Source organism: Alligator mississippiensis, chromosome 2 (genome assembly GCF_030867095.1).
Source record: "Alligator mississippiensis isolate rAllMis1 chromosome 2, rAllMis1, whole genome shotgun sequence".
Taxonomy (NCBI): domain Eukaryota; kingdom Metazoa; phylum Chordata; order Crocodylia; family Alligatoridae; genus Alligator; species Alligator mississippiensis.
Window position 1 is genome coordinate 204,810,416 of NC_081825.1, and position 288,358 is coordinate 205,098,773.

Genomic DNA, 288,358 nt, shown 5'->3' on the forward strand with positions numbered 1-288,358 from the left:
TGTCCAATCCATCCCATATAAAACCATTATCTATGCTCTTAGCAAAACCATGCAGTCAACCCTGACCCACCACAAGATGTAATATCCTAATCTGCCACTGGTAAGCAGGGAGATCACCAAAAAAACTCAACATCCTTCTACTGCAGTTTGTTAAAAATATACTCAAGAGCTCCCAGAAACAGGGCCATGCCCCCTGCTACAAAGGAAGGTAAAACTTCCCACAGTCCATACCAATCTGACCATGGGGTAAAATTCCTTTCTGACTCCAATGATGGCAATTAGTCTGACGCTGAGCAGAGGGACAAGGCCTGCTAGCCAGGAACCTCTGGTTTTAAGTTCCAGCAGGAGTGCTGACACTCCTCAGTCAAAATCCCCAGCTTGGCTACAGTCAACATCCAATTCCTCTGAGGAAGGCTTAAAAAACCCTGAGACATGTAGCAGCAGGATGGGAAGAAATCTTATTCCCGGCCCCATGCAACAATAAGCAAAACACACAAGCATGGGAAATACCCATAGTAGAAAATAGGCATAGCTATTCTTAGATCACCTTCAACCAATGTCTGTCCAACCTCTTCTTGACTACCTCCAATAATGAAGAATGCATAACTTCCTTAACCAGCCTATTCCATTGACATGCTGTTCTAACAGTGAACAAGTTTTTCCTGATATCCAATCTAAACCTACGTTTTTGCATCTTGAAGCCACTGATTCATGTCCTACTCTCTTCAGCAAGAGAAAATGTGTTTTCTGTCTTCTTTAAGGCAGCATATCTATAGAAATATTTTAAAAGGAATTATATTTCTATAACTATTTCTTTGACAGATAGTTACATTCCCCTGATGACTGCTGTGTGTGCATTTTATGAAACATTGCACTTTGTTCTCCTCCCCCCCACTCCCATTTTCTACACTGCAAAATTATCAGAATACTGAGACAGCAGCAGTATAAACCTTAAAAATATCCACAAGCATTCCAATTCTCATCTTCATAAGTACATACATGTGAACTTTAAAATGACAGTTAGCTTGTTTTACTATTTAAGGTAGCTATGGAAAAGCCACCATTTCAAACATTTCATACAAAAGTAAATCTTCCAGATAATGAAACATTTTTTTCTACAAGACAATAAAGAGTTCCCTGCTGTTGCCAGACCTAGAAAGCTAGGGAGTGTCTTGACAGTTCTGACATAACTGAACAGTATGGGAAATATCCCCAGGAAACAGTTAAGTCATCAAAATAAGACTATAGTACATTTAAATACAAACAATAAAACTGGATCAAAACAGTGCCAAAGCAACTGATCTGTAGGCTCAGTATATTTCTGTAGGCTCAAAATATTTAAGATATCTATTACTTAAGAATAACTTGGTACTGGTAGCTTCAGTGGGCCCTACTTTAGTTGAGGGGTTACCAATCTTTTAGGAGCAAAAGGCCAAATTTTAACATACCTCAGTCCAAAAGTGGACTGCCATTTGCAACCCAGCCACGGCCACGAATTCTACCAAGGCCAAAATTGCTGCCAACCTGCTTGCAATCCAGCTACTGAATGCTGCCCCTTCCCCCACTACCAAATTGCCACCAGCTTCATGGGCTAAAAAAAAACTGCTTGTTTGGCTGGATCCAGCCTATGGGGCTCCCCATGTGGTTGGAAATTTAGTGGTAGGATGAGCAGTGGCAGTGTTACTTATGTAACAGCTGCAAAAGCTTGCTTGGCTGCAAGCTGAGTGGGTGAGCTGTGCCTAAGAACTTTGCAAGAAAGGCAGTAAAAGTTTACAGAGGGTGCAATAGCTTTTCCAAATGGAGGGTATGCTGTGCCGAAAGTATGCTTTTTCCTGGAGGATCTGAACCATAACCAGAGCCCCCATTGCAAACCCCAGGCTCTGATTGGCTACTATGGAGTCATAAAAGCTGAGGGAGGGAAAACCAGCTGGAGAGAGAAGCTGTAGGAGAGCTATACCATCCTGGAGAAAGGGGCAGACACAGCCCCTCCTTCCCCATAGGCAGAGGAAACAGAGATGAGGCTTGCTGCAGAGCAGGCTTCACGATAGAGGGCAGTCTGAGTCATCCTAGGAGGAGCTGATTCCCCATCCAGGTTGGAGCTGTGCAACCAGGGACTTCAGTACCCAGAGAAACAGTGGGGAGGGGTTGGTAAGCTAGCTGAGAGCTGGGAGAAGCTGTCTGGTCAGGGACCTACAGAGGGAAGTCCTCTGTTTTAGCTGGAAAGGCTTGTACTGCAAGGTCAGAGACCTGCAGAGGGAATCTATTACAGAGGGAAGCCTATTACCTGCAGTGGCTGATCGGAGACTTTTGTTTCTTTGCTGAGTTACCAAGAAAGGGCAAAGAGTCCACCTTCCTGGGAGCAGCAGAAGCCCCTCTACCACCTAGTGGTAGATCATAGTTAAAACTGTGTTGCCATTTATTATTATGGGAACAGGAGTGTGAGCAGAGGGAAATTAACCTGGGTTATGGGGAGATGGGGGAACTGTTTCAAAGTGTTATAACCAGGTGAATGTAATCACTGAGGTTGTTTGATGCAAGTATGTGGAATTATTCATCTATTGTTGCAATTGCAAATTCTATTCAAATTGTTGGTTTTATTATTAACTATAAATATATATCTTCTCTTGATTAATCATTTCTTTTCTGTATATAGTTGTGTATAATAAAGAAACCCATTTGTTTATTGGACTTAAAGTAAATTCTTGGGCAGTGAGGTTGAGGAACATACCTCTCCAAGGGATGCCTCAGTTAGCAGACTTGCCTGAGGGGGTTCTCCCAGGGCTACTGGTACCCTGAGGATCCAGAATCCATCATATTGCCTTGTCTGGTGTGCTGGCAAAGGTTACACTTGCCAAGGCTTTCACTGGTACATTTCTGGCCCTAGGGGGACCACCATGGGCCAGATCCATGCCAGAGCCATGTTATCTGACCCATGGGGCCAGAAATGAGGTAGTGGGAGAAGCAGTGGCTACCACAGCTCCTGAAGCTGTAGCTTTTAATCCTGCCACCACCCAATTTTCAGCTGTGCAAGCAGCCCCATGGACCATGCGGCATCAGTTTCCTGGACCAGTCCCACGGTCTGGTTTTGGCCCATAGATGGAGTATCAAACCTCTGCTTTAAAACAAAGCTGTATTTGTACCCAATATATTTTCCCCCAATACCATCTGCTGTGTAGTTGAAGAAATTACTATAACAGTTACGTACCTCCACTCAGGGTCAGATTGATCAACATATCTGGGGACAGGAAGGAATTTTATCCCATGGTCAGACTGGTATTGACTGTGGGTGTTTTTGCTTCCTCTGTAGCAGGGGCATAACATATCTCTTGAGCATATCCTGACGTTTTATAGAAGCAGGACATTGGCTGCCATGGTTCCTCTTCTTCACCTGTGGCAGGCTAGGGTGTTAGGTCTGTGTTGTCAGGATTGATGGTAGACTTATGCAGAGCTTAGATTATGGTCTGGAAAGGGATGATCCTGCCTCAGGCAGGGGGCTGAATTAGATCAGTGGTTTTCGAACTTTTTTCATTTGTGGCTCCTAAAAATTTCAAATGGAGGTGTGGACTTCTTTGGAAACTTCAAAGTGAGGTGCGGATCCCTTTGAGTTGTAAGTGTGAATATTCATATGCTTTTGATTGATCATAGTAATCTTTCATGGACTCCTTAGACATTGTCTGTGGATCCCCAGGCGCCCACACACCACAGGTTGAAAACCACTGGACTAGATGACCTCTAGCCCTATTTCTCTATATTATATATTAGGTATTACATGGCAGGACAAAGGGGCACAGAGCAAAGTATTTTGATGGTGGCTTGTCACGTTCTTGATTTGGCATTTAGGCTAGGGCTAGCATTGGAAATCAGACTGCTGTCACAAGCCCACCGTCGTCTCCAGATTTTTAAGGCCTTACTTGTCAGGGTAGAGAGCTGGTTTTGGTGGCCCGGGCTGGAAGGCTATCGGAAGCACAGCTCTTTGACAATAGTCAGAGGGAAGCTATCGTTCCCCCGCAGAACGCTCTGCCAAGCTGACAGAGATCCTATGTCAATCCCTTATCTTCAGTATTGCCTGTCACAGCCCACCAGCGCTTAATGCCCTGACAGATGAAAGATTAAAGCAGGGGAGAATGGGATTAGAAGTGCTAGTACCTGATGTCATAGCTAATGCTGAATGACTGCACCCAGTAACTCTGTTAGGGTGCAGGGCAGGGATGGTAGCAAGGAGGAGAGAATTTGGGCCCCTCTTCACCATTCTGCAAAGCCCTGTGGGCAGTGGAACTGCTTTGTACAGCTAACTCAAAAAGCCCTGAGTGCTCTCCTGATTTTGAAGGGCTTCACAGGTAACCATGAGACCTACTGAAATGTCGACTTCTGTGTAGCGCAGAAAATTGCCTGTCTTCTCGGGTGGATTGACCTCCCTGAGGTGCCAGACAATGTGCACCATTTCCCTGCCTTCCCCCCTCCCCCTGCTTGTGTTTTCACTCCACATTGATGTGGGGGCTTGTGGAGGAGGTGCACAGCAACCCCCCTGCATAAGGCCTCCTTCAGGCAGCCCTCAGGGAGGGCAGTGGGCTCAGCTCCCCTCCCTCTGGGTACAGCTGTGGAGGGTGCCAGCACGTCCTGCCTCCCCATGGGTAATGCTAGGGCACCGGATAGGGCAACACTGGGCTCTGCTCTGGCTGGGGCTGCTGCTGCTGCTGCTTGGCCCAGAACAGCCCTGCCAGGTCTTAAATATGATATCGTTGTATTGGAAGCTGAAAGTGATTGTATTTGCTGAAAAACTATTGTACACTGGAAAATATGCACATCTTTTTCTTCTGTATTTTATATTGCTCACTGCAAGGTACCAGCGAGTAAGAACCGCGTCATCAAAGGTGAAGCATTTATTTATTTTGGGGCAAGCAAGAGCTGACCGCAAGCCCAAAAGTCAGTAAGTCTCCTTAAAGAGGGACTTGAGTTTTGCATAGGCTCCATCAATGAGCTGCCTCCAAAAATTACCAACCACTTTGAACACTATTACTATGAGTCGTTGTACATCAGACCAGGGTCCAAATTCTTGCACAAACACAGTAATTACTACACACCCAGCAGCACTTGCGCACAAGCACGCTGAGGGGGTGGGGCAGCCAGGAGCCGGCCGTTTTCTAAGCCCCGCCCCTTTTTCAAGGGAGCAACAGTCCCTGCGTTTTTAAATCACTTCCACTCCGACGCTGCGCGCTGGAGGCGGGTTGTGTGCGTCTGGCGTCACCTCCGCCCACTTCTTCCTTTCCCGTTCGCTTGCCTATGGTTCCCAGCAGACCTTGCGCGCCCCCTCCCCTCCCGGCAGCCCACGCGCGGGGGCGCTCCTCCCCCCCCGCTTGTGAAAGCCGGACGGGGGCGGTGAGGCCGCCATTTTGTTCCCTGGGCTGCTGCAGGCGGTCGCGGCAGCTGGTGGGGCTTGGGGAGCCGCGGGGGTGGCAGGGGCGACGGCAGCAGCCGGTTTTTAAAGAGGGTTTTTTCTTTTAATCGCTGCGGGGGGGGGTGGGGCCCGTTTTAACTCGCCATGTCCGGAGAAGGAGGCACTGGCGACCAGGTGAGCGCGGCCTGGGCCCCCCTCCCCCGGAGGCGCGGCCGGGTGGGTCCGATGCGCGGGCGGGAGCGGGGCTGCGGCCCCCGAGGGCAGGTTCCGTCCCCGCAGCGCTTGAAGCCGCTGGGGCCGAGCTGGGGAAGCTGCCCCGGTGTGGCACCGGGGCGGGGGGCGGGGGGCGGCTTGGATGTGGCCCACACAATGGAGAGAGGCACTGGTTTCGCTTCCTCGCCCCTTCCCTCTGCCGGCAGCCTTCAGACTTCCCCACCTCATGCGTGTTGCAGCGCCTGGGAGTGTGGCACGCCCCCCTCCTTCCCCCGCACCTGGGGGGCTGGTGTTGTGTGTGAACCAGCCGCGAGCCATCCAGATGTGACACCACCTACTCTGGCTGTCACGCCCCTTCCCTAATAGCAGCAAACTTCCTCCCTTGGGTCCCCCGGGGCCCCTGCTACACTTGAATATCTGACACCAGAAACCGGTTGGTAGGTTTGGACCAACCACATGTGCCAATAGTTGTCACACCCTAACTCTCTGGCTATAGGAAGAGTCAGCCGGCTGCCAAGTTAGTGCTGGGAAATGTGTAACAACTTCATAGCTGGTTTCTGTGCAGCTTTAATTTGAGTGTGGTGTGAGGTCGTCCTTGTCAGAACAGTGCCTTATTCTGGGGTTGAGGAAAAACGCTTGGTTTCTGAAGCAGCAATGAAATTGAGGGCAGGGAACCTAGTGTGTTGTTGGGATGTTAGCTGTCACCTAAACACTTTCAGGGAAATGGTCTAATTTTATGTCAGCTCTTCCCACTGTTGCCCCAGAGCGGAGGGTAAAGCGCTGAGCATTGGTGTTAAGTAACACACTTGTCTTGTAGGGGCGCTAGTTTGCCGGACAGGGGAAATCCGTTATTTAAATATCGTGTGTCTAGATTCCGATCCGTTTTAAAAACCAAAGGCAGTTGGCTTTCCACAGGGCCATGTAACAGACATCATCTGATCCCTTTCACAGTGCAGTGCTTCTCCCATTTAAATCTGTTCACAAGGGAAATGGCTCCAAGTAGTAAAATTTGCTGTAATAGGATGTTGGTGCTCCTGTACCAATTCTGATTTTGGTGGTGTAACAGTAGTGTAAGGATACATTGGGGACCCAGGGCAAACTGGAAGTGCCAACTTCTAGCTTCCTGCCCCCCCCGTCCCCTCCCCACATGCCCCTGTGTACCAAGGCAGGATCTGGGGCAGTTGTTCCTATAGTACTTTCTTAAGTACCCCACTGTTTTGGTATTCAGGAGAGCAGTTAAGATTTTCCTTTAAAAATTAACAAAATTGTTTCCGAAAGTTCGTTGTGTTTTTAAATTCGTGAAATATGTATACATCATTACTGAAATTTAACCTGAGAAGGCAAATACTGTATTTTCTGATATACAACATGCCCCAAATAAGATACTTGCCTTTCTAATGAAAGGCTGAAAAAAACCCTCTTTCCTTGAAAATATAGGTGAGTAACATTTTTTTTTTTTTCCCCCCCAGGGAAGACACGGGTAGTTGTAGTAAGTGGGGAGCAAAAACATCAAGGCTGCTCTGTTAATCCTGTAGTTGCAGGGTGCCCAACTCTTCTTTCCTTCTCAAGCTGAGCTAGGTGGGTAGTCATCAGCACTTGCCAGGCTAGCTCAGGGTCTGATCCTAGCCTCTACCTTGGCATCACTTAAGAAATACAGAAGTGTCTCAGCTTCTGCAACTAAAGCCTCCTTGACTGGAGGAGGGGAGGTTCCTACTTTCCAGCCAGCAGCCAGGGAGTCCACATGCGTACTGTGCTGCCCTCTGTGCATTAACAGCAGCATTACTCTTGCCCCTGTAGAGGTTCATTCTTCAGAAGCTGTTGTTGCCATGTTTTCTTGCTTAAAACATGCACCCCAATTTCCAGCAGCTGATGTTTTTGGGGAAAGGTCTGTTGCATGCAAGAAAACATGGTATTACTGGACCATGACTTTTGTTTCTTTCTTCTGCTACAAGACTGTTAAGAAACTGTGCTTACAGTGAAGATAGTTCTGTTCTTAAAGGTACCCACCTTGGCATACTTGTTCTTGTGTGACCATGCCACAGAGCAATGGCTTCCAGTCTTTCCAAGTATGCAACTTCACTTCTAGTGTGAGACCAGCTTTTCCAGTTGAATTTCGGTGACGTTTGTCACCATACTTTCAGTTTGATCCCTAGTTTAGAAACTGTTGTGATAAAGGGTTTTCATGCTAAAGAAATTTCACAAATCATTCCTTGTGGAAAGTGTGTTGAAGTTATCAACTTTAGTTTAAATATAAGTGAGATTTTATAAGAGGGAAAGTATTTTCATTTAGTATCTATAGAGCCCCAGTCCTGAATGAGCATTCTTAACTTACTTGCATGGTATATTTCAAGGAATCATTGAAAAGAAATCCTTTTGGACCCACCGCAAGTTTGACTGTTGAGAAATGTGTGCAGTACAATGGTAAAAATGCAGTCTGAATTTTTGTCTACACTAGCTCTCAAACCAGTTCTGCTACTAGATGCATCACTAAAAATCTTTTCTTAAAACTATCTAGCGTTGACAAGGCTCGCTCCTGTGTTTATGTATTGGATTTTTACGCATATGTAGTTTGAGCGTTGTTTATGGCCTAAATCATGTAAGGTTTTGAAGTTTGGTAGGTGTAGTTTGTCTTGAAGGTTAGTAATAAAATCTTTTCCTTGTTCTGCTGAATTCTAAGTGTTTTTGAGTCATGGTCATTTAACTCAACAGCGTTCTACCTTCTGTATGCCACCCCCACTGCCATATCAGTCCCTGCCCCCAGCCCAATTGTTGCTGCTCTTCCTGTTCTTCACCCTGTCTCCCAACCAGTTACTGTGTGTCTTGCACAGAGTCTTTGTGTGCCACTTGTGCATGTGCTATAGGTTGGTCATCCCTGGTTTAACTGAATCCAAGCTAGTGTACCCACCAGTTTTCTATAAAGGACAACGTAGTTCAGTGCGGCAGTGTGCAGAAACAGGATTTTTCCTGTGAATCTAGTTGAAGGATAAGAGTATCATTTTTTCAGCATGTTGGATAAGTTTTTAAAAAATTATGTAGGTGACTTGGATGCCTCTGTCCATTTGTTTCTGAAAATTTTAACTGCTGCTTAGATGTTTGCAACTGCACAGGGTTTTGGAATAATTTTGAGAACAGAACTATCTGCGTCTATGATTACCACTTCCAAGTTTCTGAATACAGTTTTCTCATATGACACACGACCCCAAATAAGACCTGCATCTTGTTTTTGGAAGGTGGATATAGGAAAAAAGAACTTTTCCAGAACGAGCAGTCAAAAACTGCTGTCAGTTTGAGCTGATGTGAAAGGGTCATAGCTGGACTCTGCCCCTTCTGCTTGCTGTTCCAGAGAAACTGGCAGCCATCTTGCAGCACAGTGTCTCTATGCTTCAGTTCCAGCAAAGAAAATCAGCTTCCCTGCTTAAGTCAAGTACCCCAACTTCGGAAGGCTTATTATATTGGGAAAAGATCTGTGGGGTATGTAGGTAAATGTGGTGCATGAGATGAGAGTGTAATAGGGTTTTATTTCAATCATCTGGATCAAAATAGAATGTCTGATTACCATTTCAGTGATAAAAGAAGAGACCTTTCAAAACTAAAGATACCCGAGATTAAAAACAGAATTAACGTAATTTCCCCACCTTCCAAAACTATGTCTTCCTACTTCTTGGGATGGTTGCTTTTTAAAGAATTTGGTAATCCTCAACTGCAACCCATCTCTACTGAACTGAGGTGAAGTGGAGGAACAATTAGACCTTCCTGATTTTTTTTTTTTTTTGATTTTTTTTTGGGGGGGGGTGGCGTGCTAGCTTCTGACTTGCTACCTCCTCCTTGGATGTTATAGAGTAGTTACAGGATTGCTGTAGGCCTGAGCGATGGCCTGAAATAATGAAAGTTAGTCCCAGGGTGGGTACTGCCCCTCCTGCTTTACCATGGTGTTGAAACGCTGCTGGTACATATGTTGTGCAAATGCTGCAGAATCCTCCTGCCACTCAAAAAATGGTGATGTGTTGGTGTGGCAGGCCAGATCCAGCTCATGCTGTGCGAGTTGCTGACCTATGCTCTGGGCCAGGGGTGAGCAGAATATGGCCTGTGGGCCAGATCTGGCCCATAGAGAGACTTTGTCTGGCCTGCAGCAGGTCCTCTGGTCCTGCCTCGCCCAGGCGCCATCTGGCCCATGGCACATCCTGCTGCCCCCTGGGCTGGGATGGTTCTGCAGCTGGACTGCCTTTCTTGGCAGCCCAGAAGGTAGCAGCTCCTTCTGGCTGCCGCCACAGCTGGCCCCAGCCCCATGGTACTGGTTAGGGACCTGCAGCACAGCCCTGACCCTGGCCTGGTCCAGACTCGCCCACTCATGCTGAGCAGCAGCAATAGCAGTGGCTGGGCAGAAGCTGTTGCTTGGTGTGGGGGAAAAGTAGCCCCTTCCCTCACCACTAGTAGGATCTTCTTGCTGCAGCTGTCTGGAACCCGTGCCTGGGCTGCTCTGTGGCTCCTCTGCACTGCTGCCTTGCTGGGTGGCCCGGAGGCAGCAGAGAGGAGCTATAGGGCAGCCTGGGGGCTCTGGGCAGCTGCAGCAAGAAGGACCTGGCAATGGTGAGGGGGAGGGGCCACTTTTCCCTTGTGCTGAGCAGCAGCTTGTGCCCAGCTGCTGCTCAGCATGGGTGTGCGGTCCGGAGTGGGCCAGGGTCTGGGCTGTGCAGTGGGTTCCGGCTGGTCCAGTCCGGCCTGGGTGAGTCTGGAACAGGTGTGGTATGGGCCAGAGTTGAGGCTTGGGCTGTGCGCTGGTGGGGGGGAAGGAGCCGCAGGGTGCATGGGCTCCAGTCTATTGGGGGGGGGGGGGGGCGCGAGGGGGTACTGACTGTCCTGCAGCAGCTCCCCAGAACTACTTACATGGCCCATGGGGCCAGATAATTGCCCTCCCCAGCGCTAGGCTGTGCCTTAGCTTTCAGGTACCTCTAAGTCAGTGGCTTTTAACTTTTCTGACTCCTGGCACCCCTTGTTAGATTAATATACCCTTTAGAAAATGCTAGTTATTCACTTTCATTTGTTTTTTTTAAGCAGTTCTTCTGTTGCAGGGAACTTGGAAAGACCACAACAGGTCAGAATGTTTTTAACCATTGTCAATGCATATGTGCACCCCCTGAGCATGGCGGTGCACCCCCTATAAAAAGGTGCTGCTAACACCTGTGGGCGGTCTCTGCTCAGCCCCCCCCCCCCCCCCCCCCCCCCCCCCCAACACCTCCAGTGGCATCTGTGGGCAGTCAGCGATCACTGCCACTACCCCCTCCCCCTGCCACTGGCAGTGCCGTGGCTGCCTGCAGGAGCTCCCCGCTTACCACCACTGTGCCCCTGCCGCCACCAGCGCTGCTATGCTCCCCCAGCTGCTGACAGCACGTGTCACTCATGTGTTTAATTCTAAAGCCCTCTGGTTAAGAATTGCTACTCTAAGTGCTGGAATGTATCATGTTTTCAGGGGTGTAGGTTGTCAGTGTATTCTTGATGCTCTGTGATGAGAGCTGCCTATGAGATGGATCACGGCTGGTTTTACACCAGCATGTTCTGCATCCTGCGTAAGTCCATTTCAGCACTTGTCTAGCTGTTGTCTGCTGCTAGTCTTGATTGTCAGATGGCCTTTTACCACAAACTTATTTGTTTGCTTTCACACTGCCTTTAGGCATGGATCAGTGTGGGTAAAATGACCTGTAAGTAGAGGTGCACCGATATATCGGTCCGTATTGTATCAGTACCAATAAAAGGAAAATTGATATTATTAGCAGCCAAAAAAGGCTGATTGATGTGGCTGATAATGTCAAGTGCATGCACAGAGCCACAGCATGCATACAGCCAGCCCAACAGCTTGGAGAGCAGTGTCTGGCTGGTAAATTGGGGTGGGTGGGAAGGGGTTGGGGGGCTTAGATCAAGGCTTCTGTGGTGAAGGAGGGAGTGGGGTGGGGGCAGGTACTGCCTCACAGGGTTGTGGTGAAGGAGGAAGCTGCGAGAGACTGGTCCAGGGGATATGGGGACAGGAGGGCAGATCCTGTTGCTATGCACATCCCCAGGGGAGCCATGGAGGGTGTGCCCCTGAATCTGTGTGTGGGGCAAGGGTGGGCTTCTGCTGGGGGTAGCACTGGGCCCTTCTTGGCAAGGGGGTTGGACCAGGGCTGCGCTTGGGGAAGGCTGTGGCGGTGCTGGGGTAGGGCTATGGGGTGGGCTACAGCCACTCCAAAATTCGCCATGGTTTACCCCTTCAACCACCTTTCCAGCACCTCCGCTGCCCGCCCCAAACGCAACCCTGGCCCAGCCCCCTGCCGGGAAAAGCCTGATGCCACCACTGGCCCCAACCCGCAGCAGCAGCCTGCCCTTGCCCCTCACAGAGATCTGGGGGTGCACATAGTGGTGGGAGCCATGGCCCTGTCCCCACGTCCCCTAGACGAACTGCTCATGGCTCCGTCCTGTGCTGCTTCCCTACTTACACAAGCATTCAGCAGCCTGTGGATCAAATGCTATTAAACATACTACTATTGGAATTGCTTTGCTTGACCTTCACTAATAGATTCTGCATGCAGGATTTAATAAATTTACTTAGCTTGATTTTTAAAAGGAGCCAGAAATACTGTTTAATTCAGAAAACTATTTTCTGCAAAGTGTAACATTGAAAGCAAACCTTAACTTGTAGAATTGTGTAGGTGAGGCATTTGAAAGGCAAATACACAGAAGAGTCTCCCTTTGGATGGGATGAGGGACTGTGACATTCCTTTGGATGGGATGAGGTATTATGCAAGTTGGAGGAATGGGTATCATGGAGTATTGAAGTTTCTGGCCTGATTATGCAGATGTTATTTGATTTAATAAGTAAACAAACTGTTTGTAACCAGGTCCTGGTTATGATACAACATTGAGATATCAACTGGAAGGCTATTCCAGATAAGTTTTGAGCCTTTAAATTGAGCTACTTTAAAGCCAGATTTTGTTAGGATAGCAAAATACAGAGGAAGAGAGCTGTTTGTATGGGGTTGGGCTAGATTGCCTGCAGGTCTCGTTTTTGGTTATGGCCTATGTACAAAAATAGTATTTTTACCCATCATGGCCCAGTCTTGGAAGACAGAGGTGGGGCTTTCAGTTACGTTAAATTAGTTGAGTTCTGAATTGTGTGAACAGTGGTATAGTTTTAACTATGTTCAACTTGGAGAGAGATACAAGCAGGGGATGTTTTTCCAGTTTTGTGGGGATGCAGTCTGTACCTGAAGTAATGTGCACTTAACTGAGACAACAGAGTTAGGCTTATCTGTACCATCAGCTATACCAGAATAGAGTAGACCATGGATTTAAAGTACTGTAGGTGTTCTGGAAGAGCTGTCTGTCTGGAAATGTGTTTTGGAGTTGAGTGCCTTTTTTCTAGTTCAGTGTGTATGAAGTAGTGGGTGGGAACCCATTTATTCCATACAGTCCCTTTCTTAGAAATAAAAAAAATGTCATGGTATAATTATGGTATGAATTATTGATTTACATTGGTTTACAACTAGTTGTACACAGAAAAGATTTTTTTTTGGTATATAGTCATAATTATATCTGTACAAAAACTGTGTAGGATAGCACTTAGTGACTGAAAAGCTAGTTTATTGCTTTAATTATACTGTCAGTGGCCTTAACCCTGCCTTGTAGCCTATGTAGGACTATGCATTGTGTCCAGCTAACATCTTCAGTGGTTAATGAATAGTAAGGTAAAGTGAAATTGATATTATTAATATGGAAAGCTAATTTAAGCTAAAATCTGAAAATGCTAACTATCTGGCATTTTGCTTGTAGGCTCCCTATTCTTGTTCATGTAGTCTTCATTCAGTGTTTACTTGAAGTGGTTTTAAGGAAACTTACACAGTCAATTTTGAGAGCTGTTTTAAGTTGATGTCCTTTCAAAATAGGTAGTTTTAAAAGGCCAAACATGTTTTCACCAAATATAAATTTAAATTTGAAATGACACTTTGCCTTCTGATCTTTTTATGCCCTGTGAAATCCATTTCATCACAAAAACCAAGGGTAAATTATTAGATTTGCTCTTTGTGATATTGCAGAGGTAGATATTCCTCCTATTTTCCTTGAAGGTGACTGGACACAGTGGAGCATGTTTAGCATGTAGCATTTGGCATCTCTTGCAGACTCAAGTTGAGTTCAGATGTTATATAACCTTTTTAAAAGGGTCTTTAGAGTAAGCCATTTGGAAGAACTACAGAAATTTTGAATACAACAGTTGCTTGTCACTGCCAGTTGTTGTGGTTTTACAGTAAATGCCTCACCAAGATTGTTACCTTCTACTTTTCCGTATGAAAGGCCCCTGACAGACTTTAAGATGCGATGGGAACTAATTCTTGATTCCCAGCTGTTGTGTATCCTGCCCTGCCACACTAGACCTGTCAAAATCTTATGTGCTGTTTGGCTGGGTGATGCATAGAGTTTATACAGCTCCCAATACACAGGAAGTCTGGTATTGGGCTGCAGCAGCTCCCTGTAAATGTGGACCTGTCAGAACCCTTGTGGTACCCAGCTGGGCATTGTGTGGGGTTTTGACGGGTCCTGGCCACACTTCAATTTTAAGGCATGATAAAAACAAGCCACATGTGTTCTGTTATATGGGGAATAACTTGGTAGCTTGTTTATTGCATTATCATTCCTTGAATTGAGTTGCATATGTGGCCAAGTACAATTTAAGGCATGATTAACCTGTTAATCCGGTATTAAATGTAATGCGTCGGAGACCAAAGCAGCGCACCAGAAGGGTAACTGACCAATTTGGACTGTGAAACTGCAGACGTTAAGCATGGCTGAAACTATACAGCTGATTAATTTTATGAACTACAATGGAATAACTTGGTGAAAAGTTTACATTACCATTTCTGGATAGGGGTTACATTGAATATACAGGAGACCTTGATTATATAGAGTTGTACATCATGCAAAAAAAGTAAATCTTTTCTATACTCTGATTCTAACTATAGTGGGTACAGTATTTCAGACATTCGTGCCTTTTAAATGCTCCTTTAATCACTTTTATGACACCTTTTTATAATTGGTCAATTGTATGACATTAGACAACATTTTAGGTACCGGTATCATTTCACAAATGAGGAAGAGTAGTTGGTACTTGAAATCTTGCCTGCATCTCTCTACTATACAATTGGTCCAGTAACCTTTGGCATTTTTCCTGGATTTACATGGCTGCAGCAGCAACACTTGGCAGTAGTATGTCATTTTGAAACTGCCTTCACTGAAGCTAGCCTAGCATAAGCATACCCTCCTCCTCCCCCCCCCCACCAAACAGAACAATCCATTGATTTCAGCTTTGCTGGATTAGTGTACAGTATATAATCTGTTTACTTTGCTGTAGTGGACTGATTTTACACACATGCTCTGTGTAGCGTGTGTTGGATGTGTGAAATTTTGCTTTGTTTTGAAAAAAATCAAATTGACTTGAGTTATTTTTATTTGCAAGGACAATACCCCCACCCCCAAAACACCCAGCTGCAAACCCAGTGGAGGTTGTTTTTCTTCTCTTACCCAAATTTTATAGTGGTCTTGCATCATTTTCCTGAAAATAGTGCAACATTGTTTGGGATTGTGCATTTCTGGTACAGCCATCAGCCTACAGACTAATTTAGAGACAGGGTCTATGTCTTTTGGGGCCTTCTGCTGGCAAAGTTGTCCTCGTCAGTAACAGATCACTTCTAGGGAAGCTGTGCTGCCAGAATCCATTTAATGTGAATGTGGTTGTATGGGTAAAACTGTAGTTTTATGGACATAGCTTTTCACTCTTAATAGTATATGTACTCTGAAACAAAGTAATTTTGCTAACATTGGTCCACCTACACCAGAAGAGCTTTGTTTGTGCAATATATTGTGGAGTGCTTGGAAAGTAAACGCAAACTTAATCTCCATGAAAAAAAATAGCACAATACTTTTTCTTTACGCTTGTGTAGTCTAAGACCAGAGGTTCCCAAACTTTTTCTTATTGCAAACCCCCTTCCAGATATAAACTACCAGCATGTTTTATATTTTAACCCCTTAAATGCCAATTTATTATAATGAAAATTAATTCTACCTTTACAGTTTCTCCCATGTATCCCCCAGATAATATCTTCCATACCCCAGGGATACACATACCACAGTTTGGGAACCCCTGCTAGACTAACAAATTTTACTTGGCTTAAGTTAAAAATAGTATTGTCAAAGTAAGTAACAATTTCTGAGTAGTAAATTGTTGATTAAAAATATCTTTGTTAATGCAGTCTAATTTGACTTCAGCTTCAATTTTGGTCATGTTTTGTTTCTGGATAAAGTTTCTAGTATTCAGTTGTCTGTGCTTTGGAAGCTTTCCTCTCCAAAGGTTTTATGTAGCTTCCTTTTGAATTTGGAATACATTGTGCATAGAATTTTTGTAATATATTCCTTTATCATTAATTCAGTCCTAGTTTGTGTATTAGTAATATTTGTAACTAGATCTTGGCTTAAATTGGGAACTGTGTTTCAAATATGTAGTCAGGTAGCTTTTTCATGTCCTGCATTTTCATGCACCCTGTCCTGGATTTCCTTACCCTTGTCCCAGATTTTTTTTTTCTTATGTCCTCTTTCTATACATTTCAGTTATTACCAGTGGAAATATTTATTTTCATTGGTCTGTGTATGTGAGGTGAAATTAACGTTTAGCGATGAAAATCGAATCCTGCCAAGCCTGTGTATTTGCTTTTCTAGTCAACTTGAAGAACTTGCAGTGTTCCACTGGGGTTTGCAGAGTCTTATGCAGATCATTTTAGCAGGAGTCCTTGTTCTTTTCTTGGTTCAAGACCTAGTTAATATTACCTGGAATTTGTATTCTTTTGAATAACTATGCTAGGGGTGGGGTGGCATGGTATGTGACAGGGATGTCAGCTGATTCACATAGACTACTAAATTCTTCTGGTGGTGTATTGCAGTACAGTAAAAGATGTAGACACAGAGGCATTTGAATGTTTCGAAAGGGGAACATTTCCAAAGGGCAGCTAACATCTCTGTCACATTGCAAAGGCAGCAGCTCTTAGATGGATCCCAGGGAATTATGTGCAGAAAAAATCAAAATTGTACACAATTTTTATTTTTCTTACAAATTAAACTAAATATAACGCTATTTGAACCTTCTTTAGAAATATATGCAGTTACTTTATGTGTATGTGTGGGGGGGTGTATAGGGTTTGTGGGGGGTGTGGGTCCCCCAGTACAGCTTTCCTCGCCATATGCCACGCCTTGCCTGCTGCAACCCCCCCCTCCCCTCCAAGTACAGCCCACGCTGCTGCATGCCCTCCTCCAACTCCCCCACACAAAGCCCCCACTGCTGGTGGCAGTAGCAGGCAGCATGTCCTCGGGGTGCTCTTGGCCAGAGCAGGCAGAGCCCCCCAGCAGTGCATAGCTCCAGCAAACCCTGGGGGCTGCACATGGCAACATGGAGCTGGCCCAGCCTGTTGGTGCATGCCTTTGGACCAGACCAGGCTGGCTCCGTGCCAGCATGTGGGGCTTGCAGCACTGCAGGCGGGAGCCATGTGCAGCCCCTAGGATTTACTGGAACCATGCACTGCTGGGGGCTCTGCTTGCCCCAGCTGGGAGTGCCCCAAGGGCCTGCTGCTGCTGGAGACGGGCTGTGCACTGTGTGGTGGGGGGGCCATACCCACCCACAAACCCCACACACACCCCCATGCCAATCCCCCATTCCTGCCAGCAGGAGCTCCCCTTTCCACACACCAGCTACATCCCAGGGATTTGCACGATATTAGGTGACTATGTGCAGTCATATGTTTTGTGCACAAAATTATGCAGGCACATAATTGCCTAATTCCCTGGGGTGTACTTAAATTCTGTGTGTTGTGTGAACAATTAAAATTAAGCAAAACTGCTTTATCTTTAACCCTCAATGAGGTAGTGGTAGAGTTGGAGAGGTAGATGTTTGCATTGTTGTCAGCTCATTCAAACATAACGGAACAGGAGAGTTTCTGCCTTTTGCATACAGCTCCAAATGTACGTGTCCATTAGGGGTGTGTGAATTGGGCTGTATTTGATTTGGCGAAATCCGAATCTGAAGATTCGATGCTGATGCGGAGAATCAGTGGTTTGGCCGTAGGCACAGCTTTAAATGTTTTTCTATATACCTTGATGTACCAGGCGCAGCTCAAGAATGCTGAGATGGTGGGGCGGATGGAGTGTCTCACAGGAGCGCAGGGCGGGCGCCCCACATGCTCAGCAGGGGACCTGGAAGTGGACCAGAAATGCTTCTGGTCCACTTTTGGGTCTGCTGCCAAGCGCACAGGGGACCCCAGGTGCTCCCCCCAGACCCAGAAGGCACCAGTCGCTGAGCTGGGGGGTGTCCCCCATGCGTGCTCTGCAGCAGGCCTGCAAGTGGACTGGAAGTGCTTCCGATCCACTTCTGGGTACACTGCCAAGTGCACTGGGGACAACACCCCCCATCTTTCCCTGCCCCCTGCTCCTGTGGGACACTCCATCTGCCCCAGCATTTCAGCATTCACAAGCTGCCTGGTACCTTGAGGTATGTAGAGAAACAAATTTAAAGCTATGCCTATGTCTGAATCATCGAATCTCTCTGTATTGATTCGGAGGCTTCCTATTTGATTCGGAGAGATTAAAGGGTCTCCTGATTCGATTTGGATTCAGAGATTTCGCTGCTGAATCGAGCCCAATCTCCACTGAATCGAGTCAGCGACTGAAGGTTCACTCAGCCTTAGTGTCCATCCTTGATTAGTGTTGGACTTCTGCTTTAGTAATGGTTATAAATGAACCCCTTTTGGTTCGTAAGCAGAGATGATGGCTATTTTCATAACCAAGCATCACATTTTTTGCCATTCTAGGTTTGTACTAGCATGGATTTCAGTTCATCTTATGCCTAGTTCACAGTATATAAATCTGTTTTTGTTTCTTATCTAGTACTACAATTTTCTGTATGTTCAGTTGTCAAGTATTTAAATATACAAAAGTGTACATTTCAGATTGCAGGATAGATAGCTTTAAAAAAATCCAACTAAAATAAACTTTTTTTTTAATAATAAAGTCAAGCTATTTGTTATAACCCCTGTTGCTCATACGCATGAATCATACTGAAATGTCCAGTGCTTGGGTTAAAGTTTGTCTATCTGAAAGTTTAAGTCTATCTTGTTTTTGGAAATGTATCAGATTCTTTTAAGACTGTCCTAGTAAAGAAAACTTGTAATTACCTCGCTTAAACAGAGCCGCAGCAAAAAAGGGTGCACTTTCAAGGGTTCGTTTTACTGTTGGCCCTTACAAAAGTCTGTGTGTTCGTTGTTGCTAATGTAACGTTGATGGAACAATTGGAAAAATTGTTACTAAACTTACCATGTTTTCCTTCAATGTATAGGTGCGCACTGGGGCTGCTTACAGATGTATTTCCCCCCCCAAAACAAACAAACAAACAAACCAGCGCTTTATTTTAAACTCTGCATGTGCCCGTGCTGAGCACAGAAGAGGCATCTTGTTTAGCTGGACCTGGCTTGCCCAATGTCTGTATAGATCAGGCACTTCAGGGTTTTTATGGCACATTTATCTAATAGTTGATTGAATCATCTTTAGGTAAAAAGGCTAAAAAGCCCCACTGAAGCACCTGATCTATACAGACGTTGCGGAACATGGTCAAATTAATGTGATGCTGCTTCTAGTAAAGCATGTTTTTTTGTTTTGTTTTTTTTGGGGTGTCTGCTGCCCCCCCGCCCCCCACCCCAATCTACCAGCACCCTGGCTGACTTAAAGAAAGGGTTGGCAACCTTTGTGCCACTGCAGGCTGCTGGTTATTATCCAGTCCCTTCTGCAGGCTCACACCTCCCAGGAATCGGTAGAGGTTGGAAAGCCAACAGATAAAAAAAGGCAGGCAGTAAGATCCTGGGGATGCCTCCTCTCCTGCGGCAGAGAGAATAAGCTAGCCTCTGGTTTAAAGAATTGATGTAATCATGGCTATGCCAGCAGAACAAAACAGTTATAAAGCTTGGAGCTTGTAAACTCTAAACTGAATTATTTTAGGCTTTCCTAAAAAGAAAACATGAAGGAAAATACAGTTCTCAAATTGCATGCAGGCCTGTGAAATTACATCTGTGGAAAAGTGGGTGAGGGAATGAAATAAAATTACATCTTCACTCATATCAAAGTCTGCTTTTATGATAGTATTGTCCATGCTCAACAATCTTGTCAGATCTATAGCATTTTATGATGTAGAAAATACACTGCTTATAGTACGTGCGGTATGGGCATGCTATTTTTGTAACTTGAACTGTTTTCTGGCTTATAAGATACGTAAAAATTAAAAGTAAAGTTCACTCTTACGTATTCAGTACTTTGCTGCTGAGTAGGGCGTTGTAAATGCAATGAGAACTTGCTTTGCATTAAAAAATGCTCTCTTTCAGTGTATCTTCTAAAATGGCAAGGTATTTTTGTATGTTCAAAGATATTTAGCATGCATGAAATAACTGGCATTGGGCTTCTTGACTGCTATGTGTAATCTTATGCCTTTGCTTTTTTGTTTGTTTGTTTTTTTTGTTTTGTTTTGTTTTGGTTCTTTTTTTAGGCTGCTGAATATGTCCCAGAAAAAGTGAAAAAGGCTGAAAAGAAATTAGAAGAAAATCCATATGACCTTGACGCTTGGAGCATTCTCATTCGAGAGGCACAGGTTTAGTGACATAGGATTAAATTTCCTTATCTATGGGTCCACTCACACTATTTGGTTCTGGAGTAAAATCAATATATACATTTACATAAATCATAATACTGTAAATGCTGTTTTGATTTTCAATTTTTTAGAATCAACCTATAGACAAAGCACGGAAGACCTATGAACGTCTTGTTGCCCAGTTCCCCAGTTCTGGCAGATTCTGGAAACTGTACATTGAAGCAGAGGTTAATATTTTAACATTCTTTCTTATATAACATTTAAGAGAAGTTTAAGCTTACACTCTGATGAACGTAACTGAGTTAGGTACATAAACAAATAGAGGTAAAGGAGGGCATTAAACATATCTTGCCTTTATTTTGTAAAATAGGTGCAAAGGAATAATTAAAATGAATTCTAAAATATTTGGGTCTTTTTATGAGTTGATGATTGTTGCATTATGGAATTGCAACAACATTAAAACAGTTTCAATGGTATTGGAGTGCTTTAGCCTTTTATTTACTTGTCATGTGTCAATTTATTGCCTCCTGTGTCATTTATTTAGAACTCATTTTTTTTGTTCATACGTACAACTTATTTGAATGGTTTTTATGAGTGTGTGGATCTTTAATAATTTTGCTTCCTAGTGTATTTTGAATGTTTCTCAATATAGTTTTTGCCAGAAGGGTGTGGGAGGGAAGATTTCTGATATTACAGTTCTTGAAAATGCATGGTTTTTCATAAGCAATGACTAAATCTTAAAGCCAGCAAATTTATGAGCGTTTATATAACTATTCTGTTATGTCTAAACCACAGATGCTTTTTTGCTCCCACTTACATAGATTAGTCTAATATTTATTTAATGATGCCATGACATTCTTTTTATTTTTTTAACATTTTGTTTCTATTTGATAGCTTATGCACATGCTTTTCATAGGCATTTTTTTTAAAGTTTTTAAAAATAGAGAGAAATCTTCCACAAGTTCAACTCTTCAGATTCAGAAGGGTTTATTTCTGAGGGAAGAAATAAGTTAGCTGAGCCTCTTTTTAAAGAAAAAAATGTTTTATCTGGAATTTGCTGAAGTAGCAGCAGTCAGAGTAACAAGCAACAAAGCTGAACCTTTTAGATAGATAGATATTCTAAAGGTAATACAAAAAAGATAGGAACCATGGGGAGTCCATTGTAATTGCATATTAATTGGATGTATTGCTGCTTATAGTTGGGTGTAAAGTACGAAACATATTTCAGCATTAATCCTTAATATATCCTACACATGGCCCTTTCATATTTTATAAGTTGGAGAGTTTAGTGTTGTTGATAGAATGCATATCTGTAGTGTGTATAAACCAACATCAGGTTATGAGTTTTCCCCTTACTTTTTAGGTTTAGATCCCACATTTGGGTTCATTAGCTGGCCTTTCCCACCCAGGCATATCTAGTTGCTAGATCTAGCCCTTAGCTCAGGGTTTTGCAAAGTATCTTATTCTCTGGGAGTAGTTTAGAGCTAGTAAGCTCCCTAAAATATTAATATAATTAATATTAATATAATTAATACCATTAATATCTCCCTAAGACAGAGGTAAATGAGACCTCCTAATCTCTGTGCTGCCTTTCAGATCTTTCACCAGAAGTTGCTCTTGCGTTTTTTCAGAAATCTCATGCCACATCTTTCTTTTAACTTTTGCACAGCTATTATGACAAGATTATTTCTTCCAAATTTTAACAATACCTTTAATTTAATGGAAAATCCAGGAGTATTTACCAGCATGAAGATCAGTTAGTTTAGGGCAGTGTGCCCAACCTTCTAACCCTGTGGGTTGGATGAATGACAGTCCGCAGGCCAGATTCCATGCATACTTGACGCCCGCAGACCAACCCATGGCACCATCTCTGTACTGGTGTGTTACCTTTTGTTGGATGTGGCTGTGGAATGACCCACTTGCCATGTTCTGGACAGGGCCATGTTTCCTGGCCTGTGAGGCTACCCACAAGTCCAGAGACTTGACAACACAGGAGCAGCGATTAATGCCAGATTCCGCTCTCCCTCTGCCAAATTTCTGGACCTGTATGGAGTCTCATGGGTCAGATGACATGGCTGTGTGGCTCAGAGGTTGACCATAACTGTTTAGGGTACAAAAGAAGATGAGCTTTTCCTCCAACAAGGTACATAAACTGAGTATTGCTGTAATGTGATTTGGCATAGAGTAAGTAATTCTGGAGATGCTTATGGTGTATTTTAACCATATTTTACCTACAGTATAAATGGGATGTAGAATTTTTTCTTTAAAAAGATGGAAAATTCCATGTGTAGATTGTACTGTTTTGGCACAGGGGTCCTGAATATGTTACACATCAAGCAAACTTACATGTTTAAACCAAAATTCTGTTTTCAAATTTGGCTTGCAGTCTTTCTTTCTTGCTTTTTCTGTAACTGCTTACAGAGTAATAGAACTAGAAAACCTACAGTGTTTGATTTGGCCTTTTCAGTACTATAAGTTCATTTTTTAGGCATTATTTTATGTGAAATGGATTATTTTTGTCCATTTCAACTGTCTCATTTGGAAAAAAATAAACATGTAAATCAGATTACTTGGCAGTATTGCCAAAGTGTTGCTTTACAATGTTTCTTGTATGCTCGTAATCTAAGGCCTTAGATCAAATTCAAATGGAACTATTCTCAAATGTTTTGAGCAATGTAATTGAAATTTACTCAAGACAAGTTTGTTAGGGTGACCTGAGATGGACTAGAAGAGTTTGAGGTTTCTTTATTGCTGCTTTATAACAGAGACAGAACCCTAAAACGTCTTTTCTGCTTGTTAATTGTTTTGATCCTGTCAGAAATTACCAGTTTAGTCTTTCTGTTTTGATTGAAAGTTTCTGTAGGATGGTCCAGAAAAGAAGCCCTTTCCAGCCTGGAACTGGAGATGTTGAGTCTGTCTAAAATTCTGAGGTCTTTGGTCATCCTTAGCCTACACCTTTCCTCAAAGGCCAGATATGATGATTAATCTAAAAACACAAACATAACATTTTTCCTCTTTAAAAAAAATTCGTTATAGTTTGCTTTTATGCATCACTGAGAAGCAAAAAGTGGAAAACAATTCTTTTTCAAGTGGCTGTTAACACTAGTGAATGTCTTTGTTAAACCTAAAAAAAAAAAAGTGAGGGGTAAAAGCCTTTTAAGCTTTATGGAAGTCCCATATACCTTTAACATTTATTTTAAAATTTCCTTTTGTCTTCAGTAATTGGTTATTTTTTGTGCACTTTTTATACCCATGTCAAAATCACACGTAGTTGAGTCTACTGTAGACACATCTTTTCTTTTTCTACCTGCTTGTCCCTTTATTTCTCTTTTTCCAGTTTTCTTTGCTAGATGTAAACCCTACTAAAATATGTCACCTGTTTCCAAAACTACAGTAGGGAAACTACTTAAGGCAGGGATTCTCAAACTGTGGGTCGCAACCGCTCTACTTGGGTCTCGTGAGCAACTTAAAAGGGGGTCGCAAACCTGCGCACCACTGGCACTTCCACTTCTGCTGCTGGCACTTCCACTTTTGCCACCACGCGGGCACGACCCCCCTATTTATTGAGCGGCCACTGGGGGGGTCACAGTATCGCAAAGTTTGAGATCCCCTGACTTAAGGGAATGGGAGAAACGAGTAACTGTCAAATATTTTTAGGGATTGGTATTTGACAATTTAGGGTTTGTGATAATGCAGTTTGGTTTAGGGATTTGTTGACAACATGGCTTTATGTAAGCTATTTTGAATTCTGTGTAGCAAGCTGAAAAAAGTCACTTGCTAATATATTCTGCCTCCTTTTTCAAAATGATATGGCACAGTAATAGTTACTCCAGTGATCGAGTCTATCATTTCTCTCTTTTCAACTGTTAAAACCCTCCAATTGTCAAGAGTTCCCCTTGATGCCTTTCAACAAAAGGACAACTACCATGCTGCTTCCATAAATCCACATGCAGGTCTATTTTCTAATCTTATTAAGCAAACTAAAGTTTCCAGCATCCTCCAACATAAATGTTAAATTATTGGATCTGGATTTATATTCCTCTTCTGCTGACTTGCTGTGTCATCTTGGGGTAAGTTTATTTAAATAGTTTTCCTGCAGATTAAAAGAGGGTTGTAACTATTTACCTACCTCACAGGGTTGTTGTGAGGCGTGATTTAAGTGCATTAGGAATGCTTAACTAGCATGCACTATAGAAGTACAAAATAATGTATTCTGGTGATGTACACCACATGAGTCTGGGAACGGTTGTATAATATACCCTTAATCTCCATCTGCTTGGTGACTCATTTTAGAAGTTGAATTAGTTTAGAATAATATTCCTTTCTGATATACTTCAAGAATTTAAGTGCTTTGTAGTATCCTGAATGTTTCAATAGTACAGCATTAAACACATGAATGACATTTCGTGACTTTGTTTTTTCAGAAGTTTCTGTTCCCTTATAGTGTCCCATGAGAGATGGGTCAATGGAAAATCTTTCTTATTTGTTTTATGTTAAACTATATTCAAGTATTTAAAACATTCTTGATCAAGGGTATTACTCTTGAGTCCTTGGATTTCAGATCCTGTCACTTGAGGTGGAATCCTTGAACTTCTTAAGGGTCATCACTAGCCATATGGTCTTTGCCTCCAGTGGACCAGCTCATGTCATATTGATCTCAGCTTGTTATCATTTTAAGCTGTTCTTCTTGGGGGGAGTTCAAAAGTTTGCCATAACAAGGTATTTTTAAAAAAAATCAGTCACAGAGTTCTTAAACACCCCAAAAAGTAGGAAAGTATATAATAAATATAAGGCTAGTGATGATGCTTATAAATTTATTTCATGTGTATCTTCACTTTTACAATTTCCACAAGTTTAAATTTTGTAATTGTTTGCAATAGAGAAATGAAATTAGTTTTTAAAAAAGTTTTCAAATCATCAGTAGGCATATTCTGAGGGGTTTTTTTTAAGTATTTTAATAGTAATACAGATGCTGTATAAGAATTTATGGGTAGGTTAGAAAAGCATGAACTGTATGATCAAGGCTTAGGATTGATGGTTTTGCATTTCACCAGAAATAGTACATGAGTGCCTTTTAACTCGTGTAATTCATATTGGTGTGCAAACTAGTCAGAATGTACAATTTCATCATACTTGTATACAAAAATGAAAATAAAACTGTTTAGAAAAATAATTGTTTTTGTTTAAAATGTTTGTGTTTCTTGACAGTATTTTCTTCCCCTAATGCTCTAGTCTACCCTGATTTGGGAGAAATATTTTGTGAATATATACTTTCACAATCAGTGTTCGTTCTGCTTGAAAAATAAAACTGACTTCTGTCAGGATGGAGCTGGAGCTACTTCTAGTCAAAGTAATGTAGATTTTCACTGCTGATATTTCATTTAGTAGTACCTTATTTGAATTAAAAATGACAGTATTGGCTAAATTTATGTAAACTAACGTATTCAAACAACATTCATTTACATGGACATTTCTCAAAGTAAAGTTTTACTGTTGAGAAACTGTCGTACAGATTTTCTGTACAACACCATGTTGGACTTACTAAATCTTGGATGTTTCTATTCTGAGCTTTTAATCTTTTTACAGCTGTACTAATCTTTTTTAATTCTCTTATGGACTTATTCCCTTCCTGTTAATAAATGTTGTTCTGTCTGTGTGATTATTATAGACTTTGCTAGAAATCAAATGCAGTTATTTCCTGTCCCTTCTGCCCAATAGGCAAATGTAGGAATGAACAATTTCTAAAGTGAACATAATGTTTTCAGTTGTTACATCAGAAATACTTACCCACATAACCACAAGTGACACAAGCTTTTCACATTAAAAAGATTCACAGTACTACAGTGGTGGAATTTCTGTTTTTAATTTGACTTCTTAAATTATAATTCAATATACATATGTTCCTTAAAGTATCTACTTATGGAAAATTGATGGTAGGATACATGCCAAGACAAATGTGTAAGAGTAATATATAATCAAAGGATACCACTATGGCTGTGTTCTGTAGTATGTTGCCATTTTCATCTGAACACATAAGGACTATTTGCTATTCTTTCTTCATTCCCCTCTGGGGTTGTGATTAAAATATTGCTATTGCAATTGTTGGCTGTACAAACACTATTCAGACATCTACAAGTTAGATCAATTAGAATACTGATCTTAAAGTAAGACAATCTGGTCTTCCATTCCTTTGTTATGATTTTAATAGGAAAAATGCAAGTTAAGAAAAGTTTTATACACTTTTATTGGGTAAAAGTTTCAAAAGCACTGAAGTCTCACTTCTAAACACTGAAAATCTTACCTCTTCATTACTTTTATCACTACGCTAGAGTGCTTGTGCATTTTCTTTCCTGCGTTTAAACACAAACTAGCCTCTTTCTCTCTGGTATAGTTGTAAGAAACTTAGAGCACAATATCTAAGGGTTTTTTTTCCTGCTCCGTGGTTGATCTCATTTGGGCCTTTTTAATTGAGATTGAAATAGCCATAATTGGCTCAATGCTTCCCTTTGTCGCTCCTTCTTTTGCCAGCTCCTGAGAGATCTAGTCCTGCTCCCTAGGCTGCCTCATTCTTTAGTTTAAACTGTGACTTCTTTTCTTTTGTTAGTCAGCAAAATAATTTGAGATGCATGTAGAACCTTTAATGAGTTACCTCTAGGATAGAATACCATGGCCTCTGTGTAAGGAACTTGTTTTGACAAGTTATGCCATGGTGTATTAATTGAGTACTCTGGCATTCAAGTAAATTGTATGTTGTAGGTTATGAATGCTAATTCAAAACTTCACATAAGTTTTCCCCTAACTGTATCAGGCTACATGATATCTAGAGACAATGCATGTAAAAAGCTTTCAGTGAAGTGTTCAGCAGTTATTTACATAAAAATGGATTTTGCTAAGCTTACGGGCTGACACTTATCTACCGTTGTTTATAATAAAGTTAATACATAACAGTGATTTTAAATATTTGTGTTGTAATTGGTTACGGGGCCTTACTGCACTCTGATAAAATCAGCACAATTTCTTGAGCCTATAAATATGGACACATTTTCACACTGAAGCATAGCTATTCTGTCTGTCTTTAGTTCAGAGGTAAAAATATTTAAAATGCCTATAATTGGCTAGAGTATTGGAATTAAATTATGCATAAATTGTTCTATGAAGTGATATCCTATTGTATTTTAAAATGAAGCAAACAGAGTAAACTTGTTGAGGAAGGGGATAACCTAATGGCATATCAGGCTCTGGGTTCTTACCTTCTAGAAAAAACAATCTCTGAATGTTCTGAAGATACACACCTTCCCCAACAGTTTTTCCCTTATAACAGTTACTGTGATTCATCTTGAGCACTGGTCTTTTAAGACAAATGTATGCACAATAAATGTATCCTTTAGCAGATTTTGGTATTTAACATTCCTGTTTAAGTATATGCAATTGATCCATTGTACAGAAAGCTTACTATATTCTCTAATTTGGAGGTTTGTAAATACAACTGAAGTTTGATGCACAGGACTTCAAACCTCTTATTTCTAGGGGAAACTAGTGCTTTTCAGTATATTCAAGCAATCTGCAAAGCGTTCAGTTTCATGATTCATGCTACAAGCATCTTTAACAAAACATTTGTGAACAACTTGTGCAAGTATCTGCATGTAGGTGAGAGTTTTAATTATCAGCATTTCAAAACAGATTTCTCCAAATAAACCCCACCTCTTCAGTGGTTGATAGCCCGATGAGTTGCAGAGTACAACTGTTCTTGGTCCATGCCTGCTTTTCCAAGTTGTTTTATATAATATCTCCCTATTTATATCTCCTTTAGTGTAACTATGTAGGCCTCAGTTCTGCAAGTACTATGTATGTATTTAAATTTACATATCAGTAGTCCTCTTGAGTTGAATAGAATCGCTTTCATGCAGAAGGTAAGTATGTTTAGGGGTTAATAGGGCTGGGCCCTAACACAAAGTAGTGCTTTCAGTGACTCAAAATAGCCTGGTTTAATTTCTTCTTTAGTAGTCTTCCCCAAAAAAGTAATGGAAAAACACTGTTTCCTGTCTTATCTCTAGCCCTTTTCAATCTATTTTCCTCCCCTCCAAAATCATAAATGGTATATGCACATTGTATGGCTAGTAATTTAATGCATTCAGTGGGAGTGCAAGGCATCTGTTACTGCAAGAAATAGGGTTTACTTTAAGCCATCTGTCCCCTAGGCTGTCATTGGTTGCCCCTTGCACAGCAAAACTAACTTAGCTGCACAAAACTGTCAGCAGAGCAATGGAGATCTAGATGCCCTAGGAAGAAATGGGGTTGTGCCATTACTACATTGATTTTAATTTTTTTTAAACAAAATCCCATTTTTTATTATGGAAAAATGAGGTCTTGCGTGCACTGTGTTGCAAGATGCCTGTAAAGGACTGGAGACCATCAAGAAACCATTCAGTGAAATCTGACGTATATATTGATAGTCAATCTAACTTAGTGGTTCTCGACCTTTTTTAGACTCGAGGCACTCCTTTCTAACTTCTGTGAATTGAGTCATACCCCATTTCAAAAACAAACTTACTTATTTACAGTGCTTACCTCTTTGCAGCGGGAGCAGGGGATTAGCCAGGCAGGGACTGAGCCTGAACCTGCACTAATCTGCTTATCTTCTCATACTTCCTGATACCCTTCAAAGGGCATCCTGGTTGAGAATCGCTGATTAATTCAAACTGCTTTTGGAAAAATTCTTGTCTTTTTGTTAAATATTTGTGGAGTTCAGGCAACCTTACTGTGCACATATTATCTAGATATATGCATAAAAGTTAGAAATTTACTACTTTTTCCTCACATATGTAATTCACCTAGAAAATCTGGATCAATGTTTGGTTAAATTTCTTAGTGCAGCGTGTGTGCGCATGTGAGAATATGCCCCTTTGCTACAAAAAGGTTGTGTCTGTCAAAAAACCTTTTGGAAACTTTATATCTAGTCTCATTGCTCCATAGTATAATTTGTACGTGGTTGTAAATAGACGAAGTAAAAAGAAAAAAGCCTTTTATGAGGCTCATTATTCTAGGTAGGATAAGTTATGCTTAGATGGATCTTGGATTTGCACAGTAGTTTTGCTTCATGCCATGTTATGATGAATTTTTTTTCATTTCAGACCTCAGCCTAATACCACTTTTATGACACACTTTTATTAGATTTGTAACCTTATAGGATTTCCACAGATTACTTAATTATTTATGGTGTTGGAATAGCTTTTATCTTGGTTAGTGGTTGGTGTTCAGATAGGTAGTTAAATAAACGAACGAAGCACACGTCTCACTGATTCTAATCATGCATAGGCCCTTCTGGCTAAAGATTGTCTATGCACTAGAGATCAGGGCTATTCAACTGGTGGCCTGGGGGCTGCATGCAACCCTTGAGGGGTTAATATGCAGCCTCCAGCCTCCTTCCCCAGGCCATTCCCTTCACTTGGCCCTTCACTGCTGTGGAGGCTGCTGCGACTAGGATCTCTAGGCTTCCCTTCCTTCTCCAGCTTCTGCTTACACCTTTTGGATAATGTGGGGTGGCACAGCCTTGGGGTCTAGGACCCCTGTGCAATGGTGGGCCACCTGTCTATGCTACAGGGGGGACCCATTGCAGCATGTTGCCCTCTAGGTGCTTTGAAGTTGGACTAACATTACTACACTAGATCATGTTACTGCTTTTCAAGTGTAAGCTTGAAAAGTTCTTGTTTTCAGAACTTACTTGGACTTTATTTTGGTTCAGAATGCTTTCAACTTTTTCAAGATAGACCCAGGTAATAAAAAAAACCCTAACCCCATACAGCTCAAAGTACATACTGGAGAATGAAGAGCAAAGATGACCAAGCTTTAAAATCCAACCCTATATTTACTGTTACCTAAACCATCCATTTTTGTGGCTTTATCTTGAAAAATGCATTTTGCTATTGCTTATGGACAGTTCGAAAAGATACTAGCCTTCTGTGAAAAAATGTATTGAGTTAAACAGCTGGTATCAAGAACTCCAACAGCAACCTGTAAAAAAAAAAAGTTCAGCTTCTAGTACTGAAAAAGGAGAGAATAGCAACATTTCCCAGGACCCTATTACAGGATTTTGGATTCTGAGCTGGTGTTGGCACCTGAGAATACTTGTACCTGTTGTGATTCTGGGGACATACAAGTATCAGGGTTTAAACTTGGCTTTAATTTTAAAAATGTTCCTTTTCCTTTATGAAAAGGTCTTTACATCTAAACTGCTTGTAGTACTGAGTTTTTACTTGCTAATTTCCCTTTTCACATCCAAAACTCATGAGTTATTTGGTCTTTTTTTCCCCCATGTTAGCTAGTCCTTCGTCTCTGAGTTTGAATTGGCCTATGATTTAGTCAGCTAGGGTTACTGTAGATATAGGAAAGTGCTGCCTAACGGCCACTGCTTTAACACCAATTATTGCAAATTTTCTCCCCCTGAGCTCTTAATTAAAAAGCATGGGAACTAGGTTTAGATATTTAAATATAGAACTTTAAACACACAGGATTGCAAGAGGCTGGTTCTGGCTTGTTTCCACAACCTTCCAGTGATAGTAGTGGCTTTATTGGGGAGCTATTCCTCAAAAGAAAAAAAAATTCCTTATGATGTATTTGAAACCATGCATAGTTTTAAGCACTTGGAATCCATGGGTAAAATGTTTTAGTGGCTAACTCAAAATAAAGTCATTCTGTTGAACATAAGCAGGTATAGTGGGGAAAAGAAAACTGCCGATACTAGATTTTCACTTAAAAAAGAGTGTAGTAACACTATGTGGAGAAAGGGAGAAGATGGCGATTTATAGTTAGAGGCTTAGTTGAACAGCAGAAATGCGATTGTTGAAGTAAAATAGATAAAAGATTATGGTAGTTTAATTTAATGTTTGGATCTTACAGCATGTTTATAGAAGATTACGCAGGCAGATATGTTGTGCAAGTTGGAGTCTGAGAGATCAGCCATTGATTTTAAATGAAGTTACATTTTTCCCAAATTCTTTTGAGAAATGGAAATATTGCAGTTAAATGGAATAATAAGATGCTATCAGTTTTGCTTTTTTGTACAAAATGGTTCCTTTTTTCAAAATTTCTAATGTTTCCTTTGCTCAGCCCTAACAAAAATTACATAAAAGGTATTCGAGGTAGAGTTTTCTATAAGCAGGTATTTTTCTCCATAATATCCCTGTTTTTAAAACTCTGGTGGTCTTCCAAATATTCCTATTAAATGTTAATATTTTAGATTAATATTAAGGTGTTAAAGCTGTACCAAGGTCTCTTAACATGCTTCTATTAACTTGTATCTATGCAGTCTTGGATGCACTAGTGAGGTGGAAATGGTATAGGTAGGTTGTATATACAGGAAGAGGGTACATATTTAGCAGCACAAATAGTCAATGTGCAATGCATTTATGTTCAGTGGAAACTTTTTGGATTTTGAGATATTTACAATTAAGTTCATATTTCATGGTGTCAGTTACTCTGTATAATTTGGTAATAGTTTATACAATTTCAGAACATTGCTAATATTTAAAATGTCAGTTTTGTTTAATGTCTACAGGAAGTTGGGATATTGAGAAACTTAACTGACAATTTTCTTTTGTTTTGAAGAAACACATGACACTAAAGGTTTTACTTTATTGAAAGTGGTGTGCATTCTTAACAAACCTATTTATATAAGTTAAGAAAAGACCACTTCCATAAATATGAGTGCTCCATTACTGTATGAATGCCTTATTGTACAATTTTTCTGCTTTCTTGAATGTGTCCCCCCCCCCCCCCCCCCCCCCCCCCAGTTTTCCAGATGATTCAGGAACATAGTTTCAGTGCAGGCAAAACGTTTTCACACATCAGTCTATAAAATTGCTAACATTGACAAGTTTATGTAATCATTAAGGAATACGTCCTGGGAGAAGGTGAACAAATTTAGTATTGAGAAATGCAGGTTAGTGGTTTGGGCTACAAATTCATACTGTAGAGCTTCTCAGTGGCTTTTAGGAGCCAATTAGCCCTATTTTATTAATGGAAAGAGGGTAAAAATGCTTGTCTATTTCAGTCACAAAATTATTTGCAGCATTTTAAAACAACAAATCTTTGCTGCTACAGCAGCAGTTCTTAGACTAGTGGCTGTGACCTTTGTTGAGGTCACTGCACTTGTAAGTCACTCACAACCTACCTTATATTGCTAGTGTAGATGGGCTCAGTCTGAGCACAGGGTGCTGAACAGTCATGAGCTGATTAAAGTTTTGACCCCAGAAGTGTGGAATCCTGGCAAGAAAAGATTAGGAACCATTGTACTGCACTCAAGATGACAGAATCAAGTGAGCTCATCTTGAATCGACTAGATGCTAGTTCCAGATTTTGATTTTTTTTTTTTAAGTATTTAAGTGCCTAAAGATTAATGGGTACCTAGTAGGCTGTCAAAAGCATCTATCTGCATCTTTAGGCACCTAAAGGCCTGTGAATTTATTTTTAGTTTTGAACACTAAAGGATTTGCTCTTAAGAAAAATCTACCCATAGGCTTGAAGGGGCTATCAAGTCACCAGCTTTAGAATCTAGCATAACACTGTTAAATTTTTAAGAATCAAAATATACCTGAATATCTGCAAGGGAAAAATCCTAACGTAACAGGAGGAAAATAAATGGTTATGCTGCTTACGTTAACCTCTCCCGTGTTTGAATCTGAACATAACATTCAGAAATTGGCTGTATTAAGCCCAAGAAGGAGGATTGTTCTTTTAAAACAATAATCCACATAGTTTTTCAAGTGGAATATAGACCAATGGTTTAGCAAAAATTAATCTGTTAATCTTGAGAGTGTGTGCGCGCGTGTGTGAGAGAGACTTTCCTCTTCTAAAGTTAGCAGACAAAATAATTTCATTTTGTGGAATTATTTTTGTTGCATTTGTGGCAGATCCAGGTAAGCTGATCTTTCCTAATGCACGCAACCACCTCCTGCAGCTTTCGTGGGCTGAAGACAGGGCATAGGAGACGCATACTGCATAAGAAATCTCACTTACTGGAAAATGGGTTTTTGATTACTAACAAGTGGTCAGATCCTGCATAGTTATTCATCGTCTTAATGATATTCCTTAATGTCTACAGCTGAAAACTGTACAGTTTCTATTTTTCCTATTCCTGAGCATTTGGAGAAATGGATGGATAGGCTTTGCTATTTAATGTTTTTCTTACTTGGAAACACAATCTGTATTTTTTTCATTCATATGAGTTCAGTTCCTGTTAATATATAAGCTGCGATGAATTAAATGTTATGATTGCTTTTGTCATACACAATTTACGGTAGATTACTAAATCAGTCAATCTGTAGTACATGGTCAGTACACAAAAAACGACTGCAGTAGCCGTCTGCACTAAAACTCTTATTATTCTTGGACAAGCATTTTTTCCATGGATTCACTGAATAAAAAATCTTGATAGAGCTCTACGAGAAGGAAATTGATTTCTTGAACTCAATTCTTCCCTCCCACCCTCAGACTTCTGAACTTGATAGAATTGCCAGCCTTGCCTTGCTTAGACTGTACCCCTTATGTAAGCACATTTTTTTTTTTAATTTTGGTGGTTTGTGTTGGAGATCAAACTCCTGCTAAGATGTCATCTGCTTCAATATGGGTCCTGTTAGAGAGAACCCATATACCCTGGAACCTGGGCATATCGGGAACATTAGTGAGCATCTAGAATGGGGTTTGTCATCCACTCTTTCAAATGGGAGGCCAAGTACTGGACAAGAGGAGATGTACTTTCTTTACTTTGGTGCCTTGTGTGCCCTCACTGTTGTCTTAATCATTTTGAATCTTGTTACCAGAAATAGACTAGACTGTCATGACGGTTGCAATCTGTTCTTTTATTTAATCAACATTTTTTCAAAACATTTGGCCATCTAAGCTACTTTTGTTAATGTTATACTTAGAGTTTATGGAAGACAGATGCCAACTTACGTGCTGGGTACTAATGTAGCACCTACTTGGGTACTTACCAATGTCTGCATGGCAACCTGAACTGGCTGAATGGGACAATGGAGATGACTATGGCACAGTGTACCTGGACAAGCCTCATTCCTCTGGGGCAATCTGTGCACTAATAAATGGATACCACCTCTGAGCTGTCATTTGAGAAGCTAAAAGGTCTCTTCCTCCTTCCCCCCCCCCCCCCCCAATCCTTTACTTTAGAAATCAAAAAGGATTTCAGCATTGATGGAGTACCATGTGATATTCCTTTTATGCAGTTAGTGTCAGCCTCCAGTTTTACCTGCCTGCTACAGTACTTCTAAGACCCTGGCCGTTTCCATAGTGAAGTCAGTAACTTCTCTTTATCCTCCTCATGAGCAATTTCCTGCAACGTGTTAGTTTCCATTGTTGAATGTCTTGGACAACAGTTATAGATGTTGCAGTGTTTTGGAGATTATAGTCATTGCTGTTCACAATGGCTTCCACTAATCCCATGTGGCAAATAGGTTGAGCTGCAGCAGGACTTGCCAGTTTGTTCTTCAAAGAATACATTTGCTGATTTCTAAACTTCATCTATGAAATGTGTCAAAATGAGTATTGTGCGATATGGTGAGAAACACCCCAATAAAGAGAGAGAGATCTATGCACACACACTAATAAAACTCATGTCAGAAGAAACTGGAGCGGTGGTAGCTGAAGGATGGCAGTATTCCCTTGGGTAACAATGAGGAAGCCGGTCTTCAGAATAATAGAAAGTAATGACGCAATTTGTTCTTTACGTTTTTGTTCTTTTACTTCTCTTAGAGAGATGAGACTAGGAAGAAACATGAGTCCAGGAGTATTCTTTATGCTATAACCAGCCAAACACTTTTTCCCTGTGAAAGAATGGCGTTATGGCAAGAAATCTGTGTTGGTGTAACAACCAATGGTTATGAGGTGTTTTCCAGTTTCAACAATGTTTCCTTTGGCTTCAAAGCAGCAAAAACAAGCAACCCCCTCCATCTCCTTTTTCATAAAGTTCTGGGTCAAATAATTAACCCACTTACGTCTGTCCTGCAGAATCTCCCAGCCAGAGTGAAGTTTAGGCTTTTTTTTTTCTCTCCCTTCATGAGTTCGTAACACTGTCAAGTAAACAGTTTATGCTTTCATGAAAACCCACCGTTTTGTATTCATGCCTTTACTTCTATAGAAACATTGTTTTCTATATTGTGGCAGAGAAACTATAGAATGGAATCTCTTCTCCAGACAAAAAGTCATCAAACATGTTTTGCTTTGAAAGTGACAAAATTCTTCAAGGAGAACAGCATATCTTGTATATTTTAATCTCACCCAGTTTGTTTAATACACAGAAAGAATTTACCTTTTTTAGCTACATATTATAACTGGCAGGTGAATATCATTACCAGTTCAATCTTTCCTTTTGCATAGGTGCTTTGCCTACCAGCCATAGCAGCATTTCCATTCTCAGTCAGTGGGTATGGTGTTTACCCTTTTTCTAGGTAATCCATTAAGAATTGCACTTCTTAAAGAAATCTGACTTTATCCATGCCAACAATGGGTGCTGGAATCACTTCAGCTCTTTAATTATCTAGTGTCTTAGTGTGTCTAAAACAATTGGAATATATAATCCCTCATAGACTTGATTAACTGCTTTTAGTCCATTGACTGTAGAAATACACGTGAGCCTTTTAAGAAGAATCAATATGTGAGCATATTTTACTAAAGAACCAAGCTATCAGTATTAAAACTAAGGGTCACAGCTACAGTCATTGTGTCTTTTAATTCCCCTAAATTGAAATAGTCACAGGACATACAAGTACTTGGATTGCCATCCTAGTAAGATTTGCTTGATGGATCTCCAAGAACAATTTGCAATAAATAGGTTACTGCCAAAGTTGTTCTTTCCATAGACTATTTGACTACCCATTATGGCATTATTAAGAGAGAATTTTTCATACTCTCAGCTTTTAATTTATGCAAGATGTAGTATTTGCACCTAAATTTCCAGTAAATGAAAATGGTTCTGAATACATTCCACATTGCTTAGGTGCTACAGTAATAAGTAATAGGTTTTGATTGGAAAAAAAAAAAAAAATTAGTGTCCTAATTTCTTCAGCAGGAGAAACTGTATTCCCTTGTTGGGAAGCTGTGTATGTTTGGAAGCAGGCACTGTTCCTGACAATCTCAGACAAAAACAAGAATTTTGTTGGCCTGAAGGCAAAACTGATGCGTCTTGTTGCAGAGAGCCCTGTATGGTTCTATTGGGCTGTGATCACGTAGGCCCAGGGCATCTATCTACAGTTTGGCCTGGAATCGCACTGTCCATTGTTTTATAAGAGAAATCTTAAGAACTGCTTGATGTGTTGACATGGGTGTCTCCATCCTTTTGTTTGGTCTTACACAAACCATGTATAAATCTTGTACCTAACAAACTGGATAACTGCTGCCTTCCCCTGGCTCAGAGCCATTTTTGGTTATGTTTTCTGCTTTTTATGAACTGTTGAAGATGGAACAGTTTCTTTATTCATCAAGTTTGTGAGAGACTTTTTGTCAGTGACCAAGTACTCCTAAAAAATATATTTAAAACATTTATACTACTATACGAGAGACAGACTTTTATTAAGCTGCTCAAGTTTCCAGTGTTGCCAACTCTCATGACTTTTGGTGGTGTTCTTAAAGTCTACGCTTCAGGCATGTGAAAAGTTGTAGTTCTTTTATCTCTTATATAAATAAGTTTTTTACATTCCTAAAGTGCAGACTTTAAGAACAATGCCAAAAATCATGAGTTGGCAATACTCAGCTTCTGTGCTTGGTGCACTTTTTTTTTAAGCCAGTGGCTTCAGCTCAGGGTGTGAGATCTGAAATCTAGTTTGAATTTCTGCTCTCCTCCTAAAAGAACAACATAGAAATATCAGGGCGTATAGTAAATGAATAACTCTTGTATTGGGTTATCTTTGTCCGGATTCCTTAGTCTTGCTTGTCTTATGTTGTCCCTGTATCAAAAAACCTGCAGATCTTTTTTTCCTTGCGTACAGATAAGCATATGCCAAACTAGTTGAAAGTGCAGGAGTCTTTGCCATACCTTCAGCTCTCCTGTGAAATATGAATTTTCACTTCTATCTAGGAGAACTTTTACAATCTCTACTCTCTCCTATGCCTGATGAAAGGTGTGCACCCAAAAGCTTGCAAATAAAATAATTTGTTTGCAAATATCTATTTGGTCTAATAAAAGAGATCACCTCTTCCATGAATTTTGATTCCTAAGTAACTCTGGCATTTCTTCCAAAGATTGCAGAATTCTAATTTAAGCAGTCGAATGTCCTGCTAGTATGGCTTCCACAGCTATCCATTTCAACAAGACCTAAAAGACAACATTAGCACATGTCTGAATAAGATCATGTTTTTCTTTCATGATCAGTACTGGTGGCTCATAGGCATTCTGTGATTGACTAACATATCCAAGTCTTGCTTTTCCGTCTTTCTCCAGTTCATGGGAGGTCAGTTTAGAGCAGAAGTTCTTTTTTTCCAGCTCTTAAAACATGACCTTGCATTTGGTGGCATTAAACTTCATTCTGTTTGTTACTCTAGGAATTCATTTGCTTGGAATCATGTTTTACAATATACATCATTTAAATAAGAAAGTTTTCCTTAAATACCTTTATTTAGCATGGAACAAAAAATGAGCAAAACTTAATTGCAATTTGAAGAACCTTATTATAAAAACTGCCCAAACTTCCCAGCTGCCGAAAAACTAACTGTGTATGCAAGTAAAGTATTGTGGAAGTTATTGTGAGCCTGTAGATTGTTAAACATGTTTCCTCGAAGTGAGGAAGCTTGAAAGTATAATACAGTATCATTATAACACGCCCTGTTTATAACTTTCAGTTTTAGCAATCCTAACCGCAGGTACCACTTTGATGATGATGCAGCAAATGGACTAAGCTCATTATAATGAACACCCTCTTAATGAACTTGTCTCTTGGTCCCAGGGGGAGTCATTATAATGAAGTACTGTATATGCCATTCAAATTAAGTGCACTTTTTAAAAAATTCTATTAAATTTGGCATGGAATAAATTTGGTATACTGTGTTAGCACATGCTGCTGCTTCAATTTAGTATCTTGAAACATTAAGTTGAATAAAAAGTATTTCTTGATTTTATTCATTTAAAAAAAATTAATTCATCAGTTTCAATTAAAAGTAGCAAAGTAAAAAAACTGGCTTTCTCTTACTGTAGAAGTAGTTGTGGTGTTAACTTAAATGGACCAGATTCTGATATCTTTATTCATATGAAGTGTAGAACATCTATGGAAATTTCTGGGTAAAATTCTACTTCAGATTAATAAGAGGACTGACTATCTGAATATGGAGTTTTTTAGTTCAGTAACACCCTCAGAGCACTTGGTACATAATATGGAGCAAATGTCTACATGCTCAACAGTATTGATGTCTAGTCTTTTTGGCAAACATGCCACAAGTTAACTCCAAAATGAGATAAGTGACACTAATCAGCCACTGGTATCGCCCTGTGTAAGGACATTAAACACTTGATTTTGGTGGCACCTACTTACAGCTTCCACAGTGCCCAAACCTTCAAGCTAGCCCAGACTCCTCCTTCCCTGTTGTTCTGATCCCTGTTGGCTGCCACCCTGTCTTCTGTTGCCAGTGCCCCCTTTAAATTGGTCCTGAGCTTGTATGCCAGACATACCAGCTACCCCTGCTACTTGTGGTACATGTCATGGGTTAGTTACCACTGTTCTGTAGCCTCCAAAATAAATTTTGAGAAGATCACAGTTTACATTAAGTATTTTGTACTCCCTGCTGTTCATTTCAGGGCTTATTTTTATTGTATTAAAAGAAAATGCTTTAATTTTCTATATAAATGTTGTTAGAAATTTCACAGAACTGCGATATTGTAACCAATTTAAAGACCATTTGAATTACAGTTTTCTTACAATTAAAGTTCACACATACAGCACTAATACTGTGGTGGACGTTTCTTCTGCTATTTTTTATTGGCATGTATTTTAATAGAAAACTCTGTTGCAATGAGTTAAGAATTTTAAAGTGCAAAATACATTTGAACTTTTTGGCTGTCACACATTTTTAAAGCCAACAGTTATTTTGATTTTTTTTTTTGTTGTTGTTTCAAACAATGTACTGGACTCTAGATTTCATTTGCTGTTGCTATAATAAAAAAGTTTTTCTACCTTAATATAGACTTTTTCATTTTTGTCAGTTTTGTTTTCTATATCTTAAAAAGAATAAAGGGTAACCTTTCAATCCTTGTAATGGATAGCAGACTGTAGTGTAAAAAACTAGAAAGTATTTTCAGTAGAATTGTCATCCAAGATAATAAAGCTTTAAGGCATTATAAGAAAATACTTTGGGCTGCCTTTTATTTCTGTTGTTTGGTTTCATACATAAGCACTTCAGCAGCTGAGTATATAGATTTGGGTATATGAAAATTATTTAATAAATTACCATTATGCTTTAGTCCTTTTGATTTAGAAATAATCTATGTTCCCAAAATAGAAATAAAATAGGTCATACAAGGAACCATATATCCATTAAATTTGTTTTCCTTTCCCTTTGAATCCCTACATGATTCATGTATACTGTATTGTTCTGATGAGATGTATTTTTGTGAGAGAGCTCAGAGGAGAATAACCCTAAAAATAAATTGGGCATAAAGCTAATCTATAATGGGGCCAATGATGGTTTGGGATAATTGCACTGTACTGCCCCTCCCCCCGTTTCCCCCTCCAGTTGAGCCCTGCAGAAACAGTGAAACAAGGAGTTAAGGGCATCCTATAACAGATTATCAACGTTGTTTCCCTTTCAGTTTATATGTTAATATAGAATGTGAATGCTGCACTTTGTCTTTTGTCCTGGGACCAGTAGTCTGCTTGCAAGCTCAAGTTCTCTAACAGACAAATGCAGGTTATCGTTTTCTGTGTCCAAATCAGACTCTGCTATCCATTTGTATTCACATTAAGTATGTGAATCCTGATGTCTGTTATTTCCTCGTTAGTCTAGTCACTTATGCTAATTCTCATAAAAATTGAATTGAAGATTATTTAGGAAAATTAATTGCAGCAACTACACTAATGCATAAACATTTTGGGGATCAATATTTCACTATGAATTAAGTGACTTTTTGCAAATATGCTTGACAAAATGCATTAAGCTTGGTTGCAAAATTTAAATTCTTAATCATTAACTAGGGATTTTACAAAAAAGAAACTATAATTGTGGTTCTTACAACTTTTCTCATTTTAATGTATAATCAAACATTCATATTTGGTTGCAGTGACTTTTTTAAAACCTTTTTTTAATAAGAAAGTACCTTTTTAAAAGTTATGCATAAAATAATGCATAAAATAGTCCAAAGGAGAGCCAAATAGTCCAAAGGAAAGCCACTCGTATGATCCAAGGCCTGCAGGGAAGGCCGTACAAGAAGAGGCTGAGGGACTTGGGACTCTTCAGTCTGGAGAAGAGGAGGCTTAGGGGGGACTTGGTGGCAGCCTACAACTTCATAAGAGGGGTACATCAGGACCTGGGAGAACACCTGTTCACCACAGCTCCCCAAGGGTTAACAAGGTCTAACGGCCATAAACTCCAGGAAGGCCGATTCAGACTGGATATAAGAAAAAAGTTATTTACGGCGCGTGTGTCCAGGGTCACAGTTCAAGTTAGTGTCTCTGGCTTAGTGCAATACTATAGGCAGGCAGGCTAACTGTCTCTTGAACAGGAAGCAGAACAGTTGTATTCACACAGTGCTAGGTCTAGGCTAATTGGCATGCTTTTCAGCTGATCCAACATGACATCTGGTGCTGCAGGAACATTTGGGCTGGGGCTTGGTTAATTCAGAACCAAACTTGCATTTTATGGATGCCGGAATCTAGAATATATTTGTGCACAAACTAATGGATTGGCCATCCGACTTGAGCAATTTAGGTACTGACCTCTCACTTATTTTTAATGGCAGCACTATTTTGACTTGCTTAGCAGTTCTAGGCTATATTGGAAGCTTTGTTTAAAGTTTTGGGCCTCTGAACTTTTAAGTGTACAGGGTCACTTTACTCACACGTTTAGCTCTGAGTGAAGATTGTTCCCATATATACAAGACTGGCACCTTAGAAAAAATGATTTTTTGGGCAAAACATGGGTGTGCCTCAGTTTAAATATTTTTCCTACATTTTTTCTTAAATGCTCAGTCTTACATAACAAGAGACCGCTCTTACATAATTTTTAAATATATAAGTTTAAGTTGAGCACTGACATCTGCTTTTTACCATATGTTTTTCTTCATCTTTGGCTTAATTAAATACTAGTTTTGATATCTTTTATTCTATTCATACATTGCCCATCAAGGTTAGGTTTACTTTCTCCAGGCTTCTTATATATACTAGAGGTTATATTATAAAATTAGTCTGATCACTGAACTTCTTAAAATTTCAGCATAAATACTATTGGGGAGTGGGGAGAGAATACCTTTGGAGCGAGACGCTCCAACTTGTGGCCTGTAGGTCCACATGCAGCTTATAAGGTGTTAACTTACTGCATGCAGGCTCCCACTCAGCTACTGCTTCCACTCAAGTTACCACTCCCACCACCACTCCTGCTGCTGTTGCCTGGGGTCTTTGGGCTCCTACTCCTTCCTCCAGCTTCTGTTTCCTGTCCCTGCCCCTGGGGGTGGAGCTGTGCTGCCTGCCTGGTAGAGGACCCCACATGCTAGGAGAGATGACATGGGGGGGGGGGGCTACGCAGCTCACATGGCAGGTAGGGGAGAAGCTGACTGGAGCTTGATCACTAGTGTCAACAGAACTTTTTCAGTTGACTTGTTTTCTGGTCTCGTGCTCAGCTTGTAATGTTCAGTGTAACAGGTTGAGAAAGAGGCTCAGCAGTAAAATTCAGAAATTAGTTAACATTTGATCTGAAACTATCAATTCCCTTTATTGAATGTTAACTTTGTATTTCATAACAAGTTCTTTATCTGTTCTTTTTTATTGTCAAAAGCTAGTGCATTTGGAAGAAATGCTGATTATATGGGGTATAAACTTGATTTAAATGTGATCCTCCAGTTTCTAACACCATGTAAGAGGTGTCCTAGTTTGTCTGATTCTAAAGACATGCTTCCACAGAAAACAAATTTTGGGGAATATTCTAGTGTTCCAACAGACTTCTTATGAAAGATTTCAGTTTAGGGCTCTAGACTTCGTATGTAAGGAGAAAAGTTCATATTATGCTTCAGCAGGTTTTTCCTCTCTTTACATTGCCCTGTCAGTGTAGTATCTGAGCACTTCACAATTGCTAATTTACCCTCTAAATAGTCATGTCAGTTACATTTACCATTAAATGACTTGCTCAAGATTCACTGAAAGTCAGTAGTAGAGCCAGGAATTGAACGCAGACCACCTTAATCACAGGTCACTCCCTGTTTATATTGTAGCTTATTAAGTATTCTTTAATTAAAATGTTGTTATGGTATTATTCCACATAATGCAGCACATCTGTCATCCACAGCTCATTTGTTAATGTTAGCTGGCATGTGTTGTTAAGAGTATTCTCTAATAAGAGGATAACAAACAAGCTTCCTCTTTGAAGTAGTCTTAGAAATGTGTTTTTTTTGTTAGTTTGTTTGTTTTTTATTAGTTTCCTTGTGGTCTTATCTTGTGTTCTTTGGTCACATGGGAAGATTGGGAGATACAGAGCAAACTTTAGCATGTTTACATTCCATACTAGTTTTAGGAATCTGTTTTTTGGCCATTTGAACACTAAACTGTCAGAAAATAGAACTGTTTTCTATATGTTGCCATCATCAATGTCTCTTAAGCATCCTTTCTTACTTAACTATATTGATGTCACTTAGGTATATATGTGAGCCCAAACAGATGTAGCAAGAACCCTCATATATTGGCAGAGAATAGTCTACCCAGTTAAATACTTTGAATATCTTGGCAGACAAGGTTCTTTTGATAGATGTGATATCTTTTATTAGACAAACTGAGTAGTTGGAAAAAAGTTCTTGGCAAGCATTTGGGCATAGTCACCCTTCATCAGGCATAGGGAGTCTCTGCTGGTCTGAGACTCCAAGGAATGAGAGAAGCTAGAAGTGTGGTTGAATGTCAGTGAGAATGTAAATGGGTAGAGCTAAACAAGTCAAAAGGAAAAGCGGGGAAGGGAAGGGGGAAAAGTCGGAGGGAGACAACAGTGATAAAAAAAAACAAGAATATCTTGGGGAGTCCAAAGAAGGATTTTTGCTTTCTCCCTAATGAGTCCAGAGCACTGTCTGGCAGTTAAAATCTAGATTGTCAGTTTTCCAAATCCCGTCTGTAGTCATTTAACCAGTTCAGAAGTTGCTTGCTATGGTGGTTTTACTTAGAAGACAGCCCTTGGTGAAGGCTTAGCTTTTGTTATCATAGTCTTCAGATGAATTTGGCTGCCCCTCTGAGAGAGAGAGTGTGTAGTTTGGAGCTCTTTGTGAATGTTTGCTTCATTCTGTTTCAAGATTAGTTAAGGCCAGCAGGAATATGCAAAGTTAATTGTTGAAGAAGATAATGTAATGCTTTTGTGGGCATTGTCTGCTGTCAAATGTTTGAATATTCCATCACTCTAGGGCAGGGGCAGGCAATTATTTTGGGCAGAGGGCTGCTTACTGAGTTTCAGCAAGCCATCGAGGGCTGCATGACCGGCAGTCCAGGGCAGATGAATATTAATTTTCTAAATTTTTTAGGGGACCCACAGGCTGGATAGAATGGCCTGGTGGGCTGCATCCGGTCCCTGGGCCGCATTTTGCTCACCCCTGCTCTAGGGAGAAGAAAGATGTACTTAAGGAAGTGGTGCTCAACCTTTTTCCAAGACGGGCTGGATGGGCAGTGTCCAGCCTACCTGCAGCTGTATCTAGCCAATGGTTCTAATCCAGAGCCCAGGATGGGTGCAGTGTGCAGGTGGCAGCCTGGTGGTGGGACATAGCCCAGCTGTGCAAGAAAATTATATGCAAATATAATAAAATATTAAGTTGTGTGGTAGATTTATATATTAAATGATTATGGGGGTTAGCTCTTGATTCGTTGCACTTCCTCTGGGTAATACTGCATAAGTTACGTACACTTACTATTAAAAAACATTTTCAGTAATCTGATTCCTGCATTTCTTAGCCACAAGAAACTCAAACGTAGGTGTTTACAGAAGTTACACTTTTCATGTCGTGAGGCACCCAAAAGTGCTGTACAGCCGTAATGTAAAAAAAATTCATGGCTGCAGAGCACTTTTAAAATGCCTAATAGCGTGAAAAATTAACCCTCATTTGATGAAGTATTAAACAGGGGCACTCTCAGGGGGCTTTGAGCAGGGGGTTGGACAAGATGACCTCCTGGGCTTCCTTCCAACCTTAATTTTCTATGGTTCTATGATTAAGACAGAGTGCCTTAGGGAACCTGTGTATGGGTTTCCTGCAAGGGATACATTTGGGTGATTTTGCCTGCATCCCCGAAGGCTTCTCAGGCTGGATTGGTGCTTGCACAGGTGAGCAGTAGCCAAGCCTTGTCCCCAGGGCTGTCAGACAGGAGACCCCTGTCTGGAGCCCCCCCTGCACCTCCTGCCCAGCTACTCCTGCTGGGGTCTTGGTGGGTACCCAGACCAGGCCTGTTTGGGGGGAGGGGGGATGGGATGACTTCTTCCCACCTGCTGCACGAGGTTTTAACAACAGCAGAGGCTGCCGCACTGAGAGTGGGGGGGTAGGGAAAGAGCACCCCTGCCTTGCAGGCCCAACCTAGCTCCCTTCCCTTCCCTTCCCCCCAAAACTCTAGCAGGGGTAGCTGGGCCAGGCCAGTGAGGCAGGAGGGACTCTGTTCCTTCCCCTACCTTAGTCTCTTGACAGCAGCAGCCTCGTGGTTGTCACACCTGGAGCTGGGACAGGGGAGAGTAATGAAGCCCCACCCCCTACCTTGCAGGCATAGCCCAGTTGCCCCTGGTGGGGTTCGAGGGAGCTGGGCTGGGCCCATGAGATGTGGGGGGCAGGGCGGGAAGGGTTCTGTTTTTCCTCCAGCCACCTGAACTCTGGGTGCAACAGCTTCTGCCACTGTCAAGACACCCTGCCCTGCCCCCCACCACATGGGCCCAGACTGGCTCCCCCCAAGAGCCCATCTGGGGTAGCCTGGGGCAAGACTCCCTCCCCAGCCACTGCTGGCAGTTGCCAGCTGGTAGGGGGCATAGCTGGGGAGAGGGGCAGTCTGACAGCTTCCTGGGAGGCTGCTGGATTGCGGGTGCAGGCAGGCTCTGAACTCCCCCCCCACACGCACACACACACAACAGGTGAAGACCAGGTGGGTTCAGTTGTGCTCTAACTCATGATGATTTGCGTAAAGTGCAATGAGTTAAAGCACCTCCCTGACAAGCTGCTTGCCCTTGTGTACACACCCTATGAGTTTTCTTGCTTTTTTGCCAAATCTTAATCATAGACTTTAAATAATTTGAATGGTCTTAACAGTAGGTCAGAGACCTTGTAGTTTTGTTTTGTTTTTAATTCTCCCATTGTTTTCTGGTGTGTTCTGTGAATGAACTTACTTGATAGACATACACAAAACTAGAACTCTTGGTTCCAGAATAATACCTTTTATTAGACCAACTGGAAAATGGCAAGAAAATTGTCCTTTTCTGCAAGATTTTGGGAATCAAAGTCCCTTTATCAGGCTCTGGGAAAAGTGTAGATGGTACAAGACGGTAAAACGTTTTTTTACCTCCCTGCCTGCCATCTGACACCTCCAGGGAAGGAATTCTACCTGATCAACACATCAAAGAGCTACTCAACACAGCTCACAAAGACACTCTCATGGACCCAGAGGGACAACCTTCCATCTCCAGCTCCCTCTGTGCAAAAATGAAGTTTATTTCCTACCTATGGGGACTTTTTACCATCTTGTACCATCTACACTTTTCCCAGAACCTGACGAAGGGACTTTTCTTGCCATTTTCCAGTTGGTCTAATAAAAGGTATCGTTTTAGAACCAAGAGTTCTAGTTTTTTGTATGTCTTTTTGTCTCAGACCAACACGGCTATCAAGTACACCCTTGTACTTGATATGTATCCCCTGTCCCCATTCTCTCTTCGCCCCCTGATCCCGGTGATAGTATTATTCCTATTGTACAACTCTGACAACTGAATGACTATGATGTTGGAGGATTAAAGGGTCTATGGGCACTGTGCCTCAGCAGCTGGAAAGGATGTTGGTAGATTCACATGTTAATTTAATTACAAATACTATTTACTTTTTTATAGTTTTGTTAGTTTAAAATTTATTGCAATACAGGCAGAGATTGACAAATAAGGATGTGTAACAGTGAGCGACAGTAGGTAGAACCAAGATCATTAATGAGGAAGGAAATTAAAAAAAACTGTAAAAGGCAGGCTGCTGTAGCAAGTTTATAAAGTTGAAACCTTTGGTTATGCATCTGGAGGTGACTGTGTGTAAGCAGGCAGTGCAAGCTGTTTCTGGGGATGGAAGGGACATTGAAACTGGAGTTGTGACTGCATTAACTAGTTCACTAGATGGAAAACTGACTTGCCCATTTCAAGTATGAGAAAGTGATAGCTGAATCAAGGAAGGGTTCAATCAGATTGATCTCAGTCTGAATAATGAGAAGTGGGGTAGGAAGGGAGAAAAGATTAAAATATTCATAAGTGCGGTTATTTCATGCAGATGGACTTGAGCACATTCTCCTATTAAATCTGACGGAAAAATGGAGGGATCCAAATTATATTACAACTGACATGAAAATGCTTAAACAAAGTGATGGTTCAGTGAGTGGAGTAGAGTGTTTGTAAGGAAAGATGATGACCTGGATAATATATTAATATAAAAATAAGGAAAGGAAGGCATCAGATTGTTGGTCTTGTGTGGAGTGAAAAACTTTGAAATAAAGTTTTTCATTTGAGTACATGCATCACCTTGGCTCCAAGGCTGGCCAGACTTTACAGACATCTTTAAAATGTAAAAAGTGAAGCTGGCTGAGTTTGCATCATCAGGGACATGACAGAATGAATGGAGAAGACAGTTTCCTAAAATGATCATATGAAGAAGCTAAATTAAAGATACCAAAGAAGATGCAGTAAAGATGGTTAAGCAAGAAAATAAGGATAAATTTAGATAAGTTACTTTTCTTCAGGATACACATAATATAAGAATAGTGGCCAGACAGTCACCTCTAGAAATAATTATCCAATAATTTGATTCATCTGTCAACCATGATATGACCATTAACACAAGTAGATGTTTATTAGGAAGGCAGTATATTCTAGGATGATTAACACAAGAGGTTAGAGAGCAATATTTAGATTAAATTATATATAGCTGAGAGAATAAAGAACAGTATAGTGGATCAGCATGAAAAGGTGAAAAAAAGGAATTGTAGATGAGAATAAATGATTTTGACAGGGCCTATTAACTCTGAGCATGATCAGGGAAAGGAAGTCATATATTAATGAGGAATTCTTGGTGACCAAATGGAGGATGGGGAAAGGTAAATAATAAATTTTGATTTGCTAGATGATACCAGCTTTACCAATGTAGTACAAGAGATACTGATTCAGATTTAACACACTGATAAGCAATATTAAGGGAAGTAAAGGAAGAACAACTTGGGAACAGCAGAGACTCAATGTAACTTGATAGCTACGAGAGGAGGAGGTAGTGGAACAACTGAAATCTTTAAAAAGGACCCTTTTAAAAGGGTCAGAGACTGACTAAAGGGTTGCATCCAGACAAGCACGGATGTGCAGTATGTGGCACTGCACATGAAAGTATTCCCTGTGCTACTGCTTTGTACTGCGGGGGCATTTTTTGGCCCCAGGAAATCCTGTGGCCAAAAAAAATCCCATGCCTCCCCAAAAATGGGGCAGTGCTCATGGTGGCAGTGCGTACCACCCAAAACCAGAGCCTGGCTGGCTGGAATCACACTCCAGCTGCTGGCCAGGTTTCCTGCTGCAGGAGCACTGTCACTGCAGCTCCCAGAGGACCCCAGGTAAGGCTGTTGGGGCCAGCACAGTTGCTGGCTGCAGCCTCCCCTACCCCACCCAGGGTAACCAGCTGTGCACCAGAGCGCATGTGGCACGGGTGTTCCTTGGGGACAAGTAACAGTAGCAAACCTTGCTGCTACTTGTCCCCAGGGAAATGCATATTCCCGCTCACCTGGATGCACCCAAGTTGTAAGAATCTGTTTCTGCCATCCATTCTTACATTACTAAATCTGTGAGAAATACCACTTCTGCAGCTTTAGATTTCAGTTTTATTTGACAGGCAATAAGGTGATGGAACTACATGGGCAATCTTTGAACTGGTGTTGTACTTGGCACATACCAGAAGTACATCTCTCTTTAAAATATGTATTCAGGGATGAGCGGGAGAAAGGAAGCATAGTAGGCTTTGTTAAAGATTAAGTGAAAAATTAAATGCAAGATAGAAAGTGTGTGGAAAGTGACCTGAGAAACTGACTTGTATATTTTTATCCAACTTGACTGAAATGGCTAAAAAAGTAGAGCCAAGATGCATGGTGTTTGAGAAGAAATATTTAATGAATTAATAATTGCAACCCATTGCTGTTTTCTTTCTGGCTTCTTTGTTTTTTTGAAGTCCAGCATTGAAAATCAATCCAGTGAATGGATACATTGCTTATTTGCATTAGAAAGCACCCTCAAAGAGATCTCCATATTTTTCCATTAAAAACTCAGGTTAGGTTTCTGCGATCTGTGGCCTCTGAATGAATGAGACTTTCTCAAAGTATCATTGGGAACACAGGGTCTCTAAAGGGTATGGGTGTCTTTCACTTAAATTGGCATCTTGGAAGTTGATGGTATTCAGACCTTAAACTAAAACAACTTGCTCTCTGAAGTCTGTAGTAGGATGTGTAGTGTTGAGGTAAAGACCAGGGGATCCAGGTTTTCAGTTTTGTGTGGAAAATAGCAGATTTTCCCCTTTCGTGCCCAGAGCAGAGGGGCTGGACCCAGTGTTCTCACAAGGTCCCTTCCAGCCCCAAACTTCTGAGAATCAGGAAACTGCTGGTGGGGTGTGGGCAGCAGGTGGGCATGGCCAAGCCACTAGGGGGCTCTACCAGACTGCAGATCCACAGCTTCCCCTTGCCTCCATGGAGATGGGGCTGTGGACTTCTTGTGTCTGGATCCTGATCCCTCTGCCACGGAGGGAGGGGGAGAGGTGCCAGGCCCCCCATGGGGGTCAAGTGGGGCCTTCCCACTATGCCACCAAGACTCCCAGTTGCGCAGTGGGTCTGCCCAGCTCCCCTGCAGCAGCAGGGCCAGGGCAGGGCGATGGGCTCCTTGGACCTCCCACCATGCTTATGGCATTGCCAGGCTGGGCCCTCCCCAGCTCACCCAGGAGGGGTCTGGTTCCAGCAGTGTGGCTCCGCTAGGTGTGCGGCATCCTTTCCCCGACTTCCCATGGCGCTGGGAGCACTCAGGGCCTGGGCTAGCCCTGAGGTGGGGCTGAGTGTGTGGCTGGCTTGGTCTGAGAAGGTACCATGGCAGCTGGAGCAGGTAGCATCAGGTCTGAGGGATCACTGCCAGCCCCTCACTCAGTGAGTGTGGCCCCAGGGTGTCCCTGAGAGGCAGCAGCACAGCAGAGATCCTGGGGGCAGTGTTAGGGTTGCAATATCAACCTCCCAGGCTAGAGCTGCTGCACCACTGCCCTTCAGAGACACCCTAGGGTCACGCTTACCGTGCAAGGGGCCGACAGCGACCTCTTGGACCTACTGCCACCTGTTCCAGCAGCCATGGTGCCTCTTCAGGCTGAGCCAGCTACATGCTTATCCCCAACCCAGGGCTGGGCCAGACACCACGTAGCCCCAGCACCACGGGAGGAGGGTGAAGAAGGCAGCACACCTAGTAGAGCCACACTGCTAGAACCAGACCCCTCCTGGGTGAGCTGGGGAGGGCCTGGCATAGCGTTACTGAGAACTGTTGTCCAGGCAGCAGTGGCAGCAGTGGCACAAGCACAGTGGGAGGCACAAAGAGCCCGTTGCCCTGTCTGGGCCCTGCTGCTGGGGCGTGGGGAGGGCTGGGCAGACCGACCGCATGGCTAAGAGTCTTGGGGTCAGTGAGGACCTAGGGAACTTCTGGAGGGACTAAACGTGTTCAAATCAGTAGGTCCTGATGATCTCCACCCCAGAGTGCTTAGGGAATTGGCAGAGGTCATAGCAGGACCCCTGGTACAGCTTTACGAGCACTCGTGGTGCTCTGGTGAGGTGCCACAGGACTGGAAAAGGGCCAATGTGGTCCCCATTTTCACAAAAGGGAGGAAAGATGACCCAGGAAACTATAGGCCCGTTAGTCTTACCTTGGTCCTGGGGAACCTCCTTGAGAAAATTATCCAGGAGCACATCTGCAAGGGGCCAGCAGGGGAGATTATGCTTAGGGGCAACCAACATGGGTTCATTAGAGGCAGGTCCTGTCAGACCAACCTGGTTGCCTTCTACGACCAGGTCACAAAAACCTTGGATGCAGGTGTCGCGGTGGACGTAGTCTTTTTGGACTTCAGGAAGGTCTTTGACACTGTTTCTTACCCCATCATTAAAAAATTAGGTGACTGTGGTGTCAATGCCTACACAGTCTGATGGGTCACAAATTGGCTAGAGTGCTGCACCCAGAGAGTGGTGGTGGACGGGTCATTTTTGACCTGGAGGGATGTGGGCAGTGGGGTTCCCCAGGGCTCGGTCCTCGGGCCTGCACTGTTCAATATCTTCATCGGTGACTTGGATGAGGGGGTGAAAAGCACCTTGTTCAAGTTCGCAGATGACACTATCATGTGGGGAGAAGTGGGCACGCTAGAAGAGAGGGACAGGATACAACTAGATCTGGACAGGTTACAGAGGTGGGCGGATGAGAACAAGATGGGTTTCAATACGGACGAGTGCAAGGTGTTGCACATGGGGAGGAGGAACCAGCAGCATACCTACAAGCTGGGGAACTCCCTTCTTGTCAGCACGGAGGCAGAAAAGGATCTTGGTGTCACTTGATTCCAAGATGAGCATGTGCCGCCAATGTGGGGACACGTTCAGGAAGGCTAACCATACCTTGTCGTGCATCCATAGATGCATCACGAGCAGGTCCTGGGAGGTGATCCTCCCCCTCTATGCGACACTGGTCAGGCTGCAGTTGGAGTACTGCGTCCAGTTCTGGGCGCCATACTTCAGGAGGGATGTGGACAGTATTGAGAGGGTCCAGAGGAGGGCCACCCACATGATCAGGGGGCAGCAGGGCGGGGCCTATGAGGAAAGACTACAGGACCTGAACCTGTTCAGCCTCCACAAGAGAAAGCTGAGGGGGGACCTGGTGGTCGCTTATAAACTTGCCAAGGGGGACCAGCATGCAATGGGAGAGTCCCTGTTCCCCGAGCACTACCGGGGTAACAAGGAACAACGGCCATAAGTTGACAGAGAGTAGATTAAGGCCAGATCTCAGGAGGCACTACTTCAGTCAGGGCAGCCAGGAGCTGGAACCAATTTCCAAGGAAAGTGGTGTTTGCCCCTACCCTGGGGGTCTTCAAAAGGAGGCTAGACAACCACCTAGCTGGGGTCATTTGACCCCAGCATCCCTCCCTGCCCATGGCAGGGTGTCAGACTTGATCAGCTTAGATCCCTTCTGACCCTACCAATTATGAAAAGCCCCACCTGACCCCTGTGGGGGGCCTGGCACCCCGCTCCCTGTGGCAGTGGGATGGGGATCTGGGTACAAAAGAGGACCACGGCCCTGGCTTGGGCTCCTGCCCCTGCCTGTGGGAGTGAGGGGAAGTTGTGGATCCCCCTAGCAGCTCAGCCACACCTCCTGCGCCCTGTCTGGCTCACTCCCTGCCAGCGGTCTAGGACCCGCCCCGGTTCAGGAGCACAGTGAAGATGTAAGTGGCTGAGGCTATTCCTGCTGGAGGTCACTAAGCTAGGTATAACCTATCAGTTAACCATTTAACCAATATAATTGGAAAAGGTTAAACCGATAGTATTTTAAACAATATTTACATCCCTACCTGTGGGAAGAGCTGGCAGAGTAGGGTAGGGGGTTGTGGGTGACACTACCAGGGGTGCAGGGGCTGTGGCTTGGAAGTAGGGGCAACAGCATGGGGCAGAGACTAACGTGTCAGGACTGCTCAGGGCCACAATGCAAGGGGGGGAGGGGGAATGGCCACAGTTGTGTCCTGGTGCAGGGTGAGAGCTCCTGCCCGGAGGGAGTGGGGGAGCGGGGGTAGGCAGGGGCTGCAGGTCAGGGGTGAGGGCCACCCGCAGGACTGGGGTGGGGGGCTATGGCTTGGTAGTGAGGTGTCATATCAGGGGTGTTCAGTGCCACAAAGCAGAAGGGGGCACAGCTGCACCTGGACCCACATCCTGGTGAGTGAAGGGGGCAGGGAGAGCTTTGATTTCCCATGATAAAAAAAAAACCCAAAATCAAATGCCAAAATATAGTATTTAGAATTTATTTTACTATAATGATTGAGGCACTGGTTGGCTTCCAAACTGCTTTAAAATTGTAAACACATCAATAAAGCATCATATTCTGCTGACACCTATGTATTCAGAGGCAGTTTCATTTTAATTATGGAAAAATATGAATTTTGCAGGTTTAATCAGAGAATTTTGGATTTTTTTTTACCAGAGAAAACCAGGATCCCTGGTAATAACCAAATACCTACAATAATGTAGGTTGCTGCATCCCTGCAAAAAACAAAAGAACAACCCCCCCCCCCCCCAAAAAAAAAAAACAAAACTCCACCCAAAAAACAACCCTCTAAATTGAACTTATAAATGAGTTTATCCTTAGGATTTGTCTGTGCTTGAAAATTAATTGGATTAAGGTAGGATGTGAATTTGAAGTTTAACAACTATCCCTGAATACATTTCTATGTGGATTTTCTTATTCTAGTATAAGGCTACCTTGTTCCTGTTTATCTTAATTTTTGAATAGCTATCAGAGAAGGTCCCATGGATATCTAGGTTCTTATTTCAAATCATGTTCTTGGTTGTTAAGAGAGGTCTGTTTAACTGGCAGCTTTCAGACCTTTCTTCTTTACAGAAAGAAAGAAGGCTGGTAGCCCCTGTTTGACCTAGACATTAGAGTCTGTGTAGGCCAATTAAGAACGTGCATGTTTCTCTAAGTGCAGGTGGTTAGCTTATACCTCAGGATATTACATTTTCATGTGTGGCTGCAGCTCCATTCCTCACAGTGAAGATTGCTAGATAGACTGTGTTGTGTTAAGTTATCAGATTCTGTAACCACAAATGGAGAACTGCCATCTGCTGCAAACTTTTCTTTCTTTCAGATTTCTTAACCTTTAGCCTACATAGTCATATTTAGAAAGGCTTTAACTTGACTGCAAATGGAGCATTATTCATGAGTTTTTAGTTTCCAAATAAGGATTCTGAAGGTTAGTGTTGGGGGGTAGGGATACTGTTATAAAATGTCTTGTTGTCTCTTTCCTTAGTGGTAAGGAGGCAGATGGATAAAATGCATCCATCTAGACTGGAAACAAGCATGACTTAGGAAGGGGTACATCTTTTTCTCATTTGATTGTGTGCTCATAAGGAGGCTTGGGGATGAGAAGGCTGAAAACAGCAGCAGACTTCCAGGAGATTCTGGAAAAAAAGCAAAGGAAAACCATGCAGATCTTTAAGCCATTCCTGCAGTGGGCCTGCCGCTCTACATTGCTGTCACTTTTCTATCTTTCTGTGGCCACCTGGGTCCTTTGTATTACCATTTATTTACAAATGCACTTTTATTTTCTCTTCTTTATAGAGAGAGACTTCCACATACAGTAATGTTTCTTCACAGTTGTAATAAATAGGAAGTGATATGGCCCACATGTTGGTGGGAGAAAGTGCTTTCACTGCTTGCCCTGTAAGCTTTTGATGCACTCCTAGGAACCATATATAGTGATTGGTAAATTGAGAGTCCAGAGTTATTGTTCCCTACATGCAAAACAGCATTCTCTCTTTCTTTTTCTCTGTCAGGTAGTCATACATACAATGTGTTTATTTTACAAGTATGTACTGGTATTTGCACAGGTCCTGGACAGGTGCAAAAAGACTATTTACATGAGAGTAGAAAGAATATGGTAGAGCAAGGTCTCCTTTTTCAAACTTCCCCATCTCCTATTTCCTTCAGCAAAGAACTGCAATGTTTTATAGGGACTGTGGTTCACTCCCTGCTCAGGCATCTCTGGCCTCTTTGTGGCAGGTGTGACTCCTTTGTCTTACAAGCTCACCTTTCTTGGGAGACTAGACTTTTTTGTGTTAAACTGTTGCAGAATGAAGACTGTAAAAGAGACAGGTGACTGATTCCCTGCCCCACTTCTCCACTGCTTCCCCCTTTTCACCCCTGCCTTCCGCCCAGGATAGTAATTTATGTATTAGGAAGAATACAGCTTAACTTTTGGCTGTAGAGGTAACAGGTGGGGCTGCTATAGAAATAAGCAAGTGTAATAATACTCAATTGTTGTGCTATAAATTCAACAGAAATACTTGCATCTGTATTTAATCTGGAATCAGTGAGACAAGATCTATAGGTGTACATAACCACATTCAGAATCTGCTTCCTACAAAGGACAGTGGTGTAACTATAAAAATAAGTGCAAAATAACTGCATAGGTTATAATATAATTGTTATTACAGGTTTGAGAAAAATATTTTGAACATGGTTTTTCTCCCAGTTTTCACTTCCCTTATCTTGGCATTCCTTTTCTGCTGTTCATTTGTTGTTTATCCTTAATCTTATGCTTTTATGTAGCTTCTTGCATGTATTGGTGTTCTGTTTACTGAGGTATTTCGACTTCAGTGCCATCACAGAGTTTCATCTCTGCGTCCTTTATTTGATCGGAACATAAGTCAGTATCAACAAAATAATGGCTGGAGGCAGCCTGGTCATCAGGAAAAGATCTGATCCAGAACACTGTTTTGAGTAATGAAAAGCACAAGTGGATAAGACTGGCAAACAGTTTGTGTTGGTGATAAATAATTTATAGCCAAGCTATTTTATTTTGGAAACAGTACCTTGAAGTATCCCAATCTTTACTGGCAAGGATTTTATTGGATCTTTTTTTGGATCAGCTATGTAGTTGGGTTAGAGTTAGACAGGCTTTTGAATGCTACACTACTGATCTTTATTTAAATATGCCCTTGCATGAATATACATTTTTACACAAAGTACCATGGATTTTTAATGAAGAGAAAACTAGGACTTGTAATTATTGTTCAGAAAATCACACTTAGAATAACGTGTTTTCTTCACACAGATTCAAACTGCTGTTATATGCTCTTAAAGTGAAAGGTTTTGTGTCTGCGGAACAGTTTGTGATCCATCGTTTACTAGCAACGTTTCTCTGGACATGTCACCTGTCTTGTCCTGGTGAACAAAGCCCATGATAATTTCAACTGATGAACACCAGTTCTCTACTGTGATTATCATGGTACTCCATGATAATCTAGATTAATTGTTAAGAAACCAATTATTCCTATTATGGGTAACATCCAAGGACTGTGTATTTTCAGATTTCTTTCCCCTCAGGTTACTTGGTCACTCAGGTAGGTTTGGAAGGAGGATATGGTTTCTGAAAGGCATATTAACGTAATACCACCTCTTTCTCCAAGTCCTCAGCCTCACCTTATTCTGAAAAATATTAAGGAGTAGGTTACATCCAGCAGAGGCACAAATTGAGCATGAGGATGAAGACATTTTGATGTCAGATTAGCCACATGCAGGGAGCTCAGCTGGAGAAGGTGTACTGGGGACATTAGACTTTTTTGCTTGGAGTTGGTGGTGCACAGCATTCATGAAAGAGAGGTGGTCTCATATTGAAGCTGTACTAAGAGGACATGAGGAGGTAAAAAGGGCAATTTGGCTGAGGGAGCTTCTTCCTTAAGGAACAACAGATACTTTACTCTCAGTATTGTAAGTTATCAACAAATCATTAAAAACAACAAAAAACACACCTTCATGCTTGTTTTTATAGTTTTTAAATTTAATACTACAAATAAAATTATACAAAATAATGTGCTGTGCCCATCATAAATAACACGTACATCTTTTCCAAGTCAATGAAATCATGTAGTGCTGCACCATAATTTTTCCCTTGAACACTTATGAAGCTCACCGATTTTAATAATTAGGAAGTGTACAAGCATGTCCCAGGACAGAGTTTGACCCTGTAATTGTGAAATCATGTTACAAGAAGCTTACATTATAGTTTTGTAATAATGTAATTGGAAAGTGAAAATTACTTCCTATTGGATGCATCACATTCAAACCTGAAATGAAAATTTCAGTAAAGTATATGGCTTGATCACAGAACTAAAAGTGAGGCACTTTTCCCATTATGTTGTAATCCAGGCATGCTTGAGCTCAACTGTATTGACAACTGTACAAAAACATAGTGATGCTTCCTCTTTTGAAGAGTTAACAAATTGATTTAAGACAAAACCCCTGGAGCTGTTACACTTGGCCTGCCGGGCTTCTGGAAGGTCTGGGAATTTGGGAGGGGTGAGAGGGGGAGGCAAGAAGAGGTGGGGCCAGCTGCTGAAATCTGGGTATGGGAATGCATTCAGGCAGTGGGGTTTGAATAATAGCTTTGGTGACCCTGCACTGTTGCTGCTTGCCCCACAGCTGGGGTGGATCTGGATCCAGACCATGAGGCTTCTTGTGCACCGGATTGGGCTCAGTGTCACACAAGTTTGACACCCCTGATTTAGAAGAATGGTCTCCCATCTGTGGCCCTTTACTAACATATTGCCCATGAGATCCCATGACTTTGCTGCCGCAGGAGATTTTGCTTTCAAATATCCATTTTCCAGCAAATTCTGGTGCCTGTAGCATGTGACATGCTCTCTTATTTTTGCCCAAAAGCTAGTGGTGGGTTGGACAAAAGTGAAGACAGGGAGGACAAAAATTGCAACACAGTTACAAAGTGACAATATAGCCTCACTGTGTACCTTAAAGTTATAAATAAATGCAAGATTATCAGTAATTCCTAAATTCTGCGATCTAGACTTGATCACTATCTGCCAGGTGTTTGGGGGTAGCATCTCTCCCTCCATTTCCTCATCAGCGAGGTGGGGATATTTGACTCATGAAATTGTGAATTAGTGTTAATATTCATAAAACTTTATACCTAGATACAAATATTTAACATTTAAATAGCTTCATATACCCTCAATCACAGCTACAATAGAGGGACATATTTTTCAGTTAAATTTTAAATTACCCTCAGTATACTATTGCACTACACCACAAGCTGCAGCGAAGAATTTTTAATATTCTAATATTAAGGGTCAAAATTGGAGGTGAGTGTGTTAATTTGCATCTTTTTGCCTTCCCTCCCTTCAAACACGGGCAATATCAAGTCAGTCTTTTTACCCCTTCTTGTACACATTATTTCTGAGTTTTGTTCATTGAATCTAAGGAAGTTGGAGATAAGTAATGTTCCTTAAGGATTTAGGAAATGGGAGTGTAGCAGAAAAAAGTAAAGAACAGGGAGTGCAAAGGTGACAGTGGAAGTACCACTCTTTTCTCTTTAGTGAACAACGTAAATTCACAGTAAACCTTACACATGAATAGGGTGGGCAGAAGTTAAGTTTACTTGCACTGCCTTCTGTGTGACTTCTCAATCTATCCTAAAGTACTGATAAGGCTAATGTTAAGTATCTGGCATGTGATCCTTTGGCAAAATAGTGGCTAAAAGCAAGAAGCTCAGACATACTGGTTTTATGATGCCTTTATTTCTTATAACTTTATATGTGGAAAGAAGAATGCCCTACCCGTAAGCAATAAATACAAAGAGTCTTCTGCTGATCTCATCCCTTTATAAATAGGGAGTAACTCCAATAAAATTCAGTAGAGGTACACTGGTATAAGGTATGTGTGAGTTTAGAAGTAGCTACAAAAATTGCTAGTTGTACTTTTCATAGATTCATAGATTGTAAGGCTGGAAAGGACCTTGGAAGTTCATCAGGTCCAGCCCCCTGCACCAAGCAGAAAAGATAACTGGGGGCCAGGTGACCCCAGCCAGGTGACCATCCAGTCTTCTCTTGCAGATTTCCAGAGTAGGTGATTGCACCACTTCTGGAGGGAGCTTATTCCACAGTCTGAACACTGTAACTGTGAAGAAATTTTTCCTAATGTTGAGTCTGAATCAATCTTCCAGGAATTTATGGCCATTACTCCTGGCTTTCCCCACGGGTGCCCTGGTGAAGTTGTTCACCGAGCCCTTGATGTGCTCCTGTAGTGTACTGGTAAAATGCTACCAGGTCCCCACTCAGCCACCTTTTCCTCAGGCTGACTTTTCTTCACTAGGAAATTTTTAAAGAAATTGCATGTTATCTGTGGACTTTTAGAATCCTTTTTTTCTTCTAAACATATCTCTTTTTCTTGTTCACACATTTCTTCGTTTTTGTCTTTCTCAGTCGCCCCCAGATGTTTAAAAATATATACGTTCTGGAGCTGGTGGATTTTCATGCTGCTTGAGGCGAAAATGGCCTGCTGCTTTATCTTAAATATTTACATGAGTAGAAAGGGGTACCAAGTGTGCAATGCTGTCAGGTCCATGGTAGTTGATTTTCCTTCCTTTGATATGCTTTTAAACGCAGTCCCAACTTTCATAGGTATCTTTATTTTTCACATGTGGACAGACCTTTGTCTTCACAAAGCACAGGGGGGATGCTGGAGTTGGGGGAGGGAGTGGGAATGATATCAGGGACCTAGTTATGGCTCCTGGATCTTGAGGCTGGTCTGATGCTATCTCTGGCCCAAAACAGGTCGGAAGTATGCTATGTCCTGCTCTAAATGTTCCCCATTTAAAATAGCCAGAGTGCTGCTATTGCAGCCTTGACCTGCCCCTTACTCCAGGGAAAGCAAAGAAGTGTGCGACATCTTCATTGCAGTCATGAGCTAAATTTACTTCTGGGTGCTCATACCTAATAATCCACACATCTAATCACTATTGAAAATCATAGGAAAACATCACATTCTCAGCTTTGGACAAAGAACATAGACTTGAAGTCAAAATACTAGTCAGTTGTAGTAGCAGCCTTTGTCTGATCGCAAGAGATGGAAAAAACTGACTTGTTTCTTCATTTGATGACAATATATGCCAGCACAGAATAAGCTTGCCTAGTTTAATTTTGTACTCATTTGTATACATAGTTATCCTAAATATTTTTAAAGTAATTTGCCAAAATTGGGCCACTTTATTTAAAATCCATATAAATTGATGTTTAAATGTGCTCCTCTTCATGGGTCACAGCCTGTGTGCTGTCTGGAACCTGACATACCCTCACACACAATTAGCAGCACAGTGATAAGCGACAATAACAGGCCTCCTGTGTGCTCATCCATAAAACCGCAAGATTTCTGAGTTCAGCAGTACACAGGATCACCTTGTCATGCTGTGTGAAAACATTAATTGATCTGGGATCTTTGTGTTAACTGTATGTTGCCTGACCATGGTATATATCTGCCTGCACTCACTGTTTGTGTGTCTTATTATTCTCTCGGACAATGTGAATCACTGAAAATCTGAGAAATGGTGCTTTTGCATCTTTCCATGGGAGTTCAGATGAGCCCTTTGTCCTGCACACCTTTTGCTGCTTCCACTGTTTTGGGAAGTTCTGCACATAAGTGCCCACAAAACTACTGGCTATTTTTATGTAAATTATCCAATGACAAAGTAGTAGACTTATCCATTATTTTTGTCTTATCTAAATAAATGAATTGCTGGCATTCCCATTTATGGGGTTTAAATTTACATATTCAGTAGCTACTACTTTACATATTCAGCTTTAGGGTTGGTGTCTTTTTGCTGATAAAAGTGTACAGGACTAAGTGCAGGCAAACAAAAACAGGATGAGTAATTCTCCACATTAGAAACATGAAACCAAATAGAAGAGGACAAAAGGACATGGGAGTGTGTTAGTTGCTTAGCCACCTCTGGGGAGACACTGAGGGCTTTTAACTCTCATTACATTTAATAAGAGATAAGGGTTTTAAATAGAGACACTCAGTACTTTGGAACCACGATATAAAGAAAAATCCTGTGTTTTCAGAACTTCCAAACTTAACACCCCAGCACTCCTTTCTCTAATTGGGAAATATGATTCATATTTATCAATTAGAGAGAAATAGAATCAAAACCCTTAATGAAAGTTTGCATTGACTGACAGGCTTTTATTGAAGTAATTCAAAAGTATCAGGATAAGCTTTTTTTTAAAAAGAGCTGGAGAAGTATTGTAAGCCTGCAATTGTAAGAGGCTGTGAGAAAGTGAAACTCGATACATACCCATTCCTGGAGATATGAAAAGCAGATGTGTCTTATCACATGTACCCTAGGACACCAAAGACACACCCACTTTTACATTTTCTTTTTTTTAAGTATTAATAATATTGTATGATAGAGCAATACCTTTCTGATCTCAGCTGTTTCAGATGTTACTACAGAGTGCACCAAATGCAAACCTCACCAGAGGTACAGAAAGCATCCATGTGAGAGAAACATGTTTGATTTGGGCCAGGTCCTATTCCACCTATTAAGTTCCTAACTGGATTTAGGTGTATAATGTGATTTTATTTCACCCTTCTCATGTGAGTGAAAAAATGTTAATACTAAAGGTGAGTGGGTCCTCTTCCTCATTGCATCTTAGGGCTAAAATGATGGCAGGATGAAAACATACTAACAGTTTTTCAAGGACTTGAGAAAGGTGGAATGGGATTGCATTAAACACCAAAAGTCCCTGTAGATAATGGATGGAATAGGACTTAGTCCTTGGTGTGGAAAACCACATTGTCATGGGATCCTATGGCTTAATTCTCCATCAGTTTGGATTTTAAGGAAAAAGAGTGTACGTACTACTATTCTAATGGCACAAGTGCGAATTATGGAATGAAGTACAAGGCAGTGCAGAATCAGACCCACAGTCTCAGTTCTCTGTTTCCTTATTTGGCAGTCACATTGCCCATTTTTAATTTAGTCTGTTCATTCTGAAATTTATTTTTAAAGGTTCACAATTAGATAGAAACCAAGTGGCTAAGAAATATGAGGAGAAAGAGCAGGATCAAGAAGACTGGAGACAAAGCATAGTAGCATCCCTGCACAAGAATACTTCTGCCCCATATACCAATTAAATAAATCCTAATAGGTGGGAGTAAACCAAATTAGTTGCATGTTGGGTAAAGGCTGCTTTTGAAGTACTACTGGCCACTAAGCATTCAGTAAAATCGCAGGAGGCTCACATGTGTGAACAGAATTTCTGATTAACTTATTAGAAACCTATAAGTCAGAACAGTAACTGTCCAACACCTGCTCCTATCTGTGGATGCTAAATGAATGGGAGGTAGCAGTATCAGGTCAATGCCCTGAGATTGAGGGGGTCAATGCCCAGAGTAAAAATAAAGAATACTTGCTCTAGGTCTGCAGAGAGAGGAGGCCTTCCTCCTACAAGCTCTTCGTAAAACCTACTTCCCTGATGGTTTAAACCAAAAATGAAAATATAACCGCTAAAACAGAATTTACCTACTGTGCACAAATAACTTCCTACCTCAATACCCCTTGTAGAGAATGAAAAGGTCAGGGGTGTTATCTTCTGTTTTGCTACCAGCGTACATTTTGGAAAGCCCTGAGAAATCAAGAAAAAATGGATTTGAAGAAGAAGAATAAAACTATGACTTTTCCCACCCAATTTACAAAAGCAAATAGTCTGAGGTTAAAAAGCAAGATCTGACGTATTCCTCACTTTATCTGGTGATGTTAACTGTATGTGTGTAGAATAACAAACACTTCATCAATCTGGGAAAACAGCAGACTTAAACTCTCAAAGAGAATCAAAAGCTTTAGGGATGATGGAGCCGAATATTGAAGGGCACAATCCTAATTCTTCTGTTTTGTTTATAAATGTGGAACCTAGTCAGAGCCTCGAATCTTGCTGCTTTAGAGCAAGACTACAGGTTGCTTCGTACATACATGCAGATTTAATCCATTGATACTTGGTCAGAGGCTTGCTAATCTGTACCTGCTGTAGCTCAACCTGTTCTGTAGGTAGGTGAGCATGGGATAGAGTTAACTACTGATCTGTGTCCTATTTGAAAGGCAACATATATAGTCAAAGAAATCAGTGCGGCTATATTTTCTACCCTTTATTTGTATAATACTTTAAGGTTGTGCTGCTTCTGTATGTACATTATTTGTAAAGCAGTTACAATGGGGAGGGTGGGGCAGGAAGAAGTTTTTTGAGAGGAATATTGCATATCACGCTGAAAGTTGTAAGACTCATGACTATTCTGATATCTTGGAGAAATGAGTCCCAAAGCGATGCGGCCAATGATAAGAAAGACAGGTCCCTTTCACTTTGTCATTTTCAAAGGGATCAGTTTATCCCAGATAAGCACAGCTACAATCCTCATCAGCTCAGTGTTAGGAACATGATCATGCCTGTGGTAGATGGGACACCATGTACCAAAGGTCTGAATGATTGGTTTAATTGGATCCAGTACAGTATGGGAAGACAGCAAAGTTCAGAGTGCAAAGCTAATGTGCAGTAATTTACTTCAGTTAAAGCCAGGATTAGGATAGAGACATTGATATAATTAATGGGTTTTTTAACTATCCTTTAGAAAATATTAGAGGATTTAATATATATTCAAAGATTATTAAAAATGAAAATTTGATATTAACATAGGAGCAAATAATTCATTATGGACTTGAATCTCAAATGAAGCTTGTCAGAGTTTATAATTCACTGTAGACATAGCTTTTGTTCATAAGGTGTGGCTAACTGTGAAATATAAAGCAGGATATGTAACCAATAGGTATTTAAAATTTATTCTTACCTCTGGAAATAGGAATTTACTATAACACATACTCTTTCTGCTTCTCTATAGATTAAAGCAAAAAATTATGACAAAGTGGAAAAGGTGAGTTCTATCATAAATTCTATACTTCATGTAATTTTAGGCCCTAATTAAAATATTCTGAGCTCCATAAACATGGAATACAGGTTTCCCTCGCTTTTTGTGGGTTCTGTACGTGCGAATTCACTCTTATGCGATGATCCTTTTTATACCAAAAATTAATTATATGCAAGGTAAAGTCACTCTTATGTGATTGGTGTGGTGGAAGCCTGCTGTCAGCTGCTTTGTGCAGTGCATTGTGGGAGTGATGTGCGCCAAAATATAGTCCCCTGTGTGGGTCTGTGCTCCACTCGTTGTCTGCAACATGTTTTTCTGCAGTTGCCATCTCCATTATGGTAACATTCACTACCACCCTGTGCTTGTGTGTACTGTCTGCTTTTGGCGAGTACCAACATTGTCTTCTAAAAGTAATAGAAATGGGTCTGGGGTCAGTACAGTCGAGGTCTTGGAACGTATCTGTATTTGTTACATTGTAAAGTGGGTTCCCTTTATGCGAATTCGAGTTATGCACCATTTTCCAGGAATGCATGTACAGCATAAAGCGAGGGAAACCTGTATCTATTTATAAGGGATTCAGGTTTCTTGTGATTAGGCTAGGATAGTAGTTTGGAAAGAACTGTTGTTTATATTGAGCGTTTTGTCTAGTTTACCCAAGATTCTTAAAAACTATGATTATCAAAATGGGTTATATTATTAACATGTCGTAATCAGTCAGCTCAGCTCAGTAATTCTTTGATATTTTATCCCTATCCTTAGTCATTTTAGTTCTTTCTAATACAGTCCAGCTCTTATTAGCCAGGATTTTAATTGAGGCTTCAAAGAATTTAATGTATATAAACCTAATCTCTGTTCTTGATTCCTGATAATGTTTTCTTAATTTGTTAAACAGTTGTTTCAGAGATGCCTTATGAAGGTTTTGCACATTGATTTATGGAAATGTTATCTTTCGTATGTACGAGAAACCAAGGGGAAACTACCTAGTTACAAGTAAGTACAAATAGTCTGGTCTCTATTCTTTAGTATGAGGAATGTCTTCCTTTTCCTGTACAAGGCAGGGAGTAGGGGTTCTATCTTGGAAAAAATCAGTCTTTGAATGTGAAGGATCTGATCATAATTGGTCTTTGAAATATTTCTGCAGCTTGAGAACATTTTCTCTGAATTACTTTTTTTTTTTTTAATGTATTAGTAGGGACCTACCTAATTCACGATTTCATGGATTCTGTGAAATCCAGCATTGCCCATGAAATCCACAGCGGGGGGAAAAACTTATGGAAAATAAAATATTGGCTCACCAGAGGAAGCCAGTAGTCCTTAGGGTGCTGTGGCAGCCTGCCTGGGCAGGGAAGGAGGAAGGGGAGGTTGCCCACTCAAAGGGCTGCGGGCAAGATGACTGCCTGTCATGTGGCTCCACCAGTTGGCGGCAAGGGGCAAGGCTGCATGATGGACAGCATTCATATCCCATCAGTGGTGATGGGCAGGATCACATGACTGGCAGGCAGCCTTTACAGCCAATCAGCAATGAGGGGTGGGACCAGTAGAGGCCCCTTGACCAATCAGAGGCATGGGGGGGAGGGGGGGGCACTGTTGTGCTGTCTGCAAAATGACTTCTGACCCCGCATTCTGCCTGTGAAATCAACAGGCAGCCACCATGAATTAGGTAGGTTCCTATTTACTAAGTATGTGCTGCCAGTCCCCAAAAAAGTCTCAGGGAAGCTTACAATAACAGATGAAAGTACTAGAAAAACAGAATAAAAGTAGGATGAAATAAATGTCCCCTCCCATGACCCCCAAGACCTGCAAATTCAAAAGTAATCCATCCAAACCCACCCACCCAGTCCCATTTCATTGCATCTGAACTTCTGATTTGCAGTTGTCATGTAATGGCAGACTAGCTAAGCTAATCATCATAGGTGGTGATCTGATCAGGCAGTTGCACATAGAGCAATATCTGGTAGAAGAAAAGAACACTTGAAGTGGGGAAAATCAGCCCTCTTGACAATACACAAGAAGAACAATCCACAGAAATGTGTGAACAGAACAATTACATATTTTATCCAAGCAAATTCCCTTTTCACGGTTGTTTTCAAAAGATTTAAAATCTAGTAGGCTGGTTTCTAGTAGGCAAAGATGGTGGAACAGCACAGCAAATCCTATGCCTAAGGCAGATAGTACAGAGAGATTGACAAGGAGGTCTTCAACTGCTTCATTGACCTAAACTGGCAAATAGCTCAGCATGGCAGGAAATGGTATTGATGTGAACTGGAAGCTGTTTGCACTCCTGAAAAACGTTTACAAAGAGGAGAGGTTGGGATCAGCAACAAGGTAAATTACTTGTTCAGTATGATAATGGGCATCCCATTTGTTGTGTTTTGAAAGGCTGATGGATAGAGTCACAATAGGCAGAGGCCTTGTGGTAAATGCCCAGAGCAGGAGGATAAACACCTAAATTTGCTGCTGATGTTGATCTGCTGGTCAGTGAGAATAAAGGCTTACAGAACCAGGTCAACCTTTTGAGGACTAGCAAATTATTTGGTCTTCATTTCAGTGTGGGCAGGGCAAAGACAGTGGTCTTCTGTAGGAGAAAAGAAGAGAACCATGCATACATTAAAGTAGACTGCAGCAAGGTGGACAGTTTGCTGCACCTAGAAATCTTCATCCTATGAACAGGGACCAATTGCTAGAAAAGGGATTGTGAGGAAGGTCAGGTGGTATGAACAGCTTTGGTCAACCTGAAGCTGATGTGGAGAAACAAGGGAATCTCCCTAGACATGCAGTTCAATGTGTGTGTGTTCTTGACCCTCCTCTTTGTGGTGGCAACACAAACTTTCAAGAAGGCTAACACAAAGAAAGCAAGCTTTTGAAATAAAATGTTACAGACAGTTGCTCATGGTCAGCTGGTGAAACCACTTCAAAAGTGAGACTATCCAAGCGAGGACTGTTGAAGAAGAGAGAGTATTGTTGACACCGTAGTGAGGAAGTACTGGCTTGTTGACTGTATATACTGGATGAAGGATAATTCTGTTTCATCCTAAAGGCTGTGCCCTTTGGCCTGATAGGGTGTCGCAGATTGTGAAGGAAGAGACTTGATAGTGTAACAGAATGATGTGACACGGATGTAAAGAAGTTATCTGCTGAATACATCACAAGGGAGAATTAGAGTATGATGCATTACAGGCCTCTATTATCATTAGCATATGGGACAGAGAAAGGAAAACAGTGTTGCCATACTCATACTCCAGCCAGCATAGCTGGGTAAAGTTGCTTTTCTGAGATGGATTCATAAAATGTAGACATTGAAAAGATCTATTAAAATATCAGGTCCTTTTCCCTGCCAGTGAGGAATTGCTCCCTAGCAAAATTTCCTATTACTTGAAATTAGTCAAATATTTCTTCCCAGTCAGGTTCTACTGTTTGTCTCCATTGGTGAGACATACAGCTGACACACAATAACAGACTTAAAATAGTTGTGCAGCTAGAGGAGCTAGGAGGACTATCTTAGAACTTTATATATATCGAGGTGTTTGAAAGAATGTTTAGATGTTGATCTTAAACGTCCCTTTTCTTGATTTCACCCATTTCTCCTACTTACACTTCTTTAAATTGCTGTAATTCCTTTCCATTCTTGGGGTTGACTCCTTTAAGTAGCTGCAGGTTACACTTGGCCTGTATCCTTCTTACATAATTATCACTTAGTTAAGCTATGTATATGCTCAAGACTAGAACTGTTAAAAAATTGTAACTGTATTCCATAGAAAGAAAAAAAACCTCATATTTTTAAAACTCTTGAAACATTTCAATTAAAAATGAAAGTTGACTTGGGGGTGGGGAAGTTCCTTCATTTTTACTCTCATACAGCTTTCCAGTGGTGAAATACAAAAAGAAAATGTACCAAAAAAAAATTTAAAAATTAAGGTATCTGAGGAATATAAAAATTGAGAACAATTTTTTTTTCATTTCTTGTTGAAAAATTAGGAGAGATAATAGAAAACCTTTTTATTATTCTGAAAAAAAGATTATTTTGATTTTTGTAAAAAAAAGTTTAAAATTAAGAATTTTAGTCTAATTCTGTGTTTTTCAGAGGAAATGACTTTTTAAACCTTACTTTTTTGTTGCTTTTTTTTTCTAAACTTCCTACTCTTTGTTTCTTTTACATAATAACACTAAATGCATCGGTTAGCCAGAAACATTTTTGGACCTTCTGGTTGTATTTTTTCTGTCCCTGGTACATGGCATATCTGATCTCCTGTCATCTAAGTAAAAAGGGCCCCAGGCACATAAGAGCATGCTGCACAGCCACCAATACATTAGACCAGCTACTGTTTTCTGCAAATATTTCTTGTGTGTTTATTTAAAATTTGTTGCTCAAAGGAATATTTTGGAAGTATTTAGTAAAATGGTTGAAACCTAGTATTTAGTGTTTTCAATATTGTACTTTTTTCCCCAGAGAGAAAATGGCTCAGGCGTATGATTTTGCTCTCGATAAAATTGGCATGGAAATCATGTCATATCAGGTATATTATATCATCTAAGCAAAATGTATTTCTAAAATTTAATATACTAACAAATAAAACACAAAAATGATTCTTGATTTTGATTATATATTTTTACATAGATCTGGGTGGATTACATCAATTTTTTAAAAGGCGTGTAAGTATTTTTAAGTATTTTTTAAGTCAATTTATGTAACATTGATGTTTGTACAGGTTGCAGTCTGTAACTGCTGACATGTTAATGTCTCACCTCGCTATTTAGAGAAGCTGTAGGATCTTATGCAGAAAATCAGAGGATAACAGCTGTTCGTAGGGTTTACCAGCGAGGTTGTGTGAATCCAATGATCAACATAGAACAACTCTGGAGAGACTATAGCAAATATGAAGAGGTAATTTAAAAAGTAAAACTTGTTTTGTTTAGAAAATCTGGTCTTAAAATATGGACTCATTATTGTACCTACCTTAAATGTATGCGCACCAGGAAACTGATACTGAAAGCTCTTGTTTTCTATGTGCAATATTGAGCTCTTTGTTCATGCTTGCAAATATTGTAAAGGCACAGCATGTTAGCTGATTAGGAGTACATTTACATTACTTCACTTGCAGATTTTTTGTAGTAGAAAACATGTTTCCTTTGCTCATTCACTTTGCCACGATGTTTATAATGACTATATCCACCAAGGGGATGCCAAAAGACATGGACCCCAAGAAGTTTCATCTGAAAGACTTTATTAGCCTCCTTTTGGTTCTGCATTGCCAAGTCCCGTGCCTTCACTGCAAAGTAGCAGTCACCCTCTCCGATATCAAAAACTATCTAGGCTCTCACTGGACGGTAGAGAAAAGTTGAGAGATGCTACCCAGGAGGGGTGGATGGTAGCAGAAAGACCATTGCCACTGGTAAAGTGATGAATCTGAAATGGATACTTAGTACCTAGTTGTGGCAGCCAGGATGCATTGGATCTCTTGGCAAACAACTGTTGGGAATTCGGGAGGAGGGCCAAGTGACTGCAGAGGGCTTATTTATTTGGGCTATTGAATTCTTCCAAAAACCAACAGTAGAGGCGTTTTAAAAATCAGCCTGTTGAAGCTCAAACTACATGTTTATATAAGATGCCACTTGTCAGATTTCATCAGAGGCCACTGCAACTTTGGCAAAAGTAAATCTAGTCTACTTCTCTACAAGTCATTTGATATGCAAAAAAGTCATAGTACCACTTCACTGAATTTAGAGCACTGAATTGGTGGCTGTGTAAAGTTTGCTTCACTTTGTAAAACAATCATTGACACAACAGAAGGAAGTTTGAGAACTCATCTGGATAATCTGCAAACACAAGATATATGGTCCTCAGTGCCCAGAGCTACTTGGACCATGAATGGTATTTTCCCCATTTTGCAGCTCACAGTAGTGCAGGTAGTAGCAGACAGCATATCAACCATACACTGTATAAATAGGAAAAGGGCACCCACTCTTCCCCCTCTGCAGAAAACGATCAAGTTGTAGAATCAGTCTCATCAGTAGGAGCCAGGAGCAACCTTACACACATGGTAAGCAGGTAGCCTGCCACCAGTCACAAGATGATACCACTACAAAAATCTGTCACCAAGCTAATAATCTGTCAATGCAGAAGAGACCTTGGGACACCAATTGTCCCAGCCTCTATTCCAGAAGAGGCATGAGCGCATCTTCCTCCTTTAGTGGAATTAAATCCCTCCTCTACAGATTTCCACTAATATGAGGAATGATTGCCAAAGCCACATAAGTCCAGACCATGCTTCTTCTCAAGCCTTCCTTCTAACTGAGCCCATTCTGGCTGACAGACTCATTGCAGAGTCTACACAAGCACTGGTGAGGTTCTCAGATCACCCCAACCAATTGTAATAAAATAAAGGTCAAGTATTCCATCCAAATCCAAAGTCACTTTTTACATGTTAAGCAAATTATGACACAGAGCAGATTGCTATCAAGTGGATAGACATAGTCCTTCAAATGTCAAGAGATTTTTGCTATGATTACTTCAACACAGCCTGTGCTGATTTCAGTTTTGAAGTTTCTTGATGATTTGCTGCTACAGTTTAAATGCTCTAAATTTTTGTTTGCTCTTGCTAGCATCCCTATCAGGTTTTTTTCTTTGAACTATGATTTAATAGTTTTTATGTCTTTCTGGAATGGCATATTGTTAATTGCTGTTCACTTTTTCTCCCTAGGGAATCAATATTCACTTAGCTAAGAAAATGATTGAAGATCGGAGTAGAGATTATATGAATGCTAGACGGGTGGCTAAGGTATGGACTCCTGTTTACTTCATCTTTATGCTACCTAATTCTGTAGAAGCCAGATAGAATTTAGCTTAGTTAAGATTTTCAAGTACAGTTAGTGTGCAAGGCTCACAAAATTGCTATTGACAAAACTGGGTAACAACCTAAAGGATTAAATAAAAGGGATCACTTCAAGAGTGTATATTTCTGTCTTTGATTTAAAACACTGATACCTTTTCTTTTTCAGGAATATGAAACTGTTATGAAAGGTCTGGATCGTAATGCTCCCTCTGTCCCCCCACAAAATACTCCGCAGGAGGCCCAGCAGGTTGACATGTGGAAAAAATACATCCAGTGGGAAAAAAGTAATCCTCTGCGTACAGAAGACCAAACTCTCATAACAAAAAGAGGTAACATGATTAGATAATAAGGGCAATACTTGATGCTCTGTAGGACTTTTGAGACAAGGATGACTTTCAGTTGAAGCAATAAAGTTCATACTCAGTGTTCTGCTATACAATAAGTTGGTCAAGACATGTTTTTTTCTTCATATTCTTGGATTATATGCATTTTCAGAACTGTTGTTTATTTTGCCTCTAAAGTTCTGGCTGAGCTACGGCTGTTACATTGGTTTCCTGTATCCTCTAATAGTAATAGCCATGCACTGGTGACCTTCCTTTGAAAGGCTGTCACTCTTCCTTATGGAAGAAGTCAGATACAGACCCTTCAGCCTCTGGGGCTCTTGGAACAGCTTCACCTCCTCCTCTGTGAGGGAGGGTGGTTGGGCTTGCTTTTTTCCTGCAGGCTATATGGAGGCAGAACGTATTGCTAGTTGTGCCTTCTCCATTCTGTTCCCTTTTAGAATTAGTTGTGTCTGTATTATTGTTTGATACTTTGCTAGATATATGTGTAACTTAAAACAGTATTAGTAACTTTTATACTGTCATAAAACTTCTTTTGCTAGGAAGACTTATCACCTTAATTTTTTTCCCCTAGTTATGTTTGCTTACGAACAATGTCTTTTGGTCCTGGGGCATCATCCCGATATCTGGTATGAAGCTGCACAGTATCTTGAGCAATCCAGTAAACTGCTAGCTGAGAAAGGGGTAAGAGTCTAGTACAAAGCTTTCTTCTTTTTTTTCCTTTTCCATTTCATTTGTTTGATGTGATGATATAATGCTGTTAATTCTTCCTGAATAATTGGGAACTAAAGGGGAAAGTGTATATTAGGATCTTAAAATATGTAGCTTTCAGAATTTTAAATATTATTGAATAATGTGGATGTCAAGGAATAAAAAATTGCACTTAGGAAACTTAAGAGTTACAGAACTTAACTATAGCATTAGCATGGAATGTTTTGTATAGTAAAAATATCAGTATTTTATGAAAGATAGATAGGTGAGTATTATAAAGTGAATTGCCAGGTCCTGATCATTCAAATATTTATGAACACGTGAATCTGTGTGTGAATACTCCATTTAAATTCAGTAGATCTATTCACATATGTAGTAGTTGATAGGCATGAGTTACTGCATGAGCAGGGGTTGCATTTTTTTTCTGCAGTTTCATTATGTATTAAATGGTTTGTTACGATGCTTACTGCAGGACATGAACAATGCTAAACTGTTCAGCGATGAGGCTGCTAATATTTATGAAAGAGCAATCAGCACTTTACTAAAGAAGAACATGCTTCTTTACTTTGCCTATGCAGACTATGAAGAGGTGAGTAAAAAGATTTTCATATGGACACAGGCTTCCATGAGTCAAGATGCCTTCTCTCTAAAATCTCATTGAAAAGCATTTCATACCCAAAACTACTGTATAAGGAAAATATTAGCCTTGCCAACCTTTTTCTCCTCCATTAGTACTTTTTAGGCTAAAAAAAGGGTTATGGAAAAATATGTTCGGACTCTTCAGTCTTTCCACTTAAACACTGGATATACTTTGCAAAGAAGTAGGAAATTGGAAGCCTGTCCTAGAGGCCGACTTCCAAAAACCTCAGCTTCTTTTCTTGTATCTTAATCCTGCTTAAGTGTTGTGAGGCTTACTGTTCCTGTGACCATGGCTTGGATAGCAGAATGAAAGATATCCCATCCCCTCTCCTCCCTCAGATATATTGAGGAATTTGCCTAGTTTACCCTATAGCTTTATTACATTGACTCACTAATAAGTGATAACCAGCCTTGCACGTTAACTGTTGAAGATAGGGCCCTGCCCTATCCACAAATAGTCACAGATAAGGCCCGTGAACTACTGATAGGGTAAACCAGGTTGTATCGTGGCCACTTACTCATACCAGTATGAGAAGCATCATCCTACTGAGGCCTTGGGGTCTTTTTTGCAAGCAAATCTCAACGCAAGAGAAATGATCCCTCCTGCCTTGCCAGGAACAACTTTTGCATCCTGAATGTATTGACTGTCCAGCTTTCATTTGAGACAACCCAGTGCCATGGGCAGAAGGGACAACTAGAAACCCATAAGCACTAGAGTGAGGAAAGGGTTTCCTTGGCTGTCCTGCCTGTTGGTTTTGTCCTGGGTAAAGGAGACAGTCACAAGGTTCCAAACTCTGCTTCTGTTCCTTAAAAAAAATAAAATAAAAACAAAAACTTGCATTGCTTTTTGGGGATGTCCTATCACCATGCTAATGCACAAGAAGTACAAATGAACACTACAAACCGATTATAGGCACAAAGTGAGCAAATGCAAAAATAATAAAAACGTATGTTCTAATCTCTTTTTCTTAGGTGTTATTTGTAATAATAGAAAGTATAAAATATTATGCAGGTGTGATTTGTTTTTAAAAATTCTTCCATATTATGAAACAAGTTTCCTTTGTATTCCCTCAGAGTCGAATGAAATATGAGAAGGTGCACAGCATATATAACCGGCTCTTGGCCATTGAAGATATTGACCCCACTTTGGTATGATTCAGTATTATTCAGGCTTTCCACAGATCAATTAATGTTGGTCTTGGTGCAATTTTAGTAGCAGCAAGTGATTTAAGTAGACTTATAATTCACTGATTGTTCCAGCTTGTGTAAACTCGCATTCATCTTGCTTGCCTCAAAAACTTTGATATTGATTATCTTTGTAATTTAGAAATGAGCCTTGGGATCCAATTTAAAAATAAATTGGTAGAGAAAGCCTGTGGCACTGTATATGTTTCACAATCTCCTATAGTTCTTTCCTTGTTTGCATGTTTCTTTTATAGATTATTTTATTGTATTTTGTGGGAGGAGAGGGTTATAGATGTATCCAAAGAATCTTGTATCTTGATACTTTTCTGTTGTGTGAGAAAAGTATTGCTGTTTGCATTTTAGGTGTACATCCAGTACATGAAGTTTGCAAGGCGAGCAGAAGGTATCAAATCTGGAAGAATGATATTCAAGAAAGCTAGAGAGGATGCCCGCACTCGCCATCATGTCTATGTTACAGCAGCATTGATGGAGTATTACTGTAGTAAGGTATTTGAATATGCATAGTTTGAGATGAAAGTTAACATTTGTACTGTCTTTTTTAAGCTAATAGCAGTATTTTAATGTTTGCAGGACAAGTCAGTGGCCTTTAAGATTTTTGAATTGGGGCTGAAAAAATATGGAGACATTCCAGAATATGTATTGGCATATATTGACTATCTGTCTCACCTTAACGGTAAGCTTTGGGAATTGAGAGAGTTGCAAATGAAACATTAATCTCCGTTTTCTGTGAGTTTGGCTTCAGACCAAGTTCTTTGCATGTTGATTTTAATTCTTTCCTGGAGAACAATAAATCTTCTTCATATAATCTGTGATTTGAGAAGCTTTTATTTTTTTGGGCCCCATAAATTTCCAGACAGAAACTGACATTCAGTTTTATTACTAAACGAAGTAGGCTTCTAAAATCATCAATGTGCTTTCATTGTGGCAGTTTCACTGCATCTGTTGTCAACTGTGCAAAACATTTTGAGTATAACTTTGCAGGCGTTTAAAGCTGGTGCTACAGAAGTTCTCTTAAGTAGTCATGGACTGATCTTTCCATGTGGATCAATGCAGAATTCTTCCAGGGTTCATTGACCTTTACTTGTCTGGATTAAATTCATTTCCCAAAAACAAATGTGAAAAACATAATTCAGGCCAGTATTATGAATGAACTAGCAGCTGCAAGTTTACTGTGTCTGGTGTAGGGCCACGGTTGTCAAAGGCCCCAGTGATGAAAGGAAGAGCATGGAATGGTGCAGGAAGACAAGCCCGTGCATGAGTCATAGGAAAAGGAGGAAAGGCTGTCAGCGCAACTTCTGTGGAGCTGGCAGCAGAGCTCTGCTGAGGCAGTTTCCAGTGTGTTTTGCATAGTTGATAGCAGACGTAGTGAAAAGGATAAAAGGACTTAACTGCAGTTTTTACTGCTCTGGTCTTAGAGCGCACTCTACAGGAGTCAAATTCCACCATTCTGCGTTCTGATTCTCCTTTTTTCATGATTCCGGCTCTTGGGGACTGTACTGTCTGCATCCATCATGCTTATCCCATGGGGCGCTTTGTTGTCTGCGGTTCTTGCCTTCAGGACTTGTGGCAATGGTGATACAGCGAACAAGGCAGTCTTCACAAGCCAAAACCAATAAGTCTCTACACATATCTGTGTCTTGTATGGGTTTTTATCATCCCTTGGAGACTGTAGGAAGGCAAGTCATCCTAGATTGCTCTAGTTTTGGGTATTTGTCTGTTTCCTCTGTCTTTGGACCCTCCTGTCTGAAACTATTTTGATAAAACTTCACTAGAGGTAGAAAATAAAAGCATACATTATTGACCTGTATTTTGTTGGCAAGTGGAGGGGTCTTGAGCCACTGTCCTATTTCCTCCTCTATTTTTCCAGCAGCTTGCTATTAAAAAAACAAACAGTCCATACACTGAACAACCCAGTTACTAACCAGGTTATATAATAGTATTAATAAGTTACTGCAGAGCTGACATACTTCTTGTCAGCTGGGTACGTGGAGAATACTGAGAGCTACAGAGGAGGCCACAAGTATTGCCTGTTAGTGCACCAGTAGGACTGGCTTCCTAGACTGCAGTTTGGATGCATTTTTAGATTTATTTCATCCTATTTAGCAAAGATGAAAATAAAATGAAAGAATTGCCACAGTGTATAAGGCTTTTTACTTGAGTTATACATTTCTTTGAATAGAAATGGATTTGAAACCAGCTTTATGGTTTAATTTTTTAATTGATTTTTGGTTTTTCTTTTCTTTGTGTTTTGAAGAGGACAATAACACAAGAGTTTTGTTTGAACGTGTGTTAACCTCAGGAAGCCTTCCGCCTGAGAAATCTGGGTAAGTTTGCCAAAATATTTGTTTTGTTATCGTAAACCCCCCTATTATAGGCATCAAGGGTTAACCTGAAGAACAAAAACAGGGTAAAGTAACAGTGCTAAGAGCATAAGATTTGCTCAGAGTGAAATTTGACCAGTGTTCTCCTAAAACGTTCAGTACTTTCTGGCAGATGGCATTGCTCATCACAAATGTTGCTCCCTGATGCTTTGGGGGACATGAACACAGACACTTTAGGGAAGAGAAGGTGAGTTGGGAAGTGATAGAAAAGGATAGTTATGGATTAAGGACAGAAAAAAGGAGAGAAATAATCACAAAGTGAAAGAGCCATAGAAGAGCTTGTAGACACTTCTGCTCCCAGACCACGCTAGCAGTCACATTTCTACTCCTTCATAGTTTCTAGGGTAGGAAGGGACCTGAACAGATCATCAAGTCTGACCCCCTGCCTTGGGCAGGAACGAGTGCTGGGATCATAATACCCCAGCCAGATATCTATCCAACCTCCTCTTGAAACCCCCAAGGTAGGGGAGAGCACCACCTCCCCTGGGAGCCCATTCCAGAGCCTGGCAGCCCTAACTATAAAGTAATGCCTCCTGATATCAAGCCTGAACCTGCTCTCAATCAATTTGTGGCCGTTATTCCTTGTTATCCCAGGTGGTGCCTGGGGGAACAGAGCCTCACCTATTTTTTTGCTGGTCCCCCCTAGTGAGTTTATAGACAGCCACCAGATCCCCTGTCAGCCTTCTCTTGTGGAGGGTAAATAGATTCAGGCCCTTTAGTCTATCTTCGTAGGGCCTGGCCTGCCAACCCCTGACCATGCGAGTGGCCCTCCCCTGGACCTTCTCAAGGTTAGCCACATCCCTCTTGAAGTGCAGCACCCAGAACTGGATGCAGTACTCCAACTGTGGCCTGACCAGCACCCCATAGAGGGAAGGATCACCTCCCTGGACCTGCTTGTGATGCAACTGTAGATGCATGACAGGGTGCGGTTAGCCTTACTTACCGCTTCCTCGCATTGGCAGCTCATGTCCATCCTGGAGTCAACAATAACTTCAAGATCCCTTTCAGCCACTGTGTTGACAAGAAGGGTGTTCCTCAGCCTGTAGGTGTGTTGCTGGTTCCTTCTCCCCAGATCCAGCACCCTGCACTTGTCTGCGTTGAATTCCATCCTATTCTCATCCGCCCACCTCTGTAACCTGTCTAGATCTAGCTGGATTCTGTCCCTCCCCTCCAGTGTGCCCACCTTGCCCCACATCTTTGCATCATCAGCGAATTTGGACAGCGTGCTTTCCACGCCCACATCCAAGCCGCTGATAAAGGTGTTGAATAACATGGGCCCGAGGACCAAGCCTTGGGGAACTCCACTGCCCACATCCCTCCAGGCTGAAAATGACCTATCCACCACCTGTCTGGGTGTGACCATTGAGCCAATTTGCCACCCATCTGACTGTGTAGGAATCAATGCCAGAGTCACCTAGTTTTTTTATGAGCATGGGGTGAGAAACAGTGTCAAAGGCCTTCTTGAAGTCCAGGTAGACAACATCCACCTCAACACCCGCATCCAAGGACTTTGTGGCTTGATCATAAAAGGAAACAAAGTTAGTCAGGCAGGATCTGCCCGCAGTGAACCTGTCTTGGTTGCCCCTGAGCATTACCTTCCATTCTGGGCCCCCTGCAGATGTGCTCCTTGGTAATTTTCTCAAAAGTCTTCCTTTGTAAAACATAAGTCATTCTAACAAGGATGCACACCTTAGACTTCCCCTCAAGGAAATGGCCAGTCTTTACCAGGGGTGGGTAAAATATGTCCTGTGGGCCAGATCTGGCCCATCAGGGGATTTTATTCAGCCCACAGTGGGTCCCTCAGCCCCACCTGGCCCAGGTGTGGGAGGCAGTTCAGGCTATGGCACGTGGCCAGTTGTGCTGCCCCTAGATGTACAGTGAAGCTGGGGTGGTGCGGCAACTGGACTGCTTCCTGGCAGCTCCAGAGGTGGTGGCTCCTTCCAGCTGCTGCTGCCAGTGTCATCACCACTGCTGTCAGACCTGACCCCACTGCCCGGGCACCCTCTGCCCTGCACCCACTGCTTGGGGTGCTGGACCAAGCGGGCAGGTGGGGTCTCCATGTAGGGCAGGGTGTGCTCAGCCAGGCAGATAGGGGATGGGGCTGTGGGTGGGAGGAGAGTGGCATCCAGGTGCAAGTGGTCAAGTGGGGCCAAGCTGGGATTGTGGGGCAGTTACAGCCAGGTCACTGTCCATAGAGACCCTTCCTGCCTGCCCATGCCATCCAGTGAGTGCTGGACCCATCTAGGAATCTACCACTTAAGGAGTTTTGGTGAGCTGTTGTGGGGAGTGCTGACCTGGCCCACAGCAGCTCACCAAAACACCGTACTTGGACCTACAGCCCAAAAAATTGCCCATCTCTTGTAATCTTGAAACCCCAGACATCTTGAAACTTGGTAGTCACGTTACATTGTTCTGCTTACTTAGAGGACTGACAGTTGTTACTTCTAGTTGTCTGGTAAGCATTTGCATCCCATCCCTATTTTAGAGGAGAAAATAAAGTGCAATTTGAGTCTAATCCTCCTCAAAAATGGACTGTGAAGTTGCAATGAAAGTTGAATTAAGTTTAGAAATCTGTACTCGGAGCTCTTGTAATGAAGCCTCATGAGATTTTCTGCACAGCTGAGTTATAATTTAATTTTTTATTTTTTTTTAAGCTGTGTGAAATTGCAAGGCATTTCCCTCCTATGCACTGAGAGAGTGCATTCTGGTATATTGTTTTCACACCAACGTGTGTCAGGCTGAAAATGTAGATTACAATTCATTCTGTATTGAAAGGCACCTTGCATCGTGGCTAAAAGGAAATTTGTTGGGGTGGGGTAGGTCAGGCAAATAAACAGAGATCCAGTGCTCCCTATTGAATGCTGAAAATCGCTGCCCCTTCAGTAGAAGTGGGGATTTATTCTAATATTTAAAAGCTAAATTCCCCTCTCCCTCCTCTTTTCTATCATTGTGCAGAACCCTGCACCCCTGGTTAACTTGTCTTCTTTGCTACCCCCAGACCACTGCACTGCAGTGGTCCTGGGCACATAGTTTGTCAGGTGTTTTAAGATTTTTCAGAATGAAAGGTGCCATCAAAATGTGAGAAATTATTAAGAAGGTAAAAGTAGTGGTATTTATTTTGTCATGAATCAAAATTGAACATGCACTTGAATAAAGGACATCTTAAATGGGAATGATTGTGCTTCTACATCCCTGCTACTGGTGCTCGACATCTGGGTATCTCTGTGCTGGGATGGATTCAGCATAGCTTTCTTCCTAAGCAATCATTTACTTATTTTCTCTTCCAGAGAAATCTGGGCCCGGTTTTTAGCTTTTGAAAGTAACATTGGTGATCTAGCTAGCATTCTTAAAGTAGAAAAACGGCGGTTTACAGCATTTAAAGAAGAATACGAGGGCAAAGAAACTGCTCTGCTGGTAGATAGATACAAGTTCATGGATTTATACCCTTGTTCTGCAAGTGAACTTAAAGCTCTGGGTTACAAGGTAGGTGACTGAGAACATTTAATTTTGTCACAATTCTTTGCTTTGCCTTGCACTTAACTGATGGTCTATTCCATGACTGATGACACACAACCCCAAGCCTGGAACACTTATCAGCATTTTTATTCTATATTTTGAGGATGGCTCTGAGTGGATTGTTTTTTTTTTTACTTTTTTTTTTTTTTTAACTACTGCATTTCAATGTAAGCAATATTGGGCTGTTGCTTCCATGGGCTCCTTTTAATATCCAGCTGCTTTAGTACATAGTGAAACACATTTGGGACAAATTCATCCCTGGATTAACTTCACTCTGGTTAAACAAGGGGTAAATTTAGCTCATAGTCTTTTTCTTGGGCCTTTCATTGAAATTGGGTTGCCAACCAAGTGGAACCAGCCTGCTGCTCCCTGTCCTTTAACTAAGTGTCAGGCTCTAAGAGAGGTGGGATTGGAGGGTAAGGACATGACTAACACATACACGTCTGCTTTAGCATCTGATGTAGTAGGCTACTGCCTACGAAAGCTTACGCCTCTCTGAACTGCACTGCCTCTTTCCTTCTTCTCTGCTTTAACTAGTATTTCAGCTTTTGGCTGAGAGGCTGCCATAACAGCTTTGCCACTCAGCCTGCACCAGTTTAAAGCAAATCTATTTAAATCTGGTTTTGCACAGAGTTAAACTAGTGCAGCTTGTGTGTAGACAAACCCTAAATGTTTGTACTGTGCCTGCCTTCCTGAGGAAAAAGAAGGGCTTGCATTTGACCTTGTCTAACTAAAGCTTGTCTGACTTTATTCCAACTCCATAATTGGTCCAATAAAAGGTATCCCTCTTTAAGACATTCTTGTGCTGTGCGTGGAATAGGGCTAAGTTTCAGTTGATGACACAAGGCCATCTATAGTGACACTTTGTTATGACTGGATTGTGATATTACCAAGTTCAGTGCTCCCTAATTTGTATTTTCAGGATGTCTCACGTGCCAAACTAGCAGCCATAATTCCAGACCCAGTAGTGGCTCCTTCCATAGTGCCTGTTCTAAAAGATGAAGTGGACAGAAAACCTGAATATCCCAAACCAGACACACAGCAGATGATTCCATTTCAGCCAAGACACTTAGCACGTAAGTTCATGTTTATTTCTGATTGGGTTAAAGATACCACATCATACGCTCTATTCATTGGCCAGAAACAGCCTCTTAATTTGCATTGAGCCCTTTCATTGTGATTAATGGGACTAGTCAGAGATGATCCTTATTCAGCAAAGCACTTTAGCTTGTGCCTAATTTTTGGACACTTAAACGGTTAAATCCTGTTGGAACTATGAAACAATGTAAAGGTATATGTTTGCCCAGTTTGGATAGGGATGGTCCTGCCTCAGGCAGGAAGTTGAATTAGATACCCCTGGAGGTCCCTTCCAGCCCTACTTTTCTATATCAAAATTTAGGAATCTACTTATTTTGCTGAAATGGGACTGCATTAAGATATGGCCTGAGACTCTTGCTAGCTGCACTCAGCTCCTGTAGATTGTTTTATTGGGTTTAACTCTGTAGACCAGGGGTCAGCAACGTCTGGCCTGTGCAGCCACTGGATCCAGCCCAGAGAGCCCAATGGCTTTTTCCATTCCCCCTCCACCCATACCAGGGCTAAGCAATTTCTGAGCCACTGCTGTGTCTTTCTCTTCCCCCTTCCATGCTTTACCAGCTGCGGTGCAGGTGCAGCCTGCAGCTGGTGGGAAGCTGTGCTGGGCCCAGGCAGCTGGAAGCTGCATCCATACAGCTACCACTTCTTTGTCCGCCCCCCCATCTCAGATGTGGCACAGAAATGGCTGCAGGTTCCAGCTGCTTGGCTGACACAGCTCCCCGCTGCCTGGAAGCTGTGCCTGTGCCCCAGTGAGGAGCAAGGGGCTGGGAGAAGCCCTGATGGCATGGGCACGGGTGCAGGAAAAGCTGCCATGCTGTGGAAGCTATGCAGTCCACATCAACCTGGAACCAGGCTGTTCTGGCCCACAGCTAGAAGGTTGCTGGCTGCTGCATTAGACGAAGAAAATAAGACACAAGTGCTGTTGACATTTACTGGTCGTTTGTGTCAATGCAAAGGCTGTTCAGGTGGAACTGCTCACTCCACCGTTCACACACAACTGATTAGTGTTCTGTCCCACATTAGCTCCAGGTTTACATCCTGTACCAGGCGGCGTCTTCCCAGTGCCACCAGCTGCTGTAGTTTTAATGAAACTCCTTCCACCTCCTGTTTGTTTCCAGGTTTGTTTCAATGATTTAATAGATTCTGAAGGCTTACAAAAGTAACAGATAAAAATAATTTGTTCCATAAAGTGGGGTTGCATGCGGCCTGCATGGCATATGTGAGGGGTTAAACTGTGGCCCCTGCTTGGTTCGGCTTCCATTACTCGCACCTGTCCTCGGGTGGTGTGCAGCATGGAAGTCCATGGCGCAACAGGAAAGCCTGCAGCTGATGACTTGTGGAGAGGGGTGCCCATTGGGGCATGCAGTGTGGTGGAGTGGGATACCCACTCGTGGAGGAGTGAGAAGCAGGCTGCCCACACATGCTGTGCGAGGGCGAGTAGAGGAAGACAGGCATCTAGAGGGGGAGACCTTGGCTTACGCTACTACAGTGCCCCTGGTGTGACCTGTGCAGAGTGCAGCCTCCAGCTGCTGAGAAGTGGGACAGCCCTACCATGAAGTGTTGCATTTGAGTACAAGTTACTTTTATGTTTTTGGCAATGCAACAGCATCTCCTAATCAAGTATCTTATCTCCTTCAAAACCCAGGGCCCTTTTGTGCATGTGGATGAACTCATGGAAATTTTCCGAAGGTGCAAAATGCCAGAAAGTAAGTTGTTGCAATGCATCCCTGTATCTTACCCTCCCTTATTGGCAGGCAGTTGCCAGTTAAGACCTACTGAAGTTAAAGATGTTTGTTTTCCTCAATTTTATTTCTTCCATTAAAGTAGATACCCAGCAGCTCTGCTATGTAAATATGGAAGTAGTTATACCTTTCCCCCTGCCCTTCAGTAGGTCTCATCATTGTACCAAGATTAGGCTGCTGCTAAACACCAGAGATTTCCTATAAAGGCATGAAGACCATCAAGTCAATGTAAATGTGTAATTCACTGATTTATGATTGTTCCTGTTCAAACTGCTATAAGTAATACTAGACATTTCTGATATAAAACCACTCAACTAGCAAATGTAACTTGGCTAATAAAACTAGGCTGAAAGCGGGCATTCAGGTTGTCACTCTGCTCCTCTCACGGATTAAACATAATATTGTCCAGCTCAGAGCTATATCATATTTAGGTGATGAGAAACTTGGGTCTCATTTTTCTCAGTCCATGGAACTGCACAAAAAGCACCTGCTAACATATATAGCTTTCCATGGTTTATAGATGAGCTAGATTCAACCCTACTTTCATCTGAGAATTAAACTAGTCCGGAAGGATTGGACATATAGTGCGCCACTTTTAAGTCTGGACACTTGGTCTCTTGGCAGAGAGTAATTTAAATGTTTTTTGTAGTAGCAGATAGTCGCACACTCCAGAAAAATCAAACTTCCGATTTTTTTTTTTTTCAAATAAAAATAGGAAGTGAAAAAAAATCATTTAATTAAAAGATGAAAAATTTCAATAGTAACTTTTAAGTGCAGGTCAAGTACATAAGTTTGGGCATATGTGGAATCTGTCATTAAAACAATAAATTTCACTTGTCCCAGTGATTTCCCTGAAGCTGTTTTCTTAAAATAGTATAGTTTACAATCCACTTATTTTGTTATTTTCTACTTGGCATTTAACCCCAGACACTGCAGATTCTATAATGTCTCTACCAACAGTGCTTTTATTTAAAGTAACTTTTTAAATGTTGTCCTGAAATGTTACTGTCTGGCAATTTCCAAAATAATGGTAGGGATTTCACATTTTCTATTTGCACTATTTACTAGTAGAAATAGAGTAACACACTAGTTGCACTCTAAAATTCACTCACTCAGTACATCTGTAACTGTTGCTAAAATAAACCATCTTTCTTAGTGTTCCTGTTAATAGCCGCATCAGATGTAAAATTTCATGTCGCTTTCCCTGCTGCCTCCCCAGCCCTGAACCAGAAAAAATTAGTTCAAGCTGAGCTACACTATTCAATGATTTTTATCTTCTGATCTCCTTATTCTTTCTGGTTGACACGGCCTCTGCTGGAGGTAGTGTCAAGAAATCCTGACTGGCTCCTTGCGGTGATGCCATTCTCTGGTAATGTTTCCAAAAGTATGTTTAAATGAATTCACATGTTTTCCGGGGAAGCTTAATTTTGCTGACTGGTTTGTGCTTGAAGATAATTTATCTTTTCCTCATTCCAAAGCTGTTGATGAAGCTATAAGAATAATTACTGGAGGCCTGCCTGACCTAACTGTAGAAGGTAATGGACCTGTGGAAAATAATGCCATGCTCAATAAAGCTGTCAAGAGACCAAATGAAGATTCTGATGATGAAGAGGAGAAAGGATCAGTGGTTCCTCCTGTACATGACATTTACAGAGCACGACAGCAAAAGAGAATCCGGTGAAACAAGTTTAAAATCCTACTGATAGAAAAGGACTTTGAGAAATTTTTTTGCCTCTGAAGTCAAATGTTTAAAGGGACATCAGTTTTTAACAGATATCTTGGAGCGGAGGTTTGTTACTGAGGTGCCTCTTATACCATAAGTTTCTTGGACAGACGAGTCTTAGAATGCTGAACAGATTTGTGCTCTGAACAAAATTAGGTTTTCAAAAAAAAGTGCAAAATGTCCAACTTGCATTTAGTTCCTCTTCAAGTGTGTTCACATCTACCACTTGAAATCTTGTGGGGTTTCAACAGTTTTATTTTAAAAACTGGATGGCTTATAATTGTGAAACATTTTTAATTCACATTTTCTGGAAAACAGTTGTTCTCAGTTTGCTCATGTAGTGTCCTGCCTTATTGTTTGTTTTTATTTATGGCAGAATGTATGAAATCTGTTTTGTAGTTTAAAATGGAAAAACATTCCTTTAAAATAAAAGGATATCAATAACTTCATGCCTCATTCAGGTTTTATTTCATACACGTGGGGTTTTTTTGTTTAACATTGCTCAGCCAAAGCCACTTCAAAAAGGATGTTAGCAATAAGCCTTTCAGGGAAACCAATCATATCATACATATCTCAGGAGTTTAACTGTCCAGTACCCTTCAAAAACAGTGTGATAGTATCATTAACACAAAGGAAATTGTACAGATATTTACATACATGTGATCCTGATCCTCAAGTTCAGCAGAGCAAGGGTAGGAACTAAGGTAACTGTATGAAAAAGCACAGATAGATAAGCTAAATTCTGGCCTCTTGTGGTCAGCTGAGTGTAGCATTGCCATCAACAGTCAGCAAAATTATTAGAAAGTTGATTTGCTGTGTGTTTTTCAATTTAGCTTGCCAGCTGCTAGCACTTGAGGAAGAGAACATGGAGTGATAATTTGAGATGCATTATGGAATGTACTAGCTACTACTAAATATAAACACATGAAAAGGTTACTGTAATCACTGTAGGATTTGCTTGGCCTACAAAACCCAAAACAGTCAGTAGTTTTTGGTACAAAATCCTCTATTGAACAAGCCATCTTGCTGACTAAGGCTACATTTCATATTCCTGACAGTTTATGAAGAGTCAAACTTCATAACTAAGTCTTCAGAATGGGAACAAAATACAATGTACTGTACTGAACATGTGAACAACATGCAGAAGCAAAGCTCGGTGTCACAATAAGCAGAAGCTGGTACTCATGTATATCTGCATTTTTGTGGCTTTGCAGGGGAGGAGGAAGCAGCCTCCTAGATAAAGGAAGTGTATTTTTATCCACTGGCACACCAGTCATCCAGGATCTGTACTTAAATTTCTTTTCATAACTGCATTTATTCATACCTACCCATTACTACCACCTTTTCTTATAAGCAAGACCATTTGCTATTCTTTGCATTACCATGGGTCTGTAGAATAGGTGCTCAGATACCTCACTGTGACACATAGAGAATGGGAATTGAAACAGAACGGAGCTTGCATATTAGGGTAAGCAACTATTTCTTCCAATGTATTTTTCTGGAGGTAAAACATAAGCTTGGAATGCTACACAGGGATTTCATACCAGTATACAGAACAAAAATAATGCCCAACTACAAAGCAGAAATGCCAGTTTTTACTTGCATCAAGCAAGATGGGATAGGTCCTGTCTGTTATTTAACATCTTTGAACAACTGCAAAGTCAACGGTTACTCAAACCTGTTTCTTCTTCACCTGGACTCTTGGGTCAGGATTTCAAAACTTGATGCTTAAGTTTTAGATTTTTTACATGCATATTTAGATCTCTGAAGAAGTGACTTCATTTGCACAAGTGCTGAGCATGGAGCAGCTCCAAAGCGTAGAATTTAGAACCGATTAACCTCTAGTTTATTTCTTCCCTTCAGTCACCACTCAAAAGGGTAAAATAGCCCATGGTTTGGAAACTAACACAGTTTAGCACTTCTAAAACCAGGCTAGCAACAGCCTGGGAACAAGCTCAAGAGAGGCCTAGTTGGTTTCTTAAGGCCTCATAAAAGTACAAGTTAATGTGAAAAAAGAACCTTAATTCAATTCCACATAAAAATAATTCTGAGTCAGATTCACATCATCTTTTGGCATCAGTCAGGTTTGTCCAGTATTTGGCCTGCCCATTTACAGTGCTTTTGGCCTGCCATTTACAGCCCATTTACTGTAAAGCAGCATTATAAGATGCCTTTCCAGAAGGCAGTGATGCAAATAGTCAGTTACCACCAAGCATGTCTGTCTCAGTTAGCTAACATAAACTTGCTTAAACTCAAACACCAATCCATGTTTCTGCAAATGTTCTTAAAAAAACCCAACCAAACTGCATTAATCTTAAAAAACAAGTTAAAGGAGCTACTATTGTACCCACTATGGCCTTCACAAAAACTAACAAATGTGTTTTCTTCATTAGCGTTAATGAGTTCTTATGCATGGGCATAAAAACTGCAGATAAGTATGAATTTGAAATGTGAATTATAGGAGGTGCTCAAGCACAGATATTCTTCACTTCCACTATTTTATTAAGTCTTCCTCATCATTATGAAGCCATGGTTTTGTTTGCTGCAAGTGTCCTTCAAGCTCTTTGCTGTTTTTGCCATTGTAACATTTGTCATACCCCTATTTCTCAGTCATTAAAATTATCTCCATTCTGGATTTAAGAAGATATCAACTTAGCAGTTACACTGTATTAGATTCCTTCCTAAACATATAACCAGAAGAAAAAGTGCCTTGAAACACTAAGAAGAAATATAGTTGATTGTTTCTAGCTGGGCACCCTTGGCATATCCGAAACAGTGGGACAAAACTAATTGAAGAAAATCTTGTAAAAAAGTAGGAGGGCTTATACGTTAAAGGAATTCACAACCAGATTGACGAATCATATGAATACGCTGGAGGGTTCAAATCTAGAACTGGCTGTGGGGAGATGACGACACATATTGACAGTCCAAGTGTTATGCTGATTACAACTCTGGACATCAATTGTTATCTGCTTCAAAATCTCCTCACAGTCTCCTCTTGGCCTGGCCCTTCAGATTCCTCTCCCTATACGACCATCTTCCATCCCTCTCCTTCCTTTTACCCACACCATTCAATTTCTTCCTTACCTCACACTAACCCCACACTTCTGCCCCCCAAAGAATACAAAAATGAATGTAGCAGCACTAGAGAGGTGTACCCATAGCCCTGATAATCTTACTCGTGTATCCTTTTTAAACAATTGTAACCCCCACATCTGCTTTTGTATAGCACACAGCTCAAGTGACTTCAAGAATAAATGAAAACTTTAGGTAATACTGATAAAAAAACAATTTAAAAAATGTACACATTTAAAATCACATTAAATAGAATAGTAAAAGTCAAGCAGTTTGTTTTCTAACCTTCACTCTTTTTTAACAAACTGATGAGGTGTTGTTACATAGACGAGTTATTAAAAAAATAAAAATCACACAGAGCTACAACAGCATTATGGACTACTGCACTTCCAGAGCAGCATTTATATTGTAAAAGGTTGGAAGCATCCACTATGAAAAGACAAGACTTAAGATTACAGCCTGATATGCAAAGGTATGGAGAACAATAGTATCAAACACTTAAGGAAGACAGTAAGGAATTCGCTTCTCTGGAATACTTTATACTTTCCTTATGCAGAATTTGTAAACAGACAATACAAAAAATTACTAGACAAATAAAATTACAGTTTTCACCTTTTCTCCCTAACCACAAGCTCAAACAACCTTCAACTATAAGAATAGAAAAAATGTGGCCAAGAAAGCTCTGACAGAAAAACAGTTTGTTATTGATGTAATTATTTTTTAAATCATAAAATGAAGAAATCTGTGTTTCACACTGGCATACGAAGAAATCAAACAATGTAGTCCTATGTCCTCATCCTCAGAGCTGAAAGCTCCTGCAACCTTCTCCCCCTGTTCAAACTGTAGGAACTACTGCTACTTCAAAGTGTCAAAAGAAACAGAAGCACTGGTATACATGATGTACGTACATCCCATTCAAACTACAGTGATTGACTAAAGAAAGAATAGAATTGACAGCATAATTAGCACTTAAAAAACAGGCCTCATTTTAATTCCTTTGTTTTAGAATACACCAGGACTTGTCAATGTTTTGGGCAGAGTCCCCAAAACACCTGCAACCTCAACTCGTAAGACGTTGGCATACCAGGGGTGAAGGGCAGGGAAGCCGAAAGGCCCAATCCTTGTGGCAGCACAGTCCTGGCCCTTTCCCCACCGTCCATCCCAAGGTGCATGTGCCAAGCAAAATGTCTTTGCGTGCCATGCTCTGGCACCTGTGCTGGGAGTTGCCTACCCCTGGAATATAGTCTATTTTATTGAGGCCCCCAGTTTAGGAGTAGGCACTGGGCTATCACTTGTACCCATGGGTACATCACCTTATGGTAACCAAGATGATAATCACTTCTGAAACCACTTCTTACCCAAAGCCTCCTGGGCAGTAACAGCTGAAGACCACTTCAGTTTTCCTTTTAACTCATTACTACTGTGCAGCAGTGCCGTGTGCCAGGAAGCGTGATGTGACGCTACTGTGCAGTAGCAGCAAGCTACTGTGCAGTCAGTGTCATGAAAAAGCCATTTGGCATCGCTAGTGCACAGTACTCTGGTACTATGCAGTCATTTAGTTGTTTATACAAGTACTAAATAAATGACTGCAGTAATGACTACACAGTCAGCATCTCGTGTGGATGCAGCCACAGCCTTAAATCTAAGATTTACTTAATTCTCAAAGAAAAAAATATTACTTTTCATGCTGTTGAACCACTGAGATCAGAACACCTTCAGAGGACACTCATTTGAGAGATTAAGTAGATAATTTCTCAAGGATCTACAAATGTTTTTGAGTTCAAGAACTTCTCTATAAAACTGGAAAACAAAATACCACCAAATATTTTCACATTAATTCCAATTAACTTAAAATAGCTCATTTCCTTCTATACACATAAAAATTACTATTACCAAAATGTTACTGATTTGTTCTGAATTTCATTGGTATTTCTGAAGCTATGAGCATAAGTCTTCACTTACATCACAATTTAAAAAACAAGTAGTTTCCTTCAGCCTAAAATTCAATGGTGAAGCCTTTATCCATCTTCTAAAAACATTAAATTTGACTTTTTAAAATAAGTAATTTACATAAAAAGGAATAAACTATCAGCAACAGAAAGGCAAGAAGTGCCAGTCTTATCAAAACAGTTTTCTCTCTGCCCTTCTGAAATCTTTACAATAAATAAATAAATACAGTTGCAATCTTACAGATTGCCACCTTTGTAAATACTGTACAAAGAGGACAGTTACCCAATATCCAGAAAATTCACTACAAAAATATAATTATATAATGTTTTTGGTAACGCATTTGCAGGTAGAGAGGAAAACATGCAATAGAAAAAATGTGATTAGCAGAAAGACTAGCAGCTTTCAAATACAAAATATAATATTACAGTAAAGTGCTGCATTTGGCCTCACTCTTGATTACTGTTAGCCAAGTTTCTCACATCTGGAATTTTATGTTAGTTAAACTGTTACGTTTGTCAGTTGTTAGTATAAGGTTTCTCGAGGCCAAATCACTCAAACTTGGAAGAGACCTTTGCTAATCTGCTTTACATCAAAGCACATACTACCTTTGTGATAAACTAGAGAGTTTGGACACCTAAAATCAGCCATTTAAGATGCCATTTGATTGCAAAATTATCACTTTATCTAACAGCTGCTCAGTTTCTGAAAACTGCAAAAAAAATACAGATCATTAGTCTGGCATACCTAAAGATTCAACTGTTTTTACTTCAGAGCACCTTTCTCCTTCAGAATAAGCCAGTGTTACTTAAAGAAAAAAAAAGTTTAAATGGAAAGCTGTTTTCCAGAGCAAAGTTAGGTGCAACATTTTAATAGAAGACAAAACTAACACTGTCTAAGAAGCATATGAATGGGTATTATAACTTTTCTGACTTCCCTACTAGTTGAGATTCTTCTTTATCCAATATTTTGCTGAGAACAGCGTCATAGTAAGGGCTGAAGACCATCTTGTTATAATTGACAAGACGAACGTATTTGACAGCAATTTCTTCCAGCTCCTTTTGAATAGGGCCTAGTCCACCTGGAATGGCAGGTAAAAACTTCTGAGGACTCGAAGCAAGATAACTCTCCAGGAATGTTTGGATTCGAGAATCTGGAAAAGGGTAAGAAAAGGAGCAAGGGTTAAAAAAAAAAAAAAAAGTCACAGAAGAAATAAGTAATCTTCCTACACGGGGGGGTGGAAAAAAAAGAAGAGTCAAACACGGTAAGCAGATCAGTCTGCAAGAAAATTTCAATCTAGAAATTCCTTTGGGCATAGACTGCCAACTGTGCTAAGCTGTATTATGTTATACCAGGGGTTGGCAACTCCCAGCATGTGTGCCAGAGCATGGCACGTGAGGACATTTTGCTCAGCATACCACAGCCAGCCCAGGCTCTGGGCAGCTACTGCCAGCCATGGAACCCAGGCTGCTCGCAGCAGGCAGTAGGGAGGCTGCAAGTCTTGCTGCAAGCAGCCTGGGCTCTATAGCAGGCAGCAGCTGCACAGAGCCTGGGCTGGCTGTAGCAGGCAACCAGGAGGCTGCAGATAGCTGCACCAGGCTCCAGAGTTCTGGCTGGACTCCATAGTGGTAGTGGCTGCATGGCTAGGCAGGTGCCTGGGACATCGCAACCTGTCCCTCCCACCCCCCACCACGTGCCCCAAGACAAGCGTACAGCTGCCACCATCATGGAGATGGTGGTGGGGCCTCAGTGCAGCTGTTTGCAGCCTCCTAGCTGCCTGCTGCAGGTGCCCAGAGCCCAGGCGGGCTGTGGCAAGCAGCTGCACATGTGCTCTGAGGAGGATGGTGGGGGAGGGGCTGGAGTTATGCTATCCCAGGCCCCTTCCTAGCCACACACCCTGAGGTGCAGCCACCGCTGTCACCACCACTGAGCTCAGCCAGGGCTCCAGAGCCCAGTGCAGCTGTCTGCAGTCTCCAGCTACCTACTACAGCCACCTGGGCTCTGAGCAGCTGTAGCAGGCAGGCTGCAAACAGCTGCACCAGGGTCTGGGGCCCCAGCACCAACACTGTGACAGCAACAGCTACATGCGCACCTTTGGGCGCACAGTGGAAAAGGGACTGGGGCAGCACAACTCTGTCTCCTCCCCTGCTGTCTGCCTAAAGGTGCATGTGTACCCACAGCCAGCAACAAGGATCAGGCCTCTTGTGGCTCTCCCACTGTCTACCTCTGGCATGTCAAGTTGAGGCGTGGGTTGGGGTGTTTTTGGTCAAAAGTGTTGCTGACCCCTGTGTTATACTGTCCAAAAAAAGATCAGAGCTCAGCAGTTACTACATATCACACAGTATCCAAAGCTGACATGGTGACATAAATAACTGCGCAGCTCAGTGGGGCACTATTAAAATCGAGAGAACCAGGTTCCAAAGGTGATCGCTGAAGTCCTGCAACTGAAATTTGGGAAGTGACATTTGAATATTTTGGACTGATTTCCAGAAGTCCAAAATATTCAACAGGTCTGAAGTCACATCAGTCTCGTTTAGGATGCAGCCAGAGCCAGCAGAAAGAACCAAATGCCTGTCTTAATAAATAGCCAATACGTAAGCAATGCCAAAACATTCTAATAACATTCTGGTTTGTTAGTAGCATAAGAAAGGAGGATGGTTAGAACACAACCCATGCCCTCCAAGCATACCTATCAGCTTGCATATGGTGTTGTCAGGATTTGCCACTGCCTGGATCTGTCCTTTAAGTACAGTCTCTTTCTCAGTTGTGAATGGTGTAAACCCATGCTGGGAAAGACAGCTATTGACTTCAGCACACACCTTCTCACCAATGATAGCCAAAGCATCACCCAAGTTAAAGGAGCTAAAGAGAGGGCAGAGGATTAAAACATTCTTTAGGGATTATATATTATTCATTTTATATGCCATCCAATTAAATTGTTATGAGTTGCCAATATGGTAACAAACAATTTCTCAAGTGCATATGGCAATTATTCTATACCAGCAAGCATCTTAACAGACACATACAATAAAACTGTTTTGTAAAGGGCATATGGAGACCAGTCCAAGCTACAGAGCATAGTATAGCATAAACCCACATAATCAAAATTTTGTTTGGAGCCAAGTAACAACAAAAGCATTTTTGGGCCCAAGTGAACAAAGCCACTGAACAACATCCACCTTCCTTGGAGAACAGAGTTTAGCTATGAGGTAAGGACATGTGCAAAGTCCTGCACTTGGGACAGAACAATTGCATGCACTAATACAGGGGAAAAGACTAGCAAGGGTGCAGAAAAAGACCATAATCTGAGTATGAGCCAAGAATGTGTTTCTGTTGCAAACAAGGCCAACAGCATACTGGCCTATATTAATAGGAGTTAATCTTGCACGTCAAAGGAAGTAATTCTCCTGTTCTGTTTTGCACTGGTGATGCCTCACCTGAAATACTGTACCCAGTTTTAGAAAGTCTAGTGGAGAGCTGCAAAAAAATGATTAAAGGCCTGGGAAACTTGATTCATGGAGGAAACCCTGAAAGAACTGGGATTTTTTAGCCTGGAGAAGGGAAGACGGGGGGGGGGGGGGGGGGGGGTGTTTTGATAATAGTTTTCAATGACTCAAAGGATGGTTATACGGAGGATAGAGATAGACTATAGCAGGGGACAAGACAAGGACTAATGGTCTTAAATTGCAGCAAGGGAAATTTGGGTTAGATATCAGGAGGATATCAGTTGGGTTAGATATTAGGCTCACTATGGGAGCAGTTAAACACTGGAACAGGCTAGTCCTACAGAGGTGGTAGAATCTACATCCTTGGAAGTTTTTAAGAGCAGATTAAACAGGCACTTGACTAGGATGAACTAGATGACTTGAATAGGGGGGTTAACTAGGTGACCTCCTGAGGTCCCTTCCAGCCCTATGTTTCTACAATTCTATAAGCCATTCAGATACTCACGGAACGTGCATGCCTGCCAGCAGCACCTTTATAATAGCTTTAATTTTGTCAGCAAATCCTGGCAGACCAGAGAGTGCTGTGCCTGCTGTACTGAATGTGACCAGGAGGACAGCTCCAATCAAGATGAGCTGTTCCAGCTCCAACTGCATTTCCTGAAAACGGGATTGGTCCATTAACATCGTCTGCAAAGAAATTTACAAAATGAGTGTAAAATACTGGACTAACAATTAAGTACAGTGAAAATAAAACCAATTATAGCAAATGCAATGGTGTAATGCAGATGGATCTGAAACCCAAATTCCTCCAGAACTTTCATTTCCATTTGTTTGGACAGCAGTACCAAAGTAACAACAAAAGCATTTTCAGGGGAATCCAGCATGGAGAGCTCTACAAGTGGCATGCCTGGAAGCCCAAACAGGAAGTATCTGTATTAATAGAGGATCTCTCAGCCCATTGCATGACATTTCCAAACATACTCTTCAAATCTGGTCTTCTAGGGCCTTTGTACACACCACAATATTGGCCTTTAAAGTGTCTTAAATGCCCTTTTGTATTATTGCAAAAAAAAAATGGTATTACTATTTGCATATTTGGCAGCGTACTCCATTTTAAATGACTTTGGTATGTAGCAAGATAAAATACCTCCAACATGTTTTAATTTGCTACCTAACAAAGTGCAACAGTGCACGGGGCACTGGAAGCTACTGTGCTTGGGGTTTGGCAGGCCCTGCACAGCTCAGGGGCAGTGGGACCCAGCGGCAGCCCGTGCAGGCAGGCTCCACTGAAGAAGAAAAAAAAAAAAAAGCAAAAAGCCTGATCTTTTTCTTTCCCCTCTCTCTGGAGCCTGCCTGAGCTGTGCGGGTGCCACCTCAGGAGCCCCTATGCAGCTCAGGAACTGCTTGGCCCACCGGCAGCTCCCCACCTCCCCCCAGCCAAAGAGGCAGGTAAGGATTAGGCCTCCACCCTTGTGTACACGCCACATGGGTTTAGTTCAGTTTAATTCTCCCTATATTGAAGCGGTGTTTTAAAAACCCCACTGTTTCAATTTAGGGAGGACTGAACTGATTTAAACCCCCGTGGCATGTACAAGCAGCCCTAGGAAACAACACAATTCAACTGTACCCATTTTTCCACCCTCAAAGCAAAAATGGCCAAGCTTCATGATCAAAACAATCTAATCTGAAAGTTTGTCCATCACTGTGCCTGGTGCCAGATACTTCCAAAAAACATGCAAGAAATGCTGTATTGAAAAGGACTGGAGCAAGAGCAGGCCAGAAACAAGGTGCTTTGGCAGGTGTGTGGAGGCTTCAGTCCCCCTCATTTTGAGTACTATATTTATTCACAAAATTGAAGTTTCACAAAAATGTTTCATCACTGTATTTCTGAGTTTCTATTACAAATGGGTATATGTTTTTTTTTCTTTTTATCTTAAAGAAGAAAATTAAGTTACTTATTAGTAACTGATGATGCTTTCTCACTTGTGGGCCTCTCACAACTTGAGTCTTTAATCTGACTTTCTGCCTTAGCTATACACAGAGTTTGTGCTCTCCCTACAACTCTCCCTCGAATATCTTTGCCCCATGCCAAAGGGATAAAGACTGGTGAGGACTTCCTGCTCCTTAGATCCACTGTAACCACAGGAGTCCTACATGATTAACTCCAAGACAAAGGCTGAATGCAATGTGTATGTGAAAAATACAATCTCAAAGAACTCGAATTACTAGAAATTAACTTCCTTTTCTCTTTTAATTACCCACATGCACATTCTCACTTATAGGTGATCCAAAGCAGTGCCCACATATCTGGAGGTGGGTCTCAGAGATTTTATGTAAACAAATGGAGAACTGCCCTGCCAAATGTGGCACAGCCCAGAGGTTTCTAGGATGGCATAAGGCTTAGTGTAGGTGTGGATGGAGCTCCAGGTAGCTACCTTGCAGGTATCACCTATGGGAAGAAAGAGATAAAGAGAACTAGTCTAAACTTTGGAGGAGTGAACCAACTTGGGTAATCTTATAACACAATTTGACTAGACAGTCTCTGGGCTAAAACTGTTGTGCATTTACATCAATCAGCTATGGAAACAAATGCCCAAAGGAACTTAAGGTAGGACCAAGCTTTTCCAAAGCAGTAAGTCAAATCCCTTTTGACTCTGAGCAAATAAAAAGTCTCAGTTCAGGAGGAGCATGGCTTTGGAAGGTAAATGCCAGCAGAGATCTCCTGACTCAAGTGAAACTCAAACTACTTTAGGTAGGAAGTTGAGACGGGTCAATGATCACTTTTATCCAGGTAGAAAACAACATGGGGAGCATCTGCTAGCAGGGCAGTCATTCCCCTAGCCAAGTCAATGGCAATCAAAAAAGGCTGTTTTCAGAACGCATGAGGTTATAGGCTTACACAGCAAATCCAGAGGTGAAGTTAATGACTCAGTTAATGAAGTTAATAACTGAGATAATGCCCTAAAATGGTTTTGGAGACTCAGAGTGTGGTGAAGTGCCTACACAAAGATTTCAACAGTAGCATATAGGAGGAAGAAATTGAGGAATGAGACTATGAGCATTGTGCTGTGAACCAGGTGCACAGGACGCCGCCACCCCCCCAAGCTTAACAAGGCTAGGGAAGACATTGTAAGCAGAGTCCTTAGGAGCACTGAAAAGTGTTAAGTTGTGCCTGAGAACAGGACTGGGAATTGTGGGACCTGGATTTGGTCAGTACCAAATCCTCTCAGTGCTGAAATGGAAAGCTCCAGCACTGCCAAACAGCCTCCATGTTCCCCTCAAGAACACAGAGGTGAGGCTGGCATTGTGGGAGGCAGTACTGAAGGGAAGTAGTGGTACTGCATGCTAACTTCAAGCAACAACATTTAGACCCAGACTTTTTAGTTGAGCGTGGAGGAGACCGAGTTTACTGAGACTTCTCTGGTGACTTGCAAGGTTCAGCAAGGGTCCTTGTTGGGCCTCAAAATTTTAACCTCAGTTATCAAATATACTTAACTAATAGCCTCTCCCAATACCTATGTTGTTAACTGTTGATAAATTTTATTAAGTGCTTGAAACAGAACCTCTTCAGGATATTAAAACAGAGAAACAGTAAAATCAGAAACAGTACAGCCAGGTATTTCCTGAAAACCAGTACTGATACAACTGAGCTTCACTGCAACCTGACAGTGGCCATGAAGTCTTAAGCTTTAGATGACGTGGTAATAGCAAGAGCTGCTCGCTGGTATTGCACACTAGAGATCTACACCAAGCCAAGGCAAGAGCGATACCAGAAGGACTTCAGAGCTGGATGCAACTGGAAAGTGCTGAATTGGATACTGAAGTCAGACTTCTCTAACAGAAAACATTTAAGCTTTAGCTACTTTTTTTTTTTCCTTAGAGGTCCTGAACTTAGATGACTGACAGACAGAACACCTGTCTTGGATGTATACATCCTCCAGACAAGATACTTGGAGGGTCTATTGGAGTTGCTCACACTCAAACAATGAAGTGAAAAATTACAAGCCAAGGCAGGGGTGCCCTTTGGCATTGAAGTAAGAAAGGGCAATGTGGGGGGAACATGGGGCTGAGAGGGGCAGGAGGAGCCAGTGAGGTATGTATCTGCAGCCAGAAGGCCCTATCCTTCCTTTCAAGTGGGAGCAGGGGATGGAGAGAACTTATAGAAGGAAGAGATAAAACAAGCAGTACAGGCTTTGAAGAAGGAAAAAAAGAACCCACCCCAAAAAAATCACACATGGGTCAAAACCTGGCCAACAAAATGCTGAACCCGAACAGGTGGTTGAGAGGAAGAGGAGAGCAAGAAGTACACACTGCCATTTATCCTCTTGGCGTAGGGCCATGGAGGAAGGCAGGACTAGAATTCACTATGCAGGTCTGGCAAAGGCAAAAAGCTTCCAACTGCAGACTTAGGGCATGAGACACACCCACAAGTTGAATGGGTGTTTGGATTATTTATTTTTTGAAGTTAAGAAAAAAACTATTGGGTTTCTGTGTTCAAAGAATAATAAACTATCCATCATAAATCACATGGAGACTGATTCACAGCCCAGTTGTGAATGTTACTTCTCTGAATACGACACCTCAGAGTTGTAAGGAAATTCCTGAGATAACCTATATTTTATGAATTACAACCATCACAGTGGTATTGCCAGCCTTGGTCATTTTCAAGGGGCCTAGGCCAAATTGCAGAAGTCTGGCTAAGTAGAAGACCTGTTTTTGAGTGACCATAGTGTAAACATTTGCAGATGAGACATCTAGCTTGGTCAGCAAAGTAAAGGAAGCCAACCACATGTCTAACTAAATGCAATTAAACCAAGCACAAGGCCTGGAAAGAGACATTATAAGGGAAAACCATACACTAAATAATCCAAAATATTAGTAGTACTGATTGATGTAACCAAATGTATTGGATGTTAATTTGCTATATTTTTGTTAAGATGCTTAGATAATTCGTAAAAACAAAACAGCCTTGTCAAAGATGACAATAAACTACGGTAAAGAAGAAACAGGCCAGTGCTGAACAGCATTCCACAATGGGGAAGGGAAGAAGATAAGAAACCTTCCCTTTTACCTTCCCAAGGATACAAATCCCAACTAAATGACACTTTCCAAATGCACAGTTCCAAAAGTTAAAGTGAAACAAAGACATTTAAATAAAGCCAATCAAAGATCATTTATTAGACTATTAGAACTAACCATCTATAAATATTGGGTATAGGCTGCTGGGAAATTTGGAGAACTCGAAGTCAAGAAGACCTACTACCAGTCTGCGTGCCACCTTTCTCCCCCACTCGAGTCTGCCCCCCAGCCAATATAGGTGAGAATCTATGTTGTGCTGTCACGGCTAGCCAGATAAAAACAAACATGTATCCCAAAGTCTATATTTTAAAGTGGAAGCAAATAAAGTGATTGGACTGTAAACCTGTTTCTGCCTTTTTTTCTTTATTTTATTATCAGTAGCCTACTCACAAGTTACCTGTCAGCAGGGTAACAATGGGGAAAGATGATCCACAGAGTTTCTCCTGGGTGGTTCCATTCCTAACTCTACATCAGTCAAATTAACTCCAGATTATAAAAGAATATAGCCTCACCATCTCTAAAAGCTTCAAATTTAGCTCAAGTTCAGAGCTTTTGACTCAGAATCTTCCCAGCCATGGGAAAACTACTCTATTCTTAAATAAGAGACCTAAAACATACAGACAGCTCTTCTATAACAAATTCTTAAACCCTGAGATTATGCTGTAGAGCCTCCATGCACATATAACAATTAGAAACACATAATCCCCCAGCATGAAACCATGTGAAAATGGTGGGAGTCATCCAGGAAAGACCCTCTGCATCATCTTTTCACTTTATGACTACCGTAATTCACATACTGGAGCCTAGTTGATGGACCATTTTGCAACAGCATTTGAGAATTATATATACATAGCAAATTCACAAGGAAATTCCTAAATGAACACTTGCCTTATAAAAGTGATCTGGAAGAACAAAAAGGTATTGTATGAGCTAGAGCAGCACCTAGAGGACTCACCAAGTCTGTGGCTCCACCATACTAGGCACCATGCATGCATGTATTAAGAGATGCAGCCCAGGCCTGGACATCTTAATCAAATTGGACACTGGGGGCACATCCAGACGAACGTGGCTGTGTGGGATGTGACACCACAAACATGTCTCCAGCGCCCTGGATGTCCAGGGGTCAAAAAACACACACACCACACCGGAACAGCACGTGCACAGGCAGTGCGCGTGGCTGAAAAGCAAAGCCAGGCTTCCTGGAGCCATGCTTCAGCTGCCAGCCAGGCTCTTCCTGGCAGGATCACCACAGCTGCAGCCCTGGGGTAACTTGTCATGCGCAAAAGCACATGTGGCATGGGTGTTCCCTGGGGACACGTAGCAGTGGTGCAAGGTGCGCCGCTGCTACTTGTCCCCGGGGAACCAAACATCCACGCTCATCTGGACGCGCCCCAGGAAGGGAAACATAGGCACAGAAAAGAAAGCAACCTGCCCTGCAGGAGCAGATACAAAAATCAAGCATCTCCCTGCCTGCTGCTTTACCCACTGGATCACTGGCTTTTTTCCCTTCCTTCAGTTAAATACGTTTCCATTTTCCACAGACACATTCTAAAGGGATTTATTCCATCAGGTCAGCAAGTGCTTCAATTACCACCTTAATCCCCCCCAACCAACAAAACTTTTAATATCTTGTGCCTGTGATGTGGTTAGGGAGACCCAACAGTTTCTGTTGTACCACCAGGAACTGTACAGAGAAATTAATACTGTTAAATAAACACCTACTTCTGGAAAAGGCCGGTGTACATGATCCCACTTTAGCAGCTTCAGGTATGCCTGATTCTGAACAGAGACAGGACACAGCACAGGAATTCCACTAGCTGCAGGGCCACCACCAAAGGGTGAAGATAAATTTATGCGCCTTAGCTTAGTAAGATCATCTGATGCCTCCTGAAGCCAGTCTGTGACAAAGTCTAGAGAGTCTGCAAAGGGATAGGGGGAAAGGGGGGGGGGGAGTATTTTTGTAAGAATCTTCTTGTGAGGAGCAAGTTTTTACCATAATTAGCATTCAAATAGTCTTAGCGGTAGCTTCTCCCAATACCTATGTTATTACCTGTTGATACATTTTATTTACTGCTTGAATCAGGACCTCTGAAGGATATCAAAACAGAGAAACAGTAAAATCAGAAATAGTATGGCCAGGTATTTCCTGAAGAAACCAAATCGTTGGCTGGAAGCACTGCAGACTAATATTGGTGCTGGTTTTAAAATGTTCTACATTATGCTGATCTCAGTTGGTAGGGTTTTTGTTTTTTTCCTAATGAAAAAACTGCTCTTTCAGGAGATTTCGCAAATCCAAGTCCAGCGACCCTGGCTATTACTTACTACATAAGCAACAGACAATATACCAAAATACTGATTTAGGGCAATGATCATCAACCAGGGTGCTAAAGTGTCCTGGGGTGCTGCGAGATTTTTCAAAGGATGTCACAGGAAGTGCAAAAAGATAAGGGAGGTGTGAGGAGATAAGTTGATAAGAGCAGGGTCAGGCTCTACGACTGCTTGCAGATGTTAAAAAAAAAAAAAAATTAATGAAAAAAAAGATACTTTAACAGAAGCAGCAGCATGTTTCTTCGACCCTGCTCTGCAGTCTCTGTATAAATCAGGTGCTTCAGCTGGGCTTTTTGGCACTTTTAGCTGAGGCTGATTCAATCAGTTATTAGATAAAAGTGCCAAAAAAGTTCAGCTAAAGCACTTGATCCATACAGGCACTGGGTGAGCCAGGTCCAACTGTGCTGCCTCTTCTGGGCATGCATAGGGCTCGGTGCAGGAACATGCTGAGTTTAAAATAAAAGGGGGGGGGGGAGGGGGCGTTTGGTTTTTTCTTTTATGTCTGTAAGCAGCCTGCTTTGCTGCTCCCCTACCCCCACTCCCTCTTAGCTAAGAGGTAAGCATAGCAATAAATAAATTAGTTTTTGAAATGGGGTGCTGCTCAATTCACAGAAATTATGGAGGGGTGCCTGGAGTGTAACAAGGGGTGCCTTGAGTTGAGAACCACCAATTTGGAGGGTTTTTTGCAGCCTACAAGCAGACATAATATACAGGACAACACAGAACAAAATCATACTTGGCTGTTTCTCAAGAAGCTCCTGAAATTTCTTTCTTTCGTATTCAACAGACTGCTGCATTAGATGTGGCCTAATACTACTGACAGCAAAGTTGGCCATGTCCATTTTCATTAAGTCTAAGACAGAGAAAATTGCTCTGTAAGAAAAAGGAAAAACATTAGTTTTGTTTCAGTCTGGACTGCATGTGTGCAACACATACAGTTTTTGCAAAACTTATTTAGCATAGATTAACCCAGGAAAAAGAGCTGCATGCAAAGTAAACAGGCATGCAAAGTATTCACAGGGAACTAGAAATCTTAGGAACAGGAAGTAGTGATGAGGTTTGCTCCCCTGTAAGAGAACTCCTGTAAAGACAGCAATACCCTTTCCACAGAATAGTCTTCTGGGAAAACGCATCATCATATGTTCATTCTATAACATATGATGTCTGAGATTTCAGCCTAACATAAGGTACATGCACATACATGCAAAGACTATGGGCATTTATACACATGATCCAGGAGATTGGGGGGAAGGGCACTTTAGTTACAGCAGTTCTGAGAGCCAGTCTAAAGTGGTAGTAGGAGGGCTATTAGGAAGGCCAGGGCAGAGATGGAACTCAGGCTAGCATCCAGGATGAAGGACAACAAAAAGTCGTTTTTCAAGTACATTGGGGGCAAGAAGAGGGCACCAGGCAATGTAGGACCCCTGCAACACTCAAATGGTAACCTTGTGCCTACGCCAGACAAGAAAGCTGATATTTTTAACAGTTTCTTTGCCTCTGTTTTCTTGAACAGGGACCGAGACATCCCTCCTACCAGCGGTAGGGACAATCTCAGGGATAGCTCTGTCAGGCCTTTCATAGATGTTAGGGTCGGAAGGGACCTCAATAGATCATCGAGTCCGACCCCCTGCATAAGCAGGAAACAGTGCTGGGTCTAGATGACCCCAGCTAGATGCTCATCTAACCTCCTCTTGAAGACCCCCAGGGTAGGGGAGAGCACCACCTCCCTTGGGAGCCCGTTCCAGACCCTGGCCACTTGAACTGTGAAGAAGTTCTTCCTAATGTCCAGTCTAAATCTGCTCTCTGCTAGCTTGTGGCCATTATTTCTTGTAACCCCCGGGGGCGCCTTGGTGAATAAATACTCACCAATTCCCTTCTGTGCCCCCGTGATGAACTTACAGGCAGCCACAAGGTCGCGCCTCAACCTTCTCTTGCAGAGGCTGAAAAGATCCAGTTTCTCTAGTCTCTCCTCGTAGGGCTTGGTCTGCAGGCCCTTAACCATACGAGTGGCCCTTCTCTGGACCCTCTCCAGGTTATCCGCATCCCTCTTGAATTGCGGCGACCAGAATTGCACGCAGTACTCCAACTGCGGTCTGACCAGTGCCCGATAGAGGGGAAGTATCACCTCCTTGGATCTATTCGTCATGCATCTGCTGATGCACGATAAAGTGCCATTGGCTTTTTTGATGGCTTCGTCACACTGCCGACTCATGTTCATCTTGGAGTCCACTAGGACTCCAAGATCCCTTTCCACTTCCGTGCCACCCAGCAGGTCATTCCCTAGGCAGTAGGTGTGCTGGACATTCTTCCTCCCTAGGTGCAGCACTTTGCATTTCTCCTTGTTGAACTGCGTTCTGTTGTTTTCTGCCCACTTGTCCAACCTGTCCAGGTCTGCTTGCAGCTGTTCCCTGCCCTCCGGCATGTCCACCTCTCCCCATAGCTTTGTGTCATCTGCAAACTTGGACAGAGTACATTTCACTCCCACGTCCAAGTCACTGATGAAGACATTAAAGAATATCGGTCCAAGGACTTTGGTCAGCACAGATGTAGTTAGGGATCTTCTGGAAGGGCTGGACATTTTTAAATCTGCAGGTCTAGATGTCCTCCACCCAAGGGGGTTGAGGGAGCTGGCAGGGGTCTTCGCAGAGCCCTTGGCCCGGCTGTATGAGCATTCGTGGTCATCTGGCCAGGTGCCGAAGGATTGGAAACTAGCTAATGTGGTCCCAATTTTTAAGAAAGGGAGGAAGGAGGACCCAAATAACTATAGGCCTGTAAGCCTCACCTCGGTGCTTGGGAAGATCTTGGAGAGAATCATCAAGGAGCACATCTGTGGGGGGCCAGCAGGGGAGATCATGCTCAGGGGCAATCAGCATGGGTTCATCAAAGGCAGGTCCTGCCTGACCAACCTGATTGCCTTTTATGACCAAGTAACTAAATCCTTGGATGACAGTGTCGCCGTGGACGTAGTCTTTCTAGACTTTAACAAGGCCTTTGACACTGTCTCTCACCCCATTCTCATCAATAAATTAGGCAACTGTGGCATCGATGCCTACACAGTTGGATGGGTAAAAAATTGGCTGATGCGGTGGACCCAGAGAGTAGTGATGGACGGGTTGTACTCAACCTGACGAGATGTGAGCAGTGGGGTACCCCAGGGCTCGGTCCCGCACTGTTTAACATGTTCATCAGCGACTTGGACAAGTGGGTTGAAAGCACTGTCTCTAGTGGGTTATGGAATAGAGAAGATCCCACACAACTTACTGATTCATTTGATGCACTGGCTGGGGAACTTTTCAGCTAATTGCATGATTTCACAATGATTTCACACTTAATTTATACAATACAATTTTATTTTAAGAAATACCATAAAGATCAAAAACACGATAACTATATATATATATATATGGAACAATGCTCTAAATGCACTTCTTTAAAACAATTACAACTAACTATATAATTTGAACCAGAAAAGTTATTACTATATTATACTTACAATCCTACAATTCCAAGAAGCCAAACACCTAAATATGGTTTAATTCCTCAGTAGTACAATTTTATGGGCTGGCCTCAGTAGTACGGTTCAATGAGTTGGCCTCAGCAGTGATAGGAACAAGTCCCCTTCCTTCAGTCCCACTCGGGCGCTCCGCGGCTTCAGCATGAACCAAAAGAGTTGTGTTCATGGAGACAGTCGTTCAGGTGATCAGTCTGATCCGGCCTACACTTGCGATTCTTCCTTTGTTGTTCTGCAAGTGAGGTTACCTCCAAATTGGGACTATAGGTTACAGTTTTTATTGGGCGATTTGCCGTCTTGGGCCCCTCCTACCCAAACTGTCACTACTTCCAAATTTGGGCTCGGATCTTACTCAACAGGTTTTTCGCTAGGTAGTCAGTTTGTCTTCTGCAACAGAATGTGTCCGCTGACTATTTAGTTTATCTTAAATTTTGCTTTGGAAGATTTTCCATACCACTGCAGTGACCTTTCTTTTACAACTCCCTTTCAAAAGGCTTCTAGGGTTTTGATCTCTTGGAATATTTGCTTAAGCGTCGTTTTTTTCTGGTCCTTACGATAACTTGTTAAAGGCCTCTAGAGATAAGATTGAGGAGCCAAGACTTTAAGCAGGTTCGTTGTAAGGCCAGGTAAAACAATGAACCTAGATAAGAAGATGAACCTAGCCTTTTTCTAAACTGGCTAATGGGCAACTATTACAAGCATTCAAACTATTACATTCAATATGACAAGCACGTTGTCCAAGTTTGCTGATGACACTAAGATGTGGGGCGAGGTGGACACACTTGAAGGGAGAGAGAGGCTGCAACTAGATTTAGACAGACTACAAAAGTTGGCAGATGAGAATAGGATGGGGTTCAATGTAGACAAATGCAGGGCGCTGCACCTTGGGAGAAGGAATCCACAGCATACATACAGGCTGGGGAGTTCCCTTCTTGAAAGCACAGAGGTGGAAAGGGATCTTGGAGTCATTATTGACTGCAAGATGAACATGAGCCGCCAATGCCAGACCGTAGCCAGCAAGGCCAGCCATACTTTGTCATGCATCCAAAGATGTATCTCAAGCCAGTCCAGAGAGGTGATACTTCCCCTTTATGCGACATTGGTCAGGCCGCAATTGGAGTACTGTGCCCAGTACTGGGCGCTGCACTTTAAAAAGGATGTGGCCAGCCTGGAGAGAGTTCAGAGGAGGGTGACCCGTTTGGTGAGAGGGCAGCAGGACAGTTCCTATGAGGAGAGACTGAGGGACCTGAACCTATTCAGCCTCGGCAAGAGGAGGCTGAGGGGGGGACCTGGTGGCTGCCTACAAACTCATCAGGGGAGATCATCAGCAAATAGGTAGAGCCCTTTTCTCCCCAGCACCACCTGGGGTGAAAAGGAACAATGGTAATAAGCTGATGGAAAATAGGTTTAGGTTAGAGATCAGAAGGCAATATTTTACAGTTAGGGTGGCCAGAATCTGGAACCAACTTCCTAGGGAAGTAGTCCTCGCCCCCTACCTTGGGCAAATTCAAAAAGAGGTTAGATGATCACCTGTCTGGGGTCTTGTGAACCCAGCATTCACTCCTGCCTGCAGCAGGGGGTCAGGCTAGATGATCTGATCAGGTCCCTCCTGACCCTAGCTACTATGAAACGATAATTAAAAGTGCCTGGAGCGTCATGTGTAATCACATCCCCGCACTGGAAAATGGCAGTGGGGATGCTTTAACTAAAGCTTGTTGAACCAAGCTTTAGTTAAAGTGCCCCCGCTGCCATTTTTCAGCAAGGGGGCACTGATGCACATGATGCTGGAGCCTCCTGTAGCGTGGTAATTACCACATGGTAATTACCAATTAAATCGAGTCTGCTCCAATGCACTGCAATTACAGCATGGTGGAGCAGCCTAGATGCACATGTACAGGTACCCACAGTGATTTCTGCTATTTTGGGCAGCTATTCTTTAAGAAGAAACTAAATGAATAAAAAGACCACAAAAGAAACCAACTTCAGAGAAGTATGATCCCAACTAAATAACATTTGCCTTCACAAAAAAGTATTATCTATAGAAACATTTGCACTCAGAACCTCTCATAAAGTTAGAAAATGCTGTGGTCCAACAAGATATATAGAAGGTTGAAATACACCATGAGTGTGTCATAGAAATTCTCTGTACATCTTGAAGCCTTGAACAATCTGCTTAACCAGACAGTAACACAGCCTAGTCCCCTCTTATACCCCCACTCCTCCTATATGCTTGCCACTCTAAACATCTGTAGCATAACAAGGAAGAGGAAAATTCAAGAAAGGAAGAAATGGCTGAAAACAGCATAGGACTGAGTGAATGAGTCCTCTCTGTTCTGCATTCCTGATTATATCAATATTTGCTGTCAATGGCAGAAGCGAAATAGAAAAATCTTCTTTTACTTTAAGTCAATCTCCCAATACAGGGAAAAAAAGGGTAGTTTCTGATGAGACAGAATTTAACAAAACTCTTCAGTTCACCAGTATCTAAAGGGTCCTTACTACTGGCTGATGTAATTTCCAATCCATAACTATTCCACCCCCTCCCCCAGCTACCACCACCATGCCACTTCTACAATTTTTAGAAAGGTATTTGTGTTAACAGGCTGTATATGCCACTAGCATATACAATATGCCACTAGCATATACAGGAAATATTTTGCTCTCTAACAAAAGGCTCATGTGCAAGCCTGAAATAATTGAAGTGATTCACAGCATGATTCATAAAATTTATTTCCATACCTGAACAATGGAACAATTTCATGAATGTCTTTTAGTTTCTTAATTTCCTCATCTCTAGCTGGAGCACAGAGGGTCCCCATCATTCGAATGATGAATGATGCCAGTTTAGAAATGTCTAGGGCTCCATTTTCTGCTTCTTGCTTTATCAGGTCCAAATCAAGAACTTCAGTAATCTGATTTCTTAATCTAGAATGACCAGGCAGTAAGAAAGAGAGAAGAGTCTGAAAGAAAACAATTATCACCATATTAGTTTTTTTTATATCAAACATTTTTTCATCATAGAAAAAAAGCTAAATAATTTTCTGGACTAGAAGCTAGTTCTACACTGGATGCATGTGGCATATGACAATTTATTTTTCTAAACATAAATCACACAGTATCTTTTCTAAACCTCAATTTCCCTCTACCCTGTGAGTGGTTAGACTGTAGCCCAAGTGGCTTGTTAGTGTGGTGCTAGAATCCAGCAGGTGAAAATCACCACTGCTCATTCTCTCATCCTTTTGCCTGCTGCCAGATTTGGGGTCTTTGGTCACTGTTGGAGACTAAAATCAGAGGCTGGGAAAAGGAGAGCAACTAGGTTCTAGAGCCACAAGACAGAGACGCTAACAAACCACTACTCTACCGCCAGAGGTCCAAATCCAGTCTGTGGAGCCGAAGGAGTTGGACCCTTGCTCCTTAGATTGTAAGTTCTTTGGGAAAGGATCATCTTTTGGGGTTGAGGACACGGACACACACACACACACACACACACACACACACACACACACACATTATGCCAGTCTTTGATTGCATAATTATTGCATTCTGTCACATACAGCATGTCCCAGAATATAACGAGCACGTTTTTTTGCAAAGTAAGATGAAAAGAAGGTTTTTCTAGAATTATGGCTGCATAGAGCAGGGACAAAGTATATTCTTCAGCTGACTTACCCTCCCTTTCCTGCACAACTAAAGCTGAAACACCAGCTATTACTGAAGACTGGTCTCCAATGAGTGGATCTAAGATTTTGAAAAGAATTAAAGAACCTCCAAGGCCATGAAATAGTAAGAGAGGGATAAGGACCAGTTAGAAGACAGCAGAATTATCCTAAGAAAGGTTAGCTTAATTAGGGGAACATCAAGACCATTAAAAAAAGAGAGACAATTGTTAATACCTCTGAAGCAGGGGTGGGTAAGATATGGCCCATGGGCCGTATCCAGCTCACCAAGCGATTCTATCTGGCCTGCAGATAAGTTTTGCATATACCTGTATCATGTTCATTAACATGTTAACAAGTGTTATTTTGATCACGTATGGAAACATCATGAAAGATGGGAGAACCACTGCTACGCATGTCCCTTGTGGCTATTATGCTTGCACTTGTCCACTGGAGGGCAGCAGGGCCTGATGCTCAACCTTGCCCAGAGGAGGGAAGCAGCACTTCAGGGGCAGTCTGCAGCAGCAATGTGCAGCAGCAGGGGGAGTAGCAGCATGTGCCCAGGGGCCTTTTGTGCATGGACAGAGTGGCAAAGCAGCCCAGAAGTGTCCCACAGGGAAATGAGTGGTAGCCCTGCCACATGCATTCCCTGTCCGCTCCCCTTCCCAAATGCTCGCAAGGACCAGGGGCTGCGGCCGAGCAGCAGGCAGACACAGGCTGCTCCTCCATGGAGCTGGTGCTGATGGGACACTGGTCTGCACCGCCTGCCCCTGACCCCGCTGCTTGCCTTGCGCCCATGCAGATTCACTGCTCTTGGGGAGCCTGCAGCAGTCACACTGCACTCCAGGTGGTGGTGGACATGGTGCTCCCAGCATGGCCCAGCACCACCCAGCCTCACTCCATAGCAGGTAGTGCAGCGCAGCCTGCACCAGGTCAGCAGCGGTGCAGCCCGGAGGGGGAGGGTGCTGGGGGTGTTGTGTGAAAACTGTCAATGCGATTGTCTGTGGTGACTTGGGAACTGTTAATGAAAATATATTTGGAATACTGAGTGGTAATTTAGGAACTTTTTCTGAAAATGTGTGGAAATGTGAGCTTTGTGTGTGGAAAACTGGTAATTGTGTGAGGTAATTTGGGAACTTATTTCTGGGATTGTGTGTAGAAATATGGCGATGTGCAGAAAACAAGTTACAGCATTTATAGTATGGAGTTTATGCTATAAATGTCATAACAATTTTTAAAGTAGAGCTGTTGTTAAACACCATTAATGATATGTGTGCAGCCCTCAACAGCTCACCAAAACTTGTTAAATGGCCCTCCAGTCCAAATAATTGTCCACCCCTGCTCTGGAGTGACAAACAAAGAACTATTAAGTCAACTGACCCCCTGAGCTGCCTGAAAAGTAATGCAGCAGTTGCTGCACAATGAGACATGAATCAAAGAAGAGTGCTTCTATCCTGGGCAGAAAATCAGCTTCCCCACTTAATACATGCACCTCAATTCTATGGGGTTGATTTTTGGGGGGAAAGGTGCATATGTACATGAGTAAATATGGTAACAATACCAACCCATTTTTCTTGCAGTGACAACTATGAAGCTAACGCTGCAGCAAACTTACTTTCATCTCCTATACTGCTAGGTATGTTTGGTTCTCATATCCGACTATTTCTTCCCCAGGCAGATGCATACAGTCCACAGATAAAAGGTTATTATCTATACTGTCACTGTACACATTTTACATCACTATACTACAACTGCAGCATTAACATTATAAATAAGCATTGTTTGCAGATTTGTATCCATTTGTGTCTTAATTTACAGAGATTACTTTTTGTGCCATATCATTAGAATAACTGTAAATCTCAGTTTGGCTGGGACCAGATTTCTTAGTTTGGTGAAAATGGAAACAAATGTCCTGTGCCACCCTGCCTGGCCCACCTCCTTCTGAGCAGCAGCTAGAGGCAGGGAGCAGGCTGGCCTGGGCACTGCTACTCTTGCCTGGGGCGGGGATCAGCCAGGGTCGGGGGGGAAAGAGTGCTGCTACGAGCATGGGCTGCTTTTGCGTCCATGTGTGGTGCCCTGTGTAAACTTGTATTTTGGCACACCCCTGAGCAGCAGCTGGGGGGGAGAGGAGGGGAGTGGGGGAACAGCAGGCTCGGCTGGGCATTGCTCCTCCCGTCTGGGATGGGGATTGGCCGGGGGAGGGGGGAAGGGGGTGGTAATGTCCAGGATTTCCTAAAAAAATAATAGCATCCCTACATATATCATCATCCTACCTCTTTTACCTCCCCCAGAAGTTTAATTGAATGATCATATGTCGGTGGATCTTCATTTAACTGGGCTTCCAGACAATCCCAAAAGGCTTTGTGTACAATCTCTCTCACTTTTTTCTCCAAGCTGTTAGTAAACACAATATCAGAAGCTAAGACTTGAATTTGCAATCACATTTAACATTTTTAAAGAATGCTACATATAAATTAGCAAGGTTTAGAGAAGAACCCTTGCCATTTTAATCAGGAAGCAGACAAACAAAAAAACCCAACAACAAGCAAACCAAAAAACCCCCTAGAAAATAGATTTACAATGGCTAACATGACAGAAACATACATACAAAGAAGTTTACAAATACAAAATCCTTCAAAGCAAGTGGTGAAGGATGATTCTAAAAGTAACCCAGTAAAGGGAAGATAATAATCAAGTTATAATTTGTCTCCTGTTCCTATGAACAATGTCAGTGTTTTGTAGCAGTACTTAACTAAATGTCCTAGAAGTGACACAAGTCCCCTGAGTAAAATTCAAAAGGTTTAATGCAGAATGTATCACTCATGAGGAATTTGCCTCATAGCAAAGAGCACAAGTCACTGTTTTTCCATACACTTGAGCATTAAAGATTTGAGTTGGAGAGCCAAATTCAAAGTTGCTGTGATCTCTGAAATAACTTCACTGGTTCAATCACCAATTCCTACTTTTAATTTTTTTATTTAGTTAATTTTACTTCAGCAGCATTGCACCAACTCTCATCAAATCTGAAGCTGACACAAATTCCTGAGGAAATTAAAATACTATTTTATGCAAGCAGCATAGAAAAGCTTGCAGTTCTCATTCCACTAACCATGAAAGCTCAAGCAATGCCTGAAAATGAAAAAAATACAGTTATTTACTCTATAGCTATTCTAGTCCTTTGAGCCATTGTCAGAATTTGCTCATGCACACAGATCATATCTCCTCATGCTTCCATTTAAGGGTATAAAGGCTAGAGCAGCCTGACCTCACATGATTCAAAATGTCTATTAGCTAAGAACACAGGAAGCAGGGATGAAGAGGTGGTCATGGGACAGACCTACAATATACTAAAGAACCATTTAGTACTTTTAGTCAGCGTGAATTCTACTGCAGATAACTGGCAAGCACTCTACCCTTTGGGGAGGTAAGGATGAGTACCAGCTGGATCAGTTGAACTGGAGTGCTACTCTTCCAAATCTGGCATCAGATTTCAAAGCCTAGCCCCTCACAAAGCTTTAAAACATCTACGCAGCCGTCTTGCATCTTTCAAATATGGATGTTCTGGAGGCAGAACAAAAGTGCTACTGGAGATCTAGCAGAAAGTCTTCACAGTCAACATGCATGGCATGCATGTCATCTGGTGGCATAAAACAATATGATGAGTTCCCATGCAGTCACTGTAAGGAAATAACCTGGCCTGCAAAGGGGCACCCTAGTGCCATGAAGAGGCACAGGGACAGATTGAATACCATCAACACAACAAAAGAACTTAATCCTTCATGGAGAACAAAGCTTAGGGCAGTGGTCTCCAACCTTTTTTATGGTGAAGATCACTTTTTGTAAGTAAAGGGCGGCCCTGCTCTGCCCCCCTCCGCCAGCCTCTGCCCTGTCTCCCGGACAAGCCGCCTGGGCTCTGACCCCACTCACTCAGCCCAGCCTGGGCAGCAGCAGACAGGGCTCAGCCCAGCTACATGCATCCTGCCTCTCCCAATCATGGAGCCTCGAACAGACTGAGATCAACTGTCAGAGGTTCCACGATCAACCAGTTAATCAAGATTGACTGGCTGGTGGTGACCACTGTCTTATGGAAAAGAAACTCAGTTTCAAAGGAAACTCAGACACCCACTTCAGGCTGAATTTTGCATGATTTCTCAATGCCGCATTGTCCTTAGTGGAGGCTTTATAAATTGTTTCCTTGGATCCTTCTCCTAGATAAGGTAACAGAAACCCAAGTCATTTCCAAGGATCAGACTGTGAATAATGTATTCCATGAGCTTCCAAGAGACAACATTTTTGTGCCATGACAGGGCAGATGCAGAAACTGGTGGCTGTGAGGATATCTGAGTTAAAAAAATTATGATATTGCCATTTGGGGAAGGACATTGCGTTGAAGACTACTGTTAATCTGCGGGTGATATCATTCTAACCAAAGGATGCACTGTTGTTTCAAGCAGACTTCCCATGTCGTAGAGGGTCCAAGGAACGTGGCTTCCTATGAGCAGACTGGACTGAGACATGGAAGGACAAATCCTGCAGTTTGAGAGCCTGGATTTATACAGATGGAATATTGGAGGCAAATATTACCATATTGAATCTGAGTTAATATTACATACTTGATCAGTTTCTTCAGGTTTAGAACAGGATAAAGACATAGGTTCTTTGAAATAAAGAGCAGAAGAGTGGTTACTTTGTGTTCCCTAGGAATGCAGGACAGCTGCAGCCAGGAAGCTCAGAGCACAAGCAACAGCTGCAGCCACAGACCTGGACGCGGTCTTATTCATTCACTGACACCTTTAGTACTTCTCTTTCAGTTGCTCTCCACACTCTTGAGAAGCGGGAAAGGAGAAGTGACACTGTCCTCTACTATTCCAGGAAGCTGTTCCATAATCATCACTAGCTAATTCATGATGTAGAAATGTAGAGAGACTGAGGGAAAGGCTTTTCTGCCAAAAAGATCCAGGTTTTCTGGACCCTTTTCCTGGGGTTCATCCCTTCAAACCGTTACTGCTTTTTCCTAGATCCCTGGAGACAATGAGTGATCCCAGTGCAAGACAGGTGTAAATTGCGCATGGGGCCCAATTCCTTCCAATCATGTAGACCTAGCAACAAGTAAGCAGCATGCACTAAAGGTCCTTCACTTATTTCCTGAAGAACTATCCTATCTATAGAATAATTTGCATGCGTTTCCCTGGATTAATGCTGTCTCAGTATCTTGTGTGTCCACAACCCTGAATAAGAACTCCTAGAATACAAGCACAGGGAGAGAAGGGAGGACTGCCTCTCTAGGGAGACAGAAAAGCTATAGGTGGGGAAGGAAATTGAAATGTTTCCTATGACTGTTTGTTTCAGTCTGGAGTGACTTGAATTCAGGGGAGGGTGCCCCAATTATCAACACCAGAGGAGATCAGGAACTCCTCCACTTGGGGGAGACATGTCCATGCCCTAAATCAGGACTGATGAACCTCTACAGAGACAAGATACTATATTGTACTGATTGATGGTGGCCCACCCACTGCCTTCTTGTAAAAGGCTCCAATACTGAATATTTCTGGAATAGCCTGGACCAGCAGGTGACAAAGTATCTAAAGAGATCTGTCTGCTGTGCTTGGGCAAGGAAGGGTTGGTGACAGTGGGAATGACGGCACTGTCTGAAGATGGTGTCTGTATCAAATACATGCAAGTATGCAGTAGGCTCCAGTGACTTATACCCAAAAAACCAATCATTTATTCTAATAGCACCAAAGAATCACACCTCAGAGAGTCAAAGAAATACAAAAGTAAGGAAACAGTAGTGCTAGAATGAAAGAATAGAGAAAAGCCAAGACAAATTAAATGATTCTTGTCATAACATTATTTCCCCAAAGGACTCTGCATATTCTACTCTCCATGTACAGATGAACGAAAGACAAACAGTAACTTCTACCAGCCACCGCCTTACCTGCCTTCCGGTAATTCAGTTGGTTTAATGCGGAAGTCTCCATTAACTACAATTTCATGTGCTAATGCCATGTTGGTAACTCCTTTTGCTGTTTCCATCAGTTCCTCCGCTGATACAAAACGAGGGGGACTAGCTGTAACATAAATTAAGTATCAGATATTTAATCTTGAGAAGTCTAGGGCCAAGATTATAAACCCCATCATTTATGGCCTCCCTATTCATAGATTCATAGATGTTAGGGTCGGAAGGGACCTCAATAGATCATCGAGTCTGACCCCCTGCATAAGCAGGAAAGTGTGCTGGGTCTAGATGACCCCAGCTAGATACTCATCTAACCTCCTCTTGAAGACCCCCAGGGTAGGGGAGAGCACCACCTCCTTTGGAAGCCCGTTCCAGACCTTGGCCACTCGAACTGTGAAGAAGTTCTTCCTAATGTCCAATCTAAATCTGCTCTCTGCTAGCTTGTGGCCATTGTTTCTTGTAACCCCCAGGGGCGCCTTGGTGAACAAATACTCACCAATTCCCTTCTGTGCCCCCATGATGAACTTAAAGGCAGCCACAAGGTCGCCTCTCAACCTTCTCTTGCGGAGGCTGAAAAGGTCCAGTTTCTCTAGTCTCTCCTCGTAGGGCTTGGTCTGCAGGCCCTTGACCATACGAGTGGCCCTTCTCTGGACCCTCTCCAGGTTATCCGCATCCTTCTTGAAGTGTGGCGCCCAGAATTGCACGCAGTACTCCAACTGCGGTCTGACCAGTGCCCGATAGAGGGGAAGTATCACCTCCTTGGGCCTATTCGTTATGCATCTGCTGATGCACAATAAAGTGCCATTGGCTTTTCTGATGGCTTCGTCACACTGCCGGCTCATGCTCATCTTGGAGTCCACTAGGACTCCAAGATCCCTTTCCACCTCTGTGCCACCCAGCAGGTCATTCCCTAGGCAGTAGGTGTGCTGGACATTTTTCCTCCATAGGTGCAGCACTTTGCATTTCTCCTTGTTGAACTGCATCCTGTTGTTTTCTGCCCACTTGTCCAACCTGTCCAGGTCTGCCTGCAGCTGTTCCCTGCCCTCCGGCATGTCCACTTCTCCCCATAGCTTTGTGTCATCTGCAAACTTGGACAGAGTACATTTGACTCCCTCGTCCAAGTCACTGATGAAGACATTAAAGAGTATCGGTCCAAGGACCGAGTCCTGCGGGACCCCACTGCCCACACCCTTCCAGGTCGAGACCGACCCATCCACCACGACTCTCTGGGTGCAGCCCTCTAGCCAATTCGCCACCCACTGGACTGTGTAGTCATCCACGTCACAGCCTCTTAACTTGTTCACCAGTATGGGGTGAGATACTGTATCGAAGGCCTTCCTGAAGTCTAAGTATACAACATCCACCCCTCCTCCTGTGTCCAGGAGTTTCGTAACCTGGTCATAGAAACAGACTAGATTGGTCAGGCACGATCTGCCCGCCACAAACCCGTGCTGGTTTCCCCTCAGCATAATTTGCCCTGCTGGGCTCTCACAAATGTGAGCCTTGATAATTTTTTCAAAGACTTTACCAAGGATGGAGGTGAGACTGACTGGCCTATAGTTGCCTGGGTCCTCCTTCCTCCCCTTTTTGAAAATGGGGACCACGTTAGCCCTTTTCCAGTCCTCCGGGACTTGGCCCATGCGCCACGAGCGTTCGAATATTCCCGCCAGTGGCTCTGCTATGATGTCAGCCAGTGCCTTCAGCACCCTCGGATGGAGCTCATCCGGGCCTGCCGACTTAAAGGCATCCAGTTCTTCCAAGTGACTCTGCACCACCTCAGGATCTACGTATAGAAGTCTGGCGCCTTGCTGCTGCCTCTCTACAACCCCAGTGAGAGACTTGTCGTGTCCCTCACTTAGGAACACTGAGGCAAAGAACTCATTGAGGAGTTCAGCCTTGTCCCCCCTGTCCGTCACCAATTGTTTCTGCCCATTTAGCAGGGGTCCTATTCCTCCCTGGGCCTTCCTTTTACTCCCAATATATCTAAAAAACAATTTCTTGTTGTCTTTTACTTGGGTTGCCATCCTCTGCTTCATGGCAGCTTTGGCCCGTCTAACTGCCTCCCTACAAGCATGAGCAGAGGAGGTATATTCATCTTTAGTGATCTCACCTTGTTTCCACTTTTTATGTGCTCCCCTTTTGGCCCTTAGGCTGCCCTGGATTTCTCTGGTCAGCCAGGGAAGCCTCCTGGCCCCTTTCCCTCTTTTGCCTCGCTCGGGGATCGTCTTGCTTTGTGCCCGAAGGATCATTTCCTTAAGGCACAGCCACCCTTCTTGGGCTCCCATCCCTTCAAAACTCCTACTCTGCAGTGCGTCCTTGACTAATCACCTGAGTTCATTGAGATCAGCTTTCCTAAAGTCTAGCACTTTCACCCTACTAGTTACCTTACCCACTCGACGTCTTATGAAGAATTCTATTATTAGGTGATAATTGCTTGATAATACAAAGAGCAGCAGAACCAGTGGACCTTCCCAGCTGAGAATCCCCAGTCTTAGATCTGGCAAGGCTGCTATCATTGCCACTTCTAAGGACCACATCCCCAGCAATGTTGTGCTCTAGAAGTCACCAGCCAACACTCTCTCTACACTCTAACACACCTCCAACTTCTGCTGCTTCCAGTCCTTCTCTAGAAACTGTTAGAAGATAAATCTGCAACCTTTAGTAGGGCCAACTCATTTCAGAGTAGCACCAGTTACAAGGGTTATTGACTGAAGAGTAGGCCCAGGCCCTGCATTTGGGCTTTGGCTGCTCTATGCTTCACAACCTAAACCAACTGTATTTGTTCCCCTGCAACCTGGCTTCTGCCTGGTTCTCTGCTCCTGCTTACCATGCTTGTTAATGTTCTGGATTCCCTAGATCCTGACTTCTGACACTGCCAGCCTATGGATATGAATAATACTTACTGGGTGCATTTACATGTGCATTTAGTTTGTAGCAATAAATTCTGGCACAGTTTGTACCAGAATTTATTACTTCTGGGTGCAGCATTTACACGTGCATCCAGGACCACATCATCCTGAGCTGGGGCGGAGCAGCCCTGAATATCAGGCAGCCCGGGGGCAGGCGTCCAGTTACAGCAGCCTTGGGCTGCTCTAATCTGGCTCAGATGTGCTGTGGAGGGGCTGGCTGGGGTACAAGGGTGATACAGTGCAAGGCTAGCCAGCAGACAGTTCCCACACTGCAATACCCTCATGCCCCAGGCAATCCCAGTCACCATCTACATGCACCTTTTGGCACACGTAACTACTCTGCTGTAGGATAGTACTTGTTCTAGTACGACTGTACATCAGAGTTACTTAATTTATGCAACCTGATATGAGTGCATGTGTAGATGATGACACTTTACTGTGGAAATACTTAGGCAGCTCTGCAGTAAAGTGCATGTGTAAGGCTTCGACTCTAGTTCCGATCCTCTTGTACAGCCTCAGCTCCTGGTCTGGATCCTCCTCTGACTTGGGTACTTGTTTATGTATGTGTTCTTCCAGACTGTCTCTTACCCATCCTTACAGTAGCAAATCTCCTCTTTTAGGACTACAGCGTCAAGTCCTTCCCATAAGGAAGTGGTGAAAAGATTATTAAAAAAAAAAAAAAAAAAAAGGTAAATAACTTAATTATTTTTATGCCCCACACACCTTTTTCCCCCTAAAACTAGTAATTGAAAGTTGATGTGTGCAGCTTAACTGAGGAAAACGATTCTGAACAGTTTGGTTAATAGGAAGAGTCCTTCTGCATTCTGCCAAATAAGATATGCATCTTATTTGGAGGAATGTGGTACATGAAGAAATACAGTAAAATGGAGACAACAAGATGCATATGCCACCTCACTGCTCATTCCTGGAGATTACTATTGTACCTCATTCCCCAATTATCATGTGTACAAATTCGTATGGACTGTACACTCCTCATTGCAGTGAGCTCATCTATAAACCAGTCTAGCATAAACAATACTAAAGAAATAACAAAATCATGGCCAACTCCTTCATTTCTACTCTTACATCAAGTTATTTCCCCCTTCTTTCCTGAAACCAGTCTTACCATTCCTAACTTAATAATGACCTTGAGGCTTAAACATGCTGATGCCGAAAGGCTCTTTCCATTCAAATCTAAATAATCACAACAAGAAACAGTTCACAGCAAACAGCATGAAACTGGAGTATAAGTACCACTCTGTTAGGCAGCAGAAAAATGAAAGGGAGGAGGTGGCATACCTGCACCCTATAGAATGAAAGTCAGGTCTGGCCTTTAGGTAGGAAAAGGAAGCCTGCTGGTGCAAAAATTGGAAGGTGAAAAGATCACTGACTGGTCCAATGGCAATCAGAAAAATGCATCAGCTCCCTGAACATACTGGGAACCTAATTTTCCCTAATTTAGGTTAGATCAGTGGTTTTCAATCTCTGGTCCACAGATACCAGGGGGTCTGCAGACTATATTTAAGGGGTCCATGAAAAATTACTATGAACAGTAAGTATGGAAATACCCAGACTTACAATTCAAAAGGGCCCGCACCTCCATTCAAAATTTCCAAAGGGGTCCAACAAATGAAAAAGGTTGAAAACCACTAGGTTAGATAACATGCCATTCCGGGCTGCTGCTGACATTGCTGTGATGCAGGAAGTGCCACTGTGTTAGCAGCAAGCAACAGTAAGAAAAGATAGAGAAAGAGCCTGGTGGTACAATTAACACAGTTCAATGAAGCATAATTTTGACATACTGCAATGGAGAGAGCAAGTTCCTTAGGAGCAAAATCCCCAAGTTGTGCTTGTAGAAGCACTGATGACAATACTTACAACAGAAGAATAAGACATGCCTCGCAATAAATTATTTTGCAAGCTCCTGTTAAAAACGAAAGAAAAGCACTTTTCTGGTGTGGTACTTTGATAGAAAGGAGGCCAGATCATTATGCCATCAGAAGATAACAGGCCTGGCAAGATTTCTCTAAGTCCATCTGTACTGAAGGAAAGCAAAAAGGAGAAGGAAAAAAGGAAAAAGCAGGGACTAACTGCTCCCTCTCATTGAATTTGTGATAATCCTGTCTCTATGATTATCCTCTTGGCAAAAAAATAATCCTCCAGCAAAAAAGACAGTGTGCTTCCAAATCTGAATAAAACCCTCTTCATCCACTCAAACAGTACATGAATAGATTCATTTTGGATAGGCCAGCAAGCCGATTTGGCTAGGTGCATGTAAGCAGCAACCTTTAATGAAGTGCCTTTTCAGTGTTACACACACAAAAAAAAAAAAAAAAAAAGCTTTCACCACTAATCTACCACACACAAAAAGTGCTGTTTATTCATTTAGTCAAGAACTATAAGATCCACTTTGTTGTAAGCATCTCTTCAATTCACCAGCACCCTATATGCTTGGGTCATATTGCTTAAAGTATAATCTTGCACAATTCCTGTGAGGAATGTTGAAAGGTTAAAGTGGTGAGTGTAAGAGACAATGCGCGCTTACATTTTAATGAGTGCTCTTGCTTGGCTGCCAAATTATTTCTGCCTAACAATAGTGGTAGCCAAGGTTAAGAAGGGAGAGCATAGCTAAGTATCAGTTCTGTATTCTAAAGAATGCACTTAAATCCATGCCTCTGCAGACACACTTGTCAGTCTTGGTCCATTTTTTACCTGGCATTCTTGACAAAGCAAGGGACCCAAGACTTACTACTACTCACTGCAGAAAATTGTCTTGCACCTTACTTGTATCCACCTATAGTCAGTGCTCCTACGTATGATGCAACACAAAACTGCACTTCCTACCGGACATCTTGCCCAGACCTTAGATTCCAAGGTCTTCTGGCTCAGAGCAGCGGTTCCCAACCTTTTTAGACCGTGGACCAGAAGTGACCAGCATACTGCAAGCTGGCAGCCAACCCTTTGTTATACTGAGCATAAAAAAGGATTGGCTGCCAGTCCACACTATGCCGGTCGCTTCCGGACTTCACATGCAGCAGCCAATCCTCCCGGCCACGGCCCAGAGGTTGGGAACCTCCAACTTAGAGCATTCGTCCCATTAGTATAAGTTCCATGTGAAATGCCTGCACTGTTTGCTATAGCACCACGAACACCATCAACATTCAACAAATAGTGCACACTATTTTAAAAACAGAAATAGTTATAAAATGTTGTAATCAGTGGTTCAAGAGGCCATCCACAAAAACCATGGAAAGGGCTACATTTTCTGAGGTAACTGCTTCATTTATTTATACACATAAAATGTCCTTTAGGATTCTTTTTTACTTTTCCATTTAGCTGGGGACTTGGTGGTAACAGTCGCACCTTATCCAGATCCTACCTTAAAAAGGAAAAATACCAAAGCGGGACAATAAGACTCTAAAAGCAAACTTCTAACACAACACAGCAGTCTGCCAACCTGCATATCACTTTCCTGTAGTATTACAATTGAAAATAATTTACATTAACTTCAACAGCAGGAGTTGAAGATATCCTTGCATCTTGAAAGTTTGTTTTTTTGGCAGAGAAATCCATCCATTTATAAAACAAATGTGTAACAGTGCTATAGTGTAACAGTCCAGAAAGTTCAAATGAACTGGATCATGTAAGCACCATATCCATAACACACTATGTTGGGATCTGATCCTGAAAATACTTAAGACACAAGTAATTTTTTTAACTAAGTATCTTGCATTTTTCTTCCCCTTTGCTTTCTGGTTGTCTTTAGGCATAAGCAGACCTTGTGACTCTACTGCCAACAACCTTTCAAGAAACAAGTTTACAACAGATGTTGTCACATGCTTGTGGGAATACTGGCATTCATGTGGGGCTCCCCAGGGTTGTCCTCAGTCTAGTACTATTTAACACCTTCATGAACGGCTTGGATGATGGGACTGAGGGCACATTTAGCAAATCTGCAGATGACACCAACCTGGGTGGAGTTGCAGACACTCTGGAGGGCAGGGCTAGGATCCAGAATGACCTGCATTAATTGGAAAACTGGTCTGCAATCAATCAGATGAGATTCAACAAGAACAAATATGAAGTCCTGCATTTGGGACAGAATAACAACATTCACAAATACAGACTAGGGAATGATTGGATAGGCTGCACTACTGCAGAGAAGGACATGTGGGTTATGGTAGACCAGAAACTGAAAATGAACCAACAGGGTGCTCTTGTTGCAAAAGAGGCGACCTGGGCTGTATTAACATAAGTGACATTTGCAAATCTAGGGAAGTGAATCTTCTGCTCTATTTAGTAGTGGTGAGGCCTCACCTAAAGTACTGTGTCCATTTCTCAGCCTCACTCTTTAAGAAGGATGTGGACAGATTGGAGAGTCCAATGTAGAGAAACAAAAATGATTATGCACCTAGGAAGCAGTACTTACAAGGAAAGACTGAAAGAGCTAAGGTTATTTAACCCAGAGAAGACCAAGGGGGAATTTGATAATAGTTTTCAAATAAGTGATGGGCAATTAGAGAGAGGATAGAGACTTGGCTTTTCTCTGTGGTTACAGGGGACAGGACTAGGACCAACGGCCTGAAGCTGTAGCAAGGGAAAATTCAGGCTGGCAATTAGAAGGAACTTTATGACTCAGAGTGGTCGAGCATTGAACCTATAATATTCTAAAGATCATTTTAAATATTCATAGGAGACTCCAGCAGACCTCACCCTGCCCTACAACATAAATTACATATTCCCTCAAAAGCCAACCAAACGCCACAACCATTTCCTTCACACAAGAATTCTGAATGCTGATCCCAATGAGCAATAAAAGAGACTGCTAAAAACACTAAAAACTGTTTTCCTTAGCACACAGTAATTGGACAGAATACTGAGTACAGAGCCTAAATTCAAATCCCTGCTCTCTGCAATACAGATGTCAAATGCACAGCAAAGAAAAAGAATTATTTAGAAAGTGACAAACAGCCAAATCCTAAAGTCCTTCTTTATGCAAAATATCTTACTCAAAAACAGTTTGCCACAATGCTAAGTAAAGGTTCCAGGATTTGGCCCAATAATTATAAACGGTGAACTAAGGAACAACTGTTCTTCAGGAGGAGGTGGATGGCAATTTTATGTTGGGGAGAAATTTAGAGAAAAGATAGCAAAGCTATAATATGGCAAGAAAATAATTTTCAATTTTTCCATAACAACTTTCATTTCTGGAATGTATTTCCTATTTATAACTGTAATACCAACCTGCTTCAGGGAGAAATGAAGGCCTTCTGAAACCAGAGGCCTGATTCAATACAGAGTAGAAAGAACAGCACAAGACCTACTTTAACAGATAACAGCCGTACTCAAGCTGCCTATGCGCTGCCTCACAACCTAGAAAACCCCCAAAAAGAAAGGGAAAAATATATATATTTCTGCACAGTATATAGTGAGCCTTGTATAGGAAGCAGGACGCTAAGGAAATGTAATTTTGTTGTTATAAAAAGAAGAAAATATAAATCCCACTTCTTTTAATAATAAATTAACTTACATTGTGACGTGTTGTCTCTGTTTGGACTTGAGGTACTTTGTCGTATCCTTTTTCTAATGGACTGATCTGGGTTGTCCAAACTGTCCTCTCGTGTACCTGCTGAATCGTTCGATTTTCCTTCACCTGTACATGGCTTGTCAGGATCCTGAGATGACATTTTTGACGCGTTCTCGCCCTTCCCTCTCCAAAAAAGAACACAGAACAGGAAGGAAATTAATCTAAAACATTTTTTGATGCTGCAGAACAAACAAAACAAGAAGAATTCCCTATTTGATTATAAATGCATCATCAGACATCATGTCATTTCTATAGATTTTTTTTCCCTTTATTCTTTTTAACCCTAAAAAAGCCCCCAAAATACTTGAGGTAGTTTCCCACAAATATATGTTTATTCCAAATAAGATCTCAAAGATCAGATTCTTTTTACTGCTTCTCACTAAAATATGCATAGATGAGAGGAAAACAAATCTCCTTTGTTCTTTTCAGGTTGGTCACATAGGTATGACTTTTGAGAGAGACATGTATACATTTTTTTTTATAAAAACAATGACAAAGTTAGAAGTGTTTAACCTTAATATTATACATGCTCCCTCTGAAGAAGTACAATAAAGTGTTTTGCTCATAATGTATTCTAGATCTAAAACTAATTTCTGCAATTGTTTATTAAACCTCCCACCCCCAGTGTAATCAATAGGAAGCCAACTGAACCAAGAAGAAAGTGGGGGAGAGAAACCAATGTAGAATCTGGCCCCTAAAATTTACTTCCTTGTAAGAGCTATGATTCATCCACAAAAAGTAAGGAGTGTTAATTAAACACAATAAAAGTAAAATGCACTATAATTTCTACAGCTCTAAGTTGTTTATTAGATGTGGGATTTTACAGTATAGTATTATGTCACTCTAAGTACGCTACAAAAATGGTCTTTGTTGTCCCCTTCAACAATTTCAACTATTTCACAGATATTTTTTTTGTCCTCTGAAAGATGTAATTTACATATATTCAATTTAAAAACATCCTAAGAAACAGTAAATTTCTATTTATTGGTCATAACTTTAAGTGGGTTAAGGGAAGCTGGAAACACAGTACAGTATTAGAAATATATAATCTCTCTAAAATCAAGTATCCAGCATCTTCCTGACTTCCCATCTCACAAATATCCTTTAGATAAAACTTAAAAAGAAAAAACTTTTACATTTTGCACTTAATATTGCTGGCTGCAAAACATGGAAAAGAGAAGCTGCCAGCAGTAAAACAGATCCAGAAGCATGCCAAGGCTATTAAAGGCAACCAGGAGCCCAAAGCCTGTATGGATGAGCATACACCAAGAGCAAGTGATACCAAGGAATTTATAAGAAGCTGGTTTACATTTTTATACAGCCATTAAGAGACTGAGCCTGCTTACATTACCTTAATGTAGGGAGGACATAGAGAACTCAACAACTTACATTTGGTAACACAATTGTGCCTGAAGGGCTCCACTGTGCTAGATATTGTACTTACCCTTAGATAGATTAGGAGACAGTTCTTATCCCAGAAACCTTGACAATTCAGATGTCAAGATTTGGCAGCAAAACAAAAACAGGATTTGCAGCATTGGCAGCTCTAACCTAGCTACCACAGATACTCATAGGAGTGAAGACATGGTACCACAGGGTTCAGGGTAAGCTAGAAATCAGAGTACAAGCCTCTGTGGACCCTAGGTATGTATGGTTTGGTGGCTAAACTGGTTAGTGTGAGGCAATTAATCCACAACAGCTAAATTATATCCATCACAAATATACCCAAACATGCAAGGCTCACATCTTCAGTTCGCAATGTAGCCATGTCCTTAATGACTTTGCCAAATCTATAGACGGGCCAGTAACAGAACCTCACTAGAGTATCTTAATTACAAGACCATCCTTCCCCAAATTTAGAATTTACAACTGAAAGCAAGGGTGTCAAATCTACAGCCTGCAGGCTGGATCCAGCCCACAGAGCTGCGTCATCTGGGCTTCCAGAGGCATTGACAATTCAGGGGAAGACAAGCAAGGGCAGAGCCCACCACTGAAATCCAGTGTACAGAACCCCTATGGGGATGTATGTTGGCAACAGGCAGGAAGAGGGCAGTGCATCAAGCAACAGCTGTGTAACCCCTGTGGTCACAGCTCATCCTGCCACTGCATCTGGAGCTAGCCTACAAGGATCTAGCCCTGTTGTCCAGATCTGGCTGGAGGGCAGGTAGTGTTGGTCTGATACCCTTGACCAAGAGCTAAAAGGCTTAACTCCCTTTTTCTCACACCATGCACTAGCCATTCTTCATCTAAACTCAAAACAACGACTAACTCTTGTGTCTTATTTTCCATCTTTTGAATCATTCAGCATGCATATTCAGGGCAAGCACATCAAAAAAGAGTGCCCACATCAACATGCCCTTGTGCTGGTTGGTACAGGTATGATTCCAGAAAGCCCTGTTCATACCTCTCTAACCCACAGGGCTGCAGCTAGCGCTAGTCCCCAGGGCTGACACACGGCTAACAAAGTCACGGCTATAGTAGAAACCCCAGCACCAATCAAGTGCCAGAGCCACCATGTCCCCAGCATGTAAGCTAGAAAAGGGCAAGATACTAGAATGTACCAGGAGTGGAAAGATGAGCAACACTGGATCTTAGCCCTAGGGAATGAAGGATTTCAAACACTGCAACAACCAGAAGGATGTCTAATAATAAAGCCACCAGAAGAGGAGTGCCAAATCCAGCCCACAAAGCCACATCATGTCATGGGGGGGCACAGGGCTGGAAATTCAAGAATGGGGCCTGCCTTCTAAATCCAGGGCACAGAGCCCCATCATGCATATGTCAGCAGCAGGGGGCAAATAACAGCTGTACTAACCCCCACTGCCACCACATCCAGATCCAGCCTGTGAGGATTCCCCAGACTGGATTCTCTCTGGGAAGAGGCAGGAAAAACTGACACCCCTGATCTAGAAGGTACTTATAAATTATAGGTGCTTCAAAAGAACTAAAACAAATCGGATATATCCCATTAAACAAAGAGGAGAGAAGTGACAAATATAATATTCAGTTTGCCTTCTGGTGGAATAAAAGCCACAGTATAACATTTTTATACATTCAGTAGATTATATCAGAATCTCCCAAACTGTGAACTGTCCTGAGCCAAAGATGACTCAATATTATATTCAATTTTAAGGGTGCATGGTGACCAGCAAAGTATTTTCAGGCCTGCTAGCAGTCTGCTGACCCAAAAAACAAACACTGGAACCACTAGCTCCAGCTATCTAGTCTCATAATGGGAGTTCCCCCTAAACTCCCACTGCTGCTTCCTTTGAAAGAGAGCCGGTTTAGTGCATTAGCATCTGTCTGTTTATCCTTTCTTTATGTATATATCTTTTCTGACCAGTAGCCAGACAGGTCATAACCATTAACGCATTTTAATCAGCCAATACAAGAAAGTAGGGGAAGCATTTATGAACAGGGAACAGAGGCACAGAATGGCTCGGGGTTACACAGTACATCAGTGGGAGAGAACTACAAGATCCAGCTTTCCTAGATTCTTTCACAATAGCCCATCAGGCCTATGCTACAGCCCCTCACCAGCCAGTGCCCACAAAGCAAAAGGCCAGGGGCTGTTATTGCAAGGCTGTGCAATTCCCCCCTCCCGGAAGCAGAAATGTTTTTAAACCACTGACTACATTAGTGCAAGGAGATGTTGAAGAAGGGCTACCCCATTTGATCACCAGCCTACTCAGCAACAAGGCAAGTGGACGCGCTTGCTGGTCGAGTTCCCTTATTCGCAACCATCTTTCCTGCTGGTGGCTCCCGTCTGCCAGGAGGCTTCACGAATGCAGCTAGTGGGCCCTGGCAACCAGAGCTCGATGATACTTCTTCCAACCCGCCGGCAGCACCTTCTGTCCCGCAAGACCCCTTGCGTGCACTCGCTCCCAAAGGAGCCCGTCGCTTCGCACCCCCCACCGGAGTCACCCAGCGGCATGACATCAACCCTGAATCCGAGCCACCATTCCCGAAACACAGGCAGGCAGGCCCCTGACTCGGCTGTGCTGCTCTGGAAGCAGGGCCAACGCTTGCCTTACTGCTGAAAAGGCTGAAGAGGAGAGAGGTGGCCCTTTTCAAACACTCCCTCGCAGGGCTGCAGTTCAGGGGGAGGAACACGCGTGTGGGCCGCCCGGCCTGGCCCTGCACAGCTGGCACCTCCTGCCTGCGGCTTGGTCCAGGCCCCTGAAGCCCGGGGCTCTCCGGGGCTGGGGCCAGGGGGTGCTGCTGGAACATAGGGACCGGGGGGCACCAAGCTGCAATCTCCCCCATCCCGTCCCGTCCCGTCCCGTCCCAACTCAGCACCTACCCGGGCGGCGGCGGCGGCGCCCACGATACAGGGCCGGGTCGTGCCGGATCAGCACTGCAGCAGCCGGCAGCCCGCGAGCGCCTGCCCCGCCCCTGCGCACACGCAGCGCTAAGGCCGCCGGACTGGCTGGCGGGGCGGGGCGGGGCGGGGCTGCGCCGTTCTCTGCTGCCCCCAGCAGCGCGGGCTGCGCAGTCCTACCTCAGTCTGGGCTCGGCCGTGCGGAAGGGAGCCCCGCGGCGCTCAGGGCAGGGCCGGGCAGTAAGACGCTCGGGCCCGGGCCCCAGGCCCACGCGTAGCAAGCGTGTCGCGGCGCCCAAAGACACCTCCTGCATGAGACCCCCAGCGCCGGCCCTGGGTCTTGTGCTGGGCCCACCGAGCAGGTCTTCAGGGCAGCTTGCACCCCGTAGGCCGCGAGCCCCGCACTGGGGCATTCATGCATCACAGAAGGCTGGGGGGTGGGTTGTTTGGTTTGGTTTGGTTTGGTGGTGGTTGTTGCTTTTTTTTTGTTGGGGGGGGGGGGGAAGGAGAGGGGGAGTTGTTTAAAAAAAAGAAAAAAAAAATTGTGTGTGTTCCCAGCCAAAATCAAGTTCAAAGCTGTGAGGCAGTCTAGAACCATAAGCGCCCTACAGCCAGCAAACATCTTCCACCCCCAACAGGGGCTTCGGATATTTCCAACAGCTTTTGCTGGGCACGTGCAGGCCCCAGCCCAGAGCTTGGGGGCATCCAAACCCGAAGGCTTCACCTGCCTTAAGCGCTATGACCACAGAAGCAAGTGAGGTAGGAGCCTCACATTTCCATGAAGTTGGCTTTAAACCCCCACACCTCAGCGGCTACTAAGCCACGCCAGAAGAACAGTTATCCCCAGGAATACTCAAGGCAAACCACCTTCGTGGACCCAGCCACAGGGCATTTCAGCATCTGCGCATCAGGTCCATTGCACCAGAGGCAGCAGGCAGCAGCCTGTCATGCAGCACATGCCCCACTGCTCAGTGTGCCTGAGACCAGTGCTGGCATGCACTGTTGGCACAGGGGTCCAATGCAATCTGTAGAGCAGCCCTGTGCCCCTCATTTGACATGCATGGCTGGAGTTTGACACTTATGAGTTCAGTCTAGAGAAAGCAGACATGGGGGATGGAGCTACCTAAACTCCTGCCCCAGTAACAGCAGCTTTGACAAAACCTGTAGGAGCATAGACTTACCTCAGGAAGCAGCTGCTGCTGTATTTTTGAGTAGACATCATTATACATTAGTCTTTTGAAAAGCTGATTTGCTCCTAATATTTCTGGCTTCTGATTATTTATGCAAAGGTTTCCTTTACTTTTTCAGCGCTAGATCCAATTGCAATATCAGTATCCATTGATTTGTGGACCAAAAAAAAAAAAACAACAAAAAAAAAAACAAACAACACATCCAAAAAACCAAAAACCAAACCAGAAGGAACTTTCTGTTAAGGCCACGAAGTCAACATTTTAGAAAACATCATCTCTTTATTTAACTAGTTACAGTAACAGATCCAACCACAGCCCCTAATAAGTGGCAATTTAGGGAACTCCTCTGGGCAGCGGAAATCCTCTGACCACAGAAGACAGGATGGGAAAAGGCCTCTTGGGTCAAGTCCATTGTTTTTATCTGGATCTCAGATTGGGTTATGCAGCTGAAGCAAGTTTGCTTTTCCTGCCAGCCACCCTATTCAGCTAAGAAAAACTGGAGTATATCAGGACTTTGTAAGAATACTGCATTTACTAGGGGGTGCACCGATAAAGACTCTCAGCTGATACCAGTAGCCCAAGGGTTGTCAACTGGGGGTACGCATACCCCCAGGGGTACTTTGAAAGGTCTGAGGGCATATAGGCAGGCAAGGATGGAGCACCACCCCCCCACAGGAGCAGGGCTGGGGCACAGTGAGGGCAGCGGCGCCCCTCTGCAGGCCAAACAGGTGCCACCCGAGCAGCTGGACACATGGGGAGAAGCTTGCACACAGCTGCCACCACCCCATGCCACCACCACCCTCCCCCCCTCCTCAACCAGCTGCTGGGGGTACTGCTCAAAAAAAAAGTTGAAAACCCCTGCAATAGCCAATTATTAACCAGCCACATTGGTCAATACTAGATTTTGGTTATTGGATCAGTAATGAACTTAGAACTCATTTGAACAGCTTCAAGCACCCACACCATCATTTCTAAGCATGGGGATGCCGATACAGGAGACACAGTGGCACTTTAATTAAAGCATCTCTCAGAGCTGCTCTGTTTAAAACATTGCTCCCCCCCCCCACACACACACTCCCAGAGCACATGTCAGAGTGACCCGTGCCAGTGACAGCCCCTGCCCTTCAACCCCAGCCTACGAGCAGGTCCCCGAGCCTGAGGCTACCCCTGGTCTCCAGGCTTGACTCTGCACTGGGGGAAGGACCCTGCAGCACACAGCATTGGAGAACAGCTGTCCCAGCCAGGTTTTGCCCCAGGGCCCTGGGATGCAGAGTTCCGGGCACGGAGGGTTGAGTCATGCTAGGCTGGGCCAGGCCAGGCAGCTCAGCTTCGCCGGCCCCTCGCTGCCCCAGTCATATCTGCACCTTTTATGGCATTTGCTGTGGCCCCAGCCCACACTGCACCAGTGCCTGGGACACCATGGCAGGTGCTCTGCTCCAGCCCGACCCACTGGTAAGGAGATGAAGGTGCATCTAGAATCACCCTGGCTTGTGGGAGGGAGCCCAGGCATCCAGGGGCCCCAGACAAAAGGCATAATTAATCAAATCAGAGAACATTATTAGCTACAATGGAGAGAGAAAAGCCAATAATGTAAATTCCCTTTTCAAAACTGGTGTCAATCCGATAGGCAACCAATATTGATGCACCTCTAGTATTTGCCCAAACCCAAGACCATTTCAAATTTAAGACAACACTCCAATAATTAGATTCTAAATGTGGAAAATTAGAAAAATGGTTTCAATTTTTCACACGTAGAATCTAATTACTGGAGGGTTGTTGTAAATTTGTCTCCCACACTGCTACAGCAGGAAAACAGTGGCAGCAGAGCAAGTGGTGGGAACAGCAGGGGCATGGGGAGCCAGCCTCCCAAGGCCCCCCTCCCCTTCCTGCTGTCCTTAGCAGATCCAGGCACAGATAGAATCCCAGTGCTGCTCCATCCACTCCTACCCAGTCTTGCAGGAAGCAGCTGTGCAAGCAGCCTGGCTTAGCCAGGGATTCCAATGGTGCGCAGGTTCCTCCTTCTCATGTCTGCTCCCTGCTTGGCTCCCCTCTCCTACCCCCTCCCTGGCAAGGAGCAGATGCTGGAAGAAGGAACCTGTGCACAGCTGCTGTCCCTGGCTGAGCTGGGCTCCCTGCATAGTTGCTTCCTCACAGCTCCCAGCTGAAGCTGTCTAACTCCCAGCTGATAGAGAGGAGCAACAGGGGAGGCCCCAGAGCTGGTCCTGCCTCACACCACGGGGAGAAGCTCTGGCAGCATGCAGGTTCCTCCTTCCCTACCCCATCTGCCCCAGTGGCTGGGACTGCACTAGAAGGAGGAATTTGTGTACTGCCACAATTGTTCTTTGCCATGTAGGGCAGGAGTGACTGTGCAGCTTCCCTGGTGCCTGCATCAGCAGACAACTCCAGCTGGGAGCCCAGGTCAGCAGCAACAGGCATACAGACTACTCTTCTAGCATGTGCTCCCTGCCTGTCTGTCTCCTTCACTGGTAGGGAGCAGCCACTGGACAAAGCAATCTGTACATGGCTGTTGCTGTCCCTGGCTGAGCCAGGCTCTGCACCACTGCTGCCCACAGCTTCCAGTTGGAATTATCTGACACCAAGACAAGACTTTGTCATCCACACCCTCACCACACACTTGAATTTGGGGGGGGGGGGAAATGCCCTTCATCTCAGAATCAACTATATAATAAAGAGTCTCTCTCGGCCTTAAGAAGGATGTTTGTACCCAAAAGCTTGCAAGAGAACAATTTTTTTTCCCCAACTATTTAGTTGGTCTAATAAAAGATATCACATTTACCCAAAGAACCTTGTCTGCCTATGTCCTTAGACCAACACAGCTACAACCAAAACACCCCCATAACATGGAAGATATGTATATCAAGGCTGTTTTATAAAACTTCATCTTATGGTAGAGTATCTGCTCTCTGTGCTTTTTTTTTTTTTTTTTTTTTTTTATGTTGGGGGGGGGGAAGGTTATTTTTAACACCAAATGAATTCTGTAGCTCAGTTACAAGCAAAATGTGGACTTCTAAAGATGAAAGGGAAAAAAAACAAAAACAAGACAAAAACCCCAAATCACACGTACTTATGCAGAGGAAGTAAAATTTCCTGCCTTATTTTATAAGGAAGTATCTTTATAAACATAAAGAACTTGTACTAGGGGTGGTGTGTGTGCACTTGCATTTCCCCTGTACTTCTCATGACAAAGCACAAGCATGCCAGAAGGCAGAGTACATTTAAAGGCAGAACTCCAGCATGTCAAAGCTGTGGTTTGGCTTCACCCTTTCAAAAAGAGTGACACTTTATGCTTACAAAAAGCACCTGCATGTAAGTATTAAATGAATAACAGCTGGTGCCCCAGCTTCTCAGAGTATCCTGAAGAGCTGGTCAGAGGGATTTTAGAAGGGAAATATAGGGGAGGAAATTTTGCCCAGGTATGACCAGAATGTCTGACATTCTGAAAAAGATGAGGATTTTCCACCCCCCACCTCAGCCTCCCTTTGCCTGAAGGTTGTTTATACCCGAAAGCTTGCAAAGAATTTTTCCAACTATTTAGTTGGACTAATAAAAAAAAAAAAAAAAAAAGACATCATATTTACTAAAATAACCTTGTCTGTCTTGATATACATACACCTTTCATTGTCTAGGGCTGCAGACAAGAATAGAGAAGAGTTTTAAAACAACTAAATAAGACTGTCACTTTAGTATGCTTTTGCAGTGTGAGTAAATGTTTTACTATTTTGTTTTGTTTGCCTACAGAAAGCAGCCTGACCATTGTTCACTACTGATAGTGCATTTTCTCTATTTACCATTACTTCAATAGAACCTTTTCAATAATCAGATATTTGAACAAGGCCTTTAGATTAAGTTCAAGTCAAAACTTAGCATGTAAATCGGTTCTGTGTTAATTCTCAGTGTTACAACCAGATAAAGAAAAAGGAATGTTGGACTAGGCTCAGTCAAGCTTGGATAATCTTTGAAGGTTGCTATGTTCTATCCTTATGCCTGAAACATTTACTGAATTCAAATAAATTCAACAACCTCCCTTTTAAGAACCAATTACTGCTGATTTTTTTCCTGTAAGTCACAGAACACAACTATTCCTTACGTGCAAATGTTGGTGTTGAAATATGTTGGCAGCTGCAAAGTGAGTATAGGGTGTTAGAGTGGGCAGATGCATAGAGCACAAGAGCCACCACAGTTGGCACTGCCGGCCCTTTGGACTAGGTAATATTGAAGAGAGATGGGTTTTAGAACAAGTTCTATGAATAGAAACAGACAGGTTCCCCAGTACCAGGTTAAAAAGGAACAGGATTCGTTAATAAATTGTAGCACAGAGGAAACAGATGAAGTGGAACGAACACACACACACACACACACACACACACACACACACACACACACAGAATTTAAACTTGTATTCATTATACTTTTGGAAGGTGCCAAATAACATTCTCTCTCAAAACAGGCTTTTAAAAACAGAAGACTTGTTTAAAACTAGAAGAAGAAAAAAAAAAAAAAAAAAAAAGCATTAAAACACTTAGTACCATGCAACTGCATAGCTACCAATTACATGAAGAGGGCGAAATTTGGATTTTGTCACTAGTTAAGTTTTTTCAAAATTGCAAAGAGGTAAATGATCAATTAACTTACCCTTAAATTTAATCTTTCTGTAAGGAAGAGGAAGCAATTACTGCTTGCTCCAAATAAGTGGAAAACAACTAGAAGTTTAAGAGGGAGCAAGGAGAAGGGAGGGGAATAGATAAGTAGTCCAAGAGTCTTGGATCCTACCAACTTACATCTGCAGTCCCTTCTCCTTCCCCAGCATGCAATAAAGTGATTTATATATTCAAGTCAGTGCATTTTGGAGAAAAAAAAAGTGTCATCATACTAGCTTTAAAAAAAAAAGAAGCAGCTATCTTGCTACCACAACCAAACAGGATACTACACAGAAATAAATAGCTCATGCTTACCTTAACTCTTAGATGTACAAAACAGTAAGGCTTCATAAAGAGCAACTGTCATTAGAATTAGACTGAGTTTCCGTTAAGACCTCGTTTCAATGCATTGTGCTCCACCAAGAACAACAACATGCATTTTGTGGTACATGTATGATCCTACCTTTCAATCTGCAATGCTCTGTATTTTCCATCAAGCAGCAGAGCGGATATGTTGAACTATCAATTTCATAATAGCAAGTCAATCTTTAGCCACTACAAAGTGTATCAATAATAATGTACTAGATCTCAAAAAGAAGATGCACATTGTGAATCTGTCAGGTACACAGTTCAGCCACTTAGCTCCAATTAATACTGAAGAGTAACCTAGTAAGAATACAGCAATACCTAATGTAGCTAAATTCAGAATAGATTAATGTCCCCCTAAGAGAGTTGTGGGTCCTGAAGTCAACAGACTTAAGCTTGATTGAGTGGTGTCAAGTATAGCCCATCTTCAGAAAAATGCATGTGTAAGAGCTAGGGAATGAGTCACTGGGTACCTCTACACAAGACATTTACTGTGGAGCTGGCTAATCAGCTCCAAAGTAAAAAGTCTCAACACCTACACATGTGACCCTATTAGGCTACAAGAAACTAATTAACTCTGCCACAGGTTAGTACTTATAAAATACAAGTACTATTCTGTGGTGGAGTTCTTTTGTGAGCAACAATGCACATCTAGATGCTGATGGGGCTGGCTGGGACATGAGGATGCTTCAGTGCAGGGCTGCCTGCTGGCTAGCTCCACACTGGAGCACCCTTGTGCCCCAATCAGTCTCTCTACATCACACTGAACTGGGTAGGAGCAGCCCCAGGGTGGCAGGCTGACACCCCCCTCCCCACCAGCTGGGGCTGCTCTGAACCAGCTCAATATGCGGCAGTCTTAGGCACACATTCAAATGCAGCGCCCAGGAGCAGTAAACTTCACCATGATATGCTAGTAGCCTAGAGCAATAAACTCCAGTGCATGTGTCAATGTACTCACTGGCACCCAGAGAAGCACAGGTGGACTGTTTTTTTGCTTAAGTATTTCTGCAACTTTCTTTGGGAGTGGATAACTTAACTAGAAATAAAGACAACTAAATTCCACTACTCTTACTCTGCTCAGAGAAATATTAGGGTCCCCCCCAACAGTAGTTATATTTTACACCCAGTGAAGCCTGACAGCAAAAATGCAAGGTTAGAGTTGCTGTACTGCAAGGAAGATGCATCAAGAATTAAAGCATGTTTCTGGTACCAAACTTGTTGGATTGTTGAAACTCTCAACTCCAAGTAAGGCAAGGTTGGGTCTTTGCCATTAGGGAGATTGTAGGAAGGTAGTCAGTCAGTCTTTAGTGGCACAGAAGAAAATGCAGAGAGACTCAGGATTATGCAGCATTAGGTTTTCCCTGTAGATTGATGTGGACACATCATATGTGTTGATGCTGTACAAACTACAGTCTTCTCATGCTTGTTCCTTGTCAACTGTAACTACAAGTTTTGCACTAACTGAAAACCACTAGGAACCATTATGCAGTAACAAAGCATCTTACATGTGTACTTTGTGTAGCTCCTCAGTTCTGGCTAAGCTAGCTGACAACTAACTATCAACCAAGCTCAATTCTTACTATAGCAACTCTAAGGCCAGGCTGAAACAAGGCTGTTTGCCGGCCAGCTTTGTCACCCCATCAATAGGGGCTGTAGGCACCCAAAAGGATCAGACACTTAAGTTATTTCCCTTATATATTGTTCAGACTTGTGCCAGTTTGTCCAAAATGGGAACTAGAAACATCTTCACGAGAGTTTAATTAGCAGTCTAATACAAGTTGAAATAGCAAGCAACTGATCTTTAGACATAAGCTTTGCACACTACTGTAGTACTGCTCCAATTAAAAAACAAAACAAAAAACACTACACACATTAAAAAAGGAAAGATGTTAATTTGAACCATCTCTCTCACAAGGTCAGTTAAAAGTAAGATAAAAATCAAGAACGAACAATTTGTTGTGAGGAACAAAAAAAAAAAAAAAACCAACAAAACATAAAAAAAAACCACCCAAAACAAACTACAACATAAAGCAAACATTTCTTTGTACAGTACTAGCTTTTCAGGGTCAAGCAAGTTAATCATTTTCTCCAAATATTGGAGAGAGAAAAAGAGGTAGCTAGCCATATTAGTCTGAATCTAAAAATCCAGGCAGAAGGCAAGGCAGGCTAGCACCTTACAGATTAAGTGGTACGCCTTCCTGAACCAGTTACCCTTCCCTGCCTTCTGCTTCAAATACAGAATTAAACTTGCTTGGCCCTAAAAAGTTAGTCCAAAGTTTCCTTAATGCAGTTTTGATTTTAAAACAAAAACATCTTCTTTTGAATGCTGAAGTTATGGGGAAAAAAACAAAACAAAACAAAAAAAACCATTCAGGGACTAATGAAGCCAAGCCCATAGGCTTAAGACACTTAATCAAGTGTCTGATTCTGTTTGGTGCCTGCAGCCCCTATTGATGTGGTGACAAAACTAGGCTACAAACAGCCTTGTTTCAGCCTGGCCTTAAAGTTGCAATAGCAAGAACTGAGCTTAGTTGATAGTTGGTTGTCAGCTAGCTTAGTCAGAACTGAGGAGCTACATGAAGTGCAAACGTAAAGTGCTTCTTACTATAGGCTTGGCTTCATGTACTTTAGTGCCCTTTTGCTGGCAACACTGCACTATAGTTTAAGAATTACGATTTCATAAATACAAACGAGGCCCCAGATTAATTGAACTTGTTAGAAATAAAGTTCTACTCATTTCCACAAAATTTAACTTTATTAGTTATTGGAATACAAAATTTACAATATATTAGGTGTTTTTGGATACTACTACATAGAACATAATTCACATTTATTTTTTAGTTACACACACATATTAGTAAGTCTGTCACCAAAATACTGCATAAAAATAGTTGGATTACTACTATGAAACTGATCTAGCAGTCTTTTTCTGTCTTTGGCAGAGAGTTTTGAATCTTCATCAATGGTTTTTAGCAAAGATAACAACTCATCTTTTGTAGTCTTCTCTGTATTGCTGCGATATTCCCCCTCATCAAGTTTTTGGCAGAAGGTGTAGCCTGAAGACAGATAAGAAAGACATTCAGATTGCTTGCAAGCCATGAGAGTTATCTAGCCATCCTATATTTTGCAAGCAAGTTTGCATTTAAAATAAAATTGCAAATTGTCACTTGAAGCCCCTTTGCATTGGCCCAGTTCTTTTTACTACATATCCAAACCTGAAAAAGGAATCTGTGTGTACTTTGAGGCTACTTTTTAAAATCTGGATAGTAAGAATTACTCTAACAAAAAAACAACTGTTTAAAACTGTAGAAAGTTTTAAGTGGTTACCTGTATTCTTACTGGGATCTTGACCTTGTTGTATAGCCACCAGCTTATCACTAACCATTTTATGTAGTGTCCCTGGGATCTTGAATAAAAAGAGAGGAGACAACCCAAATACATTCAGTTAATACTATTTAAGATAAAGTAGTTCAAATGTATAATATGGATGCTTTTTAGGTCTTACCTTTAAAACATCTTTTTGACGATCTACCAAGAACAAAATTAGGAGGTCAGTTTTTCCTTTGGATAAGGTCTTATTGTTGACGATAGCTTTAGAAAACATTCTTTTCACAACCATCCTATTATCAGTCTAAATAGGGGGAGAAGGGGGGGGGGGGGGGAGGAGGATGAAAAAAAGAAAAAAGGTAGACTAAAGGATACCACAGTAACTTTTTCCCTTTCGGTTCATCATAGGTAGCAAATAAAGACAGTTTCTGTGAACTACGTTTTTATATATAAAACTCAATATTGAACACGCACTGAGGTAAATGTCTTAGTTACACACATCTACAGGGAAAATTATAGAAGCATCAGACTGACGTAGGCAAACAAAACTCTTGTGGTAGGGGCGATATCTTTTATTAGACCAACTAAATATTAGCAAAAATATTTTTTTCTTTGCAAGCTTTCAAGCCCAAAACACCCTTCTTCAGGCAAAGGAGAATTCAAAGATTGCAAATGTTCTCCCAGGTAGAAATGAAGCTTCATTTTGCAAAGGGGAGTTAAAAGATGGCAAGGTTCCCCTGAATATAAACAGTCCATTTTAAACAAGGTTGCTCTGTGAGTATGCAAGGGAGGTACAGACATTTACCTCCCTTGTTACCTGACAGTGTCCAATTGCTACTATTCAGTTGGTTTAATAAAAGATACTGCCTCTGCCACAAGAGTTTTGTTTGCCTCATACTGATGTAGGCATGCAATCTTTGACATTGTTTATGCAACTTTGCCTTTTACCTCTTTCTGCAACTTGAGCTCCGAATGATAAGCTGCAACAGCCATGAAGTACAACAACCTTCTGAACTCCTCTCTAGTTTGGCTATTCAGAAGCTTTAAGTAGAGCTGAATTGCTTCTAAAGCCTGTTCAGTCTTTCCATTCACTGAGACAAAACACAAAGATAATAGCAGGAGCGTAAGCCTACAAACTGTTCTTGGAGAGCTAAATCAGAATTGACTATACATACATGTTTCTGAATTCACACTCACAACAACCATTAGAAGTTACCCATTAAAGGAAGCTGCATATTTAAAAACAGAGATTAAAGGGTCTTGGTTTGGTTTTGGGTTTGTTTTTTGTTTGGGGGGGGGGGGGGAAAGGGGAGGTATGTTTTATCTTGTGAGAAGATGGCTTAAAAAAGCACATGTTGCCTATATTGGAGTAGGGGGAAGCTTTACTAGGTTAAATTCACAAACATCCAGAGAGAATCTAAACAAGGCTTAAAAGAACCACCTATTTATCTATAAAATGAAGTTGTAGGATTGCACATGTACAAGTTTCAGGGTTGATCTATTCCTTTACCTTGTATAACTCATTAATTTCTGTGCAGATTAGAATGTTAGTTTCTCATACACTTTGCACAGCTGTGCCCACACAAGGTATACAACTAAGGACAATCTGGCCGATCAAATTCCTAAACTAGTGTTCTCAGCTCTCAAAAATTATCCACTAGGAAGATACTACTCCTTTATGGTGCCTACAGACAAATCTGATAACCAAGTACTTAGTCCTTCAATCTATTTACCAGATAAACCTAGAATCTCATCTTCATTTCACTTACCCAGCAGCTCTGCAATTCCTGTGTGGATATCAGATGCATGGGTTAATAGTGGCTCCTTCTGACTATAGTAGCCACCAATAGTATCAAACAGCAGTAGTTTCCATGCCTCTGTTTTGTCAGGTTGATCAGGCAAGTTTCTGCTTATATCTACCACTATTTGATCAGGAAGATAATCCAAGCAATCTATTGCTGCAGAGAGCCATTCATCTGTCCTAGAAAGAACCATTACAGACAGATCTGTCAATAAAACGTTAGACAGCTACTTGCATTCTGTGGGCTAGGCGGATGCTTACAAAAGAGTAAATTCCCAACTGCTAAGCAGAGAGAGGTAGTTATCTGTGCTAGTCTAAGTCAGGCAGAAGGCATGATAGTGGCACTGCAGGCCCGTTATTTTTGCTGAACTACAAAGTTTGTAGCAACAAAAAATAAGTGAAGTGCTATGGGCAGCCATATATTCAAAGCCCCCTATCTAGAGCATGACACAAGGCATGTTCTCCAGACAGGGTCCAGTAGAGGGCTGCTCCATAACTCTCCGCCCCTAGGGGAGGCTATCAGTAAGCCAGATAGCAAACACTACTGTCTAGCTCCAAGGAGCCTGCCTGCAGCCTGGCATCCTGAAATGTTTTTGAGCCATCTATAGCCCAGGTTTCCAGGGATGTCCCTAGGAAAGGGTCAAGCCCCAGGAACCTGGCTCCCTCCCACACTGATCAACTGGTCACTCCAGCTCTCTGTAAGGGGCATGGTCCTTGCACGGGACCAGGTCATTGTGATTCACCAGTCCCAGTTTGCTAGCCAGAATGAGGGAGTAGAGAGCTTATCCCCTTCCTCCCTTTTCTGCAGGCAGCTGCGGGCTGTGTTTGACAGCCCTGGTGGCAGGTACAGGAATTACCCAGGCTTTCCCTCCAGCTTGCTCCTATGGCCTTTTGCCTAGGGGCAAGTGAGACCATGCCTCTGGGGTTGCACGTAGGATGCCAGTCATGGATTTGGGAGTATCTGAAGAGTCTGGAAGGGAGGATACTTTCTAGTGACAGCACCACACAGTGTTGAATGACTGAGCTCTGCTCAGTCAACAGAATTTGGAAACAATTTAGCTATTTGGCAAAAGCCAAAAAATTTAAAAGGGGGAGTAGTAAATCCTGGGATGCTGGAGGACCAGGGAAGCCCTCTCGTTTAATGTGCAATGTGCCAAAAATTCAAATTAGAGCCCAACACAAAACAAGCTATAAAAAGATGTTCTACATTTATCACAGAATATCTGAGGCTCATTCACCATGTTTGCTGCTTGTTGCCACCTTTATCGATGACAAATTAGAGTGTGTGCCACGTCACAATTTATCATACAATTAGTGTGGTAATTGTGCAATAGATGTACCATCTACTGGGGGGGGGGGGTGGAAGGAGGGGTCTTATCAAGTAACTGGTTCAGAGAAGTATAATCTTTTGTAGGCAACAGCCTACTTCATCAGACGCTGTAACTGTGTCCTGGAAAAGCTTATGCCTCTGAACCAGTTAAGTCTTTAAGGTGTCAGCCTGTTCTGCCTTACACCCAATTGCTAAAACAGAAGTGTACAAGGGCTCTGAAATGAGAGCACTAGTCATAGACTACGAACACAGATTAGTAGTTTAGGATGAAGTTGCAACTGTATGCACCTCTGGTTGTTTTCCGAAGGAGTTTAGTATTCTATTTGTCCAGCTACATTACATCACACAAAGCAAAATAAAGCCACATTGTTGGTATCCTATGTTTTAGGTTATATAGCTCCCAACGAAATATGAACATTGATCTCGCTTGGATAAAAGAATTTTTCATATTTTTTGTATTTTTTAATAGCACAGTAAAAGAAACAAACATTTCTGGCCAAGCCTCATTTTAGTTTTGAAGCGACTTAAACATACTTTAAAATATAGTTTGTTCATTCATTGTTCAGCGTTTCCAGAATCTAAAAGAATGACAAATGATACAAACTTAAATCAGCTCAGTTTTTGGTTTGGATTTATATAGCAAAACATGGCCATTTATCCTCATTGCTTTCTCATACTTAATCAGAGACCTTCCCCTTTCCTCCCCTTCCCTGTTTTCTTTTTGTTCACCCAACCCCAGCCCAAAGAAGTTACTAAACTATTGTGAGTAGAAGCATTAAATGTTCAAAGCTAAATTCATTATAAATCTCAAAGCAGTAGCCATTTGTTTACAAGAACCAAAATAAAAAGAGGGAAGAAGTTTACAAACTCCCAGAATTATAAGACTACGTAACAATGCTGGACTCCAGAAGTTCCAGGAGTTAACACAGCAGTCATACCCCAATTCTGCCATGCCCACAGGTTTGGTTTTAAACTAAGAGATACTGCTAACACATTAAACAAAAAAAAGAGGGAATTTAGTTAGTTACTTCCCAGCCAGTTTCCCATTGTATATGCTCCAGAACATTCCAGTCAAAGAACACAACTGGAATAAATAATCTTCAGCCAAATAAGTAGTTCCACAGACAAAGAAGAAGCCAGCACAGACTGGAAGGATACTTAGAGTCACCATTGCGAAGAATAGTACATTGGTGCTCAACATTTTGGACCCTGAGGACCTAATGAGAGAGGGCAGTGCCGGTCCACAGGCCAGACCATATGGGTCATATCTACAATGGGTTCAATATGTGGGTTCAGTCTGCTGGTGCAATTCAACCTGCTGGCATGGCTTAGCACACTGGAGGAAGCCATAGAACAACATGCACAGGTACATGGGGCCTTGTCATCAGGCCTGCAGGGATTCCCACAGGTCCAGAAATTCAAGGGCATGGGGATGGGGAGTGGTGGCAATGCAGAGCCACAGCAATTAACACTACCAATACTCCTCTGGTGCCAAGTTTCCATACCCAGGGGGAGCCCCAACAACCAGATTCAGCCCACAATTGTAGGCTGAGCACCACTGGGATCTCTCACATGTAGAAGAGCGCTGGTTACTTACTTAGAACTTAACAGCTCGGCTAGTTTGCTTACTTGGAAAGTAGTTTCTAAAATCGAGGGGTGTCAAACCTATGTCCCAAATCCACTGCACAGAGCCCTGCCATCTGGACTCCAATACTGCCCTAGTCTTGGCCCTGTGCCATGCCACGTGTTGGACAGGTTAGACCCACTGATCCCTCCCCTGCACCCCCAGTATACCCGATCCAACAGCATGGTGCAGATTCTGAAGTGGCCACCACATAGTTTCTGTTCCAGCCAGACTACGGCCTATGTTGCATGCAGCGCCCTTTCCAGCCAGTCTGAGACACTGTGCCTGCAAGCACCACATGCAGCATGGGTCCTGGACTGGCTAGACCATGTGCAATGCATGTTCCACAGCAGGAGTCGCATGCAATACAGTCTAGCCCAGGAGGCCACCACATGTAATGCAGCTGCCACTCTGGTCAGACTGCAGCATATGTAATGCCTGTTCTAGCCACTCCAGACTGGCTGGAGTGGCTATCAGATCAGGTACGCAGGGAGGTAGGGGGGTTCATAGGACCAATCCTGTGTCTTGTAGAGCTGGATGTGTTGGACACCCCTATTCCAAATCTATGCATCAGGAACAAAAGGCAGAGAGAATAAAAAAAAGTTAAACTGCCTTGACATCCCCAAGGGTGACTTTTACTTGCAAAGTTGCTTTACTCATTTCTCATTTGATTTAGCATTTGATTACCACGGAGGAATACTAAGACTTCTAGGCACTTGTTCCTTATTTAACTATCAGTGCCTTCAGATGTCTTCCATAAGTCAGCATTTATTGTCTCTGTTGAATCCAATTTTAGCTTAGCAAATACTGTATCACAATTCAACACAGTCAATTCTAGCAAATAGAAGAGGTACCATATCCATTCTCTCTTTTGTGCAGTACTGAAGATGGATCATCAACATATTCATTACAATAGCACCCAAGGACAAACTGGTATAAACAGATCCACTGTTCTTGACTTCTTCACAACTTAGAAAGGAAATTAGTCAAAAGTTTGTCCCTTCAATTAATTTTTTTCTACTTACTGAGCATCATTGAAAGCTTTGAGAATCTCTCTATCCAGATAGTTACTTGTGATGATGTAGCCAGTATCTTTCTTTGTTTGGGGAAGTTTAGGCCCAATCTCTTGATGTTTGAGTAAAGAGTCAAGAAGTGGAAGGTCCACAAGCTGCAGGAGACGAGCGATTGTTTGTTCTTGCCATACTTCATTGATAACTGGGTGAGACAGAGGGTACAAAACAAGTGATGAAAGCCAGCTAACAAAATTATGACATAAAAAGGGATTAGACAAGTTACAAGTTTTCCCTCTTCTCACAGGCTGAGCTGTTCCCACAGCAAGGAGTTTAAGTATAGGTCCCTTATCAGCTTTAAGTACACTTTATCACAGCAAAAAGAAAAGAAAGAATTATAGATTTGTTTAGCCAGCTTCAAGAGTAGGAGAATTGCTCTGGCTAGGTCTGAAATGCCTGACATACTTTACACTCTAAGTTTGCAAGCAATCTTTGTCACAGATAAAGGAATCTTGCACACACAGCGTGCTAATAGGGATTTGTGGAAACAGAAAGACCTGTTGTAGCTTTTAGAGCTCAAAGTGACACCCTTACAGCAGATCCCTACTACATTAGCTTTCACTCACAGATGCTCTATAGGTCATCTGGTTTGCCTGCTCTGGAGTTTCTGGGAAATTAGTAATTACAACTGAGAGAAAAAAAAAAAGGAACTACACTAGCAATTGTGAGGAGGATACTAGCAATAGCACAGTATCAAGTTTTATTGACTCCTCACAAAACTCAGACATAAGAGTGAGAGCTTTCACCAACAGTTTTGAACAGTCTTAAATACAGCAATTAAAGGGGGGTGGGTACTAGGTGTATTTGTAAGTGTTTGGGAGGCTAAGAAAAGGGGTTAATCTAATTATGCTAAACTGTCTGTGCTGAAGTCATGCCAGCTTCACAACAGTTGTATGTTTTCTTTCAGGGAATTGTACATTTATTATTGAGAGTTGAGACAAACTAGACTCTTCTTCTGTGTGCATTATGAAACACACTGTTCAAAACAAAAGGAGAACATTGTGTTGAGGAGCTGTTCTATCTTGGATTCTGATAGTCTGACATCTTCCCTCCAATTTAAGATTGGAAAGTTTTCCACCTGTCATACCACAGTTATTGCCTTCCTTCTCGCCTCACAAGTACCTATGGCATCTTATTTTGCTTACCGTGAGGAGACAAAACTTCAGAGATGTTTACTTGCAGGGTGTTAGCAGGCTGCAGTCTCAAGTTTTTCCAGAGATCTTCCAAGTTTTCTGATTTTATTTGAGTGGGATTAAATAATTCTGTTTTCCCATGTCTGAGATGAAGAGAAAGGGCAATCCAATCAGAAATTCAGTAAAAAGGAATATTTACATATGAAAATTAGTTATGCACACAAGTCATAACTATTTCTGTTTAGAAGGGCAAATACTTTACTAAATATTTCTGTAAGTTACAAGTGGAAAACAAAAAACCCACATCCTAAATGGATATTTCTAAGACTTGGCTGTACCAAATACTGGATTGCTCTGATCCAGTCTAAGAAATCATAGAAGTAAAGCTGCCAAGTTAATTTCATTGCCCTATCACTAGCATATGGAGAAAGAGAGAGTAGTACTAGGGCAAAGATGCATAGTTCTGGGAGTGAAGGAAGAAAGTTACCAATATCCCGGCTTCACTGGAATTCTTCTTCCTAGCTCCCATGTATGTAGCCAACAAGAAAGCAGTTGGTGATTTTTTGGAAGTTGCTTTTCCATCTTTCCTGCCCTACAGTCAGAGTCAGCACATAAAGGAAGCTACATCATAGACATAAGCTAAAAGACCCAGGAGTGCATGGATCTTCCCCTCCATGTTCAGACCTGGAACTGGCAAATCCCCCTACAGTTGTAGGGGGATAGGTTAAATAAAGGGATGAACCTATAGCTCTTCTCCCCCAGCAGAAGAGTTATTAGAATTAGGATACAGTTTGTGTGGTGGTAACTGTTCACTAGCAATATATTGTTTCTTACATAACAGAGATACAGTCTGTGGGACAAGCATAAATGAATGTAAAACAGCCCATCAGGCCTTGTCCCCCCATATCTCCAGCACTTATATTGATGCTTTACTGGGTTCCAGTCATAGCCAGCTGCATTTACAAGTCGTATCTTCTTCTTAACCATCTGCTGTAGGTAGAAAAAGAAACAGCAGAGCAATTTCAGCTGACAAATAATTTCTGCTGTAAGCATCATTCCAATCCCGATTTCAAAATCTTCCCCATTTTGTGTCAAGTCAGTTTTTAGTACAGCTTGAAAACTTTTCCATTTTAGGCATACATTCTGCTCTGTGTGTAACAGCCCACATAATTAATTCTTGTAATGATATGTACCATTACATCTTTTTCTACATAAAAAAGTAGAAGCAGCCCAGCATATTTCAGATAATGCTCATGCCATCACACCACAAAAGCCACTCATAAATTTATACCTATGGGAAAAGAAAGGTCTTGGAATACATCAGATGCATGTGTAGGAACAAGTCATGATTAAGCACTCTGCCTGATATAAATATCACATTTTCATCAAATGCAATTATTCTACTAAAATTATCCTGTTTCAAAATAAAGAAGTTTTAAACAGTATCCCCCCCCCCCATTTCTGCTCTTAATAGCTTCTAATGGTATTATATCAGCTTCACATCTTAGATTCTGAAGTTTCCCCATTAGCTGGGTTGATGCATTCTAATTCAATTTGCTATTAGATGCACATTAGAAAGTTTCTTACAAACATCTTGTGTATGGGATGAAAATTGCAATGTCTAAAAGGAGTTGATGGCCTCAGTCCAATTCCTAAAAGGTAAGTGTCCATACCTCCGCCTCAAAGATGGCTTCCTGATAGCAGTCACAAGATTGAGTAGATATGGAGACTATTTTCTTATTTGACAGTGCAGTCTCTCTAGGTAAGAAACTTACTGTACTAGTTCAATGGTTGGAAGGTATTGGCTAGCATCTTTCCACAAACACTAAGTATACCACCCACAAAAATAAGCACCATTTCCCTACTGTTATGTTTACGTACAGCTGACCACTAACCTTTGAGGTGTACAGTGCCCACGTTCCTTTTCAAATGGGCTGTCCATTGGGCTAGGTGCATTTGCAAATCTATATAAGCTGCAGCTATTATCTTCAAACACAGACCGTTTGTCTTTTCCAAAAACTCTTGTTGAAACAGCTTCAAACACTTTGTAATCCATCAGGGCTTGGCATACTCGCACTACTTTAGCACGAGAAATATCTATATCCCCAAAATATCTGTTTTGCAGGAGATGAGCAAAAACAATGTCCACTGCATCTGAGCCAATGAAACAGTCATTGTAGCACTTTAGATTCTGTCGCCGCTTTTTAACTTCCACTTGAGTTTGAAGTGCATTGATAATGCTGCTCCATATGTACGTTGCACCAAAGGGCTTTTGTGCCAAGCTGAAACCTGAGAACATACAGGCAGGGAAAACATAACTACTTGTTCTCCGAGATGCTGATAGCTTGGTATGTCAATTTCAGAGTGATAAGTGATATCCTACAACATATATCCTAGGGGTAAACCATAAATGCAAACTCCCCACAGCAAAAAATAGTCTGTGCAGATACTGGATATGGGTTTCATGCATGCAAATCTCTCTGGTGGTTGCATCCAGTGACCTCAGCCTACTGCTTATTTTTAGCTAAGGTTCTCTTCTACCTTATCAGTCATGCCCTTTGTGCTGTGAAGGTACCTTGTACAATCCACCACTGACAATCAATGGGGTATATACAGAACCAGTTAAATACACACACTTATGTGCTCCTTAAGCAATTAGAGACCACCAGCAAGTTAATCATTAAGGACCCAATGATTTCATCAACTGCACTGAGAAAGAGTTATCCCTGTTAGTCTGAAGTCAGAAGGCAGGACAGGGTAGCACCTTTGAAACTAACTGGTTCAGAGGCATAAGCTTTTGCAGGTGACAGCCAACTTTGAGACACCAAGGAGTTGCAAACTGTGCATCTGACAAAAGTAGCCAACAGAATGCCAACTTCTCTTTGACAATGGGGCATGGGAAAGGAAGTAATGAAGGACTACTGCTTAGATATTAGTGCACTAGGCACAGGACCAAAATCATAAATTAGTCTCATACAGCCCAATAAACATCTAACAGATGGGCCACTTTCAGCCACTACAACTCCGGCTTAGAATCAGAGCAGTAACACAGAGGCAAAAAGCTCCAATCAGCTGACTGGCAGCCCCAGCCCTGAGACAACATACTGTACCAGAGCATCCTGGCCTCCCCAACTTCCAGAAACATGCCCTTGGGATCTCCAGTGCATGTCTCTGGAAGTGGGTGAAGTTCACCACTTCCAGAGATGCGCCCTCCGCAATCTCCAGGAACCCCAGAGATTGCCAGTTCCCTGATGTGTTCCCCAGTTCCCCACTTCTAGAGAACACACTGCCCATTGTCCTGCAAGATCAGCTAGAAGGACACTGGGCAATATGCATTTCGCCCAACGAAGCAGATCAGCTGTGCCTGGACATATCCTGGCACAGCTGATCCGCTTCATCTGGTGATGTCCATTTCTAGCCTTGGAGAACAACTGGTTCAGAAAGGCATCAGCTTTCCTAGGCAACAGATAGTTTACTTCAGCAGAGGGTATAAATGGGCTTGTAGAAAGTAGGTATTCTACACAGGAATTAATTTAAATACACGAGGTAAGGGGAGAAGGCACTGCTGAGAAAGGCCAAGATGGGTTGATACTTCAGCAGAGATAGACAAGGCAATTCACCTCATATCCCTCAACGGGATAAGTGAGTCAATGGTAAGAGTTGTTACCCTTCCCTTCCCATTAACAGAAGAAGCCTCTTAAAGGAAGCAATTATTCTTCTCTACTCAGCACAAGGTAGGCCTTACCTGGAGAGTTCTGGACGCAGTCTTTACAAAAGATATAAAGAAATCAGAGACAATCCAGGAGACAGAAGAAATAATAATAATTAAAAAAAAAAAAGGTTCAGAAAATATGGATCTACGCCAAAAGATTTAAAAAAAACCCAAAACAAAACCAAACCCTCAGGTCCTTCAATCTAGACATTTGAAGGCTGGAGCAATATAACAGTTTTCCAACATGTAAAGGGCTATCATAAAAGATAATGATGATTAATTCTTCCTCATGCTCACTAGAGCTAGGATCAACGGCAAAGTGCTTAGTTTGCAGCAATGGAGCTTTGTTTCTAAATTACATAAACTACTTTTAACTATATGAAAAAGCCAAGCACCCGAACAGGCCAGCCAAGCAAGCTGTGAAATCCCAGCAGTGGACATTTTGAACACAGGTTAAACAGACATCAGCCAGGGAAGTCAAGCGATGCTTTCCCTGCCCGAGAGCACTGTGGAACAGACAGGGTGACCTCTCAACATCCCTTTCAGCACCACTTCTCTAGCAAGGGTATGAAACACATGAACAAGACCGTTTGGCAGAAGATGAAGTTTTCAATAACAATGCTACCAACAGGTCATGGATCAGCACAGAGCCCAAGCTAGGCAGCAGCTTGTTCACTCTGCCATTTCCAGTCACTTATTCTTGCCATGCTGTACCTGTCACTTCTGCTTGTTTCTACAAAGTTAAAGCTAAATCAGAGAAGGAGGGAGAGCAAAAGACACCCTCTCTCTGCACAAACCAGCTTGAGGACTACGCACTTGTATTTCTAAATACAAACCTCTTCTATTACCATTAACTCCTCCCTTAACCACCCAACGGGTACATGTGGGGAGCAGAAATAGTTACGTTTTTCTCTGAAGGCAGCAATTCTCCAGGTGCCAGCCCTGAAATGGGCAACCCCAAACAGGACTCCTCAGCGCGGAAGCCACCTCCCGGCTCTGTTGCAGGAAACCTGCGCTGCTCTTGCCCCGGCATCCAAAGCAGGGGCGGCAACCAAGAGCCGGCATTTCCTGAGGGGGGCCCGAGCCTAGGGGGCGGAAAGCCACGCTCCCAGAGCACAGCCCCGGCCCGGGACGCCCTTCCACACAGTCCCCATCTTCCAGGATCTGCCTGGGTGGGGGCAAGGGCCGCGAGAGCTTGGTACGCGCCGGCGCCGGGGCCACCCCCTCCCCGCAGGGCTAAGCTGGTGAGGGGCAGTCGGCTGCCACCCCTCTGGGGGAGACGCAGCCCCCCCTCCCGCGGCCTACCCGGAGGCTTGCTAGCCGGGCTGTAAACGGCGCAGAGATTCAAAGCTGCCGCCCTCTCCCGCACGCTAGCCATGTCCAGCCCGCTCCGCGCACCGCCCGGGCACTGCTCTTGCCGCCGCCCAGCCCCTATGTAGCCGAGGGGTGGGCGGGGCCCACTGGCTCGGAGCCCGGCCCCCGAGCGCGGTGTCCTCCCACGTTCCAAGCTCCAGCCCTATTGGCCCGGCCCTGCGCCCCCGAGCGCGGTGTCCTCCCGCGTTCCAAGCTCCAGCCCCATTGGCCCGGCCCTGCGCCCCCGAGCGCGGTGTCCTCCCGCGTTCCAAGCTCCAGCCCCATTGGCCCGGCCCTGCGCCCCCGAGCGCGGTGTCCTCCCGCGTTCCAAGCTCCAGCCCCATTGGCCCGGCCCTGCGCCCCCGAGCGCGGTGTCCTCCCGCGTTCCAAGCTCCAGCCCCATTGGCCCGGCCCTGCGCCCCCGAGCGCGGTGTGTCCTGCGGCGTTCCGAGCGCCCCAGGGGTGCGCGCCCCCGCTCGGGCCCAGCCGTGTGACTCTCCTGGACAGGGGCTAGTCACAAGCCCGCTAGAAATGGACCGAGCGGCTGCACGCACCCGCACGGAGAGAAATCAAAACCAAGCAGCAGTGTTTCCTGGACCGTTAATGCGTAGCTCAGGCGCAGCCTTCGTTTAGGGACTGAACCCGTCTAGCTGGAAAAAAAAAAAAATCTACTTGTTACTATTATTTTTAAGGGCCTCGGCACAGGTTACCTTAAAACCATCCTAAAGGCACTTAAAATGAGAGCAGTTAGCGATTAAAGGGTGTTAAACTGCCTTAAAAACCTTCTAAGGGGATCTCAGCCTTTTCTGTACCAGAAGCCCTTTGTAAACATCTGTAGCCAGTCTCACGCCAGTGCCTTTCAGTACCCACAGGCAGGCCCCAGCCCCGGGGGTGGGGGGCAAGCATCCCAGCAAGGGCTGCAACTCTGTTTTCAAATTTGCTATCCGCGTTTAAATGTTATCCATGTGTTCAGGTTGATTTGGGACCCTTTCGTATAGTCTTACAACCTACTTTTGGGTGGTAACCTATGGGTTGAGAAATGCTGCTCTAACCATTTCAAAGTTATGCCACTCCAGCTGAACAATCTCTCTCTATAATCCTATACTAATGGCTTGGTCGTGCTTTGCTTGTAGGTCGTGGAGGAACCCAAGATGAACTTGCTAGATCAGTCCGTCATCAAGAAAGGTAAATAGGTGTGGAGTTTTGTCTATGCATTGTCAAAATACAAAATACAATATTTACAAAATTTGTTGCAAGGCAAGTAGGTCCCTGTGTTCTAACTTGATTGTTTATAAACATTTATTTTCAGTCAGTGAATAAAATAAGATATACTGTCTTCTATAATCTCAACATATTTACAAAACTGTTGGAACACAATGAACTACATCCCTGAAAAGACTGCTGCTAACTTTTATTTTGAAAAAAAAAAAAATTCTATGAAAGCAAGCAGAAGAGGCTAAGCTTGTTTCATGACAATATTTCACTTAGATTGGTCTAAGTAGTTTATTTTGTTCTGATCTACTTAAATCTAATATTTCCTATTTGGCAGGGCATTGGTGTACAAAAAGTTACCTCTTTATAGGTAAATAATTTCTTTGTACCTTACCACAGTGGTATCTATACTTCCCTGTAGCAACAGCAATGTAGAGGTCCTTCTACAAGTTATATTTATGCCACATGCTAATTAACATGTTAATCACATCAGAAATGGTAAGGATGCTACATGTACACCCAGTTTAAAGTGCCATAAAATGGCAAACCAGCCAAAAAAAATGTTCCACATATAATGGCTGGCTTGTATGGTACCTTCAGTTGAACATGTGGAATTCTCTGCCTGCCCCAGGGCTGGGGCCAATAATCAGCTGATTGTTGGATCCAGCCTAAGGACAACCTAGGGTCTCCAACTAGCCCTGGTGCAGTCAGTGGCTTGTTGGCCCTGGACCCAGGATTGCACCAGGTCACACTGACCTGCAAGCACCTGCCTTTCAACCTGCCAGTGCAAGGGAAGCCCAGGATGTGATTGAGATCTGATCCCAGAATTGCACCTCCTGCCATGCATGTCTGACATGACAGGACACATGATTATTGGGACAGGCACTTAAGTCCAATGGCACCTTTGAATGAACATGTGCTAAGGGCCTAAGGAACAGAAAAAAGGAACTTTTTTCTTTTCTATTGGGCAAAGGACATTGAAAAACACTACAAGGCATAAGCTTGAAAGCATTGGTCATTTATGTACCAACAGCAGTAATCCCTGTGATTAGCTGGGTGAAACAAGCCGGAAATATATATTATTTTTTATAGACCAAGTTTTTAAATAGACGTGTATATATGTGTGTGTATATATACTTTACAGAACTACGTGGAATGTAAGATGCCACACAATGTGAATGAGTGTAGCAAGACCTAGGCAAAGTAAGAGAGAATGTTTTAAACAGTACCACTAAAGAAGCTGCATGATCTGCAGACTTCCCAATCACTCTTTTATGTCATTAACTGTTCATGAGGTTGCAGAGACATGATTTTGTTACTAATGTTAATAAAAACTTAAAACATGTCTGTAACCGAGTTCTAATCTGAAAGAATATTGTTACAAATTGAAGCAAGGAGTTTGATATGTTTAGAATAAAACCTTTGAGCTTTGACTTGTAAATTTCACACGCTAGAGCCAGAAGCAAATTCTAGTGTGTGCAAGTTCCAAAGAAAACCTAATCAAATAAGTTACTCCAAAGCTCTAGGGACAAGATTCTGATCACAAAGAGACCAAGTACTGGGCCTAATTCTGAGGATTTACTCCTACTCATGACTCCCACTGAAGCTTGTAAGAACTCAGTCCAAGGATCTGGAATTTAGTCACAAGAGTACAGCTTTGCATAAGCATTAAAAGCAAAATGTTTAAGTTCAGTTCTCATGGTTACCAATATATTTTTGGTGCCCCAGTTGAGAATAAATTAGCTAAGTGAATTAAGTATTTACAGGAGGAGAAACAAGGCAAAAAAGAATGGGGCTGATACCATATTTAAATTCCAGGCTGGAATTTAAATAGATAGCAATTTGAACAGACCTTAATAATTTGTTCGGTTAAAAAGTTGCCTAAACACAGTGGAAGTATTTTATTAGCAAATGCAAAGGTGCCTGTCCTAATCCAAAAATGGTAGCAAATGGTCAAGGAAGAAAAGAAGGAACTAAAACAACTTGTTTAAAATTTTCCTTCAAAAGTTTCTGAGCTCTTGTCAAACCATTGAAGACTTGAGAAGAAATTGGTAAAAAAAAAAAAACCCCCTCAAAACATTTTTTCAGATTTTTGGTTGCCAAAACCCAGAACAAAAAATTTAAGGGTTTTATGACCAAAAAAGTAAACCAAACAAATAAACAATGGACATTCCTGTAAACATTTCCATCTTAATACAAAAAAATTGTTGTCACCCAAATAACTATGACCATCTATAAACTTACTTCACTGTTTTAATTTAATTGTTTAGATTGTATGCTTAAGTGCTAATCTTGCATCTCAGAAGTAAACTGCACCAAGTCCATTTCTAAAATTTAAGCCTTACCAACACTAGCCTTCTTTCTCTAGGATTCAATAAAGTGTTTTCCCACAACAACATAAGAAAAACTGAAAGGCTGCTTGCAGATGTTAAAAACAGCGCCCCCCAAAACCCCTGCACTTTCCCAGAAGCAGCAGTGTGTTACTTCAACCTGGCTCTGAAGCATCTGCATAAATTTCAGTGGAGCTTTTTGGCACTTTTAGCTAAAGCTGATTCAGTCAGCTATTACATAAAAGCACCAAAGTCCCCCACTAAAGTGCCTGATCTATACAGGCATTGGGTGAGTCAGGTCCAACTAATGCATTCTCTCTTCTAGGTATGTGCTGGGCTTGGCGCAGGAGCGCACCAAGTTTAAAGTGCTGCTTGCTTCTTTTTTTTTTTTTTTTTTTTTGCACGTGTTAAACCTTAAAGTTGGTGCCAACAAGTAAGTGTTACCATATTTACTTGAATACAAGGCAAGACAGCCCTGAATATAAGATGGCTCCCTATAATTAGATTCTATATATGGAAAATGTATACATGTTTTAACTTTTCAGGTATAGCATCTCATTATTGGAGTTATGCCTTCAATTTATCCCCCTTGGATTGCTACAGCACAGAAAATAAATCTAGAGGGTAGTCAGATGGCTCCCTTATGCTTTGCCTCTCCACAACTTCTTGCCCCTGCTGCCCCTTCTCTTTCCTTCTACCATCAAACTCTGCTTTCCCTGAGCACATGAAAGAGGCAAATTTGAAAATGCTGACAGATCAATTAATGTATTACACGCACACACACTGAAACTAATGCAAGTTTTAGCACATGTACTCTACAAACATACTTTGAAACAGCACTTTTGCACCTACTTATATATAGTACAAACTTAAAAAAAAAATCTTTTTCAAGGACAAAACAGTTCCAAATTCTATTAGGCAAAGCCCAATAGTCAAGTTCCAAAATTCGACTGAGCACACCCATCTCCATACCCATACCCCTACCTGCTGCCCTCCTCAGAGGGCCTGTCCCTGAAACAGTCTATGCCAGACCTCTCTCCACCATCTGAGGCCTTCCATTTATTTCCTGTTGTCCTCTTTTATCTTCCTATAGTACCAATGTTTCATTTAGTCCCATTTTAATACAGTCTTTGATTGCAGGGTCTGAATAACTGTTTAAAAGCAGGTTCTTGGCTTTCAACAACATGTCTGAAGCAGGATATGAGCTGGTCAAAATAGGCAATACAAAATATGTATTATATTAGTCCAAAACCAAAAGGCTTATAATTTAATCACATATTTCATTGGGCTGGGCCCCAGCAGAGTCAACAGCATTTCAAGCCATGGTGACCCCAGAGCTCAGCACTACTCAGCATGTGTATGTGCTCCAGATACCCCCCCAACAAAGGATCCATGTGCTAATTAGCCCCAGTCATGGCTGGGTGTTCTTGTCACAAGTCCTGAGGGGTTCCAAAAATGTATATGCAGATGAGGCGCAGGGCAACCTGGTCCAGCTCCACCTAATGGAGAGCAGGGCCACACTAATCATATACAACAGGTGGAGAGAGGGGGGTGACAGAGAGATTCTGCAGTTGGTGGTCCTTATACAGACTGAATCAAGAATTCAGATCCACCCACCCCACAAGGAAACGTGTACAAGTTGCAACAGAGTCTGTCAATCTCATTTTAGCCTTGTCAGCGATCTTTGGACCCACAGATAAAGCAGTCATGGAAGATAATCATCTCCAACTACGAGGGATTGCCAAAGATTAACTTATATTTGTGGTAGGTTCCCATCAACATGTTTGCCGAATATGGGCCATGTGTTTTATAGTCATGTTCAGTGTTGGCTGCATTTAATAAACTTCATAGTTGGTTTCCTTTACTGAGCACATGCTGCTTTTGGCAGCAGTTTAATGATAGACAGGGTATTCAGTGTGCTTTCCTTGTATGTGAATGTAAGACAAGGGGCTTTTTCCACCATGCTGATTGGGGGAAAAAACTCATCTTGTAGTCAAGTAAATGTGGTACTTTAAATTGAATATTGGTGTAATTTTCATTCCTATAAGGGCCTATTAGTTCTAATGGCTCTGTGGCTGTTGAAGTATGGCAAATCATACTTTCCATTCGTAACAAAAAATTCAGAAAACATATTCCAGTTACTTAGAACAGCTACTCTTTTGTTTTTTACCTAATTAATATCAAGAATGTCTCCATTCATTGCATTACTGAAGCAGATGGAAGGAATACATTTAAAACAGTTGATGAATAAATTTTGCTCTCTAGCATTCACATTCAGATGGACAGACAAATGAAACTAAACAGAGACCTGTTCAGATGATCAGCTTTAGCAGCAGGAATTTGCTGGTACATTTCCTTCAAGCCACAAAGATCATAAAACAATTACATTTCCACGGTTTCATTACAAGATGCTATGAAATCAAATACAAGCAGGCTTCTACTGTATTGAAATTGTCCTATCGCATTTTCACATCTTCATTTCACTTTTTTCTCTCTCCCTCTGTTTATAACTGATAAATACATGGTTGCTAGTGCAATATTTGACTGAAAAATTTCTCTTGAGATGCTGGAAGGACAAAGTTGTTACAGTAGGCAATGTGGTCAAATATCACACACTTGACTGAGTTTTTTATTTTTGGTGGATTACTTTGGTATAGTACCTGCAAAAGAGAAAAGAAGAAAGATGAGAGGAACAGGGCAGGGCAGATCAGATAATCCCAAGGAAGAAAGAAGAATGAAATGGTAGAACACCCTGTGGTACAGGTGATAAGGCTATGTGAATGAGCGTGGGTGGATGTGATGGGTGAACACTTAGACTTTCTGGTGTCAGTGGGAGCGTTTCCTTCGATTTCACTGGTCCCCTAATTTTAAACCCTCTGGTATCTTTAGAAGGTCTGTTAGAATAATTACCAGCCAGCAGGTCTCAACTGGGACCAAATAATTGAGATCAGCAGCCCTTGAAAAAGGCAAGAGTTTATAAAAATGTTTCCATAACAATAAATCATGAAGAAAAAATAGGTATGAAAGGGAGACAAAAAGACTGGATTAGTCGAAATGATATAACGCAAGGACTGTGTTGAGCTCATGTCTAGTAAACAGGAAAGGAACAAGACTGGAAATGAATGGACCTGAATTGACGCACAGTCCTAATGGGTGGACAAAACGAAGAGGTGATGGTCTAATCTACTAAATCACCACATTTTAGGATCTTTTGAAGGGGAAGCAGCAGAAAAAGTTGGTGGGAGATTCCTCAGCTGGTGTTTTCAGCTTTGTTCTAGGGATTCTGTCCTTTGTAACAATCATTAATGACACCCAGCCATCACCATTGCACCAAAATGATACCAGACCCTACTTTTCCCTTCCTTCATAGGTTTCTATTTCAGTCACCTTCTGACCTACCCCAACCTTGGCTTTTGACCCGATTCTAAGACCAGCATTACCATACAGAACCAGCAAAATAGAGAAGCCAGCCTTATCAAACTGCCCAGACTTAGAAACGCTGGCAAGACAGGAAATTTGACCAGATCACCAAGATAATGTCTCAAGCTGCGGAAGTGACCTGGGATCCAGAGCAAGAGCCACTATGGCATACATGTCAAGCAAGAGCATACAGCTTTGACTTACCAGCTACCTTGCACCTTAAGACCATCAACATTTCTACCACCTTTACTATGTAATCTCTTTTTCCCATCTATCTCCTCTCTCAAAAACAAGAAAAGTAAGTGTTGTTCATAACAAGAAAATGCAACATCCCATGACAGAACTAACCTATGTTCCTTACTCAGAAAGACGGTGGATAAGCCTGCTTGTATCTTCTCCCTGAAAAAAAGAACTGGTAAGTTTTGATTAAGTCTATTCTGCAAAAACTCTCAAATGTCAATTTAAAAAGTCTTGTATTGATGTGTGTTTGAATCTTAATCAGTACATTTTCACAATTTGGCATGAATTTGCTATTGTGTCCATCAAAGGGCCGTTTTTGCATTTGCCCATACCTGTATAATGTTAATCAAACAAAATTTGGGTTTGAGTACAGAGACCTCGACCTATCTCAATCTGTTCATTCCACTGAAATTAGCAAAACAGCTTCCAAGAGAAGATGAGTAAATAGATCAATCTATGTTTTCACTGACTACCTGTCTTGTATGCATACCAGCCCAGCCTCTGGCTTTTTTACTTTTCATTCCATCCAGGAAGAACACACACCAACTGCAGAAGCTTCCTTAGCCTGACGAAGGGTTTTTGAACCCTAAAACTTGCTTAAAAATTGTTTTCCAACTATTTAAGTTGGTCTAATAAAAGATATCAGATTCACCCAAAGAACCTTGTCAAGCTAAACATAAGGGATTTTGATACTATTGTAAAAAAGTCCAGCACCATCCCAAGAAATATTAACAAGAGTATCATAAGGAAGCCACATGAAATAATCCTTCTATTCTACTCAGCAATGGAAAGGCCTTTGCCAGAGGACTGTATCTTGTTTCAGGCACCAAGAAAGATGTAGACCAATGGAAGAGTCTAGGAGATCAACAAAAATGATCAGGGGCCTAGAAAACATGAAAAGAAATTGAAAGAATTTGATTTGTTAATAATTTAACAAAGAAGGCTGAGGGAGACATGATAGGATCTTCAAAATTTATTTTAAAAGAAGTTACTTTAGATAAGAAGGTTTTGTTTGGAGTAAACAGAAAACAGGTGAGGTAGATTAGCTTTCGATAATTTGCCAAATGTTCATCCAGTGTAAGATTAAGAATATCACTCATCTTTTAAGGACAGATTACTAAAGCAGGAGCTTTTGAATCAGTAGTAGCAGTTGCCCACAGAATGAGACTGGGCTTTTAAATGAACAATTTTCTCTTCAGAGGGGTGTGTTTTGTTTGAGAACACATTCTATATATGGTTCTAATACTTGGTGAGAGAGGCAATGTAGATTTAAGTCCTGATATTTCTCCTGAACCTGGGCAACAGCTAGATGTTTTTATTTAATCATATATTCTTTATTGTGCTGAATATTTTAAGTTTGGCAAAAGTATGTTATTTGCTAGTCTGCAGGCATGTTTATACTGCTATAAACTTACCAGCCCAGAGTGCTGAAACAGGATGTGCTGCTCTAGGCATGCCAACTCTCAAACCTGAAATCATTTTAAGAGCAGTACTAAGTTGTGTTGATAGGGAGTGTTAATTAGCTTTGGAGACTACACTACTGGTTCAGGATGTAAATGCATGCACAGCATGTTCCAGCACAACCCTGCCTGGTGTGGTTAGCTAATGGTATAGACATGCCCTGCATAGTTACATTTTTGTTTCCTCTTTTGTTTTTAATAGAAAATATTGTTTTTAATAGCCAAGAGATTCCACAAGGTACTTGGTTTGCCTTGTCCTCTCTTTTTTGGCAGGAAAGTTGTAAATAGACTGAAAGAGATTTCATTTGAGTAAGGGTTATTCTTTTCACCCAACTTCTTTTTTTTTTTGTGGTCACAAATTCACTTTCCCAAACCCAATTTCCCCTTAGCTTCATAAGGAAAGAGAGCTCACACAGAACTAGTGTGAGGTGCCTATCACTCTACTCCACTCCCTTCTGTACTGTAACTACAGCTGAACCACTCAAGGCAGTTCACCTGAAGAGAGACAAGAAGATATACCCCTAAGGCTTTTTGAACAATGTATCATTTTAAAAATTCTGCCCTGCATTTTTAAGGGAATGAAACAATAAACTGTGCGCGCCGGGTCTGACCCCGGGTTGCTTTCGTCGCTCTGCACGCGGGCTGTGGCCAGCAGCCCGGGCAGGCCGGGTTGGAGAGGGAGGTCGCCGAGCTAGAATTAGGCACAGACACGTAACGGTTGATTTTAAGATTATTTTACTTACACCGAGATGGTTGTGGTGTAGGCTGAGAACTTGCTTGAGTTGCGGTTACAACAAAAAACATGAACACACGTGGAGGTTGCAAGGCTCCACGCAGACAGAACACGAACAATCATGTGGAGGTTGCTAGGCTCCACGCAGACAAACTCCGGATGTCCAGGACAAGCGCGCATTAAACTCGTCGTTACGTCTTATAGTAGGCTCCGTTCGAAGATGGGAAGAGGTGGGCGGTGGATCAGGCCGCCAAACCCCTCTGAGCGACACACAGGGTTTCTATTACCCTGCTGCGCACACCCAGAGTCCCCACGAGATGGATGCGGAGTCCTCTTCGGCTTGGGCAGAAACTGCTCAAGCCTCTTATACGGCTAGTAGGCCAATCGCTAGCCGCCACGTGTGAATAATTTAGAACTAGCCAATTGCGGGGCGCAAATTTGCATATGACGAGCGAGAAACCTTTGCACCGTGCATTTCTGTGTTGCAAAGGAAATGCACCCTGCAAAGATCGCTGCAAAGTGGCAGGAACACTTCCCCTTCCCTGCACGCGGGTTCTCTGCGCAGCAGAACTCCACCGTGCAACGAAGCTGTATACCCACGGGGATAATTCTTAGTGCCGAAGCACACACAAAAAAAAAAAAAAATCAGACCTCTGGGTCATGACATCCCCCCCCTTGCTGAAGGCACAATAGAATTATACTTCAAACCTATCATCCGGGTTATTCATAGCTCTGTCAATGGTTCGCGAAACTAAACGAGCAAAAACAAAATCAGTCAACAATAAAAGTTCGTCCTCAAGGGATCGAATCAAATAATAGCTGGCACACACACATATACATAAAATCACATTCATAACAAAAAACTGAACGATCACGACTTCGGTGGGCGTCATGGTGGAATCGCGCGTCAGGCCTTCGTTCCTTTCAGTGATGTTGTCCCTCTTGGGCCTCTCTCCACCACGCACTCCGAATCTCAGATCTGTAAAAGACCTCTCTTTAAATGGTTATTCAATACTATCTACAAAAATCACACAGGACCGCACGATAATGCAGTCGATTAAACTTATCAGTACTATTAAATACAAATATATAAACACGATTTTATACTGGACAGCTCTCTTTCTTTTCCGACTCAGCAACTCGATGAAATCGTCGATGAGTCATCGTCGGCTTCTTCTAGATAGTGAAAACCCAACTCGTAAGCCAGCTGCCATTGTCCCGCGTCTCCTAAAATCCGAAGCTGTCTCTCATTAAGTCCAGAAAGCTGCAGGAGGTATCCAAACATGTATCGCTCCTCTTGCGTTCTCTGGCGTAATACTGGATGCTCGGATTCGCGGTGTTTCGTGTTCTGAGCCTCAGTCGGGCGTTGATACTCCCGATCACTGGATAGTCTTGGCTCCATGAGGACGCGCAGTCTTGACAACTGATGAAGGAGACTACTCACAGGATGATCGACCAGTGGGTTCAGCACAATTCACAAAACCACGATGTTTCTTTGCCCGTAAACCTTAAGGCAACTATCTATGCTGTCGAGAGTCACTGGAACGGTTCTAGGGTCTCGCAGGTGACGGTGAGGCCACGGTTGCATTCGTTGGAGCGGCGTTAGTCCCAACGTGCATTCTCTTGGGTTCCAGGCGCAATATGAAACTCCAATAATAGCCAGTACAAGCTGTTCTGCACCGGTGTGCTCTGGTCGTCCGTCGTGCCATGCGTGGGCCTTCTGTTCAATCACTCCTGCCACAAGCGCTGGAATCGGAATAGGCCAATGGACGCTAAACGCCACCATGTCGATGTTGGTGGCGTGTCCCCTACTCCATGAAGCTTGTCTCACCAAGAAGCTTGCTTCTTCCTGGTCCAGGAGGTCGGACCCAAGTTCCACGACCAGACGTCCCAACCACACAGCCAGAGTTTCGTCGGATCGGATCCTGGATTCTCTACACAAATTCTGCAGTTCGGCTCTGGAACGAGCGTAATAGGTGGTAGCTTGAACTGCATTCTGCAGACCGATGACTTGGCTGCTTGATACTGTAGGCTGATCAATTTCTTCATGAGTTGTCTTTGCTGTTGCTGTTTCTGTCGGAGCTGCAGTCATTGTTACAGTGGGAGTCGTTGCTGTCTCAGGCGGGAGGGGCGGATGCACTCCTCCGCTTGACTCCCCCTCCCTTCAGCAGAGGGGCGTGGTCGGCGGAACCGACGCTGCGTCGCTGGGCGGAGTTACCGGCCGAACCCTCGCGGGCTCTCCCGAAGCTCCATCCCTCACTTCCGGCTCCTCCACGCGGTCTTCCCTCTGCTCGGCGCCATCTTGTTGGGACTTTTCAAGATCTCTTTTCTCAGCCGCTTCTCCGACCGCTCGAACAGCCATATGCAGCTGGGTCTTTAAACTTAAAGTTTCACTCATCAGATCAGCCATAGTTTGAAAAGTTGCATTTAGTTTTCCCCTCTTGTCGCACCGTAGGACCACTCTCTCATTTACAGCGCGGTCCTCCGTCTCCGGGTCTTCGTGGAGCTCGGACGGGTGATCTCGACCCCTCAGTCTAGGCACCACCATGCAAGGGGAAAACCAGCCGATTGGCATCGTCTCTCCCATCTCTCGGGCACACCGTGAGCAACGGACACACTCCCGGGTGGGGGTCGGGCTTACTGCGCTCGCCGGGTCGACTTCGGCAAGGGTCACAGCATCGAGGGGCCTATACAGGACCCGCTCATCGCCCATGATACACCCGAACGCCGCGGGGTGAAGATATATCTCTTTCCCTTCCAGGTCTCCAACTTCTGGAGTTCCCTCTTCTCCCCTTAACGAAAGGTGTCCACGGACACATCTCTTGCCCGTTCCGCCTGCCTGGTGGTACGCGAGGTGCACCTCCAGTTCTCCGACGCTTGCTACGCTGTGTCTCCCACTTCTCCAAGGGCAGTTCTCAACTAATTCTAACTAGTGAGCCCTCTCCTGAGCTCATCGGCATGTGCCGCAGTGATCCCGATCCCATCCTCGTCGCCATGTGCGCGCCGGGTCTGACCCCGGGTCGCTTTCGTCGCTCTGCACGCGGGCTGTGGCCAGCAGCCCGGGCAGGCCGGGTCGGAGAGGGAGGTCGCCGAGCTAGAATTAGGCACAGACACGTAACGGTTGATTTTAAGATTATTTTACTTACACCGAGATGGTCGTGGTGTAGGCTGAGAACTTGCTTGAGTTGTGGTTACAACAAAAAACACGAACACACGTGGAGGTTGCAAGGCTCCACGCAGACAGAACACGAACAATCACGTGGAGGTTGCTAGGCTCCACGCAGACAAACTTCGGATGTCCAGGACAAGCGCGCATAAAACTCGTCGTTACGTCTTATAGTAGGCTCCGTTCGAAGACGGGAAGAGGTGGGCGGTGGATCAGGCCGCCAAACCCCTCTGAGCGACACACAGGGTTTCTATTACCCTGCCACGCACACCCAGAGTCCCCACGAGATGGATGCGGAGTCCTCTTCGGCTTGGGTGGAAACTGCTCAAGCCTCTTATACGGCTAGCAGGCCAATCGCTAGCCGCCACGTGTGAATAATTTAGAACTAGCCAATTGCGGGGCGCAAATTTGCATACGACGAGCGGGAAACCTTTGCACCGTGCATTTCTGTGTTGCAAAGGAAATGCACCCTGCAAACATCGCTGCAAAGTGGCGGGAACACTTCCCTGCACGCGGGTTCTCTGTGCAGCAGAACTCCACCGTGCAACGAAGCTGTATACCCACGGGGATAATTCTTAGTGCCGAAGCACACACAAAAAAAAAAAATCAGACCTCTGGGTCATGACATAAACAAGTTCCCAAGAAAGAATACTGAATCAGTCAGAGGCTTCTAACAGACAAGACATGCATTGTTTAGGAGTGAAATTCTTCCACTCCTAAGCTGCAATAGAAATTTAAATGCGAGACACAGAAGACAAATAGGACAATTTAGTAACCAAGGGCACAAGCAAAAAACAGTATTTATTCTGGGTGAAAACACTGACCCCTGGTGTAACTTTATATTCCCTGAGCTACTAGAGTATGAGCTCAAAGGCCAAAGGTGCTATAAGACCTAGTTTGCTCATTTTACTGTAAGAAGGGATTAGTCACCAGTGGCTATTGATAGCACAACAGAAAATGAACCTGCAGCTGTATGTCTGGCCACAACATCTCAGAATTAAAACATCCTAAATCTGCTTCAGTAAGAATTTTTGCTACAAGTTCAGACCCCAAAATCTCACTGCGCTGCCCTCTGTTGTGATTGCTCTTAGGTATTAGGGGCATATCTATACTGTGGTCAGTCTGCATACTCAAGATGAGCTAGCTAAAGTTATCTACCATGGGCTTTAGTGTAGCCTAGCACCCTACCCCATCCCCAAATATGCACCCAGAGTTCCCAAGAGTTTGTACAATCTGAACTGAAGTCTGTGCTGCCCCTGGTCTTCACTACTCCAACTAGTGGTTAGCTAAAGTTAACTCAGATATGCCAACATGTGGTACAATTAATTACACCTCTTACTGCAATATAGGTATATTAGTTTCTAGCAGAACTGTCAAGCTGAGAAGCAGGGATCTGAGCATGAATGATGGTCCTAGATGACATGTGTGATATGTACCATCATCCTGATACTGACTCACGACAGATTGTGATATCTCATCACATTTTCTCAGAACAGAGTCATAATAGTGACCACTGAGAGAATGAGCAGCATATGCTAAATGCAGAGATCTAAAAGGGCTGGGAAAAGAGTAAGAAATCTTGCAAATGACACTGGGACCTGCCTGGTGCAACTGATGGGCTGAACTAGACCCACTGTGTTGGACTTATTTCTTTGACACAACACCCTTCTTTGACTGTAAATTTGTTATTCGGTAGTTACCTGGGTATAAAACCTCACATTATAGAGCATCAGTTCTGTTGTGGATAAGGGGGTCTTGCTTGCTATGTGTGTATGGGGTTTACCACCTTTTATGTCACTATGTAATGCAATGTGCTGTTAAAACAATGCGATTTTGAAATAATAACATGATGTTTTGTCAGCCTAATGTTTAAACGGAAGCAAAATGTTTCTACAATCATTGCCTATAGCAGGCCTTCTCACCCTAGTAAAATCAGTAAGTCCCTGCAGAATTCAGGATGAACAGCAAGTGGCAACTTCAGTCAAGGACATATAGTGGAAAATGTCTATTTATAGTTAGAATACAGAATTGTAATACCCAAGGCTCATTGCTTATTTTTAGCAGTATATTCAGCCACAACTGGTAGGGACCAGTGCAAAATTGAGAGGGGGTGTTTGAAGAAAAAAAAAAAAAGAGTCACATGAATATGAACTAACCCACTGACTAGAAAAACTTAGAGCAAGTTACTTGTCCTTTTCAGGCCTAACCCTAAAGTGCTATTAAAGCCATTTAATTCATTAAACTATTTAATTTATTAAGCCATCTCCTTTTCATTGCTACTGTATTGCCAGAACTCTACAGATTTTAGAGAAGAAATTGTCAACCATAACAAAATATTTTTCTTTATAAAGCCTCCCCCTTGCAACTTACTGAGTACTGCATGCATACCTCATACAATACAGCTTACAAATTGAGATAAACCAAACATTACATAAAAATCAAAAGCATGTACTACAAGGATGGGGCAGAAGATTATTTGAACAGGAAGCACTTTTGGAAAAAGTAATGGCTTCAGAATTTTAATTTATCTTTTCAAAGTGGGTGGGCCACTCAGAGCCAGATGTGCCCTAGGGTGGTCTCTACCAAGCAAAGCAGAACATATTCCAAAGGATAGTACACCTGCCCAGCTGACATTCTCAAGCAGATGTATGTATTTTCTCTCTCTCCTCCCCACCACCAAGCCCAGACTATAAGAACAGAATAACTGCTATCTTGAAGCCATAAGGAAATTAGTTAACTAATATTGGAGACAAAAGGCAATATTCTATGAGTGCTAAGCATAATTATCTAATATACTAATTATCTAAATTTAGAAGTAGTAATATAAATAGTGCTTGGCTTAACAAACCTATTCAAAATGAACTGTAGAGAAACTTACAGTCCTCCTGACTAACAGGTGTTCCTGTAGCTCCACTTCTTGCTATTTACCCAAAATCTTCAGGCCAGACTTGCAGCTGTCTACCGGCAAGCCATCAGTGAAATTACAGCATTCAGCAGAACACTGTCAAGTACTTATCTTAAACGGCAAAATGAAAGCCTCTCTTAAAACTAAACTAATCAATGAAAGTGTCCTAAACTAGACTCTATAATAACTAAAATATGCTTCATCTGCCAGGGAAGAGGAGACTGAACCACATTGAAGGCTGGGTCTTTGGACTTTTCACACTGAAGACAGGATTTCTGATTCCCTCAGCTAATGCATGCAGTTAATAATTTTCAGGTATGAAAATTCAAGAGGATGAACATGGGAACCTGAAACATACCAAATATATACACAATTGAGGTCTGGCTTCTTGTAATGTCTCTAACGCACCTGTACATTGCCTCTGTAAGATGGGATGTGAACAGTGATGGGTGACATGCTTGAAAATGAAGTTGCAATTACCACACATCTGAAAAGATTCTGTAGGTTCCCTAGGAGTGAATCAATCATAATACTGCAGAGCTTTCCATAGCACGCATCTGGACTACTGCATTTTACAACACACAAATTCAGACCTTTCTTCTATGTCACGTAAGCCCTATGTGACTAACAGAGATATTCCTTCAAATTAAGACGCAGACAGACGTATGTTTTGGGGGGGGGAGGAGAAATGAAGTTTTAAGCTTGCTTCTACAATGAAGCTTCAAGAATGTGAAGTACAGTGGCAACTATAAAGCCATCATTGCTCACCATGTGCCACCTCCCCTGCTTGCCCCCTAGCTAGTTCTCTAGAGTGGTCTTCATTGTATACTGTTTTCATTGTACACTAGTTTACAAAAATGAAAGCAGGCTTTGTATTCTCTCCACAAGCTTTGTCCAGCTTAGGCAAAAGTATCATTGTTTTCTTTTAAATCAACAAAGAGATCAGCAAAAAATTAACAGTCCCTTGTAAAAGACAGAGTGTGCACATAAAAACACAACAGAAATGTACGGAATAACTATCACATACAACAGTAATACACCCTGACATATAAAACATTTTGTGTGTGTGTGTGTGTGTGTGTGTGTGTACACACGTATACGCACACACACACTAATATAACTTATGCTATGCTGCCCTGAAAAATGGCTACTCCTCTACCACTGCAATACAAAGTTCTGCCCCAAAGCATAGTGAATTTATTAAAATTGTGAAGTGCCAAGAGTGGCTAATTCCAAGTCGTCATAAAAATTCCTCATTCTTCTTTTTTATAATTATATACCTTTCATCATGACAGCTCTTAAAATACTTTACATACGATTATCCCAATCCTGCAGTGGGATTGTAGACTGATTGACCTTTGCATGCATGCAGATCCTTGCTGACATTTGGATTGGGCAGAAAGATCTAACTTGGAAATTCAGATGCACACTGGTGCCTAAATAGCAGCATCTCACTGAGAAGCAGCCATCCTAGGAGTGTAGGGCTGCAACCAAGTGGTACATGGAAGAAAGCAGTGGTGGCAACTTTGGGGAATTCATAGATACTAGGGTCGGAAGGGACCTCAATAGATCGAGTCCGACCCCCTGCATAGGCAGGAAAGAGTGTTGGGTCTAGATGACCCCAGCTAGATGCCTATCTAACCTCCTCTTGAAGACCCCCAGGGTAGGGGAGAGCACCACCTCCCTTGGGAGCCCATTCCAGACCTTGGCCACTCGAACTGTGAAGTTCTTCCTAGTGTCTAGTCTAAATCTGCTCTCTGCTAGCTTGTGGCCATTATTTCTTGTAACCCCCGGGGGTGCCTTGGTGAATAAAACCTCACCAATTCCCTTCTGTGCACCTGTGATGAACTTATAGGCAGCCACAAGGTTGCCTCTCAACCTTCTCTTGTGGAGGCTGAAGAGGTCCAGGTGCCCCAGTCGCCTCCTCATGATAAAGTGCCATTAGCTTTTCTGATAGCTTCGTCACACTGCCGACTCATGTTCATCTTGGAGTCCACTAGGACTCCAAGATCCCTTTCCGCTTCCGTGCCACCAAGCAGGTCATTTCCTAGGCAGTAGGTATGCTGGACATTTTTCCTCCCTAGGTGCAGTACTTTGCATTTCTCTTTGTTGAATTGCATTCTGTTGTTTTCTGCCCATTTGTCCAACCTGTCCAGGTCTGCTTGTGGTTGTTCCCTGCCCTCTGGTGTGTCCACTTCTCCCCACAGAGGACTGGTGCTTAACTGGTTAAGCAGCAAATCCCCAAGTGCTGCTCTGATCCCTGTCCCCCAGAGGTGTACCTGCTAAAGTTTGTGCCCTGGGGAAGCATGGGGGTTCCAGGCTGGCCACACAGAGTACAGGACAGGACACTGCTGTGGCTGCTATGGTGAAAAAGACAATCGCCAAGAGTCAGGGTTAATCTTTCCCTGGCTCTACAACCTCTACAGTTCTCCATGCTGAGTGAAGTTCTAAAAGCCCTCAATTCAGCAGCAGATGCAGGGCAAGGGAAGGGTTAACCTGGTTCTTGGAAATGACACCGGACACCAGCTCTTGCAACAGTGGGTCCTGCACCTCTTCCCCTTCTGCTTTACACAGCTGGAGGTTCAGCTCTCTTGCTTCAATTCTTTTGCTAAGCATCTTCCTTTATTAAGTGCTCAGGACCTCTGTGCCACATGCAGCAAATGCCACCCCTAGCTGGCCAATGGCTATCCCCAGTTAAAAAGAAACTTTTAAACAAGTAAAACACAATTTCACTTCGAGCACCATGGAATCTAGGTCTGTAAAATTCTATCCCAAAATAGGCCTGCAATGAAAATGATCCTACTGAATTAATTTGAAAAAAAATCCCCATGAACTACTGTAGGCATACAAAAAAAAAAAAAAAGTGTACCGACCTGAAACTGATAAAGGGGTGGGTGGGGTCACAATGCCTTCTGCTGTCAGCTGTAATGGTTTCATTTGTCTGCCCTACCCTGCAGCAAGTGGAAGCTAAACCCTGGTAACTTAGCCCAGTTTCACTCAGGTATAAGCAGCAAGTTCCCTTCCTCCCCTTGTAACTTGTTATACTTTGTTTACCTACTCATGAGCTTAGTCCAGCAAATGTATTTAGTTTGCAAAGAGGAAGAATTGAGCATCTCCTCCTGGAGGTTTGAACTTCTGGTTTCAGGGAATCTGGATATTTGAAATCTGATACATTGACCCTTAAATGCTAAATGATCATACCAGACCCCCCCCTGCATCTTGCCAAAACTCCACTTGCAAAATGCCCATCGACTTCAATGGGAATGCTTGATGTAGAACAATAGCAACTTGTAGCCCAGAAAACAAGGAGCCTTTTTTCTACGAAGGCATTAAATTCAATATTAAATGCAGCCATTGCTTTCTGGAGAGGAATAAAAGATCATGTTTAAGACCAACACATCTACATTGAGAAGACACAAATAAGAGGGTGAAAATCTGCTTTCATTTAACACACATGCAACCCCAATAAGCAGTTGGCATTGGAAAATACTCAAACACTTCAATGGAAGTGCAATATCATGGGCTCATACAGAGCTGATTGTATAGAGCACAGGGCCCAACATGTATAGTATCAACTACTATACATGCAAGTGGTGGGGGACTCCATCTGGTGGGGCACAGAGGGACCCATCTGCTGTCTGGACCCTCTAACCTGTGAGGTCTGCTGCCTCCATGGGGCCCACATCCAAGATGTTGTGGAGAGGATCCACAGGCTCATCCAGCCCTTCGACTACTACCCCATGCCCCTCATCTATGTGGGAACAAATGACACGGCCAGAAGTAACCTGGACTGGTCATGACTACACGGCTCTGGGAGTTGGGCTCAAGGGGTTGGGCTCAGGTAGTCTTCTCCTCTGTGTTCCCTGTTGCAGGCCATGGTCCTAGGAGGGGACGATGCATCAAGGAAGTGAACTGATGTCTCCGATGACAGTGCCACCAAGAGGGCTCTGATTTCCTAGACCATAGAGCACACTTCAGGGAGAGAGGAGTCCTGGGAAGAGATGACATCCACCTCACACAGAGAGTTAAGTCCCTGTTCTCAGCCAGGAAGACCAGTTTTCTTGATAGGGCTTTAAACTAAAATTGCTGGGGGATGGGGAAACACTGACTGGAGCTTGCCCAGGGACCAACACACAAGGAAGCTCCGTAGATAGGGACAGCAGGAGGGCCACTCTCATGGGAATAGTTCTCCTTCACTGTGACAGGAAGTCGAGGATCTCAGTAGGACAACTCAGGTGCCTGTACACTAATGCCAGGAGCATGGGGAACAAGCAGGAGAAACTAGCCCTCCTGCCCTCCAGTGGCCATTACAATATCTAGTAGGGATTACAGAAACCTGGTGGGACTCCTCACACAATTGGAGTGTAGCCATAAAGGGCTATGCCCTGCATAAAAGGGACAGAGTAGGGGAAAAAAGGTGAAGGTATAGCTCAGGTCATTAGTAGGGAATGTGTTGAGGGGCCAGGGATCAAAGGCAAAAGAAGTGTATGAAGAGTGGTCATTCCCAAAGGACATGATCGTTGAAGCACAAAGGAAGTCCATTCCCATACAGAGGAAATATAGCAAAAGGGCTTGGAAGCCCTGTTGGCTAAACAGGGAAATCATGGTCCTCTTAAGAAAGAAGAAAGAGGCATACGGTCAATGGAAGCTAGGGGCAGCCCCCAAGGAGGACTATATAGCTATGACCTGCACTTGTAGGGATCAGATTAGAAAAGCTAAGGCAGCGACTGAACTAAAATTAGCAATGGGAATTAAAGACAAGAAGTCCTTCTTTAGGTACATAGGGAACAAGAGGAAACCAAATGGGAGTGTGGGGCCACTGCTCAACAACTCAGGACAGCTAATTGCCAGCACTCAGGAGAAAACTGAACTACTGAATGACTACTTTACTTAGGTCTTACACTGGGCCAAGGGGAAAGTCACGCCAGCTCGGGTACAAAATGAGGAGGGTTCAAATGACCGCCTTCCTACTACTGCCGTATAACTACTTTGTGATCAATTAAAGAAATTGGACATGTGCGTCAGCAGGTCTGAATGAACATCTGAGAGCACTGAAGGAACTGGCTGAAGTCATCATGGAACCCCTGGCGAAGCTCTTCCAAAACTCATGGCGCTCCGGGGAGGTCCCTGAGGACTGGAAGAGGGCCAATGTTGTGCCCATCTTCAAGAAGGGGAGGAGGGAGTATCCAGGTAACAATAGGCCAATTAGCCTAACTTCTATCCCAGGCAAAATCCTGAAAAAGTTCATTAAGGAGTTTATGTACAATAAGCTTGCAGAAAGTAGGATACTGAACAATACCCAGTATGGCTTTGTCGCAGGCACGTCTTGTCTTACCAATCTCATCTCCTTTTACGATCAGGTGACTTGCCACCTGGATAAGAGAGAGAAGGCTGACATTATATACCTCAGCTTCCAAAAAGCTTTTGATCTGGTAACCCGCAACGTCTTTGCAAGATAATTGGAAGACTGTGGGCTTAATGCAAGACTGTCAGATGGGTAGGAAACTGGTTGGGGGGCAGGGCCCAGAGAGTTCTAATGAATGGATCCGTGTCATCTTGGTGGGAAATGGCCAGTGGTCTCCTGCAGGGGTCAGTGATTGGTCCAGTGATATTCAACGTCTTCATCAACGATTTGGATGTGGGGGTGAAGAGCTCACTGGCCAAGTTTGCGGATGACACCAAGTTATGGGGAAGCATGGTCATGCTTGAAGATAGGCTTCAGATACAGGCGGCCCTAGACAGGCTTGCAAGATGAGCTGACTGGAATCAGATGAAATTCAACGTCGAGAAATGTAAAAAGTGTTCCTGGAGATGAACAATCCCCTGCACATCTACAGGCTTTGGCAATGCCAACCTGACCAGCACTACAAATGAAAGGGACCTGGGGGCAATAATTGACCACAGTACGAATATGTGGCACTGGTGAGACCACAGCTGGAGTACCGCAGCGTTCTGGGCACCACGCTTTAACAAGGATGTGGTAAAGCTTGCGAGTGTCCAGAGAATGGCCACCTGTATGATCAGAGACTTGCGTGGCAAGCCATACGAGGAAAGGCTGAGGGATCTGGGACTCCTCAGCCTGAAAAAGGGAAGGCTGAGAGGGGACTTGGTAGCAGCTTACCAATATCAGAGGCGTACATCAAAGGTTCAGTGAATAACTGCTCACCAGAACACCCTTGGGGAAAACTAGGAGTAACAGCCACAAACCCCTGGAAGACCATTTCCGGCTCAACATTAGGAAAAACTACTTCACAACTAGGGGACCCAGACTATGAAATAAGCTCCCTCCAGAGGTGGTACAATTGCCTACCCTGGAAATCTTCAAGAGGAGACTGGATGGGCACCTTGCTGTGGTCACCTGACCCCAGTTATCTTTCCTGCTTGGTGCAGAGGGCTGGACCCGATGATCTTCCAGGGTCCCTTCCAGCCTTACAATGTATGAATCTATGAACTATCAAAACAAAGGGCAGGAGAGAATAAAAGCCTGAGGCAGCTGAACATAGAGAAGAATGGATTCTGGAGAACAGATTTAGTGACAAAATAATTAAGGTCATGGCGACTGAATCACAAAAGCATTGCAAGTTTGAGGGCTAGAAAAAAGAACTTGGACAAAAATAGTGGAAGGATGTGGTCACCCATGTAAATACAAGAAAGGGGGAGGATCAACAATGACATTAAGGCCTTTAATGATTCTCTTGAGGATGCAGATGTACAACATTTACAAGTTACTAAAGAGTGATTTACCCTGGATTTTACTCTGCAGTAAATTTACTCTATGGTAAGATGCAGGCATATTACCAAGATCTCCCCAACTGTCTGCCTTAGGTACTATTACAGCTTCTTAGGTGGGAAGTGAGTTTGCTTGCACTAACCAGAGTTACCCCTAGGGATGAGATTGGAGTGGACATATTCCATGAAGTGACTTTCCTATGCATCAGTTACTACCTATTTTTCAAGGGATAATTATACCCTAGGCTCAAGTGACAACTTGGTAATTCCATCCAGCTCCATTCTAATTTACCAAATAAAAACCAATTTATCATGGCATAAGCATGTTGTGAACATGTTGCATCTGCAACCTGAAAATGCAAGGAAATTTCTAGGTAAAAGGAGACGCTAATTTTCTGGGTGTTTGGCACTCCCTAGTTCAGAGAAAGCAGCCAGAGCAGAGACCAATATGTAGCACAAGACAAATGCTCTAGATACAAATACAGTAAATTCTACTAAAATAGACAGCATTGAAGAACAAATAAATTCATTTGAAGAACTGCGGGGATTGATAATCCTTTGAGATTAAAAGGAGACAAATCTGAAAAAATAAAAAATAGATGTAAATCCAATACTCTGCCTCATTATGAAGTTTTTTGCACTCTGGCAGAATGGTAACAGAACAAAATCAACAGGTGCCGTTCTCAATTGCAAATATACACCTGTCACCAGGTAGGTCACCATCATCAACTGTACGAGCTAATAAATCTCTCACATTGGCTGTGAATCCTTCCTGTCTTTATCGTTCAAAGTAAAGATCTTTAATGCAGTTCCAAAACATTTTGAACCAATGTCAATCCTCAAAATTTCTCACAGACCACCAAGTACCCTTGTCAAACTTTTGTTTGAGAACATTATAAAGGCGCACAGCAACCAATGGATCTGTGATCACTTCTCCTGGTAACACAGACCACAGTTTGAGATCCACTGACCTGATGTGCCCTGAACAACATCCATAGACTAAAGAAAATAAGGCTATCCTCACTCTTAAGAGGACTTTTTATAGATATATACACACTTTAGCATTTATATTTTTCCTCAAGAGTTTTTTGGTTGGATATGACAAGTCTGTTTAATGTCCTTCCCAACTCATCTATTACGTTTCTTCATTTTAAATTGTTTGCTACATTCATCATTTTGCTGTTACAAGAAACCAAACTAAAATAACCTTTATGAAACTCTGTTCTGTTTCGGTGTTTGCTAGAAATAAAAATGATGTGTTAGAAATCTCCAGTGACGGGTGGATTCTTAAGGAAAACGATTTCTTTGAAGGCTTAAATTGTTTAATAAACTATTGAGAGTGACGGGTGCATTCCTATTGATGCCCCCTCCCCTCAATCAAGGGGGTTGCATGCATTTGGTTCTTTATTTTTTAAAAGATCCTTCATGAAATGCACTTAATTACATTTGAATGTGACATTAATATATTCAGATCCCTCCATGGCAATGAAGATCTACATAAGCATGGTCTCCCAAAGACTGTTTGAAGGACAGTAGCAATTAAGAACTCTGTGGAAACTGGGGTCCTTTCAGACCTAGGTTGCCACAGGAGTAGGAAAGCAGTTCAGATGCCCAGTCCTTTCATAAAGACTTTCCAAGACTCGAGACCCACCTGTTTCTGCTCACAGGGGCTAAAGAAAAGGGCAGAATATGGCTACTGGCCTAAAGTCAAAACCTGTGTGACATTAAATTCCCCTGTGGGAAAAACAATTATATACATACACACACGTGAATTATTTGGATACTTCGTCCTAACTGCAAAAGAAAATCTCTAGCAATATTATTTTCAGTGCAACATGTATAAGAAGTTTAAAACCAAGTGCATGAGGGACGAAATACTCTCTTATTTTACCAATGTCCAGAATTCCTGTCTTCTCATTTTGTATACGTTTAGTAACTACCTTAATGATATTTGTACAGTGAAAATAAATTTAAAACATTTGGAAAGAGAAGCACAGCAAGTTTTCATTTTAAAAACATCAGTTCAAATTAACATGGTATCCAAACTGAAAAAGTATAATGAAACATTACATTGGATTTGGAGACTTGTTCATAATAGGTAAGAGATCAGAAAGCAGTTTGTCTCGAACATGCCAATTTTTTCAACAGTCTGGCTTTTCAAGTTTTGTTGCATTAATAATAAAAAACTGAGCATTATGAGGTTTTTGTTTAAAAAGTGTGTTCATTTTAATGGGTTTAGTTAATAACATCAAATGAATGGTACAAAATTGTGTCCTTTTTCACATTTCCATACATCATATTATGGACCAGCTGAAAATCTGGACTAGAAATGCATAAAGTGTCTATTAGCCCTAACCTCATTTTTGCCATGTCAAGGAGATATGCAGAAACATGCATTTGTTAACAATGACATGTTAATACTAACTTAAACAATAAGATATGGCAAAGCGTGCACTGTGTTTGCACAGGCATGTGACAGGGTGAAAACAAAATGTCAGGTGCTGCCAACAAAATCAGAAGTGAATACACACTGACATTTTGTGATGATACGCTTAGCTTTTTATTTTTCAATGTTTTAAATAGTTGCAAATATTTAAATAATATTTAAAATATATATCCCCTATGGAAAGCATTTATTGGAAGACAGGTTGAAAGATTTTCCTTTTTTTTTTTTTTTAAAGTATATCATTTAAACAATATATAAATATGATACAGGTCATAGGATTCTAGAGGCTCTGAAGCCTGTAGCTTCTTTCAGAGAGAGTTTTTTCAACACCTTTTTATTTTCTGCTTTTTACTAGCAAAACTTTGGAAATAGCAGCCTGGAAAGAACCTGCCTTTACAGAAATACTGTATTTCAGTGAAAAAATAGAGGGGGGGGGGGTGGGGAGGAGAGAGAGAGAGAAAGAAAGCAAGAGAGAGCAAGTGAGACTGCTAATATGCTGGGAGCCAAAGGGCTAGAAGTAAAGCCTTATTTAATTACCACACATTGAATTTCATTAGTTTCTCTAGTTGCCATGTATTGAAATGTCTAAAGAGGGTTTTGTTACTTCCTAGCGCATCTTTTCTTCTAGTTGTTTTTGCAGTCAAGTTAATGCTGAATTTCCATTGGTAAAAGATGTTAAGACAGTAGGATTTCACTGCTGTATCAAGGAAGAAAGATGATTGGGATGTGGATGCAGAATTTACTCTTATCCAACCACAGTAATCTGAAATGCAACAGAGCAAAGCAGGATACTTGTGGGAAAAAAAGCGATTTTACATTGACATTTTTTCTAAGTTTGCTTCAGTATAAAAATTCCTCTTCAGTTCCCAGTAAGTTTTATTCTTCCTTAATGTTCCTTTGAACCCTTACAGGTTTTCCAGATTTGTAATATATCTTGGCTTGATACCCTAATAATCCAGCTACCATCATTCTAGCCAAGAATGGAATAAACTCCTTTATATTACTCTTTACTACACTGGACTGATTGTTTTCAAGCAATGCAACGTACACCCTATCATCTATAGGCAGAATACTTGGTCTAATGACCTAGAGAATGAGCTTGAGTGAAGTCTCCTCCCTAACAATGCAAACACTAACATGATGTCCATCTAATTTCTTTTTGTTTAAATGTACCTGCTTTTATAAGGCCAGTTACCCAAAAAGCCACTATGATTTCCACTAGTCTGAGGGCTTAGTTTGGGCTTGGTCTAAAGTGATTGGTCTCCTAAACTTCCGTTCAGACTCGTACAAGAAGTATAGAAGTAGAGACATCTTAAGTTATTAAAATGAAGAGAAGCTTATCCTCATTTGCTACTTCCTTGTAAAATTGTGAAGGACCTGTAGCTAACAAATTCTGACTAGCACTTTACTACATAATCAGGGAGCCAGCCATACTATTCCCTCCTCAATCTATATCATATTTATTTTTAAACCTATAGATCAAAGGATACACTAGGTAAATCTCTATATATTTAATATTCCCATTTAAATTAACAGATTTTAAACGACCAGTCTTGGTGTCTGTCACTTCACTGATTGGTATCAGTACAACAGTTGAACTTTAAAATCAGGAAGAGGAAGAAGCATGTCTTACAAGATTCATTACTGCACAAAAGAAATATGGCGGTTCTCCCACCATCCCCAACACCTCAATTCCCTCCTGTTCACTGAAAGAGCAAATTACATGCATGCACTTCTAACCTTCTGTTCTTTTTAAATCAAAATTCGTATCAACCCTCTTGATTATGACAGGCCCAGAGGCAGCCAATGTCTCAGGTGATTTGCTGGTAAACTGCCTTTTTACAACAGATGAAGTATGAAAAGGCTTTTAAATAGGCAAGGGGCATTTACCAACTTCCATTCCAGTCAGTTCACAAATATAAAGGAGAATTATTGCTTTTAATAAGATAAAGAGCTTTTAAAATATGGTCACTATCCAATGAGAATCTAAATGCTATCAATTAAAATACTCTACCTTATTCTTTTTTAACCCCTAATTTGATTACTTGAGATGAAATAGTTCCATTTTCACATCCCTTTATTATGTTTTATATAAGTCTATGGTCTAATGAATATATTAATAGCTAAACAGAACCAAAACAGAAAAAGAAATGGAAAAAACAGATCACTCTGAACCTCAAACATATCTAATTTGGCTACTGAATGGTAAACCCTGCTTTCCTGGCTGAAATTAAGGCACTAAGCGGCAGCAAAAAGATAAAGGAATGAATATTTTTTCTACATTATCTGAAGGAAGAACTGACATTTCTTATTTCCTTAGGACCCCAGCAGTATACACATTTTGAATGACTGAAGTAAGGCATTCTGTTGGCAAAATTAAAGAAAACGTTCTACTGTTCTGAGTCTATTACATTCATAGTCTGAGTGTGACTAGTGGCACTGCTAACAGTTAAAATGAAAAACAGCTTTAAAAAAAAAAAAAGAAAAAAAAAAGAAAAGGTATTTTTGAAGATCTGAAAGGCACCAAAAAGAGAACAGCTCTGGTCACTGCTAAATCTAAAAATAACTATGTAAGCTGTGTTTAACACTGCATATAGTCTAATCAATCATTAATCTTTGTTGACAAAATGATAAAAAAAGTGTAGTAGCTCTTCATTTAAACTCTCAATTAATCATGTACTAGTTTAGTAAGAAATTTATTTTCACGTATCAGAAAATTCCTGCAGTGTCTAACACAACTACACTTAAAGCAAAACTAGTCTAGTATGCATTATTCTGGTTAACACTGAAGCAAACCTGTATAAACAAAAAGGGTTACCTCAAGATATATAGTTTACAATATGAAAATCAACATATAAATGAATAGGATTTACTGAAAACAATGGAAAGTGTATTACAAAGGTACATGAAACAATTTTAACCACAATATTTCCTCTGTGAAAAATACAACTATTAGTGAGATAAAATGTACAATTGATTTTTTTCCAAAAGAAAAAAAAACACAGTATAAAGGAAAATATTTTTCTTCAAAACAGGGAAAATAGTTAAGGTCATTGTCTTTCATTACAATATAATTTGACACAAAAAGCAGTCATAGGATTGCACCAACTCCATGTCCAGCATCCTGAACATGATTAATAGTAAAAGGAGTCCATAAAGCATGACGACATTTCTGAATTTTATGATGGCAATATTTGTATACAGAATTTGATGTCACATCAGCTCTGTTTACAAAATGTACAATACTCTAAATTTGGTGGCCAGACAGAAATGCAAATATTAGTTTACCCCAACCCTGACTTTTTCTGGTGTTCAGTCAGAAAAAGCCACAGTATTAAGTGTTATCATCTCCAAAGCAATAAAGAAAAAACTATATTTAGTGCATGCTTTATTGTTTGTCAAAAAACATTTTTGAAAATAAAACTAAAGTTACCCAATAGTTTACAAAATATAAAAATCATTTTCAGGTTAAAAATGTGGTTATGTTTGTTTAGTTCCATCTCTAAAGGACTAATTTCCTTGGCAGCGTCACTTTTCCTTAGCTAGAGCCAAGGCACAAAGTTCCAAAAGAGAAAAGAAATCCCTATGAATAAGCACGTAGTCTGGCATTATAAGAGTACTCAGAGCCTCACTGAGCTTTCTGTTCCAACAGGTTAGTGCTATAGAAAAACATGAGATTTGGGAAAAAAAAATATTATAAACATTTCTGCTGGACACGATTCAAAAGTTCGCCAAATTTTTCAAAAAGATCCTCCACCCATTTTATATTTTTCATGCACAGCTGGACGATTTCCTCCTGTCCTAGATCTGCACTCTTTTTCTGAACGGAAGAAATCTATTTAAAACACAGAAAGACACAAATTAGCCCGACAATAGTACACACTTAAATATTTAGAATACAAATCCTTAATCTGTCAAAAAAGTAGTATTTTTTTTTTAAATAATTGTTTTAGTCACAATACGTTTAATATAAAGATCACGGAATTGGTCCCTGAAGGTGGCTCACACATAGAACACACCACTTATAACCCTGCCACCTGACCTGTCCTAACCAGGAGTTTGCACAGAACACAGCTAGGAAGTCAGTGTCATAAAAGACTCCATGTTTCCAATATAGGAGCACTTAGCAGACAGGCCACAAAAGCCACCAGGGTATGGGTGGAACAGACCCTAACCTATCCAAGTGGATCCGTCTAAGCTAGTTTCTGACAAGTCTTAACACAGTCCAAGACCAATTTAGTCTCTGTGATGATGCCACTGTTCACTTAACTATTACAGGAAAAACCACAAAGAAAATGAGTGTACTTTCAAATAGGCTGATTCTGTTTAAATAAGGAGATGACCTTATAACATGAAAAGTGTGGTGCCTCTGGTTCAAATGGAGAGAGAAAAAGATATCAGGAAGAAATGGGAGATGACAAGAGTGGCTGATATGCAAGTCAAGGATGAGGGGTGGGTGAAGCGGGCAGTATTCGATTTGCTGATTTGGATCACTGTCTCTATTCGATTCAGCCGAATCTGACTCAATTCCGATTCAGAGAATCGGCGATTCGGCTATAGACACAGCTTTATGTTTTTTCTACGTACCTCAAGGTACCAGGCGTGGCTTGTGAATGCTGAGAGGGTGGGGTGCATGGAGCATTCCACAGGAGCATGGGGGTGTCCCTTGCACGCTTGGTGGCAGATCCCCCCTGCGCTCCAGCTCAGCAATTGGCTGCAGGGGGACCCCAGGTGCCCCCCCAGACCCAGGAGGCACCAGTCGCTGAGCCGGGGGGGCGTGGCGCGGGGGGCAGTTTCCCAGTGTGCACCCAGAAGTGGACCAGAAGTAGTTCCAGTCCACTGCCATGTGCACAAGGGATTCGGCCACCGAATTGGGCCAAATTGTCTCCGAATCAAATCAGCGACTGAAGCTTCGCACAGCCCTATCACAGAGCACTGGGAGCAGTAAACTCCAGTTTGGCCTGACTGATACTTTTCTCTGTGAAAGCCTGTAACTTGGTGGGCCTGCCATAAGGCCTCGGATCCCTCTTAAATTCTGTCCAAATTATGGCCACCTAGAAAGCAGTTTTCATCAATGGCTGGTAAAGACAGCACCGGAGACAAAGGATCCATCAGTGCAATTCCCTAATGTAGGGAAAGACGGAACTAATGAACTAGTGGACATTAGATTGTGAAGGACCTATAGTTAACAAATTGAGTCCTTTTAAGAATTGGGATACAGCTGGATTGGGAAGACCACATCCCTGAACTGGAGTTCAATTAATAGTTAACACTGGCAAATGTGCCCAAACTAAATTAACAGATAGTCCTGACTGTTTCGAAGGTGGAGCAGATGTTGCACTGCCCAGACAGGAAGCCTCTTCCATTTGGCTATGTATGGTTTTATCTTTGTCAAGGGTTTTTCACTGTGAATTAAGATGTCATGTATTGCAGTGGAGCAGTAATCATCCAGCCAACACCTGCAGTCAGGTGCATGGATCCTGGGAAAGGGTGAAGAATCCAGTCATTGGTCACTGAGACCATATATTTATATGTATGAATATATCTATCTAATCATGTATTTTAAAGGGACTTACAGTCACCTGGTCCAACCTCCTGCACAAATACCAGAATGTTACTCTTAAAACATCCTTGGCCCAATGCTTATGCATCTTCTTTTTGAAAACCTCTGATGGAGTTCCTTGTGCAGTCTATTCTGCTGCCTTAATGTTCTAACAGTAAAGAAGTTTTTTCCTGATATCTAATCTAACTCTAATTTGCTACAATTTAAAGCCATAACATTGTGTTCCAATCTCAGCAGCAAGGGAAAACAGATGTTCTCCCTCTTCTTTATGGCAGCCTTTCAGATATTTGAAGACTGCTATCATGTCCCCCCCTTTAATCACCTTTTCTCTAAGCTAAACATGCCTTATTCTCTCAGCCTTTCCTTGTATGGCTTGCCTTCCAACCCCTTTATCATTTTGTCACCAACCTCTGGACCCTTTCTAACTTCTCCACATTCTTTTTCAAATTAAGAGCCCAGAACTCCACACAATACTCTAGATGAGGCCTTACCAGGGCTGAGCAGAATGGCAATGTCATCTCTCAAGTCTTACACGTAATATTCCTTTGGATTGCCTTTTATGCAACTGTATAACATTCATGTTGAGTTTATGATCCAACAACCCCCCCACAAATCTCCTTCTTGATGTTACTACCTAAGCCAGTTCTCTCTCATTCTGTATTTGTGCTTTTGCTACTTCTCCTTAGGTGTAGCACCTTACATTTGTTTGCACTGAACTTCATCCTGTTGTTTCCAGCATAGCTTCCCAATGCATCAAGATCCTTCTGAATTCTACTCCTAACCTCCAAAGTGTTTACAATCCTTTCCAATTTCATGCATTTGCAAACTAGATCAAGCAGCTCTCTATTCTGACATCCAAATCATTAATAAACATGTTAGTTGTGCCAGACCCCGAAAGAACCCCACTTGAAACCACCTGCCATTCTGAAACTGATCCATTTATAATTACCCGCTGTTTGCAGTTACTGAGCCAATTATCTATCCATCTTATAGCAATTCAGTCTAGTCCACATTTCTTCAGTGAGCTTATATGAATGTTGTGTGGGACTTTATCAAAAGCCTTTCGAAAGTCCAACTACACTATGTCCACTGCGTTCCCTTCATCAAACCAACTTTTTATTTTAGTGAGGAAGGAGATCAGTTTGATTTGGCATGATTTTTTTCTGGCCTCTGGAAACTGCTTAGTGGCTGTTCCCCAGGTGGAGTGGGGGAGGACATAGCTGAAAGACCAAGTTACACCCACCGTTTGGAAAGCATGCTGCTGTATTCTGTCACAATGATGCTGAAGCACCCTGGCAAGTACAGCAGGGAGCTTCATGTCTGTCCATGGCCTGAAGTGTTCCAAATTGGTGTGGAACTTGGAGCACTTCAAATGTACATCTGTCCAAGGCCTCTGTTGTGTTCTCTCAGCAAAAATTCCAAGGGATACTCTGTATTAACTTCCTGGGGTTGCTCAAATAGGGGTGGGACAGGCCAGGTGAAAGGGCTTTCAGGCTAGGGATAGAAGTTATACATAAACTCGTTTAAGTGATCAGAAACCGGTTTAACCTGAAACAGAACAGAATCTCAGTGCACATAAACCAGTTTCAAAATGGCCAAAACCAGTCTGAGATAAACCTGGTTGAATGTAGAATGAGACTTAACTGACTGAGGTCAAACCGGTTTACTGAACTTCTGTCCCAGACCCCTTCCTGGTTTAAGTTAAATCAGAGTCCCCCAGCATCCTAGCATGCTCTGCAGCCCTGGGATGGGCTGTGCTGTCTGCTCCAGCAGAGCAGGGCTGGCCCCACACCTCTGCTCTCTAGCTGGAGCAGCGGCAGACACTGGCTCCCCTAAGGCGAAGGGTGCAGGGAAGGGGTTTATTCCCAGCTCCCTCCCCTGTCCCACCAGCACAGACCGCAGCCAGAGTCTGCCAGGCAGGGGCACAGCAGCCCATCAGGCATTTCATCCCACTTGCCGCTTTAGCAGTGGGGTGTGTGGCCAGCCCCAGCAGCAGCTTCAAGCTAACAGGGGCCAGAGGGAGGCTTAATTCCCCCCTGTGTTCCCTGTCCCACCAGCAGAGACCCAAAATGGGGTCTGCCCGGCTGGGGCGGAGCATCCTGTGTCAGGATCCCTCAACCCCTTTTGCTGCTGCAGTGGCAGGGGTGGAAGCATGGCCAGCCGCCCACCTGCCATGGCCCCCTGAGGCAAAGGGGGCAAGGAGGGTGTTTATTCCCTCCTCCATCCCCTCCTCCCCCCAAGGGACTGCAGCAGGGGTTTGCCAGCCCCAGCTACCACCTCTGCCACTCACCACCAGCCAGGCAGACTCCAGCTAAGGTTTCCTGGGGGGGAAGAGGGGAGGGGGAATAAACCCCCTTCCCTGTCCCCTTCGCCTCAAGGGACCATGCCAGTTGACATCTGGCCATGCCCCCACCCCTGGGGGGTAGGGGTGTGTGGAGAGCAATCCTGACACAGGCTGCTCTGCCATGACCAGGCAGACCCCAGCTGGGGTCTGTGCCTGTGGGATTTTGGGGGGGGGGAGGGGGGGAATTAAACCCCCTTTTGTTTTCCCATTTGCTTGAGGCTGCAGCCAGTGTTGGCCATGCCCCTGCTGCTCAAGTGGCAAGGAGGGTGGGAAATGCCTGGCTGGGGCCACTTCCCCCATCCCCTCCAGGCACATCCTGACTGGGGATCGTGCAGACCAGAGTGAGGGTTTAAACTCCTCCCCAATCATATTCAGCCTGCTGGGGCCTAGCTGCACCCCCCTCAGCTCAGTTCGTCTCCAGCTGAGGGCTCGCTTTAACATCCCATAACTTCTGGCTCAAGCCACTGCAGGCATGTGCCTGCACTTGTGGAATAAAAAGTAAGTATCTATTCACTTGCTTGCCATTTCAATCTACACAGGTTAGACTAACCTGCAAAGATTTAATTGATTCAGGCTCAGGCTTTTTGAACGTCCATACTTAGCCTCAGTGTTAGGCAATGTAACATACTACTGGGTGGCCGGTGACAAAGACTGGTTTGGTGGACATACTTGGTCTAGTCTTTGATGAAGCCAGGGACTCAATATGGAGTTCCATGGCCTCTCTCAGTGCAGTCTTAATACACGGATGGACTTTTGGTGCTGGCTTCAGGTTTGGTATAGGACTTCTCTGTGCCCTAAGATTTGCCAAAGGCAAAGTCTCAGGGAAAGTTGCATGGAAGGGAATGGGCTCTAGTCACTGGAACAGTGCTTCTTATGGCATCTCAGAAATGTTCACTGATATGGTTTGCTGCATAGATGGCACAGACCAAGCCCCACTGGAAGCTTCCTTTACATTTATGAGATACACATGCACTAAGAATGAAATCTGTGTGGAGAGTCACTCAAAAGTTAAATCAAGCCTGTTTGTGTTTAATATAAAATAATCAAAAGTGGCCTAGTTCAAAATGTTACCAGAATACATGTATATGCTAATATGCAAGAAAAAATGTTGAAAAATGAGGAACAAGTGGCATGAGAGAAATTTGCTATTTGTGGCAATTGATAGTTTAACCGTAGGAATTAAAGAAAAACAGACCATTGAGAAATAGGCGTTTTAAAAGGTTTCCTTTATAGAAGTTAGTATTTCACAGAGAAAATTCACTTATTTTAAAATATAAAAGAAAAATGTCATCCTGCTTTAAGTGCAAACATAAAGAGTGCTTTAACTATGGAGCCACTACCAGTACCACTGCTGACACTGCTCATTTTAACAGACATCTTGTGCAGATGACTAGGATAATCCATGAAGGTTAACTATTGATTATACTGTATTAGTTTGAAAAAAAAGTTGTTTAGTTTCAACAGAATCATCATCTTCTTTAATGTTGAAGTCAGAAAAACAAATGTGCTGCCTCACACTGATGTTTGGTAAGTTATTCATAGACAATTTAACTTTCTGTACTGGTTTGCAGTGAGTCTAATATAATGTAAAAAAATAAGCAGCAGAACAATACTCACCTCCTCTTTACATGTCAGATATATGTGGTATTTGTAATGATGGAGTGAGTGATACAGAGAGTACAACTGTATTTTTTCTGGATCAACTGTAAACTCCTGCAGAAAAAAATAGTTATTTTTAGACATTAATGATGTTAGTTGAAAGAAAAATTCACTGAATATTAGACTTTTTATTGGCCAATAGATTAATGCCAGTTTTAGCATTTCAGAAATAGAAAGTAACTATAGATCGGTGGTTCTCAATCTTTTCAGACTCAAAGCACCCGTTGGAAAATGCCACCTTTTAGCTTTCACTCATTTTTTTTTACTATGGAAAAATACTAGAGCAATTCTTTTGTTCCAAAAAACTCAGAAAGACCACAACAGATCAGAATGTATTTGATAGTATGGATTCCAAATTGAAATCTTTGGGTTTATCTTGTGAATCATGTATAGGTGTCTGCACACCTAACTGTGCTAATATCACACAGCAGCAACCATAAAAGGATCTCAAGGCACTGCAAGAATCACTGCTTTAGATACTCCCTGACAAAGTAGAAAACTATGTTAAGCATTCTTGCAGAAAAATTTAGTATTACCTCGCCCTAGTTTGTTTTCAGTATAAAGTTATCTTCCTTATTAAAGTTGGGTTTGACCACTTTCTTCCATTATTTTCATTACCCGGAGGAATTAAATGGTCATTTTTCAAGAATTATTGTGATCTTCGTTAGCAGCAGAAGATGCAGCTTTCTGACTCACTTCATCTGCCAATCTGATACAGTTTTTTGGAAAGGAGAAGGCATATTTTGTATTAGAAGAGTGAAAAGAACTTACATAAATTGCTCCAAAAACTTATAACTTTGGCAAGAAAAAAAAACTTTGTTTTATATTTGCTGGTTGATGGCATCTCCAGAATTTACTGGGATTAGCTAAAAGTACGTGTGGATTTATGTCCATAAAATCCAGTTACGACTGTACTGGTAAAGCCACGAGTCACATATATTTTTCCAGCTTGCTACATTTATTCTTTTAGCAATTAGATATGCAATCCAATTTCTGTCAATGAAGGTAAGTGAAAAGGGTAGAACAAAAACATTTAACAGTTTAACTACATGGCCTGCAACTTTTCTTAAAATGTGTATTTCTTCTAAAGGTAATATTTTTCTCTACGGTGTCTAATAGTTTCTACAAAGTATTCATCATTGTTTAAGCATTGGTAGGTAACAGTGGTAAGAACTAAATAGTGACTTTGCCATGAGCCCCGGTAGGAGCATGCAGTAGTTGTGCCACCCCAGCTGAATATAAAATGGCTTATTCAGAATATCAGAATCTGCTGTTAGTTCACTCTCCTCCTGACCCCCACCACTCTCCTGATTGGTGGAAAGAGATGAGGGGATGCAAAAGACCTTTGCCTAGCCTGTCTTGATGTATCATAAGGGTGAAAGGGAGAGAAGCCAAGTCCGTTTCTTCTCCCTGCCCTTTCCTTGCCACCCATGCTGGAAGGAAGTAGCACTTCAAGGAGACTGACTGTTTCCCCTGGCTGCTTGCAGTGTGAATACCTGGCATGGTATAAGAGGTTGCCTCATGTCCCCTTAATTTCCTGTATGGGTTTGCAGCAGAGACCATGGTTTGGCTCTAAATATGTCCTTTTTAAATAAGTTAACAATTCTGTTCAAGAACTTGTGGTCTAAAATGTTATTATAATGTATGCATTCTATTTTGCTTATCTATTAGAATGCAATAATTAGTATTCTTGAAAATTGAAAGGAACTAGGTCATTCCTTTCAGGTGATTAAACATGCTGTTTCAAATCAAATTTTAAAAATTTATTAAATTATAATATTTTTGCCAAATTCAGTAAAGATTTTATTTTTTTGATGAATTCACGGACTATAAAAGTATCAACAAAAAATCATTTTGGAATCATTTTGTATCATGTTAGAAATACAATCACAAAAGTGAAGACCATTTTAAATATTTACCTGTGCTAGCTTAGTGGTTGATTTAGAAGCCCTCAGTGTTTTCTTGTTGTAAGCTTTCCCATTCATTTTAATTTTAGAAATAGTAGCTCCTCCACTTTTTGATTTAGAATCACGAGTGATTACTGTCAGTTCAGGAAAGTTTTCCAAAGCATTCTTAAAACACAGCACAGAAACAAAAAGGATTATGACTTTAAGAATTCTACCAAAAGAGAACTTATCAATTATTCAGATTCCTTAAAAGCTGAGGAATTAGTCTCCAAGTTAATTTCAACAAGTAAAAAATATGCTATTCCTAAAATGACTTAGGAATAAGATCGGTTAGCTATCAAATAAATAACTTGTTTTTGACTAGCTATTATGTCTTCAGAGGATCAGATCCCTTCACAAAAGTTTAGCAGAAAATTTTGAGACCTTCATTAATAAAATAAATGAGTCAGAAATCCAACAAGCAATTTAGGATGAAGGCCTAAGTGTTTCAGAAACATCAGTAAAATGGCTTTATCATATCTGTGAATTAGGGAAGCATTATCTTCCTCTTTTGAAAAATGAGAAAACTCAAGCACAGAGCTTTTACAGCCACACGCTTTAGTTTCACACTATAAGCTTCTAAAGCCCAAAACAAAATTCAGATTGTCAATCTCCTGATTGTTAGCCATGTACTTTAGTTCTGGTAACAAAGACTAGCTTCTCAAAAAGTAAAACTAAAAACTTCCAAAAATGTAACATGCCCGTTTCATTAAAAAATCTCTTATCCAATACTAGTCTGGAATACTTCAGAAATAAACTTGTATTTGACAGTAACAGTGGGAACAGGAGCACAATACTTGCACTTTATTAATGCTACTGCTTTATAAAGAAAATTCTGTGAATTAACTGAACTCAGTTCCCCAGAACTGCAAAGGGCAGAAATAGCACTAATGCTTAACCCTCCCTTCCCCAATATAGACAGACAGGAGATAAGTAGATAACAGGGTAACAAGGATGCTCCAAAATACTGGAGCTGGAATACTGGAGATGGGCATACAGGTGATGCTACCAGTTTCACTACTGCTGGAATATGACCAGCTTGACTTTTTCTGCTTTCTGTAGATAGGGCAGGTCAGGGCTTTCTTAGAGGCCAGAAGGAAATGTAGTAATCACCTTGACTGATTTTCTTCCTAATATTAGGCCACGTGATTTTTATCCAGTAACTCTTGTATTATATATACCCCATTATGTTAATACAGCAAGGGGAAGGGATTAAGACTGTTGTACCAGTCCCCTCTTAAACCCTTGCTGGGAAAGGAGACAAGAGACAATCTGCTTTCTAAGCTTTTTCCATAGCAAGTGAAACAACTCTTTTGGCAGGAAAGACAGAAGTGCTGGGGAGCCAGGAAGTCCAATCCTGTCAGCCAGCTTCCAACAACAGTAAAATAACTCTCAACTTTCTCTTCCCCTCCTTACAAATCTGTTTCTGAACTATTTACCCATCTTGGAAAAGGTGTTTCCAAGTGGGTTTGGGAAAAGGGAAGAACAGGCATCAAATATCATTACAACTTGTCCTACCCATCTCTTCCTGACTGGTACACATATCCATACCAGCATCCCGCAGCATATCTGGTCCCTGACCCATCCCTTCACTTTTTCTTGCCTTGTGTTCACCAGTGGTACATGCATCTGTCCCACACTTTTTCTACACCTTAACTTAGGACTTTAGATAAAAGGATTCTTCTTCCACCTGTAACCCCCCCAGGTCTAAGAAGTCCTGAAATGGCACTTTACCTCTTCAAAGCTGGGATGTCTGCTGTGCTACTCCTTAGGGAAGCCATTTATCAAAATTTATAGAATATAGGACACTAAAGAAAAAAATTCTCCAAAGGGACATCAAGTTAGTTTTCTTTTGAGGATCTTGACAAACTTAGTAAGTAAAACAGTTCATGGGAAGTAAAACTGAACTTTATCTGTACAGTTAAAAATCCTAATCCCCAAAAGTTTAAGTGTAACATACTAAGATTTAATATAGTATCTTCTAAACCTATATTCTACCCCTGTTACAAATTTGTCCTCTGCCATATACTTAAGTATATTCAGCAACTCAATTACCAATGTTTTAAACTAAAAAGTTAAAAAAATACCTTTAATGTATGCTCCAAATGTAATTTGGGAAGCAGTCTTTTTCTATTATCATTCAGCATGCCATCAATTTTTCTCATATGAGGCAGAAGTAGCTCATCTAAAAGACATGCAATTTTGTAAAGTTAACACTTAAATATTAACACAAAACTTTTCCCCTACCTGAACCATAGACCGACCTGGTACTGCTTTACCCAGCCTTCAGGGCAAAAGGATAGGGTGCCACTCATTTAGTGAGTTAACAGAGGAACCACAGATTGTTGCTGCCCACCTACTGCACCTGCTAGTGTTTTCACTGATGACAACAAAATTCAGTGGCAGGTAAAGCAGGGGCATAAGGGAGGGAAGCTGCTCCATTAACCCCCATGAGCACATGTGATCATGAGTGGTGCAAGGCAGTTATGATCATTAGCATAAGCTGAAAGTAAAAAACACTGCAATGCAGTTTGCTTATACTACCAAAGTTCTAAATAAAAGAGTTTAAAATCATTCATTTTGTTTTATAAGTTAAAAAAGAGAACTTGGTACTTCAGTATAAAACTCAGCACATATACCACGACAACACTTAGCTGTTGGGTTAGATATGGTATAATGTAAATGCAGCCAGTTCTTTTCTTTGTTAAAAGCTCAAAAAGGAGATGGAAAGGGCATTGTAGAGAATAAATTTCACAGACAACTTTAAACAGTTCCCTAAATCTCCCACTATCATGCAAGAAAATTTGCAGTTCAGAGACGGGTTGTTCAGAAGTAGGCTCAGGTTAGGAGAACTACCTTTTATTAAGATTATACAACTCCTAAACAATTGAACAAAATGCAATAAAACATAAGTAAGTGGCAATGTGGTGCTTGAGAAGACTGTTTATTTCTAAACTGTTCAGTCCTTTATTCACACAAGCAGCCCTTCTTCATTCTACTGACATAACTGCTGCAGATATAGGTCCTTACAGGATGTGTGTAAAAACTGAGTCTCAAAAAGGGAACGGCTTTTGAAACATGGATAACTCAATTTTGCAGCAGCTTTACACTACGGAAATGCATGCTGATTTCTATGCTTCAGTCTTCTTACATCAGTCTATGAGAAAACTGACCTAAGGTTTGTTTGCTACAGTTCACTACAGAATATATTTAAATTTCAATGCGACAGAACTAACTCCATCAAGTCATTGGTTCTCTTGAAGGTAACCTGGGCATAATTATATTCAAATAAAAATTGTGAACCAAAACTTCAACAAGTGCTGAAAATGAGTGCATGATGAAGCAGGCATGTATTTGAAAACGTTCTTAATTAGAAGCAGTTTTTGTAAAATGCTTTTTGATGGAGGCCATCTTGATAAAAAAATGGATTGTGGCTGCACCTAACAAGATGCTAGCCCAATGGAATTAGCTACCATTGTGCCGTATTCAGGTTAAGCAATTAACAATTAGAAGAATACTGTAATATTTTATTAATAAACAGTTACAGAATTTTTCTATTAAATTCTAATCTAGACTTCAATTATTTACTATATTTCCCTACATACCACATGGACTCTTCCTCTGAAATTAGCCACTGGAACTTGGGGTGTGTGATTTGAATTAAAGAGATGGCTGGCAGGTAGGTAGACCCTCCTGCTCACTGTGTTGTCCCCTGTTCAGCATGTGCCAGGTTACTGCCCCTCTTCCCAACTTCACTTCATTAATGGGACACCCCTTAGGCTGCTGCTGAGATGAGGAATTGTCTGCCACCAGCATCTAGGACAGAGGTGCTCAGCCCCTAGCCCACAGAGCTACATCATCTGGACTGAAGGGTTCCTCATGGGTCCGGAAATCTGGTAGTGGAGGAGCAGTGGCAATGCTGCTACCAAATTTGCAAGCCCCGTGAGGCTGGACTGGGCCCTGGGTGGGCCGCTGCCATGAGGCTACATCAGGCCCTGGGCGGGCCAATCCACATGCCAAATCGAACCCACAGAGTGACCTGGCACTTCTCATCTGGCCTGCGAGGTGAAGAGGATGGGCACCACTGATCTATCAGGTTAACAGAGGAGCCACAGGTTATTGCTCCCTGCCTATTGCAGCTGCTGGTGGTGTTCTCACTGATGTGGCAGCTACAGTAGGGACACAGGGGGAGGGCAGCTTCTCTGTTAACCCTGTGAGCATGCATGATTAGTAGTGGGGCAAAGCAGTTATGATCTTTCCAGTTGGTGAAAAATTTCTCTCTTCACTCTACCGTCTGAAAACAAAGTGCATGTCTTATTCAGGGGTGTATGCTCTGCAAGACAAAAGAGTGGCACTGGGGAAGAACAGCATACTTGTGGAAATAGATTGGGATTTCAATCATGCATGTATCTTACAGTCCGTTTTTCAGATTGTTAAAAGTCATGATATGATAAAACTGGAATACAAAGCAAACAAGCCAGAGACCTTATTTTGGCAACAACAACATTTGCCCTGAAGAACTTCATTTATAGATATTTGTTTTTTAGTACAAAGAAAATACAGGCTCAGAATATAGTTTTACACAGTACTGAAGAATATTGAATTTAGGTGAATGAGAAGTTTTGTCAGCCCTTTAGCAAATACAATATACACACAAGGCCTTGTATGCCTTAAAGGGCAGATAAAAGTCTTCATGTGAAACAAGAAGAGGCTTTACATTTGTTTTACTAATACAAGGTGTACACCTAAAAGTGACAGACTAATAGAAAACACTAGGGCACAAGTGTTAAACATACTGTACCATTGCTCTTTTCCAAGGCTTGCATTGTATCTGGATCCAAGGCAATGCTAACAAGCAGCTCCATGTAACTCTTAAAAGTCTCCTTCATCGCTCTCGTGTTCAAAAACCGAGTGACAAATGGAGCTGGAGGTACAAGCTCTGAAAAGGAAATGGAACACAATGACTATTTTCTCTTTCAAACAATCTGAAAATAGTACCATTTGGGAATATACAAATATTTCGAAACCAAACGCTTTCATTGTTAAGCACAAGTGACCTCTAGTGGTATCCTAAAAGTGTAACACAAGATATTATGACAAAAAAACAAACAAGCAGTCTGTATACCAAAGAGATGAAGCCTTACAGGGTATCAGATAAATTCCAGTATTTCCTTAAAAGATGCAGAATTACCTGCATTTAGATACTCTGGTAATGAGTGCCTTAGAGAAAAATGTATCTTTTACAAGCAAAGGTCTAGAGAAAAGAATAAAGAAATATCCTTGTCTCACACAGAGTGCAAAAAGCAATTTCTTGCTCCTGCTTAGATGTTTCCAGAGACCAACAATTTCAGATGAGTCAAAAAGTTCAAAAGCAAAGTCACTTAGGATTTTGAAGTACCACTGAATCAGTCACACTTCCATTTGCTCATAAAAGCCTGTATAATAAATTCCTCTAACAAACAAGTATATGTTACCTAGTGTCACTTTCCAAAATCTTTTTAATTTTTAGCCACCTATTTCATTAGTGAGATTACTCCATTCTATCAAGGTTCCTCAATTACTATAGCTGCCAGTTCCCTTTAAAGTAGCCCTTACACTAGTAAAAGGAACAGCTGAATACTGTATCTTTAGGAGTGCACTGATAAAGATTTTCTTGGTCAATACCAGTAGGTGATTAACCAGTCATATTGGCCGATACTGATCTGACAGCTTATTTACAGGAATGCAACTGGGCAGCTTGGAGAGCAGCGTCCTGCTGGTAAGTCTGTGGGGGTGAAGAGGTGTGGAGGAGGGAAGGGGCATAGGGGTGCGAGGCGCAAAATCGAGGCCCCCATGGTGAGGGAGGAAGTGGGGCAGGGGCAAGTGCTGCCCAGCCAGGGTGGTGAATGAGACCCTGGGGCTGGGAGTGGGATGGAACTGAAGGTGTTTTGTACAGTGGGCATGGAGGGGCTGCAGGGGTGCTCCCCGCCATTGTGTGCACCTCTAGGGGAGGCACAGGGGGCATATGCCCCCTGGATTTGTGTGCAAAGCAAGGATGGACTGCCTGCTGCGGGCTCGGGGCTAGGGTCTGCGCCAATTTCTTCCTGGCGCGGGGGCAGTGCTGGGAGGGGTTACTACAGGGTGGACTATAGCTGCCCCAAGATTCCCTGTAACCACCCCTGCCTACCCCATCCCCACACGCTTGGAGCTCAGTCCCAGCCCAGCCTGCCCCGTTGGGAAGAGGCTGGCATAGACCCTGGCCCTGAGCCAGCAGAGGGGAGCCCACTCTAGCCCTGCACATAAAACTGGGCGGGTGGGCCGGGGGGGGGGGGGGGGGGGGGGGAAGAAAGGAGAGATATGCCCCCATGCCTCCCTCCGAAGTGCGCACAGGGAGCTGCCCCCTCTCCCTCCCCGGCATCCTGTGTCTCCTGGATGAGTTGCCCACGGTTCCATCCCACTCCCAGCCCCAGGGTTGCCTTAATCGCCTCGGCTGGGCAGCGCCTGCCCCTGTCCCTGCCCAGCCCCACTCTCTACACCTCACCGTGGGGACCTCAATCCACCCCCCACGCCCCTTCCCTCCCCGTTTCTTCCCCTCCCCCCCACACTTATCGACAGGGTGCTGCTTTCCATGCTGCCCAGTGGCATTCCTGGCAGTGTGCATACTATACTGCAGCTGCATACATGCATTTATCGGTGACATCATCAGCTACACCAGCCAAAAAAAAGGCTGACTGCCGATCCAATACGCAATCAATAGATCAGTGCACCTCTACATATTTTATAGTATAATTTCATGGGCAGATCCAGACTTTTGAAAAAGTGAGGGGTACAGATGATGAGATGCACTATTATACAAAATAATATATTTTTTCCTGTTAAAAATAAACTAGAAGCTTTATTAATATGTTAGGGGCCCAGGACTGTATTATTTATTTTCAGATTGAAGCAAAAGCAAATATATTTTCATTGGAATGAGCTAAAAACAAATCTGCAGGGCTGTGAAATAGGAGCTTCATTACCAGGATTAGCTAACAGGCAGCAGAACTGCAGAACAAAGGATGGTTTGACTGGTGGAACGTCAAGACCATTAAAAAGAGAGGGCCATTAACACCTGTGGAATGAAGAGTTTACAAGTAGATTATAATGACCTATGAGGTCAATTGACTCCCTTAGCACAGCCTCATTAGAAATGTTGCTGTCCCTGCCAGGCAGTTGGTTTTAAAACTTTGGGTGGAGCAGGAATCAAAGAGGAGTCCAAATGCACCACTGTACCCCCCCCCCCCAATCATTCCCTTTAAAAACAGACTTAGATACTGATAACAGAACATGACCCACCATCGTCATCACTCTGGGCTTCAGGAGAAGAATCAGACTGGGAAGATGAAAACTCTTCTTTCCATTTTTTCCGTTTCTTTGGTGGTGGTTCTGCCTTTAGTTTTGGCTGTTTAGCTTTGGGTTTTACAGAAGAGGAGACTTTTGTTGTTGTAGGTTTTGGTGCTGGAGGATCAGGAGCTTTGTTGCTGCCACCACTTGGTTTGCAGTGAATAGTTCTGCAACAGTATTATGAACATTTTTATAAGCCATCAGAATAAACAATAATACAAAAACTAGCTTTAACAAAATATCAGTCAGATCATTTAGGAAGGAAGGTACATCTCATGGGATATGTATTTAGGTATGCTATTTCACTGCACTGTAGTATGATCAATTTAATTAAAAGCATTTAAATGCTAATTTATACCTTCTGCTGCTAAATATTAATGAATCCCTTGTGCTTAAACAGTAGTTTTCCCCATTTTACTGTGGGTAAACAGGCACAAAGTTAACTCTCTAGGCCAAGATTTTTTGGTGAATTGGCTGGCCTTGTACAGGCATTCAGGCTTTTTATCCGAAAGTAAAAATGGTTACTCCAAGAGAAAAATAACCTGGAAACAGACAGGGTTAAATCTCTCCCAGGAGTTTCCCCTAGGAGAACAAATGTCTATATTGCTATGGTTTCCCTCAGAAGAGAGCAGTCCTCTAGCATGCCCACCTCCAACCCAGGGAAACAATCTCTCACTTGCTGGACTTTGCTACTCCAGCAAGGAGCAAAATGTGCCTCCTTCACAATCCCTGTGTTGTGCTTTAAGGAAACGCAAGCTGGCCATGGGTAGTCTGGGACAGCTAATCAGGGCTGCCCTATGCACTGGAAGCATTTCTTGCCAGGCAGACTAAGGGAGCCTGCAAAACATGCTGAGACGTGCACAGCACCCTCCCTTGCCCCTCTGACCCCAGCTGCAGTGTGAGTACTGCAGGCTCTCTACTCTTCAGGGCCTCTGCATTCGAATGTCTGTACTTACAGCTCTGGGTAAGTTTTTCTACCAAGAGGACAAACATGGGAGAAGTTTCCCAATCTACATTCAAATGTGTATATGCAACCAAGGCTAGATTCTGGGGGCTCTAAACATATTCCACTCCTATTTTCCTACAGCAGCCTCCCCCAGGAGGCTTGCGCCTATAATAAGTTTTACATAAAAAATAATCATGATTTCTCTTGCAGACTTGTTACAGAAATAACCAAAACAGCTAATGAAACTTGGTGACAACACAAAGCTAGAAGGTACAGTCAATACAGAAGAGAATTAGAATATCATATAGGAAGATCTGAATGACCTGACCTTGAAGACCAAAGTAACAAACAGAATGAAATGTAATGGTACTATAAATACAGAGACATACACTCAGACACTAATAACAAGAATTTTTTGTAAAAGCTAGGAGCTCTTCAGTTGGAAACAAAGGAGGAGAAGGACATGAGTGCATTAGTCAATCAAATGATGATTAAGAGCCACTAACAATGCAGCTGTGAAAAAGGCAGGTAGACTGTATCAGATTGTCACAACCCAATTAAACTGTGCCCATGCCACTAAGCAAGAGATGCCATTCAAATCATCTTCATTTTGACGATTAAGGGTTAAAAGACATCCCTGCCAAAATTCCTTGAAACAAAACGCTAGAGGAGAATTGTAGAAAATTGGTCAGCTAAAATAAAATGCTAGGGGAAACTATATATAATTGGTCAAAAAATAAGCGTAAGCTCCTCACACGTAGCGCACACGTAACAGGTAGAGAAACCTAACCCACTACCTTGTAACTTGAGACAAAGAGCTGCTACCTGCCAAAAATTAAAGATTCCATATAACGGTTTACCATTGGCTATCCCTGTCAAACACCTCTGCCTATAAATAGTTTAATGGTTTCCGCCCAAGGCTGAGAACTCTGGGGATTTCAGAGGAGAGACACCTGTGTTCGTCACCAGAGAGATTTGGGAACTTGATCAATTCCCAATAAACTCCCCGTCATCGTAAAATATTGACGTAGAACGTAGAAAAGTTTTGCTAGCCTGACAGTTCGTTTTGGCGCCACGTCCGTCATTACTTTGCTGTAACCTGAATGCGTGTATGCGCAACTCTATAACTGAAGCTGTAATGGAACAAAGGCTCGCCTGCATCGTCATCACTATCTAGACGACGTAAGTAAACAAATCCAATGGTATACCCATACCAGCATTTCCCGACCGGTGTGCCATCACGCATGTCCAGGTGTGCTGTGGCATTTTGGGCTGGAGCCATGTCCCCTGCCTGGCTGGAGCAACGCCCCCCCCCACCTGCTGCCTCTGTGGACACAGACAGACAGCGAGAGAGGCTCCAGCCAGGTAGGGGGCATGGCTCCAGCCCAAAATGCCGTCTGGCTGGCCATGCACCACCCCACTTTCCCGGTCAGTGTCCGACTGGCCGCACGCCACCCCCTCCGCCCCTGGCTCCACGTCTGGTGTGCCATGGTGCTCTCTTATTTAGGCAAGTATGCCATGGGGCAAAAAAGGTTGGGAAACGCTGGCCTACACTGCCACAATACAGTGCCAGGGGGTGCTATGGTGCAACAGAATGGGATTATGATTATGTTAAGCAATAAGCAAACATAATACTGCATTCTTAACATGTTATGACCAAAGGAAAGGAGCTAGTAGTCCTGTGAAATCTCAAACAAATTACACAAGCAAGAAATTCAGTTAGCAATTTAACCCTGAATTATTACAGTTTTTTAACAAGATATTCAAACAATTAAAGTAGGTATATTCCTGACATCAGACCAATATAATAACAACTGGATTTCAAAATAAATACCTTGCAGACTGCACAGGTCTGTTTTGTGGTTTTTTTGAACAGACTCTGACATACTCCTTTTTGTTTGCATTTTCAATGAATTTCACGTATACCCGTTTGTATTTTGTTTTTGCATCTCCAAAATAGCCGAGATACTGGAGTGGGGGGAAAAAAAAGCAAAACGACACAAATATAAACATTTCTGTTATTCTGTTAAACATAGCCATTCAGAAGAACATTTTTAAATGCAAGGGCTAAAGAGGCAAGAATCTGGTCCCTCTACATGGCCTGAATGGTGCCAAAGGAATCAGGCTGGAAGTGGGAATCTGGCCCTGAATATACAATGACAAGAAACTGTTCTTCTGATCAGAGTGGAGGGAACCATGAATTAAATATTAGTCCTAAAGTTAGGGGGAATTTAGAAGAGAACATATATAGCCAAAATGCTAGATTAGTTCAGTGGTTCAGGACAGGACACTTTTTTCAGTGCCTTTATGTACAGTCAAAAAGTCATGTCCGCTATAGTTTGAAAATAAACCTTCATACTTACACTATTGGTAGCAGCAAACTGTCTCTGTCCATCCCGCACTTCAGGAACAAACTTTTGTAACAAAGCTTTTTGAACTTTCCAAATAGCTGGAGGCTCTTTTCCCGTTTGTAAAGCAACCTATAAAGACCAAAAAATATTAACTACAAAATTACAGGGGTGTAGGTTGTAGCTGTGTTGGTCTAAGGACATAGGCAGACAGGATTAAACTAAAAAATTATGCTGTTTTCCCTCCAGAGTTTACTATTTTTTAAAGCAAGTTCTCTAGACAGGTACTGAAAATACGTTCTCTAGATTCCAGTTATTTTACTGTTATGTGCTAACTGCACCAGGATATTAAAATATGAGGTGCATTCAGCACAGTGCTATCTATAAACTACACTTTACCTTCAAAACACTTGAGGTTGTGCCAGCCAGCTTCATCTATGCTGTGATGTCATACCTAGTGTACCATGCAATTTAGTCATAAATATCTGACAAACTCCTTCTTAACAATTTGACACTTTTCCCCCAAGTTTCTTTTATTATTGTCTTTTGGTCGCATAAAAAAAAAATAAGAGAAAAACTGAAGAATCACACCAAATAGCAGAAGAAAGAACTTGCCAAAGTCTCTAGGGCCAGCTCCCTGCAGCAGCAGATATCCATAGTACCTGTGACATTACAGCATGATGCTTGCAGTAATGTAAAAACAGAGAGGTCGATACAAATTAGTGAACTGGACGAAGATTACATTTTCAGTTCAACTTGAAGCATTGGCAACAACTAGCTGAAATTGATTATCTTGTCCATGTATTTAATATAGCTCTTAAATATATTTAAACAATTTGTAATAATTATCACTAACTAACCACTGTAAGTCCTTTGTCTATAAATACTGATCTATAAAGATTTTCATATTTTTAAGGAAATGGAGTACCAACTTAAGGATGAATCTACGAAGATTAAGATCCAAAGGAGCCAGTAAAAAAAAAAATTATGTAGACTTATGACATACTACATTTTAAAATCAGTAATACTTTCACTTACCCGATGAAGCTAGAAACGAAAACGATCAATGGAACTTATTTAAAACTTGTATTCAATGGGGTCAGCAAATGGACAAGAGATGGAGACATCCAGGAAGGAATGATTTTAAAAAATTACATAAAAACTTAATCATCAAATGTGCTGACTATAAATAGCAGTAGTATTGGGAATGAATGGATGGGGAAAATGAAGCAGCAACAGAATCAGAAATGAAGAACAAATCTAATACAAGCATTTTTTTTCCTTAAAGTCTACAGATAAAGGGCTGTAGTGACTGCACATGGAAGCCATTCCTTGTTAGAGAAGTAACAACAGGCTCCACCCCAAGAAAAAAACAAAACCTTCCACATCCCAAAAGCACTAAGATACCCACTATTCCAACATCTGAAACTGTCCACAAACAGGCTGCAGCTTGGTAGGGACAATAGTTTAGCTTGAAAACTTTAGCTCTTTTCTAAATGTTAAAAAATGCACTAGTTAACAGGAGTCTTCTAGATTTTGGAAGATTATTTCTATAAATATTTAACAGAGGGATTTACTTTCACATGTTTTATGTTTCTTCCCCCAAATCAGAAAGAGCTTTAAAGCACAACAGTGACATCAACACAATTTTAGGGCATGTAGCAAATTATAACCATAATTTCTGCCTTCTGGTAGTTAGTTCATTGATGCTTATTTCATGGTGTGTGCTGATAATTAATTCAAAACAAACATTTGGATTACCTTTAGTGCATCTATATCTTCAATCTTCACTACAAATTCATCACGTTCTCTGTACATGCCCTCTCCTCCACTGTCCGTATTCTCCTCATCAATATATCCTTCTATAGCAACAGATGCCTGTATTTTTGCTAACTGGTCTGAAGTCACACCATCCTGGCCAGCTACCTTTAGGGCTTCTGTTGAACTTGTTTTCTCCTGCATATTCTGAACATTTACAACAGGAGCAGTAGTGCGTGGAGATTCCTGCTTTGCAGCAGCAGTAGTAGTGGCAGTGGTGGTGGTGGAGGTACTGGTAGTGACAGCACTAGTAACTACCAACTTTTCAGTTTCTGAAGCAAAAAAAAAAAAAGCATCTGTTATACAAGTTATCAAGGACTAACACCATAAAAATAAATTATATTTATTTAATTTAATTACACATACAATAAGTATAAAATATTTATTGAAGGCTTTAAAAATTTTGCTATAATTAAAACAGCCAAGTTAACAAGCCCACAGTAAAACTTACTGTGAAAAAAATGCAACAGTTACAGTTTAACTGTTACATTTAGCTGTTACAATTTAATCCATGTATTTGCAAAAAAACTGATGTTGTTACATCTGTTGACACCTAGATATTAGGGTGATGGGCATCTTAGGATATAACACGAGTTACGGATATGACCAACAGAGAAATTTTGTACAAAAGTGCCGCACAAATTAATACTTTGGACGTTGCTTGCTTCCAGCCTGCTGACACACAATTAAATCTACCTTTTCTACTGGATAAGGAAAAGAAAATGTCCATCATGTATAACATAGAATCTAAAAGATACAAACATATACTTTTTATGTGGCAAGAGCTGGGACACTTGCATTTTGTGTCTTTTACTAGGTAAATTAGTGGTTCCAGAATACATTGAGAGAGTTCTAAAGCTGTCATAATATAATTTAAAACAAAGTAGAGCTGTGCCTTGAGAATTAATGGAAAGCCATGCTTGCTTTAATACCAATCTGCTAAACCATATCACTTAGCAAACTAATGTCAAATTTTGGGAGATAGCCATCTTAGTTTTACGCAACAATTGAACGTATTGTAAATGTCTAAGTATACAACCCTTATGAAAATGAACAAGTTAACTTCATATGTATATTATTAGATCCTTATTATTAACACAAAAATCCAGTATTGGAGGAATTGCAACAAAATGTAGGAGTAAAATTAAAAATAATGTGAAATGTAGTTATAGTATATGTAATATGTTTCATGACTGCAAATACACATTTCCTTAATGTAAAATCTGGTATACAGTATTGTCTCAAATAGGTTTACAAATTTCTCCGAGAATAACACTTAAGTCAGTGCTGCATTACCAAAGGTAGCAGGGCTATATATAAATTCTTAATTTTTCAAATCTGTACATTAGGGCTGTATAAAGCTTTGGGTGTCGATTTGATTTGGAGGAGATTTGACCTGATTTGGCAGCCGAATCTCCGAATTCGAATCGAATCAGAAGACCAATAAAAAGGTCTGGATCAATTCAAAGCTGTCCAAATTGATTAGAAAAAGATTTGGAAAGCTTTGGAGATTTGGCCGCAGGGAGCTGGACCTGAACTCCGCACCAGTAAGTGGGGGGTGGAGGACCATGTGGGAACCCCTGCCAGACCCCATCCCCCGCCCACTGTCTTAGCCTCCCCCTGCCCCATGGCTACCCCGCAAGGCCCCAGCTCCCAGTACTTAAAGCCCCGCACTCACCAGCTGCTGCAGCAGCCGTCAGGGCTTCTGAGGACTCATGGCAGAGCCCCCCACACAGTGCGGGGCAGCAGGAGGCAGTGAGGATCACCCACCCTCATGGCAGGAGCCGGTGAGTATGGGGCTTTATTTATTTATTTTTTTTTAAAGACCCGGGACCTGGGGCTGGAAGGGCAGACAGGGGATGGTGGCTTGTGACAGAGCCCCCGACACAGCGCGGGGCAATGGGGATCACCCCACTGCTTGGCAGCAGCTGGGCTTTTAAAAAAGAGCTGGGAGGCTGGGACTGGGCAGGGCAGCCATTGACAGGGCTGGGAGAGCCAGTGGGGGATGGAGCCTGTTTGATTCAGAGAGAGTTGGCCAATTTGGCAGCAGCCAAATCTCCAAGTCAGATTTGGCAGAATCAATTTGGGACAGTGATTCGAATCACTGAATTGAATCACTGTCCCCCGAATCGGCCAAATCCGAAGCGAATACTAGCTGCTTCACACAAGACTACTGTACATACTTAAGTCTAGAAAGCAGATGCACAATTGTACATGTACAAAGGAACCAGTACCAACTCTACATGACAAAAACATTGCAGGAACAGACTATATTGTTATAATTGTCTTATACAACATGTAAACACTCCTGTATACAACGAATCAAAAATGTATACTCACGAAACTGGCAGTATATGTATGCACTGTATCTTAATATATAGTAATGTCCTATTAAGTCATATATATTAGAAATAGAAAATACTGGAGGAAATATGTTTACAATAATGCATTCTCTGTGTTTCTTAGAACCAAGTTCTGTCTGTTAAGCAAAGTAACTTCTTTATAACTTAACTGTACTCTAAAATGTACTTGACTTTTAAAAAAAATGTTTATAGTCTTTGGCTAGAAGTAATTTTATATAGGAAGAATGGGAGGTATCAAACTATGACACCTATTTTAACATTCCAAAAAAATATCATTTTCATATTAAAACAAAAAAAAATTTGCAATGAGAGAGATGGAAATGGATTATATAAAACTCTTCCACTCAAATATGGAAACTATAAATGAATCTGTGTAAAACAAACAAGACAGTAGTTTCTTTTGTACTAAATAAATAATACAAGAAATCCTTAAGTAGCAATATTAATGATTATATTGATAGCTGGAAATACATTTTGGGGCCGTTTTATTTATCATAACAAAATGTACCCATCGCAGTAAAAATTAATCAGTATAAGTCAGGAATAACTCACACTGAAAGAATTAAATTTAAAATCTCACACCTGAAGTGGGGCAGTTTTTGTGTGCATCTGAATTTGGACAAAAATACTTTCACTAAGTACATTATATAGACACATGTACACACACTTACCAAAACAAAGACTTACCAAAATTTTCTTTTGACAAATATGTACAGTGGAAATCACTTTTAAATCATTAACTATTTGTTCTACCACTTAGAAGATACTAGATGATATGGCACAAAGAGACCAGGATTCTATTGTAGGGATGTCAAACATCTGGCCTACCAGGCTATCAGTGGGCCAGATAATTTGACAGGGTGGGTAGTGACGGGTGTAGCCTGCCAGAGAATCCAAAGCGCTGGGCCCCAGTGGAAAGGACTACTCTCAGTAAGGGGGCAAGTGAGCAATAGGGCTGTAAGAGATGGTCCTTGGCTGCCCTTTGGTCACATGTCTTGCCACTGCTTGTGTATCTTCACCACAGCAAGTGTCTGCTTGGCCTGAAGTATAGCTTGCCCCACTGACACTGCAGTGGGCACAGCCTGCATTGTAGCCGCCACCATGGCTACTGTCACTGTTCCTAGAGTAACCACTGCAACTGCCTCGTTCCTCAGGCTGTATCCAGCTTGTGAGGAGCCCCATGCTCTGGATCTGGTCTGGGGCAGAAGGCGAGCTTGACACTGATACTCTATAGCTAGTAGGATAGAAGGAAATACTGCCAACAGCTGCCTGGCACTCCCAAAACTACCTACACATGATATCTGAGACTAGGTTTATATGGTGCAAGGCTAATACTATGCAGGGATATGCGAGTTAGCTTTGCACATGGTAGCTCCAGAACTGGAAGTCTTGTTTCTCAGGGCTTCTCAGCAAAACTCATTTATCTGGGTGCAGTGCTGTGCTAGCAGGGCCACATTGCTTCTGATTCTAGATCTAGCAGGCACAGAATTAACTCAGGGTATTATGGAACTGCATTATACCATATCAATATGCAGCGTACAATCCAAATTCACACTATTCAAATGCATACTTTGTGTACTTTATATAAAGTAACAAAGAATTACTGAATATATCATACAACTAGAAAAACTAACTTGGCTCATATTTTTCTAGAGAGCATCCCTGTTAATTTAGGGAATATCTGAATATGTGTTTAGTATGTTACTAAAGAACAGCACCTATCACAATTTTGCTCACTGAAAAGGTCATTAGCTTCCTCTACGCATATATTAAACATACTGTATGTATATTATATGCATGAAAATTTAAAAGAAATTAAGTAGCACTGAATTACGTGCCGTATAAAAACTTATCTTAGTAATAATTAGGTTTCTTAGTAATAGCTTGTATTTTCCAAACTTCAAAGATCCACCAATCCCCAGCCCCCAAAGATTCATGCCTGACCACTCCTCTAAGAAAGAAGCACTGAAAAGTTTCTTCCTGTAGCCAGTAAATAGTACAGCTCTTGACTTTGCCAGAGGTGCTGCTGAACATGACTCGAGACATTTGTTCTCCCAATTACGTACTGTCTATGAGGTATTGCTCCCAAACTAGAAGACTGACCCAGGTTCTATTAGATATCTCTGGCAAAGAAGGACTGTAGTTTAAAGCAAAATATTTAGAAGCATAAAATATGGTTTAGTATTAGTATAACTGCAAAAGGTAAAAGAAATGCCTTACTGATCGCATTAAAAAAAGATTACTTACAAGAAGTCAAAAGGAATGGAACTCCAAACTACATGTTTACTATTTACAGTACCATCCTTTAAGGGTTCGGGTAAATGCTGATGAACACATGACAACTTAGGAGATCTTAATAGTGTATTTTCTATTTTCTGTAAGTGAAGATGTGAAAGACTTCTGTATGAAAGTCTGGCTAAGCATGACTTGAGAGACCTCTTGACTAGCATTTGAAAGTGGATGCATGGTACTTTGTAGGTACAATGCAGTCCCTGATGCATGAAACTGGTCCTGGAATCTAAAGATGTCTTGACAGAGAAGGTGATCTCACTTTCAGCACTCTGTTAATTTCCTTGTCAAGCAGAGGAAATTGTTTACAAGGCCCAGCACAACGTTACTACAATGACTGCAGGGGTGGCTGAAGAATGCCTTCCCTTACTGCAACAATCTGCCAACTTGGGTCTTTGTTCCTTGGGATCAAGTAGGGGGAGTGGGGCCTGCCTTGAACTCTCTAACACTAATAAGGACTGATTAGGGACCTGGTGAGGGCAAAACATACTCATATTACTTCTGTAAAATGAGACAGGAAGCCACAGCCGGGGGCGGGGGGGGAGAGAAAGCAGTGCCAAAATAACCAGTGCTGCAAAACTGATGCAGTGGTGACCAAGAAACCAATGCTAATGTACTCAACATCAAGGGACAAATGTGGAGGCACCCAGTACTGACAAAATGAACATAACAGCCTGCAGCTGTGAGATCTAATGCACAGGTCTTGGTGCTAAATTAAACTGATACATCAAAACACCAAATACACCTAAAGCTGGGAGAGGGCTCTAGGCATCAACGCTTACACATCATCATGTCTGTCAAAGTGGTGAGATGAGTCACGAGACTCATGGGTCCACTTCTTCTCTCTCACCTGAAAGGAAGAAATACAATCCTTCAAAAAGATCCCTATGCAAGCCAATGCTTTTGACATCAAAGCAGTCAACTGAGCTAATGGTGGCCATGAGAACTAATTTGAGGGAATGCAATCACGATGTTGAAAAACCTTCTGGAGGATAACGTAATTCAACTTCAATATCAGTACTAACTGCATGAGATGACAAAGTCAAGTTCCATGTACTCAAGTTCCTGAAAATCCTTTGCTTGTTAATTTCGGTTTTAACAAAACAGGACAGTTACAGACACAGACTTCTTTAGAAGATCAATACTGGGTTCAGATGCCCTCATAGCCATCTCCAATCGGTGGAAATTAATGGTGAAATTAATAAGTCCTTTACGCTGCCAGAAAAAGCCAAGTACAGGCAGTCCTTGGACTTACAACACAATTGGTTCCTGAAAACCGCAACTTAAGTCAAAACATTGCAACTCGGAACCGATTTTCCCATAGGAACAATGTTATAAATGGGGGATTGGTTCCTGAACCAAGGCCCCATACCCTATTTTCACCAAAAATAACCCAGAATTTTATACTCAATCAATTATAGATGAGTAATATAACTACATTAACGTATTTCTATTGTAAGGACTTCTTTGAGGTGACTGCTGGACTTTTTGAAGGGCTCTTGGCTGGAGTCTTCTCGGGAGTCGTGGCTGCAGCTGTTTCTGGAGACTTGCCTTCTTTCTTAAAGAAAGTGTCCAAGGAAGTTTGGACAGATATTCTCCAGGGAGATGGGCAACGCAGCGAACTTGTTCACTGGCGAGGTATCAGGTCAGATCAAACATTGTAAAGTTGAAACTGACGTTAGAAAGTTGAAACAGGGCGTCAATTTACAAACGCTGTTAAGTGCGAAGTGTTGTAACTTTAAACGTTGTAAGTGGAGGACTGCCTGTACATGGATTATAATTTGGAATGTGACATTTCTTATCTTTTACAGAAGAGGTGTCAAAAAGAGCTGGCCCTGCAGGCTGGATGAGGGACACAGGGCCAGGTCTGCAGGTCAGATGGAGCCATCATGCAGGGCCAGTCCAGTGCAGATGCTGCATACAGTATGTGCCCTGAACTGGCCATGTGTGCTGCTTGCAGTGTGCGATGACCCTAACCCCACAAAATATATGCAGGCCAATCCAGGGCACACACTACATGCAGTACATAGAACCAGTCTGAGGCTGCATGTAGCATCCTTCTGAGCTCAGCCCTCCTTATGGGCCCAGCCCTGTACACTGGATCCAGCATGCACCGCCAGTCTATGGGCTTGATCCAGACTGGCCCCAGATCCAGGCATGGGTACTGCATATAAAGCATGTCCCACATGCTGTGTGCAGCGTGCTAGCTCCAGCTTGGTGCAGCACATGGGCCAGTACAGGGCACACACTGAATGCAGTATCTAAGCCAGACAGTCAAGTCTTTGGGCCTGATTCACTGTGTGCAGGCCACACAAGATGGACCAGGGCCACTGCATGTTACAAGCAGCAGGTAGTACTGCAGGCCAGAAGATATAGCTCTGTGGGCTGCATCTTTGACGACCCTGTTTTATGGAAAGAGTCAAATCACAGGACCCTAGAACCTGATAGAGCTGGTCTTGAGCATAAATGAAGAAAACAGCAGTAAAATGGGGAAGGATCAAGGAAGCCTTGAGGTCTAGACATTGGCAAAAGCCTAATAATAAAAAATATTCATTTGGGCTCAATGAAAAAAAAGTCTCCTCTTGTACCTCTTTGGATGAGTGCATAAAGACCTAGGTAGACTACATACAGACTTACATACTAGCCTAAAACACATACAGCCTGGGATTTGAGCTAATGGGTCAAGGGCATATGGCATCAACTACAGGGAAGATCCATGCAGACCATATTAGACAAAAGGGAATTCTTCTATATACATCAATTAAAGGCATTAATAGGCTTTGATAGTGTATTGAATGCAAGGAATTAACAAATAATTTTTCACACAATAATTTTGTGGCACTAAAATCATGCATTTTGAAGGAGAATCAAGAATTGTTTGGCTGAGAAGCCAAAAGCTGCTGCATATTTAGCAGTGGCAATAAAAGGATTTTGTGAGAGCTTGCTGAGGGTGAGCAAGCTGCTCTATGCTGTCAACTTTCAGTTGTGACTCCAGAAAAATCTCTCTCCATTCTGCCTTCCCAAAACAAGATGCATCTTATTTAGGGGCATATGACATTTGAGAAAATACTGTAACATAAAATGTTTGACAACCGTTGATCCTTCTAGATCATGGTGTATGCACAAAAGGTCACCCAGACCTTCAATGCATATGCCTAGGCAGGAGTGGGGTTTGTTGTTTTGTGTTTTGTTTTGTTTTGTTTTGGGGGGGGGGGTTGTTTGTCTGTTTGGTTGTTTTTTTTTAAGGAATGGAGGCTGCCCAGACCTTCAACATAAAATGTAACTAAGAAAAAAAGCATGTAGTTTGTTGACAATAATTCAAAGGGAAGCAGTAGTAGTTAAAAACTGCAATCTGCTGACAAGAATTCTACAATGTATAAAATTAAGTTAATGCATTAAATGCATCAATGTATTAAATTAAGAAGAGAAGTTGAAAAAAAATTGTGAAAAAGATATATGCCGTGCCATTATCACCAACCGGGCAATCACAGTGCAGCTGATTTTTGATTGCTGACATACAGACATACTCCCTACTTTCAAAGTTCTAGATAAAATAGGTCCTTGGAAAGCCACTGTACAATACATACTTTTAATCGTTCTCTTTTCTATAACTATCACTGAAAGAATGCATGCAATCCACTAAGATAGATCTGAATCTTTTCTAGAAGCAACCCTTAATAATTTCTTTTTTTGACTGAATTTCTTTAAAACCATTTTTAAAATTATCACTGTTGAGGTAATGAAGACTTATAGGCAAAAACTTTATCTACAGTTTTGAGTCATAAAACAATGGAATCAACTATGGTTTACTTGAATAAGAGTTCCTTCAATTCCATGCCAAAATCATCTTTTAATACATCAGATATATATAGGGATCCGTTTTTGAAACAGCATGAAAAGATTTAGCCACACTTACCGAATTGAATAGTACTCATATGTTTTAGTATGACCTAAAAAAGTTTTTAAAAAAAAAGATAAACTCTAAGACAAAAAGGTTTAAAATTAAAACAAAGTTCACACCAAAGTCTACAGAATTATGTTACAATGTAAACACCTGAAATAATTTATTTTACCTGATTTGTTCTTTTTTTCAGAATTATCATCCAAAGCTGATAAAGCAGTAGAGATGCTTTTCTGAAGATCATGGTTACCTCCTACAGAATCATCTTCATCAGAAGAAAACGTAGGCAATGTTTCCAAATTTTTCTTAAGTTCTTCATCAGCTTTTTTGGTTGGACTTTCACTGCCAACCTCAACAGACACAGGAGCTGCTGCTGGTTGTGGTTTTGAAGGTGGGTGGGGACAAGGGGCACGGACTATCTGTGTAACTGGTCGTCTAGTCCTGTTAGGCATTCGTACAGCAGGAGCAGAAAACTGTTGCCTAGGTCCAGATTTCAGGAAGTCTAAAAAAGATGCAATGAATCCAGTTTTGACTTCTGGTTGTTTTTCTTCCACTTCTTTGATTTTTTGCCTCATTTTTTCTTGATGTTGGTAAGTGTCATAACAACATTCAGAAATAGGAGAAGAATATGTTAGGCATATATCAGTTCCTCTTGAATTCTGACGTTTACACTGCCCACTTTTTTTCAGTTGTTTCTGGTTTACACTGTCATCTTCTACAGCATTTTTAATTTGGCTTTTTCCTTTATTTTTCTTCTTCTGCAAACTATCTTGAGTTAAATCGTGGTTCTCTTCAGTTTTATTAACAATTCCATCCCCTTGATGTGGTACAAGTATCGACTGCAATGGTCCTTTAGCCTGGTTACCTGCTACACTGCCATCATGACCACCCATATTAAAATCATTATCTGATGCTGCACTCTCTTCACTTAGACTCCTACCACTTGAAACAAATTCTGGGTCCCTAGTGTTCAGTGCACCTTCAACCGGGATATCATTATCTTCCTCAGATTCATGATTAATGCTAGACTGTTTCTTAACTGTGCTAGAACTTTGCTCTTGCTCCTGCTGACTAGGTCCAAGGGTGGGGGAGGTCATTCTACTTGGTATATTTTGATCAGAAGTCTCAATATGCTGCTGATCAAGGTTCACATTTTTTGGCTGTATTGAAGACATAGCTGTAAGATTTAGAGTTATTTGGCCTCCATTTAGGGAAATGTTATGTAGGCTCTGTGGTTTCCCAACTACAGTGGGTGAGGAATTGAACCCAGTAGACACATGTCTTACATCTATTGACTGGAATTGAGATTTGGAATTTTCACCATTTTCAACAGATTGTATTTCTTCTTCATTAGATGTTGATTTAGCAAATTCAGATGGTGTGACCCCGCAAGCTGCTGCTGTTGCTGCCAAGATATCATCTACATTGGACAATATATTCCTCTCATCGGTGAGAAGCATGGACTCTGAGAAACATATTGAACCCAGAGAAACAAACTGATTCTTTGAATCATGTTGATTTGGTTGAGTAAAATGGTCTTTTGTTGTCAAATGCTGCTGCAGGGGTTTTGAGGACTCAGAGATGTCCATTTTCATAACTTCTGAATTTTGAGGATGAAGCTGTTGCTGAGAATGACCCCCATTACTTTGAATTATATGACCATCTATTTGAAGGAATGGATGTGCTACCTGTTGAGGACTCTGTATTCGTTGCACTTGTGGAGATGCCTTTGCTTGTCCTAAACCTGACTGCAGTATTGACTGCTGAAGAATTTGCAAGTCACAGGCAGAGTCCAGAAGTACCTGTGCACTGGGCAAACACAACTGATTGCTGTGCCTCAAAGTATGAGCCTGAATGTGTTGTGATGTGCTAACGACTTGACCCTGCTGCTCTTGGGTCTTATTTTCACGTACCTTATGCAATAGAGCATGTTGTTGGTTTAGTTCTTTAGCACTTGCATTTACTTGTGCTGTCTGCATTAAATCAGCTGCCTTTTTAATGTCATGGCTTACTACGTTAGTGATATGGCCAATCTGTTGAGAAAGCTGTGCAACGGAATTAATCATTCTTTCATCTTTTTTTGACCCTTGTAAAGTAAGTCCAACAACTTGATCTTCAAGACGAGAATTACTTCTGATTACACTTTGAGAATATCTGTCATCTGCCTTTGAGACCCTATAAGCTGTATCCTGAGCACTGATTTCATCATCAGTCAGCCGTTGAGTAGAGGATTCAAGAGAAGCTTGCTGTTGTAATGCCTGTAAATCTTGCATCGACAATTCATCATCATCTTTTGATGAAGTATACAAGTTAGAGTCAGATTTCCTTTTAACATACGATTTTGTATCCGAGGAAGTTCTACTGTTCTGCAACGTCTGCGAATGAGCTGGGGAGGCAAAAGGAGGTGACTGAACAGCTGGTAAAAACTTTTGAGATTGCGGAGAAGATGATTCTTGTGACTGAGAATTCTGAGAAGTCTGTAGCGAAATATAGTTCTGGCTTGGACTTGAGACTGACATATTTTGAATACGAGGAGAGGAAGAAAATGGAAGAGATGGTGATGTTAATGTTAAGGGTTGCCCTGAAGTATAGCTTTCTGAAGGACTAACAGCTGACAAAACTTGTGATTGAGATGAATAGTTAACCTGTGATTGGCTAACAGGAGATAAACCCTGAGAATGACTAGAAGAGTAACTCTGAGACTGGCTAACTGAAGAAAGATCCCTCGTTTGCCCAGAATAGTTCTCACTTGGAACTGAAGTTAATACCTGTTGTTCTGAAGAGTAACTTAGTGTCTGACTATCAGAAGTTATAGCTTGTGATTGCGCAGAAAAAGTCAAAGTTTTATATAGTGAAGGCAGCTTCTCAACCTTGCTGGATGAGAAATCCTGTGAAAGACTGACCGATGGCACATTCTGTGATGGTGCTGAAACATAGTTTTGGGATTGGCTAACTGACAAAAGACTTGGTAGCTGTGCTGTGGAATATATTTGTGCTTGGCCTGTTATCACAGAACTCTGGTTTTGTGCAGTTTTGAAATAGCTTTGGGTCTGCACAGGGGGTGCTACATTTTGAGGTTTAGGGGTCTTGGATGTCCTTGGTGGCTGTTTCGTAGAACAGTTTTTTGCTTTTGCTGTGGAAGCGGGTGGGAAACCAGGTGAAGGAATTGCAGATGTATAAGACTGAGCAAGTTCCACTGAAACTTGAGAATGAGAAGTCTTCTGTTGTGGTCCTCCATTGCTCACCTGAGTAGCATCTCCAACTGGACTGCAGGACAATGCTGACTGTCTGGATGTATCCTGAAAATTAACTCCACTTGTATTTGATAAATAACTATGTAAGGAATGCTGTGAACTAGTCAGTTGTGCCTGCACAGGCTGTGTACTTGAAGGCCTCTGATGGTGTTTAATAACACTACATTCTCGCTGAAATGCTCTATCAATGGAGGCAGTGGAACCAGTAAAGACAGATGTACTATATGCCTGAGAGACCTGCTGAGCTCCTCCCAGTGTTGAAGGCAACAAAGTAAACTGAGGTTGCAAGAGATGAGGTGCAGATTCTTGAGCAGAACGATAGGTTGATGACTGAGGTGGAACACTAGTACTTAAAACAGAGCTGCCTAGGCGCTCAAATGTCAAAGCAGTTGGAACTGTGCCCTGTGACGTCTTGATTTGTAATAATGGGTCATGAGCAGTTAAAACACCATTTGATGTTGCACTGAAAGTTGCATCTTGAAGTGCAAGAGATGGAGTAGTAACAAAGCTTCTACTGCTGAAGGAGTTTGGATGCTGATAAGCTGATAAAGCAGATGTTGGTGGAAATGTTCCAGAGGCTGGCAATGCTCCAGTAACAAACAGTTCTGTGGGTGTTGAGGAATGCATGCCTGAAGAGAGAGAGGGAGAGAGAGAGAGAACGGGGGGGGGGGGGGGGGGGAACAAAAAAAGAAAGTAATATTTTATACTTTTTACATACTTAAAATAAAATGACCTATAAACCCTTTCAAATATACCATCAGATTCAATGTTCCTACAAGGAATAAATACAGTATTATCACTATATTTACGCACAGATGCATTATCCAATGTTTGTCCCAACATACAAATGAAAATACAGAAACATGCATTTATGGTCTAATTTTTCTAAGGTAGAGTTCAATTTTTTCAAGTCTCAGCTCCATTGAACTCCTTCAGTCAGCTGCCAACAAAAAGCAAAAACTGATGTTGCAAATTGTGGGTGCAAAAATTCTCAAAAAGAGAAACTAGGTTAGAAATCCCATACTTTTGGATATTTTTTTCCCCCCTTATTTAAAAAAATATCTTCCCCAGATAGCACTAATCCAAGACTCTGGGCACCTTGGATCTGCATTAAAAAAAAACAAACCAAAGAAACCACACACATAACACCATAGGGAATATTACAAACAGAAATCAAAGCCTGATCATTTCTCTTACCCACCTACCACCCCCTAACTAATTAAACAGCAGAACAAAAGTACTGAAAAAACCCTGTTACATGTTGTGCCAAGCAAGTACAGACTTTTTTTTTTTTTTTTTTTTTTTAAAGTTGAGGTGACTACCGTTCACAAATTGCTGGGCCATGGAGTGTAAAATGTTTTAGTCTAGTAAATAAAATTTACACTGCATTCTTAAGAGATGAGATTTTATATATTTATAGCAAAATATTCCTTGTGGCAGCTTTTAAAATTTATGAATGCGTACGACCTTTGCTGAATGTGTTTTAAAAAAAAGGAGGGATTTACATCAAGTTATGGAAAAGATATGCACACTTAGATGCCACCTGTATGTTATAATATGGTGTAAAATACTGTGGCATCCACAAGATAATGACTATCAGAACAAAAGTCTTGGCATTATCTACTTACAGGCTTGTATTTCATCACCTGCTCTTAATTGATATAAGGATATTTGTTAATAGACCAAAAATTCCATGTTATTTTAATTATAACAATTATGCAAATTTGCTCACTTAATTCAAGTCTAGCTATAAAATTATTTGCCTTACTCTTCATTTATATTTCTCATATAGCATCTTCCACTAAAGAAACTCAAAGATTTATGAACAATTGATGCAACTTTCTAACTTTCCTAGGAGTTAGAAAAGGTGCGGGTAACTATTTTGGGCAGAGGGCCACTTACTGAGTTTTGGCAACCCATTGAGGGCCACATGACAGGCAGCCCAGGGCAGATAAACATTCATTTTCTAAATTTTTTAGGGGCCCCGTGGGCTGGATAGAATGGCCTGGCGGGCCGCACCTGGCCCCCAAGCCGCATTTTGCCCACCTCTAAGTTAGAAACTACTACTGTTCCTAATTTAGAGGTGGTGGATAGAAGCAAAAACTGGTGAAGTCTCACAGGAATCTGTGGCAAAGCTAAAAAACCTAGATGCTATTATTGACTTTCAGTACCTTTTCACGAGATTAACCTACTGTATTTACCTGAATCCAAGATGACTTCTAATTTAAGATGACCTCCCCCCCCCCCCAAGATGTCTATACATGGACAATTATAAGTGTAATAGTTTTCTGTATATAGACTCGAATTATTGGAGGGTCACCTTAAATTTGTCCCCCACCCCCCACTATAAGCAGCAGCAGGGAGACAAGCAGTGAAGAAAACAGTGGCAGAGAGAGAGAAGGGGTAGAAGGCCACCACACCTTACCCTCAACCCCCACACCTTACCCCCCACCATCATTTAACACCCCCCCCCCACCAGGTGCCTCTCCCCCTGCCATGTCTCCCCTCCCCCCAGGCCTCCCACACCTCCACTTTCTCCCCCTGCACTTGCTCCCTACCCTAACCACTGCTCTAGCTCCAGCTCTGACTCCAGCACAGGTCATGGAGCATTCAGTGTCTCTAGCCCTAGCCAGGTTACAGCAGCAGCTCTGGCCCACAGCCCATGTTGGCGCCAGACCAGGAGCTGCTCCACTGATGCTGCATGATCTTCCCTAGGGCACCCATGTCCAGTCTCCCCTGCACTTCCCGCCCCACACCATGCATTCCCTTACTGAGTACTGTGCGCTATCCCCCAGCGTCCACTCTGTCCCTGCTGCACAAGCCACCTCAAGTTGCCCTGGCTAGGCGGCAGTGATAGCAACAGCTCCTGCCCCAGCATTGGCTTAGGGCAGCCAGTGGCGGCCTTTCTGGCCCCTGGCCTGCACTGGAACAAGGGAAAAAAAATCATCGTGGATTCAAGTAAATATGGGTCTTTTGGTGGGGGTTTTCTTGGGGGTTTTTTTGTTTTTGTATTTTTTTTTACACCAACAATGAATTAACAAAATTTCATATTTAAAATGCAGGCAATGAGTCAAATTAACTCACTGGCCTGGCCCCTCAGAAATCAAATGCAACATTCCAAGTGACTTTCATGGGCTTACAGATATGATTCATGTAGTTCAAGCATTTTCAATTCAGTATCTAAGAAGAAAACAGCTATGTACTTTGGGTCACCATTCAAAAATAAGAATCCTTACTAAACAGGACACCTGTTTTGATACAACAGATAACCCTGTAAATAAATCCTATTTATAATTTAAATAATCTCAGTCTTTTCCCAAAGAATTTTTTCAAAATTCTTAAGCTCCCACAGGGTGCTGTTAAAGCTTGATTTCAAAGTTTTTTAGACAGCATCAGCTGCAACAACTTTGGAGCCCTTAGCTGCTCTTTCAGTGAACAGAAATTAGATCCAAGGTACTGAATAACTGCCAAAATGTTTTTCATTTCACATTGTAGGATAGCTACATTGGTTCTTCCAGCCAGACAAAGATAAATACTATTTTCACATAAATTTGTTGTTGAAACCAATATTAAGTGTAGCTAGATTCTTTTCCGGGTCCACACCTTCTATAAAATGAGAATAAAAGCATATAGAAAGTACAAATATTTAATCATAAAACTAATGTATTTTGTTTTTAATTGTGCATGTTTATGGGTCCCCAAGTAACCCTTCTTTTTCAGCAACTTAAAACTCTTCTTAACATTGAGGAAAATGCAGGGCCAAGTGTGGTAGCACCACCTTATTACTGATGCTGTTTCTTAAAAGAGGAGCTGTTGAATCAGAAAGGAAAAGTAAAAACTTCTGCTTCCCTTCCCCATTAAGAATCAGAAACACCAGGAGAAACACACCCCAACCATCCTTGAAAATCACCAGGGAAAAGCAGGAGGGAACAAACAGCCTGTGTGCTGATCCCTTCTCTCCCATGGCCCCCCCCCAAAAATATGAGTGCGAGAGATGTGTACAGATTTCCAAAATACATATGCATTACTTCAAACAAGTAATTTGGAGTTAAGTGAGAGAAGCTATTTTCTCTCCTGGCATCTCTGCAGAAGAGATGGTAGAGTCACCCCTCCAAAAATGGCAGAGGTAGCTGAGGGACATGGAGACAGAAGATGAATATCAGAGGACTGTGGCAAAAAAGCTCAAGGTACTATTTGCTCTTAAATTAGTCCTCTGGACAATATGCTCAATTCTTTCCACCACTGCCTGGCAGTCCCAGTAGCTCAGAGTTAGTTGCACTGCCATCAGATCATTGAACCTACAGCAAATCCCCCCCTCCCCAAGCCTACTTTGCCTAATTATGATGAGATGAGAAGAGGTGCTCCTGTCAGGAGACAATTGCAGATGTAGGAATGGGTTGTCATCTATTTTAAACACTACCAGCTGAGCAGCATCACTGCTTTTTTCTATCTCAGTCTGAACCTAATGGAGAATGTTTTCTTCTGGCTGCCCAAAAGAATTCTGGGGAGAATGAGAATTAGGTAATTACCCCCTGTTGACTTTTTTGGGTTGCTCCCCTTTGAGGCAAAAGCAGCTGCCTCATTTTCAAACAGCCATAGTTGTTGTGACTCACCATATACACTATTCATTAACTTTCTTGAGTAGCACATGAGGCTTTGACTTCTGACAGGAAGAAATAGGGGAGTCACATATAGGCAACATATTTAGGTGTTTAAACGTTGGCTTAGGAGCTCCTGCAACACCATTTTTAAAAATTCTAACTCCATATGTATCATGGAATCCAAGATTATTCTTGAATTTTATGAAGGCATATTATAGGAAACAAACCATCAAGGGGCGGGGTCTGAGAAAGAAAGAGTTGCTAGGTTGTATGGATAGTGTAGTTGAAAATTCCCGGCTGGCTGCTTACAGACGTTAAAGCAAAAAAACCCAACCCCTGCACTTTACCAGAAGCAGCAGCACGTTAGTTCAACCTGGCTCCACAGCGTCTGTATATATCAGATGCTTTGTGGCGGGGGTGTGGGCTGGCACTTTATCTAAAGCTGATTCAACCAGCTATTAGATAAAAGTATAAAAAAGCCCCACTGAAGCGCCCAATCTATACAGATGATGGGCGAGCCAGGTCCAACTAATGTGATGCCTCTTCCAGGCATGCGTTGGGCTTGATGTGGGAATGCGCTGAGTTTTAAGATCTGTTTTTTTGTTTTATTTTTACACCTATAAGCAACCATTAAATTCTAACTTATTTATTCTAAATTGTTAATGTAAAAAGCTCCAAATAGAAACTAGAAGTATAAATTAAATTCACTAGAGAAAGTTATATTTTTGTGTTCCACAAACCAGGATATACAAGAGGGAGGAATGGAAAAGAAGAAAAAGGGAAAAGGAAAATACAACTGCAGGAAGAGGGAGAAAAAAATGGAAACTAAGCCTAGAACATTTCTTAAATTGCTGGAGAGATTCAGTGTGGCTACAGTGACAATTATTTTTTATTATTAGCTATACCATGCAATCACAGGGTTACACAGGAGCATAAACAAATCAGGAACACAATCCCAAAAAAGTTTCAGAAACACTGATCTGAACAATTTTTAAATACTCAGAACTTTTTGGAAAAAACTTTTATAGATTTTGCTCATATCCTTCAATGAGTACTACCATATTCAAGTTTGGTAACATTCAGATTTTAAAATGAATGCCAGGTTTGTTTGTTTTTAAATGCAAAAAAGTAGAAGATTATAGTTTTCACGGCTGCAGATTTTAAAAATGACTAAAAAGTAACCTAAAAATCTTTACTAGCAAGATGATATCAAATATTAAAAAAAACACATTTTCTTTTACCTGTCTGCCACGATGGAGCCCTGAACTGTGGCAAAAGGGTAGTTCCGGAAGAGGCAGCCTGGACAGTGAGAGACTCAATTGCAGAGAGAAAATTCATAACTGAAGTTTCTTTAGTGTTACTTCCAGCACTGTGTATACTGGTATCAAATATTCCAGTAAGACCTATATTTGGAAAAACACAATTGTTATTTCAGACTGAAATCTATATTACAGTCAGAGATATATCAGCTTCTCAAAGAATTTAAAAGGGCAGGGGCAAAAATAAATAAACAAACAAACAACCGTACTGTACTGCTTCCTTAAAAAAAGTTTTTTGCATGAAACATCAGCACTGGTGTCAGTCATTAGTGAAATACATCTGGAAATGCAAATGGAAAGTGCCCAAAAATATTTTAAAATTCCACAGTTCAAAGTATTTTGATTTGTTATTAGGAAGCAATGTTATCAGTTGTAAGTTTTCTTTATGCATCTTCCTTTCTTGCAGGTTTTGTTCCAGTCTTTGCAAAATGCTGAAGTAACCTATCATCAAATTTTCTGGGCTAAAATATTAGCTGGCATTGAAAAACACATTCTAAGGTTGCACATATTTGTATGAATCAACATACATCCATTCTTGCATGATTAATCTTCTAATTTTCACAAAAATTGCTGGTACAGTACCAGTAACTTGCCTTCAGAGCAACCAAATAATATTTTGCACATCTAGTATGCCCCTGATTATAACAAGCACCCTAATTCTCAAAGGCTCCAAGAAGGAAAAAACGTATCTTACCTTGGAGTACAAGTTAAGTACCTCAGGCCTGAGATCTGAAGGGGCCACATGCTAGGGCTGGGGGCTTGGAAGCCAGGGACCATGGGCTGGGCTAGGGAGCCCCATGCTGTAGACCACATGGTGGAGCCAGGCCTGATCTGGTTGCAGCACCCCTGGGATTGTGCAACTCTGCACACTGGCTTTAGAGCAGTGTGATGTCTGACCCAGCACACAACCACAGAGCCAGCATGCGGTCCTGGACTCAGTGCACTGTGTCTAACCTAGCACATGGCTCCAGAGCCATTGTGCAGGGTCCAGCGGCAGGCCAGCCCCATGCACCAGCCTAATCTGGTACACTGTCAGGGAAGGGGCGTTTCCTATGGGTCTGGATGTTTGGCAGTGCCAGCAAGGTGGTGGGACCTATGGAGAGCATTTTTCTTGCATATAATGTGTACACCAATCTTCCCTAGCTGGTTTGGGAGGAAAAAGGTACGGGTTATGTGACAAAACACAGTATTTGGCCCTTGTGTGTAGAATAAATTAACAGTTACTTAGACAAATACTTGTAACTTAACATGCAATATCTGAAGCAGAACAGTCACAGGAGATTTCCCTTTTTGTTGAAAGGTACAGAATCAGAACAGATTACAAAGCATAACACGTTCTACTTTCCTAATGAAAACATAGAAGGGAAGTGGTGAGGTGTTAACTTCTCTAAAAGAATTCTGCTACCAGCTCGCTCTTCAAAGTAACAGCAAATGCTTTTCATTACAGGCATCTTGGGACTATAAAATTAACTTCAAGATTGTTTTATATAAGAGCATTGTATTGGTCGTTTAAGCTACGTTTTCACGACAGATAGTTACCAGCAGGATGGTGTGTGGTAGCATATCCAGGAAGCTGATGAGAAGCTGCAAATGTCTGTCTGTGAAGAAGATCAGTTTCTGAATGTGATGGATGTCCTCCTCCATAGGTTAAACTAAAGAATAAATTAAATGTGGTAAGCTAAACATACAAGCAAGCAGCAAGTAGATGAAACAGTGACAAGAAGCTGGAAAACTTTAGAAAGGAAAAAAAAAAAAGGGCAAAAATCTGACATTTGTACTAGAGCAAGGACTCCATTAAAAGCACCGAGTAATTACAAGTTGAACCTATGAGCCTGAAAAAGCCTAAACTCACCATAAAAATAAATTCTAAGAAATATTGTCTTAAGAAAAAAAAAAAGTGATAGTTCCTTAATTCAGTCATCCGAGAGAACGGGGTGATGATTTTTGCAATGCTTTACTCCCATAACATCTAGGGTTTCCAACCCTCTAGGACTGCCCTGGTGTGTCTCCAGGATTTAGATATAAATCTCCAGGAGACTGTTGAGAGTCGCCCGGGAAATAAGTGATAGGACGTTCATTAAAATAAATATTAAATGTTTAATCCAATTTATACAGTAGTCCAGTGGGTTTTTAAAATGTAACAGTAATGTTCATTTGCCTCCCTGAGTACAGTACGGTAGATCAGTCATTAATGTCATTACATCATGTGATGAAACCTCCTGGAATAGATTCAAACAGAGTTGGCAACCCTAACAGCACCTGCATTAGTGGACCTCTGCCCTCATGACTATTATAACCAAATGGTTCTATTTTGGCCCACATTTAAACTAATTTGTATAAACTATGATTTTCAGTACAAATATGTTAGACCGCTAAGACTGTAAAACATGTAAAAGTTTTTGTTCAATACTGGATTAAAACAATGCTGAAAGGGAAAATGGTAGAAAGCAACAAAAAGCCTTCTAGGATGCTAGCATTAAATCAAAGTTGCAAATCATATGTATTTGAAGGTTTAAAGCGAGTCATCTGGATTATCAAGGAGTTTTAATCATGTTTAAGGACAACAAAACCAGTTAAATGATACAAACAGTTAAGCTATGCAATGTCTAAGTCTTCATAAGAGCAATAATGCTAATGCACAAAGTAAAATAAGAAAAAGAACTTCAATGCCAAGCTCCATTAGAAACAAAGGATAAAAACTAACATTGGCCAAGTAAACAACTGGTAAAGGAAAATGTTTACTCTCAAGCTTCTAAAGGCAGAGCTCCACTGGTGCTAATGAGCAACTGGTAGGCCTGCTGGGCATGACGGCCAGGCTCCAGACATTCAAGAGTTGGAATAAAAAGAACAGGAAAACACAACACCATGCCATGAAATTAGCATAACATCAGAGTTTTTATTTTTTTTTAAAATGAATTGTCGGTAGGGTAACAGGGTGGGTGAGAAAGATCGTTTTAAATTTCAACATTAAATGCTTATGAACACATGCAAAAACAGACAAACACTCCAAGCTGGCTGCTTAGAGGGAGACACTATTTACCCTGTCCTATCCCCTGGGATGTGGGGCAGTCAATCTGAATAAGGGAAAAATTGAGCATGCCATGCCAAGAATCATTACATCATGGGAAACTTTTTAAAAAGTCACCAAATAATGTAGGAATTGGCAACTCTGAGGATTTCTTTTCTATTAAGATGACAAGAATGAACAATGTAGATACGGTGGCCCAGCAAGAACATTGCGCCCAGTGTAAATTCTGAAATCAGTGAACCCCTCCTGAAAGGGATATCTATATAGAGAGACAGACATACTGAATATCCAGGCAACTTTTTCTTATAGCTGAACCCTGAAACTGGGCCTATTTTCATTTTTCTTTAAATGCAGTATGTAAACACTCAGGTTACCACCACCAGACTCCTAAAAAGATTAACTAAAAACCTTAAAAGTGGCCATGATGCATTATGTGCTCACTGCCTACCACTTACACATCTATGCATAGGTAATTATCACTTTACCCCTAACCATCAAGGCTCAAATTCACCTTGAGATCACCCAGTTGGGCAGAATGCAATTTCTTCCATGTTTGCTAATGCTGAGGCTTCAAGTGCTCAACACCAGCACTTTCATAGTGTATCTTTCAATAACAGGCAGGATTCAGCTCCTTGATACTAAAAGGAAGAGCTTAATGTGTACTTGAGACCACTTCTTCCTAGTTTTATCTTTAGTTTGTGATAATAAACACAAGGCATCTTACACACTCTTTTTTGCTGTTGTGGTTTGAGATGAAAAAAGTTCTGATTTGCATCTTTGTTATGAAGAGCTGGCAGACATACCTATATGACATTATAGGTTAAGTCACTTAATGTTTTTGTTTATCAGGAGTTTTCAACTCACCCAGTGCCCTAGGCTGAATCCAGACTGCTGGATTTTGGATACACACCTTGCTGGGCTTATTTGACCCCAGCAGTCTTTCCTGCCCAGAGCAGGGGGGCTAGACCCAATGATCTCACGAGGTCTCTTCCAGCCCTAAACTTCTGTGAACCTGTGGATTCCTTTGTCAGCTGCATCCAGCCCACGGCACAGACACTGACAATGGGACTGCTAGGGACAGTAGCAGGACCAGCAGCAGCGGCAGTGGTGGCAGAACAGAAAGCAGTGAGACTGGTCACTATAGAGCTCTTGCTTGCCCTCTTGCCACCAATAGGCATGTCCACCAGAGCCAAGGAACCCCACATTCTGCAGTAGGCCACAGCCCCGCCACGCAGACTTCTGGTAGCCCACTAGTAGCCTGATGGGCCAGATGAAATAGCTCCATGGCCCAGACATGACACCCCTGTTTTACAGTATGGCTTTAAGAATGATGTATTTTTAAGCCTCAAAGGATTTCATAATTGATTTCACACATAACATTCATTAAAATATGCATTTATCTTTTAATGCATATTTAGAGACTAATACTATAAAAGCCTTAATCTGTCTGTCTGTCCACAATGCTTTATTTGCACTCTGATTGTCTGACTGAAACAGCCAATCAGAGTGCGAATACAGCGTTGGGACAGGAGGTGGCAGTGTGGTAGAGTGCTGCCATGATGACACAGGAAATGGAGCCGGGCCCCACCCTGCTCCCTGGAGGCGGTGGCAATAGAGCAGACAAAAAGCAGGAGGCAAGGTGCTGGCCTTGCCCCCCCCCACCCTGTTCCCTGCAGGTGGTGACAATGGAGGGTGGGGGGGGAAGGGCGAAGCCATTGGTGCTGGCCTCAGCCCGCCCCTCCCTCCCCGCTTCCATTGTTGTGGACTGCAGAGTGGACCCAGGCCAACACAGCAGTGGCGGTGGGGGAGGGGGTGTGGGCACGGGCCCAATGCCCGGGGCGGGGGGGGAGGGGGGAAGAGGAGTGGGCCCAGCATGGCACCAGTGGGGGGAGGGAAGAGCAGGTCTCCTCCACGCCTCGGGACCAGGTCCACTACTCCCCACCCCCATCCCCCCAATCAGCCCCAAGCCCACTCCTCCCATACACCCACTGCTGCTGTGTTGGCCCAGGCCTGCTGCTCTCCCCCTCCCACCCCGCACTGCCACAGCAGGCTGGCTTCTCCCCCACCCCCCATCAGGCCCAGGCCCGCTTTTCCCCTCCCCCCCCCCAGGCGGGGAAGGGGGGAGCAGGCCCAGACAGGGGGCCGGGGCACGGGGCTCCGTTCCCGGCCGCTCCCCCCCATCATTCTTCACGGGCAATTGGCTAGTATATAAAGAATAGCCTGTATTAGAAGGTACAATCCTAAACTGTTCATCAGTCAGTGGCCTCATATGGGCATTCATGTTTCTCCTGAGGGAGAAGTGACTCTCTAAGGAAAAATCACAAGTATACACATGTTCAGGTTTTTTCTCCCAGAGTAAAACTACCTGCTCCAGGAGAAAAATAACCTGGGAACAAATAGGGTTAAATCACTCCCAGGACAGTTTCTCCTTGGAGAGCAAGTGTCTGTAAAGGCTTCACTCAGAAGAGAGCATAGTACTTCAGTATTCCCCCAACTCTGCTGCTCCAGTAAGGAGCAGAACACACCTCCTTCACAATCCCCACATTATGCTGCAGGGAAACAGGCTGACCATGACCATGAGCAGTTTGGAGTAGCCCATCAGGGCTTCCCATCTGTTGCCATACAGACTAAGGGAGCCTGCAGAACATGCTGAGGTGGGTGTAAAGCCTTCCCCCGCCAGCTGCACACAATCAGCTCTACAATCTCTCTACTCCTCAAAGGCCTCAGTATTTGAATGTCTGTACATGCAGCTCTTGCTAAGTTTCTCTACCAGGACAACAAACTTGGGAGAATTTTCCCAGTTTATTTGAATGTGTGTATGCAGCCAGTGTCATGAATGTATTAATAGAAGGAATTATTTTGACAATACAAATTCTAACCCAATTGCTTCATATCCAAGTGCCAATTCTCAGCTTTGATTACATGTAGAAACCCTTTCAGTAACAGTTATGAAAGCATAATTTTTCCCTGCATTTAAAAGGTGAACTATGAATTCTTACTGAATAAATTACTCTTAAGGTGGAATATCTCACTTTTCCATTTTTATGTATTTTCAAGAAACAGAAGCAGGCTTGGTTTCATAGCAATACTGAAAGGCAAGGCAGCCCCCAAAGAGATCCTTCCTAAAAAGAGGTCTCAGATGCATAAAGAGAGTGTGGAATAAACTGTCTCAGTCTCAAATATTTTTCCTACACGGCAGACAACATCTCCTATGTTGTAAAAAATCCACAGCCACAAAGTGGATGAATTTCTGTCCCCAGTCAACTGCTTGCAATATTTTGAGTTCTTATGCAATTCTTGGGTATTCTTTTTCTTTTGTGAAGATGGTTGTTAGGAACTTCTTCTCTTCTGAAACTCTTCTTCTGTAATAGGAATTTAGCATTACATTTAAAGACCACAAGGGAACTTCATATATTAGGCTGCTGAGGTGAGGTAGAAACCTCTACCTGGAAAAATAAAATACAGAAATACAGAGACAGAGGACAGCAGTTATTTTTTATCTGTATCCTACTGATCTCAAAATATTGTTAATTATCTAAACACCATATTCTAAAGACCTCCTCAATAATCAAAGTATTATATTAACTTTCATGATGAAATATATTTAAAGCACACTATACTTCTGTTTCTGTTGAACCTGACCACCTCTTCATAATTTATATCAGCTCTACACCAAAAACAATTTTTCTTTCAGTGCAAACACTGTACTTACAGTACTGCTGCAAGTACGGGTCAACTATTTTTCCCTCAAAAGGAAGCAGAAAAAAAAAAATCAGTTGATTTACATGCAGACTATAATCAGACCAATATGGTATTAACATACATAGCAGGTGACCTTGTGCAGCATCTTACAGGCCAGTTCAGTATATGGGGTCATCAGCTCCACTACCATCATACCAGATCAGATGACCTTACATGGAACCCTTAAAAGCACTAAGGCAGATGATCCTGTGCAGCACCCTTAAAGACCAGCTTGTTTCACCCTTCAGAGTGCCACAAGAGGCCACTACACTAGCTTTATCATGGGAGAAAACAGGGGCAGATGCCAAATTACACCTTTCAGAAATGTCTTTCCTCAGCAAAATAAGGCATCACATACTCTGGTTATAACTGACATCAATTTTGTGCACCAGCATAAATTATACCAGGATCAGGAATGGACATATATATGCAACTGTCTTCAGATATTACTAGAGCCTTGCCACCAAGGTAAGATTAAAATAATCCTTAAATCAACTGAAACTTTTCAAAGTGATCCTAAAAGTCATTCTACATGGGAAACTGAATGCTTGCAACCACACCAATTACACTGGAAAGTCTTAATGAAGAGTTTCCAGTGTAAACAATAAAACAAAAAACTTTCCAATAGTGATGCATCTACTAAAATGCACAAAGGCAGAAGTTTTTGTTTTTTTTTAAATCCTACGCTCTGTGTACATCTACAGAAAGCAACAACTCTTTCTGACTACTAGGCCTGAAATCTAAAAGAAATGACTAAAAGAAAAAAACCCCACACCATCCATGCACCACATTTAATGACTAGATTCCCAAAGGCAAATGAAGGAAATTATTTGAACTCATTTTTTCAGCAGCTGATTCCTGAGTTATTGAAAGCAAGGACAATTCACTGAAAAGGACTGACACATTACAAAAACATTATTCAAGTCCCCTGACTAAATGCCTTGCCCAACACATCACCAGAAGCACTGAAGCCCTGAAGATCAACAGGCAAGGTTCTTTGGGTAAATCTGATATCTTTTATTAGACCAACTCAAATTGAATTTTTCTAACTACTTGAGTTGGTCTAATAAAAGATATCAGATTTAACAAAAGCACCTTGTCTACCTGTGTCCTTAGATCAACACGGCTACAATCTACACCCCTATAACAGTGAAGATCAACAGGCACCTAATGGGATGCATCCCTGCCTTAGCAATAAATGCAAGACCTGCCCACTCATCTCTACTGACACAACTATCAACACTCCCCAAACCATCAGAATCCACAGACTATACATAGGTCTATCCCAGACGTAATGTACTTCATTTAGTGCACCAACTGACCTCGTGGAAACTATAAGGATGAAACTAGACAAAAACTATGCACCAGAATAAATGATCACAGAAAAGCCATTCCCCATTTGACCTCAGAGTTCTCAAAGGGAAAGTTACAAAAGATAAGACTGGGAAATCATTAGCCTATTAAAAGCCAGTACTTTTATACAGACTGCAGCATCATGGCCCATTATAATCTACCTGATACCTCAATGGCTCTCAATCTTTTTACACTGGAGGTATCCCTTATTAGGATCAAGACATCTCTTGAAAAATGTGAACTCTCAGTTTTTTCACTCATTTTTTGATTATGAGAAGATAATATAGCAATTTTCTGTTGGAAATAACTCAGACAAGAGGTCAGAATTTTTTTTAATATTATGGATTTTTTTTTTTTTTTTTGAGCACTGCATGGCATCCCACATCACCTCTGAAAGGATCTCAAGACACCCTAACTGAGAATTACTGAAATTAGCTACTTGCTAATCTCTACACCGGACAGGTGACAACACCCCCACCCCAAATAGTCTTGCTTATAAGGTTTCTATTGCATCTCTTGTCTATTGGCTACTTGATAATTTATCTTATATCCTGTTTTTATTTACATGCAAGTTTTACACATGCCCTTATTCCATCTGCTATTTGGCTCTGCTTTATATGCTTCTTTTCCAGAGACCTGGGGGAAGAGAAATTTGATTCCTAAAAGCTTGTCCAAGTCTATCCCAACCATGTAGTCAGTCCAAAAATCACCCACAAAAATCCTTGCCTCATAGAAATGTTATTAATTTGAAGTCAACAAAATGGTTAGAAGAGCCAGAATATCTAAATTTCTCTCTAACAGTTAAGACTGCAAAGCTGACAGCAAAATCTGCTTACATCTCATGAGCTCTAGATGCCAGGAAACCGATTAAAATACTAGAAACTAAGCTAAATTTAAACTAAATTTAATTGCAATTAAATTCTATGAATTGGAAAATACCAAAATATTTTACTCTAGGTTAAATCTCTCTGCATAGACATTTAGCACCAATTAACATTAATTATATAAGCTTGATACCCAGAAAGAGTCAAATTATTTTAATGCTTACTTTCATCTGTTTCTTTCCATTCACATGCTCTTTCTGAAAAAAGCATATTACTTGAGAACACAATATAGATGAAACTGAGGACAAAAGGAAGACCACATGGTTTGCTAAACATTGGGAAATGAAATCATTTACTATAACATTATTTGAGTCTAGAGTCATCTGTTACGTATGCCATGGTTACTTTTTATAATGTAATGTCATTTCTGTTTCTTTTTTTCAAATTAAGTATGTTTTGAATTGTAAATGCAAAAAATAGTAAAGTCAAAATTGGGAGATAAAAACTTCGCTAAATTTAAGTAGTTGCATTTTCTATTGGAAAGCTATTTTTTTTTTTAATTTAATGAAGCTATGAAGGGCAGAGAGAATTTAGAAACAAATTTAAGTATTCCTTATGTTAGCTTATTATTGTTACTACTGTTGATACTGTTAAGAGCAGTTCTGCCTTGCCCAAGTGATGGAGCACCTTCTGCTTTTAGATAAATGCATACTACTGAAACTTTAAAAGTAGTAAAGGATGAGAGAGAGACTTAAGAATTAGTTCCAGAATAATCAAGAGTGGGCACATTCAATCTGGAGAAACTGTTCTTTTGCTTATTTTAATTCAGATCACTTATAGAAAAAACAGTGATTCTACCTGCACATTATAGTTCCAGTCTGCACCAAACCCAAATACAATTGTACAGAAATAAACAAAGGATCTCCTTTATTCACGCTGTGACAACTTCAGATCTGTTATCAGATGACCACGTAAAACAAAACATAATCCTTTATGTTTGAGGATTCAACCTATGTCTCTGCAGACTGCAAAAATATAGTGTACCTGTAACAGTTATCACTCAGTAAAGGCAAAAAATGACCCTGCTGCTTAAAACAGCTACACTGTTCAACAAATTAATAAAAAGAGGACTTTAAAAGTTAATACACTTTAAAATACTGCTTGAGGACTTACTGCTCTTAGTAGCACAGGTCTTTGCTACTTCTCTGAGCTATTCATGAATTCTCAGGTTAGAAAATGTATCTTGAAGTTAATATTTCAGGGACTTATTAGTTTAAAATTAAATTATATGATTGTTAGAAAATACGCTTTCCAGACCAGGAAATGCAGCATTGTAGTTAAAGATCCAAGAGAACAGAAATTCAATTGAAAGCCCCATGCTACTTAATTTCACTCCTGGACATATTCACAGTGAAAATCAGAAACCTGTATTACCTTATTGATATGTAACAGAAAGGTTCACTTTAAAATGACCATATTTATTTGACTAAAAGGTGTCCCTGAATACAAGATGACCCTCCAATAACTAGATTTTATATATGGAAAATTTCCAAATTTGTTACAATTTTCCAGACACAGAATCTAATTCTTGGAGGTTTGCCCTGAATTTGTCTTCCCTTCTCCCACCTGCTGCTGTGCCTGCTTCTCATAGCTGATTGGCTGCAAGGGCTGTCTGTCATGCAGCCCTGCTCCTCTCTGCCAACTGGAGGAGAGGGGAGGAGCCACATGACAGGCAGCCCTTGCAGCCAATCAGCAGCAAGAGGAGGAGCCAAGACAGCCCTTGCAGCCAATCCGTGATGAGAGGTGGGGCCATGCCCCACTTGCAAAAGGCTGTGCCTAGGCCCACATTCCACCCTCAAAATCAGGGGGCAGCCCCTGCAAATTAGGTAGGTCCATGTTCGTACTGTTTACCGCTTAATGTCTAGTGACCTCCAGCAGGAATAGCCCCAGCCACATATGTCTGTACCACATGACTGGCACTGTGCAGGACTCAGGCTACTGGCGGAAGGGAAGCAGACACGGCTGTTGCTCAGCTGTGGAGCCATGGGTAGGAGCTAGGGCTGCGGATTGAGCTGGGTCTGCAGATCTCTCCTGTGCCTGGATCCCACTGCCAAGGGAAGGGAGGTGACAGGTGCCTCCACAGGTGTTGGGTGGAGCCTTCCCGCTGCAGCAGCAGAACTCCTGGCCCTTGATGAGTCTGCCTGGTAGGGCCCAGCCATGCTGATAGGCTCCCTGCACCTCCTGCCATATTTGTGCTGCTGCAGCCCAGACCTGGACTGCTGGGCTGGTCCTCCCCAGCTTGCCTGAGGGGAAGGGGAAGTCTGGTCCAAGCAGAGAGGCTTCCACTGGGTGCGCTATGTTCCCGTTCCCCCCTGCCTGTGGTGCTGGGGCTGCGTGGGGACCGGCCCAGTCCTGAGACAGTGGCTAGCTTAGCCCAAGGAGGTGCCACAGCAGAACAGGTCTGATGGGTCACTGCTGGCCCCTCGCACAGCGAGTACAGCCCCAGGGCATTCCTGAGGGGGGGGGGAGGGGTCAGTACTGCAGGGATCCTAAGGGAAGCGTTAGAGCTGCAACAGTGGCCTCCCAGGCTGGAGTTGCTGCACTGCTGCCCCTCAGGAACACCCTGGGGCTACACTCGCCACGTGAGGGGCAGGCAGCAACCCCTCAGACTCAGTGCTGCCTGCTCCAGCTGTTATAGTGCCTCCCCAGGCCCTGTGCAGCCCCAGAGGTATGGGCAGGAGGGGGAAGGACACAGCATGCCTGGCAGAGGCCACTCCACTGGGACCAGATCCCTGCCTTTTTTGGAGCAAGCTGGGAAGGTGCCAGCCCAGCAGTGCAGAGAAGCCTGCTAGGTCCAGGCTATGGTGGCATAAGCATGGCAGCAGGTACAGGGAACCTGTCACCTTGCCTGGGCCCTGCCACTATGTGGAGGCCAGGCAGTTTCACAACAGGGCTGGGAGTCTCCCTGCTGTGGCAGAAATCCCCACTTGATCCCAGTGGGGGACTCAGCACCTCCCCCCACCCTCCGACAGCAGGATCTGGGCACAGCTGTCTGCAGCCCCAGCCTGTGTGGGCTGATGGGAAGCTACAGCTCCACACCTGGGCAGTGCCCCCTAGTGGCTCAGTTGTGCCCGCTGCCCCCCAACCCATGGCTCTCTGCCAGAGGCCTTGATCCCATGCAGCTCGAGGCACACAGTGAAGACATAAGGGGCCAGAGTTTGCCAAACTTGGTATGTGCTATCGGTTAACCATTTAACCAATATAATTAGAGGAGGTTAAATGGATCATTTTTTAACAATATTTACATCTGTAGTGCACAACCCTCTACTTCTCAAAGGCTCATCATTCAAGTGTCTCCTGGTAGAAAAAAGTAATGGAAGAATTCTCTCAGATCATTTGAATGTGTGTACACGTGCTCTGATAATATATGTAGCTGGCAGAAGTCTTTGCTGTGCATTCAAAGGATACTGCCTGGTATTTTAGATGTTAATTTAAAATCATGATATCCTGAACTGAAAAATCTCAGCTTTCAGCCGTAAAATATACTACCTTCAGTTTAGCAGCAGAGTTCCAAAAACCTCCAAAAATAAATTAAAAAAATGATCTTAGATTTCCCAAAACTAATTACTTTTAAAAAATTAATTAGGTGAACTGAGAAGCTGAACATAACACTTCATTTCAATTGCAAGCTTTTTTAACTTTAATAAATCTCAAGGAAATTTTGCAATAAAAACCATTATGATTAAAGAAAGTGAAACACTTTGGCTCTTTTAGAATCTAGACCGAGTAAACTAGTTCACAAAACACAAGTAATTTTGTGAAATATCCCAGTTTCAGTAAAGCTGCATTTTTCACTCAGAAAAGTTTCAGTCTAAAAAATTTGCCTAGCTCTAGCTGTGATTTCAAACAGAAAGCCCCCTTTCAAGTTTCTGTTTTAACAAAGCATTGCTTTTGGGAGTATTTTTGATACCCCTGTCACTTGAAAGAGACATTGCCTCCAGGTTCAAAAGTTCACCATATCTTCACTAACACAGATATGAACCTCTAATGAAAAGGAGGTTACGTGGTCCAAGTGATCTATGTATGAATGAACTGGTTAAATGCAGAGCTGAACTCCATTAATCTTATCAATTTCACCTGCCTGTTTGATAATAAACATATTAAATATTTTAGAAAGGACTCTTATTATATTAAAAGAAATACTATTTCCATTTTATTCTAACGTTCTTGTGATTATGGTCTTTGAATTTATCTGGTTAAAAAAAACAGTAGCATACGAAGGACAGGCTAAGGTATTCTTATATCTTTAAATACTTGAATGTGAGTGCTGGTTTGTCTACTTAAAATCTCCAAAAGAGTTTTTAATATAAAAGACAATTATAATTTCATTTCCATTAAAATTTGAATATAATAAAAGGGCTTAGTCTGTCTTTTTGTCCGTCCGTAATGCTCTTGAAGCACTGATTGGCTACTGAAACAACCAATTAGCTCTCCAAGACTGTTCTGGACAAGAGGCTGCAGCACCACCATGGCAGAGCAGCACCATAATGGCAGGGGTGGAGAGGATGGAGCTGGTGGGGCAGTGGTGGGGCCCCCAGCCCTGCTCCCTGGAGGCGGTGCAGGGTGCTGGCCAAAGGGCTTGGTGGGAACAGCAGGTCAAGCTTCCTCCCATCCCTTTTCCTGGGAGGCAGCAGCAGTGCAGGGTGGTGGGTGGCAGTGCTCCACCTCTCGCCCCCTCCCGCCATTATTCCTGATGGGCAATTGGCTAGTAGTTCCAATACATTTTGAACTGATTTGAAAACTCCAAGTGACTTCAAATGGGGAAAAGAAATTGTATATGCTTACCTTGTTGCTTTTGTTATGGTGAATAAAGGCAGTTAGCATATTGTTTTTGTTGATGATACACTTAAAAACCACACATTTTAAGGTCAGTGAAGTTGATCAAATTTTTCCAAAAGTCAAATGTTCTGATTCAAAGACAAAAAAGGATGATTTTTTTGCTAAAAATTGCCAAAAGAAATTGTGTTCTGGTCCTAAAATTCAGGACCATCTAACCTGAAACTGGGTAAGACCATACCAATAAAAGTGAGAGGAGTGTTCGTTTTATTCTGGTTTATTTATTGTGATTTATTATTAAATTTATTCTTATTTTACTCAGTAACATTAGGACTTATTAGGGCCTTCTTACACATTACTCTATGAGCCGCACAATATTGATCGGTGTTAGTGCTAGCCTGGAGTGTGGAGCAGTCAGTCACACCCTTAGTCTAGAAACCTTCCGTCTCCCACCTGCACAGCTGTGACTTGCCACTAGAGGGCTATAAGCCAGGATAGGCTTCTATCTTTGCTCTATGGGTGCAGGGTATGAAAGACTCTGGGATACTGAAGGACTTCAACTTGGGCAAGGTATCCGAGGGGACCGGCCACCCATGGAGCAGGAGCTGGGCAGTGCGGATCAGAGATAAACCTGCCCTACAGCAGCATAACAAGTGCTTAAAACTACTTTAAGGTGTTAATGTGCAGACAATCCAGGGGTTAAGAGCTCCAGGAACCATCCAAAATTACCAAGGCCTTCAAACACCTAGTCACCTTCCCCTTCAACTGCGATGTCAAAAGAAAATCCAATTAAAAGACAGAAGTGGAACATTACATTCCTGGCCAGTTTTTTGTTTTGTTTTGTTTTTTAAGTGAAAAAAATAAAGCATCAACTTATTTGTATAGGATGTAGGGCAGGAGAAAATTCACACTCTTTATACATCATTAATTGGCAAAATGGGAAATATCCATTTTGTTTTTCTTTGGTACTTTTTTAGGTGACCTGTTTGTTTTTAAAAAAATGCTTAAATTATAATGTCTCCAACTTTCATTTCCTCAACATCCATTGCTGCTCTTACCTTCGCATCCCTAGGGCCAGAAATGAAGAGAAAGCGTTTTCAGTTGTAACACAGACAGATGTTACAATTAAAAATGCTTCTAAGACCTTTGAAACATTTCAAATGTTTCTCCATGTTAAATGTGGAAAAAAAAAATCTCATTTTGGATTAAAGTACGTACAGTATGATGATTGCCTGAGGCAGCTGGGAACTGGACTCAACGGATCAGGAAGTCTCTTCTAATCCTGTGTCTCAAAGTCATTAATTCTCAGACCACAGATCAGTATAACGGCAGGTGCATACAGTGATGCAGATTTCCCTTTCAGCAGGGAAAATTGAATGTAATCTCTCTGCTAAAAATTAAATGCCAGCAAGAGTAGCATATAGGATTTAATAAATATTTCTATTCTAAAACCTCTACTTTGGGATTTTCTACTTCAGATGTTCTAGGTCAAATACCCTGTGTATACCATGTATGCAAATTTTTGGAAGGAGTCATGACTGAAGTAGTTCTAACTTCCAGTTCAATGCACTATGATGTCTCTTTGCAACTTGTTGGAAGTCTTTGTTATGAAAGGTTTTGGGTGCCAAGATGAATGAAATTTAGTAATGTCTGTATACACATGGATTTCAAGTCTTAATCTGGTCGGGTTTTCATAACACTGAAGGAACTGTCCCAATGGATAGTTGGCTTAACTTGTTCATAACATTAAGAAGAAACTTAAGTGTCCTGCCCATATCACAAACACACCATGAAACACACATGAATCACATGAAGAATGGTGTAAATTAGCATCTTATAACCAGGGATCTGGGCTTTCTGTTTCCCACAGAAAAAATGGAGAAAACATGTATTTCTCCTTTTAGCAGAGAAACCCACGGATTCCCTACTTTTGCAAAGAGCTCTGCAGGCTGGTTGAGCTCCAGCCTGCAAGAGCTGTTTGCAAACAGAGCAAGAAACCCTCAACCCTGCCTAGAGGGGGAGAGGGAAGGGCAGGGGCCTGGGACTCTCAGTTAGCTGCTGCTGGGCTCAGCTCAGCCTTAGTCTTCACTCCTGGAGTCTGTGCAGTAAGTGGAGCTTGGAAGTCATGGCTGGGGGGCACTGGCAGGGGGCTTTTAATTTTAATAATGGATTTTGGGGTTTTTAATCAGAGAATTTGTGATTTTTTAATCAGAGAAAACCAGGATCCCTGCTTATAACTACCATCAACACTGGTCTCCTGATAGCTTTAAAATAACCAAGCTCCCAATCAGAGATGCAAGCAAATTTCTATATACATTAAAACAAAAAACCTGAAACAATGTGTCCCAGGGACACCGGGGGGCTAGAGGGAAACCCCGGCCCAAAACCAACGAAAAAGGAAGCACGTACTTACCCCTTGCAGGAGCCGAGGACAGCAGAGGAGTGCACGCCGGGAAATCACCTGTGCGTTTTGTTAGCCGCGCTCACATCCAGCTGAGAGCAGGTGACATCAGCGAGAGACGCCACCTGGCGGGAATAAAGTGCGGCCCCGGGAGCTGCGCCGAGAGGCTGCAGGAGATGACGGAGCCTGCAGGGAAGCCCGAGGTCACAAGCGGGCATGCACGGGGTTTCTCTGCCTTGGGTAGAGAAAGCTACAGCAGCGCTGGGAGCGGCGAAAGCAGCGAGAGCCGCAGCTACGAGAACGCCAGCTGCGGAGCCTATGAGAGAGCCGGTAGGAGAGTGGGGGAGGGAACCGGCTGCAGAGCCGGTGGAAAAGCCGGCAGGGACGCCGGTGAAGGAACCGGCTGTGGAGCCAGTGGAAGAGCCAGCTGGGACACCGGTGCAGGAGCCGGTGGGAAAGCCAGCAGGGACGCCGGTGAAGGAACCGGCTGTGGAGCCGGTGGAAGAGCCGGCAGGGAAGCCGGGGAGGAAGCCTGCAGGGGCAACAGGACCTCGGGTCTCGTAGTCCTCGGACCGGAGTCCAGCTTAAGACATCGAGTCAAGCTGGTCAGGGACGAGGGAAGAGACAAGGCGGGCTCGGTTAGAAGAGACTGAGAGACCCACGACCAAAGATGGCGTTGGCCAGGGTGTAGGGGAGGTTGGAGCCCCCTGAGTGCCCGCCGAAGGCGTGACAGCACTGGAGGCTGTGGCAAGGGGGAACCCCACCACTGAGGGTCCAGATAAGGCCGTGGCTGGCGAGTTTCAGGGGTCTGCCACCGTCACCCGGGGCACCCTTTGGGGGCCGCCCACAGGACCGGGGCAGACCCGGTCAGCCACCCGAGCCAAAGCAGCCCGAGAACGCCTTTTGGAACAGCGGCGGGCACACAATGAAACTTGCTTACTTTTCAAACATCATGTGTTGAAGCTTTGTTTTTTAAAGCCTTGTCCTCTGCCTTTTAATAAAATCTTAGACACCACAAATAAATTATAGCTTGTGTGAATGATGCTACACAAGGAATTCCCACCTTTCTTCCACCTCTTTGAATTTCTAGGGCTTCACTTTAAGAGATGTCCAATTATTTTATGAGACTGGCCCGGGCGGGGGGGGAAGGGGGGGGAGTTTCGGCAGTGGCAGCAGTGGCTGCCGCAGCTCCAACTCCAACCCTGAGTCAGGGGTGGATTTGGAGCCCCAACAGTTGCATGCCCCCCTACCCCTACTCAAATCCAAGACAAGGGGCTCTTCTCCCTTTCCCCCCCCATATTAAATGGGGGAAAGAAACCTCATCTTCGATTCCAGGAAATACAGTATGTAACCCACTTATTCATAAACCTTGAAATGCTTTATGAAGAAGTGCAATGGGACAATAGCACAATTTCCCAAATATGTTACATCAGTGTCCACTGTTAAAAGAAGACAAGGTTCCTTGGGTGAATCTGATATCTCTTATTAGCCCAACCCAAATAGTTGGAAAATAATTATTAAGCAAGCTTTCGGGTTCAAAAACCCTTCATCAGGCTAAGAAAGTTTCAGCAGTTGGTGTGCTCTTCCTGGATGGAATGGAAAGTAAGAAGCCAGTGGCTGGGCTGGTATGCATACAAGACAGGTAGTCAGTGAAAATGTATATTGAGGAGTCAATGGGTGAGAGACAGGCGGGGGGGGGGGGAATAGAGAAAAGGGGGATGAAAGTGGAGAGATACTTGGGGAGTCAGATATCAGGCAGGTTATAATGCGTCATAAACCCAATGTCTATATTTAGTCCATGATTTTTAGTATCCAGGAGGTTGAAGAAGTGGAGTTCGTAGGCTTGTCTCTGGGAAGTGTTTTGTAAGTTTCCTTTGAGGATTAGGACTGTTAAAAGAATACTTTGAGGTTTTTGCTATCATATCATATGGCATAGAGCAGGGCTATCCAACTTTAGAGTGCCCCCCACCCCAATCACACTGTCATCAAGCCCACATTACTCCCAACATGCAGAGCCATGGGCCCCGCAAGGCATGAGCCTCCCCTCCTCACCCCCCCCTCCAAGGGGAGAGGAAGGAAGCAGAAGCTGGAGGGGTGGGGGGACCCGGAAACTCCAGTGGCAACAGCAACCAGAGTGGTACAGGGAGTACAGTGGTGCAGGTGGGAGCCAAAGGGTTTCAAATTAACCCCCTGCAGGTTGAATGCAGCCTGTAGTCACAATCTGGACAGCCCTAGCATGTGGTGTAGTCAGAGGCATGTTTTATTATAGCTGATATGTATGCAGACGCATACATTTCATTAACCCATTTTTTAAACTAAGACTTTATATTTCAAAACTGAAAAACCAGCAACTATTAGTCTAGGATGTGAAATAGTCCCAGTAGTATTTCATTAGAAATAATTTTTTTAAAGTGTTTTAATAGCTGAAACTAACTATTACAGTGACATATCTTGCCTTGAGCTGTGAAAACTAAACAGTTTTTAAGATGCTATAGGACAAGTTATTTTATTTCTTAATAAGCACTTTATTTTTCAATTATGTGCCTTTGAAACTTGGCAGCTGAAATGTTAAATTGCAGAGAAGTCAGGACATCCATCACTTCTTGGATCAACTGTGAATCACCTGAAACAAACACCATCACTTTGCAGCAAGTGATCCTTTTAATCACAGAACCTCACAGCACTTCACAAAATTAGTTAAGACTAGTACACTATGAAATATATAATTTTATGGATGGAAACTGAGACAGACACAACAGGGTTAAGATTTTTTTTTAAAAAGGCAGCACCCTCTGATGACTGTAAAAGCTTGACCTGACTTACACATGAAATTTAAATGACCAAATTAAAACAACAGTGCATCTTGCACAAGCATGCAAGATTATGACTGGGACCATGCAAGATTAAGTGATCCCAATTGATTTAATATCATGTGTTAATAAAACATTGGTTACATTTGCAATTATGCTAAACTATTTATAAATAACTATCTCCCTACCTGACTGTATCCTCATCAACACATCCTTCCTCGATTAAGGAAGATTTCTCAGAAAAGGCATTCAGTGTCTGTTTGGGGTTTTGCAAATGTCTCCATAGACCAGGGTGTCACAACCCAGTGATTTTGGTGCTTCGGCACGGTGGAATTTTCCCGCCACACAAGAGCCTCTTGCAAAGTAAAGGTTTTCTGTTGCTGCAGAAAACCCCCGGTGCAAGAGAGTTCCCACCATTCGAATGTAAATTTGTGTCCCGCTATTGGCCCGTTCTAAATTATGCACACGTGGCAACTAGTAATTGGCTTGCTAGCCGTTTAAAAATTAGTGCGACTTCCGCCCAAGTTGGAGAACTTTGAGCACGCTGCAGAGTGCTTCTGAAGAGATCTGACTCGTGGCTGAGCTGATCGATAGACTGATCACCTATCGATTCTTGTCCCCATTGCCAAGCGCAATCCCAGACGTATCCTTTTTCCCTGCTGGCCTGATTTGTAGACGGACGTGCTGGCCTGAGCCCTGCCAGCTGGAACAACTAACCTAGTTGTTCAGACGACCAGACCATTTTTGTCGCAACAGCAAGCGACGTAAGTAAAGTTTTACAACCATAAAGCTTTCTCGGCCTCTCTATTCACCAGCCTGCCCCGACGAACAAGTAATTACTGAATCACCTCAAGTCGGCTTTGGCCGTCCGAGACACAGAGATGGGCAAAATGAGGCCTGGGGGCTGGATGCAGCCCACCAGGCCACTCTATCCAGCCCACAGGGTCCCCCCAAATTAAGAAAATTAATGTTTACCTGCCCCTGGCTGCCTGTCACGCAGCCCTCAATGAATTGCCAAAACTCAGTAAGCGGCCCTCTGCCCGAAATAACTGCCCGCCCCTGCCATAGACCATCAATGGTTCAGAATATTTTGGGTTCTGCCCCATTGTTAAAAACAACTACCCAGCAGAATAAGATCCCTCCAGAGGTGGTGCAATCACCTACCCTGGAAATCTTCAAGAGGAGACTGGACGGTCACCTGACCCCAGTTGTCTTTCCTGCCTAGCGTAGGGGGGCTGAACACGATGATCTTGTGAGGTCCCTTTCAGCCATGAAAAACTGTCCTGTAATCAATGCTCCAAGGTATCCCATTCAGTGATTAAAAACTCATCCCATTTGATTGAAATGTAACCTCCATACTGATCAAAAGCTTGTAAAACAAGTTTGACAACTGGACAATCCAAAATAGGATCTGAGCAGCTCGCAATTGTAATATGATGGTCCCTCCCTACCTGCTTTGTTCGAACTTTAATCGACCAACTATCAAGAAGGAATGCTTTGAAGCTATACAACTGAAGAATATAAGAACGAAACAGAGTTGCTGGCAAAATGCACACTGCAGGAGAAAGAGAGAAAAAAAAAAAAATCACTGCAATATTGTAACTTGTGCCCAGCTGATCATTCTTGGTGACAGATCCACACCCCACAAAGGCTGCAAAGACTGAAATCATTTCCAGCCAGCATTGGTGAGAGACACTACTGCAACTAACATATAGCACAACTTCTGTGATCGCTCATTTACAGAATATTGGGAAGGAATCTTCTTCTGTCATTTAGTTCTATAACTTGTTTATGGTACAGTTGTTAAAGCGTATCTGTCATTAAATCAAACGAGGTGTCGTGTCAATCCTTAACTGTACTTTAACTTGCTTTTGACTGCAATATCCTCAATTGGAAACAGATTTTCAAGACTTCAACTCATGTATCAGCACTTACAGAATGGTCACATTTTCAAGATTTAATGCCAAAACTCTCATTCTGCTATGTAAGGGAACATTTTCTGATAGGCTATTTTGAATGCCTTGTCCTAAGATCCAGTTCTACAAAAAGAAGGTCTACAAAAGTATTTCATTCCAAAAGTGAGTCTTTAAAACTCTCACACAACCTTATAAGTGCCTATATTGTTTATTAGATGCATTTGCCAGCCTTTCCAACAAGGCTCTAGATAGCGTACAACAAGAGAACCAGCAGACTTATAAAACAGGAGAACAACAAAACAACTTAAACAGGAAGTAGAATATCAACGTAAGACAGAGACCTCCACCTTACACAGTGTCTCAGCTTAGCTTTATTTGCTAAATTTCTGCCCAAATAGAAAAAAGTCTCACAGTGCTTCTGAAAGAGTCCAGCCCCTGCTCTGGCAGGCCTTATGAGGCAGTTCCAGAGCTGGGAAGCGACCTGTTAAGAACTTCTCATGCATTTTAACCAAGGAGACTTGGTATATTGATGGTACTTGGAGAAAGCTGTTCTTAACCAACCTTCGGGACTGCATGGGGCATATGTAGGGTGACCATACATCCCAGTTTGCCTGGGACAGTCATGGATTTCAAAGGTCAGTCCCAGCATGTTTGAAAAAATTATGACAAGCATCCTAGAATCACATGGGTGCAGGGTGCACTCCAGCAGGGAAGTGAAGAAGCATGATATACTAGGCAGCTCCGCCTCCCCACCAGACTGTGCCCCTGCCTTGCCCAGCAGGCTCTGCCATTGCCTACAGCAATGCTGCTGACTTGTTGGGGGGAGGGGGGGGAACAGGTGGGACAGTGTCCCTTATGCCCTGGATTTCCTTATGGTCACTCTAGGCATAAAGGAGAAGGTGGTCCTTTAGATGCATAGGACTCAGACCATTTAGGAACTTATGGGTCAAATCCAGCACATGAATTCTACCTGGAAAGTTCTAGGAACCCAGCGCATACTTGAGCAATAAAGTTATGTTATGTGCCGGGGTAACAGACCACCCATCAGAAGGCAGACCACGGTGGTCCGTGCCAGCTGAAGTTTCCAGATGGTCTTCCAGGGCAGCCTAATGCAGAGTGCATTACTGTGGTTTAACCTCAAGACTGAAGTCATGGATGATGGCGGCCAGATGCAAACCTGAAAGAAAGGGTCACAGCCTTCTCACCAGACACAGTTGGTGAAAGGTGCTCCTAACCACTGCCACCTAAAGATCCAGGTGCAGCAGAGGATGCAGAAGCACCCCAAAGCTGAAAACCTGAGCAATGAGAGACTATACCCCATAGGTTTTAGGGGTCTACTCAACTTGAGGAGCAGGTAGCTGATTTTCCAGGGAGATTGTGGAGCTCTACCTAGGTCCATGGAGCCCCAGCCCCCTCTCCACTGTCCGCCTTGAGACAGAAGTGCATCCCGCCACCAGCAATGAGCCAGGCCAAGGCTCCATGGACCCAGATGCAGCTGCTTGTAGTCTCTCTGCCACCTGCTGTGAGCAGCTTGGGCTCTGTGGCTGGTGGCAGGGACCTGCCCAGAGCCTGGGCCTGGGCTGTCTATAGCAGGCAGCCAGGAGACTGCAAGCAGCTGCAGTGGGGTCCGCAGAACTCTAGCCCAGCTTGTTTCCAGTGTCGGGTGCACACACACCTCTGGGCAGACAGTGGGAAAGGGGCTGAGGACAGCGCAGCCAGAAATGAGCCAGGCCGGGGCTCCACAGACCCTGGTGAAGTGCCACAGCCGGCCTGGGCCCAGGCTCTGCTGCTTGTAGCCTCCCCACTACCTGCTGCGAGCACTGCCCTCCCCACCCCGCACCTCTCCCCAGCACTCCAAGACTGCAGGGCTTCCCACCCTTTTGTCTGCTTGCTGGCAAGTTGTCCCCCCCCTACCCAGCAAGCCCACCAAAATCACAAAGCCTGCTGTTTTTTGTGGAAAACACCTGATTTTGGTAGGTCCCTAGTTACAGGTACCCAAACACCGCCTTAAGTCAAGTAGTCTGCTCACTACCATCACCCCGGTCTTATCTGGATTCAGTTTCTTGGGGTTCACCCATATCCAATCCCCATCTGCAGCCAGGCACTGGGGAAAAGGACTGAAACTGCAACGCCAGGGTCAAAAGAGATGTGGAGCTGGGTGTCAGCAACACACCAGTGGCACCTCACTTCAAATCTCTGCACAGTCTCATGCAGTGGCCTCATCTACACATTGAACAGAAGAGTCAATAAGGTGAAACTCTGGGGGGTCCCCACAGGAAAGATACAGAGGAGATGTCACCTATCAGCACCATCTGAGACCTCCCTGCTAGGAAACAGCAAAACCAGTTTAGAGCAGTACTGCAAATACCGATTAGATTATGTAAAAGCTTTATCAGAGCCTCATGGTCAACATTATCAAAGGCTTTTGAAAGTTAGCAAGATCAACAGGGCACAATTTCCTCTGTTGATCTCTAGGTAAGGATCACTGACAAAGGTCACAAGCGCAGTCACCATGCTAGATCCATGACAAAAGCCAGAATGACAAGCGTCCAAGAAACTGAAGGCATCAAGACGTGCAGGGAGATGTTGAATGGGTGGCCGCCCAATGACCTTTCCCAAAAGGGGAGATTGGACAGGGCAATAATCCAGAGGCTCCCAAATTTTTACCGGAGTTCACTGGGTACCTACAAGGGCCCAAAACTGCCTTCATCGTCCTCACACGTAAATGCATTTGGGAGCACAAAATAGGCCCCTGGTGCCTAAATCACCTCAAGAGCCAAAGAGAGGTAAGCCCAGTAATTAAAACACTCACCTAGGGAAGGAAAAACCTGTGTTTCAATCCCTGCTCCAATCACTCTTTATACATTTTACCCAATGACTGCATAATAAAAATTCATACATAGCTATTGGACTAGGGATCACTACCCAAATCTCTCTCCACTCAAGCGAGTACTCTTTAATCCTCAAGCTACAGTCATGTTCCTCTCTCTCTCTGGACCAGTGCATCTTGGTCTCTTGTTTGCAAGGCAGCCCCTTCAGAACAATTGATGATGAGGTGGTTAATCCTGGAAAGTGATGTGGATTTGAATCCTTTCAGACAGAGAGAAGAACATCAAAGCCAGGTTTCCCACATCCAGGAGAAGCTGGGAGGGTGGTACTAATCTATCACTACTTTGCCTTCTCCAGTCATATTTGGATAACAGGAGTGATCCAAGTTCTCTTGTCGAAAGAAACAGCTTAGACATCTAAATCCAGGAAAAAGGTATTGGCTGTGAAAATCCCATCCAGCACAGGCACCAGTGTAAAGCTAGAGTGAAGTGCTTAAATCTCAGAAAAGGGCAAGATTTAAAATAAACTCTTTTCCTCCAACTATCTTAAGGCAGCTCCAATACTCACGTGCCAAACAATCCCTGTGTACTGCTTGAAGGGCCCAGACACAAACACAGTGCTACAGGATTCCACTCGTAGATCTAGACATATAAAGTCTGATGCTGAAACACTGAATACCTTAGTGCAGCTGTTCCCAATAGGTGGCATGGGTACCACCAGTGGCACGAGTACTACCGGTGGCATGCAGACAACCTGTCAGTGGTACATGTTAACAGATTTATTGTAATTACTTTATTTGACAAAAATGTGCTGGTGGTACTTAAAGTTGTATCATTTTAAATTGGTGGTGCACAATCTGTCAGAGTTTGGGAACTGCTGCCTTCGTGGATCTAGCACTTGGCTGTTCATCCAACACTACGCTATTAGCCAGTAGCAAAGTCAGCTGGAAAAATCCAGCACTCCAGATTCCTCACTTCTTAAAGCTAGGCAACACTTACTCCCTATATTTTTATTAAAATGTATTAAATTACATAACTATTAAAGGCATTAAAAGTGTGTATATGATGCGTTAGGATGTGTGTGGAAATCAATATGGAATCGGAACAGGCATAGGTTGCTCAAAAATTCCCAATAGTAAACCCTTAATTTGTAAATTACATGAAAATCAAACATATCAAACTCACAGTGGCATTAAGAGCCTAATGATTTTTTTGTGAGTTCTTAAAAGAACAAACAAACCAGAACGTTTCATAAGATCATGCAGGATTAATTAAATCAAGTCAAGTCAGCTGTGTCTGCTTCACTATGCTTACTTATATCAGGAGGCTGTTCCTTGTTCATAAATTATAGAATAATTTCACTGACATAGTATTCTATTTTGAGACAGCAATGACATTGATATATACAACAAATTCCTTAAATATGCCAAAAGCAACAGTGTTCATTTAGAACTTAAATGTTTGAAGACTAATATATTAAACAAAAGCAATTAGTATTATTGAACCACAAAAAAAAAATTTAGACGTTTGCCTTAACTGGTGAAAAATGCGCCCTCATTTTGAATCTCTGAAAAAGCAGGACAAAAAACAAAGGGAGTTTTAGGAAAAAAGCTATTAGAGGGAATACTCTATTCTCAATAGTGACTAGTCCAAAAACTGGTTGGATACACAGACTGAATTATCTTTCATTCGAAGAATGTTGTTCTTAACCTCGATAATACCATATTTTCTCACATACAACACACACCTTTCCCCCAAAATCAGCTCCCCAAAATTGGGATGCACATTTTAAGTGGAGAAGATGTTTTCCTCACTGGAAAAGAGCACGCCTGAAGACAATATGCATGCCACACAGGTGCCAGGATGGCAGAGTCCCCCTCCACACCTATAGCAATTGGCTGAGTGCTTGTAGCTTATGCCCAAAGCAGCAAGTAATCTGCTAGTAGTATCTTGATGAGGACTGTGATGTTGAAAAAACACTTCATTTACAAGAACTTATAATAGAGAACTCCTTGCAGCAAGACCACTTAACTGTCTTGCTACTGCCAGTTACAAATATGAGACAGATTAAGTCCTTCTGGAAACACAGAGCATCCAAGAAATGTGGCACTGCAAGACAGTCTGCCACACATTATGGTTCCGGATGCCAAGTTATTGTTCCAGCACGATTGACTGCATGTCACAGTCAGCCATGACTCTGGAAAAAGCTTTTCCCCTACATTCTGCCTTTCAAAAAACAAGGTGTTTTACTGGGGAACGACACAACATGATGACATGTTGTATGCAAGAAAAAAATGCAAAGGTGTCCTTCTTCCCTAGATAACAGAAGACTTCAGTTTCTACTGTTGTCACTATTTACACGCATACAAAAATCTAGCCACAACAAGGAATTTCCTCTCCCCCAACCAAGAAAATTCATAAAGATGGGGTTAATCATGGAAGAATCTTTACAACCATGATCAGGATTAAATATTACATATTTAGGCAGTTCTTAGCACCACAATCCTAATAGTACTTTAAAAAATCCTAAAATTCAAAGATCAGACCTGATTTCCATGGTCTATCCAAAATTTTTTAAAACCTATCTTATAGGGTAATTGGGGAAAGCTAATTTTGTACCAAGCCTCTCCGCACTCTATCAGTAACATACATGAAATGATATTTTTCCCACCTACCAACTTCTCAAACAGCAGGGAAGATGATTAAATGAGTTAAAAAATTTTCTGGCAGATGGGAGAGAAGGGGTCCCATACGAGCATGCATTTTGACTGTAACAGCATGCCAGGGTGTGTATTCCACACTTGCTATATCCAAATGTGAATGCCTTCCTCGTCCATCCAGCCTTTTGAGTGAACATGAACGATAATACCAACAGGGAAGTCTCGGAGAATGTTTCTTGGGGAATATTTTCTTTCATTGGTTTAAGTTTTGTCCCGTCAGCTGCGCAGGCAAGAATTACAGTAAAGTTAGTTTTGTCATGACGTGTAGTCTTCATCAGTATACTTTTAGTGCCAGTGACAAGTAAATTAGTATAGTAAGTATAACGGAACTCCTGTGAGAAAGAATACAAGTGGAATGCTGGGGGAAAAAAAGGGGTAGTTCTCATGGAGATGCACAGAAACAGGAATTCCTGAATAACTCCACATACAGATTACATGTATTACAGAATATGGGTGCCTTACTGCAGTTTTGCTCAGAGTATAGACATACAAGCCACTGACAGACTTTGTGGGGTGGGGGGGCAGGGAACGGCACTTTACTTTTGACTCCAACACAACACACATGCAGAAGAGAAACCACATCAGTTTGACCCAGCTCACCCAGCGTCCGTATAGATCGCACGCATTAGTGGGGCTTTTTAGCCCCATTGGTTGGATCACCTATTAGATAAAAGCACCAAATAGCCCCACTGAAGCACGCAGTCTGTACAAGCGCTGGGGAGCTGGGTCAAACTGATGCTGTTTAGGTTCTGGTAAAGTGCTGTTTTTATTCCCCCCCCCATATGTCTGTAAGCACCGACTGTTTACCATACGGCAGAAGGGGAAGGATTTAAGCCTCCTGTTAGCTGCTTCACAATAACTGCCTGGGGAACATTCACCAACCTCTTCCACTGGAGGCAAAGCTGCCACACTTAGCTTCCACATGTAAAAGCATACCTATGGACAGTTACCATAAAGCAACTACTGTGCAAAGGTGCTCCACCTTTTATCTAATGTTGGAATGCCCTTGCCATTAACTGATTTAGCTACACAGCCCTTAGAGAAGAGCATCAGAAATGTAGAAGGAAGATGAAGAGAACCAGGACAAATAAGAGCTTAACTATACACAAAGCTGTTCCTGATTAACTGTTCTAAAATAAAAACGTCTACATGTGGCATTAATCCAAAACATGAGTGTCTTTGCTCCTGTTTATTGTAACACTTTGAAAATGTAGAAAACTAAACAGGGAACAAGACACTCGTATGCCAGAATCACAATGTCCACACAAGTTAAACAGGAGCAACTCTATGTACAGGCAAGCTCTTAGGAAAAAACTGAACAAGGGGAAGTGAGACCAGATATGGGCAGAAGTAGAAAGACAAACTGTGAAATCCACCTAAGTAGGTAAGTAACCTTACTTCAAGTTAAATAAGTAGCTGTTAATCCTCCCTTTGGTTCTGAACGGAGACCTGCCATGTCTTTGCTTAAAATATAGAAGTATTTTCCTTTTACTTTTGTCTCTCAACAAGTACTGTAAAACCTGAAACTATGTTTGGAGTATGTGTTAATTTTCCAGCATTTCTTCCTTGAAGGTGTAGGTTGATGTGGATATAATTACTGTATTTCACAGTGTATAAGTAGAGTTTTGAAGCTCAATTTTGTCTCTTAAAATTCAACCTCAACTTATACACCATGTCACAGCAAAAAAACTGCTGCCAACATCCTGCTAGTTTAGCGAGCATGAGGTGCAGTTGTGCTAACTGCACTAAATGCAGGAAGAATGGTCCCAGTAACTATATGAGATACAGTTGCACTAATTACAATCGGCACTATTTTAGCGAACACCATATGAACTTAATTACTGATAACCCCAAATACCACATGGTATTCAGGCTGCCGCCAAAACAAACGAAATACAATGCTAAATTCAAGACCAAAGTCATCAACTTTGCTCTCGATACTAACAACAGTTCTGCAACCCATCAGTTCGGTGTGAATAAGAAACTGGTTTGTCACTGGCAGAAAAGCACTTACAACATAAAAAATTATGCCTCATGAGAAGTGTGCAGGCTGTGAAAAGCAATGCAAATGGCCAGAATTAGAAAGAGACCTCAACAACTAGGTCAACAATCACAACAGTATGGCAGAATCATAACAAGAAATATCATCAAGATGCAGGCTGTGGAGAAAGGATTGAAAGACTTTACCAGCAACCCAACCTTGTGTTCACAGTTCATGAAAAAGAATTATCTCTCTCTGCACCAGGAAATGAAGATGATCATGGAAATTACCAGTTGACCTCAAAGACAAGATAACCCAGTTCCAGAGCTGTGTGTTGAACCTCCAAAAAAACCCACAAAACAAAACAAAAAACCCCAACAATTACCATCTCAGTCAAACCAGGAATACGGACAAAACATCCACGTGCTTCAAAATGCTAACAAACTAACCTGTGGATGTCACTGGTGCTAAAAGTGTACTGATGAAGATTATGGGCCACAACAAAACCAATTTTACTGTAATTCTTGCCTGCATGGCTGATGGGACAAAACTAAAACAACGGTCATCTTCAAAAGGAAAACATTCCCCAAGAAAGAACAATTCCCCACTAGCATTGTCGTTCTTGTTCATCCAAAAGGCCGGATGGACAAGGAAGGAGTTCACATCTGGATACAGGGAGTGTGGAATATGCAACATGGCATGCTGTTACAACCGAAATGAATGCTTGTGTGGGACGTGTTTAAGGCCACCTCCGTGACAGTGTGACTCAGCAAAGTAAAACTGCAGCAAAGTAAAACAGACTTAGTGGTCATCCCCAGAGGGCTAACATCCACTATACAGTCATTGGATGTGTGCTTAAACAAACTGTTCAAAGACCACGTTTGCATTAAGTGGCTGAGCTGAATGATAAGCAGCCAACATTTGTATACAAAAGCTGGAAACATGCAAGTAGCCTCCTTAGCAACTCTGCACCAGTGAATTTTTACAGCTTGGAGGGATGTTAAACCCAAAACTGTTTCGCATTCGTTTAAAAAAATCCAGGATCAGTAATTCTATGGATGGTGAGGATGAATATATTCAGTGGCATGACGAAGATCAAAGAGAGAATGAAGATGCCAAAACATTTGATGCCAAGGATCCATACGACAATCAGATCACTAATCATTTAGATGGGGAGGAACTGTTTGGGGTTGACATTTCGGATGATGAAAGTAAACAATGGATTTTAAAGATTGTTAATTTTTAGTATTTTTAATGTTTTAAAAGTGGTTTCCAAGTAGTATTTTTAAAACGTTTTGAATTGTTAAATTTAATGAGGGATTAAACTAATTAAATGAGGGATTTTTTAAATGTTATTTGTGTGCAAGTTGCAGCAACCAGTGCTAATCGCCACTGATGGTGCTAATCATGGCGGTGATTGTTCAGCTGTTCATTCCTGCTCTGTGCTGATTGCATGCAACACAGGGCAATTGGTGCTGATTGTGCTAATCATGCATCGGTGACGGTTTGTTATTGTTTCAGTAAAAAATGTGGGTCAATTTATATACACTGTGCCTATGAAAATCCTAACTTTTTGCATTGGAAAAACGTGGTCAACATATACACTGTATCAACCTCTACATCATGAAATATGGTATTTGCCTTTGTCTCTGTTTATCTTTGATTTATGGAGTAGATATACACAATACTAGACAGATTCTTATTGAGATATTCTAAAATTTAGAAAACTAAAACCAAAATTCTTATTACCTGGGCAGATGGCCAAATTTTTAATGTAAAAAACGTCAAGGAAGACAGATGACAAAATGATACAGCATTTGTACAAGCTCCGACATCATTTAAAATTAATTTACTTTAGTTGGAGGTGCCTCTTAGCCAATGAAAAAAAGTGATCTTTCTGAATGCCCCCTCCTACGTCGAAGTCAATCCTGCCAGATTAATCAGGATGCTCCAATAAAATTAAAGATGACCATGGAGGAAGAAATATAAAGGAAAGAACTGCTGCTCTGGCCTTCAATATAGAAAATGATTATTTTTTCATAGAAACAGGAGGAAAGAGGAAAGAAAAATTTAACACACCTGGAAACTGAATGTTTTTTATATTGATAATAAGTTTAAGAGTCTCTCTCTTCCAAAAGACACAGATGTTTCAGGAGCCTACTCAGTGACCTTTAAGAAATAAACTTGCGATTCTTGGGGACAAGAGCTTATATCCAGAAATTAAACCTGGCATTTCTGGTGATAATGCAGAGCTAAAGACTGAAAGAAACATGGAAGCAAATTTTGTATTTTTTTTTTTTGCAATTAAAGACTGAGTGCAACATTCCCTATAGACTGAAATTTAACCTCTTCTCACACATTGCGTTATCTCGCTGTGTGCTCCTGAAAAGTGACATTAGAAACACTATTGAAAGCTGTGGTTAGATAAATCTAATGCAATTTCAATCTTCCTTTTTCTTCTAACTCTCTATCAGAGATTTTAAAAAGACTGTCACGCATCTGGCCCTGGAGAGGGTGGAAGGCTATGCAGAGAGAGAGTAGTTCAACAAACTCTCTCATTCAATCTTTGACCTTCCTGCCCAATGTATTAACTAGAGCAAGCTATGAACATACACCAGTGTTTCTCAACCCGTGGGTCACAACCCAAAAGTGGGTCACAAAAATATTTGAAAGGGTCGCAAGCAAGTCCTAGAAAAATGTGGGAAAGCACGGGTTTCCCCTTGCAGGCCTGCAAAGGCTTCTGGAGGTAACTGGAGGCAGTGGGCACATGGGCATGTGCATGCCCACATGCATGTGGCAGGTATGCAGCCAGGCAGGGTGGTGGGAGCAGCTCCAGCTGCTTGGTGCAGGAAAGTTTATGAGCAGCATGGGGTGAAGGTCCAGTGATTGGGGACTATCCAGAGGGAGAGAGGGGGCTGTGTGTGGAGAAGATGGGTGTGTGGGGGGGATGCCTACTAGTGCTGGCGGAAGGTGGCTGGGTACCAAGGCTACAGCAAGGCAGAGGAAGGGGCCTGCCCCTCCAGTGGGGGAAGGGGGCAGTGGGGGCAGGGAGCTATGTGGCTGGGCCGGCAACACCATGACCAGTACCTGTGCTCATAGGGCCAGGCTGCTGGGAGATGCGACTCGCAGGGTGGAAGGGGGCTGTGACCAGGCTGTCTGGCACAGCACAGCAGCCCCAGCCCAGAGTAGGGGGGATGCCACAGGCCTCCCCTCTTGCTCCTCCTAGCCTCACTCCGCTGCCACCCGCATGAGCTGAAGCAGCTGCAGCCACCATGCTCCAGCCTGAGTGGGACGGGGACAGCTGGGGGCTCCCTCCAGCAGAGCTGAAGGGGAGTGGGGAGAGGCAGGGGGCTGCAGGTTAGAAGTGAGGGGCACCAGCCTGGCCCCAGAGGGCAGGGGACTTTGGGTCAGGAGTGAGGGCCCCAGCAGATTCAGGGGGCTGTCAGTCAGGACTGGCCATTGATCTTTACAAATGGGTCCCAGTACAAAAAAGGTTAAGAACCACTGCTCTACACTATACTAGCAGTCCTTAAAATAAGCAAACACCAGCAGAGAACTAGGGAGAAATCTTACAGTGCCACTACTTATACTGTATTTGCAGTGTGGTAAATATCAGAGTTCAGCTTGGAATGCTGTCAATAAGTTTGACTGGCCTAAGTTTCACTATTTTACTATATTTCCTTTTCTTTTAATAGCAAATAGGTAGAACATACTTCATTTTAGTTTCAAGTTCCTAAAGTATTGTTACTAAAAACATTTTATATGTCTATAGTGTAAGTAAGATAGAGATTTGTAGAATCATAGAAAGTTAAGGTTGGAAGAGACCTCAGGAGACCATCTAGTCCAACCCCCTACTCAAAGCAGGACCAACCCCAACTAGATCATCCCAGTCAAGGCTCTATCTGGATCTTAAAAACCTCCGAGGAGGGAAATTCCACAGCCTCTCTGGGTAACCTGTTACAGTGCTTTACTACCCTCCAAGTGAGGAAGTATTTCCTAATAACTATACTAAACTTGCCTTGCTGCAGCTTGAGTACATCTACATGATTTTATACTCTTTAAAGTTAAAATTAGTTCTCTAGAGCAGAGGTTGGCAACTTTTCAGAGTTGTGAGCTAGAACAATCCAGCTTGGGTCTGTGGTAAACCAGCATAACTGCTGCTGTCACCACCATGGCAGCAGCTGCTTTTCTCTGCTGCTACTTCTCTCTGCCCTTGAGTTGTGGTTGCATTGGTCCTCAGCTGTGCCTATCAACAACCTGCACAACCCACAGTCAGATTCAGACTGTGCCCCCCCCCCAAAAAGACCAATAGTGGCACTGGTGGACAATCATTCGGTAGCTAGGACTTGAGGTTTATGTTCAAAATCAACAGGGTTAGCTACAAGATGCTGGAAGCCCACATTCTTGACTTAATGGAGCTGAGCTGCATAGCAATAAAATGAGTTTTGAACATTTCAAACAAATTCCCGCAACTTCATGTACAGATTTTCAGAAGAATGAATCTTGTCCCTTCTTCTTTCTAATATATATTTATCAGACCCCTGGGAGAAGTCACTCAACTATACATTTCCTTCCAGCTGACAGGACCAGTGCCACTATACAGCTAGGATAGCACCTGCAAGAAATAGGGAGTGGGATGAAAAAGAGATGGCTGAAGTTCAGCCCAGAGATGAGCAATTCTCACAGAGGTGGAATTATTTTAATTATCTAAAACCTTGAGAACATCTTTCCCTACAGCAAGTTTATAGCCTCCAAATACCATTTATTATTATGTCCTTTCTGGACAAATATGTAATGCTCACTCATGATGATGCATGCCCGTTGTTCAACACTGGACTAGTGCAATTTCATCAATGAGTGCTGATTGCCAAAAGATAAATACAAAGCAGAAGTTCAAGCAAATCAAGAGATCAACATCAGTATATCCCACACTCTACTGACTCCTTAATTGCTTCAATTTGGACTCCAGGTGTTCATCACAACATTGAAATCCCTCACTGATCTTGGGATCAGGATTTCTCAGCAAATTGCTCTCCATCCATACTAAGACAACAGCTCTCACAAAGGCCACAGTTGCAAGAACTGTTTATGGGTTTATCGACCAAGGGTAAGAACTGTTCATAAACATGTTAATTATTTTTTTTTTTTAAATCCAACTATAGACAGGGTAAGTTGTATTGTTAACTAACAAGATACAGGACAACCTTTACCAGGCAACAATTTTAAATGAAATTTATCCTACCTATGCTAGAGTTTAAAAATATACCAGTTACAATGTTTTTAGCCAGCATGACTTTAAAATATTCCATTTATTTTAGCGGGGAGAAGCCTAAAGTGGAATTTGAGAGCTGGAGACAGGACTTTGTTATGTTGATTCCTAAACTAGGGCAGAAGAATGGGCTCACAAAGAACTGAGGTGGTTGAGTTAACATGATAACTTTTTTCAGAGGTTACTAGTCTGGTCAATAAAGATAACAGTACTCATACAATATATATTTCTGTAAGATGCCTGCTTTAGTGTTGCATGACATCTTGATTAGGATACTAGAACCATACAAAATCAACATGGCACACAATAAATGGATTAAAATGGTTTTGAGATCAGTCCGTTAGCCAAACTGTAAAAAGGAAATCAGCTTTAAATCAGTGCATTTCTTGTGAGATCCATCTGGGGTCAGCTCTTGACTCTACACTATATTCTTATTAATAACCTAGGGAAAAAAAGGAAATCAGTACTCAAGGACTGCATATGACAGTAACTGAGGGAATGATAAATAGGGACCTACTCAAATCACAAAAAATGGCAGTTTCCACAAATATCATGAAAAACAGCAGTTTCTGCGATTTTTGTGCGGAATTGCCAGAAAAAAATAACTTACTAAAAATAAAATGGGGGTTCCCCAGTGGGAGCCAGTGGCCACTGCAGCCCAGCCTTGCAGTCTGCTTGCAGGGTAAGAGGAGGGAGACCGTGGCATGAAGGAGAAGCCAAAATGGTGGCCGCTCCCTCTGCCACTTATTGGCTGAGGGCTGCTTTTTGTGTGGCTTCACTACTCTCTGCCAATCAGCAGCAAAGGGTGGGACCACATGAAGGGCAGCCCTCTGCCACTCAGCAGCAAGGGATAGGACTGAATGAAAGGCAGCCCTCGCTGCCAATCAGTGGCAAGGAGAGAGACCACTGGGACCCCCTCAACCAATCAGCAAGGGGGGGGTCCCCACTGCAAAAAGACCACAAAGATGGTAGCCAGTACCGCAATTGGCTCGCAAAAATCACTCGTCTGCTGCCTTGATTTGGCGATAAATAAATTAAAAGGACTCTTCATTCCAGAGGTACTTGGATCCCTCAGTATGGAACAGTTTGATTTCTGATGTGGCTAAATGTAAAGTTACATATCTAGAAAAATAAGACTGGGAGTCATACTTACAGAATGAAGTAAGGACTCTGAAAATGACCTCAGGTCAATCAACATGAAGTAATTAAATGCGAGTTTATATTATGATGCTTGGTACAGAAGAACTAAAATAATCCTTGTAGTCTCTGCAAAACAGGATTCCCAAATAGCAATAGGGAAGTTACATTGTCTCTGAAGTAGAAGCATCTTCTAGAACAGGAATCGGCAATCCCCAGCACCAGAGCGCAGCACGTGAAGACATTTTCTTGGCATGCCACAGCTGGCCTGGCTTCTTGGTAGGCCCCTTCCGCAAGCCACAGAGCCCAGGCTGCTTGCAGCAGGGGGCAGAAGGCTGTAAGCAGCTGCACTGGCCCGGCTTGCTGCTGGTGGCGGGTGCACACACACCTTGGGGCGGATGGCAGGGAAGGGGCCAGGACTGAACTGCCACACGGATGGGGACCCTCACGGCTCCTCCACCATCTGCTCCTGGCACGTCAACATCTTACAAATCGAGGTTGAGGGCGTTTTTGGCACTCTGCCCATGTTCTAGAATATGATGTCTAGCTCGAGTCCACAATTCAAAAAAGGATGTTGCTAAATTACAGTGGAATCACAAAAGAGCCATAAGAATGATTAATGGATTACAAAACATGTCTTCTAGTAAAACAATCTGGGAGGTCAATCTAGTTTATGAAAGGGATGGTTAAGTACTATCTTGATCACAGTCTGTAAATTCCATGGGGAAGGAGACTCTGATAATGGGGTCTTCAACCTAGCAGACAAGATTATAACGAGATCCAACTGCTGGAAGATGAACTTAGACAATTGAAGACTGGAAACAAGGCAGAAATCTTTAATACTAAATGTAATTAACTACTAGGATAATTTACCACTGTGGTAGATTCTTCACCATGGACAATTTTTAATTCAAGGCTGGATAGTTTCCTAAAAGACAGGCCATGATACAACCATGATAGTTTAGGGACCGCTTACAGCCTACGCTATTAGGCAATCAACTAAGCAATTACAATGATCCTTTGCAGCTTGGTTATCTATGAATATATCCTCTAAAATTGGAATGGATCAGCCTGAGAGCTTGCAAACCCGTTCTAGTACAACAGGTGAGAGAAGGGGCCCAATGGCCAAACCCGAGACCAGTAAAGTATGATCCATTTTGATTTTATTCTCATTGTAATAGTTTTGCCCTTTCGTACTACTAGATGGGAAGTGCGTGTAGACACACGCACAAAAACAAAACCCAGAAAAGCATAGACAGCAGGTCTTAATAGCGTCACCACTATGACAATATCAGGGCTGTGATTTTTTCCTGAGTTGACACCAGACCCAAACAATACAATTGAGGGGAAAGTTCAACCTATAAGATCTTCCACTGATAAATGCTCTGTGCATTTGAGCGCTTCACTGCAACTCTGAATGCCCCTCAGGGGCTAAAACCTCTCTGAGAAGCTGGCGGGCAGGGACTTTCACGCTTCCATGAAGGGCGACGTGGAAAGAAAAAGCTGACGGAGCCAAGCAACGGGAGGATGCTAGAAGAAACAAGGAAGGGTGAAACAAAGCTGCTAATACAAAGAGAGGGCTGGTGAGCTCCCGACACTGGAGCTTCCCTCGGGCGGGTGCGGGCGAGGTCACCGGGAGCCCCTGGAGGGCAGCGTGGCGCCCCCGGCAGCCCAGCATTGTCCCTGCCCCGCTCGCAAACCTCGTGGGCGTCTCTAGCCCGCTCGGCTCCGTGGAGGGCGCGCGGCGCGGCGCTGCCTTTCCCCGGGGGCCCAGGAGGGAGGCGATGCGGAGCCCAGGCTGGCGGGGCCGGAGCCCTCCCGGCGGGCGCTAAAACCTCGCGGGACGGGAGAAAAAGCGGCGGCCCCGCATCGCAAAGGCGGTGGCCGCGCTGCAAGGCCGCCCCTGCCCCTACCCCTGCCCCGCGTGGCGGCGGCGGCGGCTCCGCCTCGGGGCCCAGGCCCCGACCCAGGCCCCGGCCTCGCGTGGCGCCGCGCCCGTTGCTTACCTGGGCTTCAGGCTGCTCGCGCCCCGCTCGTAGGCCCAGGCGGCGGCGGGCGGCGCGGCGGCGGCGGCCGGAGCCAGCGGGTCGGCGAAGCCGGGAGCCGCCGGGTAGTTCCTGTCCATCATCGGGGGCTCCGCTGGGGCAGCGGCGGGGACCGAGCAGGGGCGGCCCCTGCCCCGCTCCGCGCCAGGCCGCCCCCTCCCTGCCTCCGCCTCCTCCCGCTCAGGCGGCGGCGGCGCGGGGAGGCTGCGGGCCGGCCGGGCGCAGACCCATGTCGGGCTGCTCCTTCCCAGGATGCACCTCCCCCCTCCGCTCCGCCGCTCGCGGCTCCGGCGCCCGGGCAGGGGAGGCCGCCGCTGCGCCGCGCTGAGCTGGGCGGGGGGTGGGCGCTGAGGCGGGGCGGGGGTCGGCTCTAGCCCCCTCCCAAGTGTGCGCAAGGGGCTTAATCGGTCTGCCCCCGGCAGGGCTGGGCGGTGTTTACACGCTGGGGCAGGTGAAGCGACTCCGCTTTGTTGGGGGAGGAAGCGGCGCCAGATCCTGCAGGCCCAGTACGCGGGGACCCCTCGCCAGGGCTGGTCTGGAGCGCTTCAAAATGGAGGGAGATGTTGAGGAGGAGGAGGAGGAGGGGGCTGGCTGGTCGGGCTGTTTTTTTTTTCCCCTCTTCCGTTGTCTCTGAGCGGAGTCACTGTGCTGCAGGCTGCGCGCCCCGGCCCGGCTTTTCTCTGCTGGGGCGTCCTAACTCCTGGTTTCTCTGCTGAGCATCAGCGAGAGGCCTCCCGCAGCCCGCGGGCTGTGCTTGTCCTGCAGAGGTGGCCGGTGCCCCTCAGTAATAGGACACGGCTTCTCCGCCCAAATATAGCAGCCCACGCTCCTTCTCCCCCCCAACTCTCCTCCTCAGGCAATGAGATTTCCTCACTGAGAATTCAAACAAGCCTATTTTTCCCCTCATCCTTTGAGTCTTGTATATAAAGCAGAGAGGATCTCTCTCACACTGGGGATTCCTGTTAAATCATCACCCTAGGCAGATATTTCCTCACTCGGAAATTAGCAGAGGGCAGGTCTAGTGTCATCTTTAGCAGGCGCACATCTCCCACATCTCTGCCCAGGGCACTGAAATTACTGCTTGGGCCTCTGTTTCTGCTGTCTAGATATGACCTCCCATCATCTGGTCTCTTTTGCTTATTTGTAATGTGCATCCTTCGCTATTCTGCATCCTTCTACTTAATAGTTTATTGAATAGTGACCTCTCAGGTGTATCCAAATTCAACTCTCTCCCACTGGTGAGGAAGGAGTGTGTTGCTAAGTAAGATCCTTGCTACGCATGACATATATTATGCAATTCACCAGTTAATCGCACAATTAGTTTACACTGGCCACAAGTGCAAAGTAATTATCATGCAATTAACTGATTAATCATGCAATGCATTTAGACTGGCCACACGTGCACAGTAATTATAACACCATAAAAATGACTATCCACTTATAAAAAGAGCCAACCAGCCAGCCACACAATTAGTGCTTGAAAATGTGTAACAACTCTATAGCTGGCTTCTATTCAGCTTCGAATGTGTAGCAGGGCCCTAAGTGTTTATGTTCTCCCTCAGACTTTTTTTAAATTCCCCAAGCTATCTCAGTTTGCAAACAGGTCTGTGACTTCTGCTGGTCCAGTTACACGATGTTTTTTTTCCTCGAAAGTTGTTTACTTTTTTCCACAACAGTGATATGAAAAAATAAACAGCATCTCGCATATCTGTGAGCAACTGAGATGTACAAGGGTTAGAAAAGCAAAAGGAAATGTGTACACTTGGAATACTGCATAGCAGCAATTAAATCAGACACACTGACATTTCTTTTCACACTGGCTTTAAAGGTATAGGCTAGCCTTTTAATCTTGTTACAACACGTACAAAATACTGTTCTCTTTTCTGCGAAGCAGTTAGCCAAAAATTTAGGATCTTGCAGGTTGTTCCAATTAGCAAGAGAAACCAATGATGTCAGGTTTCTTTGATAAAATCCTGCTTATTTACAAAGAACATACAAAGTTTTGTTTTCCTGAAACTAGGAGGAACTAAACAACCCAAGGCAGTTGCTTTGCTTTACAGCTGCAAACACCTGTCAGCCAGCAATAAGCCCTAAAAGTACGTATGCATCTCTCTTCAAGACAAGACAGAGCAAAATCAGTCTACTCTGATTATGCCTTTATTTTGGAACATGATATATGCCTGTTTCAGATGGTTCTAGGTATTTTTTTTCATAATCTTCATAAAGGAGCTTAAACAATTTACCCATGTTGTCTTGTATGCCACATGCCCCCAAGTAAGCAGAACACAGAAACAAAGGCTGTTTGCAGACATGGAAAAAATAAAGCGCTTTACCAGAAGAAGCAGTGCCTTACTTTGATCTGGCTCCACAGTGTCTGTATAGATTGGGTGTTTCAGTAGACCTTTTATCTAAAGCTGATTCAATCAGTAAAAGCACCAATAAAGCCCCACTAAAGCACCCAATATATACAGATGCTGCAGAGCCAGGTAAAACTAGTCTCTGGGCATATGCTGGTCTCAGTAAGGGAGCGTGCGGAGTTTAAAGTAAAGCGTGTGGATTTTTTTCCATGCGTGCAAGCAGCTAAAAAAAAATTCAGTCCTGGCTAACTCAGTGACATAATTTGAGTAAGTCCTCCTAGAAACTCCATGTTTCTAGGAAGTATGGGTATCCCAGGACTTAGACTGGGGGAGGGAGGAAGAACTTCCTGGTGTAGCAGGACAGCAATAAAGCTGTCTCCTAGACTCTTGCAACCAGGGCAAGATTAACACATAGGCAAACTAGGCACACATCTAGGGCCCTACATGAAGAAGGGGCCCAACTGTGCTTATTTTACATACAATTATTGAGTGAAAAAAGTAATATAAATATGCAGTATTAAGTAGGGGGCCATAAGTTTGTTTGCCTAGGGCCCACTAAAGCATTAATCTACCCTGCTTTCTGTAGCAAGACTATTACTACTTTACTGTAAATAGCTGTTCAAATAGGTTCCAGTAAATAGCAAAATGTTGTTTCCACACCCCATGTCTCAAGATACTACAGACTGCATGCAGCAGCTTACTTGCCCTAAGCCAGCTCAAGCGCTCCTTCAGGCACAAGCTTTCTCCTCTTTCCTCGCTTGCATGTACTTTTAAGCACCACATCATCTTATTCATCAATCATTGAACATCAATATAATGTCATTATTTGACTTGGGGTTTAATATAGAGTAAATAAAAACACAGTTCAACCTGCAAGGTTTTACTAAGGCAAGGGTAGGCAAAATACAGCCCATGGGCTGCATCTAGCACATCAAGGCATTTTATCTGGACTATGGTAGGTCCCTCAGGCCCCACCTGGCCCAGGCACTGGGGGGGCCAGGCTGTGGCAATTGGGGCCAGTCCTGCCACCCCCAGGCACATATCTGAGCTGGGGCAGCATGGCAGCCAGACTCCACGTCCCAGCAGCCCCAGCAGCAGCTCATTCTGGTTGCCACCACTAGTGTCACCACAATCACCTGCAGTAACAGCAGAAGGCTGTGCAGTGAGCAGATTGCAGCTGTGTCCTGGGCCCTGGCCCTACAGCAGCATTGCCCTGTGATCCTGGCCGCAACCCTACCCACCTGTCCCACTCCTGGATGCTGCTCCTCATCCACCTGCAGCCCCGTACCATGTACCTAGCTGAGCGTGCCCTGCCTGCGGGGGTCCCAGCCTGACTCTATGGAGCCCCATGCCAACTCAGTCTGGTACCCCTAGACCACTTAGGAAGTTTTGGTGAGCTGTTGCAGTAGGGGTAGGGTGCTGACCCAGCTTGCAAACCTCACCAAACCTTCCTAAGTGGTCCTCCAGCCCCAGTAGTTGTCCACCTCTGATCTAAGGCCTGTGATGTTGCAGACAGTTGGGGCTCCAAGCAGGCATTCGGTTTCATTCATAGATGCTACTGCAGGACTGGGCTTGAGGGGACAGAACAAATAAGGTGAGAAGACTGGCATAGGGTGGGGACATGAGACTTCAGCCTGGAAGAGTTTAGAGCCTTAAAAAAGTAATTATGAAGAGATTTCCCATTAAAGAGAAAAAAGGAATGAATTTAAAGGGATGACATTAACAGCAGAAGAGGAAATTTAAGCTAATCATCAAACTGAAATTTAGGAAGAGTCAGTTGGTACAGGAGAGACAGAATCATAGCATTAGTCAAGTTTTGGTAGTGGGAAGAAATGTGAAGTTGCATGTTTTAGAAATGTTTTCGCTCAAGCCTGCATAAAAACCAGACCAGAAAAAGGAAAAATAAAAAAAATGAACCCAAGTTTGCAAGTCTGACTTGGAATTGTCTGGAATTATTGAAATTAATTGAGAAAGTGAAGAGGCAGTAGCCTTCTAGGAGCTAAGGCTCAGATTCAGATTTAGCCATGTTTAAACAGAGAAGCAACAAGATTGCTCATTAAGAAAAGGGAGAAATGTGGCCCTGGACAGAAGTAAATGTTAGTCATCATCAATGCAGAGGTGATAGGAGAGACCATGACATTCAGTCAAGTATTGGAGGGACCAGGGCAGAGGGGGGAACCAAAGATAGAAAAAGAATTCACTTTTGAAATCTATTTGCATATGTTAGCACCTGTACTGCTTGTGCTGTTAGCATATATTAACTTGCATATGTTAGCATGTTAACATACTTGCATACATTAGCATGCTGTACTGCTTGGAATGGATTGGGGATATCATACAATGAGGAACACAGAGGTTTCTATTTACATATGAATCAAGAGTGATGAAAAAAAGTGACTGCCAGTATTATGCTAATGATCAAGTACATATATGGTTGAAGCAATTGAAAGTAGCATTTCCAGCAGGGAAGCGTTTACAGATTGCTTTGATTTCCCTGCAGGATCCAAGTAATTTCCATTTCAATGTTACAATTACAAAACATTGTTTCCTGCAAGTGTGTTTGTAGAGGGTGATATACATGCCCATACCATACACAATGGCTTGTCACCATGAACTCTAATGTTTGCTATCAAGAAAAACTGTATTAAGCTACCATAAGAGTTTATTGCCACAAGTCTGGAATACTTTTTCCATTTATTAGTAAATTATATGAGATATCTGGGACATCTCAAATGATAAACTTCATAGCATCAGAGAATGAGTATGAAAGAAAAAAATGTTATTTTTGGTACCTAAGGTTATGACTCTCCTTGTAACTTCATGGTAAATAAGGCAACATGATTTTAGATTTGCTGATACATTTAATTTCTTTTACATAGTTGTAGCAGATGAGTCAGTTGAGTGAAACTTACATGATTGATATCCATAAACGCAAAATCAGGCAATTTATCTAATGGTTTGCAATTTCTATGCATAGTAAAAATATACTTGCCTTAACAAGATATTGCCTCTGACCCAAGAACTTTGTTTATCTCTTTCCTTAACAAGTTCTGAGACCCTCTGCAGCAAGCTCCTGAGATGCCCTTATCATGCAGAGATCCTGTTGCCTGTCCCTGCTCTCTAAGAAACCCACGCTAAACTAGGCAGGCAAGGTTCTTTGAGTAGATGTAATATCTTTTATTAGACTAACAGAGTAGTTGGAAAAAAGTTCTTAGCAAGCTTTTAGGTGCAATTACCTTTCTTCAGGCATAGGGAGTCTCTACTGGTCTGAGACTACAAGGAATGAGAGAAGCTAAAAGTGTGGCAGGATGTCAGTGAGAATGTAAATAGGTAGAAATTAGAAGAACAAAAGGTAAAGCAGGGAAGTGGGGGGAGGAAAGCAAGGGGAAAAACTATGCTTTTATGCTTTATCATTATTATTAGAGGGGTTTATTTTTTTCCAGTTTTTAACAGTTTAACATTTAGAATCAGCTTTTTTATAGTACTTGATCTTCATGATACCTTGTTTCCTGGGGCTTGAATGAAAGATTTTTCCATGATAACCCTAATGATTCTTTGACTGTCCTAACCTCTCTTTTATGGTTAGTATTACATTATTTAAATGTATATACTAAAGTATGAATATAAGAAAGGGAATTATGTGCTTGGACTTAAACTAGAATACACATACACACACACACCTATTTAAAACCCTGACACTAGCTGAAAATAGTTTGCTCCTTGTATTAGTAAGTAAACCTTAATCTTCAAGTACAGCAATTATCTGCCTATCAAAAACTTCCATTTTCCAAACATGGTGTACATAAAAATAAATCTCAGTGTTATAATTAAATAAATCAGTTTTCTTGTTTTTTAAACTATATCTATGGGTCCAACTTTCCATTACTAAGTTATGGTTGGTCATTACAGCTGTTATTTCCTAAATTAAGAGCAAATGGGACTAACCTAGCTACGAATACATTTAGGCTGGAAAAAAAATTCTAACCATTACAAAGATCAGGTTCTTTCCAATGGGAATAGTGGAATCACAAAAAACTACTTTTAAGATGGATATTGATAGGTTTATATAACATAGTACTTATTATAGCAGGTGACTGAACTCAGTAGCCCTGTAAATCTTTTACAATTTCTGTTTCTAGATTGCTATATTCAGTCAAAATTCTGAGACCTCCTGAAGTTTATAAAGCTCTTTTAAAACTTGTTTAAACAAAATGACTTCCAGAATAAAATCTCTTTCCTGATTCTCTAAAGCCCATTATACATCTGTAAAATCTGGATCTGCCTTTGACAGGTTCCCAAGATAGTATCTGTAGACAACAGGCTGTATACATTGGCTATGTCATTTGTCTGGTTTTAGTAGACAAATGCTTTTACTGGAATTCATGCACCAAACAAAGATGAATTCATAAGACTATAAAAATAACTAAAAAAACAAGGAAGTAGTAATAGTCTGGCTGCCTCTTCTTCAAGGAGGTAGCAACTATGTAAGAGAAGTGACTGTCAGAGAACAAAGTAAGTAGTGAGACAGAGCTGTTGTAGAAAAGATGCCTCTGAAGGTGCAGGAGATGGAGAGTGGGTAGTTGGCAATAAATGCAGGAAACAAAAGAATTAAGCAACAGTGAAGTATGTACAATAGGAGATTATGATCCACATGCAGGAAAAGGGTAGGGAAGAAAAAGGTGGTCAGACAACCGAAGCACATATAGATTGGTAATAGAAGTGAAAAGTATGAAACAGGACAAGAAGATTAAACGAACAGTGAATGCAGGAAGTCGTCTGTCCCCAATGGACAAAAGGCAGACAAAAGATATTAAAAGTTAATAGAATTAAAGACCATTACAGATGCATTAAATACCCTTCCTCTCTGTTTTCATTTAAGCATTTGGTGTAGTTCCCAAAGGGATGCAATCGCAAATGAGAGCGAAGAGGATATAAAAAAAATGGCATACATCGAAAGGCATTTCCCATTATGAAAATGTGTCATGAAGTTTTTAGGCCTACTTCTGCTGAGGTTGACCGCATACTCCAATTTTTTTTTTTTTACTTGATCTAATCTCTCCAAACATTAGGTGGATGCTTATGCTATAATGCATAAAGCATATTATCCTATTTATAAAATGTCACATAGTAGAATATTGCCTTCCATGAAAGAGTTTGAACAACAGGCACCCTTTTCAGTGCATGAATCCAGACTAAAATTTGGGTGTAATGTTAAAAAAAAGAAGTGGTAAATTATATGCGACTTTAAGGAGGAAGGGGAGGGCAAAGGGGTACTTAAGTGTTATAGACTTGTAAAGACTTCCAAAATGTTTTAAAGTTTCTGTTATAAAGCAAATGAGTATTTTCTTCCTTCAGCTGTAGTTGATTTTTGTAAATATTTACTTTGAGACTAGTTTTCAGGATAATATGGAGACTGGCACTGTGACAGCATTAAATTAAAAAAGCAAGCACAGAGTGTCAAAGTTGGTGCCAAAATATAATTGGTGTCAAATACACGATAGTGTTTATTATTTTAAAGAGGGAATGAAGCACTTTAGTAAGATTACTTAATAAAAATCTTACTGTAGTTACACTGTTTTGGAAAGATTTAGAATATAAATGTTACAAAATATTTAGAAGGTGCTGTTATAAGTAGATAAACAGTGCTTTTGGTCTGGTTGTGCAATTAACACTGCTGCCACTCACCCCACCAGCAAATTTCCAGCCCAGTAGGCCAGATGATGCAGCTTCATACTCCATATCTAGCCTTCATGGAGCACCATGCTACTCATCTGGCCTGCATTTCAGATATTGACTGCTGTAGTATCACTCAAGCTGACATGTAGTCCTTGCGATACTTTGGCACCCCACTCTGAATCCAGCCCATTTCAGCCCTTATAAATTAATTAATAGTTAATGATCATATTCATTAATCATAATCATAATTAATCATCAGACTTCTGAAGAAAATGTTTAGTTCCCAAGGTATTACAATTATATAGCTGAACAATTGGTAACAGCTATAAATAATTTAATTTAAATATCAGGTTGGGGAACAATGTGATTTAAAAGCTTAAATTCTCAATCTGGATATCCCATATTCTTGTCACCTTTTAGATCTAGATTGAGACAGGTAAAAGGAAATTCTAAAACTCTTATTTTAACATGAGGTCAGTCTTTTTCAAATCTCTGACCAATAACAGTTTATTATAATCAACCACTCCCATTAATAATCTTCAGTTATTCCCCTCTATTTTAAAGAATAGAGGTACTGTTCTAAACAAAGGTATATTTTTTTGTGCTGCCCAAGTTATGTATGTACTTAATTTCAGGACAGATATATCAAGCTAACACATTCCAGTTAATTTTGTGTGTCACTAAAAATGGAAATATCCATAAATCAAGTCTGGCTTTCATTTTGGCTCTAGTTTCATACCCAATTATGTCCATGAGAGGTTTATTATTTACTTTGATGGGAACAGGATCAAACCCTTGTCTAGTGATCCCCAACCAATGGTTGCAGACCATGGAACCAAATCCTGTAATGTTGCTGGCAGCCACAGCGACTGAAGTCAAAGTGTGATGAGCCTGCAGTAGATTACATACTCACTGTTGCTACCCAAGGGCCAGCAAAGGTTAGGGACTACAGATTTAAAGTCTTTTTCTGAATTCTACTTAAGTAAATTACTTCAACGCAGTACTTAAAATTTTGCTCATTCAATGTGTTCACAGGTAAATCTGAATTTAACAATATTTGATGCATGAACACTGCGCGTGCCCCCAGAGGCTGGGGGGGCACAGTGATTGCCTGGAGGCGGGGGTGGTGGGGGCATGGCAGCAGTGAGTGGGGAGCTCCCACAGGCGGCTGCGGCAAGTGCTGACTGGTGGTTGGCAACCACCCGCAGACACTGCTGGCAGTGTGGCCAGTAGTGATCAGGGACTGCCCCAGATGCCACTGGTGGTGTCAGTGGCAAGGGGGTGGGGTTGGCAAGCGGTGCACCGCCAGCAGTCAGTGGTGCTTTTTACAAGGGGTACACTGCCAAGCTCAGGGGGGGTGCACGTGTACCCCTCCTACATGTCACCAGTAATTTGATGCTTATGGTACCTTCCCTTAGATGAGTTGAAAATATTTTACAAAAATGTAGCTAGTATTGTTTTACCCAAGCAATAAGGATGTATGCCTAAACAAAATGAGAAATCTTGACCAAGTTATTTATTCTGCTAATAGGAGATATTGCCAAGTCAGACTGTCAGATAGGGGTTTTGGAGCTGTAAATTCAAACCCTAACAATTGAAAGGAAATGCTGGAGAAATAATTCAAAGCAATAGGTACAGGAATTAAATAACAACATTATCCATTAATAATAATCTTTCAGGAACACTCAAAAGAAGTATATAAACATTTTATCATAGGAAAGGGAGACTTCAGTTTACAGCTGCCAATATAACATCTTTCTTCATATTGACTTCTAAAAACTATTGATCATCCTTCAAAATGTTTAAAAAGACAGAACACTGATATTTAAATATATGTTGGTGATACAATTAATATTAAGAGTGAGCTGGAGAGTAAATTTATGTCTGTGGATTTTTGGTGGGTTGAGAAATTGCATTATTAAATGTAAGTAATTTTTACTAAATGTTTATTTATACATATGTTATTAAACACATTAAATATATATGTTGTAAAGCTGTTTATTAATGCTATATTTATAATTATATACAACTATTTAACAAAAATTATAGACATTCAACTATATCATTCCTCACCCCACCAAAATCCACAGGGACATAAATGTGTTCTCTACACAGTTAATATTAAGAGTGTGATAAGCAGCATAAGTATTCCAAAGAGCAGTTAACATTACAGGCGTGACAACAGTTCTGAATGCATAAGCTACTATAAGGCAGACAAGGTTCCTTGGGTGAATTTGATATCTTTTATTAGACCAACCTAAATGGTTGGAGAATAGTTATTAAGCAAGCTTTCGGGTTCAAAAACCCTTCGTCAGGCTAAGGAAGCTGCAGCAGTTGGTGTGTGCTCTTCCTGGATGGAAGCTACTATAACATACCTGTTCTATTTGCTTTCCCCGCTTAGCAGTTCTGATAAAATTAATTAATATCTTTGATCAAAACATCTAAAAGGGAAAAGGAAAGAAGGCAATAACGCTTTTGGGTTAATTGAAAAATTGAAAAAAAAAAAATCCAGCTAAGGAAATTCCTCTCTGAATAGCCAATAGAAGCCATAGATATATTTATAATGAAAATTATTTATTTTGTAGTTTTAAAACTGTAATATTACAAATGAAAGACCAATCATCAGTTGATATCCAATGATCAGCTTGAGTCTCTTCAAATTTTATCATCTACATGAATGCAGATCCTTTAAATACATATACAGTACATTTTTGTGATAAAGAAAAAATGATGACCAAACGCCAAACATGAGAGCAAGTTGTGCTCGTGGCATGGGGGAAGTGGTGGGCGCGGCCTGATAGCCGCGAGATTGGCGGTCCCGGCCCGTGCTGATTGGCAGGGGGCGGGCGGATGCAGCCCATTTAAAAAAGAAAGCGCGCGCCCCAAAAAGGAACAGAGGACCCGCGCCATATTGGAGAGGCCTGATCACCCTCACCGGAGGTCCTGCGTCCACGAAATCCTTTCCCCCTAGACGCCCCCATCATGACCGAGTATACCATCCGAACGTGTTTAGAGCTGTCGAGTCATCAGCGAGTTTAATCTTGAAACAGCTGTCAAGAAGTTTTTTTTTTCCTGCATGAACTGTGAGTAAAGCATTTATTTGTTACATCGCCTCCTTGGTGTTTTCTGTCGACGGAGAGAGAGAGAGACAGGAGAAGGAGGAACAAGGTCCTGTAGCCGTTTCATCCCCAGCCTGTTTGCGCACCACTTTTCTGGGTCCAACCACCCACTGTCAGGTTGGTCAATTTCCACAAGCTGCTACTTTTAAAAAGGTACTTTGTTTTCTAGTAATAGTGAAACACATGACCCATGAGCAGCACTACTTTCCACTCATTGCATCAAAAGTGGCTTCATATTGAGCAATACTACAGCAGGGTGGTCAGCTTTTAAAAATGCATCCAAGTAGTATACAAACCTTTGATCTCTCCTTTTCTCTCCTGCAAAAAAAAAAATGTTTGGGGCACTCTGAATTCATGATGAACTTAGACCAAGGTTCATCATCCTTTCTGAGAGCTTTTTACTTTCAAGTCAGAGCTTCCTGTGATCTATGCACTTTTTTTTTTTTAAACTAATCAACAAACCCCAGATTTGCAAAGGCACCTGTATTGAGGCTAGAAGCACTGCCCAGCAGAAGTGAATGGGCATCTATTCGTTGGCACAAAAATCATGTAAATAGCATAGACTTACAGACTGGTAACTATCATACTCCAAAGCTGTACAATATTCTTGGCATGTAAACATTGGGCATTTATACACATTCTCTGGGAGTGTTGGGCAGGGGAAGAGGGTGGTGCTTTAGTTAGAGCAGCTCCCATAGCCCCTCTATTTAAAGCACCCATAGCATATTACTTCGGTTCTGATTTGGCACTTGTAGACAAGGAGCAAGCGAATGGGAATGTTCATGGCATTCCTGGGTGCAGCACAAAGACAGCGTAGAAGTGTCCTTCAATGGCAACAGCAGTCATACTATGCAAGTTCTAAAAAGTTTAATAAAAAAGTTTTTTTCCAAAACTAAATGCTAACCCTACGTCCAAACCAAGAACTAAGAATCCAATTTCTATTGCATACTTAATATATTCACAGTGGTATAACTTTTGAGCAGCCAGAAAATAAGTTGTTTGTCTCTCTAAAAGACCATTTTCAACATTTAAAATATTTTTCCTTCTAAAGAAACAAACAAACAAACCTGTTAATGGCATATTACTAATTTAGTGGCTTGGCCCTAAATGCAAGTGGCCAATATAAGATTTGTATCTTTATACAAAATTCAGTTCCTAGCACCAAAAACCTGTACAAACAAGTAGTCTTCATCATGAAACAAACTATTTGCAAAACGATAGCTTCTTTCCCTGCATGAAAGTTTCACTTAGTCCTATGCCGAGGATCAGCAAGTTTTCACATTTTTGTGAACTGTTCAGCAGTGTGCAAGATATTGCACTTTGTCAAATGTATATCATCATCTTCCAAGGAAGAAAGGAAGCAGGTTTGTACTTAGGAAGCAGGAAGTGACATGGACTTCTTAAACACCCTAAATCCTTTTGCAGGCCCTGGGTATGGTGGCGGTGAAACATCACATCTTCCATCAACTGCCACTGCTTGTTCATAAGTTGGAAGTCCCGATTCATCTGTTCTTAGAGGAAGTGGATTTAAAGATACTTCTTCATGTCTTCTGAAGACAATAGATGAATGGCGTCTTCTACTCCTTACAGAGTTGGAGTATCTAAACAAAGTCAACAATATTATAATACAGTGAGAGAAGAGGCTCATGTAGCTTTTTCTCAAATAAGATTACAAGTTTTCCTTTTTACATTAAACAGGCTGGGCCAAATTTTCTTTCTATAGCACAGGCTGGGAAACAGATGTTGGGTAGAATCTGAAAAAAAACTGTTGCTACTTTACTGTGATAGCTGGACAGGTTTCTGTAATCCAATTGGTCACCAATCCTTGTCTATTTTGGATGGATAGTACGATCCACACAGTCTAGTTCCTGGTCCCAGCTAAGGTAGGCTGCACTTCCATGGCCTTGTAAAATCCCATTTTCCCTAAAATGCAGAGCTGTACATGTCTAAGTAGTATAGGGCATCAATTTTTATGGGACTTGAACAGGATTTCCTTCTTTCATCTGGAGAAGAGGTCCCTTAATGGCAAGGGACAGTTACATAATATAAAAATATTGTTTGGATGCAACTTGCAAAGAACTGTTACTATAAATAATGAAACTGATTACTGCTATGTAACATGTATGCTCTTTCCCTCCCTTTTGTATTAAACATTTCAGAGAAAGTATTAATGCCAGTTTCTTTCCTTGATTCTCACGAAAATTAAGTCTAAACTTTCTATACATATTTCAACTGACTTTCTTCAGTTGAAAAAAAATGTGTACGAGAATTTGAATTTCACAAATGAACCAAATTCAGTGCAGATTTTTTAATCTTGAAAGCTAGATTTATGGGATATTTCTGTACCCTCTGTAGTTTACATATCAGAAGTAGAAATTAAGTGATCCCTTTGTGCTGTTTATAAGAACTTAAGATATTTTTAAAGAAAGACATTAAATGAAGATCATGTATGTAATTAATTCTGACCAGCTCAAATTTAGTGGTTTGCTTATTGGCATACATGCAAAATTTGTGTGTTCTTTTAGAACCATGGTTAAAAGATATTTTAGCGCTCTGTGAAACATGGGTGATATATCTTCGTTCAAGAATAAAAAGACTGTCTATTGTGTATTTTCTGATATTCGAGATTAGGTTAACTCTACAGCCTTATACCAGGGTGGTATTTTCTAAAGCATTTAACTAAACCTATCCCTCACTGAAGTCAATAGTAAAACTGACTCCAGGGAGAATGGAGTTAGGCCAGTGCAGTCTGACCATCAAATTCAAATCCTAAAATTGTTAAAGTTTTCCTCTGGGAATAAAGAGGAATATTTTCAAATCTTTACCCTGGTGGTTGCCTTGATTTGCATCTACTTTTGCAAAAATAGTAAAGTAGTAATCCAGTTAAAACCACCAGCACTCCAGCAGCAACTAGGCCAATCAGAAGTCCAGTAACATCAATCTTCTGTAATCCCTCACCGTCTAAAATGGAAATAAAACATATTAAATTTCAGTCAACTAATCCTTTAGGATTAATAAGTTTTGTTAATAGTCACAACACAGTAAGATTAGTTATGGTAGTTCCTTTCTTTAAGTTTTAGCTTCACCCAGCAGACATCGCATCAGTCTAGTACTACTCAAAGACATTATCAAATGCAAAACCCAACATAAGAATAATGTTTGCTCTTTCAACAGGTTATTTATATGTATATTATTTAGATGTCCTCCTTCCTATTTTTTTCCCAAATGTTGTTTCACACACTTTTTTGTCTTTGATTAGATGATTAGAAATTCAAGGGAGGATGCTGACTTTCATTTTGTTTGTACACCACATGGCATGCTGGGCCCCAGGATCCCATTTTTAAACACAAAATAAAAATAGAAACAGGCAGGAAAACTGCAGTTGAAGAGTTTACATGCTGTACAATAATGCAAAAACTGGAGTGTCACAAACATGCATAATAATCCGTGTTCTAAGGGTCAACCAAGAACAGGTCTCAAATGTGCTAAATTTTGTATTTAGTTGGGAGCCAAATAATGCATTAGTGAGTGTCAGCTGATGCTGTATTTACTTACATACCACATACCCCAAAATACACTTTGTTCTGGGACAGAATGAAGAAAAAGAGATTTTTTAAGAACCTTACTGGCCAAAGCACAGGCTCACCACAGCTAAATGTTGGTCACTCAGTGTCACTCACCCTTATATGGCAGCTCCACAGCTAGGAGTGTTTAACCTTCTCACAGCTGTTGCTGAATTGGCAGCAGCTTTTGGCTGCTGAGCCAGAGGATAAGTGACACTGAGGAGTAGACTCTGCCCCTCTTGCAGATGGCTGACCATGAGCCTAGCACAGACCCAAGCTCTGACAGCCATTCTAGCAGTCCCATGCCTATATTCTAGCACTGAAGTCTTTTTTTTTTTTTTTTTTTGAGGAAGACATGCAACCCGGTTTTAGAGAATAATTTTTTGGGTGGGGGAAGAGTGCATGATGTAGTGAGTAAGGGCTTTATTTTATACATATTTTGAAGACTTTGGCCTTTTAACTGTCTGAACCTCACCCAAGTATATTAGACCTGCAGTAGACCTATTTTGTAATTTATAAGATATATAAGAAAAATAAGCCAGGAATAAGCCTTGCTATAAATGCTGACAGCTGCTTAAAGCATGCTTAAAGATCAAGTGACTGGACATAATGACCAGAATATCTAAAAAGGGGTTACAGTAGAAAAAACACATTAATTGCAACAAAAAAAGGAAAATTATGTAGATGATCACTTACTGATTTTTGTACTGGGATCCTTTTTTGAATATTCTTTCCAGAACTCCATCTATAAAAGTAAGTATTTTTGAAAGATATACGTTATATGCAATATCTTAACTGTTAAGAAATTAACAACATTAAAACAAGACACTAAGGCCAAAAATCATGATACAAATAGGAACAACTCCCACTAGACTCAATAGGATTTTACCTGTAAACCCCCTGAAGTTTCAGTTAATAAAACCATCATACTGGAGTAAGCTCAGATCCCAGAGGCAAATGCCACCCATTAAAACATAGCAAAAAGACAAATGAAGGACACATCCAACTGTGAAATACTACACTTAAAGGACATTTTTTTCCAGATCCCAGTTAGTAGATAATTTACATCCCATACTAAGAAATAAATGGTGCTTATAATCATTTATCCTAATTAACCTACAAAGTTTTTCGTCTCAATAACCCCCTGCAGTAGTGACTTCCACAAGTTAAACTATAGGATGCACATAAGAAAATAACCTTATACAGTGCATTCCTTCCTTTAGTTATACATTAAGTAAGTCCGGAGTGTTATTAACCAAACATCCAGATTAAAACAGTCATGTCAAATTCTTAAGAAAATTCCAGGTAATGTAAACTCCTGTGGCAACACCAGGATGGAGAAGTGAGAGAGGTGAGTGCCCTGCATGAGGGGTGAGCACCAGAGGCAGCTCAAATTGCAGTACCTACAGTCCTCCAAATGACTGAATCTGACCCCTCAACTGAGAGATTAAGGCAGAACAGGGGAAGAGTTAGAAGGCTTCTTGCATTTTTTCTCCCCCATGCCCTAGGTTTATTTTATTCATGAAAGCATTATCTTGCACATAAAACTCACCATTCATGAACCTGCAACATAATCACTACCCTCTTCAAGGTATTTTTTTCATGTCATGGCAATCAACAATTAAAACATGGGGATAGTTGGCAGTTTAAAATGCACATAAAAGTAATATGCATTTGACTGTATTTCTTCCCTCTTAGATCATTCTGAAGATATTCTGTGGCTCTGTTTGTAAGTATTTGCAGAATTGGACTCTCTGATAGTAAATTTCATGTGGCATATACCATGTATCCAAAGGTCTTTACTGCAAAGCTAGCACAAGAGAGCCCAATTAGGGCCTATGGATTTACTGTAATATAAATAATCCTGACAACCACCTTTTCTGAATTTCTTGTGAATGGCTGCAACAGTTTTAAACAAAACTGTCATCTACTGATAGCCACCCAATATATTAAACAAAACAGAAACAATTACCGTTTTATCAGGATCTACAAAAAATTCTCTTGCTTCCTCATAATTGCACAGTTCTTCAAAGCATTCTCTTTCTATATCACCAGGGGTAAATACTTCAAAATCAAATCTGTTACTTAGAAGATGTCGTTTCAGGAACAAATTGGCTTCTTTTTCTGATGCGAATACTAGTTAAATAAAAAAAAAAAAAATCATCAAGTTAATTTAGAACAGTTAAATTGCAGAGACTCATTCTAATATTTTTAAAGAACTCTAGAATTCATAGGCCCCTAGCAGACTTTACCCTTATTGCATAATTAACCTGTTAATCACATGACACATTGTAACATACCATATATTCAAGCAATTTTTGGCACCATAAAAAATGGCAAAACTAGTCACAAGATGTTCAATTAAATGCAGAACATCCCTGTGGCTTATTTGTATGGCTCTTCATTTTGAACATGTGGCATGTTCAGCTTTGCTCTACAGTCCTGCGTGTGGGGCTGCAGAGCCAGGCAGTTAAAAGTGCCAATGGGCTTCCCCTATGCTGGCACATTTCCTGCTTTGCTCTGCTGGCACAGAGGGAGCCCTTTTATCAGGATTGGGTAGGGGGCATCCTCCAGGTTTAGGATACAGCTGCCCAATACCCCACTGGGATTGGGTAGAGGGTCCTGGTTTGGGACTCGGGGCTGCTCCCACTGGATGTCAATTATCCGTGGGGTGGCTATGTCCCAGATCCCAGGACTGTCCCATGATCAATCCCAACCATCAACTGATTGTGGGGATTGGGTGTGGGGCAGCTCTGGGGACCCCATCTGCTGGCAGCTGTGTGATTGGAATTAAAGGAATTTTACATCCATCCCAAAAAAAATAATGCATCCTGCCATGCACATCTCACGTGGCAATTTGCATGATTTTTGGGATTCAGCACAAAATTCCTCAGATCCCAATGGCACAATTACACTAACATCTGCTATGGACCCTGGTAACATCCTAAAAGAATTTAACTCCATTCTTGACTCTCTCATTTCACTCAACAGGAGGCTTTAAAGCCTCCTCCTGCAGTAGTTTTGTTGCTACCAGAAGCATTCTCCTTCTGCCTATACAAGTAATAAAAAAAAAAAAGCAATATAAATATTTTCTGCCCCTTACAGGTATATTTTAGATCTTTCCATAGCAACTTAGCCCAAGCACCAAATTCTGCAAGCTGTCTGCGATGCATGTCACTACAGGTGTGGTATTAGTATTCTTAAGATAGCTGAAAGCCTTCTTCTGCATCCCAAAGACCCTGTAACCTTTTGTCACATGCAACAGATACCCAAGCAGATCCGGACTGACTTAGATCCATCACCTACACTTTGCAAAACCGTGTTCTCTGTACTAATAGTTGTGTTCTCTAGTACTTTTTTAGTAATTTACTCTTCATGTATTCTGGTATTACTGTTTCAGTCTTTGTTTTAGAACGGAGTTTCTATCAGCACACTATACAGTTCCCATTTATTCTACTTTGGGTAAAGCTTCAATTTACCCTTGGATATTGTTCCTAAACCATCATAACTATGGCAGGAAAAGAATAGTGAGGCAGGGACAGACCTAGGAGGGCTGCAGTGGTGCAGTTGCACTTCCTTTTGATTCCTTCTCTACCCCAACTTTAAAACCAACTGCTTGCCAGGGGAGCGAGGGGAGGGGAAGAGTGGCACTTCTATTCAGGCAGCACTGAGGGTGTCAGTCAACTCTGTGGCTCAATATAATCTACCCAATTCCTGCTAATGTCTCTTCATTCCACAGGTGTTTAAGACCCTCTCTCCTTTTTAAATGGTCTTAATGTTCCACTACTTAGGTTAACCATTCTGCAATGTTGTTGCTTGTTAGCCATTTCTGGTAATGTATCTCCTCTGTTTCACAGCCCTGCAGACTGTTTTAGCTCTAGCTAAAAACCTTAACTCGGGTGTAGAAATGATTGACAATGAAGTATTAGAGGCACTGTCAAGACATTCAAGAAGACTAAATTTTGTTTTACAAATCTGAATAAGGGATGAGCATTTAACAATAATGATTACAGGACTAAAAATGATATCTTTTTACTATTTTGATAATTTTTGCATAGTTTTTCTGTTTTTTAAACCCAATATATAATCTGGTTAATTACTGAACGTTTCAATGACGTTATATTTGATTTGCTTTGATCTTAAACTGAATAATATAGAAGTAGGCTCCTAATATATTACTCAGTTGAGCTTCTAGTTTCTCCTTAACTGGAGACAACTGTGTGTCATTTTATATTCAATCTGCACTCCTCTTTTTGTAATCCTAGATCCACTCAGGGAAAGAGGGCAGCATATTATTTTTCAGATGTTTCAAATTAGTTTAAAGGGGTTGATGCTGATGTAGTCTTTGAGATTTCTTTAGATTCCGATTATCTACTCCCCCTTTCTTTTAAACCTTTTTGCTATTTTGAGAAACTGGAAAGAGGCCTCACAAAGCAAACTTACTCACTCCTCTTGTGTGCTGAAATTCCAGAACAGTTAGTGAAATTATAGCAGATGTAAAATAACTGGAATGTATTTTCTAACCAGGCATCTCCTGGGCTCAAGTTTTAGCCTGCCTTTCCCATCACTTTTTACAGAGAAAACATTTTTATTTGACAGGCTAGCTAGTCTGACTTGGCTTTCTGTGGTACAACTGACATTTTAAATCTAATTTCAACTCTGTGTTTTATGATACTATTTTGCTAAACAAGATTAGAAAATTAATAAAATTAACTCTTCAGTGTGTAAAAGTAATATACATGTTTAGATAAAAGCAGCAATAGCATTGTTACAAACCAAATCCACTTTCTAAAAATAGAGGAGACTCAGAATAAAGTTATTCATGCACAAATTAGCTCTTGTTAGATAGCTTGTTTGTATAGATTATCACATCACTCAGGAATTTTTCCCCTAGTCCTTACTGTTGAATTTTGCCATGCAATCTCAAAATGTTTTGGTTGCTGAAAATTCCAAGGGGATTACAGTATAATTCATGTATTAATTACAGTTTGCCTTTAATACCATACCTGAACACTTTGGAGGGATGGCAGATATATTATCTTAAGTAATTTTAAGAAATTCAGTTTATCAACTCTGAAAATATTCAGTCACTTAGATTTTCAACATAGAAGGAACTTTATCCACAACAAAATAAAAGGGGAAAACCACATAAGGATACGAGCAATGCTGAAACAGTTTCTCCTATTCGTTCAGTCAAACTGTATCTATACCAAACTGTATAAGCATATCTCCAGTATTTTCTGAAACTGGGAAAAAAAAGGCTTTGCCCAAATTCTTTGGCAGTTTGTTCCACTTACCAAACAGAAATATTATTACTTTGTATTTCAGAATAGAAATGTTTAACTGAAACAAGATTGTTAATACGTTTTATCCAGTGACCACCTAACATAAGCTATAAACAAAATCCTTTGAATAGGGCTGAAACCCAATATCCCCCGTTTTCAGACAAGTACCTGGGGTACACCAAGCTAGCGTCTTTCACCCTCTCTCTCTGACCTAATTAATCTTTAATTCTATTCTGTTGGAGTAAGAGCAGTTCTACCCAAGAACAGCCTTTAGCCTGGCAGTTAAGACACTCTCTGGGAGATAAGAAATGTGGATCTGAATTCTTTCAGCCAGGGGTAGGACTTAAACCCAGGTCTCTTACATCACAGGCAAGTGCTCTAACCACTATTAGATCAAGGGAGGCTACCATAACCACATCCTCCTGCCCTTCTCTCCCCAATTTTCCTACATACTTAAAGAAATGGACTGGGTCAGATCCAAGGGGTGTATGGTGGTATTGGCAATTCACCATCAAGAGTTCCAGTCTCGGCTGTTGGATGCACATGCATTGCCACCCCTCCCTCCCCACACCTCTTTGATCATCCTGGATCTGCTACTAGACAAGAGTGATCCATGCTTAAAAGAAGAAAGGCTTCTGCCCCTCCCTGCAGGAGAAGGATCTGGGCTGTGAATGCCAAGCAAACACCTCCTGGTAATGGCAAGTAAGACACTTAACCCTAAAGAAGGTGGCATTTAGCACACAACTCTCTACTCAGCACTTCCTTACGGGCTAGCTAAGGCAGTTCCATGTCCAGAATGCTGTTTTCTCTGGACCCCATTCTAATTTCTCCTCATGTATTAGAAAGGAAGCAAGGCACCCAGCTCATTGCTCTGGATTCTATGTGGGGACTTAAGCCCATTTTAGGATCTCTCTGTGTCTCAGTTCTTGTCCCCCTACCAACTGATAAACAGTGAAATTAATTTATAGGAGCAGAGAAAATTAAGACTGAAGTGCTTTCATGGTGCCCATTATAGTAATATTGAAATATAAGAGATAAACAAACATATTTTCTGAATGCCAAGTAGAGGAAAACACTTTCAAATGTGAACCACTGCAGTGCTTCCTTAACAGAGCTACAGGTGTTGTTTCAAATGGACATAACTAAGAACATTTTATGTTGACATTAACAACTATCAACAGCAAGCAGCCAAAGGCCTACAAGAAGTATCAGTTATCTTACTTATCTCAATCTACTGATATGTTATTTTCCAAGGACAACTCAGATATCAACATTAACAGTATCTGACTATTAACTCTTTTAGCAAAACCATCCAGTCTAAAATTATGGGACAATGATACTGTAATTTAAACCAATGATTTAAACCCTATTTTTTTAAACATTAACCATCATAAAAATGCACTACACAATTTTAAATTTTAAGCCAGAGATAGTTAAAACAGTTCTCTTTTAGAAAACAAATAAATGTTAGAAAAAAATACCTTCTTTCCCTTTATGATTCACATTCTTTAATCTTCTTGCACAATGAGGAAATGCAAACATTATTGGCAGCTGACACAGCAGTACGAAACACATAAGCATAGTTGGGTATCTGTTAGATGGAAAGAGTTAATAATAGTTAGAAACTCTGAAGTGTTAGTGGTATAGTTTAAATTATTCCATAATGCAGTTATCTGACAAGTCCCCACAAGCAACTTGGATTAGCTTTTCCCTACAAGTAGAACTCCTATCCAAACTGGTTCTACATGTATTTAATTTTGATTGCATAATGATTCCTACACGAGCAGTCATTAGGATTTGAACTTGGGGCATTTAATACAGAAACACAATCTGCTCATCTTCCAGGAGTAACTCCATTAACTGGCAGACGCGGGAGGCAATTAGTAATGCTGGATGCTGTCCTGTTTGCCAGTTTGTGGCAAGCACACGCAAAAATTTCTAACAAGGCTCTCACTACCAGACAGACTGAAGCCTTGTGCAAGTCTTACTGATTGCTTTGATCTATACAAACAGGAAGTACCTTGTCCAGTGATGAAAGTCACTACTTGGGCAGGAGACAGCTGCTGTTTACCAACATGCACAGTTGCATTCATCTGTATTCAGACACTCAACTGTATTCTGTTTAGGGCACAATTGTAATGCTCTAGCCCAATGCAATTACAATCTAAATAATTCTAGGATAAAGGCAGGGCAGCACCTTGGAGATTAACTCACTAAGAAAGAGTGACCTGACAGCTTTTGTCCATGACAGCCTGCTTTGTCAGATGTATGATGATGCATGCAGTTGACTAGGTGAGTTTTTGCCTTTCTGAACAAGTTAAATGCTAAGGTGTGACCCTGTACTGCCTCCTGCCTGACTTTAGTGGTGCACTTCATGGACTCCCAACACCTGTCCTTTCTGCAAGCAGAGGAAGACCCTGGTGCAAGCCTACCTGGAGTGCACCAGGCTACAGCCCCTTCATTGCATCCATCAGAACCTCCTGTTGAGGTTCTGGCTCCACTACTCCCCACACTGTTTTGTTTACACACTCCCTATCTGCAGCCCCACCAAGACCCAGGACTTCTTGGTCAACCTCCTTCTGGCCCTGTTTAAGCTCACTGTCTATCTGACCAGAAAGGAGGCTCTGGCTAGAAGGGGATTGTGGGGCCACTTTTCTGTCCCTTGTCCATTCACGTCACTGGGCAAAGTTTCACGGGGCAGTGTTCACTGGCTCCTTGGACTTGTTCAAAGGCCTGTGGGCACTATCCGTGTGCTTTGCTTAGTGTCTCCCCTTGGTGCTCTCATTATGAACCTATGATCCTCACTCCTTCCTCTGTTTTTCTTTTATTCATCCCAAGAAATTTCATAGACATTACAGCTGGAAGGAACCTCGTAAGATCATCAGGTCCAGCCCCCTGCCCAAGGGGCAGGAAGTCAGCTAGGGTCAAAGGATCCCATAAAGATAAGTATCCAAATGTTTCTTAAGAGTGTCCAGAGTAGGTGCCTGCACCACCTCTGGGGCGAGTCTGTTCCAGGCCTTGTGGGCTCAGACAGTAAAGAAGTTCTTCCTTAAGTCCAGCCTAAAACGGTCTTGCAGGAATTTGTGACTGTAGGACCTTGTCATCCCCTGGAGTGCTCTGGTGAACAGGTGTTCCCTCAGATCCTGATGCACACCCCTTATGTACTTATGGGCCGCCACCACATCACCCCTAAGCCTGTGCTTCTCCAGGCTGAAAAGTCCCATAGCTCGCAGTCTCTCTTCATAAGGCTTGTTCTCTTACCCTCTTATCAATCAATTGTTATATCCCCCAGTGGCCTTCTTCTTAAGGAAGGCTTATAGTTTTACCTGGTGGGCCTAGGCCCACACTTCCCCAGTGGCGTAACAAATAAGCCTGCCTGACTTCAATACCATGCTTCACAGCCTCCCCCAACACCTACCCTTTCTAGGAGCACAGGGAGACCCTAGTGCATGCCTACCTGAAGCGCACCATACTGCAGCCCCTTCACAACCTCATTCAGAACCTCTTGCTGAGTTTCTGGCTGCAAGGGAGGCTTGTAGTTTGCCTTGGGCTTAGGCCCAAGTTCCCTGGCACATCAAACAGGCCTGTCTGACTTAAGGCTAACACACCTAACTCCCTTAAACTAGGATGCGAGACACCACTTCAGATTCTCTGCTTAGAAACTTTCTGAGATGCCCTTGGGAAACAGATGTGATGCTGATTAAATGGCAGGGTCCAGTTTCTGGGAAGCTAACTTTAAGATCTCAAACACAGAACATAGAAAAAATAAATACATCTGCTGCCCTGGGAGAGGCTAGAATGCATCTCTCTGGCCCAAAGTCTGGGCCCGATTCCTTGAGGGGAGCCCGAAGATACCACTGCCACCGACCCCTGCCCAGAGTCCCAGGCGTGCTCGTGTAAGAGCCCTGCAAAGAAGGGCAGCAGCCGGGCAAGTCCTTCAGTGCCGCAGCACTGCTCCCCCGGCCGGAGCTGGACAACAGGGAGGCAGCTGCAGCCCACGAGCCAGCGTTCCCCACCCCCCCGCCCGAGGACTCACTCACCAGCTCCTGCAAGGCTGCTGCTCAGAGACACCACCCGGCCAGGGAGCAGACTCGACTGGTCCTACTCCCGCTTCCTCCTCCGCTTTGTTTCCTGCAGAGGGAGCGGCCGGGATCACATGCTCCGCGCTGACACACCTGGGGCTGCCCAGAGCCCTCCCAGCCCGCAGCGCCTCCGACGAGCCCCTAGGGCGAGCCGCCGGGCTGTCATCAGTCCTGTTGGGAGGAGCTGAGGGAGCCCCTTTCCGTCCCCTCCCTCACGGAGCGAAGCCCCTTCCGTCTCCTTTCGCTCGGGGATGCTGCGTCTGCTGGGAGCTCAGATCTCCTCCTCTCACCCCATCCCGGTAGCTGGGAGCCGTGGAAAACACTGGGAGGAGAAAACAGGCGGACGCCTTCTGGGCGGGGTTGAAAAGGGACAGGACAGAGCCGAGGGAGAGGGAACTTCTCCGGTTCTCCATCTCCATCACCTGGAAATGTACTGGGTCTGGGCTGGGTGGTTGTTGTGTTGAACTTCCGAGAAAGGAGAGAACTGCTCATTCTAGAGCCGTCTAGTTTAAAACCTGGGTAGACCAAGCCCTGGCTGAGATAAGGTAGCTGGGGATGGGTTGGACTAGATGAGTTCCTGAGGTCCCTTCCAACCCTCATTTTTCTATGATTTCTAAGTCAGTGCTTGATCTGGCCATACTTTTTAAATTCCTTTCTGGCTGTATCTGCCTTTCACAAACTGCAAAACAAACAAAAAAGTTTCCAGTTCATTAAGTAGGGTAGGGAATGATTTGCTCAGCAGAATGTGCAGCTGTAGTGTGGCTGATGTATTTGTAACAGGCTGTCCTCGGACTTGCAACACAATTGGTTCCTGAAAACCACTCTTTAAGTCGAAATGTTGTAACTAGGAACCAATTTTCTCATAAGAAACAATATTATAAATGGGGGATTGGTTCCTGAAAAAAGGCCCCATATCCTATTTTCACCAAAAATACCCCAGAATGTTGTACTCAATCAATTCTGGATGAGTAATATAGCTACATTAATGTATTTCTATTGTAAATAGCAATCATATTGATTTGGAAGGACTTCTTTGAGGTGACTTAACTGGACTTTTTGAAAGGCTCTTGGCTGGACTTTTTGAAGGGTTCTGGGCTGGAGTATTCTCAGGAGTCTTGGCTGCAGGTTTTTCTGGAGTCTTGTCTGCTTTCTTAAAGAAAGTATCCAAGGAAGCTTGGACAGATGTTCTCTGGGGAGATGAGCGATGCAGCAAACTTGTTCACTGGCGTGGCATCGTATCAGATCAAGCGTTGTAAAGTCGAAACTAACGTCATAAAGTTGAACTAGGTTGTCAATTTATAAACACTGCAAATACAAAACGTTGTAACTCGAAATGTTGTAAGTTGAGGATTGCCTGTATTCTAACTTTTAGTGCCTGATTTTGTAACTCATACGTTCTTTTAATGTTATGGTTTTTGGTATGTAATTGTTAATGCAGTGTACTAAGTGCTCTTGTTAGGCAACTGCATTTGTAGGTGTCTAAATATCTCTGTAAATTTGCCCCAGATTCCTTGCCTAAAATTGCTTGCACCCTAAATAAATAGGTTATGTACACAGTGCTGTTTTCTGGGAGAGCAGTCAAAAGACCATTTTCTAACAACCACATTCATATGTACACCCATCTACTAAAAGCTGTAGGAATATAGATATAATCATCAAGTATGCTCAGAGTCTGAATGTACATAGGCCAAATAATTTACCATTTGCTAAAATAGGTCTAAAATGCTTCCTGTAGATGTATTTTCTTCTATAAAGAATTTATTGTACACAACTCCCCAAAACCAAAAAAGTCAAATTGATTTTATATAACGTAAAATAAATGAAAAACCAGAAATTACGACATATGTCACCAAACCCTATTTTTTCTTTGAAAATATGCCTCTTTAGAGTTAATTTAGAGAATTCTTCCAGCCAAAAAGTGTACCTATTCATCACTTTAATAAAGATATATTCTATTAATTTAGAAAACCAGAGTAGAAAATTATTTTCCCTCCCACAAACTTAATGAAGAAATAAAGAAATTAATTTTCCACTGGTGTTAGAGGGGTAATCCACTCCTTCACATATTAAGGGCTCTTTTGGCTGGAATCTTCTCAGGAGTCTTGGCTGCAGATTTTTCTGGAATCTTGTCTGCTTTCTTAAAGAAAGCGTCCTAGGAAGTTTGTTTGGTAGCATGGCGTTGCATCAGATCAAGTGTAAAGTCCAAACTTGACTTCAGAAAGTTGAGACAGTGTGTCAGTTTATAAACGTTGTAAGTGAAATGTTGTAACTCAAAACATTGGGACTGCCTGTATTCTGTATTTATTTACTAAATCCTGTGGTAGCAATTTGTGCATAAGTGGAAGTGGGGATGGACTGAAGCAAATGAATAATACTATAGGAAATTACAGGCAGTCCTTGACTTACAATGTTTCGAATTACAATATTTCACACTTACAGGGTTTATAAATTGACACCCTGTTTCAACTTTATGACATCAGTTTTGACTTTACAGTGCTTGATCCCATGTGATATCACACCAGTGAACAAGTTCGCTGTGACACTCATCTCCCTGGAGAACATCTGTCCAAACTTCCATGGATACTTTTTTTAAGAAAGCAGACAAGACTCCAGAAAAACCTGCAGCCAAGACTCCTGAGAAGACTCCAGTCAAGAGCCCTTCAAAAAGTCCAGCAAAGTCACCTCAAAGAAGTCCTTCCAAATCAATATGATTGCTATTTATAATAGAAATACATTAATGTAGCTATATTACTCATCTACAATTGATCAAATACAACATTCTGGGGTATTTTTGGTGAAAATAGGGTATGGGGCCTTGGTTCAGGAACCAATCCCCCATTTATAACATTGTTTCTGATGAGAAAATTGGTTCCAAGTTGCAAAGTTTCGACTTAAGATGTAGTTTTCAGGAAGCAATTGTGTCGTACGTCCGAGGACTGCCTGTATCTAGTAGCAGGCAAGGAAGACCATGAGCCATGTTGCAATGAAGACTGTTATTTCTTGTCCTGTACTCTACAGCCAAAGAGAATCAAAGATATTTCTGCTTCTGCAAGATGAGAATTGTTTAAAGGAATTATAACTCTGGTTAAACATTTTATATTATGGCATTCCCATTTTTACAGTGGAAAGATACTTTGTGATTACTTTATCTACTTTTCTGAAGTTCTGCAGTCTCTGAGACTAATCATTTCTGTTGCTCTTTGCTGGACTCTTGGGCAGCAGAAATTAGCCCATATCTTTCTTGAAGTGTGGGGCCCAAGAGAGTACTCCAGGTGAAGTCTCGCTAGTGCTGAATAGAGCGAAAGAATCACTTTGCTTGACTTGCAGGTGAGAGCTCTGTTAATGCAACTTTGTATGTGCTTGGCTTCTTTTTTTTTTTCCAAAAAGAGCATACTATTGTTTCATACCCAGTTTATACTTCACCAGGACCCCACCTTCTTTTCTGCAGAACTGAAATCCAATCTGTATTTGTGCATGTGATTCTTCTGTCTCAAGTGCAGGGCTATACTTGTCATTACTGAATTTAATTTGATTAATTTTGAACCATTTTCCAGTTTACTGAGGTCATTCTGAATCCCAATCCTATGCTTCAGAGTGTCTGCAACTCTACCCAGTTTGGTGTCATTTACAAATTTGCTGCATACAAATTCACACTCAATCCCATCCTTCAAATCATTCATGAAGATGTTAAATGGTACCGGACCCAGGACAGACCTCTGGGGAATGTGAATTGATACCTCCCATTTAGACATCAAGCCGCTGATAACCATTCTTTGAGCACCGTGATCCAGCTAATTATGTATCCACCTTATGGGATTTTGATCTAGACTACATTTGCTTTGCTTACTAATAGGAATGTCATGGCTGATGGTGTCAAAAGTCTGTTAAGGTTGAGGTATATCACATTCGCTGCTTTCTTCCCATCCACAAGTACTGTCACCTTGTTATAAAGGCAATCAGGTTGGTCAAGTATGCCCTGCTCTTTGTGCATCCATTTTGGTTCTTCCTAATCACCTTGCTGTCCTGTAGGTGCTTAGAAATAATTTCTTTGATGACCTTTTTCCTAATCTTTCCAGATATCTAGGTTAGTTTGACTGGTCTGTAATTCCCAAGATCCTCCTTCCATTTCTTGAAAGAATACCATATTTGCTTTTTTTCCCCATGTGTCAAGCCATGGCCTCAAGCTTGGGGCCTTAGCCTGCCTAGCATAGGTGTTCATCTTAGCCTGCCACTTCTTCAGCTGACTTTTTAAACTGAGCAAGCCCATGAGCAACACCCATATGGGTCTAGCCCTCCACCCAGTCCCTGCCATTGGAGTGGCCAGCCAGGGTCAGCTAGCCCATCACTACTTCCCATATAAACTGGCTCAGAAGTATCTGTGCAATGGGACTCAACAGCTATCCAGACTACCTTGCTGTTCCTTACAGTTTGTGCCTCTACCTGTTCTCTGTTTGATCTCTTAGTTACTTAACCCAGCTTGCCCTCTGATTTTGCACTCTGCCTGACCCTTCAGCTTTTCCCCAGACCCAGCTCCCTGCTTAACCTCTTGGCTACCCAGTCTGGCTCACCCTCTGACTCTGTGCTCTGCTTGACCCTCCAGCTCAGTGGGCCAGAATGGCCTAGCTCAGTGCTGCTCAATCTATCTTTTGCTGCACGTTCTATCCATCTTTCATGTCAAGATAGCTTAGAATCAAATAAAATGTCCAGATTGTTTCTCAGAAAAATAAGAGGAAAACCCAATTTAAACAAATTGAGGTCCCAGTCTGCTGGGTTGCTATGTTTTCTCCACTGAAATCAATATAATTTAGACATCTCATACTGGCTCTACTCCATCAGTTAAGAATATTTTTAGACAAAATGAAATTAATAGGGTATACTCTTTTCTTTTTTTGGAAATGCTCAGATTAGTCTATTGCATAAACATTGATATAAGTATTCAAAAATGTTCATTTGGAACTGGCAAAATAATTTTGATGATTTGGAACAGTGGTGTCAAAAATAGGGTATGCGGGCTCGATCCAGGCCTTATCCTGGCCCCGGTGCTGCCCCTGGGTCTGAGTTGACCCATGTGATGTGTGCTGTGCTGGGCTGGCTCTGCATACAGGGCCCGGGATGTGTGCCGTGTGCAGTGCCTGCTTCAGGATCCATGCTACACATGATGCCTGCCCTGGCTGGGCTGGGACTGCCCCTCTGTCACAGATGGTCCAGGACACATGCTGGACCCAGCAGACAAGATGCCTGCTACAAGGAGCACCCACACCAGCTGGTCTACAACCTGCACCACATGTAGCACAGTCCTGGACCAGCAGGGGTAGGGTGCTGCATTGGCATAGATCCATGACCAGCTAGGACAGGTGCTGCTTGTAGTGCAGATCCTGGAGTGGGCATCCTGTGTGCTGGGTTCAGCATGGAGGGTAGGGTGGTCCATGGACCTAATCCAGTCTGTGGACTGGCCACACACTACTCATCCAGCCTGCAGGGACAGATGAGTTTGACACCCCTGGCTTAGAACAATGCACATCAAAAAATATACTCAGATATTAATGTCAGAATCCCCTTAATATTGTTATGAAAGTCAACTTCTGGCTTTTCTCAAAATAAAATCTGGAACCTTGGCTTAGTAGAAGGGTGACCATATACTAGCAGTTAGCTCTGTCATAGCAAGTATGCAAAAAATCATAGAAAGCGGAGATGCAAAAGACATTACAAATAATTTAGATTCGAGCCCACCTTCATGCGGGAGCAGCAGCGATCCCTATCCTATAGCATATTTTCCAGCACTTTTTCCAGTGTCCTTTGTAGGACTGTTCTGTACTTCAATAGATGTAACTAGAGGAATTTTTCCCTAATATTTCATTTAAACTTTCTCTTTCTTCAGGTTAGGTTAAATGGAACTTAGAATCAAGAGGTGTCTATACACACGCTCTGGGGTGGGGGAGGGAGGAGCACTTTAATTAGAGCGGCTCCTGGACAGATGCTCTAATTAAAATGCTGTAGTGTTATGTGATTGATTCTATACATGTGCTGTGATGTGTTTTAATAAGAATGTGTCATAGCAGACTCTGCTGGAGCATTCTAATTGGAACACTCCAGTGTGTCGCATCATCACCTGTATTCAGCATCCTGCATTTCAAAATGGCAGCGGGGGCGCATTAGCTATCATAGTCAGTAGTTTTAGAATCCTTGGAATATCTCTTCTTGAAAAGAAAAAAGACTAATGATGCTGCTTCTTTTTTAACTTCTTCCTTTTTTCCTCTTTGAGTAGGAGTTAATACCTTTTTTTCTGTTTGTATTTTGTTTGTTCCTTTTTCATGTAAATGCTTTATACTGTAGTTTCTTTGAACTACTGGTATCCTATATCTAAACTGCTTGTCTTTCCATTTAACACTAGAGGGAGCTTTCTAATGTACTTTCATTATTTTCTAGTTCTACAATGATGCATTTGCTTACTGTCCCTTATATATTTATATTATCATCATGAGATGCACTTTATGTAGTTTTTCCTTTGAATCTGACAATTAAGAATTTCCTAATAAGATGTCACTTAAAAATATCTGTGCATAAGTAAATGTAATGCTTTATCTGGTGCTGGATTGACAGTTCTGATATCCCAACATAGTATACAGTATAAATCCTCAAAAATGCAGTTAGAAGTTTCCCACGCTGCCTTGCCAGGATGTCTCAGGTATGATCTAAGAGTTTACTCTGAGATGAGTTGTTTGTTTCATTTTCAATACCTAGTCCATTCTTGGCAACTTTGCTAGGATGGCTAATAAAGGTGTGCTCTACTGTAGAATGTGATACAGGCCCTCTTTATACATTGTTTAACAAACATCCATTTTTAAATCAAGTTAGTAAAACACTGGAAACACCTGGATAGTCACACTTTAAATTGTTTACAGTGGTCTTACAACAATCTGGCTTAATTTAGTATTTTTTCTTAAGAGTCAGTTGTAAATTGATTTTAAATTTATTCATGTAGATTTTGCATGTTTAACAGCATTTATTTTAAAATGTTTATTTGCTGGTGATAAATTATGAATAAAACTCCTCTCAGGCTTCAGTCCTTTATCTCATTATGTCTCACTAGCTCTTCCATACCCATATCCCAGAAAAAAATGGGGTAGTAGAAACCTGATATTCTAACATCAAAATAGAAAATTCCTATGTTGAAAAAGAACTAGATAGAACATTTAGTGTGTCCCCTTATACATAAGGAAGAAACAGAAAAAGGAAAGCCACATCTTTTATATTTGTTTTTGCAGAACATGGTTAATGTTGTGGTGTTTACTTCAGAGCTCAAATGGGCTAATTTAAATTATTAAACACACTATTAAACAAGGAATAAACTCTCAACTTGAGTAAAGTAATTTTTGCATTACAAATGTGTTGCATTTTGCTATTTTGTTGGCAGCAGTTTTCAAAGATAAGGCACTGTTCCAATGAATGGGTGGTAGTATTAACTAGGTATATTGAGTCATAATGTAAGTATGAACTTCTGAGACATACTTAAATTGTTGTTGAACATGCTTATCTTTTGTTTATTTAACATGGAAATGATATTTATTTGCACAATCCAGTAGAAATTCAATGTCCAATCAGGAAAGAGGTCAGAAGGGTAGCAGGCCAGGTGTGTTCTGGGTTCTGGGCAGCAGTGACCCATGGGGCAGGTGCAGATGGTATCAGCCTGGCCAGCTGCCATTCATTGATGGCTATTCTTTTTCCCCTCTCCCCCAAAGATAGTGACTAGATTTTGAATTTGCAGGAACCATAGTTGCCCCTGCCTTACATTACTGAAAGTGATCAGAGATAAACGCTGGCTTGCATCCATAGATGCTTCTCAAGCAAATCCCGGGACGTCATTCTCCCCCTGTACTCGGCCTTAGTGAGGCTGCAGCTGGAGTACTGCGTCCAGTTTTGGGCTCCACAATTCAAAAAGGATGTGGAGAAGCTTGAGAGAGTCCAGAGAAGAGCCACGCGCATGATCAGGAGTCAAGGAAGCAGACCCTACGATGACAGGCTGAGAGCCCTGGGGCTCTTTAGCCTGGAAAAGCGCAGGCTCAGGGGTGATCTGATGGCCACCTACAAGTTTATCAGGGGTGATCACCAGTATCTAGGGGAACGTTTGTTCACCAGAGCGCCCCAAGGGATGACGAGGACGAATGGTCACAAACTACTACAAGATCATTTCAGGCTGGACATAAGGAAGAATTTCTTTACTGTCCGAGCCCCCAAGGTCTGGAACAGCCTGCCGCCGGAGGTTGTTCAAGCGCCTTCATTGAACACCTTCAAGATGAAACTGGATGCTTATCTTGCTGGGATCCTATGACCCCAGCTGACGTCCTGCCCTTTGGGCGGGGGGCTGGACTCGATGATCTTCCGAGGTCCCTTCCAGCCCTAATGTCTATGAAATCTATGAAATAAGTTTTTCTTCCTTTTTTATTTTGTGTTTCCTTTTAATGCCTTAAAACAGGCCTTAAAATAGGCCTTAAATGATGGCCCATGGCTACATATGGTCTGCAAGGTTGTAGACATGTGGCTTCTGGGCTCCCATCCAGCTGCTACTGTCCCTTGCTCTCCTTTTCACGTTAAAAATAAACACATAAATAAGTATACAAGATGTCACTGCCCATACTTTCAGTGACAAAGAATGCTTTAGGCGATATGTAATAACATTATATAGTGAATCTTGTTAGTGAGGTTAGGTTTCAGTATTTCTGTAGCAAAATCTGGACTGATGGACCTGATAATCAACTGATAATCAAGTTGTGATTCCTACCAGGTAAAAAAAGAAATAAACTCTCTCTCTGTGCTTACCCTTCTCTGCCCATATGTGTTTAAAATTAAGTCTGTTATTTTCAGTCTGGTATTTATGGGATCAGATCACCTAGAACTGCTGGATTCAACTAATGTAAGGTCTGCGCTCAGCTAAGATAAAGTGACCTAATATATTTTTCATTATTAAAAGAACTGAAGTATTTGTCTATATTCAACCCATCCTCCTTTTCCACCCCCAGATTGCTGATGCATGACATATAAATTGGCATTAGCTTCCTCCACAGTAAGTCCAACATCAAGTGTTTATAACCTTGTGAAACCCAGTATGTCTCTCATCCAGTTTCTTTTGAAACATTCCTTGGGCTGAATGCACAGTATAGGCAGATTAATTTCTTTTTCCTTTGTGGAGCAATAAAGAGGTTCACACTGAGCTTCCTTTCTCTAGTTTCATCTGACAGGATTCAGATCTGGCATCTCTTGCACTGAGGGTCTGGACATTTGCCAATATATTAGTTACATATTTAAATATAGGCATATAATGTTTGTCTGCTTGGGATCAAAGTGTGGCCTGTTTGCAGCTCTCTGTGTGTTGTTTTTACCATTATCAACCATTTATTATTAACACCGCCAGAGCTACTCATGCTACCTCAGTGTCAGCTCCCCAGGTACAGCTGGGGAACAGGTGCGAGGCCCTGGCAGTCGTGGAGGAGGAGTAGGAGAGGATGCCTCCAAGGGAACTGATGCTACTCCAAGCATGACACAGGCCAAGAGACACCAAGAGGAAGAGACGCCGGGTCCTCATCATCGGCGATTCCATCCTAAGAGGAACGGAGGGGCCCATCTGTCACTCTGACCCCATGGCATGTGGTTTGTTGCCTTCCTGGAGCTCGGATTCAGGACATCACAGAGATGATCCCGGATCTCATCTGACCCTCTGATCATTACCCCATGGTCCTCATCCACGTGGGAACTAATGACGCGGCCAGGGGCAACCCAGACCATGTCATGAGAGACTACAAGGCTCTAGGGGCAAAGCTCAAGGAGGCAGGAGCACAGGTGTTTTTTTCTTTTATCCTTCCAGTGAGCAGACGTGGATGGCGCCACAAGACATGCATCGGTGAGGTCAACCAGTGGCTTCAGAGATGGTGTTACCAGGTGGGCCTTGGGTTCTTGGACCATGACCCACATTTCTACACAGAGGACATGCTCGGGCGGGACGGACTTCATCTCTCCGTAAAAGGTAAGCGTGTTTGTTCTTCCAGTCTGGCTGATCTCATACACCAAGCTTTAAACTAGGTTCACTGGGGGACAGGGACACAAAGGAAAATGAGGACACTTCACCATCAAGCCAGGAAACGTGCACAGGTAGTACCCAGGTAAGTGACAGGGGCCAGGCCAAACTTAGGAACAAGGAGGCAGCATGGGCACCTACAGGGAGCCTCAAATGCCTCTACACAAATGCTCGAAGCATGGGGAATAAGCAGGAGGAACTTGCCTTCCTGCTAGCTAGCAAAACCCCAGACCTAGTGGGGATCACTACCCATGACTGGGCAGCGGACATCGAGGGATACAGGCTATACAGGTGAGACAGAGCAGGCAAAAGAGCGGTGGGGTATAGTGCTATATGTCAAAGAGCAATACACATCCTCAGTGATCAGGATGGGGTCAGACGAGGGGCAAAATGAGGCGCTCTGGGTAAGAATGCAAGGGAGGCATGGGGAAAGGGACTTGATAGTAGGCATCTACTACAGACCGCCTCACCAGGGGGATGAGCTGGACCTGGAATTCTCAGGTCAGCTCATGGAGGCTGTAAAGTCAAGGAATGTGGTTGTCATGGGTGACCTAAACTACCCAGACATCTGCTGGGAGGAGCAGTCAGGCAGGTCCAACCACTCATGGAGTTCCTAGCTGGGATACAGGACCTCTACCTAACCCAGGAGGTGCATAGTCCCACCAGGGGAAATGCCTTGCTGGACTTGGTCCTTGCCACAGGCAACGACCTGGTGAGGGGTCTGTGGGTACTCAACCACCTGGGAGACACTGATCATTGCTTGCTGGAATTTACTATCCAGTTCAGGGTGGTGAAAGCAAGCAGCAAGGCAGAGGTCCTTGACTTCAGGAGGGCTGACTTCTGTAAGCTAAGAAGGTTAGTAGGAGAGGCATTGGGGTCTCGGAGCTTCAATGAGATGGGAGTCCAAGACGGGTGGTTGTTCCTCAAGGAGACGATCCTCTGAGCTCAAAGGGAGTCAGTGCCAATGTACACCAAGGGGGGCACGAGTGCTAAGAAGCCCCCATGGCTCAGCAAAGGCATCCAGGGATGCCTGAGGGCAAAAAAGGAGGCGTACAAACATTGGAAGCAAGGGGCTATCACCAAGGAGGATTACACCTCCATTGCTTGGGACTGCAGAGAGGCTGTTAGGAAGGCCAAGGCAGAGATGGAGCTAGGGCTAGCGACCAGAATTAAGGATAATAAAAAGTCCTTTTTCAAATACATAGGAAGTAAGAAGAAGGCACTGGGTAACGTGGGGCCCCTACAGGATAGGCTTGGCAATCTGGTGCTCGTGGCAAATGAAAAAGCTGACCTCTTTAATGAATTCTTTGCCTCCATATTTCTGGACAGGGACCGGGACATCTTCCCCATTAGAATTGCGGACAGACCCAGGGGAGGCACCGCCATGCCTAGGGTCAGGGACTAGGTTAGGGAACTTTTGGAGGGGCTGGATGTGTTTAAATCAGTAAGTCAAGATGCTTTTCACCCGAGGGTGCTGAGGGATTTGGTGGTAGTCATAGCAGGGACCCTGGCATGGCTCTATGAGCGCTCGTGGGGCACTGGCCAGGTACCAGAGGATTGGAAAAGGGCCAATGTGGTCCCCATCACACCCCTTTACAAGAAGGGGAGAAAGGAGGACCCTGGCAATTATAAGGCAGTCAGTCTTACCTCAGTCCTTGGGAAGACCTTTTAGAAAATTATCCAGGAGCACATCTGCAAGGGCCCAGCAGGGGAGGTAATGCTCAGGGGCAACCAACATGAGTTCATTGAGGGCAGGTCCTGCCTGACTAACCTGGTTTCTTTTTATGAAATCCCAATGACTGCACCTTGATCATCCAAAAGGAGTTTTTGATATGCTTGTAAACAGTCCACTTTAGCAAAAATATTTCCTCCAGCAAGAGTGACAAGGAGCGCCATCATTGTATTCCCTGGGAAACTAATGCATTAAACACTGATTTTTATTATTTTATTAGTTCATCTGACTTAGCAAGTATTGGTGGCAGTACAGTAGGATTTTTCCTACTGTCATTACCACTTTGATCAATTTAAGATTCAGGCCTGCCATACTATTGAAGCTTTTATGTTTATAGGGTAGCACTTCAGTTGTTTTCATCATCTTTCTCCTTATATACTTTTCACATATAGGCTGCAGTGGTGCTAAGGCCACAAAGCCCAGGGCGCAGCAGCAGCCGTCTCACCTTGCACACAGATTGGAGGGAGCACATGCCCCCTGGGCCTCTGCTGGGCTACAACCTTCCCCTGGTCCAGCCCGGCCTGGCTGGTGCCCCACTCATCCGCAGGGCCAGATTGACTGCCTGAACTCAGTACTAGCTTTATGTGTCTCCAAATCCCCACCACTTCCTGTCAAATGGCTCTCCAGCCAGCCATAGGGGATTCCATTCTGGCCTGATGACTGGTTTGCCCTTCCCTGGCAGCTTAGCTTAGCTCCTCATAGCTCTTTGTCCTGGGCAGCCTAAATGTTTACTCCTTGCATAGTTTACTGCTTTGTGCTAGCTCCTGGGATAGTTATTTCCCAGGAGTAACCCCTATCCCTGTGGTTTCTGGCCTGCTGGCTTCCTGCCAGCTAGCCCTTTGCCCAGCTGCCAGGCTCACACAGCCAAGCTTGCCGTAACAGGAGCCTGGCTCCTTTAAAGTAACAGGAACCTGGCTCCCTGTTACAGTGTACAAAGTCCCAGCTGTTTCATTTATGTTGAATCTGACTGTGGCATCAATTCTTATTAAACCCCATCATATTGCATTTTGACTCCGTTCAAAGATTGATGCAGAGATTGATTGGTTACCTTGTAGAGCAAGGTGCTGCAGAGGCAGTAGTGTATCCATCATGGTCCATTCCCATTGTATCTGTAATGGAGCAAAATGGTGAGGTTTCAACATGTGCTGACTACAAATGTATGATAAGTAAAACACTGCAGAAATATCCATATCAAATTCCAGTTGTAAACCAGCTCCTTGTCACTCTTGCTGGAGGAAATATTTTTGCTAAAGTGGACTGGCTACAAGCATATCAAAAACTTCTTCTGGATGATCAAGGTGCAAAAGCACAGATGATCAGTAACCACTGAGGAACATTCCAAACCAAGTACAATTTGGAGTGAGCATTGCATCAGGAATTTTCCAAAAGTTTGTGGAAGACTTGCTCTTAGGTCTAAAAGGACTTGTGCTATATTTTGTCCTTATTGGAGGAGAGTCTATGCAAGAATTATTTACATGACTGCATCACTAGTGCTGGCTTAAAACTAAAGAAAGATATGTGTGTTTTGGGAGTAACCACATGATAGAATTTGTTTTTTCCAGTCTGCTCTTTATAGAGCATAGAAAAATGCTTTATAAAATGAAAACAGAGACAGAATACATGATTGTGTTAAGATTAAAAACAACAAAATAAAGCTCTTGAAAGTTAAGTAATACTAGAATTGAAGCTGATTGTCTATGCATTAGGATACACTCAACTACATGCTTACATATTAATTATTGTACAGGAACTTCTATCTTACTTAGGTCACAGGTTGGACATTGACTTGGTGTCCTGTACAGAAAGAGATATTCTTTGGCGTTCAGTGCATTAGACTGGAGCTTGGAACAGCCTAGTTCTACATGAAGCTCTGTCACCAATTCCCATGTAATCTTCAAATATGCATAGAGTTTAAAGTCAGAACAGATCATTAGATTGGCTAATATGACCTTCTTTATTTCACAGCCCCTTGTATTTCATTGTTTTCCATGTATAATTTGTCTTTGAGTAAGACGCCATTTTTGGGGGCTAAAGCTGTCCAACTTCTAATGATCAAGTGTGTGCATCCTGCAGGTTGCAAGGGCTGCATCAGCATGAGCCACAGGCACCACCCCACTGCACCACGTGCACAGGTATCCCTCCCGTTGCAACCAACATGCATGTAGAGTTCCCCCACTACACTGTGTGAGTACCCCAGCCCCCACCTGCAGCTGCCCCCGCTACAGGCTGCCCACTGCACCATGCCACACAGTGCTCAATTGTACTCACTTTCCAATTTTGATTTAAAGACAAAACTATCGTAAGACAAATGCAAAAGGAAGCTGAAGCATATAATAGCAGACAGGCAGTCCTCGGACTTAACAACACAATTGGTTCCTGAAAACCACATCTTAAGTCAAGACGTTGTAACTCAGAACCAATTTTCTCGTAAGAAACAATGTTATAAATAGGGGATTGGTTCCT

General features: G+C 42.2%; 5 protein-coding genes and 1 long non-coding RNA gene across 9 annotated transcripts; 2 read left to right on the forward strand and 4 right to left on the reverse strand.

Annotated features, from left to right (window-relative positions):
• The first annotated feature begins 5,420 nt into the window (after positions 1 to 5,420).
• Positions 5,421 to 83,831, forward strand: CSTF3 (cleavage stimulation factor subunit 3). Its single transcript, XM_006259489.4, has 21 exons — positions 5,421 to 5,569; positions 20,202 to 20,303; positions 20,435 to 20,530; positions 63,177 to 63,209; positions 64,096 to 64,193; positions 67,651 to 67,717; positions 67,819 to 67,853; positions 67,959 to 68,085; positions 69,902 to 69,979; positions 70,200 to 70,362; positions 70,949 to 71,058; positions 71,558 to 71,674; positions 72,799 to 72,873; positions 73,273 to 73,416; positions 73,501 to 73,603; positions 75,185 to 75,254; positions 78,599 to 78,794; positions 79,750 to 79,903; positions 80,946 to 81,040; positions 81,568 to 81,628; positions 83,143 to 83,831. Exons 1-21 carry the CDS (start codon positions 5,540 to 5,542, stop codon positions 83,343 to 83,345), a joined length of 2,157 nt encoding a protein of 718 aa, XP_006259551.1. The 5' UTR covers positions 5,421 to 5,539; the 3' UTR covers positions 83,346 to 83,831.
• Position 83,832: 1 nt separating this feature from the next.
• TCP11L1 (t-complex 11 like 1) lies at positions 83,833 to 125,288 on the reverse strand. 2 transcript variants are annotated; one of them, XM_014602287.3, is made up of 10 exons: positions 125,188 to 125,288; positions 120,828 to 121,009; positions 112,368 to 112,500; positions 108,703 to 108,823; positions 105,513 to 105,733; positions 99,999 to 100,135; positions 98,657 to 98,853; positions 92,361 to 92,542; positions 91,099 to 91,271; positions 83,833 to 89,562 (listed from the first exon to the last, which is right to left on the reverse strand). In XM_014602287.3, exons 2-10 carry the CDS (start codon positions 120,982 to 120,984, stop codon positions 89,327 to 89,329), a joined length of 1,557 nt encoding a protein of 518 aa, XP_014457773.2. In that variant the 5' UTR covers positions 120,985 to 121,009; positions 125,188 to 125,288; the 3' UTR covers positions 83,833 to 89,326. The 2 variants fall into 2 exon arrangements, with proteins under 2 accessions (XP_014457773.2, XP_019332322.2); XM_019476777.2 differs by lacking the exon at positions 125,188 to 125,288 and having other exon boundaries at positions 112,368 to 112,496; positions 120,828 to 120,912.
• Positions 125,289 to 134,155: 8,867 nt separating this feature from the next.
• On the reverse strand, positions 134,156 to 146,869 carry DEPDC7 (DEP domain containing 7). Of its 2 annotated transcripts, XM_006259487.4 has the most exons (9): positions 146,722 to 146,867; positions 143,600 to 143,993; positions 141,717 to 141,847; positions 140,527 to 140,716; positions 136,516 to 136,727; positions 135,695 to 135,837; positions 134,925 to 135,050; positions 134,747 to 134,825; positions 134,156 to 134,475 (listed from the first exon to the last, which is right to left on the reverse strand). In XM_006259487.4, exons 1-9 carry the CDS (start codon positions 146,792 to 146,794, stop codon positions 134,261 to 134,263), a joined length of 1,563 nt encoding a protein of 520 aa, XP_006259549.3. In that variant the 5' UTR covers positions 146,795 to 146,867; the 3' UTR covers positions 134,156 to 134,260. The 2 variants fall into 2 exon arrangements, with proteins under 2 accessions (XP_006259549.3, XP_059578694.1); XM_059722711.1 differs by lacking the exon at positions 134,925 to 135,050 and having other exon boundaries at positions 146,722 to 146,869.
• A 120-nt stretch (positions 146,870 to 146,989) lies between these two features.
• On the forward strand, positions 146,990 to 161,588 carry LOC132248713 (uncharacterized). The gene is made up of 4 exons (XR_009460052.1): positions 146,990 to 147,954; positions 150,637 to 150,744; positions 151,981 to 152,075; positions 153,682 to 161,588. It is a non-coding gene; the product is annotated as an uncharacterized LOC132248713 (long non-coding RNA).
• Positions 161,589 to 171,165: 9,577 nt separating this feature from the next.
• On the reverse strand, positions 171,166 to 250,569 carry QSER1 (glutamine and serine rich 1). 2 transcript variants are annotated; one of them, XM_059722709.1, is made up of 13 exons: positions 249,974 to 250,557; positions 214,663 to 214,775; positions 213,046 to 213,207; positions 204,122 to 207,832; positions 195,340 to 195,668; positions 193,594 to 193,710; positions 193,065 to 193,198; positions 190,237 to 190,451; positions 187,724 to 187,861; positions 185,010 to 185,107; positions 182,896 to 183,048; positions 180,935 to 181,030; positions 171,166 to 175,245 (listed from the first exon to the last, which is right to left on the reverse strand). In XM_059722709.1, the coding sequence occupies exons 1-13, from the start codon at positions 250,093 to 250,095 to the stop codon at positions 175,105 to 175,107; spliced, it is 5,529 nt and encodes a 1,842-aa protein (XP_059578692.1). In that variant the 5' UTR covers positions 250,096 to 250,557; the 3' UTR covers positions 171,166 to 175,104. The 2 variants fall into 2 exon arrangements, with proteins under 2 accessions (XP_059578692.1, XP_059578693.1); XM_059722710.1 differs by lacking the exon at positions 182,896 to 183,048 and having other exon boundaries at positions 249,974 to 250,569.
• A 10,029-nt stretch (positions 250,570 to 260,598) lies between these two features.
• PRRG4 (proline rich and Gla domain 4) lies at positions 260,599 to 274,409 on the reverse strand. Its single transcript, XM_019477187.2, has 6 exons — positions 274,053 to 274,409; positions 271,494 to 271,603; positions 266,700 to 266,863; positions 265,424 to 265,472; positions 263,990 to 264,125; positions 260,599 to 262,765 (listed from the first exon to the last, which is right to left on the reverse strand). The coding sequence occupies exons 2-6, from the start codon at positions 271,591 to 271,593 to the stop codon at positions 262,537 to 262,539; spliced, it is 678 nt and encodes a 225-aa protein (XP_019332732.1). The 5' UTR covers positions 271,594 to 271,603; positions 274,053 to 274,409; the 3' UTR covers positions 260,599 to 262,536.
• Positions 274,410 to 288,358: the final 13,949 nt, after the last annotated feature.

Coding starts and splice junctions, on each gene's coding strand:
- CSTF3 (XM_006259489.4), top strand. CDS start 5,540: ATGTCCGGAGAAGGAGGCACTGGCGACCAG. Junction 75,255..78,598: donor CTTCCGCCTGAGAAATCTGG/GTAAGTTTGCCA, acceptor TTTCTCTTCCAG/AGAAATCTGGGCCCGGTTTT. Junction 79,904..80,945: donor TCAGCCAAGACACTTAGCAC/GTAAGTTCATGT, acceptor GTCCCACATTAG/CTCCAGGTTTACATCCTGTA.
- TCP11L1 (XM_014602287.3), bottom strand. CDS start 120,984: ATGTCATCTCAGGATCCTGACAAGCCATGTACAGGTGAAGGAAAATCG. Junction 105,734..108,702: donor TTCTGGGGGAGGTAAAAGAG/GTAGGATGATGA, acceptor GTTTTCTTTCAG/ACTCTTCTCTCTTTCTTACT. Junction 100,136..105,512: donor GAAATTGTTCCATTGTTCAG/GTATGGAAATAA, acceptor TTTTTCTTACAG/AGCAATTTTCTCTGTCTTAG.
- DEPDC7 (XM_006259487.4), bottom strand. CDS start 146,794: ATGGCTAGCGTGCGGGAGAGGGCGGCAGCTTTGAATCTCTGCGCCGTT. Junction 140,717..141,716: donor TGAAGTTTTGTCTCCTCACG/GTAAGCAAAATA, acceptor TGTCTCACCCAG/TTATCAATGAAGTATGGCAA. Junction 134,826..134,924: donor GTCAAAAAGATGTTTTAAAG/GTAAGACCTAAA, acceptor TTTTTATTCAAG/ATCCCAGGGACACTACATAA.
- QSER1 (XM_059722709.1), bottom strand. CDS start 250,095: ATGATGGACAGGAACTACCCGGCGGCTCCCGGCTTCGCCGACCCGCTG. Junction 213,208..214,662: donor TACCACACACCATCCTGCTG/GTAACTATCTGT, acceptor TTCCAAATATAG/GTCTTACTGGAATATTTGAT. Junction 195,669..204,121: donor TGAAAAAAAGAACAAATCAG/GTAAAATAAATT, acceptor TTTTTGCTTCAG/AAACTGAAAAGTTGGTAGTT.
- PRRG4 (XM_019477187.2), bottom strand. CDS start 271,593: ATGCTTATGTGTTTCGTACTGCTGTGTCAGCTGCCAATAATGTTTGCA. Junction 265,473..266,699: donor TTGTAGATCCTGATAAAACG/GTAATTGTTTCT, acceptor TTACTTTTATAG/ATGGAGTTCTGGAAAGAATA. Junction 264,126..265,423: donor GGATCCCAGTACAAAAATCA/GTAAGTGATCAT, acceptor TTTCCATTTTAG/ACGGTGAGGGATTACAGAAG.